General features: G+C 46.0%; 1 protein-coding gene across 2 annotated transcripts; it reads right to left on the minus strand.

Annotated features, from left to right (window-relative positions):
- Nucleotides 1–3,994: 3,994 nt before the first annotated feature.
- Nucleotides 3,995–240,180, minus strand: C1_1H5orf34 (chromosome 1_1 C5orf34 homolog). Of its 2 annotated transcripts, XM_069221520.1 has the most exons (13): nucleotides 240,110–240,180; nucleotides 239,433–239,650; nucleotides 197,854–197,943; nucleotides 159,380–160,023; nucleotides 139,784–139,885; nucleotides 118,010–118,133; nucleotides 104,188–104,279; nucleotides 42,151–42,220; nucleotides 20,865–21,035; nucleotides 20,391–20,515; nucleotides 8,895–8,981; nucleotides 8,146–8,186; nucleotides 3,995–4,420 (listed from the first exon to the last, which is right to left on the minus strand). In XM_069221520.1, the coding sequence occupies exons 2-13, from the start codon at nucleotides 239,625–239,627 to the stop codon at nucleotides 4,227–4,229; spliced, it is 1,935 nt and encodes a 644-aa protein (XP_069077621.1). In that variant the 5' UTR covers nucleotides 239,628–239,650; nucleotides 240,110–240,180; the 3' UTR covers nucleotides 3,995–4,226. The 2 variants fall into 2 exon arrangements, with proteins under 2 accessions (XP_069077621.1, XP_069077627.1); XM_069221526.1 differs by lacking the exons at nucleotides 42,151–42,220; nucleotides 104,188–104,279 and having other exon boundaries at nucleotides 4,105–4,420.
- Nucleotides 240,181–288,358: the final 48,178 nt, after the last annotated feature.

Consider the following 288,358-nt stretch of genomic DNA (forward strand, 5'->3'; position numbering starts at 1 on the left):
GTATCACCTGATCTCTGTCCCTGTAGTTTAGGAATCTCGCAATCGCCGGTCTGGGAGACGTGCCCAGCCGGGACGGGCCGCCCGGCACCCAATGGGCCCGTTCCACCACCAGCCTCTGTGATACATTTCGGGTCAGCACTGTGTCCTTCAGCCATTGCTCCAGAAAAAGGTCTGCACTAGGAAGCTCCGTTCGTTCAGGGACACCCAGAAACCTTACATTGTTCCTGCATGAGCGTCCTCAGCTCTACGTTGTAGTTGCGTCACATCAGATTCCATTCGTATGATTTGAGCTTTCATTTCAGATATTACAGGTTGTGTCGTTTCTAGTGTCAGTTCAGCATCGTGGACCCTTTCCGTCAATTTACGGTGATCTGCGCGGAGGAGATTAGCCTCTAGTACCACCGAGTCTATTTTCCCCTCCACTGAGGCCTTAGTATCTAGTATTGCCTGTAGCACCTTGTCAAATTGTGCAGAGTGCATGGTCAAAGTCTGCATGGTCAAAGTCTCGGACATCCTATGTAGGGCGTCGGCATGGGGTCTTGATTCCCCCTCTGCGGCAGGGGTATTCTGGTTCTGCGCTGGCATGTGCCCTCTGTGGCTTTGGTTTTACCATGGTCGTCCGTGGCGTATCCGTGCCCTCCACCGGTTGAGTCGTCATCCACCCGGGTCCTGTTGTGTGCTGCGGTCCGCTCCGGCCGCCCGTTAAGTCTCAGGGCCCCCCCTTGGGCATTCTCGTCTCTGTTATTTCTGCGATGCCTGTCCCCCCAACTCCCTCTCGCCACGTCAGGTGTCTACACCTATTGGTCCCTGGTGTTATAGCCCCCTTGGGGACGGTAATGGTAATTGTTCCTGCGTTACTAAAAGGCAGTGGACAGGGGGAATGTTTTACTTGTCGTTGGGTCTACTGCTCCTTGACGCTGAGATTTGACTGGGGTACTAAGACGACCATCCGGGCGGCCTCAGGAACAGGCTAATAGTCGGATCTTTAGTGGGCAGAGAGAAGCGCTCAGATTAAGCTCCAGCCGCCATTTTGGCCACGCCCCCAAGTCATGATCAAAGGTTTATGTTGTGAAATACATAAATGTTACAAGATTGATATTCTGTGTATAATCATAGTTCAACTTTCTTGCCATCTCTTGAATTTGAGGTTGTGTTGTACAAGGGGCTTTGCCCTCATTTTAGAAGAGTTCTCCACTTGATATCTCAAAGACACATTTAATCTGAAGTCCATAAATGATTTACGTTTCTATGAATGAGTAAATGCATATTGTTCTAACCTTTCCTTTTCAGATCTCTCTCCCTGCTGTTCCCTTCCCTAATTCCCTTCCCCCGACTGTCTTCACCATAACTCTGTGCTATAATAGCTTTTTGAGTTGGTGACGCCGGGAGGTGGTCCTTTTTTCCAGCGACATGCAGATCCTGAGGAAAGGACCCCGTGACAGATACGCACAGTTGACGCTTTGCACTTTTTGGTGCTAGAAACACCTAAACGTTTGAAATATCATATCGCCCATTCCCTATACAATTTTTGCTGTTTTGGTGCTTATTTGCTCATTAAAACTGTACCTTATTTTTCTAAATTGGAGTGGGATTTTTATCGTATTGTGTTTTCTACTTTTTAACTGTTTTGATATTGATACTCATTTCTGCTAAGTTAAGCCTGTCTGCTCTCTGCTATAGCTATCAAGGTTTGAGCTGAGGTTTTAATTATCAAGACCTACTAGACCTAGTAAGGAATAGTGTTGATATTACTTTAAGAGGAATACCATCCACTTCAACTAATAATCAATTTTCTCACATATACTTTTATTGTTATTCATAGCTTAGTGAGTAAGAGAAAAATTGTGAAAAGAAAAGGAAAGTTTCTGAAAGAAACTTATGAAAGAAATTATATTTATACCTAGCAGCAGTAGTTTACAGTAAGGTACCTATACTATTAGCATCCTAGCAGGAAATAAAACAAATGCAGTGAATGATTTCTTACTAAGAGCATCATGTCACACTTGCAAAACGCAACAGTGGCTCCATATTAAAATACATCTACCCTAGACCAATCTCTGCCCTTCTTTTTTTTGGTCAAAATTACAGAATCTGTGATATTATTGCCATGCCACATTCATTTTTATCGGACTTTCAATCAGGTTTCTGTTAACTGGGAGGTATGGAAGCCGCAATGGTGAATATAAGAGACAAATGTTTTTACTATGTGAGAAGCTACTTTAAGCTTGTTTGACTTATCTGCTACTTGTGATACAATTGTCCATAGCCTTTTATGTAAGAGGATATAGACAGTGGCAAGCCTAGTAGTAGTTCCAGATTTTTCTGTGAAATCGAATACAATGTGTTGATATTAGGCAATTCAGGTCCACTTTTCGTGCTCTAGTTTGTGGTGTCCCTCATGTTCTGCTCTCTCCTTAATACTGTTTAACATCTACATGATTCATCTTACATATTTGATTACAGCCACTTGTCACCAGTACCTAATGTAGGTGAATGAAATGTAGATTTTGGTCAATATGAATGCTGAGTCCTTCATCTCTGTTGAGATTAAGCACTGGATGAGCACGATGTCTTAATGCTATCAAGGCTGAAATGTCACTGTCCGGTCCCAAGGAGAACAATACGAGTTCTGGACTCTGGCATTTGGTGGTATTCCAACTCCAGCTCAATTGGTTACAACATTTGGTGAATTATTTTATATCTCTATGTTCTCTGATAATCAAATCATAACACACTTGGTGGTAGGATCCTAAGAGTTACTGAGGCTGTTTGGTCCTTGTTACAAAATGGTAATTTACTGCACGCATAAAGTGAAACAATAGATCTGTATTTTACTTCCTTAATAGTCATTTATTTGGCTGCCAGCAAGCCTGCTCTCTTATGCTGTATTTAGTTGTGCAATGTTTGTTATTGTTTGGCCATAGTATGTAGGTGTTGTCTATGTTAATGTATGCGCCTTGAATTGTTTTTTGGGATATATATGATATATACATTTAATAAATGCAAACATCTGTATGTTAAAGAGGATGTTTTTCAAGTTGAAAGAGATACATTTACTACATATGACACAGCAGTGCAAGAGCGGTAGCTGCAACAGGATTGCAGTAATTTGTTATAGTAGTGTTTTGTCAAAGGAATTGAGATAAAGAATAGTTGTTTGGTATGTTTAAAAAAAGTTGAGTACTAGTGGAAAGTTCAAGGTGTGTGTGAAGAGAGTATTTGTTTAATGTCGGGTGGTTGTTTGTCATTTTTGTTACCCAATGAATTGTATGTAGTGTACAAAAACAATGTGAAAGTAACAGTGTAACATGCACAATAGGCAAGTATTTGATTGTTGTCTTTGTGAGCAAAAACAAAACCTAACTCTATCCACAATTAATGTCAGTAAAGTAAAACAAATGAACGCATCAGGGCAATCAGTGAATAGAAATAGGTCTTTAAAAAGAGGCTAATGCATCCAAATTGCACAGATGCCCAAAACCTATATATATATATATATATATATATATATATATAAACACACTGCCTCTCAAATGTCGTGGAGATTATGTATATTATAGCACTACTTGATAGTCTACCACCAAAACCTAATGGGGACACAAATAGGACACTGTAACCACCCACAAAATGTCACAGTCTTGATGGACAAGCCATGACAATCTAAGAAAAAACAAATGAAAGCCAATGGAAATGAGGGGGACTCTCTCTGTCTTTGTACTTGAGGAACTGGCGACACCTTGTCTTCAACACATCTAATGTTTTCTGTAGCCAGATATAATAAATTGCAATAAGCAACACCTTTTCAGTTCCAGCAACACATTTATCTTGGTTGTGCAAGCAAAGCCACATTTATATTGAAAGGAAGGTCACTGTGTGATTTTTTTTCGACTGTTAAGACAAAATAATGTCTAGTGCAAAATACATAATCTTCTTAAATACGTAAAGATCATAACATAAGTAGCAGTTATTTGAGACTGTTTTTTTTTTTTTTTTTACTGGTAGAACAGGAAGGGGGATACAGTCTCTTGAGTACATTCGATGTTTTAGCCAAAATAGTCCGCAGAATAATTTCACTGAGCAGAGAAGCAAGTGCGATGCCCATGTACTAAATCTGATTGCTTTATGAGAATAGAAGTTTCTTTGAACACAAACACTGTTCCAAAATCACCAACAGAATTAGTGTTTATACATTTCAGAATTTCACGGATTGATCTTTTGTTGTTTGTTCACTTCCTAGTTGAGGACGAAAGGAGCAAGTCAATATCTTGTATGGCTTTTGATGTTTTTTCCAAAACTGACGAGATGTCACCCACGTCAGGTAAGCTTGCATCATCCTGAAAGGTGCTTTTGTTGGTGCCTCCGTGCTCGATTTCCTTTGGCTCAGATGTATTACTTGGAAGATGGGTGTGCTCTAGCAAAACTGAAGTTTGAAGCAGTGTGTTAAGGGATTAATATAACATAAAAATAATGAGAAATTTTTCAAACCACAAACGTTTTTGATGAATATATGCGAAAATGAATCTTTAAGTGCTGTAATAAACTCATTACTGTCACCCCACCACATTATTCTAATATTTGGGATCTCTCCGGAGTATGAAGGGAGGAATCAAAACTCAGCACTAGACGGATTCTTCTAGCAGAAAAACTCATGGCATTTTCTTACTGCCATTTTGAGTGGCGGAGGACATGAAAGGCATTTCTAAGGTCACTACAGTCAAATACAATTATCACTGACTGAATTTTTTTTTTTAAAAAGTATAGGATCATCATGACATTGTAATGCACTTCAAGTAAGAGGATTACGTTGTTATTCTATTGGCAAAGTATATTACAACTGATAGAGTTAGAGTGCAAACATTACAAATAAACAATTATGTCACTAAAACATAAGTGAAATAATGTGTTTAAATATTATTGAGAACGTGTGTTTTGGAAAAACTGATGAAAATTTATTTTGTGTATTCATAATTAAATGTACTGAAAAACTAATATTAATATATATTAAAAGGATTAATAGTTTGTTTAAATATTATGAAATGTTTTATTCTTCATGTTTTAACATTGGTTTTAAAAAGGCCTCATGTTTAGTAAGCTGCAGAGGCAATGTTTAAAAATGTTAACGCTATGAATAATGTTTCTCTAAGCGTGCTGTGTGTGACTTACGCACTGTGGAAAAGTTATGTTCTTATGTTGTAACATTTGTTTGTCTTCCTGCAAGATAATGCGTACCCAGGAATAATAGTCTTAAGGGCTCTTGTATAACCTGCAACAATTGTATTCTACTGCGGAAATGGGTGACTGCAGTGGGAGAAGATGAGCCAATCGTGAATGCAGAAATTGAAGAAAAGATACTTCTGAAACATGGAGTAAATGTAATTGACTATGACCTAAACCACCCCATAGACTGACCAATAGAAGCTTAGCTAGTTGCTTACTATGACTTTAATATAACAAAATTAGGTCATGTAAGTTCAGTTCTTCGCAGTTCTTTTGTGTGCCTTGCAGTTTTCAGCTGCCATTGGAGTATGCTTTTACTCTGCTAGTGTAATGATGTGCTGTGACTTTAGATTTCTGTCATTTTCAGTTCAGATGCATTAAGGCCAAACATTACTGAACTGTCCCCTATTATGTCACTGTCCAATAAAGAAGACCAGAAGATGCTCCACTGATAAAGACATTTCTGCCTGCTGATCCATTTAGGAGAGATATAACCAAATGTGCAATTGTCTTTCTTGATGATTTTTTTGTTTTCTCTCTTTAGAAACCCAACTGCTATTTTTGGTTAGCGCCATAGTCCGATGTTTTCCAAATTAATTTTTGTATGCTTTTCTTTTTGCATGAAGCCCAAACATGCTTGTCGAATTAGAGTATTAGCTAAGGATGCTACAATCTAAATTTTACTGTTTCATATAAATTGATTGTAAACATTGTATCTGCGTTAACTAAATGTATGCTGTGTCTATCATTCATCCGTTATTGTTTTTCTGCATGGTGATTCATGAATGCTTATTGATAAATATTCTGTCTATGTTAAGACTCTTTCGAAGATTTGGTCAGCCTGTATTGTTTCTGTATTTTTATAATTTGGTCTTGCATTTTGTTTATGTGATCTTAGCATTGTTAATATAAAGGACAATAGATGTTTGAACTTTATTAAACAGGTGTGGTGATTCATGGTCACATGTGCGTATAAATTACTGACTCCAACATTGAAAGTGATGTTTATTGACAATCTCATTGATGTTGATTGCTAGGGTGTTATCTCACTCCTAGCTGAGTCCACAGATTCTTGTCGACCTCTAAGGGTAATTGATGGTTAGCCTATACGTGTCACCTTATAAATCAATTCTCAAAAGAAATATAAGGTTGGACACGCCCACACCAGTGACATCAAGAACACTCCTTGTAATCATCTCACCATGTTGTAGGCTCCCTTCTATCTCTCGCTTGGAGGTAGGAGCCCTGTAATTCTTCTGCAATCAGTAGACACACAGCTCACTCATGGGCTTGTCCGTGAAACTTCTGCTGATTGCAACTCCCACTGACAGAGGTGAAAGAGGGCTTTGCATATCCGATTTACTACCTTCATGAGCCAACTCCAGGGCTCCCCTTCTGCACTCTCCATAACCTTAACAGCAGTCATTTCTAGCAGTACTTATTCCTGCCTGCCCTGCCTCCTGCTGGCACTCCTGCTGGTAGAGAAGGCCGGAGACAGGCCATCAGACAAGAAGGGGCAGACATTACTACTGCTGTTAGAAGGCACTCCCTGAAATTCCTAAGCCCAATGTTCAACTCCCATTCCCCAACCAAATGAGAGGGAAGACTACAGAGTCAACAGTTTATTTGCTCAGTGGCAAAACCAGCACAAAAGCAAAGGGTCAAGATGAGCCATTCTGTGGAAGGCTGCATGGAGCATTACTCAACACATTTCTACTGACCGGAGGATCAGAAAACCTACCGGTAGACAGTGAAGTTCTCACTCCAAACGCTCTACTGCTACATTGTCACCTTCTCAAGGAAAGAACAGAAACACTCATTATATGAAATTCAACTCTACATTAAAAAGTTTATTGCAAGTCACCTCGGAATTCTGTCATCTTAAAAAGTCACTCAGTGCTCCCCGGGGTGATAGGCCCACCTATTTATAACGTTCCAAACTAGTTCCTTTTTATGAATTTATTTAGGTAATTTCTAAAGCTAGTCTGCTTACTCACACATTGTCTACTTAACTAAAATATTTTATGTTTATCTGCAGTCAGTGAATACATTTAATTCTGAGTGCATTTCCCTTGGTTTATTTCAGTATACTTAATCGGATTTGATCAATTTTTCACCTAAAATGTCACAGACGCAAAGTGCAGGGACAGGACATAACTAATCTCAGACGTTTGCCTTACTCACAATGTACCCCAAACGAATCTAACATACTCTGTTTTATCAACCGCCCCCATTTTCACACGACGTCCACGCACACACATAACTAGATAAAACATCCCATTGAAAATGGGGCTAGAATGTGTTCTCACTTGAGGTACTTCAGTGAAAAAGGGCGCTCATTTTTTTAACGTTTTTAAATATCCTAATTCTGTTAATGTAGGCTGTTTCACCTACTTTTCAGCTTAGAAAAGGCTCCTTGCTCATCAAGAAAACAGAAGAAGCCTCAGAAGGGACACGCAGACATCACTAGAAACACAACTGTCTCTGAAAGCTTACACACGATTCACCCACAATCACTTTGAAACTGCGCATCATTCCACAGTCAATCATCAATATTCTAAAATAATGTAATCACCTTTGAAATATAACCGACATGTTCTCCTTTAAAAACAACCTGCAGGCTTGTAGGTTCAACATTCATTTGCTTGCTAGAGTTGCCATCTTAATCTTGCTGAGAACCTGCATTTCACTCCTCAGTGATTTGTATGTTCGTTGATTATGTTACAGATGATCCAGCAGGGCGTCCTGTGGTGGATGCAGCTTTAGTATACTAGCATAAACCTCTGTTTTTCACTCATTCCAGTGATCTGAGAGTACTTTCAGTGATTTGGAATTAACATTATAACATACATTATAACAAATTAGTCTTACTTAATATAATTATACTGCAAATGATTACAACACATGTACTTTTTATTGAAAAGATACAATTAAATCGTTGTATTTTTTCAAGTTCAGCCATAACAGACCTGTTAAGGGAGAATAAAAATTGATAAATGTTAGAAATAAGGCACCCTGTATATTTTGGTTATAAAAATCTTTGACATTGTGCAAATTAGCTAATAAGGTAGTATCAGCTCTAATGAAACATTATTACCTTTATAATAATGCCCGGTTAGAGACTGGCCTGATGTACTCTAATAATCAGAGATCAATACAGTGTGGTCTTCAGACAATATAAATATATCCAATAATCAATAGTCCTAACCCAAGGCCAGTTCTCACACAAAATCGTGGCCTCCTTCAACCCTTCACACAATGTGTTCACCATCCTAAACTGCAAAATACACTGACAATTTCAGTATGGAGAAGGAAACATGTTACAAGGAAAATCTATAATTATTTTAAAGAAGCAGCTTAATTAGAAACGAAACAGAAACACTTAAGCCTTTCTCGCCGAGCAGGATATAGATAAGTGAAAGTCACCTAATTACTGCACGATAGAGGGGGATTTAATTCACTTGGGTTCATTGTTGCTACCTCCTTCCCCGGCAAGAGACCATCTATGACCCCTGAAAAACTATGTGTTTGGCAGGCCACTCTGGAGGATTATTAATGGGATCTGCAGTTAAGCAAAATTAACATACCTGTGTTTTTTCGTTTGACTTCCTGAGCTGTACTGAAGATCTATGGCAATGGGTGTTGTAATAAAGAGGGCATAAAAAAACGAAAGTTACCAGTTTTCCTCCGTTTCTGAGACTGGAATCTTGTTCTCCAAGTTCACGTGCAGCCCCTGGCACCATGCAATCACTGCCTTCACATAGCTATGGTATTGAAAGACAATACATATTATTTACCTAAGCAACAATTTTCTGAGCGTAGCACAAGGAATATAAAAGTTTGCTAATTGTGAACAAAGTTACTCGTCCAAGTATTACCAACCTCTTTAAACACTGGTTTCATCATGCTCACCTGGAGATATGCAGAATCCCCACTTTAAGTATCTTCTGTTTAGCGAACACCTATGTAATGCACTATCCATGCATGGTGTAAAATGTAACTGCCCACTATTTTATTGATATACAGTTATTTAATATAATCTGATCACACTTATTCCAAGTTTTATTAGAATATCAATGCGAAAAGTCCTAAAAAGTTACCTGAAAATAGCAATTCCAACTGCATTTCTAGCTTTCTGTATAGTGCCTTTATGTAGGCTAATCTCTTATATTGGAACGTTTAGCACGGAAAAGAAAGCACCTTGTTTAACTCTTGAAACAGGTATACGGCTCTTCCAAAATGATCTACGGAGTTTCTGCTACAGTAAACTCATATTACACAGAATGATTCGAGGGTACATGGTCACGCTGGGGCAATCTGAGTATGAGCTCTGATTCTGCACCAGGCATTGCTAAGCTGCACATGTGATTGGTGGAAATGAGCAGCTGTGAGATGTCGCACAGTCATCGTCCTTCACTTGCTGATAAATGAAATGAGGCCTGGAGTGTGATGGGGTTTGAGATGTCTGCATTGTGCACCCTGCTCATCCCCGTGTCTTGGCAGTAGGCCTGAAGAAAGCACTTCCCCATGAAAAGTGTGAAGAGGCTAGGGAACCCCTCTTTGTGCCCACATAAAGACAGCACACCTGTATGGAGCCCAGGCTCCCTGACATGCATAATTTGAAAAATAAGGAACTGAATATCAGACCTGCACCAAATGCACTGGCTTACAAACCAACCAGTAACTACCTAAAAACCTCAACCAGAAACTAACGTGCGAGCTTTGGTACTTCGCAGGACTCATTGTTCACGAGCTATTGTGTGGGTAGTCTCAACTTCCACTATAAGAAAACATCTATCTTCACTTGCCTAAATGCTTAGAAAAAAATTGCAGAGGACCAACTACCCAGTTCAACTCAAGGATTTGATCTTAGAAATGAGTTTCACAGAGGAAAAATGAATCAGAACATTAAAAAGTTGATAAAGGCTCGGCACGGATGGTCCATGCAAAACTAAACAATTGCAGCCAAATACCAAATGACTAGTGGCCAGGCTAGAGACACCACACCTATATCTATACAGCAGTCTCAAAAGAATAGGCTAACAAAACACTGCCGGTCCGTTTTATCTTTTATTGCCGTAGATAATCTGTATTTATTGAGCACATTTCAACATACTCTGAAAAACCAGGACTCTCCAAAATGGTAGTTTTTTTCAAGTAACAACTGCTGGCTTTCTCCACAGTTTTTGGGGCACTTGAAGGTGATTCGATTGAGTTCAAAGTCCCAAAGGCATAATACTGACTGCAGTGGCTGTTTGTAAGGCCCTCACCCACTCCATGACACTAATACTCTATGTTTTCCCTCTATGTGGTGAGACGCAGTGCACTGTACCGTGGGCGAATGAAAAACTCGGTGTTTTGCTTTTTAACTGGAGTACAGTAGGTTGATCTAGGATCCAGTCCAGAAACAGTCAGATTGTCACAAAACACTTAGCTAATGTATCAAGAGATCTGCTAGCGTCAACTTTAATGTTGTGGTATAATCTCATCTCTTTGAGTACCTACATGATTCAAGGTATTGCATGTTCAATGTACCCTAGGTAGCCTGATGCTGACATCCCAGTTGAATGGCTTATTTCTCCTCATCTAGTCCAACAGCTCAGATTCCTAGTCACATTTCAGTGGCGCAATATGTTACTCTCCTCCGCTGTGAATCAAATTGCATTCCATTGTCAGAGCAAAGTCATGAATATGCTACAGTGTCCATCTATGCAAGGAAGACCTGCTGTCTGATCAAGAAGGCAGTGTGGAGATGTAGTTTCACTCCACTGCAGAGGAGGAACGCCATTTACAGTCTCTGCCTGTGGAGCCGCAGATCCCCTTGTTCAGAGGGAGGACACGTACGAGAAATATCTCCACTGGATCAAGAATGTTTCTTCCGATGTCATCACAGAGAACGTGACCAATGTTGCCTGCTGCAGCACCAAACCAGGAGAGATGCTTAAAAGAGGAACCCGAATGTCACTTGCTATCCGCCACATGCCGAAGATGTTAAAGACAACCATCATCTTGGGAGGAAGAAAATGAGCATGCCTTTTCACTCTAGAATCTGAAGCAGTTTTTATGTTTACTTAATCTCTTCAGGGTTTTGAAAACTCTTGAGAAATGCACATTGCATTCCTAACTGATTCAAGATGCTATCAAATTCAAACATGGAGCATGCATAAGGCATTCTGGTGCTTCTTGATCTGGGGACAATCCGTGAGTCGTACAAGTCCAATTTTACATTATCAGGTGGTAATTAGGTCGAACGAAATACCAGAGGAGCAGGCAGTTCATACAAGCCATCCTTTACACAATTACCAAGGCTCATCAAAGAAGAGAAGTAAAGGCAGCCACATACTTTATGTGCAAGGAAAATGTTAGTTTAGATAGGTCCTGTCTCAGGTTAAACGGAATGATCACAACCACAGATGAGACAGACTGCGAGGGACCTCACCCACTGCTCTTCAGTAGACAGGCCGGTGGAAACATCATCAATAGCAAACAGCAACAGAAACCGAATAATATACTCTTGAGGCAGTCTTCCCGCAGAACAGACATAGTAATTACCGCCATGGCGGAGGTCGGCGGTCGCACCGCCAACAGGCTGGCGGTGCACCGCTGGGCATTCTGACCGCGGCGGTTCAGCCGCGGCCAGAAACAGAAAGTCGGCGGTGTACCGCCGACTTTCCGCTGCCCGTCTGAATCCTCCATGGCGGCGGAGCGCGCTCCGCCGCCATGGGGATTCTGACACCCCCTACCGCCATCCTGTTCATGGCGGCTCTCCCGCCACGAACAGGATGGCGGTAGGGGGTGCCGCGGGGCCCCTGCCGTGCCCATGCCAATGGCATGGGCACGGCAGGGGCCCCCGTAAGAGGGCCCCAAAAAGTATTTCAGTGTCTGCCCAGCAGACACTGAAATACGCGACGGGTGCAACTGCACCCGTCGCACCTTCCCACTCCGCCGGCTCAATTCTGAGCCGGCATCCTAGTGGGAAGGTTGATTTGCCCTGGGCTGGCGGGCGGTCTTTTGGCGGCCGCCCGCCAGCCCAGGGCAAATGTCAGAATCACCGCCGCGGTCTTTCGACCGCGGTGCAGTGTTCTGACGGCGGTACCTTGGAGGTCAGAATGACCACCATAATGAGCAAATCAGTAACAGTACAGCCAAATCCAACTCCTCCTCTTCTCTTCTTGTGGTATCTTCTCATCTTCATTCCTCTTTGACCTGAGATTCCAAAATACGCTGTCCCTGTAAGAGTTTGGGTAAGAATGCTTACACTGGATGAGATGCATTATCGTATTCATAGGAGATGGGGGTCAACTTAAATGCCTGTGTTTTTTTTTCTTTTTTTTTGGGAGAAAGGGGATTCTGGAGTCAGATCAGTTGGTTAGATTTGGTAGGGCTTGGGTGCACAAAAGTTCCCTATGAATAGGTTAAATAACAAAAACAATTGAAAGAATATCCATTGCAAGATATTTCCTAAACATGCATACTATCCACATAAAAACATTTACTTATTATAAATTCATAAATCTAGCCGATCTCATGTCCCACCTATTCTAGGGCCAGGATAATCTAATATTCTACTTTAAGTCCTAGCATATATGGATAGTGGATGTAGGTAAGCCTGCAGCCAGGAAAATATGTTTTGGGTGCATGAGCCTGTTATCAACAATAAAAGAACTGGGATCTTGGTGGCAGAACAATGGAATTTTCCTCAAAGGCCCATACATCTCCATGCACAGCAGCAGAACTGCCAGCCCATGATGCTCCCTGTTTTTCCCACCTCTCACCAGCTGATAAAAAACAATCACAGTGCAGCTCTCCAGGGCTTCAACGCACACCCCAGCTGACCTTGTGCACAATAGTGGTACCACCCATGCACTCTACTTGTTAAACCACACTTTCTGCCCATGCTCGATCTTAGATACACTAAATTAACGGCTTATAAAGCCAAGGCCATCGCCTGTTTGGACCTCTTCAGGTCAAGGAAGGCTAATGTCAGAACAGCACCCCCGCCCCGAGGCACCACACCAGCAGTCACAAACAGACCACACATTCATGCATACCACACCTGCGGAGCAAAAATCAAGACTTCATTCTCCTTACCAGAACAATTGTCAATCCACCCACACAAATACACTAACTCATGCTAATAAAAATACATCCCTGCAAGCGTCCATGTTCCCAGCTTAGCAAATATCATCACATCACAAAAATATGGTTTGCTGACTCTTTTATAAACATCTTTGGTATTCTCGTCCATATTATCCCTATCATCCAACAAACTGACCACACCCACAAATCAGGAGGACTCGCAGTCATCCGCAAATCATTGTTGCCTTGCACATGTAGTGTCCCGGTAACGCACATCATTTTACTTCTTCACCTGCCATTCCACAGAATTACCTACAAATCACCTGGACCTCAAAAGTGCTTTACAGAGATAATCACAGACATAGTTACTCTACCTTCATTCAATTTACTCACTACACAGTCCTTGAAGACAAATATCTGAGTGATTATAGCACAAAGGTAATGCAAAAGTTCCTTTCCACTCTGTTCAGCACTTTAGACATTAAGCTGAGCCTCACAAAACACTTCTACTCAAACGATAACACCTTCCATCCCATTAAGACGTTTTAATTCAATACAAGACTCAAATTCTGCTGGACTGACCACTTCATCTCATTCTACATCCTCCACTCAACACTAATGCCCTACGGCAAACCGATAAAACATGTGTTCCATTCCTAAAAAGACCTAACTACGGACACCCTTGAAGAACTTGTCAACCTCTCCAACTTCTTCCTGCCCACACTCAATGTCAATACGCTGCTCAAGGTATAACAATAGTACCCTGACAAACTATGTAGAATGCAGCATACACATAAAAACATGATCTTGCAACGCTGAAAGCACTCCGCTTGGCATGTAGATCACCACAGTAAAGGCCCTTTCTACAAGACTACCATCAACAAAGCAGCTAACCGGAACAAAGCACAATTCAATGCTGTCAGTAACTGTGCTAATCGGGTTCTAGTCTCTCCCACCACTAGGTCAATTGACAAATGCACCATCAATAATTTCTTCTTACAGAAGATCAACAAGATTGAGTCCCGCATGACAACTTGAAAATGAAATCCAGTCTACCTCCAATCCCGCTTTCACCTCCACTTGCTGACTGAGCAACTCATTCAAGGCCACCTCAACAAAACAGCATTCTACTATCAACCACAGTCAAACATATTCACGGCAATGCCCTGTGACACCTGCTCAGCATGGACAATGCCTCCCTTAGCAAGGAAAGCCTTGCAGATGACCTGAAAAAGAATAGTTCCTACCCCTGATGAAAAAAACCTACACTGGACCCTGATAATCTTGACAACTCTGACCCCATAATCCATCCACCTTTCATCAGAAAGATCATCATGAAAGCAGCCTCCACTAAACTACAGGATTAATTTAAGAAGACTAACATTCTTCAAGGCTACTAATCCAGCTTCAGACCACGCTGCAGCACACAGACGGTCCTCCTTCAAATAATGGATGAGGTCATTTTAATAAGTGAAAAGCGCAAGCCTCTCTCCTAGAAATGATCAACATCTTGACAGCTTTCAACCCAATTCACCACCAAACCCCGTTCCTCATCCTGGAAACATGTATGACTTTTTCTGAAATTACGCATCAAAGGTTCTCCTCTTCCCTCACCAACCAAAACAAATGGGATCTTTGAGCATTTTTCCACATGAATCTGTGCTCTCCCTTATAATCTTCAAACTCTGCAGAGACTCTGAGGATCATTCTCACTGATAGCAACCTCAAAATCCATCAATAGGGCAATGATATTCAACTCTACTCATCTTAAGACATTCATAACTCAAATATGCCTGAACAAATTCAGACCTGGATGTCAAGCACCTGCCTAAGACTAAACATAACAAGGGCAGAATTCCTCACAATCACTAACAGCACCAAGCATTCTCAGATTGAAATCTGGCTTTCTGTGAAAATCCCAGATAACTTCACACTTCATCTTACTGCCAGTGCAAACTCATTTGGATACTTCCTTGACACAGACCACTGTTTCAAAGAAAACATCCTCCAGAAAAATCAAATCAGCCTGGTACAATTTCCTGCTCATGAAAAAGTGACAACCTTTCCTATCTGAATCTTACCTCTTGACAACATTACAAGCCCTAGCCCTCTCCCACTTGAGTGAACGCAAAGCTCTACTCAATGGCCTCCCCAATATTACCTTGGCACACCCGAAGAGCATCCTAAACACTACTACACATCTTGTGAAAAGATTGCAGATGTATGACCATAGTACTGCACCTTTGAAGGAACAGCACTGGCTTTCTCCCCAAACCCACATCACTTTCAAGACCAGCTACATTACCTTGAAACCCATCAGATGCAGAACTCCTACATAACCCGATAAACAAATTCCACCCAAGTTTGACAGCAGCAAACTTGAAGGTAGAAAAGATAAGTTAGCACTATACAAATACAAACACAAACACAACCCCAAACATACTAACCATGTACTCAAAGGTAAACCTCTTTGGCTCCAATGTTCTGTATCCCCCAAATACAGTCCTCTATCTGTATATGCCTCTATTTCAATGTTTGGTTCTTTTTATCAGCATTTCCATGTCAGTATCGCACATCAGTGTCTCCACGTCTTTAGACTAGTGTCAGTGTGTCATTTTGCATCACTGTCATCATTTAAGAGTCATTGTTCCTATATCAAATTTTGTGTCCAACTACCAATGTCAGTAGCTGCCCGCCAGTTTGTGTCCATGTATCAGTGCCTCAAGTTAGGTGCCCTGGTATTAACGTCCTGATGTCCCAGTTTGTGCCCAGGGTTGGTGTCATAATATAAATGACAAAATAGCAGTGTGCCGGTGTCAATCTCCCAGGGCTCCCAGTGCCAGTTTGTTCATGTCAGTGTTCTGTTGTCAGTTTCTCCAAGTAAGTGTCCCTTTGTTGGAATCCCACTACTAATGGCAATGTCCTAATGTCATTTTTAGTGTCAGTACGTAGATGAGCAATCAAGGGAGAGTCATAAAAAATAGCTAAAATTATTTCCTTGAATATGAGAGCGCTACAAAACACATATAGTTGAGGGCCATGAAAAAGTTGATGGAATCCAAAGAAGCCATCATTTCCTTACAACAGGCCCACCCAAAATGATACCCTACAATTTCCGATATTAAATACAGATACAGTGAGTAACCCTGCTTTGGCCAATCTTGCAGCTCCTGAGTCAGAGGCAAAAAAAGGACAATATATTGTGAGAAAGGGAGTGTTAGAGATGGGGTTTCTGGTTGGTTAGGGTAGGCACCTCAACCAGGCAGAACCCACTACTCTAGTCAGACTAACACACCGAAGATGACGCCTGCTCACCCCCTTGATAGCTTAGCCAATGTGTAAAGTGTGTGCACAACACACACACTCCAGTGACACCATAAAAATATGAAGTATATTATGCACAAGTCACAGACCAAAATGACATAAATCAGCAATTACTTAGTCAACTAGGCAATTATCAAAATATCACGGTAAGTGCAGTAAAGAAACAACTGCTACTTTGCAAAACATCATGAAAGAGAATATTACCATGTATATGAGTCAGCCCCTGAAACTGTACTTGTTATCCTGATCAGTCTAAGGCATAAAACAAGATACATCCATCTCCGATGCATCAGGTAATGAGTAAGGCACAGAATCATCCAATACCGCCCACAACTGTAACCAACTCATCGATATCGGGCATCTGCGCTTTTATTATATGTCATGTGGTAAGTTGTTTCCAAGCCTAAATTACTAGGCTCGGTATAAACGGGACCTCCGTTGAAGATTCCTTTCCGTTCTGCAAGCTATATGGTGAATGCCCCCTCAAAAGGTTTGCCACAAGAGTAGGGGGGAGGGCACACACACACACTTCCCACTTCGGCGGGGAGACCTCGCAAGGTCCCCTGCATGTAGAATAATGAAAGGCTGCTGAGGGCTCCCCCACTAGGGGAAATACAGTACTTCTAAGCAAGCCTCCTGGCTCTGGGGAATTGCCCGACGCAAAGCCCAACACTCCCCCACACCGGAGAGCACCCAGGAGATTCAAATCCCCCCACCGAAGCACCCGCACTGAGGAGTGCAGTCCAGATTCAGTGAATGGCCTCCCCATCTTGGAGGGCCATCGCCGACTCCGGGCACCCTCACTTAGTGGAACACGATGTCTGGGTTTCACAGGATACTGCCCTGCAGGATGAACCTTCTATAGGGTGGGAGGTCCCCCACACTCCTTCACAGGAACATCCCCCTTGATGAGTGGAGGGACCGATGAGGCAGCAGCAGACTGCCTGTGCAAGCTGCCAGGGGAATCCAGAGGGTGTTTCCGGCTGAGAGACTGATCCACCAGCTCTCAGACTTTGGCAGACGTTTGGGCAACCTGTCCACCGAGCCCATAGCGTGTCTACTAAGCGCCAACCACACACTGATTAAGGTCCAGACAAGAGAGCACCTCAAACGCAGTTCGCAGGAGTATCAAGGGGCTAAGAATAGCACTCACCCTGCGCTAATGCAATAAATATGAAAGCGCTCTTCACACTCTGAGTTAGACAAACCAAGGAGCAGGAAACTGCGCAAGTCCTGCATGGCCTCCTTGGGAGGAACTTGGAGGGGGCATAAAGCAGGCAGTAGGGGTGAGGCAGACAGCACAGTAAAACTAGCAGCTCCAATAGAGATCTTTCCTGATAGCACCACAGCGCTTTGGCAGTCCAATATCAGGGTACAGCTGGCAGCAGGGCAACAACAGAAAAGCAGTCCTTATGAGTTCTCTGTGTGGTCTAGCAGTCCGTCTGGCAGAGGTTCAGTCTCAGCTCTAACACATGCGGGCAGAGCCCCTGTACTTATACTCCAAAAATGCCTTTGTTCAGGGGATAGCTACAAAGGTACCCTTTCAAGTGAAGCACAACACTCCTTTCAACCCAGCCCTGTCACCATACATAAGTAGGGGGTAATCAGTCCATTGTGTGAGGGCAGGACACCACTTATAAGGTGTGAACGACTCTCATTCTCTCCAGCCCACGATGACTATCAATATGCAGATACCTCTTCTGGCATACCCAGCCCTTCTTGCGTTATGGCTGTCTGGAAAGTATGCACCAAGTGGAGCTGTCACTCCGCCCCAGACATGGATTGTAGTCAGGCTGCAAAGCACTAGAGTTATGAGCACAGAGAAATGCCCACTTTCTAAAAGCGGCATTTCTAAAATAGTAATGTAAAATCCAACTACACCAGTAAGTATCACTTATCACTACCATTCCAAACATACCTCACTGATCAGAAATTACCACTTATACATATATAAGGGAATTCCCACTGCAAACCTATGAGTGGGGCAGCTCTCACAGTGGTGAAAAACAAAATAGGCTGTTTGTCACTACTTGGACATGTAAAAGCATAAAGGTATATGTCCTACCTTTTGCATACACAACTTCCTGCCCATAGGGATATCTAGGGTCCACCTTAGGGGTGACGTAGGTGTAGTAAAAAGGGAATTTAGGCATTAACAAGTAGTTTGACTTGCCAAGTCAATGTGGCATAAACTGCACATGTAGGCACTGCAGTGGCATGTCTCACACAAGTTTGACAGGCTACTTCAGTGGGTGGCACAATTGCGCTGTAGGCCCACTAGTAGCATTTAATTTACAGGCCCTGGGTATATGGTACATCCTTTTAAAAGGGGCTTTCAGGTAAATTAAATAAGCCAAACAAGTGTAAGCCAATTATACCAAGTTTTAGAGGAGAGAGCACATGCACTTTAGCAATGAATAGCAATGGTAAAGTGCCTACAATCCTAAAGCCAACACAAAAATGGTAAGGAACAAAGGAGGAGAAAGGCAAAATGTTTGAGATAACCCTGCAGATAGAGCCATTTCCAACAGGGAGTATGTATGGACATCGGTGTTTATAAATGTACTCATAAAGCAGAAACCACGACAGGGTAGGAGGTGAAATGGTTACAATGTCCAAGAACTGAAAGATGGAACTGAGGATCTAATCTTGTTTGATATGCTGGGAATATGCCAGCTAGATTTAACAGAATGGCCATTCTATTCATACTGACTGAAAACATATTGACTGACTGATACAACTATATTAAGCCATATACTTTGATTGTATGGTCCCTTTAGAACCAAGCCTCAGTCAGAGTAGCCTCAAGCTAAGGAATTCAGTTAAAAAGTCTGGATTGTGCAAACTGGAAAACTATATGCGTTTTAATTTTGAAATTTAAACACATATAGAAACATATATAACATATAATGACATATAGAGTAACAAACTAACAATACGCAAAAGGCATTTATATAGGATGACTTTAGAAAAGCAGTGCCCACCTCTAGCAAATGAAACACGGAAGTACCTTCCACATGACACAACTATTCTAAAGGTAAAGACAAAGGAAAGAGATCCATAAGCATGATACAAGGTAGCAGCAATTAGAGGGCAAAGGTAAAATAAACATACAGCAGAGTGGAAAATACAGCATGTGCTTGGGGGGCATCATTTGCTAAATGTACTTTTTAGAACATGTAATTTTTCCATATTGTATAGATATAATGAGCAAGTTCTGGATATCATCTTTATGATAACCACTTACAAAACACACATGCCAACGAAAACAAAATTCAAGGAAATACTATCAAAAGTTGAACAGTCCTTACGATTCCTTCTGATTTGTAAAGGAATGTAAATTTTTCTGAAAAACACTGTGACAAATGTTTCTTTCTCTAACACAAATTAACTAATCAAAAGTAGAAATAAAAAGGCATAACTATGTTCATGTACTTGTTTTATTCTACCGATAGATAGGACTTCAATATGACAAATTAAAGTATGTCCTTCAACACAGAACTCCACAAACGGTTTTCACTGTAGCTCCTCTGATTTACTAATCCGGTCCCAGCACCAATTTACTAATCGACCCCCTTGCCTGACCAGCATTGTACACATGGGCTAGCACCTACAGTTAGACTTCGTTCTTCGGTGTCTCTACCATTATTATGTATCATACACACTGTCTCCAGGGGCAGGTCTGCACTATAGAAATAACCTGATAAGATTAAATATATATGATTAAATAAAATATATTCTTTAATAATTACTGCATTTTCATTGGATACCTTTCAAAGGAGCCTGGGAATTCTATTTGGATAAGTTGGTTATGTCCATCTGGAAAAATTATTTGGCACCAACCAGTTGTCGCATCTTGAGGGTTTCGAGAAGTTGGTAAGATAGCAGTGTCCACCTTTGAAAACAGTAGATATTATACTTTCTCAGCAGCAACAAAGGTATAAAAGTACACGTCAACTTCTAAATATATCAATAAAAATGCCCACTTTGTCTGTTTTAAATGCAAATAAGCACACAACATATTAACTGCATTTTCTGATCCACTTAATCTCCTAAACGCAGTGGCTAAAAATTAATATGTACTTAAATGATTTAGTGAAGACGTCACCGATGTTACAAACAAAGATATTTAAGACGAGTAAGTAGGAGAAATTCTAATTCTAGTCATAATAGCAGCAGAAACTTTATCATTAATAACCTTTAGTATTGGTGTGAATTTGTTTTGCCCAATTGAGAATAAATACCTGTGGTCCTCTAAGGTACTGAGTAAAATTCCAAATCATGTGCAGGGTGAAGCCATCAAAAAAGTTTGCAATCACTCGGTTATCAGAATAAGCTGAAAATCTTCCCAAGTTTTCGATAATGGCTTGCTGCAAAACTATTGGATGTTCCACAGAGCGACCACCAGCAGATACCTGTTGAAGTGAAATGTAATGTTTACGTTAGTTATAACCAGGTCTACAGGTGTTACTGGAACCAAGAAGAATCAACAGGAAATCACAGTTCCAGAAAACTAGCTCACCGCTAGTGTTTAGTTGTGTCTGAAGGTCCTGGCTTCACAGCCTGCCAGTCCATCCACTTGATACAAAGGTACAATCTGAACAAACCAACTTATCCTACTGTCAAGTTTCATATCTATCACATGACAGTTTGAAAGCAACAAAAGGTGAACACATATTCAGCCATACCTCATACTAATGTCAAAGCATGACAAGAAGTGCAGCTACTGCAACATGTCAGAGCGAAGTATTAATTTTCTGTCATAGTGAACAGATCAAATCAAATTTATAAATCGCAACTACTCAGCCGTAAGGGTCGCAAGGCGCTAAGGGGGTTTGTCCTCTGAGCTTCATTCGAAGAGCCAGGTTTTTAGGTCCTTCTTGAATTATAGTAGCAATGGTGACTGCCTGAGGTGCATGGGCAGGGGGATTCCAGCTCTCTGCCGCGAGATAGGCGAGGGATCTCCCACCAGACGAGGTATTCCATATGAGGGGTACGGTGGCTGGTGCTTGTTAAGCAGAGTGGCGAGGTCTGGTGGGGGAGTAGAAGGTGATGTAGTGGTTGAGGTATGCGGGTCCTACTTCTTGGAGGGCCTTGTAAGCGTGGACAAGGAGCTTGAAGTTAATTCTCTTCTCAATAGGGAGCCAGTGGCAGCCTCAGGTGACTGGAAATATGTTAGTGGCGGGGAATGTCCTGGATGAGTCTAGCGGAGGTGTTTTGGATGTGCTGTAATTTCTTGAGATCCTTCAGGGTGGTATCGGCATAGAGGGTGTTGCCATAGTTGAGTCTACTGGTAACCAGAGCATGGGTTACGGTTTTGCGGCAGTCCTTTGGGATCCATCTTTAGCTCTTCCGGAGAAGTTTGAGTATGTGAAAGCAGGAGGATGTGACTGAGTTGACTTGGCGGACCATGGCAAGTGATGAATCCAAGATGACGCAGAGGTTGCGTTCGTAGTTTGTTGGGGTGGGAGGGGTGCCGTGCGTCAATGGCTACCAGAAGTCGTCCCAGGCTGATGTGGATGGTCTTCTGGTTTCTTCACCCACACATAACTCTCACACGGAACTCTCAACAAATATCAGAGGGAATGCTAGTGATCTCAAGGAAACAGTTCTCAGTTTTTAGCTCGTTCTCCACTTAGAAAGGTAAACAACTTAGGAATCTGACAATGTAGGGTACGAGGGACACCATAGGGACAAAGTATCCTATCAAGAAGAATCATGTAAAAAATATAATCAAAGAGGGTAGAAAAAAAGAGATAACAATAGTGCATTAAGGAACGATCGCAACAATACCCACTACAGAAACACACAAATGCAAAACTAGAAACATTACAAAGCCAGGAGCATCATAGGTAGGTCCTGGTAACGAAGAATAAAACCAAAACTGACACTTAAATGGAAGTGGAACTTGGAGCTTAATTTCATTGTGTATTCCCACAATTAGACGCTATCTGAAATGCTGCCTAGTGCTGGCATTGGTCTTACCCCTCAAAACTGTAATATTTCAATTGCATTTCAATTTATTTTCCTCTGTAACATTAGGTAGCCTGAGCCCCAAACTCTGTAAATGGATCTCTCCTCCTGGTCTGAGTTCTGTATCCCACATGAGCCTATTCCCTCTGCCAAAGTATAAGGGCTGGACAGAAGTCCTAAATCATCTCGCCTCCAAAAACAAATCCTCAGCAGGTATGAATTAACAAAGAACACAAACTACTTACCAACGTGAATTACACTTGAAAAATGACCAACTATTTTCTTGGATGCTCAGTAGAAACTGATGGACTAAGCCACACAAAACAATTCACAAATCTAAGCACAATCTAATACATGGCCAATCTCTCACAACCAACTAGTGCATGTTTGCCTTAATCTCTATTCATGTAATTCTGCAAACCTTCCTCAATTTCAAAGATCACAATCTCTTTGAAAGATATATCCTTGCAACCTAACAATATCTAATCTCCCCATCTCATAGAGTAAATACATGGCATGGTTTCCTTGAGAGCAAACCACTTGTCTCAATAACCACTAGATTAACTACTGAACTTCGGTTCTGGAGCAGCGTGCTGTCCAACATAAAGCCATTCTACACCTCATAGTACGTGCTGCAAGAAACTGGGTTATTTATCAAGGGAGTAGAAGCCCCACTCAAGGAACAACCACAATCTTTGTCAGGGTGAACCACAAAAGTCACTTAGTCCTCTGGTAGCCTGGCACAAAAGAAGTCAGGCTTAACTTAGAGGCAAAGTATTTATGCAGCACACAAACGGTAAAAGAGTGAAAACAACACATGAAACATCCCACACCAATTTAGAAAAAAACTGCAGATTTTAATAAATACAACTATGCCAGAATGCTATTCTGGTATCATGCTGCTCCAATCGGGTCATTGTCTGTGGGCAGGAAAATTTGGCCACCCTTGTATGCCAGAGGAGGGGTGCTGTTAAGTGAGCCGTGATCATTACTGCACTGACTGGGTCATCTCCCATGTGCAGTGAAAAGCCTGCAACCCCAAGTGCCACGTGGGACCGCTATAAAGGGATTGCCATGCCAAGCAGGCTGTAGCACTTATGTGGTGGTATACAGGCGACCCCGTATGCCAGAGGGAACCTCTGAGAACAAGTAAGAAGGGTGACCTGGTTGACATCGTCAACAGAGGAGACAGGCCGCTTGTTGACAATAGCCGATCTGCACTGTGACTGAGAACCAGTGCCAGGACTTTCACACCTCCTCCACACTACTCCTTCGTCCCACCAACCGTGGGAAGAGCAGAAGAACTTATCCAGCTTGAAGGAGCAACAGGTAATCAAAAAACGCATCACAACAGGGCTCAAAGGCAACCTTTAACTGTTGCCACAACAAGGCCTTGCTGGGCAATAAAAAGAGATCAATAAAAAAATCAGCTAATTGTGACTGTAAAGGTTGAACGTTACTAGAGGAAAACTAAGCAACAAGTTTCAACTAGAGTCCCGTACAGATTGTTTTGGTGGAAGGACACCTGGCAGCCAGGATTAAACCACTACTTCGGGAGGAAGGCCGAAAGCCACCAACTGTTGTTGTTCGCCACACATAAAGGTGTAGGTTGTGCTTAGCTGGGTGTCCTGCTGAGTACAAAGGAGGTCCACTGGATAGATGCTCATGGCCTAACATTCTGGGTACTACACTCTCCTCGCCCAGTCTGAAGCCCTAGGAAGACTTGGGCCCGGTCTTTCCTGAACTTCTTCCACACTCTAGGCAGAAAGAATAGGGGTGGAAAGGCGTGTAGGAGTCCCAAGCTCTAACCCTGCGAAAAGCATCTTCTTGGAAGAACTGTTTTAGAAACTGCAGTGTGCTAAAATGTAGATGGTGCATGTTCTTTGTAGTGCCAAATAGATCAAGTCAGGGTTCTCCCCACTGTTGGAAGATGCCCTGTGCAACCTCCAAGTGTAGATGCCATTCATGATCTGCTAGGTAATATGGGCTTACTTTGGCCATCCTGGCACTTATAAACTCTGCCAGGTGTTGGTAGATCAGAAAGATCAAGGAATATCCTGAGCGTTCAGCCACTCCGAAGATGTAGGGCCTCCTGGCACAAGACCCACAAACCCAGGCCACCCTGTTTGTTGATGTACCACATGGTGGTTGTGTTGTCTGTGAGAAATTGCACTCATTCCACCTTGAGGTCAGAAGAGATGCTTTCAATGCCAAGTGAATTGTCTGCAACTCCAGCAAACTGATGCAGAGACCTCTGATTTCCAACTCTCCCAGATGAACCCCTCAACCCAGCAATCCGTCACAATTGTTATCTCTGGGTGGGGTAAGAAGAGGGGTCTGCCGGTGGTCCAACTGTGGTCGCGTAGCCACCACTGCAGATGTGTCATAGTCTTCTCCAACCCTTTGATGGTATCTGACAGTTTTACTTGGTGCTGAGCCCGCTTAGACTTCAGACCCATGTGGGCCACCTCGCATAGTCCACAAGCAAGATGTAGGAGGCCAAAAGACTAAGAAGCCTCAGAGCCACTCTCACTAAGGCCAAGGTTAAAGGTTGAAACCTCAGAATCATAGCCCAATTGTCCTGGATTCGTTAGGGCGAAGGAAAGGCAAAGAAGAGCACCATATCTAGGATGACTCAAATGAAAGGGAGACTCTCAAAAGGAGTCAGGTGTGACTTTGGCACATGGATCGAAAAACCTAACAATGTCAACAGGTCGGCTGTCATTTGGAGGTGGTTTACAACTGTCTATGGTGAGTCCGCATTCAAAAGCCAGTCTTTAAGATTGGTACTCTCAACTTCTGCATAGGGGCAGTTTCTGCCAGCATCACCTTCCTGGACACCCAAGACACATTGAGAGGCCAAAGGAGAGCACTGCACACTGTAAGTGTTCTTGGCCTGTCTGAATCCACAGCTAACATCTGTGGAATTATATTATGAGGAATCAGAAATTTTCCGAAAATCCATTGCTACCATCCAGTCTCCAGTGTAGACAGAACTTGGACCAGGGTGAGCATCTTTAACTTGTCCTTCCGAAGTAAGAAATTCAGAGGGCAAAGATCTAAGATGGGGGTGAAGGCTTCCAAGCTTCTTTGGCACCAGGAAATAACAGGAATAATAGCCAGTCCCAATCTCTGATGTTGGCAGCTTTTCTATTGCTCTCTTAGCCAAGAGAGCTTGAACTTGTCTGTGGAGAATGGACAAGCAGTCCTCCATGAGGTGTTGGGGCGTGGGAGGCAAATCCGAGAGGCGTTACAGGAAGGGGAGGGAGTAACCATTCTCCACAATTTGGAGCACCCATTGATACGATGTGATTGTCCTCCACCATGACAGGTAAAAGGTGATGCCACCGGTGATTGTGTGCCGCTGCAGACAAATTAAAGTGCTTTTGCAGCAGGTGCAGTGATGGATTGGGTAGTATGTTTTCCATGGAGATGTTGGCTGCCAGCTTCTCGGCCTTTACCTCAAAAGACTTTGGAGGCCTGTTGTTGCTGAGGTTGGTGTGGGCATTGCCTCTCCTGATACCCTCTTCTGAAGCCTTGAAATGAGTAAAACTGGTGGGGGAACTGTTGTGCAGGCTGTACTTTACTGTCCTTGAAGGGCTGTGGTGTAGAATGTGCTTTGCCTTCAACGAGACAGGTGCCATCACATGGCATGTCCATAAAAGACTGTTGGACATCACTGGAGAAGCCAGTGGACCAGATCCAAGAGTAGCGCCCAAGCACCAAGCTTTTCTTCACAAAAAACAACTTGTGAAGCACACGAATATACAAGTGTTTAGCTGTCCATTATGACGGATTCAAGGATCTACAATCAATAAAAAAAATTACAATAAGATAATCAAATACAAAAAGAAACAAAAGATAAACAAACAGTACAACTAGTATGTGGCAGGCACAAATACAACTTCTTTAATTAACATGATTATATCCATTTCAAAATACATCCCATGTTAACCATATTTCAACAACGTTGAGATTTGTTGGTATGAAAGCCAACCTATTTGAACAAATGAGTTAACAATGGGTCCATTTAAATACCAATACACTTATATTTACAAAATCAGCCAATAGAACAATTGAATCAAAAGTAAGTCAATCCAAGAACAATCTTGCTTGTATTTGCAGGATTCAGCCAGATTTTCTTGCTTTTCTTGATTGCTGTACCCAAACAGTTGGTTGTGTCCAGGCCAGATATATAGAGTACTTCGCTGCGCCGTGGTCATGATAAATGAGGTGCTGTAGATTTTGCGAATGTCATCTGGAACAGGTGGCTAGATGTACGCAACCATGTCCCTCAATGCATGTGAATATCTCCTCAGAAGGCAGCTGGTAATAACGAACCTTAATGTTTAGAAAAATTCTTCATGCGCTTCGACTTTCTGTCTGGCAGGGTGGGGAGGAACGCATTGGGGCTCAATTGGCTAGTGGATGCCTGTTCCCTTTTGGGAGATGTGTGTTGCAGGAGGAAGGGAGAGATCGCTAACGCAACCCTGTGCCTCCTTGCAAACTGCCTTTTCATTAGCGGGCAAGATACTAATTTCAACCTGATGCCCAGCAGTGTATTTGTCAGTGCCTCATTAAATGGCAGTAGAGGTTTCTAAGTCATTTGTCTTGGGTACAGAACTACTGTAAGAATATTAATTTTGACTTCAGTTGAGGCAAGCGTCAGGTATAAAACTTCAGCTACCCTCCTAATTATAGTGGCAAAGCAGGCAGACCCTCTGTGCCTACAGCAGATAGAGGCATGGTTCCCTGATTTAAAAAACAATGCAGAGGAAGCTCCTGTTTTACAGGTCAAGCGACCAGTATATGTAATCAGAATCCTGACCATCTGAGATCTATTATGAAGGAAACAACATTTCAGAAAGAACTGAGAACATTTTTATTGAAACTTTAGTGATGGTGAGACTTCCTTGTTTATTTTTCATCTCTAGTTGCCGAAAGTGCCGGAACACTTTTGAGTAGTTATGCGCTACAGAAGAAACTCTCATTGATTCATTCATTTACATATGGCAACTCTCGTTGATTCATTCATTTACTTATGGCAATCCTTACACAGTTCGAACCTTTTGTTTTAGGTGGGCGCATGTCCCCTGCATAGTGGAAACATTTGGAAAAAATGTCTCTGTACTGATTCTGACAGATATGAAGGAACAAGTTCCAGATCCACGATGGAAGGAGCAAAAAGAAAGTAACTGATGCCAGCACACAGAGGTGGCTCCGACTTCACATCCTGGACGGACCCGATGTGGAGCTGCATGACACCACCTACCAGTGCACGACGGAATTGCTGTTGAAAATTCTCCAGATCCAGACTGGTACTAGGGTATATTCACTAGGTGAGGAATCTGTATTTAGAAGTCTCTATTATAACCAGAAATGTGAGGAGGCTTCTCTAATTTCAAACCGGATGTTCTTCATAACCTCCAGTTCTTTAATGGGCTCACTGCTCAAACTCTGCTGTATTCTAAGTCAAAAGGATTTTTGTCCTTTCCTGCAGTCGATTTTCCTGGGCCCTCAAAGTTAAGGGGATAGATTGTAGGCTCACAGAGTAGTAAACATGGTCAAGGGTCTCAATGGCCCACCTATGTGCTATATCACAAGGTCATATAGACAGTACACAAACTGCAACACACCTGATAGAGACTCTTGCACGGTGATGTGTTTAAGTGGGGCCCCAGCTGGTTTTGAGAACTCAAGGAATATCACAATGTTGCAATTACAATTCATCTTTGTAAACTAATGCACTTTATAAAACTGACAAGGAATTATCCTAATAATACTTAGCACAGGGAAACTGTAGAAATTGAAACTAAAAGTAAATGCATGCTGTTACGACAGAACTAATAGAACCCTGCATTGTATCCACAGCAAGTCTGTGGAAATGTGCACCTATACCAACATACTTTTCGTGTGGCTGCATAGAACAGTCCTCTCTAGCACACAGCTGAAACTCCAGAGTTTTTATACAGTTTTTAATTAAACAAAACATGGGAACAGTGTCTGTTAACTTCCCAAACTGTGCAAGGGAATACAACATGGGAACCGACAAATCTTTATGTTGGACCTGGCCCTTTTTGGAGGGTTATCCCCAAACATTTTGCCTCCTTCCTCCTATTTTTCCTGACCTGTATTTGTTGGCTTTAGAACTCTGAGCACTTTACCACTGCTTACCACTGCTAACCAGTGCTAAAGTGCAGATGCTCTCTGTGTAAATTGTACTGTTGATTGGTTTATCCATGATTGGCATATTTGATTTACTGGTAAATCCCTAGTAAAGAGCACTAGAGGTGCCCAGGGCCTGTAAATCAAATGCTACTAGTGGGCCTACAGCACCGGTTGTACCACCCACATAAGTAGCCATGTAATCATGTCTCAGACCTGCCACTGCAGTGTCTGTGTGTGCAGTTTTAAACTGTAAATTCGACTTCTTTCCCTTTTCCTACACATAACACACCCCTATGATAGGCCCTAGGTAGCCCCATGGGCAGGGTGCAATGTATGGTTAAGGTAGGACATATATTAATGTGTTTTACATGTCCTGACAGTGAAATACTGCCAAATTCGGTTTTCACTATTGCAAGGCCTATCTCTCTCATAGGTTAACCTGTGGGCTGCCTTTAAACATGATTAAAGCGTAGATTCCCTTTGGGAGCAGATCTATGCTTGTGGAGACATGTGGAGTTTGGGACCTCTGAACTCACAATTTAAAAATACATCTTTTAGTAAAGTTGATTTTGAGATTGTGTGTTTGAAAATGCCACTTTTAGAAAGTGGTCATTTTCTTGCTTGAACCATTTTTGTGACTCTCCCTGTTTGTGGATTCCATTTCTGGGTTAGTTTGACAGTTGGGCTGTTTGCACCTCTCTCCAGTGACACAAAGGGCGCTGGGGTGTAGCCTGCATATTCTGATGAGCCATCTGTGCTAGGAGGAAGGGGAGGAGTGGTCACTTGCACCTGAAAGGGCTGTGCCTGCCCTCACACAATGCAGACTACAACCCCCTGGTGTGTGTCTGAGGCCTTTCCCTCGGAAAGGCAGGATTTCACAAACACGTAAGACTTTTCTTTGAAGTAAACCTACATCAAAGACCAACATGGGTACAAGAAGAGGACCCAAAACCACAGACTTTAGACACTTCTAGGGGTAGACATTCTACCTCACAGACACTTCCTGGAGAAGAAACCTGAACCGGAACCTGCATACTACCAAGAAGAACTGCCTGGCTGCTGCCTTGCTGTTGCCCTGCTGCCTTGCTGCTCCCTGGCTGTGGTGAAGAAGTGCTATCCAAGGGCTTGGATAGAGCTTGGCTCCTGTTCCCTGAAGTCCCAGGACCAAAAAGACTTCATCTCTACAAGAAGGATTCCTTGTGCGGTGAAATTCGATGCACAGCCTACCAGAAACGACACCCAGCCTGCACCGCAGTGAAAATTTCACCGCATGCCGAAGCAGAACGACGAGGCCGACTTCGCATCGAGAAGATCAATGCAGCGCCAGCGTAGCAACCGGAAATTCGGCACACCCCCCACCGGATCGATGCACAGGCGAGCCGGAATGACACAGCCCGACGTCCAGAGAGGAATCAACACAGCACCTGCCGCGCGGTAGAAAATTTGACGCAACGCCCACCGAATTGACTCCTGTGACTTCATCCTGCCATTGAAGGAAATCCACGCATCGTCCCAATGGCGGTCGAAAACCCCGCAACCTGAAGAGGATCCAGGACCGAGCGCCGGAAATTGATGCATTGCCGGCCCTGCGTGAATACTAAACATTGCATTGCCGTGTGCGGCCCGAGAAACCGACGCACGCCCCTTTGTTTTGACGCAACTCCTCCTCTGCGGTTCTTTGAGGGAGCTTTTTCACGCGAACCAGGTACTTTGTGCTTAAAAGAGACATAGATGGCTTTTAAAAGACTTAAGACACTTTATATCACTTTTACATTGATATCTCAACATATACTTATTTCATTTTAATCGTTTTGACCTGCATTTATCCAGATAAATATTATATATTTTCTAAACACTGTGTGGTGTATTTTTGTGGTGCTATACTGTGTTGTATGATTTATTGCACAAATACTTTACACATTGCCTTCTAAGTTAAGCCTGACTGCTCAGTGCCAAGCTACCAGAGGGTAGGCACAGGATAATTTAGATTGTGTGTGACTTACCCTGACTTGCTTTGACTGCCAAAGACACCAGTTCTAATATATATATATATAAATATATATATATATATGAGATATTGACTAGTCGTGAAACATTATGATATGTAAATTGGTTGGAAATTGGTATATTAGGTTACGGTTATAATGTTAATTGTTTCCCTTTTTCATTCTTTCTTTGTTTTTATTGTTGGCAGGATATGTGTATGCCTAAAAAGAAGCAAAGGAGCTATTATATCATTAAGAAAAGGCTGGACTACTTTGAAATGCATAAACAGGAGTAAGATTGGAGATATTAAAAGAGGCGGTTATGCTTAAACAAGAAGCAAAAGAGCTATTATATTGTCAAGAAAAGTTTGGACTACTTAGAAATGCAGAAATATGAGAACGATAGGAGATATTAAAAGTAAGTAGAGATGCATTAAATTAAATTAAATTACAGTTAATTATAGACAATGAAATAAAAATATAATAAGTATGTTGAAAGGTTTAGCAGTGGTAGCATTGTGTAAGATGGCTGCCACTGTTTCCTGAAATGCCTGTAGTCTGTTTTTTGTGTTCATGTTTAAGATGTTATAATGGAAAGGGAAAAGGGGTTCAGAATAACTCTGTGAGCAAGGGAGCAGAGTCTCCTGAAACACGTTGGAGGATTCATTGTCATTTTTGTTTGTTTGCCTGATTAAAGATATCTGGACTGTAGCAAGTAAGTGGCTGCGACATTGTCTTCTTTTTGAAGGAATTCTATTAATGGTTAGTGCTATTAGTATTAGTTTGAGTTTTTTTTTTAACTCAATTTGTTTACTAGATAAGGAAGGAGTGGGAGAGGGGGAAAAGCGTAAGCAAATATCCCTGACCAACTCATCCATAACGCATTTCCCTTGGACTGAGGGTGTGGGTACCTGGATGCAAAGTTTTGGCATTTTGCGTTTTGTTTTGTTGCAAATAGGTCTATTTCTGATGTTCCTCAGCGTAGAAAGTAAGTTTGAAGTATCTGGGGATGAATTTCCCATTCGTGTGTTTGTTGGTGATCTCGACTGAGATTGTCGGCCAACTGGTTTTGAATCCCTGGGAGGTACTGTGCTATTAGGCGAATGTGATTGTGAATCGCCCAATGCCAAATCTTTTGTGCTAAGAGACACAGTTGTGATGAGTGTGTCCCTCCTTGTTTGTTTAGATAATACATTGTTGTCATGTTGTCTGTTTTGACAAGAACGTGTTTGTGAACTATTAGCAGTTAAAATGCTTTCAATGCTAGAAACACTGCTAACAGTTTTAAATGATTTATATGCAGTTGCCTTTGTTGAATGTCCCATTGTCCCTGTATACTGTGGTGGTTGAGGTGGGCTCCCCACCCTATCATGGAAGCATCTGTTGTGATTACGTATTGAGGCAGAGGGTCTTGGTATGCCCGCCCTTGGTTTAAATTTATAGGATTCCACCATTGAAGCGAGGAGTGTGTTTGGCGGTCTATCAACACTATGGGGGTGATTGGGGACGGAGGAAGCACCGCCAACAGGCTGGAGGTGCTTCTGGGGCAATTCTGACCGCGGCGGTAAAGCCGCGGTCAGAAAAGGGAAGCCGGCGGTTTCCCGCCGGTTTCCCACTGCCCCAGGGAATCCTCCACGGCGGCGCTGCAAGCAGCGCCGCCATGGGGATTCCGACCCCCTTCCCGCCATCCTGTTTCTGGCGGTTTTCACTGCCAGAAACAGGATGGCGGGAACGGGTGTCGTGGGGCCCCTGGGGGCCCCTGCAGTGCCCATGCCACTGGCATGGGCACTGCAGGGGCCCCCTAACAGGGCCCCATTGAGATTTTCAGTGTCTGCTTGGCAGACACTGAAAATCGCGACGGGTGCAACTGCACCCGTCGCACACCAGCAACTCCGCCGGCTCCATTCGGAGCTGGCTTCCTCGTTGCTGGTGCTTTCCCGCTGGGCGGGCGGGCGGCCTTTTGGTGGTCGCCCGCCAGCCCAACGGGAAAGTCAGAATGACCGCCGCGGTCTTTTGACCGCGGTACGGTTTTCTGGCGGTTCCCGCTTGGCGGGCGGCGACCGCCGCCCCCCAATGTTGGAATCACCACCTATATCTTGAAGTTGACCCTGTGCTTGTGTCCATTGTGTTGCTAGGCACTGTTGTAAGGGCTGCATGTGTAGTCTTGCGTTTGGGACAATGGCTATGCATGAAGACATCATGCCTAGAAGTTTCATTACCAACCTCACTTGATAGTGTTGGTTTGGGTGCATGTTTAGTATTACATTTTGGAAGGCTTGTACCCTTTGTGGACTTGGAGTGGCAATCCCTCTTTGTGTGTTGATTGTTGCTCCTAAGTATTGTTGTATTTGACACGGTTGTAGATGTGATTTTTGGTAGTTTATGGAAAACCCTAGTTTGTAAAGGGTTTCTATGACATATTTAGTGTGTAGAAGACACTGTTGTTGAGTGCTGGTTTTTATTAACCAATTGCCTAAGTACGGAAATACGTGCATGTGCTGTCTCCTGAGCAGCTACTACTGCAAGGCATTTTGTGAATACCCTTGGTGCTGTTGTTATCCCGAACGATAACACTTTGTATTGGTAATGCACGCCTTGGATTACAAACCTCAAGTATTTCCTGTGGGAAGGATGTATGGGTATGTGGAAGTAAGCATCCTTGAGATCTAATGTTGTCATGTAGTCCTGTTGTTTGAGCAAGGGAATCACGTCTTGAAGTGTCACCATGTGAAAATGATCTGATTTGATGTAAAGATTTAGTGTTCTGAGGTCTAATATGGGTCTCAGTGTTTTGTCCTTTTTTGGAATTAGGAAATACAGGGAGTAAACACCTGTTCCTTTTTGATGGTTGGGTACTAGCTCTATTGCTTCTTTTTGTAACAATGCTTGGACTTCTAGTTGTAACAGATCTAAGTGTTGTTTGGACATGTTGTGTGCTCTTGGAGGCACATTTGGTGGCAAATGTAGGAATTCTATGCCATAACCATGTTGGATAATGGCTAGGACCCACGCGTCCGTAGTTATGTGTTCTCAATCTTGGTAATAGTCTGTGAGTCCCCCCCCCCCACTGGTGTTGTGTGGTGGAGATTTGTGGCGTTGGAGTCACTGTTTACTTTGTGGGGTTTTTGGGCTTTGGAATTTCACTCTTGTTTTAGGGAACTGTCCACCCCTATATTGTCCCCGAAAACCTCCTCTTTGATATTGTCCCTGGTATGTGAGTCTGGCTTGTGAGGTGGAAGGCTCTGTGGTCTGGGCCCGAAACCCCCCTCTAAAGTGCGGCTTCCTGAAAGTGCCTCTGCTCTGTGGGGAGTAGAGCGCGCCCATGGCTTTGGCCGTGTCAGTATCTTTCTTTAGTCTGTCTATTGCTGTGTCCACCTCCGGCCCAAACAATTGCTGTCCGTTGAAAGGCATATTCAGCACAGCTTGCTGGATTTCTGGCTTAAATCCGGAGGTACGTAGCCACGCGTGTCTCCGAATGGTTACCGCCATGTTTACTGTTCTGGCCGCCGTGTCTGCTGAGTCCATAGCCGACCTTATTTGGTTGTTGGAGATAGTTTGGCCCTCCTCGACAACCTGTTGAGCACGTTTCTGGAACTCTTTGGGAAGGTGTTGAATGAAATGTTGCATTTCATCCCAATGTGCCCTGTCGTATCTTGCCAGTAGAGCCTGCGAATTGGCAATTCGCCATCGATTAGCTGCTTGTGCTGCCCCCTTTTGCCTGCTGCATCGAATTTCCGACTTTCTTTGTCGGGTGGTGGTGCATCTCCAGAAGTTTGTGAGTTGGCCCTTTTCCGGGCTGCTCCTACTACCACTGAATCAGGAGTTAACTGTTGTGTAATGTACACAGGGTCCGTAGGGGGAGGTTTATATTTCTTCTCCACCCTAGGTGTGATGGCTCTGCTTTTGACTGGGTCTTGAAACACCTGTTTGTCGTGTTTTAACATGCCTGGTAACATTGGCAAACTTTGATATTGGCTGTGCGTAGATGACAGGGTATTGAACAAGAAGTCATCTTCTATGGGCTCTGCATACAGTGCTACGTTATGAAAAGTAGCTGCCCTGGAAACCACCTGCATGTAAACAGTACTGTCCTCTGGTGGTGATGGCCTTGCTGGGTAGCAATCTGGACTATTATCTGAGACGGGTGCGTTGTACAGATCCCATGCATCTGGGTCATCCTGGCTCATCCCTGTGTGCGTTGGTGACTGCATCATTGGGGGTGTTGCTACTGGGGACAGATGTGGCGAGTGTGGTGGGGATGGCTGTGGAGAACACTGTGGTGGTGTTTTTTCTTTAGCCACCTTAGCTTTTGGCTGCATTTCCGCCTCATGGAATGCGAGCTTCCGATTCATCTTGATAGGAGGAAGAGTTCTTATTTTCCCCGTGTCTTTTTGTATATGGAGCCTTCTCTGTGTATGGTCTGGCTCTCCCATGCCCAGCTCTTGTTCAAACCTGTGGCCTTGTAACTGTGAGGAAAGGCCCTGTTCTTCTGTATAGGAGCTGTGTTTCGGCACAAAACCTTTTCGGCAGTCTTTTTCGGCTCTGAAGAAACCTTTTTGGATTTCGGGGTGCCGATCTCTCGGTGCTGAGTCTGGTCGGAGCCGGTATCTCGGTGCCGAGTCTGTTCGGAGCCTGTATCTCGACCGGAGTCGGATGTCTTCGGCTGCTGGGAGGCCTTTTTCGGTGCCGATGTTTGGTCACCTTGTTTTCGGGTAAAGCCATGGCCTGCTGGCGGTGGCGTCCCCTGGGCCTTCATGATTTTCAAGTGAGTTTTTGCCGGGGCTGGTCTACTCACGGTTTGTCGCCTCGTCGGCTACTCATTCTCGGGCTCGTCCGAGTACGGATCTGGAATGGAGAATGTCTCATCTTCTTTGACGTCGGGATGTCCGGCCGGTGTCGACGCTATCTGAAGTCTTCGAGCTCTACGATCCCGCAGTGTCTTCTTGGATCGAAATGCCCGACAGGCCTCGCATGTATCCTCTTTGTGTTCAGGGGACAAACACAGATTACAGACCAAGTGTTGGTCTGTATAAGGATACTTAGCGTGGCATTTGGGGCAGAAGCGGAATGGGGTCCGTTCCATGAGCTTTGAGGATGCACGCGGTCGGGCCGACCAGGCCCCGTCGAGGAGTGGAAGCCCCGAAGGGCTGCCGGAGCTTTTCTTTTCTTCGGTGTCGATGTGCTAGCACTAACCCGGTACCGAGCGCAAACAATACTGTCAAATTTTCCCATTAATAACTATCTTTTCCGAACCGAAACACGGAGCGAAGAGGAACACGTCCGAACCCAATGGCGGAAAAAAAACAATCTAAGATGGAGTCGACGCCCATGCGCAATGGAGCCGAAAGGGAGGAGTCACTCGGTCTTGTGACTCGAAAAGACTTCTTCGAAGAAAAACAACTTGTAACACTCCGAGCCCAACACTAGATGGCAGGATAGTGCACAGCATGTGTATCTGCAGCTACACATGCCATCGAACATATATATATATATATGTGTGTGTAAATATAAACGCCACCAGTTCTCTTGCAGTTGCAGCTTGCGTCTTCAAAGCAATGCACATACTTCAACTGACTTGTTTCAGCTGTAGCTTTTAGGCAGCAATAAAAATGTCAAGTAATTCTTGTGATTAAATTTCTACTACAAAAGGAACTGACTTTTGTCTAGGGGCAGTTTTGATGCCATAAAGTAGCGCAGAAGGTTTATATGCCTACTACAAAGATCAAATCTGTATTTTATGTAAATAGCTGAGTGGATTAGTAAATCCAGACATTACCTACACTATAATACAAATGAAATACATGTGCGAGTGGGGCTATGGAGAGATGAAGGGCACTTTTGCTGGGTGGTAGTGAGGGAATCTGAGAAGGAGGTCATAGGAGTGGGAGCACCAATAATGATTGCTGGAGTGGGTTTTATTTGAGTGACTTGAGAGAACTTGCTGATTGAGGGAAGAAGCGAAGGTATGGTGACTACCCTTTACTGTTGCACACAACACACACACACCCACCAGCAATTTTGTGATGGTCTACGTAGGCTAGTGTTTAACAGCGAGAGTTCAGCCAGTAGCAGAGATGGCATCTCTATGGATAACTGATGCTCAAGCCCTAACTCGGGTTATAGAGGACAGCTCTGACGTAGGATCAGAGACTGAGACCGTAGATACTGAGACAGCATCTGAAGGATAGAACAATGGCGCAGACTCTGGGAGTGATTTTTCCAACAACTCCTCTTCCAGTGATTATGAGGGAAGTGATGGGGACAGAACTGCTGCCCGTTTGCAAGCACAGTCTGTGCCGCGAGACAATAGGGGGTTAGCCCAACCCAGAGAGTAGGTGCATGTGGCGGAAAGCACAGAGAGAGTGCTCTCTTGGGAGCTCACCAATTTAGTTCAGCCCCAAATCGTATTGTGGAGACATCAAAATTATCTATCACAAAACAACCTGTTTTTGTAAGGCAGGCACCTGGGTTTTTGGTTCTGGGCTCAGCAGCCATATAGGGAAACCTGCCAAACCCAGACAATTCTAGAAACTAGACACCCGGGGGAGTCCACTGACGTGTGGCTAGTGTGAATTCCCCAAAGTTTTCTTACCCAGAATACCCTGCAAAGGTGAAATGTTGAATACAAACTCTATTTTTTCTTGCATTTCTGTCACACAAACTACAGGAATATGCTGGGATCCACAAAAGTCCTACCACCCAGTGTTTCCCCACCTGTCCTGATACAAAAGCCACGCCACTTGAGTCCCCATACCAAGTGCCTGTGTCTGGATTGGATCACCCCATGGTCAACAGTTTCCCTCATGTAAGGACTTTCATTGACCATTGTGTGATCCATTCCTGACACGGGCACTAGGCCAACCCACACAAGTGAGGTACCATTTTAATCGGGAGACCTGGGGGAATCCTCTCAGATTCCACAACTTTCCATCACCAAAATGTGAGGAAAAAGTGTTTTTTTGCCAAATTTTGAGGTTTGCAAAGGATTCTGGGAACAGGACCTAATGAGACCCACAAGTCACCCCATTCTGAGTTCCCCTATGTGTCTACCTTTAAAAGGTGCACAGGTTTGGTAGGTTTCCCTAGGTGCCAGCTGAGCTAGAGGCCAAAATCCACAGCTAGGGACTTTCCTAGTAACATGTCAGATTTCAATGTAAAAATGTGATGTGTCCCTGTTGCGTTTTCTGTCGCAGGCACTAGGCCTACTCGCACAAGTGAGGTACCATTTTTATTGTGAGACTTGGGGGAACACAGAATAGAAGAACAAGTGTTATTGCCCTTTGTCTTTCTCTACATTTTTTCCTTCCAAATGTAAGGCAGTGTGTAAAAACGAAGTATATTTCAGAAATGCCCTGTAATTCACACACTAGTATGGGGACCCCGGAATTCAGAGATGTGCAAATAACCACTGTTTCTCAACACCTTATCCTGTGTCCATTTTGAAAATACAAAGGTTTCCTTGATACCTATTTTTCACTCTTTATATTTCACCAAATGAATTGCTGTATACCCAGTATACAATGAAAACCCATTGCAAGGTGCAGCTCATTTATTGGCTCTGGGTACATAGGGTTCTTGATGAACCTGCAAGCCCTATATATACCCACAGCCAGAAGAGTCCAGCAGACGTAACAGTATTTTGCTTTAAAAAATCTGCCATAGCTGGAAAACGTAATAGAAGAAAATGTGGCCGGAAATGGCTCTTTTTTCACCTCTATTTCAATATATTTTTATTTTAGCTGTTACTTCCCGTGGAAAACCTTGAAGGATCTACACAAATGACCCCTTGCTGCATTCAGAATTTTGTCTACGTTTCAAAAATGTTTAGCTGTCTGGGATCCAGCATTGGTTTCACACCCATTTCTGTCATTAACTGGAAGGAGGATGAAAGCACAAAAAATAGCAAAAATGGGGTATGTCCCAGTGAAATGCCAAAAGTGTGTTTAAAAATTTGTTTTTTGATTCAAGTCTGCCTGTTCCTGAAAGCTGGGAAGATGGTGATTTTAGCACCACAAACACTTTGTTGATGCCATTTTCAGGGGAAAAACACATGCTTTCTTCTGCAGCCCTTTTTCCAATTTTTCTGAAAAAAATGAAATTTTAGGATTTGGGATAATTTCTTGGTCTCCTCCAGGGGAATCCACAAACTCTGGGTACCTTTAGAATCACTAGGATGTTGGAAAAAAAGGACGCAAATTTGGCATAGATAGCTTCTGTGGACAAAAGTTATGAAGGCCTAAGCTCGAAGTACTAGCCAAAAAAGGGCTCAGCGCAGGTGGCGGACAAGGGGAAGGGACGTGGGGGGAGGCCCAGCAGCTAAGGGGTTAATGTTTTTAGTTGAGTGTTGTTACTGTGTTGCATCCTGTATTATGCACACACTATAATGAGTCCAAAAAAACCTACAAATACCATTTTTTAAATCGTATTTTTGGTCTGGCTTTACAGTGCGGCTCTGGCCAGACAATTATGTGACCATTACTAGATAGCGGCTTTGGTTCCACCTACTTGTTGGGAGCAAGGAGATCATGTTTTGAATGGGCAGAAGTTGTGTGCTTCCACAAAAAAGTGCTTGCCCTCCGCACATCTCTGATCATTTTGTTTATTTATCCAGCAACATGACGTTGAACTTTCAAGGGCACACACATGACATTGTAGTACTACTAATGTGTCTTAGATAACAAGATAATTGATTTTGTTTTTCTCTGGCAGGAGCAAAGATGGGCAGAGGGGACTCATTAAACTAAATGGAGTTTTAGGCCTGGCTTGATCCCAACTGTCACCTGACCTTTTGAGCTACACTAATATTATTATACAGTTTTTTGCTGCTACACAAAAACATATGCATTCACATGGTATTTATTTGTAATGCTTTACATTGCTATACATTATTAAGCAAGACCTACTGGCAGTGTCAACGCTTGTTATAATTTTGGTGCACAACAACCTGGTTCCTCCTAATACAGTCAACCTGCTGCCGGCACCATGAAGACATTTACTTATTATGCCGGTTCTCAAGTTCTAGTGTCTGAACCGCACTGCATGGTGGATCTCACTTCGTAATGGATCGACATTCTAGTGAGGGAGATCTGAGTGGACTTCAAGGGTGTCCTATACTCTCCCAAAGGCATGCATGCTGAGGATGACATTTTAGTACCTGGGAAAAATAAAAAATCATAATACTAAGAAGAAAACTTAAAATTTTTACAGAATATCATTTCATAAACAGCATGATGACGCAAGTGTGAGAATCTATTTCACCGATCTGTTTCCACATTGGCTGAGCTTGTTAAATTTTGCAGAGAGAAACGGAACAGGTGATTACCAATACCAACAACCTAAAATGGTCAGAGGTGCAGCTAACAGTGAACCCACGCACTGCACTAAGATGGTTGCCACGTCCCCTCTAAGTGAGACTTCATGAGTTCGGATGGACTGCAGTGAGATGTCAGTCAACAGAGTCGGGGTATGGGGCTGCTCTCAAGCTAGGACTAAAGCAGCCAACAACAAAGAGAAGGAAAATGAGAGAAATAAGGTTGCAATGATGTGTGTGTTGCCACAGCCGACATGAGGAGCAGAGATGACCGACACAGTGATGACAGAAGCAGAGCCCCTTGTGGCTTTCTGCACTAGAGTGTCTAGTGCCTTGGTGTTTTGGCAAGTACACAACACCCTCAAAGATCAACGAAGAGCAGGTGTGCTGGACGTTTAAAGCTGTGGCACTGACTGGTGACTAACCCTTTTTTGCATGGGCAGGGACAGAGGCAATGCCTTCATCCCGCCTCATACAGTAGTGTGATGGGTGCATTGTGCCAAAAGGGACAACTCCACATTCCATAATAGATACATAGACTGTCTTTAAGCAGTACCACACAAAGATTCCCTTGATGGGAACAGCTATTAATTAATAGTTTTGAATATTTCAGAAGGGCACCTTCTTATTTCCACAGCCAATACTTCGAATCAATCAGTCTCTCATTTAAGGTAACTTCAAGGTAACTTGTTACAAACTGTTACAGGTAAAACAGTTCACAAGTAACACATAAAAGTGGTAAACGCCCTGAACGCCGACTCCGTAACAACGAAGTCGTGGACAACGAAGGCGGAACAACGCTTTCGTTAACCACGACTTCGTTGTTTTGTGCCTTAACCACACATGTGCTGAACAACGCACATGCGTGGTTAAGGCACAGAACAAGGGAGTCGGCTGAGGAGGAGGATGCGATGAGTCAGGCAAGTGGGGTGGGGTGGTTGGTTGGGGATTTAGTTTTAGGGGCGGGGGTGGCGGGGTGGGGTTTTAGTTTTAGGGGAGGGGCGTTGGGGCGGTTTAGGGGCAGGGATGGAGGGAGGGGGTATTTTTAGTTTTAGGGGCAGGGTGGGGAGTTGGGGTATTTTTTGTTTTAGGGGTGGGTGGGGGTTGGGGTTTTAGCTTTAGAGGAGGGGGCATCGGGCGGTTTAGGTTTAGGGCGGGGGAGGGGGAGGAGGGGTATTTTTAGTTTTAGGGGTGGGGGGGTCAGGTGTTTTAGGTTTGGGAAGAGGGGTAATTTTAGTTTTAGGGGCGGGGTGGGGGGGTCGGGTATTTTTAGTATTTGGGGGTCGGGTGGTTTAGGTTTTTAGGGGTGGGGTGGGGTGGTTTAGGTTTTAGGGGTGGGGGTTGGGGTGGTTTTAGGGATGGGGTGAGGGGTTGCAGTAATTTTAGGGGTGGGGGTTGGGGTGGTTTTAGGTATTAGGGTTGGGTTGGGGGGGTCGGGTAATTTTAGGGGCGGGGTGGGGGGCTAGGGGGGTTTTAGGATTTAGGGGCGAAGGCTCGGGGTAGTTTTAGGGGCGGGGTGTTGGGGTCGTTTTAGGGGTGGGGGTAGGGGTAGTCTAGGTTTTAGGGATGGGGTTGGGGTTGTTTTAGGGGTGGGGGTTGGGGTGGTTTTAGGGGTGGGTTGGGGGTCGGGTAATTTTAGGGGCGGGGTTGGGGGTTTAGGTTTTAGGGGCGGGTGGTTTTAGGTTTAAGGGGTGGGGTTGGGGTACTTTAGGTTTCAGGGATGGGGTGGAGGTTGGGGTTGTTATAGGGGCAGGGTGGGGGTCGCGGTAATTTTAGGGACGAGGTGGGGGTTGGGGTAGTTTTAGAGGCAAGGGTGGGGGGGTTGGTGTGGTTTTAGGGGAGGGGGTGGAGGGGTCACTGTAATTTTTAGGGGTGGGGGGCCAGGGGGGACGCATGCTGGAACCATGCATGCCTATCACTAATGCCTTTACCAGGAATGCGTTTACAACGAAAAATTGATGTTAAGGCATTCGTGGTAAAGGCATTAGTGGTAACAACGCGGTTGTTGTTCCGACCTCGTTGATCAGGCATGCGTTGTTCCAGCATGCATTGTTCCGACATACATTCCATAAAAGTATAATGTTATCCACAAACCATTTTCCAACAGCAGATTTCATAGCCATGGCTCAATGAAAGTTCTGTTTTGTAGCAGTGTTCGAGGACTCTATAAAAGAAGAACACATTAACCGTATCAGTATAGTTACACATTACACAAATTAATTTGTGTGGCCTAAAACAGAGGTTCTAAACCTTTTGACTTCTGTGGACCCACATTTTATCATTGTTGGAACCCGGGGACACCTACTGAATCATTACTGGAATCTGCGCCCCCCCAACCCCACTGATCCATTGTGGAAGCTGGGGACCCAGACCTAAACATTGTTGACGATTTGAACCACAAAACAATACACAAAAAATACAGTAACTATAACACATTTTTATTTAATTTGCAAACAAATAAGAACAAATAAACACTTTAATAGGAAGGTTAGAGCTTTTCTAAATTCAATTGAAGCCACACATCATCCATACTCTATTCTGTTTAATGCACCTGCTCTGCTCCCACGAATCAATTTAAGGATACTAATTTAATTTTTAGTCTCCAATTTTAATTTCCTTTACATTTACAGTAAGTTTACAAATTTTCAGTTGTACATTTAAGCCACTTTATTTATATACACTATATTAATCTGTTAATATTAGTTGATTTTCTAAGCAGTCACAGAACCCCCGAGAAGGCTTTGTGGACCCCCAGGGGTCTCCGGACAGCAGTTTGGGGAAACACTGGCCTAAAATATATATTTTGATTTTGCAGTACTAGTAGATCAGTGTCTAACATCTTTGCACAAGCTATGAAGGCAAAGGAAAAGAAGACAGTGACAGCAAGGAGCACACATAATACCAGCTATTTTTAGCCAGCTACCAGGAGAAGGACAAGAGGTCTACTACGGTTTGATGTCCAGGATTAGCATGTCGATGGGAGGTGGAAAAGGTCTGGAGAGTAACTGCAAGGCTGAAGTATCTCTTCCCCCTCTGGTACAGCTGGTAGGGAGTGCCAAATGGAAAAAGAATGAGGGGATGATAGGAAATTAGCACAATTTATTAGGTCTGGTGTTAGCCAATACCTTTTGAATTATATATAGGATAAAGTACGCCCTGACATTCATGATGATAATACTGCAAATCACAGAGGAGTTCTATGACCTAATAGGAACAAGGTCTAAGGCTTATTTCCTTCATAAGGTTATGTAACGCGGAGGTGCCTTGCAATATCCTTATTTTGTACAGCAGCGCATACTGTATTCATTGTAACACATTGTGACACCATAACCTCTCCAACAACCCACTTAAATTCTTGGTGCATAGCTCTTTAATAAGAAAGAAACAGCATGTTTGCAAGCATGAAGATTAAAAACAAAATCTCTAGTGCAAAATTAAACACATCAAAACAACTGTGAGACAGCTGTGGCAAAACAATATTAGAATCAGTTTAATCCAAGTCAGTTTTTAGAGGAAAAAAAAGGTGCAGAAGCTTGGAATGTGTAGAAACATGCAGAAAGATTCTAACTTTTCTATAATTACCCTAGGAATACAAAAATGAAACCTGTTGGCATACATTTCCCCTTTCTGCTTGTCACTACAGCTGGAAAAACAGGGCAAAAGAAAGAAAAACAAGGTTTCCTTTTCGTTCTTTAGACAGCTGCTTTAATTATGCTCCATGACCGGACCTGCCTTTCCTCTCAGCTGCTGACTCTAACAGGCATTATTATGTCAGAACTCAAATGTAATGAATTAGTACAGCTGATCGATTATGTCATGTCTTTATAATCAGGTGTCGCACAAGTCGCTGATTATAAAGAAATTAGGAATGCAGAATTCAATTAATTATGTTTATACTTATGAGGGCTTTCAGCCAGCCCGCTTCATTTTGTGCTTTGTTTTTGTATTATTCACATTTTTTCCCACTTCAGCTATTGGGTAATTTCACTGTGAGTGGGGCACAGCGAGGCATACTAAGTAATTCCCACCAGTGCCAGGGACTATTATGGCAATGTATTTTTTGAGCTAACAATATAGCTAACAATATAGTTTTGCTTTTACTTATTTATTCTTCTTTCTGATTAATGCTGGCCTAGCAGGTTTCCCACCAACGATGGGTTTACAAAATTCATGCCAAAACAAGCATTGAGAAACCCTAAAAGCTAAATCCGAATATATTGGCTTTGTCAGAACGTGCAACGTTCGGGATTTATGTAGTCCAAAACCTTTAGTCCCATTTTTTCAGATTAATGAACGTCTTTCACAGACTCATATGGGACTAGACCACTTTTATACAGTATCAAGAAAAAACAATTTGGCACATATGTTGTTCCTATCATTAGTTATTCTCCCAACATACCTGAGAGATCCCCTCCAAAGCTCTTTTTTATGTCTCCCCACATTATCAGTACAGATGTATAGAGAGTCAAGGATAAAGAGTTTGCAGGAAGCAGCATTACAGCACCAGGGGCCGGATCACATAAGTTGCATCAGTGCCAGGCAATTTCTCATTGGTTTTGGGCAATTTTTCAATCAAGTTACTTACCTTCAGTAATGCTTTTTCTGATAAAGCCTCTAACATCAGATTCCGTATATTGGGTATTACCTCAGGAGCCAGACCGGATCGGGAATTTTTTAAGCAATTCCCTCAGTCTTCAGTATGTGGTGTTGTGCAGCTTCGCGTCAACTCTTTCCCACCTCAGATGTGACATCAGGGAGTTATATATATATATATGTGTTTGTGTTCGTTTTTTCTAATCTCTGACCTCGTTGTTGGATGCGGAGCCAAGGTAATCAGATACTGCAAAGTGCAGATCTTTCAAATTTGGCATTGTTAAAGGACTATGTGAGCCCATTTTACAGAATGGGAAAGAGAGGTCAGTGAAGAATCTGAGGTTTGATGGAGTCTCTACCAGAAAAGACGCTATAGAAGGTAAGTAACTTGTTCATCTCATAGAGATTTCTAACCACAGATTACTCACCTAGTGGAAAGAGTACATATCCTCTGGTGGCAGTTCTGGAGAATGGCTCAGACCAAGAAATCCTCCAGGCAAGATCGGGTGAAGTGCTTGTCGTGCTGGATCTGACTATCCAAGCAGTAAAGCTTGCGAACGTGTGGAGGAACACCCACCTAGCAGCCTGGCATTTGTCCATGACTAGCACACCACACCAGCGCAGTGATATTAGCATTTGCTCTGGTGGGATGAGCGTGCAAGTCTTCTGGGGGCTGCTTACTGACTTCACCATAGCAGATCTCGATGCATAGCACAATCCATCTTGAGATGGTCCTCTTTTGCACCACTTTGCTATTCTTACCTGCAGAGAACCCGCCAAAAATGTGGTCGCCCAGTCAGTAGTCTCTGGTTCAGTCCACATCAAAGCTAAGTGCCCATTCAGGGTCAAGGCAATGTAGCTGCTCGTCTTCCTTGGAGGGATGAAGAACTCCACTGAAAGCAAGCAATTGATAGACTGCACTTTGTGGAAGGGGATGACTACGTTGGAAAGGAATGCCACTGTAGGAAAGTGCCCCTTTTGACATTGTTACCCCCCCTTTTTATTGACTGATACTGATGCTGGCTTGACAGAGTTTGCTGGGATCCTGCTAACCAGGCCCCAGCACCAGTGTTCTTTCCCTAGAAAGGTATCATGGTTCCCATACTGGCACACCCCTAGCACACTGCTAAGTCCTTTGTAAAAGATATCCATGATGCCACGCTAGGGACCCTCACTAACCACATGCACACTGTCATTGTAGCTTGTGTGTGTTGGGGAGAAAAAAAAAGTCGACATGGCACCCTACTTCCAGACGAGTTTCTGACCACATGGGCTAGAAACAAAGCCTGCACTGCGTGGACGTGCTTCACGCCTCCAACCTGCAGGAACTAGAACACTTGGGAGTGAGGTTCAAAGGCTCAGGCCTGTTGTTATACTGCCCCAGGGCACTCCAGCTAGGGGAGATGCCCGCCCCCCGGACAAAGCCCCATTTTTGGCAGCAAGTCTGTCAGGAAAATTAGGAAAAACACGGAGGAGTGACCACTTCAGCTAGGACCACTCTTATGGTGTCCAGAGCTGAAGTAACCCCCTTCGTTGCAAGATCCTCCATCTTGGTTTGGAGGACAGGGACCAATAGAGTTAGGTGTGTGTGTTCCCCTCCCCAAAGGGAGTGGACACCAGAAGGGTGTATTCACCCTCAGGGACAGAGCCATTGGCAACTGCCCTCTGACCCCTGTATCACCCCTAAATCCAGGATATAAGGGCACCCCTGACCCTAGCTCATCAGATTACTGGCAACCTCAAGAAGAAGACAAGAAGAAAGAAGAAGGACTGCTAGGCTGACCCCCAGCAAAGAAAACTGAAGACACCAACTGTTTTGGCCCCAGCCCTACTGGCCTGTCTCCAGCTTCTGAAGCCCCTGCTACAAAAAGGCGGTGCATCCTGCAGCACCAGTGACCTCTTAAAAGACTTGCGGGCTGCACACCAGAGAACCAAGATCTTTCATGGATAGTGGCCCTGTCCATAATGAAACTCCAAAAAGGACTCCAGGGCCGCCCTGGATCCACAAGAGCTGCCTCCTCTGCACCTGATGCCCACGGCCTGTGTCCAAGTGACACAACAGACTAGAGCTGGCCCCCAGGTGATTCTAACCTAATATCCACCCTGGATTGACTCCTCCTGTCCACGAAAACGACACCTACAGACTAAATCCAGAAGACCCCCTCTGGCTGAGAAGGATCCAGACAAAGATACCCGACACCAAAAGGTAGCCTGCACCCGCAGCCCCCTGGCCTTGGGGAACCCAACATCCAGTGCAGCAATGTGCAGCAGGCAGCCCTCCTCGCTGTCCAGCCCGTGGTTCCTCCGAACCAACCCCCCTGGACCCAGCCTGCAGCCGACTTGTGACCCCCAGGTTCCCCTTATTAAAACACATTGGGAGCCGATGCTAAGTTCGCACCCTGCTGCCCCAGTGCCACTGTGGGTGTGTGTTTAGCGCTGACCTGTGGCCACCCTCGTGCTCTACTAAACTCCCAGGTCTGCACTCCAAGGGGAGTGTACTCACCTGCAAGCAGGCCTGATTCTGAGTGCCCCTGTCTCCACAGGAATCCATTTTAAATCTTGTAGCAACTTTGACCTCTGCACACTGTCAGCCCGTATCATATCCAAGATGGCTCTGAAGAAGGGTAGCCGTTGTGAAGGAGTCAGGTGTGACTTTGGCACATTGATGGAGAAACCCAATGGTGTCAACAGGTCGGACGTTGTCGGGAGGTGGCTTACAACTGTTTGGGTGAGTCCGCCTTCAGTAACTGGCATGAAACTATGGAAAGACTGCTATTCCCAATTGCTGCAGATGGGCTGCAACCACGAACATCACCACTTTTGTTAACACCCGAGGTGCAGTGGTAAGGTCAAAGAGAAACACAGAGAACTAAGTGCTTGTGGACAACCTGAAAGAACAAGTAATGCCTATGGGTCTACAGGACAGTAATGGGGAAGTATGCATCCTGCAACTCCAGTGTTGCCATCCAGTCTCCTGGATCTAGGCATACAAGACTTGGGCCAGGGTGAGCATTTTGAGCTAGTCCTTCCGGAGGGAGAACTTCAGAGGGTGAAGATCTACGATGGGATAAAGGCCTCAATCCTTTTTTAGCACCAGAAAGTAGCAGTGGTAGAAACCTGTCCCAATCTCTGATGCCACCACCCTCTCAGTGGAATATGGACATGTGGTCCTCTGGGAGGTTGTGCGGTGCTGTGGTATGCCCAGAGTGTCTAAGTTCCACAGTCTGGAGCACTCTTTGGTTTGATGTGATGCTCCCCATCCTGGAAGGTGGATGGTGACATGACCACTAACCAGGTGATTGTGACACCAAGTACAATACAAAGCAGTTTTGCTTCGGCCATGGGGAGAGGGTGTGGAGTAGGAATAGTGTGTTGCACCTGAGGGCCTGTACACTGTCGGCCATTTCTCCGACTTCGCCCTTGAGAGGGCTGGGAGACCTGTTGCTGCTGAGCTGTGTATTGTTGTTGCCTCTGCAAGCGTTCCTCATAGAAGCCTAAAAAAAGTCACTGTTAGGGGAACTGCTGAAAAGACTGAGCTAGACACGGGGAATGTCAGCTTTGACTCTGGAGTTTCGAGCCATTGAACAGCATGTCTATAAGAGAATGATGGGCACCTGATGAAAAGCCTGTCGAGAAAATCCAAACAAGGCGCCTAAGTACCATGATGGTCCCAACTACTCTACCTTAGCCTTTGCTTGTGGTTTTAGGCCAGAACAGATAGTGTATTTTGTAGCATCTTAGCCTTTGAGAATCAGACACTGGTGGGTCTGTCTGACAGTTTCAGTTAGAAAGATATCTGCCACACTGTCCCACAAGGTGGGCAAAATCCGTCCCAGAAGGTTGAAAGTATTGATGGATTGCAACACACAGCTGTCCCTCTAAAAAGCTGAGCTTTACGAAATTTTCCATCGTTTTGGATTCACTATTAGGTGGAGTGGTATGACGGAAGCACAAGTTAAGGCAGCTGATGATGCCTTAACCACTAGACTCTCTTGGGTAGGGTGCTGAAGTAAGAAATTCAGGATCCTGGGGGATTAGCCTGTTTTGCTTTGCTATCTGTCTGTTTACTTAAGGGTGGTGGGGGTGGGATAAGAGATCCTGGTTCCACCCAGGTACCCACCAGTGGGAGCCTCATTTAAAAGGAGCAAAGTTTCCTGGGTGGTTGCTGCAGGGTTGAGGACTTTTGGCAATACGTTGCTTTTTACCTCCTGAATGGGCAGTGCTATGTTAAAGAAATGTCGCTGTCCTCAGAGCATCGTGCAACTCTGAATGGTATGAGTGGCGAGATGTAGGCGGCCCATGTTTGGACTTCTTGTGCAATTTTATGTGACTGCCCTGAACTTCTGGATTTTGATGTGAAGTAATATCTAGATTAGCCCCTAGAATGACAGTGCATCCTCACTCTTGTTCTGGACTGGAACCGAGCCCGCCTCCATTACCTTTTGCTAAATTTTCATGCAACAAGGGTATGACTTTGTGTTATGTAATGTGCTGAGTCACCAGAGGCAAATGTTGTGGGTGACTGTCAACGACATCTGTTGGTGACAGTTACAACATGGCTTGAACCTGGCATTTTGAGGCTCATATCTGCACACTAGAGTGTAATGTGAAGAAGAATTCCTCCAGAACCATGAACAAGAAGGCACAGGCAACTTAAAATCTGAAACTCAGAAGGCACAGAAAGAATGGAACTGACATCAGCACGCACAGGTAACGCATTTATAGCAGCCTCACTGTCACATACACATTGGGACTGAGCAGACACTGAGCCGCACAACATCACTTACCAATGTGCAAGAAAACTGCTTTAAAGTTTTGTATCCATTCTGGCCACTGGGAAAATTCATAAGGTGAGGATTCTGCAGATTTCCCCCAAAGACAGAAACATTTCAACTCATTATGCAACGGAGGACTTGGGGGGAGGGGTGGGACTTTCTCCAAAAGGTGCACAATACATAACTAAAAGCCCAGTCAGGTTGCAGAGGATCCTTTGAGGATACCAATTTATATGTTTATGAGAAAATCATATACAAATTTGTCAAAGAACAGAGGCATGTTTTAAGAATTACTTTACACCTGTAGTAAATGTGAAGTTTACGTTGACTGAAATACAGAGCAAGTCTAACTTCAAGAACGTGTCAAGAGCTTTATATGGAACATTTTATTGCGAACAAGACTATCCAACATGAGGTGGTATATATTGAACAGTGTGGGTGCGTGGGATGCAGTTGATATTAAACTGCAGAAACAAGGCTGCTCTGGGGCAGGCATTTAATTGTAGCAGTACTGAACAGCACTCTACCATCCCATAAAAAGATTATTGTGAGGAAGTAATTATGATGCTGCACAAACAAAACAAATACAACACCTTTTACACAACCACCTATCAGGATTTAAATTGCATCATACTGGAGACAACACTCATTTATGTGGTCAACTATGCCTTTCCTATCACCAACATTTCTACCATCTGCCTAATTGAGCACTCTGTGATATTCAAAACAACAAACCATTAAGACAGCAGACCATTAAGCCCTACTCAAGACACAAACTAGCATCAAGCAAAACGGTCTCCGACAGGTTTGCCTTTTTCGAAACCGACAATCATCAGCTTGCTCAGTTCAGTGCATCCAAACCAGAGTGCATCCTCATATAGTGCAACCTACATAAGGCTTCAATCCTAATACTTTTTTCAATCACAATGTGGAATCATTTTTTGTGATCCTGGCAGACTGGAGCATTAAAGTCAACAAGGACACTAAAGGTATGCAAATATATTTGAAAGTCTTAGACTAGAGCATCATCAACTTCTTAAAACACAGTTTCTCACACTTCAAGACAAAATCAAAGGCCTACTTCAAGAAGAAACCTCTGCAAGCAGAGTTCATTCTCATCGCCAGCAGCAGACTAGAAGAGATGAAAGAACAGGTTTATTAATAACGAAATCACTCAACTTCCCTCTTGATAGCACCTCACTTCTAAGTCTAAGAAGGCACTGACAGTCTGGCACCAGCTTTTAGGCCTGTGTAGAATGAGAACTTGTTTGCCAGAAATCAAATTCAAATCTGTTGTTCAAGCACTGGACCTCTCCCGGCAGGATGGCAGAAACTCCCTTCCAGGTACCATCTCAAAGACTCATCAGGGACCGCTGTGGAGCTTGATGCACATAGTTCCTAGATTCAGATCAGTCCCACACTTCAAGAACTCCACTAGCTCCTACTCTCTACCTGCATCACCTTCAAGATCTGTGATGCAGTGAAAAAGACTGATTTCCAATATGTACCAATCACTGCCACATATAGTCAGCATGACTGTGTTAGATTCCACAAGGTACTCAACTTGGCCAGGACTGAGTTGAAGGACAAAACATACTCCAGTCACAGTAAAGTGGACTCATCTTCTTTGTAAGAGGCAAGTGACAGGCACATCCTATGTCAGGAATCCCCAAGGTGCCTCCAGCGTTATCTGTCAGCATCCCCAGGGATTTAGGGTTAAATCATATCTCTGTTCTTGGTTAACCCTGCACGTTTCTAAGTAAACATAATGTGCTGTGTTACACAATTGGTTATATCAATGCTTGTTTGCTAATGTGAGCAGGTGTAGACATGTGCTTCTAATTGGGTGTGATGACTCATTCACATGTGGAAACTCAACTGCTTTCCTTATTGGCTATAAATAGCAGAGTGAAGCATGCCTCCCTGCTTGGCACTGTTATGCTTCCTGATCTCAGCATCTGATTTGGCAGTCCAGCCCCTGCTGTCATCCTCGTATTCAGGACTTATGAGACAATTCTTTTCTTTGTTCCTGTACCAGCTGACACCAGGCATTCCTCCAGCCCTCCGGAAAAGACTACAGCTAAGTGACTAGTATGCTCCAGGGAGTTTATTCTTTGAGGGCCGTGCTTTCCTAAAACAGCTGGTGTATTTCAGACCTCGTATTTTGGCAGAGTGCTTATTTTGAGGAGACAAATGCATTTCTGAACATTCTACATTATTATTGTAGTTACTTGCCTAAATGTGCTTCAGAAAATCTGCTTGAGCTCAAGTACTACAAAAAGTGACAGTGCAATTTTAAAAGAGCATTTACGTGACTTTTCTTTCTCTAATAGCATAACTCCTGGATTTAAATTGTGTCATTCATGCCTGTGTTTCAGGTTTGAGGAATTTGCTTTTGAAGGGTTTTCCACACACACAGTGAAACCAAACCAAACTGTGCCACCCTAACTGTTTAAACCCAGAGTGGACATTTGTCTTTCTTGGATTGTTTTTGTTCCTTTTAGTTTACCCTATGCATGTAGGAAAGTTACACGTGATATAATTAAAGCCCTGGTTTGTCTTTCTTGTGCATGATAAGTGCATCCACAGTTCTAATTGTAGTGTGCAACAGTAAATCTCTGTGAAGCCAGCCCTAGTGTCGCAGTACTTATTTTTATGGTACTCAGTTTGGGTTTTTGGTAATGCAGTGTTAGTAATTGTGCCAACAGTTATTATCCAAGAAAAGTGCTGGAGCATCCTGGTGTTCTTCTACCGCTCGCGTGCCCCTATCAGAAAGAGAGATTCAGTATCAAGGAAGTTGAGTGCAATAACTCTACTATCACTCTGTCAACAACAACCTGCCCCCATCGAAGATACAGGGTGCCTGGCTGGACCAGCAAGACGTGCCAGTGTTTTGTCTCTTTCTCTTCCACTCCCCCTTTCCTTTTGGGACACCTGCTGGGGTTTCTGTGTCCACCAGGAAGTGCCGAAAGGTGTTCCAGGAGGTCAGGGGCATACCATCGCCCCTGCAGACATTCTGCTTTTCAGGTGAGTGGCCCTGTCTCAACATCCTACGCTAATTTAAATGCTACTAGTGGATCTGCAGCACTAATTGTGCCACACATTTGAGTAACACTTCAAACATATCTCAGGCTTTCCATTGCAGCCTGTGTGTGCAGTTGTAAACTGCCATTTTGACCTGGCAAAGTAGACCTTCTGCCAGGCCCAAATAACCTTTTGAATATATATGTGACACTGGAAGGATGACATCTAAAACCAGACAGCAAGGCCCAGCCAACAGATAGGGCACAGTATAAAACATTGGCTATTGCTAAAATAAGAGTACCTTTTGAGGTAACAGAAGTGGTGGTTCTTGCTCAAGTTTGAAGAGACTCATGAGACCGAATCTTTCTGCCTCCTATGAAAAGCTCACCAGAACACATGGTTTCTTTGAAATCTGTGTCTCAACTGGAAAATCAATGTAACTGAAAAAGGCCTAAGTTATACAAATCGCCTCTTTTCCAGACAGGAGGTGAACAGGATGCTTTGTATTCTCCCTGAACAGCGAGGGATTACTAAAATACACTTTCTGTATTATTTGTATATTTATTTTATATAGTGCAAACCTAACCATGAAGCCAATCTAGTTAATAGCAGCAAAGCATTTTACAGATAACATAAGTTACATGAAAATATTGAATGAGTTCAGAATAAGGAAAGGGAGAAAACTAAAGTCATGTAACCAGGGTCTCGTAGCCATAAAAGATGATTTTTATTTTTTTTAGATTTTATTGGAATTGGAATTTAAACATATCAGTTTTCAGTCTAATGTGATCAGGACTCGAGTTTCACCACCTGGGAGCTAGGCAGGAGAAGGCCTATTTTTATATTTTGCCTCTTATCACATTAGTCATTTCCAAAATTAGACTGTTTCTGGTGTTTACTGTGCTAGACCTGGCATCCTTGGATTTCCCCCCTAACATTTTGCCTTCAGCAGACCTCCTGTTTTTGCTGGACTTGGGGTTCTGCACGCTTTACCATAGCTTACCAGTGCTAAAGTGTGTGTGTTCTCTCCTTAAAATATGCTACATTGGCTTATACCCAACTGCCCAATTAAATTAACTTGTAAATCCCTAGTAAAGTGGCACTACCTGTGCCCAGTGTCTGTAAATTAAATGCTACTAGTGGGCACAGGGCCTGTAATTTAAATGCTACTAGCAGGTCTGCAGCACTAATTGTGCCACCCATTTGAGTAACACTTTAAACTTGTCTCAGGCCTTAGTTGTAAACTGCCATTTTGAGCTGGCAAAGTAGACCTTCTGCCAGGACAAAATAACCTTTTAAATATATATGTCACCCCTATGGCAGGCCCTGCCCAGCCTGAAGGGCAAGGTGCAATGTATTTAAAAAGTGGAGCATGTATTTTTAAGTTATATATGTCCTGGTAGGTAGAGCTCAAATTTATTTTCACTATTGTAATGCCTACCTCTCTCATGGTATAACACTGGAGCTACCTTGTTATATTTTATATGTGTAATTTCCAAATGGAAATAGATAAGTTCACGTTTGGGGTCTCTGGAATTGTAATGGAAAATTCAAACATATGGTGATGTTGAATTTTTGATTATAATTTTGAAAAGGCCACTTTTCTAGAAAGTTGTCATGTTCTTACCATAGCCATTAGGTGCCTGCAGTCTATCTCTGGGTCACATGACTAGACATTGTTGACAGCTGGGCTTTGTGTATTCCTCCTAGGCACCTACACACAATGGGGAGCTTAGGAGTGACTGGATGGGCTATCACTGGTAGGATGGGAGGGAGAAGCTGGGCCCAGCCCACTTACACTTGAATAGGCTGTTTCCTGTCTCTATACAAAGGGCTGCATACCACCCCCGTAGTTGGTCTGAGCCAGGAAGACGGGGCACCTGTGCACTTCAAAGGCATCCCTATAGAAGCTTCTCCACAGTTCAAAGACACACCTGGGTATAAATATGGATCTCAGGCAACAACTCTTCAGTGCACTTCTAGACCTGTGGATACTCAGCAGAAAGGACTGCTGTCGTGCTGAAAAGACTGCCAGTCTGCTGGACTGCTGCTCAGAAGGACTGCTGCCCTGCTGTGATGACCTGTTGCCTGCTGCCCTCTTGTGTGAGTGAGAAGGACTGGATCCGCAACTCTTGGACACAGAACCCAGAGTGACTCCAAGGGCTTGTTGGCTGGCCTCCTGATCTAAAGCCTCAAGGAAATAACAGGCTTTCAACCACCTTGCACCTGCACATGGACTCTGCCATCTGTGAGTCTACCCTGCAAAACGATGCCACCCCAGTTCTGTAAACCTTGGAAGTGGGCTTAAAGTGGTTTACCAATCCCAGTGGAACCGATGCATCTCCTCTACTGTGCGGCATAAACCAAGCAGAACTGAAGCATCACCGCTGTTGCATGGGTTGGACCTGTTGCAAAGCCCCTCTTTGCAGCTAAATTAGAACTGCCACTGTTAGACGCATCCTCGGAGCAGGTCCTTGCATCTCCTATCAACCTCAACAATGACACCAGACTGGACTACGCATTGCAGCTCCTCAGAATCAACACATCGGCTCAACCGCGTGCTGCATCTTCAATGCCAGACTTCGTATCGCAAGCCCTTTCAAAGGGACACTAGATGATGACACGGGCCCTCGCACCGCAGCCTTGCCACATCTTGGAACCAACGCCCCCTCTTCGGCTGCACACCACATTTTTGACACCGATCCTCACAACCCTCGCCAAACCAGGAATTAAGGAACTCTGTTCAGTTGGCTTGAACTTGTGACATTGGCTGCGACCCAATACACACAGTTGGTGCTCTGTGCTGCTAATTTTTCACCAAAATCTTTAAAATTGCATATCTCAGTTTCTAGTGATTTGATTTGTGTTGTTTTGGTCTTGTTTTATTTATTAAAGAAAGTACTATTGTTTGGGACCCTTTATGTGTGGTGCATTTCACTTTATTACTGTTTGAAGTGCTGCACAAATACTTTACACAGTGCCTTTCAGTTAAGCTACACTGCTCTGAGCCAAGCTACGAGAGGGATGAGCACAGGTTCATTTAGGGTTGGCTTGTGCCTCACCATGACAAAGAATGTGGTTGTTGCTTGACCAGGACTCGCACCCAATCAACTAAACCTAATTTCTTACAGACTGCATGTGATTCAATTCTTCGGGTGAGACAGTAGGCCATGTGAATTGCTTCATATGTCATATATGCTATCTTTACTTCAATCCTAACTTATACAGGAAAACAGAGTAGCTGTCTAAAGTGATATGGTTTAATTTCTAGTTTCCTGCAACCAAGCAGGTTGTATCATGGAGAATTGCTTTTAGAGTCATAGTAGATTTGTGAGGTCCCACCAACCAGTTCAAACAGGACTACATTGCTCCCATGAAGGCAGATGAACCAAAATTCCTGTACCCCTCATCTGAAGTCCACTGAGGTATGGAAGGTTTAAAGTGTCTGAGCAAATGGAGTAGGTACCAGGCAAAGTTTATTAGATTGGTGATGTATTCAGTTAGACTGAGGTTTCCAGTTATGATAAAGCACGAGGCTCGGCATGCCGGACAAGAGGTGCCAGACAAGAAAATGACTGAAAAAGAATATACAAAAAAGTCCAAGTTCACAAATCTTGATAGGAATGCCTGGAAGAAGTTCAGAACAGTTCCATCTAGTGTGATTCTGATGAGAAAATACATAATGAAGAGTAGTGGTCCAATATTGAAGACTGCTGAGGCCAAAATGACCAGTTGGTAAGTATTACATTTGTTCAGGATTTTCAGATAATTATATACTATTTTAATTGTGGACATCTCTGTGATTACCATGTTAAACATGGTTACTATTTGGCTGTTTCAATTAGCATAGTTAATTGTCACACTATAGGTGTGCATAAACCATGCATGCAGTACAAATCGTAAATACCTTTTATACTTCATGACGTCACAGTGACTCTTGCACCAATGATATGTGGGATCAAAAGGTTACTGAAGTTGTCAAGTCCTGTATTTTCAATCAGCAGGTATTGAAGCACATTCTTTTCACTTCTCTCTACAAACATAGGGTCCAGATTATTAATGCATTTGTGTCCGCCAGGCTTGATTACTGCAATGCGATATATCTTGCTCTTCCTGACAAAATCTGAAATTAACTGCAGCTGGTCCAATATTGCACAGGGTCAAGGTTATATGTTTAGGTTTGTGCTATTAATCTCTCTAAAATCCATGTACCAATCCTATTTCTGGTAGGTTTAACCGCTAAAAGCCCATGTGGTCATATAAGTCTGCCTCTCTATAATTGTTAACTGCGCCTAAGTTTAGACATTCAACCCTGGGAGTGGAAGCTTTACAGCCGTAGCAGCGAGGATCTGGAAGGAGCTGTCACTAAGGTTTAGAACTGAACCTTCCCTCCTGAAGTACAGGAAAGCTGTGAAAACCTGGCTCTACCTTTCTCTGTAAAAATTACCTCTTGTTTATTATTGTATGATTTGGCGCGCTCTTTAGGGCTTTCATCCAGAGCCAAGGTACCCATTTGGGTGTCGCGCGCTTTCAAAATATTAAAGTAAATGAAAATGTAGGTACATGGGCAGCAAAGAACCAAGTCTCACTGCGGCCTTGGCATCTGTGTTGAAATCCCAAGTGAACGTTCTCGCCAATGGAATGCTATGTCGGTGTGCTTTATGAAAGCGAAACTCAGTCGCACGATATTCAGATTTTACACATGTAAGCTAAACCCACTAGCAAGTTTGAAAGTGTAATGTGAAAAAAAGCTACATTATAGAGAGCCTGTAGCAGAAGGCATGTTGGTAAACTTAAGCAGTGTTGTGGACCCTGCTTATTTTCAGCTCTGTACTAGAATTAGATAGGAATATCATTCTGGCGACACATGACTAATTGGCGAAAATGAAAATTATCGGTTGACAGATATTTTTATTTTACATATCACAAGACTGACTTTTAGTAAGGTTGATATATTACTGCCTTTTTGAAACCAGTTTAAACCCTGATGGCTGGTATCGACTGCCTGGGTGTGCTTCATGAAAGGATGCCAATGAGTTTCTTTCACAGCTTCTCTTTAGCTAGACAATGGTTAAAAAGGTGTGAATGGGTCATACATCTGAGGTTTTCCTGGTTCATTATATTTCCTCACCTAAGCCCCTTACTGTTTGAAATCAATCTGTACAGAGCAAAATATCTGTTCAAAGAAATGACAGCATTAGGTTTTGGAAAGCTACTGACCGTGGACGTTTGACAGTTCACCCACCAGAGGATTCTACCTTTTGTGTTAGCAACTGGAAGGAGCACACATTCGGCACCTGTCTTAGACTACATGGGTTCCCAGAGACAGGCAAGCACCTAATTCCATGGGAAGGATAATACAAGTGTTTTTAGAAATGGTGAGCCTCGCTTCAATCATGAAGGGAAAGAAAGGAGGGAATCGTGCTGGTATTTTACTATGCGTTTTGAAGGGATTTTATACAAGCATTAATATGTTAACCTTATAAAACACTGTTCCCCTTACTCACAAGTTAAAGAGCAGTGGGAGACAGAATAAAACAAGCACTGACAAAGCCAATAGGTCTGGCATTGTCTGCCAGCCTTTTGGCAGTTCGTTTTGTTAAGGCTTTTGCAAAACTTAATTGGTTGGAAAGCTGCCGGGCATTTGTCAATCTAAAAAAAAATGACTAAAGTCAAAAATGCTTTGGGTCTCAAAAAAGTACACAGTACCAAGGCTCTCCCTGGCACTGAAGGTGATCTACTTTGTGTGTGGATGTACTGCTTGTGAAAGAGAAAAAAGGGCAGCATACCATAAGTAATAGTGAAGTCAGCCAGTGGCTGAAGTGGGGTGATGCATGCATGCTTGTGGGGCTGGATAAAAATGTGAATGACACAACCATGGACAAATGAATGAAGTGTGCCTGAAAACCCCTAATAGTATCTGTCGCTCACATCATTTTAGTAAAATCAAAAGGTCTTGGCTAACAAAGCCCTAAAAAGCCAATTGTTGTGCCAATGGCTGCCAGTCTTTTGCCACTAAGAAAGAAAGAAGGAAAACATGAAAGGAAGGAAAGAAGGAAAGAAAGGAGGCAGGAAAGAAATGAGGAAGGAAAGAAAGAAGGAAGGAAAGCAGGACAGAAAAAGGAAAGAAAGAAAGCAGGTAGGCAAGAAAAGGAAAGGCAGGCAAGAAAAGAAAGAAGGCGAGAAAGAAGGAAAGCGATAGAAAGGATATAAAGACAAGAAAGAAGAAAAGAAGGAATGAAAGAAAAAGGAAATCAAGAAAGAAAAGAAGATGGAATGAAAATTAATGAAAAAAGTAAAGACGGAATAAAAGAATGAATAAAAAAGGAATGCAAACAAGAAGAAAAGAAATGAAATGAAAATAAAAGAAAAAAGACATAAGGAATGAAAAAACAAAACAATGAAAAAAAAAGAAAAAAGGATTGAAGTAATCAAAAAAGGGAATGAATGAAGGAAAGAAAATAAAAGCTACAACTGCTGCAAATTAAACACACTAAACATTGGTTTTCTTCCTGGGTAAAGTTTATTAAAGAACTACTGTAAGGAAATGGCTCCCTGTTGCAGTTACCCCCCACTTTTTGCCTGATACTGATGCTGACTTCACTGAGAAGTGTGCTGGGACCCTGCTAACCAGGCCCCAGCACCAGTGTTCTTTCACCTAACATGTACCATTGTCCCCACAATTGGCACACCCCTGGCGCACAGATAAGTACCTTGTAAAAGGTGGCAGTTGTACCAAGGACCCTGTGACCAGGGAAGGTCACTAAGGGCTGCAGCATATGTTGTGCCACCCTAAGGGACCCCTCACCTAACACATGCACACTGCCATTGCAGTGGGGAGTGTGGAGAAAAAGGCAAAGTCGACATGGCATCCCCCTCAGGATGCCATGCACACAAAATACTGCCTGTGGCATAGGTACGTCACTCCTCTAGCAGGCCTTACAGTCCTAAGGCAGGGTGCACTATACCACAGGTGAGGGCATAGCTGCATGAGCAATATGCCCCTACAGTGTCTAAGTCCATTGTTAGACATTGTAAGTACAGTGTGGCCATAATAAGTATATGGTCTGGGAGTTTGCAAAAACAAACTCCACAGCTCCATAATGGCTACACTGAATACTGGGAAGTTTGGTATCAAACTTCCTAGAATTATAAACCCACACTGATGCCATTGTTGGATTTATTAAAAAATGCACACAGTGGACATCTTAGAGACGCCCCCTGTATTTTACCCAATCCTTCAGTGCAGGACTGACTGGTCTGTGCCAGACTGCTGCTGAGAGACGAGTTTCTGACCCCCTGGGTTGAGAGCCTTTGTGCTCTCTGAGGCCAGAAACAATGCCTGCCCTGGGCGGAGATGCTTAACACCTCCCCCCTGCAGGAACTGTAACACCTAGCAGTAAGCCTCAAAGGCTCAAGCTTCGTGTTACAATGCCCTAGGGCACTCCAGCTAGTGGAGATGTCTGCCTCCTGCCTCCTGGGCACAGCCCCCACTTTTGGCGGCAAGTCCAGGGGAGATAATGAGAAAAACAAGGAGGAGTCACCCACCAGTTAGTACAGCCCCTCAGGTGTCCTGAGCTGAGGTGACCCCTGCCTTTAGAAATCCTCCATCTTGATTTTGGAGGATTCCCCCAATAGGATTAGGGATGTGCCCCCCTCCCCACAGGGAGGAGGCACAAAGAGGGTGTAGCCACCCTCAAGGACAGTAGCTATTGGCTACTACCCTCCCAGACCTAACCACACCCCTAAATTCAGTATTTAGGGGCTCACCAGATCCCAGGAAATCAGATTCCTGCAACCTGAAGAAAGAAGAAGGACTGCTGACCTACAAGCCTGCAGAGAAGGAGGAAGATGACAACTGATTTGGCCCTAGCCCTACCGGCCTGTCTCCAACTTCGAAAACCTGCTCCAGCGACGCATCCGACAGGGACCAGCGACTTCTGAAGCCTCAGAGGACTGCCCTGGACTACAGGACCAAGAAACTCCTGTGAACAGCCCTGTTCAAAACCAGCTAATTCTTTGCAACAAAGAAGCAATTTCCAAGGACTTCACGTTTCCTGCCGGAAGCGTGAGACTTTCCACTCTGCACCCGACGCCCCCGGCTCGACCTGCAGAAAACCAACACCTCAGGGAGGACTCCCCGGCGACTGCGAGCCCATGAGTAACCAGAGACGACTCCCCTGAGCCCCCACAGCAACGCCTGCAGAGAGAATCAAGAGGCTCTCCCTGACCGCAACTGCCTGTGTAACAAGGGACCCGACACCTGGAACCAACACTGCACCCGCAGCCCCCAGGACCTGAAGGAACTGAACTTCGACGCAGGAGTGACCCCCCAGACGACCCTCTGCCTTGCCCAGGTGGTGGCTGTCCAGAGAAGCCCCCCCTTTGCCTGCCTGCACCACTAGAGTGACCCCCGGGTCCCTCCATTGAAACCTATACAAAACCCAATGCCTGCTTTGCACACTGCACCCAGCCGCACCTGTTCCGCTGAGGGTGTGTTTTGTGTGCCTACTTGTGTCCCCCCCAGTGCTCTACAAAACCCCCCTGGTCTGCCCCCCGAGGACGCAGGTACTTACCTGCTGGCAGACTAGAACCGGAGGACCCCTGTTCTCTATAGGCGCCTATGTGTTTTGGGCACCTCTTTGACCTCGGCACCTGACGGGCCTGAGCTGCTGGTGTGGTAACTTTGGGGTTGCCTTGACCCCCTAACGGTGGGCTGCCTATGCCCAAGGACTGAGACTTGTAAGTGTTTTACTTACTTCCTAATCTAACCTTTACTTACCTCCCCCAGGAACTGTTGATTTTTGCCCTGTGTCCATTTGAAAATAGCTTATTGCCATTTTTACCTCACCACATCTTCAACTTGTCTATCCATTTCTGGCCACCAAAACGATTGTCTTACCTTTCTCTTCATCATACCCCTGCCAAGATGTCCCTGATGCGTGATCTCTATAATGTGTTTCCTTATGCCGGCAGGAGGAACAAGCTGATCCCTCCTCAGTAACCTCCCATTAACTATACTTAATTGATCTTTGACTTTGAGATATCCAACCAGGTCACAGTTGTGCTCGCAGTCATCTCTCCAACCATTTACCACCTTTTCCTTCACAATCTTTAGAACAGGATCAGTAGTCACAGCATCTTTCCATTCCTGGGCCATTATAGCCAACTCACCCAAAACAGTTCCTATAGTATCTTCCACTCCCTCCTCTATAAACTCCCCTTCATTCACGGGCAATCTAGAAAGATAATCTGCAACAACATTCTTACTTCCTTTTACAAACTCCACCACGAAATTGTAACTCAACACCAATAATAACCATTTAGAAATTCGTGGTGTAACGCTACCTTCAAGTCCACGACCTCCCTTGAAAATATACGTTAATGGTTTATGATCTGTCCTTAGTTTAAAGGACAAACCCCACAAGTAGAATTTAAAATGGTTAATTCCCCAACAACACGCCAGGGCCTCTCTTTCAATTACAGAATATGAGGTCTCAGCACCTTGCAGCCTTCTAGACGCAAAACCAACTATGTGTTCCTCACCCTCCTTAACCTGCGTCAGAACAGCTCCAATACCCACATTACTAGCATCAGTGGTTAAGAAGGTTTTGACATTTGCATCGAATATACCCAGAGTAGGAACTTTCAAGATACAGTCTTTCAATTTTTGGAAGGAACTTTTACAACTCTCATCCCACTTGTACGTTACACCTTTTTTCATGAGCATTCTTAGTGGCTCAACAATCTCGGTCAAATTTTTAGCAATATTCTGCGAGGCCCAAAAATGACCTTAACTCATCTTTTGAACTGGGTTCAGGCGTATGTTCAATTGCAGACACTATGCTTTTTTGGGCCTGATACCATCCTTACTTATGGTGTGTCCTAAATACGTCACCTCCATTCCCCTTTAACCTGTGCATCACTTCCAGAAATAAAAGGTCATGATCGGATTCACTCTCAACCACAGTTAGTATGTCATCCTGAAAACATAATATCTTTGTCATGTCACCAAAGATTCGCTCCATTATCCTTTGAAACACCGCAGAAGCGGAGGCAAGCCCAAAGGGCATCCTCTTATACCGGAAAGCCCCCAACGGAGTTACAAAGGATGTCAAATGTCGCAAATCCGTATGCAGGTTTATCTGGTTGTACGCAGAGGACGTATCTCAGACAGTGAACACATTTCCTTTTGCTCTTACTGACAACATTTCTGCAATGTTAGGCAGTGGTTGTCGGTCGACCCATATGCACCTATTGAGATCCCTAAGATCTATACATAAGCAAATCTTCCCTCCCTCCTTTGGTGTTACTACCACCGGAGCTAACCACTCCGAAGATTCTATGGGTTCGATTATGTCCTCTTTCAACAGCTTTTCCAACTCTAGCTTCAAAGGTTCCCTCATTAAATTCGGAATATTTCATACTCTAAGAACCACAGGTGTAGTGTTCTTCTTCAATATGATTTTATGAGAAAACCCTTTTAGAAAACCTAATTTTGCAGAAAAAACCTCTGGAAACTTTGCAATCAACTTATGTTGCAATGACTCAGTTAAACTATGTTGCAATGACTCAGACACTACTCCAATGTCCACATCACTGGTAAGTAATACCTGTTCTTTTGCGTTGGGATTTAAAATTATGCCAAGGTCTTTTTGATGACGCCAACCCAGCAGATTTGTTCCATAATCCGTGATATATACTTTTCCACAAATGATCCTTCCTTTGAAAGAGATCGACATCCAGCGCATTCCGACAATTTCAATTCTCTTTCCTGCATAACCCACAGCTTTTATGTCAGGGACTGACAGGTTCTTATCTGCTGGGTCCTTCCATTCGGAATCATACACTTCTCTAGATATGAGAGTAAACAAACTTCCCGAATCCACTAGAAGCCTGACCCATACATTGTCCAACAATATTTGGGCATGAGGCTTCTCTAGTACGTCTGTACTTTCCCTTTTTACCACTTGAACTGGTACTCTTTCACAGTCGCCAGGAACCAATTCCTCATTGACAGTCAAAATTGTCTCACACACATCTTGAACTTCCTGAATGGACTTGCTTCCTGCACTGTGTTTTAGTCTACAAACTTTGGCAAAATGTCCCCTCTTACCACAAGTACGGCAAATAGCATTCCTAGCAGCACATGTTCTACTGAAGGCTATGTGCCCAGGGGCGTCACAACGGTAGCACTTTATTACTCTCCATTCCTGTGTTCTACGTTTCTCCTCACTATTTACTTTCATTGCTTCAGAATTCTTAGTCGGCTTGCTCCACTCCACTTTAACTCTTGGGTCTTCTTTCTTTCTGATTTCAGTTATAATTCCTTGTTCTGTCTCCTTAGGAACTTCTTACATCTCTTGTAACCACACAGCCGCATGCTCCATCCTTTTAGCAATTTGTATAGCTTCCTCTAAATTTGGATCTTTCACTAGTAACTTTTCCCGTATCCTTTTATCATGCGCACACCTCACTATTTGGTCCCTTATCAGGGAATCTAATAATTGATGAAACTCACAAGATAACGCTAGACCTCTCAAACTTGCCACATATGACGCAATATCTTCATCTATTTGTTGTACCCTTGAAAAAAACTTGCGGCGTTGCAATACAAGATTAGTTTTTGGTGTGAATTGTTCGTCGAGCATTTGTACAGACATGTCAAAGATATTAGTAGGTTGGCCATCTCCCATTCCCAGAGATACCTCGGGTAAGTTCTCGTATATTCTTCTGCCCTCAATGGCAAGATGATGCAACAGGCTAGCTTGTCGCCTTGGGGGAGCATACCGGTCACTACCTATCGCCAACATATAAGTATTAAAAATCTTCTTCCACTGCTTCCAGGGAATAGGCGGATCTCCAGGAATTGCTAGGAACGGTGGAGGTGCAGATATACTTTGGTCTCCCATTTCTCCGGCTTGTATCTATATCCTTTCTACTCTTTTTTTTTTTTTTTTTTTTTATAAGCTGAAAATTAATTTATACTGTACTATACATTAACTATACTTATTTGAATTACTTTTTTTTTCGCACTTCTTTATTTATTTTTCTCTTCTCCGCTTTAAATGTAATCCTGGTCTGTCATCACTTATGGTGTAGTCCTTCTTCAGTCTCTTTTATTGCCTTTGGGTCCCTTTAGGGATTGAGAAGTACATTTCCTGTCGGCAGTAGCTCCAAATGTAGTCTTTCTTCAGTGTCCTTTATTGCCCTTGCATCCAGATCGTGAGGATCGTCAGGAGCGTGAGGAGCGTCGGGTAAGTTTTCCTCATAAATGTATTGATAGAAGTTCAACTTGTTTTATGCAGCGCGTTAATCGAAGCGCTTGCAATTCACCGATCTCGTTCGAGTTGCTGTCAAATGTACACACGCGATGCTGCACTCACCGACACCGTCATAGGAAGCGCGTGTTACGCGCACGCTACGAAGTACCGTTAGGAATTGAAATCAATTACGGTTTCATGCGCAGTAAACGCGCTATTAATATTTAAAAGTACAGTTTCTTAAAAGTCATAAGTTGTATATAACTGGAAATTCAGTATTTATATCAGCCGAAAGGAGTTGTTACCTTCGGGTTCAAGTAGATTAAATCCAGGAGTGAAGGTGTCCTTAGCCTGTCTCCTGCACAGGTCGCTTGTAATCTTCAGCGCCTCGTCGCCAATGTAAAGATTACCTCTTCATAAGTCCATTCTTTTATCACAGGTTTATCTTTTTTTGAGATTCAAGAAATCACAACACTTTCAGCACAGCCTCTGATCCAACCTCCCTTCTCTCCGCTCTCCTTCCCCCATCATCACATTCCATTCTTGACCTCAGCATCACATCATCACATTCCAAATTCCAGGGGAAACGTGTCCCAAGGAATAATAGAATGTGACATCATTACAGACTGTATGTGATATTGCTTTTATTCAAAGTTCCTAAAGTATCTAAGTGAAGTACCTTACATTTAAAGTATTAATTGTAAATCTTGAACCTGTGGTTCTTAAAATAAACTAAGAAAATATATTTTTCAATATTAAAACCTATTGGCCTGGAGTAAGCCTGAGTGTGTGTTCCTCATTTATTGCCTGTGTGTGTACAACAAATGCTTAACACTACCCTCTGATAAGCCTACTGCTCGACCACACTACCACAAAATAGAGCATTAGGATTATCTACTTTTGCCACTATCTTACCTCTAAGGGGATCCCTTCGACTCTGTGCACACTATTTCGTACTTCGAAATAGTATATACAGAGCCAACTTCCTACATTGGTGGATCAGCGCTGGGGTCTAAGACTTTGCATTTGCTGGAATACTCAGCCAATACCTGATCACATGACTAAATTCCAAAAAGTGTCATCAGAAACAGATTTTTTGCAATTTGAACTATTTTTCTAAATTTTGTAAGTCCTGCTAGGGCCTTGTGTAAGTCCCTGTTAGCATTTCCTTTAGAGTTTAAAAGTTTGTATTAAGTTCTAGAAATAGTTTTAGATTCTTAAAAAGTATCCCAACTTTTAGAAAAGTAATGTTTAGCACAGAAGAGTTGGTGGTGGAACTCAACCTCACCCCTTACCTGCATCTAAAGATGTCAGGATTAAGGTCTCTCTGTAAGCTAAAAAAGATAAAAACTGGGTCCAACCCTACCAAAGTACAGCTCCAGGAGCTTTTGGCAGAGTTCAAAAGGGACCATCCCTCTGAGGATAATCCTTCAGATGGGGAAATTAATGAACAGGAGGATGACTTCCCCCCTCCTGTACAGAGCCAACTTCCTACAACTACTGATGAAATTGAGCCCTGGATAAACATGTCCTGAAGAATTATCTGCTTATGAATTCACATGCATAACAGTAAATCTTTCCACAATTTAATACATAACAGGTTCAAATAGATGCAATCTGTTATTCTGTGAATTACCAACATTACGATAAAAGAACCTCCAAAAGGAATTTACAACAACATTGGCTAGAGGCAGGTACTCAAATTTTGGAATGTGGCCTGTGCCATCACCTGGCTCACTGGTATAGAGCCCCCTGCTGTCACATCAGACTCTAAACACAAAGAGAACATCAAAGAAATACATTAGAAACAAAAACATTGTACAGAAAGGAACTAGCCTGTGTGTGGATTTGCTCCTTGTGAAAGAGCAATATGTAGTCACTCAAAGTGAAGTTATCCAGTGGCTGAAGTCAGCTGTCCACATCCTCCCTCCCCATACTGTAATGGGCAGAAGCAAAATGTGAATGTCACACAGACAGCTCAATGAATGAAGAAAGCTGGATGAAAGACCCTTCAAATAAGTATATCGTATATATCTTGGCTAATGCCATACCTAAAAATAAAAAGCAAAAGTGTACGTACACTAGAACATTACTTGAATATCTCTGAAAAGACTTTAGAGTGACTGACTCCAGCTTTCTCCTGAATCTCTGGACCTGACAAAACTCCTGAGGACCAAGAAAATTAGTCTCATGCTGACAATACAAGGAGAAAGTAGGTCCAGGACTATCCAGAAAGAAACCAACTACATGCTGTGCAACATCTTCCTGTCTGGCCATCACCCTGGAGGAAAACCAGCAAGACCAATTGAGACTTCAGGTTTAGGTGTAACCCGGCATAATGGTAGTGGAATGCCTTTTCCTTTTTGAACTTGTGTGCTGTTGTCTAAGTCACTGCCCCGAAAGATTTTGGATAATTTAGAGAACAAGACAAGAAGTTAAAGAATTTTTGTCATAAGTTCCGAAAATGTAGATGTTTGCTTTCCTTAGACTTTTATGCCTAGAACATTTACCAGCACAATTGTGTAGAAATGCGTTCTTGAAGGAAAACAGTTTTTAACAACCCCTCCTTTAAAACTATTCCCTTGAGAGGACATCCCTTTTTTTCAGTGGCAAGAAAATCAATGTACTGCTGCCATCTAGTGGCCACATTTTAAGACCCTTTTAACCCTAAAACTGCTGCTCATAGGAAATAAGCATTGTAATTGTTTTTAGGTCGAGCACAACCGCTCTGGCCTGTTGTTATCTATCTGTGGGGTTTTAACCATGCTCTCCGCACGCCTATCACTATCACTCATTCATGGGTTTGCCTTTTAAAAATCCTTTGTTATCATTGTTAAATGCTTCACCTTTGTCCCTCCTTGGGGCAGTTTTGTTACCGCCTTTGCCAACGACCCCGTTACATGGATAATTGCACTTTTGCTGATACGTTTGACTGCGAGGGAACTTCTTTTTCCTTTTGTGTCCCTCCTTCGTGTTCACGGCAGCTGTGGTGCTTTGAATCGGCTAGCTTGTGTCAACTGTTTTACTTTTCATTTTTAATTTAAGTGCCAAAAAAAAGTCAAGGTAAGAACTTACAATGCTAATAGCTCTAACTCGTTCCTCTTTGCCAATACTTGTTTTGTTACAGCAGCTGATGCAGTTTTCTATGATTCAAGTACGAAAAAACACTAGCTCATTCATAGTCTTGGAAAGAATAGCAAAGAGCCAGCGAGCATGCTTTGATCTAGGCATATAAAAATCCTCTTCTTGGGTGCCATCAGTCCTCAAAAAAGCCCGTGCAAGGCTCCATTCAAAATGTGCAGAGTTAAAGGAGCAGACATTCGGACTTGACCAGAGATACCACTGAAGTGCAGCCTTTCCTGTCACATGACCTACAACTAAATTTACATACCCATAATTTTGTGTCACTTCTGAGTCCTCCTGTTTCTTTTTGCGGCAAAAAGTGTTTTATCAATGCACCAGATTACAACAATTATTATAAATTGGTTGTATTTAAAAGGGTTTTCTAAGATGAACTTCGTAAACTAAATCACTCTGACAGTCTGTGGAACGGTGTTTCCAGGTGCCACAGATTGCGGCCATGCAAACTGAATAAATCTTTTGCCTTTTACTAAAGATTTGCTTGGAGAGGAACATTTAAGAGCTTCACTCGGGTGTGGCCAAGGGCGTCAAGATGGCGGTTGCACTCAGAGTGCTCCGGACCCCTCCGTCATCCGTCCTGCCAGGCCTGGCCGCCCGAGAAAAACCTGTCAGCCCTGATTGTCCCCCGGCTGTCGGGGAGGCAGCGGGCGCGGGTGCCTACCTGGGACCCCACCCGGAGGCTTGAGGGGGTGCTCCGATCCTGGGCTGTGGCGAGTGACCGGGCCCAGTGACACGTGGAGAAGCGGCCAGCGTACGGGCAGGCCTCGCCTTGGACGGGGCTGCCCTACCTGACCACCCCGAACTTCCTTCGAGCGGCACCCCCGGTGCAGGGGGTGCCGCGGATCCAGACTGCGGCCCCGCCCCCGACCAGAGAAGCGACAAGAGGAGCTCCCCGGGCCGCGGCCCGCACCGTGAGGAGGGCCCTGGTGCCGGGACCTGACGGTGTGGACGAGGCGCGGGCCAAGTGGATCTCAGTGGCGTGACACTGGAGCGGACTGCTCCCTGGAACCCCTGCAGTCTTATAGAGGGGGAGAGAGACACTACATCGGCCCCGGCCTGGGTCTAAGCCCCCAACCCCACCAGCTGGCGCCAGTGCTGGGCCGGAGGGACCCCGGGAACGCGGAAACCACCTGGACAGACTCGAACTGGCCCACTGACCCTCCGTGGGGCGAATATCCCTGTCCTCGGTGGTCCTACACCAGGGCTACTGATGTGCCAGAAGCGACACAACGGTGACCCTCAGAATCTCACCCTGGAGCTCTTGGAGCGATCCCTTCGGATCACGGCGGCCCAATCAAAATAACGATGGGAAAGAACAGAGCGGGCAGGGCAACCGCCACCATCCCAGCAGCGCATTGACCACTTTTCCAAGCAAACTCCGCAACAACAAGGGGACGCCCCGACTCGTGAGGCAACAGCGACCGACGGAGTACACACTATTCTACAAGCCATCCAATCCTCGCAGCTAGCGGTCGAGAACAAGGTCGGAGAGGTGCATGAAGACGTGGGTCTCCTGCGACAGGACCTGCGGTCCACGGTTGGCCGCATTAAAGAGGTGGAAGACCGCGTCTCCCAGACAGAAGATAAGATTGCGGACCTCAAGGTCAAGGTTGCGCAATTGCAGACTCTCACAAGTGAACTAAATCATAGAGCCGAAGACACGGAAAACTGGGCCCGGCGAAACAACCTACGCTTCGTGGGATTCCCCGAAGATGGAGAGTCGAGACATGCGATCGATTTCTTGGAGGGCTGGCTTCCCAGACTACACCGTGAGGTGCAGGCCAAAAGACGGTCATATGAGGGAGTCACGCAGAAACTCTAGGCAATGCAGCTGAAATACATGCTCCTCTTCCCGGCCCGCCTCAAAGTCCTCCACAATGGGAAATCCTTTTTCTTTGAATCCCCAGAATCGACCTGGGACTGGCTTACAGAGGAACACCGGGTGGCCCAGCGGGGCGCGCCCGGACTGGGAGGGGGGGGCGGTCCTCAGTGCTTGGGGACTCCCCCGGAGTCCGGAAGGGTTGCAGACGAACTTGGTCTCGCAGGAGGAAACGGAGCGGCCCGCCTGGTGGAATGACGGCGAACGACCGGGGGAACCCGGACGAGCACACGGAGGGGACCGTGCCAAGGGGCCCGGGCAGTGGGGATCCGGCTCTGGCCCCAGGAGAGGACCGCCTCAACCAGTCCCCCCAGATCTTGTGGGATTGCCCCATCGGGACCCCACAGGCTGACGAGGACAGAGCAGATGTTGAAAGTGCACAGTGACAGGCTTGAGACGGCTGAAGGCCATATTGCAGAGCTCCGTCTTTATGGAGCATACTAGTAACACTTTGCATTCACTGGTTTGGGCGACAGATGTTTCTGGGGTGGAAGTATGGGGAGGGGGGCAGTGGCGCAGTTGGGGGGGTGAAAGGGGAAGGTTTATGTACCGTCGCACTCAGTTGGGCGTGCATTTTGTTACACTGTTTTTGTTAAATCGGTCACTACAGGAGGTCAAAACGGTTGTATCTCATGGGGCACATTTACACACGCAGATATGTTGGAACAGTCGAAGCGAGTTCTCTCATGGAATGTAAATGGACTCTTAGATAACATCAAATGCTCCGCAGTCTACTCCACCATCCGCAGGCTGACCCCGTCTATAGTCCTGCTCCAGGAAACCCACTTGCTGGGTACTAGATGCCCAGTGCTCGCGAGAGGGGGATACGACATGGTTTATCACGACTGATTCTCCAGGAGCTCAAGGGGGTAGCGGTCTTGCTGCACCGCTCTCTCCCATTGGTGGTAACAGGTTCCGAGTTGGACCCCCAGGGGCGATACGCAGCAGTGTCAGGCACGCTCGAGGGGCACCCGCTCAATATCCTAAGTGCCTATAATCCTCCAGGGGCAAGGGAGCAATTTCTAGACTCAATGGGGGGGGTGTTAGCAGGACTCCCCCTGGGTCTGACAGTGCTGGGAGGGGACTTTAATTCTGTGATAGACCCCGACATAGACATAACTGGCCCCCGTCTACCAGTCGTAAAGTAGGGGCGTCCGGACTGAAGAGATGGATGGAGGGCCTGGGTCTCTGTGATGTGTGGTGTGTTTGGCATCCTGGCACACGACAATATAACCACACATCAGCAGCACACAATACACATGCACAAATCGACCTCCTCCTTGGGCACCAATCAACCTCCACCTTGCGCCCACCCTCGACCTACCCCAACTCGCAGGGGCAGAAATCCTGCCCCACGGTGTGTCAGATCACGCGCCACCTCTCCTTCGTCTCGGCGGTGGGAACGCAAACCGTAGCCCGATGTGGCGACTTAACGCCTGGTCCTTACAGGAGGACGAGTATGCCCACAAACTGGGTGTAGGAAGTTGGCTCTGTATGTACTATTTCAAAGTAAGAAATAGCATGCACAGAGTCCAAGGGTTCCCCTTAGAGGTAAGATAGTGGCAAAAAGAGATAATTCTAATGCTCTATTTTGTGGTAGTGTGGTCGAGCAGTAGGCTTATCAGGGGGTAGTGTTAAGCATTTGTTCTACACACACAGGCAATAAATGAGGAACACACACTCAAAGACAATTCCAGGCCAATAGGTTTTTATATAGAAAAATATATTTTCTTAGTTTATTTTAAGAACCACAGGTTCAAGATTTACAAACAATATTTTAAATGAAAGGTATTTCACTTAGGAACTTTAGGAAGTTGAATTAGCAAAATAGCATATACAGTTCTCACACAAACGGCAATAAGCTATTTTAAAACTATTTTAAAACTGGACACTGCAATTTTCAACAGTTCCTGGGGGAGGTAAGTGTTTGTTAGTTTTGCAGGTAAGTAAACCACCTACAGGGTTCAAAGTTGGGTCCAAGGTAGCCCACCGTTGGGGGTTCAGGGCAACCCCAAAGTTACCACACCAGCAGCTCAGGGCCGGTCAGGTGCAGAGGTCAAAGTGGTGCCCAAAACACATAGACTTCAATGGAGAATGGGGTGCCCCGGTTCCAGTATGCCAGCAGGTAAGTAGGGCACCGGGGGGGGGACACAAGTCAGCACAAAAAGTACACCCTCAGCGGCACGGGCGGTGGGTGCAGTGTGCAAACAGGCGTCAGGTTTGAAATGTACTTCAATGGGAGACCCAGGGGTCTCTTCAGCGATGCAGGCAGGCAAACGGGGGGCTCCTCGGGGTAGCCACCACCTGGGCAAGGGAGAGGGCCATCTGGTGGTCGCTCCTGCACTGGAAGTCGGATCTTTCAGGTCCTGGGGGCTGCGGGTGCAGTGTCCTTACCAGGCGTCGGGTTCTTAGAAGCAGGCAGTCGCGGTCAGGGGGAGCCTCTGGATTCCCTCTGCAGGCGTCGCTGTGGGGGTTCAGGGGGGTCAACTCTGGCTACTCACGGGCTCGCAGTCGCCAGGGAGTCCTCCCTGTAGTGTTGGTTCTCCACAAGTCGAGCCGGGGGTGTCGGGTGCAGAGTGCAAAGTCTCACGCTTCCGGCGGGAAACGTGTGTTCTTTCAAAGTTGCTTCTTTGTTGCAAAGATGCTTCTTCCTTGGAGCAGAGCCGCTGTCCTCTGGAGTTCTTGGTCCTTTTAGATGCAGGGTAGTCCTCTGAGGCTTCAGAGGTTGCTGGACCCTGTGGAACGTGACGCTGGAGCAGTTCTTTTGAAGTGGGGAGACAGGCTGGTAGAGCTGGGGCCAAAGCAGTTGGTGTCTCCGTCTTCTCTGCAGGTTTTTCAGCTCAGCAGTCCTTCTTCATCTTAGGTTGCAGGAATCTATCTGGCTAGGTTCTGGGAGCCCCTAAATACTCAATTTAGGGGTGTTTTTAGGTCTGGGGGGTTAGTAGCCAATGGCTACTAGCCCTGAGGGTGGCTACACCCTCTTGTGCCTCCTCCCTGCAAGATGGAGGATTTCTAAAAGTCAGAGTCACCTCAGCTCAGGACACCTTAGGGGCTGTCCAGACTGGCCAGTGACGACTCCTTGTTTTTCTCATTATCTCCTCCGGCCTTGCCGCCAAAAGTGGGGCCGTGGCCGGAGGGGCGGGCAACTCCACCAGCTGGAGTGCCCTGGGGTGCTGTAACAAAGGGGGTGAGCCTTTGAGGTTCACCGCCAGGTGTTACAGTTCCTGCAGGGGGAGGTGAGAAGCACCTCCACCCAGTACAGGCTTTGTTACTAGCCACAGAGTGACAAAGGCACTCTCCCCATGTGGCCAGCAACATGTCTGGTGTGTGTCAGGCTGCTAAAACTAGTCAGCCCACACTGGTAGTCGGGTATGGTTTCAGGGGGCATCTCTAAGATGCCCTCTGGGGTATATTTTACAATAAAATGTACACTGGCATCGGTGTGCATTTATTGTGCTGAGAAGTTTGATACCAAACTTCCCATTTTTCAGTGTAGCCATTATGGTGCTGTGGAGTTCGTGTTTGACAGACTCCCAGACCATATACTCTTATGGCTAACCTGCACTTACAATGTCTAAGGTTTTGCTTAGACACTGTAGGGGCATAGTGCTAATGCACCTATGTCCTCACCTATGGTATAGTGCACCCTGCCTTAGGGCTGTAAGGCCTGCTAGAGGGGTGACTTATCTATACCTATAGGCAGTGTGAGGTTGGCATGGCACCCTGAGGGGAGTGCCATGTTGACTTAGTCATTTTCTCCCCACCAGCACACACAAGTTGGCAAGCAGTGTGTCTGTGCTGAGTGAGGGGTCTCCAGGGTGGCATAAGACATGCTGCAGCCCTTAGAGACCTTCCCTTTCATCAGGGCCCTTGGTACCATGGGTACCAGTTACAAGGGACTTACCTGGATGCCAGGGTGTGCCAATTGTGGAAACAAAGGTACAGGTTAGGGAAAGAACACTGGTGCTGGGGCCTGGTTAGCAGGCCTCAGTACACTTTTAAATCATAACTTGGCATCAGCAAAGGCAAAAAGTCAGGGGGTAACCATGCCAAGGAGGCATTTCCTTACACTGGGCGAACACCTTTCTGAATTCTTTGCCCTGAACGTAGGCTCCATGGCATTACCGGGCATCGTTTGGGAGGCAGGCAAAGCCGCCATTAGGGGCCAGGCCAAACAGCTCCTCCGAACTCAAGAACGTACTCGTAACCATAAATTATCTGCTCTCGAAGCGGAGGCGATACGCCTGGAAAGCCAGGTAACAGGGCCCGACAGCGAGACAATAACGCAACAGTTGACCATGATCCGGGAGGAGGTCAAACACACCAGACTCGAAACCGCGAAACATATGTGGTGGGCCTCCATGGCCCGAGTGTATGGGTGGGGCGACAAAAACGGTAAACTCTTACATTGGATCGCCACTAGACAGATGCCAGATAGAGTGGTCCCAGAAATCGTTGACGGCACAGGTGCCGTCCTGCGGACCCCAAGTGAAATTGCGCAAGGTTTTGCAACCTATTACTGACATCTCTATGAAGAACACCCTCTGCCCCCCGCAGAGGTTGAAGCCCCAATACTGATGGAAGTGTCTCTCCCAACTATCTCCGCCGACGAGAGACATGTACTTGATGAACCTCTCGACTTGGAGGAGATCAGAGCAGCAATCACGGAACTGGCGACAGGTAAGACGCCCGGCCCCGACGGCTTCCCGGACGAATTTGACACAAAATTTTGGGATACCCTAGCCCCCCATCTACTGGCAATGTACGAGGAGGATGAGAACACAGGAGGCTTCCCCCCAGGCTTGGATCACGCCACTATTGTGGTGATTCCAAAGACTAGACCTCCCTCCCAGGACTGTGCGGCATCCCGCCCCATATCACTCCTTAATATAGACCTCAAGATCTTCTCGACGGTATTGGCTCTAAGACTGAAGAAGGTGCTGCCCACACTGGCCCATCCCGACCAATGCGGATTCACACTGACCAGACACTGTATCAGGTGTCTACATGTGGCCCTGGCCTATTGGGCCATCCTCACCTCCCCTCTGACTCTCATGCTGGAGGACTTTGAGAGGTAGACTGATCATACCTGCACTGTGTCCTGAGAAAGGCTGGCTTGGGACCGCGGTTCTGTGCCCTGGTGGGCCTCCTCTACTCCAAACCGTCTGCCAGGGTACAAGTCAATGGGGTGGTCTCGGATCCATTCCCCACCCGAAGAGGGACCCATTCCAGGGCTGTCCCCTCTCCCCCTCCCATTTAATCTAGCAATAGCATTGCTAGTGAAACTGATACGCGAGGACCCCCTAGTTGAGGGTTGGTCATGGCCTACCGGAAAGGAGGACCGTATCGCATTATATGCTGACGACGTTCTCATATATCTGGCCAACCCGACCCGCAGTGGACCCAGGGTGACGCAGTTACTTTTACTTGGACTGTTTGCCGAGGCATTGGGTCTGAATGTCAGTCGCACTAAATCCTTGTTGATCCCACTCGGTCACTCTGGGGAACACCCGGAATGGCAACATGGTATTCCCACTAAACAAAACAGATTCCGGTACTTGGGAGTACAAATAGCACTCTTGCCAGAACTAGCGTGGGCTCTAAACGGGACTCCCCTAAACAAACAGATCAAAGAGGATCTCCGGAAATGGAGATCTCTACCACTTAACATACTTGGACATATAGCATTATACAAAATGATTGTCCTCCCCCGATTTCCCTATTTGCTGCAAAACTTTCCCCATCCGATCCCCCGGCAGTGGTTCGTCGAGATGGAAACAACGGCGTGACAATTTATATGGCACGGCTCCCGTCCGCGCCTCACATTCCGGACTTGCCAAAAAGATGTTTACGAAGGTGGTCAGGGGATGTCTCAATCTACACCACCTAGCGATGCACCTACTAGTAATCAATGATTGGTTGGGTGGAGGTTTGTCGGACCCTGCCTACCAACTGGAGCTCTCTATCCTAAGCTGCACCGGCTTATTTGGCATGCCATAGGATGACCCCATATCACGCAGGATCCCAGAGGTGACAAGAGTGGTACTCACGGGATGGAGGGCAGCACAGCGTGAGACAGGGTGGGCACACCAACTGACTCAACAGATCCCCCTGTGGCAAGGCTCATGGCTGAAGGAGGTTTCTACATTGCAGGCGTTCCACAGGTGAGATCTGCTGGGAATTTCACTGCTTGGCAACATTTGGGTGAGAACTCATATGCGGTCCTTCGGAGAGCTACAACAAAATTTCTCACTCAATCAAACCCAGTTCCACAAATACTTACAAATCTGCCACGCCCTACAAACACATGTTCAAGCAGGAACATTTCTACTGGAATACAGCCCCATAGAGGCCAAAACACTCTTGGGGCACTTGGGCAAGTGGGGGGGGTATCACGCATATACCGCACACTGATCATAAACACATTGTGACCCCTCGCTGCGCTTCAAGTGCGATGGGAGCAATGGGTAGGCCCAATGGAGGATGAGGATTGGAGAGACGCTTTGATGGCCCCAAGATTGTTGACCATATCCTCCCGTCTGCGATTAGTACAGACATACTTTCTCCACGCAGCGTACCTCTCCCCCCAAAGACTACACACGTCTGGCCTTAGACAACAAGCAGGGTGCCCCCGATGTGCCGCCCGACAGCTGACTTTTTCCATATGGGATGGGCATGTCCAGACATCACCGCCTACTGGCGTGCGATATTGACAGAACTGTCCCGCGTCCTACCGACAGAGATAATTCCCGACCCCCTCCCAATCCTACTAGGAGTGTTAGAAGGAGCGGGCTCCAACGGGACTGAACGAGCCTTTGTGGGCGCGGCTTGCCTAGTGGCCAAAAGGGACATAGCTTTGGGATGGCTCTCAGAGTCAGCCCCCACACTGGCGAAATGACACAGAGGGGTAGACTGGTGCGTCTCCCAAGAAAAACTTGTCTACAATACGAGAGGCTGTCCCACCAAGTACGACAGGGTATGGGGAGGTTGGGTAGGGTCGGGGCTGTGAACAGAATCCTTTGCTGCGATATGGTCAAGAGAGTGTCCGACCCAAAGACCTTAGCAGGTTTATTAGTCCCATGATTATGATCTATCCATATAAAGTTCAATCTATAGGGAAGATATGTGACCAATGTTGTGGTTGTGTTAATGTTAATTTTCACTCTGCAAAATTCAATAAACCAATTTATGAAAAAAAAAAAAAAAAAAAAGAGTGTCACTCAATTTTTGAAAGCCCTGCCAAGTGCAGGGTTACCATTATTTAGTAAACACAAGTGTAACTATGTAAGAGACAGCTTGTTTATTTGCTGGTTTCCTCAAGAGGGCCAACGTTCTTTTGTTAAGCTTTTGGGGAGTGATTCTTACTGTGACGCGGTTAACCTACAGCCCTGTTACACGACATATAAGAAGGTCGCATGCTGCACAAAAAACTTCATATCATCCGAAACAATCCACTACCAAGTGGGAAGCAGCAATGTATAACAATAGCTAAGGAAGGATGAATTGGTAAATGAACCATGTAACTGTATCCAATCTGGGTTTTATTTCTGGATAGGCTCTTGCTTCCCCTTTCTCATCATTTATTGAGATTTTATTCAAATCCCGTCTGTGACTTAATTGTAAATATGTGTTAAAGTATACATTTACAAACACACGTAAAATGTACGTATATTAATATCACGTCACGGTCTAACTGCCGACTTTGAAACTGGTGAATAACATTCAAATCTAGCACAATTAACCTCCTGCGATCCTGGGGAAATCACTTACTCAACACTTGCCTAAAAACCACAAGCAACAGCAAAGCCACTAGGTCGTACTGATGCAAGATCTATTGGCTGTGTCTAGGTTGTTTTTTTTCCACGTACAGCATGGTAAGTGCTATGCAACATGGCTGAAGGTAAAAAAAAAAAAATGTTTAAAGTGCTATGGCGTGGTCAACGCTTGCTCCATCATAGCTCTTTATTATTTGATTTTGAACCGTGCTGTACAGCAGTCACACAGCCGTACAACATGGCAAAAAAAGATTGACAAAGCCAATAGGTCTCGCATAGGTGAGACCTATTAGCTTTATAAATGCCTTGGGGAAAAAAGCAAAATGATGAGGCTAGCGCTGGACAAAACTAACATTCATTAGGGTGAGCGCTAGCGCTTTGACCTGTTGTAATCTATCTGTGGGCTTTTAACCACGCCTACAGCATGCCTATCAAAGGCATGGGCATGCCTTTCAAAAATCCTTTGTTATCATTGGTAAATGGTTTACATTTGTCTCTCCTTGGGACAGTTTTGTTACTGCCTTGGACACCAACCCTGTTACATGGATAATTGCACGTTTGCCGATACGTCTGACTGCGAACATACTTCTTTTTCCTTTTGTGTCTCTCCTTCGCACTCATGGCGGCTGTGGTGCTTTGAATCGGCTCGCAAAGTAAACTGTTTTACTTTTCATTTTCGATTTATGTGGCAAGAAAAGTACAGTTAGGAATTTACAACCTTAATAGCTCTAACTCGAGCAAACGTGAGACCCATTTCTTTGCAAATGATTGTTTCTTACTGCCTCATCGCTTTATCAGATATATTGGGCTTCTGTGTCATTGTAATCATTACTTTATTTTTAGGGGCGATTGCAAAGCACTCCGTCCCGTGTTGTAAGCTCTCTTTGGGCTCCTAACCACACCCATGTCACGTCAGTCACTTTCATTGGTTTGTCGGCTTACCTTTTAAAATCAGTTTGCTTTTATTAGCAAAAGGCATGCATACCTTTTCCAGTGTTTAGCCCTCCTCGAGCGCACCAAGCAACTACTGAAAATATATGAGGCTCCATGTTTTCCATCCGGTTTCTGGACTACTGTTTCTCTTTATTTAGCGGCGCGATCTCGCTGGGCAGTAGTCGAGCGCTTTGCATAACATCGATCTTGTTACATAGGTAATTGCACTTTTGCCAGTTACATAGATAATTGCACTTTTGCTGGTAACATAGATAATTGCACTTTTGCTGATATGTTTCACTGCAAGTGAATGAAAATGTCACTTACCCAGTGTACATCTGTTCGTGGCATCAGTCGCTGTAGATTCGCATGTTTTGCATAGCTCGCCATCTGGTGTTGGGTCGGAGTGTTACAAGTTGTTTTTCTTCGAAGAAGTCTTTCGAGTCACGGGACCGAGGGACTCCTCCTTTTGTCTCCGTTGCGCATGGGCGTCGACTCCATCTTCGATTGTTTTTCCCCGCAGAGGGTGAGGTAGGAGTTGTATTGTAGTAATAGTGGCCATGCAATGGAGTGACTAAGTATGTACCTATTTAAGGTTAAAATAATATATATACAAATAGTTGAAGGTACCTTCCGAACTGCTACAGGCTCCCGGGGAGGCGGGTGGGCACATGCGAATCTACAGCGACTGACGCCACGAACAGATGTACACTGGGTAAGTGACATTTTCAGTTCGATGGCATCTGTCGCTGTAGATACGCATGTTTTGCATAGACTAGTAAGCAGTTATCTCCCCAAAGCGGTGGCTCAGCCTGTAGGAGTGGGAGTAGTCTGAAACAATGTTCTTAATACGGCTTGACCTACTGTGGCTTGTTGTGCGGATAACACGTCTACACAGTAGTGCTTGGTGAATGTGTGAGGCGTAGACCATGTGGCTGCCTTACATATTTCTTGCATTGGGATGTTTCCTAGAAAGGCCATGGTAGCACCTTTCTTTCTGGTTGAGTGTGCCCTTGGTGTAATGGGCAGTTGTCGTTTAGCTTTAAGGTAGCAGATTTGGATGCATTTAACTATCCATCTGGCTATACCTTGTTTTGATATTGGGTTTCCTGCATGAGGTTTTTGGAATGCAATAAATAGCTGTTTAGTTTTCCTGAAGCTCTTTGTTCTGTCAATGTAATACATTAATGCTCTTTTGACATCTAAAGTATGTAGTGCCCTCTCAGCTACGGAATCTGGCTGTGGGAAGAACACTGGAAGTTCCACTGTTTGATTTAGATGGAACGGTGAAATAACTTTTGGTAGAAATTTAGGATTAGTCCTTAGGACGACCTTATTTTTGTGTAGTTGTATAAAAGGTTCTTGTATTGTAAACGCCTGAATCTCGCTTACTCTTCTTAGAGAGGTAATGGCGATGAGAAATGCAACCTTCCATGTTAGGAACTGTATTTCGCAGGAGTGCATGGGTTCAAAAGGTGGACCCATAAGTCTAGTTAAGACAACATTTAGGTTCCATGAAGGAACAGGTGGTGTTCTTGGTGGAATAATTCTTTTAAGGCCCTCCATGAATGCTTTAATGACTGGTATCCTATATAGGGGAGTTGAATAGGTAGGCTGCAGGTATGCAGATATTGCTGCAAGGTGTATTTTAATGGAAGAGAAAGCTAGGTTAGATTTTTGTAAGTGAAGCAAGTAACCCACTACATATTTTGGGGTTGCGTGTAATGGTTGGATTTGATTAATATGGCAGTAGCAAACAAACCTCTTCCATTTACTGGCATAGCAGTGCCTGGTGGATGGCCTCCTGGCTTGCTTTATGACTTCCATACATTCTTGGGTAAGTTGTAAGTGTCCGAATTCTAGGATTTCAGGAGCCAGATTGCTAGATTCAGCGATGCTGGATCTGGGTGTCTGATCGTTTGGTTGTGTTGTGTTAACAGATCCGGCCTGTTGGGCAGTTTGATGTGGGGTACTACTGATAGGTCTAGCAGCGTTGTGTACCAGGGTTGCCTTGCCCAAGTTGGTGCTATTAATATGAGTTTGAGTTTGTTTTGACTGAGTTTGTTTACCAGATAAGGAAGGAGAGGGAGAGGAGGAAAAGCGTAGGCAAATATCCCTGACCAGTTGATCCATAGGGCATTGCCGTGGGACTGCCTGTGTGGGTATCTGGATGCGAAGTTTTGGCATTTTGCGTTCTCTTTTGTCGCAAACAAGTCTATTTGAGGTGTTCCCCAGAGCGTGAAGTAAGTGTTCAGAATTTGGGGGTGAATTTCCCATTCGTGGACCTGTTGGTGATCTCGAGAGAGATTGTCTGCGAGTTGATTCTGAATTCCTGGGATAAATTGTGCTATTAGGCGAATTTGGTTGTGAATTGCCCAACGCCATATCTTTTGTGCCAGCAGGCTCAATTGCGTTGAGTGCGTCCCCCCTTGTTTGTTTAGATAATACATTGTTGTCATGTTGTCTGTTTTGACGAGAATGTATTTGTGAACTATTATTGGTTGAAAAGACTTTAGTGCTTGAAAAACTGCTAGCAGTTCTAGGTGATTTATATGCAGTTTTGTTTGATGTACGTTCCATTGTCCTTGTATGCTGTGTTGATCGAGGTGTGCTCCCCACCCTGTCATGGAAGCATCTGTTGTTATTACGTATTGTGGCACTGGGTCTTGGAAAGGCCGCCCTTTGTTTAAATTGATATTGTTCCACCATAGAAGCGAGAGGTAAGTTTGGCGGTCTATTAACACCAGATCTGTAAGGTGACCCTGTGCTTGTGACCACTGTGATGCTAGGCACTGTTGTAAGGGCCTCATGTGCAGTCTTGCGTTTGGGACAATGGCTATGCATGAAGACATCATGCCTAGGAGTTGTAATATCATCTTTGCTTGTATTTTTTGTGTTGGATACATGCGTTGTATGATGTTGTTGAAATTTTGAATTCTTTGTGGACTTGGAGTGGCTACTCCTATTGTTGTGTTTATTATGGCTCCTAGGTATTGTTGTACCTTGCGCGGCAGAATGTTGGATTTTGCGAAGTTGACTGTGAACCCTAGTTTGTAGAGGGTTTGTATGATTTGATTTGTGTGGTGTGAGCACGTTATTAACGAATGGGTCTTGATTAGCCAGTCGTCTAGATACGGGAATACATGTATTTGCTGCCTTCTGATGTGTGCAGCGACTACTGCTAGACATTTGGTAAAGACTCTTGGTGCGGTTGTTAAACCGAAAGGCAGTACCTTGAATTGGTAGTGTATTCCTTTGAATACAAACCTTAGGTATTTCCTGTGCGATGGATGTATTGGTATATGGAAATACGCGTCTTTGAGGTCTAATGTTGTCATGTAGTCGTGTAGTTTCAGCAATGGTAACACTTCTTGTAGTGTGACCATGTGAAAGTGGTCTGATTTGATGTATGTGTTTAGTATTCTTAGGTCTAGGATTGGTCTTAGCGTTTTGTCCTTCTTTGGTATTAAGAAGTACAGTGAATAAACTCCTGTGTTTATTTGTGTGTTTGGTACTAACTCGATTGCGTTCTTTTGCAATAGTGCTTGAACTTCTATCTCCAGGAGCTCGGAATGATGTTTTGATAAATTTTGTGCTCTTGGTGGTATGTTTGGAGGGAATTGTAGAAATTCTATGCAATAACCATTTTGGATAATTGCTAGAACCCAAGTGTCTGTAGTGATTTCCTCCCATGCTTTGTAATAATGACCTATTCTTCCCCCCACTGGTGTTGTGTGGAGGGGGTGAGTGACATGTGAGTCACTGCTTAGTTGTAGGGGTTTTGGGGCTTTGAAATTTTCCCCTATTCCTAGGGAATTGCCCTCCTCTATATTGGCCCCGAAAGCCTCCCCTGTACTGTCCCTGGTAACTGGATGGTGTTGCCTGTGAGGTGCTGGCTTGTGTGGCCTGACCCCGAAACCCCCCTCTAAAGGGTGTTTTGCGGAAGGTGCTGTAATTTCCTCTGCTCTGCGGGGAGTAGAGTGCGCCCATGGCTTTAGCAGTGTCCGTGTCCTTTTTAAGTTTCTCAATCGCCGTGTCCACTTCTGGACCGAACAGTTCTTTTTCGTTGAATGGCATATTGAGAACTGCCTGCTGAATCTCTGGTTTAAACCCAGACGTTCGTAGCCATGCATGCCTTCTGATGGTCACAGATGTATTTATTGTTCTTGCAGCTGTGTCTGCTGCGTCCATGGAGGAGCGTATCTGGTTGTTTGAAATGTTCTGTCCTTCCTCAACCACTTGCTTTGCCCTCTTTTGTAGGTCTTTGGGTAGATGTTCAATGAGATGTTGCATCTCATCCCAATGGGCTCTGTCATAGCGCGCAAGAAGTGCCTGTGAGTTAGCGATGCGCCACTGGTTTGCAGCTTGTGCTGCGACTCTCTTTCCAGCTGCATCGAACTTGCGGCTTTCCTTATCTGGGGGTGGTGCATCCCCAGATGTGTGGGAGTTGGCCCTCTTCCTAGCTGCTCCTACAACGACAGAATGTGGTGGCAGCTGTGAAGTTATGAAAATAGGGTCTGTAGGAGGCGCTTTATACTTGTTTTCCACCCTTGGTGTGATTGCCCTACTTTTGACCGGCTCCTTAAAGATGTCTTTTGCGTGCCGAAGCATACCAGGGAGCATAGGCAGGCTTTGGTAGGAGCTGTGGGTGGCGGAGAGGGTGTTGAATAGAAAGTCATCCTCGACTTGTTCTGAGTGGAGGCTTACATTGTGGAATTGTGCTGCTCTAGCCACCACCTGAGAATATGCAGTACTGTCTTCTGGTGGTGATGGCTTTGTAGGGTATGCCTCCGGACTGTTATCTGACACAGGGGTGTCGTATAAGTCCCATGCGTCCTGATCCTGGTCACCTTGGCTCATGGTGGTGTGAGCCGGGGAATGTGATGGAGTTTGTGCTGGTGAGACGTGAATTATAGGTGGAGGAGAGGGTGGCGAAGTAACCCTTTTCACCATTTTTGTTTGTGGTGTTTGGTCAGTTTGAAATTCCAGTCTTCTCTTTCTCCTAATAGGGGGAAGGGTGCTTATCTTTCCTGTCCCCTGCTGTATAAAAATACGTTTATGCGTATGGTCTACATCGGTGGATTGCAGGTCTTCCTCAAACCTATGCATTCGCATTTGGGAGGTCATTGATTGCTCTTCTGTATAAGAGCCTGAAACTGGGTCGGTTGCAGGTTGTTTTGGCACCGAAACCCTGTCTGCATCTTTTTTCGGCTCCGAGGTGACTTCTTTCTTTTTCGGAGTCGAAACATCTCGGCGTCGATCTTCATCGGTGCCGCTGTCTCGGCGTCGAGCCGTGTCTACACCGCTATCTCGGTGTCGATGTATGTCTCCAGCACTTTCTCGGTCCCGAGAAGGCTGCGTGCCGGTGTCTCGACCGGAGTCGGACGGTCTCAGCACTGATTGGGCCTTTTTCGGTGCCGACGGTCGGTCACCGAATTTATGGGTGGAGCCATGGCCTGGTGGCAGTGGCGTCCCCTGGGCCTTGACAATCTTCTTATGAGTGGTTTTCGACGTCTTACTCACGGTTCGTGGATCGTCGAATTCCTCGGAGTCCGATTCGTGTATCGAAAAGGTTTCTTCCTCTTCCTGTACCTCGAACTCTCGGTGCGCTGTCGGCGTGGACGCCATTTGAAGTCTTCTGGCTCGACGGTCTCGGAGTGTTTTTCGGGACCGGAACGCACGACAGGCCTCGCAAGTGTCTTCACTGTGCTCAGGTGACAGGCACAGGTTACAGACCAAGTGTTGGTCTGAATAGGGGTATTTTTTGTGGCATTTGGGACAGAAACGGAACGGGGCCCGTTCCATCGGCGTTCTTCTACACGCGGTCGGGCCGAGCATGCCCCGACGGGGGATCGAAAACTACCCCGAAGGGCTCCGGAGCTCTTCGATCTTCGATGCGGTGTTGATTCTAACTACGCCGATCCCGAACGCAACAATACCGACGAAAATCTTCCGAAATTTAGCTGTTTTACCGTTCCGAAACTCGGAGCGACAGGAACACGTCCGAACCCGATGGCGGAAAAAAAACAATCGAAGATGGAGTCGACGCCCATGCGCAATGGAGACAAAAGGAGGAGTCACTCGGTCCCGTGACTCGAAAGACTTCTTCGAAGAAAAACAACTTGTAACACTCCGACCCAACACCAGATGGCGAGCTATGCAAAACATGCGTATCTACAGCGACAGATGCCATCGAACCTTTTATTTCCCTTTGTGTGGCTGTGTTGCACTGATGGCGGCCGTTGGCTCGCTTATGTGAAACCTTTACTTTTCAGTTTATGTCGCAAAAGAAAAGTCCAGTTAGTTATGTGAAACGGTTTTACTTTTCATTTTCAATTTATGTGGCAAGAAAAGTCTGGTTAGAAGTTTACAATGCTAATAGCTTTAACTCAAGCAAATGCGAGTCCCATTGCACTGCAAATGCTTGTTTTTACTATAGTGGCTTGTACAATTCTACTTATTTCTTAAATGTAATATTGTTTTTTTTCATAGTGGTGTTCATATATCGCGTATGTTTTCGAAGAGGGGTCTTCCTATTTATGCCAAGCTTCCAAGAGAAAGTTAAAAAATCTTCATAATAGCCTGTGTACAATTCTAATTGGATTGTTTAATTTCATACATGGCCCTAATAATACGTGCCAATAGCTTGGAAGTAGATGGACGTTTCCTTCAATTAATAAGAGACCAAGGTAAAAAAGGAGAAAAGTGAAAACATGTTATAGAGACGAAGCCCTCACCATGACGTTTTCTAGATAGGAGTAGATATAAGTGTCTTGGCGTCTCAAATGTCCTCGCACCACTTCCATGGTATTAGTGCAGAGTAAGAGGTTGAGCTCAAATTAACAGACTACATCCCCTTTCCTCTGTTCCTTCACACTTCCTCAAGCAACAGCCAATAACTGGAAGTACTTCTGGTATAGATACTACAGTGAAAGTGGAAATATGTACCCAATACATTTATGGCACACTACGAAACTACCAGATTATTGGAGGAAATGGGCAGAACAACTGTGGACATCTTGAAGGATACTTTTGGAAAAGAAGGGCAAGGAAGTAAAACCCTAGGATAGCATGAAGGCCCCTACTAGTCCTATTACTATATTGCAACAACGCCAAAGTTTCAAGTGAGAGATATGCCCCACCCATTTACATTTAACAGATAACTCTATTGAAACACAAACCTTTGATTTTTCTACATATTTTCCCCACTACATTTCATATATTCATGTATCTGAATACACATTTTAATTCTAAATGCATGCTTTTGCTGATAACCAAAAAAGTGTATTTAAGCTTGGTACATACTTGTATTAAGCTGAGAGGAAACTTGGTCGTTAGCGCAAGCTGTCGGTGTAAAGATCCACAGCAAATGCTACAAGTTATCGTAGCCAGCCTGGCACTATCGACTCGATTGGGAATGCCACTGCGGATACAGAGAACGACCTTCTCAAAGTACAGATACGCGGGCCTATTTTCAGCTAGGTTATGTGGGCTGGAGAGCACTTCAACAAACTCAAGCAAACAAGACACTTTAGCTAGGGACTAGAAGAGAGGGGTTGGAGCAGTAAGGCTGGTTCCATTATTTAATGAAATGATCTTATGAAATACTGTCAAAAGTTTATTGCTTTCATTGACACTATTTTGTTTACTTTTTTCCTAGTTACGTCTATACACGTTATCAGGAAGCTGATTTTATTAAAGTCTTAAAATGTATCAAGAGTGGATTTTTGGGCATTTCTATCTATGGTGAAAGGTCCGGAACTCCCTAAGAAACACATAATCACAAGTCTCAAAGGACTGACTGTGACCCAGAACGCACGATCCTCATATAATGTACAAGTGGTTTGTGAATTACAGATCAAAAGATCTCCTGTCTAGTTGGAAATTGGCATTGAGCCTGCACTTTGCCAAAAGGTCTAGGGAGCAAAACAACGATAATATAGTGTTTCAATCACAGGTCGTGCTTTCAAAAGGAGAATCTTTAGACTAGCATTCAACAAAGGTAAATGCACATAAAATATAAAGTAAATGTTACTAAATTTGATTATTTTTACGTATAGGAGAGACCAGAATTATAACAATCCTATAAAGACCTTATGACTAATTGCTAAAGACCATGCCAGAGCACGAATGGTAATGTCCTGTAACTAAGGAATATATTGCAAAATACATTTCCTTGCCTCTATCAAATAGCAGACTGCGGAAAATTGGTTCACATAATCACTTTTTGGGGTTTGAATACACTGGGTTAAATGGGAACATGTGGTGAAAATCAATGGGGTTCGTTTTGTCTCTGGGTTCACAAAGAGGTGATCTCACATTCATATTACATGAAAAGGAACTGTTATGAGACTATTTGTTTGTTTGAAATAACATCTTTGAGAATGTCCAAAGCAAGCCAGCTGTTAAAAGGAACAAAACACATGTTGACTGACCTCCTTCGGAGAAAATCCCCCAAGAACCTCATTCGTGAGCATAAGTAATCATTAAATAATTTGGGTACTCAACAAATTGAGTTAGTACCTGGTGAAGGACATTACAGATGGTGGTGGGGGCTCCGATAATGCTTTATCTTTACTACTCCAAACACGACAGCCAATCAAAAAACAGTAAAACATATAAACAAACCACATATCCCATGAGGCTTTGAATCATGCCTCCATCACAGTCCACCAATAGTATATGATTATTCTAAGGAAATGTCTCCTTGGCATGGTTACCCCCTGACTTTTTGCCTTTACTGATGCCAAGGTATGATTTGAAGGTGTGCTGGGACCCTGCTAACCAGGCCCCAGCACCAGTGTTCTTTCCCTAAACTGTACCTTTGTCTCCACAATTGGCACAACCCTGGCACTCAGGTAAGTCCCTTGTAACTGGTACCCCTGGTACAAAGGGCCCTGATGCCAGGGAAGGTTTCTAAGGGCTGCAGCATATCTTATGCCACCCTAGGGACCCCTCACTCAGCACATGCACACTGCTTCACAGCTTGTGTGTGCTGGTGGGGAGAAAATTACTAAGCCGACATGGCACTCCCCTCAGAGTGCCATGCCAACCTCACACTGCTTGTGGCATAGGTAAGTCACCCCTCTAGCAGGACTCACAGCCCTAAGGAAGGGTGCACTATACCACAGGTGAGGGCATACGTGCCTGAGCACTATGCCCCTACAGTGTCTAAGCAAAACCTTAGACATTGTAAGTGCAGGGTAGCCATAAGAGTATATCATCTGGGAGTTTGGCAAACACGAACTCCACAGTTCCATAATGGTTACACTGAAAACTGGGAAGTTTGGTATCAAACTTCTCAGCACAATAAATGCCAGTGTGCAATTTATTGTAAAATACACCCAGAGGGCATCTTAGAGATGCCCATTGAAAACATACCAGACTTCCAGTGTAGGCTGACTAATTTTTTCCAGCCTGCCACACACCAGACATGTTGCTGGCCACATGGGGAGAGTGGCTTTGTCACTCTGTGGCCAGGAACAAAGCCTGTACTGGGTGGAGGTGCTTCTCACCACCCCCTGCAGGAACTGTAACACCTGGCGTTGAGCCTCAAAGGCTCACCCCCTTTGTTACAGCGCCACAGGGCATCCTAGCTAGTGGAGATGCCCGCCTCTCCAGCCACTGCCCCCACTTTTGGCGGCAAGGCTGGAGGAGATAGTGAGAAAAACAAGGAGGAGTCACCCCACAGTCAGGACAGCCCTAAGGTGTCCTGAGCTGAGGTGACCCTTACTTTTAGAAATCCTCCATCTTGTAGAAGGAGGATACCCTCAATAGGATTAGAGATGTGCCCCCCTCCCCACAGGGAGTAGGCACAAAGAGGGTGTAGCCACCCTCAAGGACAGTAGCCGTTGGCTACTGCCCTCCCAGACCTAAACACACCCCTAAATTCAGTATTTAGGGGCTCCCCAGAACCTAGGAAACTAGATTCCTGCAACCTTAACCAGAAGAAGGACTGCTGACCTGAAGCCCTGCAGTGAAGACGGAGACGACAACTGCTTTGACCCCAGCCCTACCGGCCTGTCTCCCAACTTCGAAGAAAACTGCAACAGCGACGCATCCAACAGGGACCAGCGACCTCTGAAGCCTCAGAGGACTGCCCTGCAACCAAGGACCAAGAAACTCATGTGAACAGCGGCCCTGTTCAACAATCTGTAACTTTCTTGCAACAAAGAAACGACTTTGAAGACTTCACGTTTCCCGCCAGAAGCGTGAGACTTTCCACTCTGCACCCGACGCCCCCGGCTCGACCTGCGGAAAACCAACACTACAGGGAGGACTCACCGGCGACTGCGAGCCCGTGAGTAGCCAGAGACGACCCCCGTGAGTAGCCAGAGATGACCACCCTGAGCCCCCACAGCGATGTCTGCAGAGGAAATCCAGAGGCTCCCCCTGACAGCGACTGCCTGTAACAATTGACCCTACGCCTGGAACCAACACTGCGCCCGCAGCCCCCCGGGACCTGAAGGAACCAAACTCCAGTGCAGGAGCGACCCCCAGGCGACCCTCTGCCTAGCCCAGGTGGTGGCTACCCCGAGGAGCCCCCCGTGCCTGCCTGCATCGTTGAACAGACCCCCGGGTCTACCCATTGCTTTCTATGCAAAACCCGATGCCTGTTTGCACTCTGCACCCGGCCGCCCCTGTGCTGCTAAGGGTGTACTTTCTGTGCCTGCTTGTATCCCCCCCGGTGCCCTACAAAACCCCCCTGGTCTTCCCCCCCGAGGACACGGGTACTTACCTGATGGCAGACTGGAACCGGGGCACCCCTGTTCTCCATTGAAGCCTAAGCTGCTGGTATGGTAACTTTGGGGTTGCCTTGAACCCCCAACGGGGGGCTACCTTGGAACCAACTTTGAACCCTGTAAGTGTTTTACTTACATGTGAACTTAACATTTACTTACCTCCCTCAGGAACTGTTGATTTTTGCACTGTGTCCACTTTTAAAATGGCTTATTGGCATTTTTGTCAAAACTGTACATGATATTGTGATTATTCAAAGTTCCTAGAATACCTGAGTGAAATACCTTTCATTTGAAGTATTACTTGTAAATCTTGAACCTGTGGTTCTTAAAATAAACTAAGAAAATATATTTTTCTATATAAAAACCTATTGGCCTGGAATCAGTCTGAGTGTGTGTTCCTCATTTATTGCCTGTGTGTGTACAACAAATGCTTAACACTACCCTCTGATAAGCCTACTGCTCGACCACACTACCACAAAATAGAGCATTAGAATTATCTCTTTTTGCCACTATCTTACCTCTAAGGGGAACCCTTAGACTCTGTGCACACTATTTCTTACTTTGAAATAGTATATACAGAGCCAACTTCCTACATTGGTGGATCAGCGGTGGGGTACAAGACTTTGCATTTGCTGGACTACTCAGCCAATACCGGATTACACGACTAAATTCCAAAAATTGTCATTAGAAACTGATTTTTGCAATTTGGGCTATTTTTCTAAATTTTTAAAAGTCCTGCTAGGGCCTTGTGTTAGTCCCTGTTAGCATTTCTTTTAGAGTTTAAAAGTTTTATAAAAGTTTGGTTTAAGTTCTAGAGATAGTTTTAGATTCTTAAAAAGTATCCCAACTTTTAGAGAAATAAGGTCTAATATAGATGAGATGGTGGTGGAGCTCACCCTCACCCCTTACCTGCATCTCAGGATGTCAGAGTTAAGGACTCTCTGTAAATTAAAAAGATAAAAACTGGATCAAACCCTACCAAAGTACAGCTCCAGGAGCTCTTGGAAGAGTTTTCTAGAGACAACCCCTCTGAAGACAACCTTACAGAGGGGGAAGCTAGTGACCTGGAGGAGAATTTCCCCCTCCTGTCCTAGTTCGGGAGCCCAGGGTTTCTCAAACCCTGACTCCACAAGTGATAGTCAGAGATGCTGCGTCTCCCACAGGGGAGTCCAGCAGCTCTGGAAGCATTGAGGGCAGCCTCAATGAAGCTGACCTCCTGTTAGCCAGGATGGCCAAAAGATTGGCTTTGGAGACAGCTCCTAGCCATAGAAAGGGAAATACAAGAGATGGGCTTAGCTCCCATTAATGGTGGCAGCAATTTAAATAGGGTGAGAGAAAATACTGACATGCTAAAAATCCCCAAAGGGATTGTAACAAAATATAAAGATGGTGATATCACCACCAAATGGTTCACAGCTTTTAAGAGGGCTTGTGAAACCAGAAAAGTAGACAAATCTCAATGGGGTGCTCTCCTTTGGGAAATGTTCACTGGAAAGTGTAGGGATAGACTCCTCACACTCTCTGGAAAAGATGCAGAATCCTATGACCTCATGAAGGCTACCCTAATTGAGGGCTTTGGATTCTCAACTGAGGAGTACAGGATTAGGTTCAGGGGGGCTCAAAAATCTTCGAGCCAGACTTGGGTTGATTTTGTTGACTTCTCAGTCAAAACACTGGACGGTTGAATTAACGGCGGTGGTGTAAATGATTATGAAGGGCTGTATAATTTGTTTATGATGGAATACCTTTTAAGTAATTGTTTCATTGATAAACTGCATCAGCATCTGGTAGACCTAGGTCCAATTTCTCCCCAAGAATTGGGAAAGAAGGCAGACCATTGGGTCAAGACTGAGACCCCCCCTCAGGGGGTGACCAAAAGAAAGGGGTCACAAAGACTCCCCAGGGGAAGAGTGTTGAGATATCCAAGGGAAAAAGTAAAGAGTCTTCTACAGGGCCCCAAAAACCTGCTCAGGAGAGATGGTCCAAAGGCTCTTCACAATCCTCATTTGGGTACAAGGGTAAAAACCTTGATCCCAAAAAGCCTGGTGTCGTAGCTGTAATCAGCAGGGACACCAAACTGGAGAGAAGGCCTGTCCCAAGAAATGTTCCACTTCTATTACTACTCCAGTTAGCACTGGAATATCCAGTCACCAGGTGGGATCAACAGTGTGCCCAGGGCAAATCAGGGTCCACACTGAAGCTACATTAGTCTCTGAAGGTGGGGTGGACCTAGCCACACTAGCTGCCTGGCCTCCTAACATGAAGAAATACAGGCAGCAGCTCTTTATTAATGGGACTATTGTAGAAGCCCTGAGGGATACAGGTGCCAGTGTCACCATGGTGACAGACAAACTGGTTTCCCCAGGACAATACCTGACTGGACAAACTTATCCAGTCACCAACGCTGACAATCAGACTAAAGTACATCCCATGGCTATGGTAACTTTAGAATGGGGAGGGGTCACTGGCCTGAAACAGGTGATAGTCTCTTCTGCTATACCAGTTGAATGTCTCCTTGGAAATGATCTGGAGTCCTCAGCATGGGCTGAGGTAGAACTCAAAACCCATGCAGCCATACTAGGTATCCCTGAACCGGTGTGTGTCAAGACAAGGGCACAGTGCAAGGCTCAGGGTGAAAAAGAGGTGTTGGAGTCTGGAATAATGGCCCAACCCTCCAAGAGAAAGGGAAAGAAGACTGGGGAACCAGCTTCAGCACAGGAAAAGAAAAAGAACATCTCTTCTCAGGAAGAAGTTCTGTCCCCTGAGGGAAATGAGCCTATAGAGTTGGAACCTTATCAGGTTGAGCTCTTGGGCCCAGGGGGACCCACAAGGGAACAACTGTGCAAGGGGCGAGAAACATGTCCCTCTCTTGAACGCCTTAGACAGCAAGCTGCTGAGGAAACAAAAGGAAATGTCAGTGGAACCCACAGGGTCTATTGGGAAGATGGGCTCCTTTACACTGGGGCAAGAGATCCAAAACCTGATGCCACTAGGAGAGTGGTAGTGCCTCAGGAGTTTAGGGAGTTCATTCTGACCTTAGCCCATGACATTCCACTTGCTGGTCATTTGGGACAAACCAAGACATGGGAGAGGTTAGTCAACCATTTCTATTGGTCCAATATGTCCCAGAAAGTAAAGGAGTTTTGTGCCTCCTGTGCCACCTGTCAAGCCAGTGGTAAGACAGGTGGCCATCCAAAGGCCCCCCTCATTCCAATTCCAGTGGTGGGGGTCCCCTTTGAAAGAGTGGGAGTGGATATAGTGGGCCCACATGAACCTCCCACAGCCTATGGGAATCAGTATATCCTAGTAGTAGTGGATCATGCAACTAGGTACCCTGAAGCAATTCCCCTTATGTCCACTACTGCCCCTGAGGTAGCCAAAGCACTCATTGGTATCTTTACCAGAGTGGGATTTCCTAAGGAGGTGGTTTCTGACAGGGGTACCAACTTCATGTCAGCTTACCTAAAACACATGTGGAATGAGTGTGGGGTGACTTACAAATTCACCACACCATACCATCCACAAACCAATGGTCTTGTTGAAAGGTTTAACAAGACATGGAAGGGCATGATCATGGGGCTCCCTGAAAAGCTCAAAAGGAGATGGGATGTCCTCTTGCCATGCCTGCTTCTCGCCTACAGAGAGGTGCCTCAGAAGGGAGTAGGGTTTTCCACCTTTGAACTTCTGTTTGGCCATCCTGTTAGGGGACCACTAGCTCTTGTGAAAGAAGGCTGGGAGAGACCTCTTCATGAGCCTAAGCAAGATATAGTGGACTATGTACTAGGCCTATGTTCCTGGATAGCAGAGTACATGGAAAAAGCAAGCAAAAACCTTGAGGCCAGCCAACAGCTCCAGAAGATGTGGTATGACCAAAAGGCTGCTATGGTTGAGTTTCAGCCAGGGCAGAAAGTCTGGGTTCAGGTGCCTGTGGCTCCCAGGGCACTTCAGGACAAATGGAGTGGCCCTTACCTAGTGCTAGAGAAGAAGAGTGAGGTCACCTATCTGGCGGACCTAGGCACTAGCAGGACCCCCAAGAGGGTGATCCATGTTAATCGCCTGAAACTCTTCCATGACAGGGCAGATGTGAACCTGTTGATGGTTACAGATGAGGACCAGGAAGCAGAGAGTGAACCTCTCCCTGATCGCCTCTCCACTGATCCTAAAGATGGCTCAGTAGATGGAATGATGTACTCCGACACCCTCTCTGGCCAACAGCAAGCTGACTGCAGGCAAGTCCTCCAGCAGTTTGCTGAGCTATTTTCCCTAACCCCTGGTCAGACACACCTGTGTACCCATGATGTGGACACAGGGGACAGCATGCCTGTCAAAAACAACATTTTTAGACAGTCTGATCAAGTTAAGGAAAGCATCAAAGTGGAAGTCCACAAGATGCTGGAATTGGGAGTGATTGAGCACTCTGACAGCCCCTGGGCTATCCCAGTGGTATTAGTCCCCAAACCTCACACCAAAGGTGGCAAGAAAGAGATGAGGTTCTGTGTGGACTACAGAGGGCTTAATTCTGTCACAAGGACAGATGCCCATCCCATTCCAAGGGCAGATGAGTTAATAGACAAATTGGGTGCTGCCAAATACCGGAGTACCTTTGACTTGACAGCAGGGTACTGGCAAATAAGAATGGCACCAGGAGCAAAAAAGAAAACAGCATTCTCTACACCTGATCGGCATTACCAGTTTACTGTGATGCCCTTTGGCTTAAAGAATGCCCCTGTCACCTTCCAAAGGTTGGTGAATCAAGTCCTTGCTGGCTTGGAGTCCTTTAGTGCAGCTTATCTTGATGATATTGCTGTCTTTAGCTCCAACTGGCAGGATCACCTGGTCCACCTGGAGAAGGTTTTGCAGGCCCTGCAAGCAGCAGGCCTCTCTATCAAGGCATATAAATGTCAGATAGGGCAGGGTACTGTGGTTTACTTGGGACACCTTGTAGGTGGAGGCCAAGTTCAGCCACTCCAACCTAAGATCAAGACTATTCTGGACTGGGTAGCTACAAAAACCCAGACTCAAGTCAGGGCTTTCCTTGGCTTGACTGGTTACTATAGGAGGTTTGTGAAGAGATATGGATCCATAGTGACACCCCTCACAGAACTCACCTCCAAGAAGATGCCCAAGAAGGTAAAATGGACTGCAGGATGCCAACAGGCCTTTGACACCCTGAAACAAGCTATGTGCGCCGCACCAGTTCTAAAAGCTCCAGATTACTCTAAGCAGTTCATTGTGCAGACAGAGGCCTTTGAACATGGGATAGGAGCAGTCCTGTCCCAGACAAATGATGATGGCCTTGACCACCCTGCTGCTTTCATTAGCAGGAGGTTACTCCCCAGGGAGCAGCATTGGAGTGCCATTGAGAGGGAGGCCTTTGCTGTGGTCTGGTCCCTGAAGAAGCTGAGACCATAACTCTTTGGTACTCACTTTGTAGTTCAAACTGACCACAGACCTCTCAGATGGCTCATGCAAATGAAAGGAGAAAACCCTAAACTGTTGAGGTGGTCCATATCCCTACAGGGAATGGACTTTATAGTGGAACACAGACCTGGGACTGCCCATGCCAATGCAGATGGCCTATCCAGGTTCTTCTACTTAGAAAATGAAGACTCTCTTGGGAAAGGTTAGTCTCATCCGCTTTCATTTGGGGGGGGGGGGGTAAGGGGGGAGGGTTGTGTAAGGAAATGCCTCCTTGGCATGGTTACCCCCTGACGTTTTGCATTTGCTGATGCCAAGTTATGATTTGAAAGTGTGCTGGGACCTTGCTAACCAGGCCCCAGTGTTCTTTCCCTAAACTGTACCTTTCTCTCCACAATTGGCATAACCCTGGCACTCAGGTAAGTCCCTTGTAACTGGTACCCCTGGTACCAAGGGCCCTGATGCCAGGGAAGGTCTCTAGGGGCTGCAGCATGTCTTTTGCCACCCTAGGGATCCCTCACTCAGCACATGAACACTGCTTCACAGCTTGTGTGTACTGGTGGGGAGAAAATGACTAAGTCGACATGGCACTCCCCTCAGAGTGCCATGCCAACCTCACACTGCTTGTGGCATAGGTAAGTCACCCCTCTAGCAGGCCTTACAGCCCTAAGGCAGGGTGCACTATACTACTGGTGAGGGCATAAGTGCATGAGCACTATGCCCCTACAGTGTCTAAGCAAAACCTTAGACATTGTCAGTGCGGGGTAGCTATAAGAGTACGTGGTCTGGGAGTTTGTCAAACACAAACTCCACAGTTCCATAATGGCTACACTGAAAACTGGGAAGTTTGGTATCAAACTTCTCAGCACAATAAATGCACACTGATGCCAGTGTGCAATTTACTGTAAAATACACCCAGAGGGCATCTTAGAGATGCCCCCTGAAAACATACCCAACTTCCAGTGTAGGCCGACTAGTTTTTGCCAGCCTGCCACGCACCAGACATGTTGCTGGCCACATGGGGAGAGTGGCTTTGTCACTCTGTGGCCAGGAACAAAGCCTGTACTGGGTGGAGGTGCTTCTCACCTCCCCCTGCAGGAGCTGTAACACCTGGCGGTGAGCCTCAAAGGCTTACCCCCTTTGTTACAGCCCCACAGGGCATCCCAGCTAGTGGAGATGCCCGCCCCTCCGGCCACTGCCCCCACTTTTGGCGGCAAGGCTGGAGGAGATAATGAGAAAAACGAGGAGGAGTCACCCCCCAGTCAGGACAGCCCCTACGGTGTCCTGAGCTAAGGTGGCCCTTACTTTTAGAAATCCTCCATCTTGTAGAAGGAGGATTCCCTCAATAGGATTAGTGATGTGCCCCCCTCACCACAGGGAGGAGGCACAAAGAGGGTGTAGCCACCCTCAAGAACAGTAGCCATTGGCTATTGCCCTCCCAGACCTAAACACACCCCTAAATTCAGTATTTAGGGGCTCCCCAGGACCTAGGAAACTAGATTCCTGCAACCTTAACCAGAAGGAGGACTGCTGACCTGAAGCCCTGCAGTGAAGACGGAGACGACAACTGCTTTGGCCCCAGCCCTACCGGCCTGTCTCCCAACTTCGAAGAAAACTGCAACAGCGACGCATCCAACAGGGACCAGCGACCTCTGAAGCCTCAGAGGACTGCCCTGCAACCAAGGACCAAGAAACTCCCGTGAACAGCGCCCTGTTCAACAATCTGTAACTTTCTTGCAACAAAGAAACGACTTTGAAGACTTCACGTTTCCCGCCAGAAGCGTGAGACTTTCCACTCTGCACCCGACACCCCCGGCTCGACCTGCGGAAAACGAACACTACAGGGAGGACTCTCCGGTGACTGTGAGCCCGTGAGTAGCCAGAGACGACTCCCCTGAGCCCCCACAGTGACGTCTGCAGAGGAAATCCAGAGGCTCCCCCTGACCACGACTGCCTGTAACAAGGGACCCAATGCCTGGAACCAACACTGCACCCGCAGCCCCCAGGACCTGAGGGAACCGAACTCCAGTGCAGGAGCGACCCCCAGGCGACCCTCTGCATAGCCCAAGTGGTGGCTACCCCGAGGAGCCCCCGTGCCTGCCTGCATCGTTGAAGAGACCCCCCAGGTCTCCCCATTTCTTTCTATACAAAACCCGACGCCTGTTTGCACTCTGCACCCGTCCGCCCCTGTGCCACTGAGGGTGTACTTTCTGTGCCTGCTTGTGTGTCCCCCGGTGCCCTACAAAACCCCCCTGGTCTGCCCCCCGAGGACGCGGGTACTTACCTGATGGCAGACTGGAACCAGGGCACCCCTGTTCTCCACTGAAGCATATGTGTTTTTGGGCACCTCTTTGACCTCTGCACCTGACCGGCCCTGAGCTGCTGGTGTGGTAACTTTGGGGTTGTCTTGAACCCCCAACAGTGGGCTACCTTGGACCTAACTTTGAACCCTGTAAGTGTTTTACTTACCTGTGAACTAACATTTACTTACCTCCCCCAGGAACTGTTGATTTTCGCAGTGTCCACTTTTAAAATAGCTTATTGGCATTTTTGTCAAAACTATACATGATATTGTGATTATTCAAAGTTCCTAGAATACCTGAGTGAAATACCTCTCATTTGAAGTATTACTTGTAAATCTTGAACCTGTGGTTCTTGAAATAAACTAAGAAAATATATTTTTCTATATAAAAACCTATTGGTCTGGAGTAAGTCTTTGAGTGTGTGTTCCTCATTTATTGCCTGTGTGTGTACAACAAATGCTTAACACTACCCTCTGATAAGCCTACTGCTCGACCACACTACCACAAAATAGAGCATTAGAATTATCTCTTTTTGCCACTATCTTACCTCTAAGGGGAACTCTTGGACTCTGTGCACACTATTTCTTACTTTGAAATAGTATATACAGAGCCAACTTCCTACAATTATAACCTACAAAACAGAGAAGCACTATCTTGACTGCCTCTTTCTTTTCTGCTCTGCAGTCCAGATAAGTGCCTCTCTGTTTTGTACCTTGTATATAATATTGTGTATAACTACATGCCTTGTAATGTCGTGCTACTAGTGCTGTATCACTGCTATCCGTAGTTTATTTTCACAGCTTCTATGAGCCCTCGGCGCTCGTTGTTCACAGCATGACTGTGGTTCAGTCCACTTTCCTTCCCATAAGGTGCCAATATATTTCGTATTGCATTGTTCATTTATTTCATGTATTTTCATTTATTTTATTTTACTGCCTGTCACACGGTTAAGCCCTGATTACAGTTTTAGTTCAGTGCGCTTCCAGGCAGCGAGCGACAGCCCCGCCTGAGAGTGCAGACATGTGCATAGCCCAATTGGGCTACGCACGCGTTCCTCTTGGAAGTTTGCTGAAGCATCTTTCTCTCACGCTCTGCAACTTTAAGAGAAACATCACACTGGTGCTGCCTCCTCCAGACTGGAATAATAGGGTGAAGTTGCATGCAAATGAGACTTTAAGGCGATTTGAATTGACAATCAGACTTTTTTCCTGATTGGTGGAGTTTATTCTCCTGCCCAGTATAATAATTTTTTAATCCATTAGTCATTTGAAGCTTTAGGGCCAGTTACCAGCTAAAGCTCCGATAGACGCCCTGCACATCAGAGTATCCCAGGGCTGCAATAATTAATAAGAGTCCATTCCTTTCCCTCGTTTACACATTATTAACCCTTGTTTCCCTCTGGGGACCTAAGAGTGATAGGCTTCATTCTCTTGTGACCATGTCTGATTACAAGCCCTTTGACCAGGGCCTTCAGGCTTTTGGGCCTAACGAAGATGAGGATTAATACTACAATCATGGATTTGTAGAGATCATTGACCAATCTGTCCAACTCTCTGTTGACAAAACCTTTTCTTCAGCCCTTCAGCCCTTCATCCCATCTCTGAACGACTTGAAGAACTTTCTGGATGTTCTGCTGCTCCCTCTCCTACCCATCCAGTTGGCTCCTCCCAACCATCAGACCCTACCCCTGACCCCCTCCTGGCCACATTCGGAGGCCTGTAGTAAGTTATCTCAAGGGGTTTAGGTTAACACGCATACAGTACCAAGAAATGCTCAAAATCTCCAGTTCCTGTGACATCACCTGGCACTGATACTGATTTGGATACTACTACTTCCTCTCATCATTCAAAATCCTCTAAATGTTCTAAGAAACGTAAGCACTCTTCCTCTTCCCGTCCCAGCTCCCTCCACTCCAATCATTTCACTTTTGAGCCATCTGACATCATTCCAGCTCCCTCTGTTTCGGACTATATGCAACATCATCCTCGCAAGGGTTTTGAAAAGAAGTCCGAACCAGACTTAGAGCAGAGTGCCCCGGGCCCGATCTTCCCATAAAACTGCTCAAACTCCTGAGATTGATTCAAATATGCTCACCTTCCTAAATACATTTTCCAAAGACCCCAAGAAGAGAATAGACAGATCCCTCCAAGCCTGTCAGGATAAACTTCTTGATGTAAAAGGCCCTCTAGCAAAAAGTTTAGAATTGGCCCTCAAGACACGGGCGCCACCATCCATCCTGAGGTGTTATAGGGGTGAATGCAGAGAGCGATCTGTCTACTGGGCAAGGCCAATTGTGCACTGGCCTCTGAAAGGCACAAGCTGGTGCTTTTAAGGATTGACCCCCAGTTGGTGGAATTGGCCATGCCCGAACCAGGTCCTTTAGCCGAAGGATAACTTTTGGGGAACGACTTGTGTAATATTTTGGCAAATTCGTAAACACCTTTGCTTCACTTGACAAAGCACAGTCTTCTATAAAGAAGGTTTTCAATCCCCTTTTTTCAGCCGGGCCAGTTGAGGCAGAGGACATCTGACCAGCCTCTTCACCATCAAAGTCCTGAATGAGGTTTTGTCTACCGACGCACAGGTTACTGGCAAGACCCCTCACAAGCGGGCTTCTTTCCCTCAAGATCCAGGAGCTTCTGAGGATGCTATAACAGAGGGGTCAACAGAGGTTACCAGGACTCCAACAATCAATCAGCAGGTAATGATTCCTCCTCTTCTTTCAAATCTTCCACTGGGAAGCATGTTATGACACTTTGTACATAATTAGCTCAAGATGGCGATGGATTGTTAGGTGTTGGACACAGTTCAAGGTTACCCTATAGAACTTTCTCAAAGCCTGTTCAAAACTCCCCTCCTCTCCTCCCAACTAGATATGATTTTTATAGACTTCGAGGTTCAAGAGCTTTTGGCAAAACAGGCTATTGCGCCAGCTTTTTGTCACCCAAAGGGTTTTTGCAGGAATGTGTTTCTAGGTTCGGAAGAAAGGTGGAAGTCAGAGACTGTTTCTCAACCTCAGACAGTTCAATCCCTAGGTGATTTATTGACATTTCAAAACAGAAGATATTCACCTTCTTCGAGATCTGCTTCAAAGAAAGGATTGGATGGTGCACCTAGACCTCAAAGACACCTATCTCCCCATTCCTAGTTTTCCCCCACAAACGATCTATCTTCAATTCCAGTGGCAAAATCAGTGGTATGAGTATCTCTCTCCCCTTCGGGCTATCCTGAGCTCCTTCAGCATTCACAAAAATCATGAAACTAGTGGTAGTGGGTTTGAGGGAGATGGGGGTCCACATGATCCTCTATATAGACAACAGGATTCTCATGGCACAAGACAAGATTCAACTCCTGACGCATTGTCTTGGGCAGTGGTCCCTGGATTTGGGTTTCATAATAAATTCCAAAAAATTCATGATGATTCCTTCCCAACAGACAGTTTCTTGACTTTCAGGTGGACTCAGTAAAACTGACTCAACTTCTTCTTCTGCCCCAGAAAGGAACGTCTATCAGACAAGATTTGAAGACAACTCTGTCCAATCAGATGGTATCTTTGAGATCCCTCTCTCAGACTGTGGGTCCTTTATCTTCTTCTATTCAAGCTATTTTCACCGGTCCCTTACACTACAGGGCCCTTCAATGGTTGAAGATTCACTATCTCCAAAAAAGTCTTGCCTATGATTCTCAGGTTCCCTTATTTCCCAAGGTGTGACGAATTTTCCACCAGCGATCAATGATCCTCAGAAGAGTTAAGACTTCACATAAATTCCCTAAAACTGTTAGCAGGTTTGTTCGCCATAAAGTCCCTTTCCCCCATGAAGAGCAACTGCTGCATTCTCCTGAGGATGGACATTGGGACAGCAGTTGGATATATCAATCAATTGGGGGACACCAGGTCTCACCTGCTAGCGAACATCGCCAGGGAGTTTTGGCATTTCTGTCTCAGTCAGAAGATTACGATGCTAGCGGAATACATTCCCGGCAAAAGATAACAAGGTAGCGGATTGGAACTCCAGGTTTCTGGTGCATTACAAAGACTGGAAGCTCCATCTTCTGATTTTTCAGGAGGTGATGTGTTCCCTGGCCAAGTGGATTTTTCACATCTCGTCTGAAAGCTCAACTGAAAGATTTTTACAGTTGGAGACCGGATTCAATGGCCTTAGCCACAGATGCTTTTCTTCAGAATTGGCACAGCCAGCAGAACTACGAGTTTCCGCCTTTTGCCATGATTCTGAGGGTCACAGCTGAAGCCCAGTATCATTAGTCTTGATAACCCTGGTCTGGAAAGCACAACCTTGGTTTTCAGCTCTTCTGGAGATGTTGGTGTCTCTTCCTATGCTTTCTCCTGCAGTTTCTCATCTTCTTTCAGACCCTGTGGGCTTTTCTCATCCTCTTCTCATTCAAGGCCAGTTGGTTCTCATGGCTTGGGAAATATTGGGAGACAGGTCGAGGGCATTTCGACAGCAGCTCCTGCTTTTATACAACAAGCTTGGGCTCCTTCTTCCCACAAGCAATATTCTTCTGCTCCGGGTTGAAAGATGTTCTCAATTTCCTGTCTGAATGTGCTGAATCTGGGTTATGTTACAGGTCAGTAAATAATTTCAGGTCAGCTTTGTCTGCTGAACACAACCTTACTCATGGTAAATAGGTGGGTATGCATCCTTTGATGTGTAAGTTGCTTAAAGTTATCTGAGTGACAAACCCTCCGAAGCCTAGATATTCTCAATTATGGGAGGTAAATTGTGTTCTCTCCCTGTTTGATTCTTAGCCAGATAATTCTGATTTGTCCATAAAACAAATTTCGGCCAAGCTGGCCATGCTGTTATGTTTGGTTTCGTGTCAATGGGTTTCAGATGTCAGAGCTCTTGATTTAGCAGGTAGGTTGTTATCCGGCTTTTCCTCATAATGCCAAATTATGTGTAGTCAAATTTGATATGAAGAACATATATTGAACTGTAGAATTGATCCCTTGGGCCCTCTTTTGTAAGCACTTCCGAAGCCCTTTAAAGCAGTATCTGCCACAACTTTGGTTCGTTGGGTCATGGCAGAAGCGGGCACTGGTGTGTCTGTGTATGGGGGTCATTCTGCCTCGGAGGGCTATGGCCTCCAAAGCATTTGTGCTTGGTTCCAGATTGGAAAACAGTTTGCGTGTCGCTGATTGGTCATCTGATTTTGTGTTTAAGACTTTTTATTACAAGCCTATTGTGCATGTTTCTTCTGCTGTGGTTTGTCAGCTATGAACCAGCATAATCAGAGCATCCAGCACTGCCATGCAATAGAAAATTGTCTAGCAGTTGCAACAAATTTTTTAGATTCTATTAAGGACACCGAGGCAAGGATTATCCGAATCATTGGGTCAGGTAAGAAGTTGTGACAGCATTGGTTTGATATAGGTTATGTAGGTCATGATTCTGACTCTTATTTTTTACCCACCCTTGTGATTTTTTTTCCAGGGTTGTGGTTCTGGGTTCATATCTTCCCTTTTATTTTTAGGCTCTGATTACAAGCAAGGCTGAAGTGTCTGGGATTTCCAATTTCCTTTGGATGTTAGTTCTTTTCTGGAACTTTACAAGTCTAGGTTAAGGGGATTCCTGGTCCGATGGTTTGTTCCTGTTATGGACTCTGTTTGATTAAGTTGGACGGTTCTTAAAGCAAAGAAAGAGGAGGTTGAGATGGTGCTTCTCTGTTTTGTAGGTTATAATCATATACTATTGGTGGACTGTGCTGGAGGCGTGGTTCAAAGCCTCATGGGATATGCAGTTTGTTTATATGTTTTATTGTTTTTTGATTGTCTGCTGTATTTGTAGGAAAGATAGAGAAAGCATAATCCTCGTGTCTGTGTCTTTAATAGACTCTAAAATTCTTGTTGCAAGTGCTAGAAAATTTTCTATGCTCAATGGAGGGAACCATTCCGAAATAATGAAAGAATTTCCTGAAAAAGCTGATCAATTAACATATCGATTCTGTGCCTGAAACTGTGGGACTCTTGGAGCCAAAATGAAAGAAAGGATATAACATACTGAGCTTTGATTTAGTAGGATGTTACTTACTAAGCTTCTGAATTTAATGAGACTGTAAGTGGAAATATGTAAAGGAACTAATAAACAATAGTCTGAAGTAAATGAATATTGTGATTTCTGAGACTTATAAGTAATAATTTGGGGGAAATTTACACTCAAACTCTCACATTTTGCTCACTTTAGGTGTAGTTGGCCCTATCCTCATGAGTGTAAGACTCCCCACTCTCAGTGAAAAATAGGGTAACAGGTAGCAAATAAGAGTGACAGGCATTCTATTCTGGTGTAAACATTGTGTTTGTGTTTTATCACTACATTAATATTTTACCTAAAGAAGATGCAATTATAATGAAACGCCTGGTTAGAAAATTATACCACCTCTAACTTTACCTTAATAAAAAAGGCTAAAGCTTGTTAGGGGTATTTTTTAATTGCTACTTTTGTATGCATTTTCACATGAAACAAAAGTCAGCAGAATAATAATGGCAATGCATGCTCCTGCTTCTGACTGAGCGATTTCATACAGTACTATGTTCTGCAATAGAGAAGTTTTGCCAGGTTATATCTAAGGCAGGGATTCTGCAGGATCCAAATATATTTACTCATTGGTCAATCTAGGACCCTTGCACCCCCCAACCACCATACCACAGTCCCACCCCATTAAAAAAAGAAAACTTTTAAAATTGTTGCTCAATTGTTAGGTAGTGTTCTTCAAGTCATGTGGTGGAGTCCTGGATATGAGGCTCACCTCAATACCCATGCAGTACAAGAACAGGGCTCCATGAACTATCATTATCAGCATTATTGTGCTTTGGAAGGTCTGAACATGCTCCCAAGAGACACTTTAAAATATCAAAAAGAGACAAAGTATAGGGTATGTCAAAAGGAGTATATCTGATTTACTATGGAAAAGGAAACAGCCAAGGTACTGCAATGCATTCTGACCTTTGAACAGGGGCTGATTCACACCCTAAGAAAAGGCATGGCAGCCTGGGGCTGAGACTGAAAACGGCAAACCCCTTCTCTTGGTACAATCCAAAATCTCACTGGTATCTAGAGATGATGCACAATGGCTCACTTGTTTAAATAAGAACCAGTGTTTTAACTTGGTCTTCCCCATCATAGCAAACCACTTTCTCTGCCTGACCTGGGTTTCCTAACACACCAAAATTAGGACAACGTAGAAACTTAAAAAAATATTGTGATTAAGTGCTACTCAAATGAAAAAAATTACATTTGCATCAATCACATTTTAAGTAGATCCTAACCTCATGGCTTTCATAATTATAGTGCACACAGAATACCGACACTCTGGTGTATCTGGGGGAAGGTTAGTCACTGCATACATCATTTCTTCTCTCTGAAAAATAGAGAAGGAAAAAAAAATTCAAAGAGGACGATCAAATCAAGTGCAAAATTTCAAAGGACACAAATATAAACTGGGTCAGATTAGAAATACAATAGACTGGTGGAAAAATAACAAAATGCAGTTGCTGAATAAACTGGTAAGGGCACCACAAGGTTAGCTGAGACTAAAAATCCAAATGCTCCCTGTTGTCAATGTAGCAAGAAGCTATAAAACATATTTACAAAGGCAGTGGGTGGGAAAGCACCTTGTTGTCTAGCTGTGCATCACTGATATTATTCTGTGTGAAAGTTGGACAGGAAGCTACAAGGTGATTCCGCACACCAAGGGTCCGCAGGGGAGAAAAGAGAACGACAAAATAAGAGTAGGTTAAGGTCACCATGGACTCTGGTGGTTTACAGCGTTGCTATCGTCTTTTGAGAAGAAATCTATGGGATGTTAAAAACTTCAGCATTGTACCATCTTCGCATATTTTTAGTTAGTTTAATAAAAGTTACTGAACTAGAAGTCACAGAATCGAATATGTGCCCCCCTCCTATACCCGGGGCATCTCTTTCATGCCTCACTCTCCATTTCTATTAAAATCTACAGAGACGATTATCTCAGAATTGAAGCAGAAGGCATACCAGGGTGGGTGAAGGTAGTATGGGTGAGCCTTTAGAGTATATAGAGCCCCACAACATGGGTGCTCATAAACTCTTCATGCAATCATTCACTGCCTTTGTGTTAACAAAGTCAGTAGAATGGTAATCCTGTGGGGTTGGCAGGAGGGGCTATGCCATGTTTCTTCTGGAGTCCATCCAAGCATCCACTTTCTCATCCTTTCGGTGGCCATGTAGCATGGAGTGTGGAAGACAATATAAAGTGTGTTGGTTCTACGGATGGTTTTTCTGATCGGTCCTGGGAGCCCTGCAACTTATTTTTCCTCCCACGCAGGAGACCAGGACACAAGAGACCAAATGTATACAATAGAAGGAGGTGGTAAGCAGAAAGGAGGTGGATAAAAAGAACAGAGGGCAGACTAGGTCAATGGAGTTATGTCTTGCTCGCTGCAAGGCCTCTTTTACAGATGTGATTTGCAAACCCCGAGGGCTTCTGCCTACACCTCTCTTCTAGTCTCCGCCGAAGCCTCCCGGGCCCCTATAGACTTACACACTTCCCTGACTGTATGTTAATAGTCCGTATAACGTCAGTTAACAAGCACTCAACCACCATGAACACAACTGCAGTACTAAATACCGTATACCAACATGTAATGCCTTAAACGTTCAAATAAAACCTTCAGCATAGCGCCAAAATCTACCTCCTGACATAAGCAATTTGTGTGAACACAGTCCAATGGGGGTCAAAGTGCTGTACATAGGATCATTTTTCTACTAACTGCGAAAAGAGTGATAAGAAGTAAAAGAGAATATATAATAATATACTAAAATTATATTAACACATTACAACACAAGAGTAGAACTGTTGGGGGCAAATGAGCACAAAAAGAACATAACTTTGACAACTACATTCACCCTTAACAATATAGCGTGTAGGAAAACCACCTTTTTAAGCCTGGTTGACACAGATTTTAACCCTTTTTCCGGATCCTGTTTTTGCTGGACTTGCAATTCTCTGTAGTTACCCCTGCTAAACAGGAGCAAAGTGCCTGTGCTCCTCCTTTAAATGTGGTTGCATTGGCCTATCCCTAGTTGAAAATTCACTTAGGCCTGGAAGCTAAATGCCACCTGTATACTGCAGAACCAATTGTACCATCCAGAGTTGGCCTCACAAATATGGCTTCAGGCCTACCGTGTGTAGCATGGCAGCAGCAGCTTGAAAACCTGCTGTACAGACCTGTCAAAATCACCCTTTTGACAGGTAGGAAAGACTGATTTTAAATATATAATAAATCACCCCTAAGCACACCTTGCTGCCCACAAGGAAGAGTGAATAATATTTAAGAGTGGATCGTGTATGACATTAGAAATGGCATGTTGTCCCAGTGGCTAGGCCCAAAAGGACATTGTGACTGGTCAGGCTGTAACTGACCCAAAGGACAAGTCAAAGTACAGATTATATACTTTAATACATAACTTTTGACCTGTATCAGCTATAGACTCCCATTCAAAGACTTATTTTTTATTTAATAAGCATCTAATTGAATGGTGAATTTGGATATTTATAAAAAAATACTAGAATTGTAACTTTCAGAAAATTACCTTTACCTTGCCGGAAGCTGCTGGAGGATAATTTGCATTGGCTCTCCAGCCATTACCCAGCAAGTACTAAGCCTGAACAAGGTGTAAATTAAGTGTGAAAGTGGGTTGCCGCGCCTGATCATTAGGGCGCTGGCCTGGGCCTGCAACAGTGCTGGCTGGTGCCCAAGGGAGGGTGCAGCGGACAAGCGGCCCAGATATTCAGGAGGCTAGCGCATGGCGTCATACACCTCCCCTCTGGCGTTGGCACAAGCTGAAGAGGACCCTGAGGGGCAGTGGTGAACGGAGGAATAAGCGGCAGGCGAGGGAACCTAGGGCTCGGGCAGCCCACGCCATACGGGACAACTACAACACTTACTTGGCTGCCAGAACTACAACAGCGATGAGGGGTTTGTCTGATAACTAGTTGTTCACGATCCATACTGTGCGCCCAGGGAGGGGGGCGGTTGAGGTGGCGGGATATGGGGTGTTATGGGGTGAGCATGGATGGAGGTCACGATCAGGGCACGTTTCTGAAGAGTCAAGGGGGCACTCCTCGTGCTGGTGTATCTTCCTGGGCCCTAATGCGCGGTTCTGGGGCCTTTGGGATGGCGCAGTGGAGAGCACTTGGGTGGCATAGATGGTCATGGACATCATTCCCGAAGGTAGTATGCTCCTGTATCACCCCCACCCACTTGAAGCTGAGAGGAAAACGTTGCATTGCTGGTGCCTGGGGCTGAACTGATTTGACCGAAGGGAGCCCGTCTGCGGCAGGCGTGAAGGCATACCATCAGGCATGGTGAGAAGTAAGGGACATGTACCCGCACAGGCCAACAGGATGGATAAATACGCTCTCCTCAGGCCGCTTGTGGATGGTGAACCAAGCGGAGCAGCGAATTGGGGTACCAGAGAATGGCAACGGGAGGAGCGGGCTCCTGAGGCTGAGCTGTTGCCGGGGGCGATCATGGCGGCCATCTAGAATGAAAGGGCATACTTTAATCCAATCTGGACACTGTAAAAGTGGACATGCCATTCCTGCAAGCTGATCTTAAAAAAGTAGCGGAAAAGGTCTCAATCACCGAAATGGACATTGCACACTTAAAAGCTACATCTAAGCACCTGGAAAGCCAAGTGGGGTTCTTAATCGGTGAATATAAAAAATTGGCGGCAAAGCTGGAAGATCAGGAGGGGATGGCCAGGAGGAACAATATCAGAGTGGTGAGGGTGCCGGAGGGGGCGAAGGGGAGAGCGCAGAACTCTTTTTGGAAGACTTTATCATAAAAGCACTGCGATCTAAACGACTGTCCACCCTATAAAGGGTGCAAAGAGCACCTGTTCCCCCACTGAAACCAGGGGCCCCTGCCAAGGCCATAAATGTCAGGATCTTCAACTTCCACGACAGAGAAGCAGTTTTGCAAGCAGCAAGGACGAGAGGAGATGTTCCACATGAAATTACAACAGTCCGATTCTTCCCAGATTTCACACTCCAAGTACAACAATGCAACTTCCAGGAGGTTAAAATGGTACTAAGAGACAGAGGCTTGAAATATATGATGCTGTACCCAGCCAGGCTGCGGGTGATTGCAGAGGGAAAGACCTGGCACTTCATCGCCCCGGAAGAAGTATGGGAGTGGCTGGCACACTCCTGGACAGCGGTCCAAGTGTGAGACTAAGTTGCGGCAACACAACACTGACCGGCCCAGTGGGACACAGGAAATTGATGAGGATGGACAGTCTTCAGAAAAGCCAACACAACCATAGTGCCTAGGCCACCTGGTGGGTTGTTGATGCTAGACAAGTTTGGGGTGGGGGCCAGGGTGGTTTCCCTCCCCCTCTCCCCACTTACATAGAAACCAGAATTACAATGACATTGTAGAGTCTTAAGGGGTGGTGTGGGACATAAATGGGTTTTGCGGGGCACAAAAACTAAAGAATGTTTCTAAAGTAGATGGGGGGGGACAAGGAATCCACAACAACAAACTGATTAAGGCCTTAATTTCTGAGATATCCTAAGGTGTTTTGGGGGGATCCTATGCAGCGTAAGCTTGACTGGGCAGGTTGAGCCACCTGTGGCAGCGCTGGTCCATCCAAGTGAATTGAAGTTTTCTTTTGGGGCAACAGTCACTCTGTAAGTTGGGTGGGTGGGGAGTGCAAAGCCTATCCAGCAGGGTAGCAGGGCGGGGGAATTGGGATGTAAGAATTCAACACTGTTATGTACTGCTAAGTTGTGTTTGACTGTTGATTGTTGCTCTTAAGTAACACAACTGACCAGATGGAAGGGTGAGTGGGATCGTATGAGTAGGGGGTAGGAGGTAAGGGGGGCCTACTGACAATGTACCCCTCGGGCCCAATGTCTGTACTAAATACTTGCAATGGCTCGTTCTGTACAGATATTAACATGGAATGTGAATGGGCTGGGCAATCGAATTAAGCGCACCATGATCCTGCGGTACATATATAGGCACACTCCAGATGTAGTCCTACTGCAGGAGACTCAGCTGAGGAAGAACAGATGTCGGGCACTAGACAGGTTCGGCTTCTCCTTGGTCACACATGCAGGCTAAACTACTAACTCCAGGGGAGTGGGGTTGCTTATTAAAAAATGGTTACCTTTATGCCTGTCCTGAACTTGGGGGGACCTGCTCGGCAGACACGTGGCGGTCTCAGGTGTATGGATGGTCAAATACTAAATGTGTGCTCAGTTTATGTGTCCCTGAGGGTACAGACAAAAACGTTGGCTGAGGTGAGGACTTTGCTATTTGACATGCCACTGTTTCTGATGATGCTTGGAGAGTGATCTGAACTTGGTGGTGGATCCAACTACGGAAGAAACAAGGGCCACTGCACAGGGGGAAGGCAGGACCCAAAGGGCCTTTCTAGACACTATGGGGCTTGTGGACTTGTGGAGAAGAACAGCACCCTGAGTTGAAACAGTACACTTACTACTCTGCGACCCATGATAGTTATTCACGTCTAGATTACTTGCTTATTCCACGAGCACACCTGGGATATTACGTGGATATTCTACACAAGCTGAGAGACATGTCGGATCACTCTCCAGTTGTAGTGACGTTGCTAGGCCCAGCCCCAATAGACGTGCTGCCCACCCGGCTAAGTCCCTGGTACTTGAAGGACAAAGGATTTAGTGGCAATCTGAGAGAAAGGACAGAACATTACTTTCAAGAGAATAGTAGCTCAGTCGAATCAGCATGTGTCTTGTTGGAGGCCTACATGATGGTATTGAGAGGACATGCTCAGAATTTAATAGGAGGGAAAAAGAAGGAACATCAGGAGGGATATGGGGCACTGGAGTAAAACATCCTCGCCCTGGAGATATGTGTTGAGGCTGAAGGGGGGACGTCCGCAAACCTCCATCACCAAATTTATCTTAAACATCAGGAATTGCGGGAGGAAGCAGAACATCATGCCCAAGCATATGCCCTGGCCACGCAGACCCCTCTACGATGTTGGGGACAAAGTCTCTACGCTGCTAGCATTGGTTGGACAAAGAAGGACTGAGAGAGTTTCTGGGTTAGAAAGATTAGGGATGCAGAAGGAACGTACTGTGTCTTGAATGCTGACATAGCAGAGCCTTTTGCAAGGTACTATGAGTGGATATACGCCTCAGGGATGCGGGAAACCCAAGAGGGCTGTAGAGAATTTCTGAGAGATATTGAGCTTCCACAACTATCGGATGATGACAGGGAGGCCCAGGATGCTGAATTGTCTGAAAAGGAGGTAGCGCAGGCCTTGCGAATTCTGCAGTCTGGCAAGGCAGCAGGTCCAAATTGGTTGCCCTATGAGTTCTTTAAGTGCAGGACTGATAAACTGGCGAAACCAATGCTAGATATGTCATTGGAGGCACGCGATAAGGCGTGCTTACCACTGGATCAAAGAACAGCGACCATAATAGTGTTGCCAAAAAAGGGGAAATGTCCAGGAGTGTGGCTTGTACAGGCCCATCTCCTTACTAAATACAGAGGTCAAGGTGCTTGCCAAGGCCTTGTTGATTAGGCTACCGAAGGTTGTTAATAATCCAGATTCATGCCAAACAGGAGCACTGCCTCAATTTGAGGTGCCTTTATGGAATTTTACATGCAACTAATTCCTCCACGGCAGAACAGGAGGCCCTCCTGTCACTTGACACCAAAATGGCTCTTGATAGCATAAAGTGGCCTTATGTCTTTGCACTTCTGGAGAGACTAGGATTCGGCCCCGGCTTTTGTAGTTGGATTCGTCTCCTGTAGAGGGAGCCAACGGCCCGAGTTTGGGTCAATGCTACACTTTCCCAGCTCTTTGTTATGCATAGGGGCACACAACAGGGGTGCCCGCTCTCCCCAGCACTGTTTGCTCTAGCACTTGAGCCACTGGCAGCGGGGGTTCGCCAAGACCCCCTAATATGGGGTATCAGGACGTGCGGGTATAGAGGAAAGAATCTCTCTTTATGCGGACGACTTTCTGCTGTATGTCACCAAGCTGCGTAGGTCCATAGATCGGATTCTGCAAATCTTCTGCATCTTTGGGAATCATTCAGGCTATCGTATCAATTGGGAGAAATCCATTGTTTTCTCCTTGGCGGGGATACACTTGTGCTACTGTCGGACTGCCCTGCGCCGATAGTCCGGGATGGATTTACATATTTGGGTATCTATATTACCAGGGATCTGGAGAGATTCTACAAGGTTAATCTCCTCCCGCAGCTGACCAGGTTGCACAAGGATGTAGAGCTGTGGCGCGCTCTGCCATGGTCACTAATGGGGAGGGCAGCGCTATACAAAATAATGCCCCTCCCGTGATTTCTATATGTCCTGAAGAATACCCCATACAAGGTCCCACAAGAGGTATTCCGGAAGACAGAGCAGGAGGTCTGACTGCTGCTGTGGTATGGGGAAGCTTGTGTAAGTTGCAGCGAAGGGTATTTGGGCAACATAACTAGTATTGGTCAATGACTGGGTAATTGCAGACCAGGAGGACCCGTACGTCCGATCTGACAGGGACGCCTTTCACAGTGAGGGCTATGAAGCAGTGCTCTATTAGCGCTCAGGGCGGCGCGGGTGGCCGTCCCACACCGAGACTGGTGTGCAAATGTGGAGAGAGGCATACCGGTATCTGGGGCAGGAGCACAACCTCTCAGCCCGGCCACCCCAGTGGCACAGTGACTTGTTGAGGGAAGTGGGTAGACTGAAGAGCTTCAAAAAGTGGGCACTAGTGGGCTTTGACCATCTGTGCAATGTTTGGAAGGATAGGTTGTATATCTCATTTGAGGAGCCTACATCACAGTACAAGATGCCCGACTTGGAGCGATTTAGATATCTTCAGTTGGGGCACGCCCAATGCTGTCATATACAGGAGGGCAAACAGCTGTCAGATGCAACCCTATTAGAGGATCACCTCCTCACGGAATTGTTAGAAGTTAAAGCAATCTCATTAATACATAAGAAACTGATGAACAACTCCCCAGATTCAATTATTTCCATTTGGGAGGCTTGGGGGGAAGGTGGGATTGGGAGGGCTGGAGGATGACAACTGGTTACAGGCACTCCAGAGCCCCAGAGAAGTGGCCATTCGTGCCCGTTTCAGATTGATTCAGCTGCTAGTTCTTCACAGGGCAAATTACTCCAGGGTGCTACTACACAGGATGGGCTGGGGATATTGCTCAATGTGTTTGAGGCAATGTGGGCAAGATGGGACATTTTACCATATCCTTTGGTCATGTCCTGCAATTCAACGTTATAGGGAGGGGGTGTTGGGGATTATGGCTCTGGTTCTTGGGCATGCAGGTTCCTTTGGATCCTAAATTACTCCTTTTGAACATCAGTAGTGAGGAAAGTTGGCTGAAATACCAATGTATATGGCTGATCATGGCAGCAATAGTAGCCAAACGTAATATTGCAAAAGCCTTGGGGGTTGGAACATCTCCCAGTGTCAAGGCAGGGAAGTCTGACCTGGATTGGTGCAGGGGGGGCCGAGAAGGTGGTCTATCAGAGTAGGGGTGCCTCAAAAATGGGATAAGATATGGGGCAGTTGGAGAGTATATGGAGAGGGAGAGTGGGAGTATGATTAACTGAAAAAAGGCTTGCAATCTGATTGTGATTACGATGTGCCCACAACCCTCTCTTGCATTTATGGTGTCCCCAAGAATGTAGGGTTTACTCCTGCCTACATAAGATGTTACACCTTTCTTTAAAAAAACTGAGTATTACTGTGTTAATGGTGGTCAATTGTCAACTGTGTACAACAATTGTTTAAACTTGTTAATAAAAATATATATATATTTCTTTTTAAGGGAAAGGACTGGACCTGCTGTCTGTGATCTAGGAGGAGCCCTGAAGGACAGGACTTGCTCCCCTGTGTACCCAGGATAGAGATGGACTTGCTTGTCAGTTAGCTGATCTCTTCTGTGGCTAACGGGACACAAGAAGCTGCAAGAGACATTTTCCTGACTTGCCCATCAAACCAGTGGCATTGTAACTGAACTTTGCTGTTGACCTCTACCTGACACACAGAGTCACCAAGTGCCTTCCCCTGGGGTCCTAAGGGCATTAGAAATGTATGCCTGTGGTTATTTATGCACCAGAAGATGTACGTTTCTTTCACAGCTCCTAAGCATTAGCAGGACCTGCCAGATAAGGGATCTGATCTGCAGTGCCACAGCATCTGACAGAATTGCAGACTTATCCCGCTCAAATGGCACTGGTACTTTGAAAAAAATGACTAATTTCTATTCTGCATTGGGACTTAGAAACTTTTCAGCAAGATATCACCTATGCTCCAGCTACAATATCAGCAGTATTACCTTTTTCGAGAGGATTTTTAATCTCAAAAAGTGACATTCTGCTTTGGAACTTAGAAGATACTTTAACACTTTTCTACAAAAAAAGTGACAGTCCCTTTCTGAAGTTGGTCTTAGAAATTCTTTTAAAGTTTTTGACTTTGAGAGTTAAGGAAAGGAGTGTTCCAGGTTACATATCCAGGATGGTAATCCTCTCCGAATTCGAATTGTGTGTCATATGTGCATTTAAGTGTGCTTTGATAGTGCCAGACTGAGCATAGTCATTTTTAAGGTCTCTCCATCAGGTATCAGCCACTGCAAAACACCCCTTTACCTAAACACGGGGAGCAGATTACCACTGGTATCTAATTTAGAGATTATAAGAGACATACTCTCTGAATGATGAAGAAATAATATCCTTTTGCAATAACCAGGAGACCTAACTAGATGTTGCCCTACTTGAAACGTGTTGCAGCTGTGCTTGAAAAAACTGTGGTCTTGAAGAATGCACACATTATTTCATTCCCAGCACAGAAACGTGCATCAACCATATATATTATTTGTTTGATACCATTAACTGCAAGGTTCTGATCATATTGTTTCATACCACCTACGGTGATCAAATATCCATAAATTCTACATCTGTCTATGAAAAGTTGTTTTGTATTTTTTGTATTTCAATCAATTAAATAACAATAGATAAGTCGTGAATTGTGGTCTGTACCATGTGAGATACGAATTAACCTTCTGCAGTAATGTAGGGATTTTAAGGAAAAGTAATTGATGATGCTATTTTTGATGTCACAATTAAAAAACGTTTCAAAGATTCAATAATAAAAGAAATTAATTAAGTGAATATCTTATTGTTTGGCTGGGGGAGGGGGTGTTTTGCGATACTATGGCCACTCGGCATGCACAGGAGGAACTAAGGAGTAAGTGAGAGCTTTCCACCTTGTAGGAAAGGACCATCTTGTCTGGCATGTTACCCCCATATTTCTCTGTATATATGTTGTTTCAGTCTATGTGTCACTGGGACCCTGCCAGGCAGGGCCCCAGTGCTCATAAGTATGTGCCCTGTATGTGTTCCCTGTGTGATGCCTAACTGTCTCACTGAGGCTCTGCTAACCAGAACCTCAGTGGTTATGCTCTCTCTGCTTTCCAAATTTGTCACTGACAGGCTAGTGACTAAATTTACCAATTTACATTGGCATACTGGTACACCCATATAATTCCCTAGTTTATGGTACTGAGGTACCCAGGGTATTGGGGTTCCAGGAGATCCCTATGGGCTGCAGCATTTCTTTTGCCACCCATAGGGAGCTCTAACAATTCTTATACAGGCCTGCCACTGCAGCCTGCATGAAATACCGTCCATGTTATTTCACAGCCATTTACTACTGCACTTAAGTATCTTATAAGTCACCTATATGTCTAACCTTCACCTGGTGAAGGTTGGGTGCAAACTTACTTAGTGTGTGGGCACCCTGGCACTAGCCAAGGTGCCCCCACATCGTTCAGGGCAAATTCCCCTGACTTTGCGACTACGGGGACACCATTACACGCGTGCACTGTACATAGGTCACTACCCATGTACAGCGTCACAATGGTAACTCCGAACATGGCCATGTAACATGTCTAAGATCATGGAATTGTCACCCCAATGCCATTCTGGCTTTGGAGGGACAATTCCATGATCCCCCAGATCTCTAGCACAGAACCCGGGTACTGCCAAACTGCCTTTCCGGGGTCTCCACTGCAGCTACTGCTGCTGCCAACCCCTCAGACACGTTTCTGCCCTGCCCCAGGAAGGCAGAACAAAGGACTTCCTCTGAGAGAGGGTGTAACACCCTCTCCCTTTGGAAATAGGTGTGAAGGCTGGGGAGGAGTAGCCTCCCCAAGCCTCTGGAAATGCTTTGATGACCACAGATGGTGCCCATCTCTGCATAAGTCAGTCTACACCGGTTCAGGGACCCCCCAGCCCTGCTCTGGTGCGAAACTGGACAAAGGAAAGGGGAGTGACCACTCCCCTGACCTGCACCTCCCAGGGGAGGTGCCCAGAGCTCCTCCAGTGTGTCCCAGACCTCTGCCATCTTGGAAACAGAGGTGTCTGTGGCACACTGGACTGCTCTGAGTGGCCAGTGCCAGCAGGTGACGTCAGAGGCTCCTTCTGATAAGCTCTTACCTCTATTGGTAGCCAATCCTCCTTCCTAGGTAGCCAAACCTTTTCTGGCTATTTAGGTTCTCTGCTTTGGGGATCACACCAGATAACGAATGCAAGAGCTCATCAGAGTTCCTCTGCATCTCCCTCTTCACCTTCTGTCAAAGGATCGACCGCTGACTGCTCAGGACGCCTGCAAAACTGCAACAAAGTAGCAAGATGACTACTAGCAACCTTGTATCGCTTCATCCTGCCGGCTTTCTTGACTGTTTCCAGGTGGTGCATGCTCTGGGGGTAGCCTGCCTCTTCTCTGCACCAGGAGCTCTGAAGAAATCTCCCGTGGGTCTACGGAATCTTCCCCCTGCAACCGCAGGCACCAAAAGACTGCATCACTGGTTCTCTGGGTCCCCTCTCAGCACGACGAGCGTGGTCCCTCGAACTCAGCAACTCTGTCCAAGTTACTCCCACAGTCCAGTGACTCTTCAGTCAAAGTTTGGTGAAGGTAAGTCCTTGCCTCCCCAAGCTAGACTGCATTGCTGGGTACCGCGTGATTTGCAGCTGCTCCGGCTCCCGTCCACTCTTCCAGGATTTCCTTTGTGCACAGCCTAGCCTGGGTCCCCGACACTCCTTCCTGCAGTGCACAACCTTCTGAGTTGTCCTCCGGTGTCGTGGGACTCCCTTTTCTGACTTCGGGTGGACTCCGGTTCACTTTTCTTCTAAGTGCCTGTTCAGGTACTTCTGCAGGTGCTGCCTGCTTCTGTGAGGACTCCCTGACTTGCTGGGCCCCCCTCTGTCTCCTCCCCCAAGTGGCGACATCCTGGTCCCTCCTGGGCCACAGTAGCAACCAAAAACCATTACCGCAACCCTTGCAGCTAGCAAGGCTTGTTTGCGGTCTTTCTGCGTGGGAACACCTCTGCAAGCTTCACCACGACGTGGGACATCCATCCTCCAAAGGGGAAGTTCCTAGTCCTCTTCTTTCTTGCAGAACTCCAAGCTTCTTCCAACAGGTGGCAGCTTCCTTGCACCCTCAGCTGGCATTTCCTGGGCTCCTGTCCACCCTCGACACTGTCGCGACTATTGGACTTGGTCCCCTTGTCTTACAGGTACTCAGGTCCGGAAATCCACTGTTGTTGCATTGCTGGTGTTTGTTCTTCCTGAAGAATCCCCCTATCATGACTTCTGTGCTCTCTGGGGGTAGTAGGTGCACTTTACACCTACCTTTCAGGGTCTTAGGGTGGGCTATTTTTCTAACCCTCACTGTTTTCTTACAGTCCCAGCGACCCTCTACAAGCTCACATAGGTTTGGGGTCCATTCGTGGTTCGCATTCCACTTTTGAAGTATATGGTTTGTGTTGCCCCTATACCTATGTGCTCTTATTGCAATCTACTGTAATTTTACACTGCTTGCATTACTTTTCTTGCTATTACCTGCATAATTTTGGTTTGTGTACATATATCTTGTGTATATAACTTATCCTCATACTGAGGGTACTCACTGAGATACTTTTGGCATAATGTCATAAAAATAAAGTACCTTTATTTTTAGTACTTCTGTGTATTGTGTTTTCTTATGATATTGTGCATATCACACCAGTGGTATAGTGGGAGCTTTACATGTCTCCTAGTTCAGCCTAAGCTGCTTTGCCATAGCTACCTTCTATCAGCCTAAGCTGCTAGGAACACCTCTTCTACACTAATAAGGGATAACTGGACCTGGCACAAGGTGTAAGTACCTCTGGTACCCACTACAAGCCAGGCCAGCCTCCTACACACCTGATCACTGATCAAACGTGAGGAGTGGGACCCTGGTAGCAGTAAGTACAGATGTGACAATTGCTCTTGGTGTGCCAGAAGACTGAGCCGGACACCACTGGGGGCACGGCTACCTCTAAATTGACAGAATAACACAATCCTATATACCAAAAGGTGAATGAAGTAGCACCAATGTTTCCAGGGGCCCATATACTTTATTGCCTATGAGCAGGTTTTTGTGACACTAATTGTGCTCTCCCTACTGGGGTGAGAAATTGATAGGACAGTCAAATAAGAGTGGTCCTGCACAGGACATGCCTACTCTACAGGAGGTGACAAGGGCCCATCAACATTAACGGAGGTTATTTTTTACCCAAGTCAACATAATAACAGACACTTGAGTCAAGGGTACCACTGCAGATAACAGTTCAATCGTATGGCAGTACTATTGCGCTCTCTGCCTTGCTTGACAGGTTTATAAGAAGGTGGATGGCACCGAAGTCTCTGTGACTACTGTCAAAAGTAGATTTGGGGCCATGGTAACTAGGGTGGCACTGGCAGCAATGGTGATATCTCTGCAGGTGACAGACCACAGCTCTTAAAACCTCAGCAGCCAACAAATCGGATGTCCTTCTTGTTGTACCAAATCTAATGAGTAATATGTTAGTGTTGTGTTCACACAGTTTAAACGTATACGCTTGCTCAAGACCTCACAAGTTCCAGGCATAGAGGTAACACATTTCTATTTTTGAATGATACAGATCACACTAGAAAAACTGAGTAACTTTAAATATTTTTTGACCTATACGAAGAATTGGCAATTCCAATAAAATATGTACATTTAGAGACATTATACCCCTACCTTTCCAGAAGCTTCCTGAAGTTTATAGTGTGTGAAATATTTTCCAAACTTAACTCCCTGAGAGATAAATACTGTCCCATCCCCGGGATCGATTTCCACAGAGCGGTGAAAGCCATGTATGAATCTAAAAATAAGGATGTAAAAAAAGTCAAATTAAAAGTTCAAAATTAACAAAATGTCAAAAAACAGGTGCACTGTTACAACGGAATGATAGACAGAATTGTACTGGACTACTGCACAACCGTGTGCAGTGACCAAATAAGCATTGCAGCTGATGTTCATGGGCACCCTACCCCAAGTTTTTTAGTTTCATAAATCTAACATTTACATGGATAATACCTTAGAACGTAATGCAGTATTTAACCGAACTACGCATAGGAAGAAGAGTTTTCAAAGAAAAAATGATTGTATGGTCTTTGTTTTCTCTTTCAGAATTAGCTTGGAATTGCTTACACTCACAACCACGACTGGAAAAAAGTTCTCCCTTAGAAAGGAGTTAGTTTAAACATTTTCAGAGACTTCATTAAAAGTGCCCTTTGTAGCACCAAGTTTAAGCTCCCTTCCCGTGAGTCACCAACTCTTTCCTTTCAGTTCCTGGATGCTTTCTCACATACAAGGCTGAAGAATGACATCTGCTCTGGCAGGTGCTGACAAGGAAGTGTGTTTTTGAGGTCTGTCCTTCCTCTTTGCTCAATCACAAAGTGGTTTTCGCCCCCCTAGGCTCCACCTCTTCTTTCCGTCCACCTTTGCAGATGGATGTAAATACCAAGAGGTTCAAAGGCCAGCAGGAGTCGATATAACTAAGTCTGAGACTTGCTCAGTCAGCAAGCAACCTAAGTGGCTTGTCTGGCGGTGACAAACATTTAAGTTCAGAATAATATCAAATCAGTTTGTTTATGCAGTACAAGCCTCGTTCATGTCAGGATAGGGCATATAATCTGTCTTCACTGTCATGTGAGTCAATCTTGAACTCAGCATTTAAGGAGGACTGAGTGAGTATGTGGATTATATAAAATCTGCATTCAACACTATCTTTTAAAACATTATGCAACAGCATCTACAGCAAGCTGGTATCTAGGGGTTCTCCTCTTTACTGAATCAAATCTTCCTTAATTAATCAGCATAGTGTAACTACCATTCATGATTTCCACTTGTCTCCAGTAAGCCTAAAATGTGAGATGCACTGAACTCTGACATCCCTCTATCCTTATTTAATAAGTACTTATGTCTTCGTCGGCCTAGGACTCTTTCACTACGTAGATGAGATACAAAGAATCAAAAGGCTAAAGCCGAATCCATTAAAATTAATTTTGCATATGCAGGTTATTAAGTTATACATGGTTGCAAACTTTTCTAAGCGGTGTACGTCCAAAGCAGAAACACTATTACTTGGTGATTACTGATCTGCATGCAATGCTGGCATTTTGGCACAGGCAGATTCAGCTACTTTCCTGAGAAGGTTACTTAAAACATTTTTTATTTACGTGGGCAACCAGTCGTTCTTTTTTTTTTCCTGCGATTTGCTGGAGCATTCACATGGAAGAACACAACAGGAACAGGCACAAGCTCCGAACAGCTCTGGTTCTCATCTACGGACCAAGCGTTCTATCCGAAAGAAACCCATTTTTCTATATGGAACCGTGTGTAATCTTTTTTTGAATGACTGTCTAGTGGGATCCTTACACACGGGACCAGGAGTTAGTCTCCGAATATCCCATTTTCCTGCCCCTCCACTGTTGTTTTTTCGACAAGCCATACGTACCATGTACTGTTTCACGGATGTTACTTTGTGCTTGAAGCACTACAATGGCTAGCTGTTCATGGAATGGTCAGATTTAGTCCTGGTGAAGCTAGCATGTGACCGCACGTCGCTCTAATATTCCCCTACGACTTACTGAAGCCCCTTGATTTTGTAAACGTAGATGGATCCTGAAGTGGTTCTCTGTTCAAGCATTAGTCCTCAGAAATTCTTTGCCTCTTTCTGTTTGGAAGCTGCCACTTTATGTAACTTTTTTTTAAGTGTCTTTGAGAGTAAAGATCAAAATATCGGTCGTGCATCATTCATGCAACTCTAAGGATACCTTTTTGGTTAACAGAACATCAAATTAGTTCATTTAACATTAACACTAACTGAGCACGGTTTGTTATCTACGATACCACACGTACGCTGTGATAATCTGAAGAGTTATATCTTTATTACAGCCCTGGATTAGCTGTGCTCATCAGCTCCGGCGCAATCTCAATAACTGCCTTCTTACACATGATGTAGATGGATCCTGAGAACCTACAATATATCATAAAGAACACATCCACTAACAATGTTAATAAACTTAAAGGTATAAACCAAATGCAGCATATTTTCTTCCCTTAAAACAAATATATATGAGCCTACATAAAAATTTACAACTATTCTTACATAACTAACCCCATTCCAATCATGGAGATTTTACTGACCAACAAATGCGACTGTAATCATTCAGTTTCCTAGGTCTCACTTTTCTCTTACCAAGCCTTCTAATTCCTCCTGGTTCATCCATCTCCTTTCTAGATTTCACTCTCATTCGCTCCAACACTCACATTTCCTTCATGCTCCTCTTCCAAACCTCCATCCAACCATGAAAATGATTTTTCTTTCCTTTTTACTTTTATCAATTCAACTCCTGGACAATCTGCTCAAATCCCATGCTCCTTTGTCACTCAACAAAGTGGCAAAATGTGTTTTCTACCCACAATGGTTCAGAACAAAAAACTATCACACTTATTCACTCGCTTCTCTCCTTTGACTGATGAGTTGTCCAGCTTTCAACTCAATTCTTTTCACACCGTTTTTCATTGCACTGATCCTTATATGTGATCTGAGCTTCCTGAATGATCTTACTTACTTTTGGAGGTGCCCATTCCATCAGTCCTGACTCAATCATTCATCCTGGATTATCCTTATCAAAAGGCTTGTTTCCCCCCACTGATATCTGGAGTCTGTGCTGGAGGGGAACGGGGACAATCCTAGAACCAGTTAGGACTGGCTGGATCCAATTCTCCCCTTTTGTGGAGACTGCGCAAAATGAGTATAAGTACAGGGGGTCTTCACCCACATTTTTAGAGCACTTTTGGACTTGGGACCGAACCTCTGCCAGAGGGACTGCCTGACTGCAAAAAGAACTCGTCTGGACTGCTTTTCTTTTGTTGGCCTGCCGCCTAGTGGTTGCTGGGTGACCTAATTGACTCATCTGGATTTCCTTTCTGTATGTTGCCCTGCTGCCAGCCTGTTTCCTAACTCTCACTGCCAAAGGTTCTAGGAGACTGCTAAGAGGAACCACCACTAAAGCCTCATATTGTGTGCTGGCCTGCCTGCTCCCCCTCCCTCCGTGTCCCCTCCCGAGGAGCATCATGTGTGGGGGAGCGCTGCGTCCTGCTCCTTAGCCCCATTTTGTCAAAAGACTAGTGTGTGAGGACCCCTTCACTTTTTTTTTTTTTAACTAGCGCGAGGGAAAGCGAGTCTTGCTGATCTGGGTGTGGGGAAAGTACCCTGTGGCTATGAGCCTCCCCACACCACCTTTGGCACCGGAAACCCCGAGAGGAGCCCACCCGCAGATTCATGCAGTGCAAGCAAAGTGCTCATCCGTTGGTGCCCCTGGGGAACTAGCAGTCACTCCCTGCTGTTGGGATCACTGCCGTGACCCAGGCTGTGAGAGCGGATGATCCAAATCGCAGCCTGAGCTGCATAAGGCTCCCCCTGGGCCGGGACGTGCCAAAAGAGGAGAGCAGGGGTCGGGGAAGCCCAGGAGGGCCCCAGTTGTGCTGCACTGGAACACAGACGGCTGCCGTGAGGATCGCTCTTATGCTTCAAGCAGAAGAAAGTTGCATGGTGTTTGCCTCTCCTCGGGCAGTTTTGCCACCCCTCCGCAGGCAGTATAGGGTTGATTAGATGTGTTGAACGCGTCAAATAATAGTGAAGCCCAATACAGTATTTCAAAGGATCTTGCTGTATAATATGTCCCCAGAAGGGATTGTAGCAATTACTCTTATAATTGAAAATTTCGTTAAGCAAGGTGTCCTGAAATAAATAATTGGAAGCCTGTGTAATTCTCCTATTTTGGGACTGCGGAAGCCCAATGGAAATTACCGCACAGTCCAAGATTTGGATAAGGTGAACAAAATTGTTCTTCCTGTTGTCCAGTGGTACCGAATCCTGCAGTAATTTTGTTTCAGATTCCTTGTGAAGCGGAATGGTTCTCTGTAATTGACTTGTGTCAGGCATCTTTTCCATTCTACTTCATGAGGAGGGTCAGTTTCTTTTCACCTTTACATTCAGAAGCCATGTATATTCCTTGTGTCATAATCTACAAGGGTATACTAAGTCACCATCCATTTTTAATCAGATCCTGAAAAATATTTTAGAGTCCCTTAAAATGCCATTTCATTTTGTTTTAGTTCAGAGTATTGATGATTTGGCGGTTGCATCAAACACACGCGAAGCCTGCAGGAGAGATACCATTGCCCTATTGAACCACCTTGGAGAAAATGACCCTAAGGTTTCCCCAACAAAATTACAATACTGTCAGAGAGAAGTGAAATATTTAGGTCATCACATGCAGAAGGAAGCATGAAAGGTGTCCCAAGAGAGAATCTCAGGAATCATGCAAATGAATCCACCAGTGATTCCCAAATTTTTCTTTGTTCTCAAAGCCATTGTTGAAATTGACACACAAAGATGTGTCCAAACCGGTACCATTTGATGACACATGTATGAATGCCTTGAGCTAAGAGAGGGCTAATGCTGAGCCCCAGCTCTGGGAATGCCTGATTACAACAAATGTTTTTTCTTGTTATGAACGGGATGGTTGTGCACTTTCTGTTTTGATGCAGTTACACGGAGGGGTAAACAGACCAGTGGCCTATTTTTCTGCCACACTGGACCCTGTGGCTGCTGCTCTGCCCAGCTGCTTAAAGTCAGTTGATGCCACAGGTGTCAGCATAGCACAGTGCAAAAGCATGGTCATGGGGTCATCCCCTGAACATTTTTGTGCCCCATTCTGTTGAAGTCCTTTTGACACGAACCAAGACTTAGGGCCTCATTACGAGTTTGGTGGAGGGGATTACTCTGTCCCAAAAGTGACAGATATCTCATCCACTGTATTACAAGTTCCATTATATCCTATGGAACTTGTAAAGCGGCAGACAGGATATCCGTCACTTTTGGGACGGAGTGATCCCCCTTGCCAAACTCGTAATGAGTCCCTTAGTACCTAACAAATGCACGATTTGACCCGTTATGAGCAGATGATCCTCGGATTAGCAAATTTGAGTATCAGACAATGAACTGTATAAAATCCTGCAACATTTATGCCCAATAATGTTGAAAATTGTTAATGATCAAGATGAAGTGGAACGTGACTGTCTCAATGTGACTGAACTATGCACCAAACCTAGACCCGATATTCAAGATACCCCACTAGACAAAAAGGAATATGTCATGTTTGTTGAGGGCTCCTGTTTAAGAGATAATAAAGGTACTCAGAGCTCATTATACAGTTTGCACATTCTCAGGAGTGATAGAAGCTTCATTGCTTCAAGGAGTCTTTTCTGCTCAGGTGGCTCTAACTAGGGCATGCTGTACTTCTGAACAGCTTAAAGTGACAGTATTCACTGATAGTCAGTAGAGGTTTGGTGTGGTTCATGACTTCGGCCATTTGCGGTCCCAGAGAGGTTTCAAGACCCCTTAGGATCACCAATCTGAAATGGTAACAGAATTTATCAACTATTGAAAGCAATACAATTACCTGTGAAAATTGCAGTTGTGAAACGTGCAGCACATCAAAAGTCAAGTGCTTACATCTTGTTGGCAATGCCTATGCTGACTAAGTGGCTAGTTACTGTGCACTTCATTGCACATCCTTTAATGAAGAATGGTGTGATGGAAGTAACACCAATAAGACAAATTAGAGTTTCTTGATGATAGGAATTGATACCCAGGAGGAAGTAAAGAGTTTACAGGAAGAAGTTACTAAAGAGGAACGCACAGTTTGGAGTAGAGCAGGTTGTGTTTAGAGAGATGATGATGATGATGTTTGGGTTTCCAATGAAGGAATGGCGAGGTATTGTCAAATCAGGCACACATTGGCAGCTATGCCATGATCAGAACATTCAAAAAGACATGGTATAAACCTACATTCAGATTAGTTGCAGACGCAGTATGTCACAGATGTGTAACATGTCGGCAGATGAATGTTGGGAAAAGCACTGTGGTTGATTTAAGCCACATAGGCAGATGAGAAGGTCCTTTTAACAGGATGCAACTAAATTTAATTGAGATGCCTGCATGCAATGGACCGACGTAAATGTTGGTGGTGATGTTGTGTGTCTTCACACTGGACTGAGACCAATCCAACTTGCAGAAATTATAGCCTCACTGTTGCAAATTTTTAAAGAGAGTTACCAATGGTCTGATTCCTGACTTCCTTGGAATCAGACTGAGGATTTTAACAATGAGATTATAAAATCATTGTGCGCAGCATTAAAAATTGAGCAAAGATTCAACTGCAGTTACAGACCAGAAGCCTCTTGATTGTTTGAGCAGATTAATGAATCTCTAAAATCTCAAATGGCAAAGGTAAGTGCATCCACAATGCTGAAATGGCCTGATGAATTGCCACTTCTTCAGATGAGCATGCGTAACACTAATGATAGAAAGACAAGACTGTCCCCTCAGGAAATCCTTATGGGATGTGCTATGAGGTTGCCAGCTGTGCCTGCAAATGCACTTGTGAACATTTCAGAGGACTTAGTGCTGGATTATGATAAAGGACTATCTGATGTGGTTCGCTCTTTGTCTCATCAGGTTGAAGAAGCAACACCGCAACCGTCACAAGAACAGTAACATGGCTTGAATACAGGTGACTGGGTTCTGGTGAAGAAACACGTTAGAAAGTCATGCTTAGAGCTGAATTGGAAAGGGCTGTATCAGATAATTCGGGTGATTACAACAGCTGTGAAGTATGCTGGTCTGCCGAACTGGGTTCATGTGAACCACACATGCAAATTTCCATGTACTCTTGAAGATACAGAAGATCCTCTAGGGTCGGAACCAATGAGTGAAGGGGTCCAGGTTGGCCAAACCATGAGCAAAGGACAAGTGTCTGTTGCAGAACCTTCATAAGCTGGTGAGAGTCTGAGCGCATCAAGGGCGAATAAGGCACAGGAGGGTCAAGTCAGAATCAGTTGACTCCTACTAGCTCAGCCAACATTGCAACACAAGTTGTGCCTGAAACGAGAACTGAGAGGATACCAGCGGCCATCAGAAAGTCCAGACCCAATAACAGATGTGCTTCCAACTATAGCTGAAGTATCTGAACAATCTGATCAAAATGTCAGTGACAATTGTGCAGCAAGGAGATCGAAGTGAAATAAAGTGCCAAGTCGCAGGTACTCTGCACTTAAATGGACTTACTTTGCTGCAAATTAATGGGAAAAGGAATTTATTGCCTTTTGTTTAGACTGTTTGGATTCAGCTGAACATTTGGGAACTTGAGGTTGCTTTAGAAGCGAACTTTAAAATCACCTTGTCAAATGATGAACAGACACATTATTTTCTGGAAGTACTCATCAGTAATTACCAGATGGTTTATTACTAGAGACATCTGAACTTTTAGTAATGATGTTGAATATTTGCACGAAGAGAAAAACTTGGTGAACTTTCTAGATCAAGAACTGTTGTAAATAAGTGCAAAAAGACTGTGACAAGATTTTTTGTAAAATTTTGAATCTTGCTTTGCTCACTTAAGACAAAAAAGACGCTCTACGTTTAGATTTTGTATTTTTGATTGTTGTTATTGAATTTTTTTGATTGGTCCATTTGATATCTTGGTCTGACAAAGTAGGTTATGGGTCCGGACCAGGGTAAACGGAGTAATTATAAATATCTATGAATTGGTTTAGCAATAGTATGCTTGATTGTGAGTATATTGTTGATTTCTGGATTGAACTACACCTGTGTATTAGGAGTCACACACAAAACAAGATCCACAGTATGAGGACAAGAGATTGCTTCATTTGGACATCTCAAGAGGAAATTTGTCTTCTGATGTATACCACAGATTACTGTACGAATACATTGAAACTATGGATGTGCATGATTGTTATGTTCCTTCATCGGTGCAGGAAGGAATCACCTAACATAGTATGCCTTTGACTTATGGTATTTCCTATTGTCTGTTACTAGCCCGATTGTATAACCAAGAGTATATTCAATAGTTCTAATCTAACTTCGATGTTGTGTTTTACTTTGTGCTCCTTAACCAGCATCTGAGTAGTATTGCCAAAGCAAAAAATATAGACAAAGTGGGAGGTTTCCTTGAACCAACCCTAACCTTTAGAACTGCTTATGCTCCTAAAAATAATTTAAACTGCATTTTCATACCGGTGGAGAAAGAGTTCATTAACCAAGTGGATGACAGCATAAAAACAATGAAAACTAAAATACAAAAGGGAGTAGTTTTACAAAGCTGGTGGAAGGATGAGGCTCACATTACAGGCAAGATACAAAAGGACGCTTCGGTTTAGATTGGCAACATGCAGGGAAGTTATGTATATACAGACAGCAGTCAAAGACTGACAATAAGTTCGTAGGTACTAGTGAATATAGAAATGTATTTCTATTTAAGATTTTGTGGAATTTCATCCTAAATTCACAGGACCAAGCCATACCAGGCGTTTACTTCATTTGTAGGAAAAACGCCTATTTACAAGCTGCCGAAAGGCTGGTATGGTACATTCCATTTAGGGGTATTTTTCTGAAAATCTACTATGTGGAAAATTTAACAATTTGGTCTGGAAGGACAGACCAAATGTCAGAGTAAAGAGAGGAGCTAATGCAGCAGAGAAAACAGGTGATATTTTGGTGCCTTTGTTCCATCAGTCGGCGTGATACTGAATGACAAAGATTAGAAAGTTGACAACTATTGTAGATAAGGTGTCTACCGATTATGCTGGAACAATGTTGTTGCTGGATACGGGGATGCTTGCTGTGAGATCAATCGTTTTGCAAAATCGCCTTGCTTTAGACATATTATTGGTGCAGTAATGCGTAGTCTGTAAAGTTTTGCAGACTCAACATTGCGGCATGTACATACCGGATAATAGTACAGAGATAAAGGATTCATATCAAACATGAGAAACCTGAAAAAGTACTTGAAAGACTTGAGGGAGACATGTGTGTTATAGTCACAACTGAATTTTACAAGTTATACAAATGCTGGAAAGTGCAAAGAGCCCAAGAGTAAACAGAGCGGGAAAAGACTGAAATAGAAAAAAGGAGGAGCAGTTATTACAAGAATCTGAAAAGAATTAAAAGTTTCAGTAGACCTAGGCCCTTACATTAACAATCAATCAGGCTTTGAGTTGTCTCATTGTAAATGAGAATGTCCTTTTTGTGACTGCATAAATTACCGTCAGAGGAGGGATTGTTGGAGCAGAAAATTCTGATAATGCTTTAGTGACCCAGAAGTCAGAATTGGGTAATTTTGTATTCAAGTTTGGAAGCCTGACGTAGAGCGAAGGCAGCATTAACACACATTATAAAAGTGTTTCTGTTTTATTACTATGTTGGTCATTGTGCCTACCAGAACTAACAATGTGTTAACAAGTTTAAATGAACATTGAAAACATATTATATATATTTTAGAGTAATGATTAGAAGGGAAATTGATTTATTATGATTAATGTGAGCTATAAATATACAGATAAATATGTGCATAGAAACAAATGCAGTTCTCTGTCATCTCTAATGTTATGCTTTAACAAAGATTGCAATTATAGAAAGGTTTCATGTGTTGATATATGATTAAGGCTGGATTCATATGTTGCATATTGTGTGTTCTATTAATACCAATATTAATGCATTATATTTCTTGTGTTAGCATAACTAGGCCTGAAGACTTCATATTTGCAGTCACATAAAAGTGGTGAATCATTTATTTTCCACTAACATGAATTAGTTTTACATGGTTGTTTCTCATAAATAGTAAATAGCCTTTATTGCATTATGTGTAAGTTTTGTTTCCCAGTGACCTTGACTTTGTTATGCAGAGACCTGAGGATTGTAAGTTAAAGCAGTGCCATTGCTTAGTGGAACTTTTTCTTGTGTGAGCTATTGAAATCATCCTACACCATAGGAAAGAATATGGACTGCAACAAGTGATGTACAAAATGGTTGAACTATTCAATTCACATGGAAAGGAGAGGCAACATCTCACCAAACCTGGAACTTAGAAGGATGTTGCAAAGTCGATTTGTGCTCATAGACTGATTGGATATTGCCCTTTTCGTGTGTTATGAACTCATCATGCTGACCAATCAAGCTGTTGGGAGTATTTTTAATTAAGGGATGGACTTAGTAAGTTTGCAGCAATCCCATTTAGAATCTTGTTCTGTCAACTTGTCCCTTGGATGTTTCCTGATTTCCACCTGCAGCCCGTGTTCTGCACTCTCCCCTGATGATGCCTAATGGACTTTGATGATAATCGACATGCTTCGCTGACGAAAGTGAATTGAATGCTGATCCCAGAAGAGATATATTCAATTGCACCACTATTAGTCACCTCAACGTATTTTCCCCGATGAGTTAGCATGCTGACACCAGCCTATTTTATATTTCTTAGATAGCTTAACCTAGCCCGAGATAGATGATTTGGATAAGTTACTTACCTGTAAATCCTAGTTCTCTTCCAGGGGTATCCTCATCAAAGTCATAAACATTGAATATTCCCGCCCTTGTGCGGGGACCCCGGAGCATATATATATAAAATACATACATATTATCATGTGTAAAACAGCAATGCAGGCTATAATCATAAATAGGCTAAAATGCTTTATTTCTATGCAAGTTTTTTTTTTTTTTTTTATATTATAAAATCACAATAGATCATAAATATCTACCTAAGCCCCAAAAACTGGACTTAGGGAAGTAAACAGCAGTAAATAGCAGAGAAAAATAGAAAAAACCACATTGAAAAACAATGAAGCATTCTTAGCCAATAGGCTGCATGCAGGTTAACACAGGAGAACCATAAAAACTTTGGCACCGTGCCTTTAAGACCCTGAGCACCTCCAGTATCCCACCATGCCTCAGGGGTGAAGGGAAGGTGACAGTTGGTTCACAGTTAGGTCAGTACTTTTTTACGGTGACAATCTGTGTAACTGATCAGAAAGATAATCTGTCCTGCACTTCTAGGAGACTTGAGTCCGGGGAGGAGGGTGGGTTGTTTATGACTTTGATGAGGATACCCCTGGAAGAGAACTAGGATTTACAGGTAAGTAACTTATCCTTCTCTTCCAGGGGATCCTCATCAATAGTCATAAACATTGAATAGATTAGCAAGCCCATCCCTAAACTCTGCGGACTGTCTGAAAGAAGTGCAGGAAAGAGTACATATTCATGCAAATAGATTTCTAAGAGAGGCCTGCCCCACCTGGGCATCCGCTCTTGCATCCGAGTCTAAACAGTAATGCTTAGTAAAGGTATGCACAGACTTCCATGTAGCAGCCTTACAAATCTCGGAAATTGGTACATTGTTAAGGAGGGCAGCAGTAGCCGCTTTTCCCCTTGTGGAATGCGCTTTTGGCCTAGCCAGTAATTGCTTATTAGCCAGTTGGTAAGTGTTAACAATACAAGACACAATCCATCTTGATATCGTTTGTTTAGACGCTGCCTCTCCTGTTCTTAAATGACCATAATTCAGAAACAAATGGTTAGAATGTCTAATCGGTTTTGTTTTGTCCAAATAGAATTTCAGCACTCTTTTCAAGTCTAAAGAATGCAATGCTTTCTCAGCCGGAGTCTCCGGATTGGGAAAGAAAGTCGGTAAAGATATAGTCTGATTGATATGGAATTCTGATACCACCTTCGGAAGGAAAGATGGGTGAGTTCGCAGAACCACTCTATTATCGTGAAAAACCGTGTACGGTTCTCTGCAAGACAGAGCCTGAATTTCGCTGACCCTCCTCGCTGAAGTAATGGCCACCAAAAAAGCCGTCTTCCACGTAAGGTGCTGTAAAGAGGCCTTGTGGATAGGTTCAAAGGGAGGGCCCATAAGTTTTGACAGGACTACATTCAGTTCCCATGGAGGAGAAGGTCTCCGAATGGGAGGAAAAACCTTTTTCAAGCCTTCTAAGAAATCCTTGACTACAGGTATTGTAAAGAAGGATTCCTGAGAAGGCGACTTACGATACGCTGTAATTGCAGACAAATGAACCTTAATAGAAGATACCTGCAGACCAGACTTCGCCAGATGAAGCAAATAGGACAGTATGACATCCTCCTGAGCTCGTATGGGATTTATACCTTGTTGAGAGCACCAGATGTAAAATCGCTTCCACTTAAAAGCGTAAGAACGCCGCGTGGAAGGTCGTTTTGACTCTTTCAAGATGTTCATGCACTCCTGTGAGAGCCCTAGGTGCCCATACTGTAGGAATTCAGGAGCCATGCTGTCAAGCTCAGAAAGGGAAGGTTGGGATGTAGGATTCTGCCTTCCATTCTGCTCAGGAGATCCGGTCTGCACGGCAACCTCCTGTGAGGTTTTTCCGATAAGTTGAGTAGATCCGTGTACCAGAATTGGCGGGGCCATTGTGGCGCTATCAGAATCATTCTGGTTCTGGAGTTGTAAAGTTTGTTGATTACTGCCGGTATGAGGGGAATCGGTGGAAAGGCGTAGAGAAATATCCCTGACCAGTTGATCAACAGGGCATTCCCTTGAGATCCCGGACGGCAGAACCTGGATGAGAAGTCTGGGCATTTCTTGTTTGCTTCGTCTGCAAAGAGATCCAACTGGGGTCGACCCCATTGACCGAAGATGTCCTCGACGACTTCGTCGTGTAGGACCCAGTCGTGCGCGTCTTCTAGATGTCTGCTCAGGAAATCTGCCTCTACGTTTTGCTGACCTGGCAGGTGTATCGCTGTGATAGACATTCCCCTGGCCAGGAGCCAATGCCATATCGTTTGGGACTCTCGAGACAGAGGTAGTGATCTTGTTCCCCCCTGTTTGTTCAGGTAATACATTGTGGTTGTATTGTCTGTCTGAATTAGGAGAGATTTCCCCTGAACCAATGGAGAGAAAGATTTGAGAGCCAGATGGACCGCTCTGAGCTCCAGTAGATTTATGTGATAGTTCTTTTCCTTGTCGGACCACAGACCCTGAGCTTGGAAGGAACCCAGATGAGCACCCCAACCCTGAAGAGACGCATCCGTTACCAGAGTGTCGGCTGGAATTGTCTGGTGAAACGGAGAACCTATCGACAGGTGAGGTCTGTGCATCCACCATTGTAGTGATTGAAAAGCCGCTGCTGGTAGTCGTACTCTGTCCTCCCAGCGACCAGTCTTTTGGCTCCAGTTGTTCTCTAATGCCTCCTGAAGGGGCCTCATGTGTAGCCTGGCATTCGGGACAATGAAGATGCATGAAGCCATGGAGCCCAGAAGCAATGTCACCTGACGAGCAGTAGGTGCATCGGCTGTTAATAGTTGTTGACACTTCCTGTGGATTGATAAAAGTCGTTCCTCCGAAGGATACACTCTTTGGAGCTCTGTGTTTAGTATAGCTCCCAGGTAGTGGAGGTTTTGTGTTGGAATCAAGGTTGACTTGTTGTGGTTGATTTGAAGACCTAGAGACTCGAAAGTTCTTAGTACAATGTCTCGATGTTTTCTCGCCTGATCCGGAGAGGAAGCCTTCAATAGCCAGTCGTCCAGGTAGGGGTAGACGAATATTTTTTGCCTTCGAAGATGTGCCGCTACCACTGCTACACATTTTGAAAAGACTCGGGTGCAGACTTCAGGCCGAATGGTAGGACTCTGAATTGGTAGTGCTGTGACGCTATCTGGAAACGTAAGAATTTCCGATGTTTGGATGCTATTGGGATGTGAAAATATGCATCCTGTAGGTCGATGGAGCACATCCAGTCTCCCTGATGCAGTTGCGGAACAATCTGGTGAAGGGCTAGCATCCTGAACTTCTGTTTTCTTATGTACTTGTTCAGGAGCCGTAAATCCAGAATTGGCCTGAAGATGCCCTGTTGACCTTTTTTCGCCACCAGAAAGTAACGGGAGTACACCCCTTTTCCTTTTTGTGCCGGAGGAACCTTTTCTACAGCTTTCTTTTGTAGGAGTGCAAGAACTTCCTTGCGTAGCAGGCTGAGATGAGAAGGAAAACATCTTGCTGGCGGCAAGTGTGGCAGAGGTTTTTTGAAAAGGAGAGAATAGCCATGTTCGACAATATTGAGCACCCATTTGTCTCTTGTGATGGAGTGCCACTCGTGAAGATGATGCGTAATACTTCCCCCCACCGGAGTGGTGCACAGTGTTGAGGGAAGCAATGCTTCATTGCTTTGTTGGTGTCTTTGCTGTAGACTGTTGAGGTCTACTTGCCCCTCGGTCTCTTGTGGGTCTACGTGCCTGAAACAGGGGACGTCCCTGTCGTTGTTGTGGCCTCTGAGACCAGTGAGGGGTTTGAACCCTCTGCTGGAATGGTCGTCTGTCGTACGGCCTGTACCTCCGCCTGAAGTCTTTCTTACGTTCCAGGCCCACTGCCCTCATAGTGTCCACCTCCGTTTTCATTCGGGCCATCTCTTCATCCGCGTGGGTACCGAACAACGAATTCCCACTGAATGGGAGGTTTAAAATGCGTTGCTGTGCTTCCTGTTTCAGACCTGTGAGCCGTAGCCAGGAAGACCTCCTAGCGCAGATTCCGTGCGCATACCCATGCGCAGCCAAATCCGCCCCGTCCGCCGCCGCGCTGATGACCTGGTTAGATACTAGGCCCCCTTCCTGCAAGATTTCCTGGAAGTCCTGTCTATCTTCCCTGGGCAACTTTTCTGTAAATCTGTGGAGTGAGTCCCACAGAGAGCGGTCATATCTGCCCAGAAGTGCTGAGGCGCTGGAGACCTTCATAGCAGATGCCGCCGTACCGCACATCTTTCTCCCCAGGGAGTCTAGGTGTCTGCTCTCCTTATCCGGGGGGACTGTGGAAGATGATGCCACAGAGTGTGTTTTTCTGGCTGCGGCTAAGATAACAGAGTCCGGTGGCGGATCCTTCCGTAGGAATAAAGGATCTTGCTCCGGAGCTTTGTACTTCTTTTGAATCCTAGCCGGGGCAGACTTGAGAGCGGCTGGAGTCAGAAAGGTGTCCATAGTAGGTTGCAGCAAACCCGGTACTAGTGGCAGCAGTTTTCTCGAGACTGATCTGTGTTGTAGGGTCTCAAAGATAACTGAGGATGAGGTGGCCGGCTCCAGTACCTCAATATTTAGTTTCTGCGCTCCCCTTAAAAGAACCTCATTAAAAGTGGTGATATCATCCACCGGTGAGATCCTAGCAGGTGGAGAATCTGTCAGTGTGGGGGAGTAGCGCCCAACAGACGATCCTGAAGAAGACCAAGAAGGTGATCTTCTGTGTGGTGTTCGCGACCTGGTTCTCCTTCGGGAACGAGACCTGCTACGAGAAGCTGTAGCAGAGTGTGCAGGTCTTGTGGTCGGCTGACGAGAAGCAGAACGAGCCCGTCCTGCTCTAGCTGTAGGCGATGGCGTTCTAGGTAATGAGGCAGTAGGAGAATACATCCTAGAGTATTGGGAATCCGGGGATGCTGCCGGTCTATTCAAGCTCTCTAACCATCTAGGTGATAGAGTGATGGGAGAAACATGCCCCGATGAGCCCGCTCTGGAATGGGATGATGCACTCCGTATAGAGACCACCGGTGAGGGAGCTTTATCCGCTGGCTCTACTGCCTGTGACACAGCTGAAGGTTGTGTCGACGTCGATTGCATCCTCGACGTCGAAAGTTGCGCTGGCTGGTCTGTTCTCGACGTCGAAGGTCTTGACGTCGAAGGCCTTGACGTTGAATGTCTTGACGCCGATCGCGGGATCTGGACCTACTCGCCGTCGTGTGCCTCGACGTTGAGTGGCGAGTGGTCGACGGCGGATGCTCATGCCGTCGTGGTGTTTTTGGCGTCGTGTCCTTCGACGCCAGGGGGCGAGATGTTCTCGACGGCGAACGGGAGCGCCGGAGATGGCTCGACGCCGAACGGCGGTCTGCCGTCGACGGAGATGTACCCCTGTGCTGTCCATGCTTCGACGCTTTGTCCCTCGACGTCGGTCTGGTCACCGTCGACGGCGATCTATGCCGGTGAGACGGTGGCGCCGATGACGTCGATGGAGAACAAACAGGCACAATCCTACCTGTCGACGTCGATCTGGCCATTCCTTCTGTTGTAGGCCTGGGAAGTGAAGAGGATGTTGACTTTTTCCTCTCCTGAAGCCCATGTAGCCTGATTTTTGCTCTGTCTTTGAGAGTCCTCCTTGACATCTTCTTACAATACTTGCAGGTGTCAGGACAGTGACTCTGTGGCAGGCAGACAATACACAGAGAGTGTGGGTCTGACTGGGCTTTCTTCTTCCCACAAGAAGGACATTTTACAAAAAGAGATGGCATTTTCTGTCAGAAAAGACTGCCAAACTCAGACAAAAGATGTTATCTGTTGAGTAAACAGGAAAAACACTATTTTTAGGGATTTTTCTGAAGAAAAAACTCAGAAAAACTGAGAGCTCAATGCTCCAGGATCCTCTCAGAAGAAGCCGGAAAAAAGAACTGACCTAACTGTGAACCAACTGTCACCTTCCCTTCACCCCTGAGGCATGGTGGGATACTGGAGGTGCTCAGGGTCTTAAAGGCACGGTGCCAAAGTTTTTATGGTTCTCCTGTGTTAACCTGCATGCAGCCTATTGGCTAAGAATGCTTCATTGTTTTTCAATGTGGTTTTTTCTATTTTTCTCTGCTATTTACTGCTGTTTACTTCCCTAAGTCCAGTTTTTGGGGCTTAGGTAGATATTTATGATCTATTGTGATTTTATAATATAAAAAAAAAAAAAAAAAAAAAAAAACTTGCATAGAAATAAAGCATTTTAGCCTATTTATGATTATAGCCTGCATTGCTGTTTTACACATGATAATATGTATGTATTTTATATATATATGCTCCGGGGTCCCCGCACAAGGGCGGGAATATTCAATGTTTATGACTATTGATGAGGATCCCCTGGAAGAGAATGTAAAATTATTTTTTGTCCTTTCTTTTTGACTTTTGCCCACACGTGTTCCCACATTCCCATGCATGCCTGTCCTAATTTGGTTAGCAGTAGGGAGAACCTATGTCCAGGCCTTGAATAATCATAAAAATGTTACTAGACCTGCAAGTTGAGTAGCCTGAATAACCTACTTGACCTAACTGTAATGTACTTGACCCGGAAATGGGTCTCAAATTGTGTGATAATAGTCAAATATTGTACCTTACATTCACCTTTTTCTTCATTCTCACATAAGTTCACCTTCAAATATGTGAGTTGAGCATTTCTGCTGTAAAAGAAAATCCTCTTTTGTTTGAATACACTAAACGTTTGCTCCATGTATAATAAATAATAAATCTAGCCCACGTATAGGGTACACATGATTCATTCATGACTTGCCTCTTAGTTTACTAACAGCTTTGCCACCTGGGCAGGAGTGTTTCTCAGTTTATGTTTAAAAACTCACTTTTAATAAATATATTACTAAAGCATGATGTGGTAGCACGCTGTCATTTACAGACAGTAAATTACCAAGAAATGTCCAAAACTCTTCACTATTAACTTGCAGCTTTACTGATAAAACATTATAGTGTATTAACAATAAACTGTGAAAATTGGATTTCAGAAAACGTTTATCATTTGCATATCACCAAGTAAAGTGTTCTGACATTTTTTCCCATCCTATAAAAATATTTTTTTCATCACACAGAAGTACAACAAAATGGTCTTTCACAGCTACTGAAATATATTTTGAAATGTTTGTAAAATTGACAGTTATATAAATGTTGTGTGTTAGGAAAAAACTGATACTAAAACCCTTTCATTTCACATAGGTCAGACAGTTCACCTTACAAAATCCTGGAACTCTGCAGTCACAAGGAAAAGTATTGTATTGCAAGAAGACAAATTGACTTTTGACCTCTGTCTCTGACCAGAGAGCTAATGTGACAAGAATAAGATTTAAAGGCATCGTAATTGCTAGTTCAGATTTTGACTGAACAGAACACCTGTTCTTTGTCCACTGGCCAGAAGGGTTGAGTGGAATCTACAAATAGCTCGATCTCATAAAATAAAACTCGCCATATGGAGTGGTGGAGTAGATGTTTCAAGCCCTGATGTCCAAATCTTGATTTCTGAATCTTTGTAATCTGATTTGACTATTGTATTCACAGTCTGATTTAAAGAGTGTTTCTGTCTCACAAGTGATTGCTTTATTAATATGTATTCTTCTTCTTGAATGTTTAATGGTGATGATATTGTATAGATTAAATCTGTTTTGTAGATCTGGCCAGTCTATGTTTTTTCTTTATCTTTATAATTTAATTTTGTGCACAATGTACCTGACTTTGGCTCTGTTGTTATAAATTAAAGTTTTGAAACTTTTCTCAGACGGGAGTATTGTTTCTGTGGCTGAATTGGTCATGGCATTTACATTTGTTGATTGAATTGATTGTGTATGGTCATCATACTCCTCACTGGGCCCAAAGATCCCATCAAACTCGGGAAAGCATTTTCGAATCCTGAGAAGGAGGATGAAATGCATCAGAACTTCCTTAACACTGGAACTGATATTCTGCATGTTTTCGGTGATGCGCACACTTTAAAATTATATTGTTACATGTCTAAGGTAACAGCATTGTGAATTTGTATTAATTTTGTACTTGCACAGCTCTATTGGGTGTTTTGTTGGTGCCAACATCCGTGCCAGTGTAATATTCAAAAATATTTTCTTACTCTCTTCCATTACACATGTTCACAGCTCATTTTTTTCTTAGCATCATGCAAACAGTAACTCCGCCTGCCCCATTCTCTCAAGAACGAAGTGAGCCTGTTCTCAAATGGTGCTTCTGGTTTCCTTCTTTTAATGCTTAGATGGGGCAATTGATGGTCAGAAATTCAAATCGGACAGAAAAGCAAATGTATTATATTATTTAGGTGTAGAGGGCTAAAATGTTATTGATCACTTACCATAATATACTATGGCACAAGGTGAAAAAGGGGACGAGTATCAGGTTTCAGTGAAACAACTTGCAAGTCATTTTTAAAGTAAACCTAATTTGGTTGTGCATCAACATAAATTCTTCACAAAAGTATAAGATGTACATGAATCAATTGATTAATACATTACAGCTTTAAACGTATTGTCAACATATTGTGATTCTCAGCTAGTATGGGATCAATTGGTGTCTAGATGTTATTCTAACAAAGTTCAAATGAGATTACTAATGTTCAAAAATTCTACCCTTGATTAAACTGTTAAGACATTGGCAAGAGCACTGAAGGTACTGAAGAGGATACATTACATTGCAGGTGGTAAGAAATTAACAGAAGATTTCTTATCAAGTCTACTGGTAATTGATGAAACTCAACAGAATCTGGTTGAGAATGACACTGAAGAATGCATTATTGTTATGGCTGACAGCAAAACCACTTATGGTGACATGAGTGATTTAATCATCAGGATGAAATCTGATCAGACTTCACAGGATGAGTTAAATTCTGTTTCTTCAGGTCGGCCAAAAGAAAAACCATAGAGCTAAGATCTCCAACCATATTGCAAAGTTTCTATGACATTCCTGTGGAAAGTGGTGTTTTGGTGAGAGGGTATATGTTGATCCCTCCTTAATAATTGGGATCAAGAATTCTAGAAGCAGCTTCTGCAGGCCATTTAGGCATAAGTGCCAACAAGCAAAGACAAGAAAGAAATAACTTTGATGGCCTGGTGAAGATAGAGAAGCTGAAGACTTGGTAAGTCGCTGTGCACAGTGATAAATGCTTTGTTACATCTACAATTGTAGCACAACCTGTGAATTGCCCTGGAAAAGTTTGGCAGAGAGTGGGTGTTGATTTTTTGGGCCCATTTCATGCATTACCTAACAAAATAAGATATTTTATTGTGTTACATGACTATCTAGTTGAGTACAGGTCAAGTGTGTGACTGAGCCTACTACAATGGCTTTTTTTAGCAACATTTTTGTAAGAGAAAGAATTGCATGTGGAATTTTGACTGATAATTGTGGTCAATTCCCCTCACTTGCCATGAAGAGTTTTTTTGGGATAATTATGGCATAAAGCATTTATGCACACTGCTGTACCACCCTCCCGCCAGTGGCAAGTCTGAGAGGTATCAAAGTGTTGGTCGAGTGTATTCAAAGTGCATTAAAACCAGGTGAATTGTGAAAATGCCATTAGAGATTTAATTTGGTCCTACCAGACCACTCCACATTCTGTGGCTGGGAGGTTTTCTTTGGAAGTAATGGAGGCAAGAAAGGTGGTGAGTCCATGAGTCCGTCTTTGATTGTGATGCTATTAGACCAAGAGTGTGATGCTCCTTCTGGAGGCTAATTGGCAAACTGCTTTAGGACAAAAACAGTTGAGAACCGAGAGCAAGAATTCAGAAAACCAGAAAAGGAAAGTCATGTCAAGAGTTTGTGTAGGGGATTGGGTTTGTGTCAAGGTTCCCTTATTGCTTGAAAAAGGGACTTACAAGTTCAGGGATCCTGCGCAAGTTGTGAAGGTTAGAGGCAATTCTGAGTTGAACAGGAATACTGAAGTGCTATTTCCTCTCCTAGACTCAGAACATACCACATGGATTGGTAATTACAGAAACGGGTGCTTACCAAAGAAAATGGCATTACTGCATCCGATTCTAGTGATGGTTCCCCATTTTTCAGCCACTATCTATGCTGAACTTTCACCAGATATTGAAATGCCGGGATAGAGATGGGTTTAGTTGGCCCATTGCGCCAAAGTGAAAAGGTAACTAACCCAAAGTGCGCTGTGGCATCTTTACTTTCTCTTTCTTGCTCCAAACTGAGGATGCGTTCTCACATCATTAGCTCATTGGATGATGTAGAGTTCTTTATTGGAATCTATGGTGTTTGTGATTGGAAGGGGCTTTAGTTCAAGACAGATTCTGGGCCGTTTGTACCATGTGACAAGATCTTGTCATGCAACATTAAACTGTGGTAAAGATCCATGTGACACTTGGAGTTTTTGGACACTACATGTTCTTGCCAGGATCTGGGCCCGCATTACATTTCACTTTTTCAAGACTGGTTCCCCAGGTCCATATTGAGCAGAACTCAGTATTCTAAGATAATGGTGATGGTTTTGTCATGGTTTTTGGCATGCCATTTTACATTGCTTTTCCGGTAACCTTTTCTATACATCACTTCACAGTTAATGTTACTTTTAATCACTTCTTAATGGTGGTGGGCTTCAGCACCTTCAATATTTTCAACACTGCTTTGTAGCTTCTTAGGTTCTTCACAAAGTCCTCGCCATGAATACACTGAATGAATGTAATACCTAATGTGCCCAGTCATGCAGTGTGATCTGCTGAGCAGAATCTACACATTTTACCCCCCTGTCCAGGACAGGTATGGTTCAAAGACAAGTGGGACTGAAGGTTTGCAGTATGCTCACTTAAACGGTAGTGCCTTGAGAGTTGCTTACTCCTCAATATAATAACGTCAGAAAAGGCATATATAAATATTTAGACATTTTTACATAACTCGATAAACCTGATCAAAGTCCTGTTTAAAAACAAAACAAATGTTAGTTACTAGACGTAATTGGCTCAGTGTCAGGCTGTGTGAAATACACATATAAACAGACAAAATATGTTTTCACCAAACATCTTGAGAGGGCAAAATGTCACATAGTTTCTTACCTATACAGTATTCCCTCACACAAGACGACCTTTATTAGTCCAGTTCGAGTATACTGTTCAACACCGAGTGCTCTTTGTGAAATTAAATCAAATAGACTCCACCTATGCAAAAGAAATTCGTAGGGTGTAATTTTGGTCTGTCACATAGTTATGTGCAATTATGTTCACAGCAGTGACCTAACAACGGTGTCATGAGCCCTAATAGGAACAACAAAAAAGGGAGTCTTTTTGCCCCCGGAGCGACATTAAAAGAGTGTCACCATTACGGTGCAACTGCCCCCCTGTAGACGCGGGCACTACTACACCTTTTCACCTTTGCATTTATAATAGCAAGGCCACCTCTTATGGGTCTCTGAGATCCAAATTCGACCCCCCGTACTTATGTCCCCGCCCTTATGCCACTCCTGTTTGCTCTCATGTACATCCTCTTGTTTTCTGTATCCTCTTCTTTCTTTCTCACTTTCTTTATCTCCTTCCGCCCTCTTGCACTTTTTTCCTATGCACCCCTATTTACCACCTACATTTTCTTTCCCATTTATCGCCCCCACTTCTTCCACAACCTGCCCTCTCTTTTCTACATTCTACGATTCTCTTCCCGACCTCTCTTAAATCTCTGTCGTCTCTAGGAACGTAATAACTTTCTCTTTCGCATCTACCTTGACATTTCCCTCTCCCCATCTCCGTCCTCATCTTGACGCACAGTTTTAAATCTTATTATATGTTGTTAACATCACACATGTCCGTGATTGATGAATCTCGTTGTGATGTGTTTTTGGTAAGACAGTTATGAAAAATAATGGATGCAATTAATGTATTTTGGGGGGAATCACTGGAAGAAAAAAAAAACGGTTTCCTTGCTTTTTCATTACTATGGTATACTAAAAAAGTATAATGCGACTAGCACGGGGAGATGAACAGCAAGATTGCTGCAACTCAGTAGAGTATTCAAGTCAATTTATTAATGCATAGTTAGTTAAACCCGTTGCATCTTAGATACACAAGCTAAAAAAAAGAAAAAGAAAGAATTAGAATGCCACCATACTACACTATATTGTCACTGAAGCATATAGTTTAAAAAGTTTAACTGATTGGGTTGATAGGAGATTGAAATATACATTGACAAAAAATCGGAACTGAGTCTTGGCAGAAGAACATAATAGATTGGTGACCCAAGGCTAAAGAAGTGAAGGAGCTCATTGCTTAAAGTGCCAAGGGAAACAGATGACGATTGTGATTGTTCAGTACCAGATCAGAGGACCCTCCTGTGTCTCAGCCGGTTGGGAGAGCAGTTTTTTAATGTTCAAGAGCAACTTAGTAGCTCTGGCTGCAAGCTGAATGTTTTGCCCATCTAAGAGCGCCATCAACGCTGAGCGACAAGGTCTAATTCATAGGGCTTTTAGTGGGGAGCGTAACAGTTTCTTTCGCATTAACAGGACTGCCAGACAAACACACAGGAAGTGTAAAATACTTTTGGTCAACAAGCCGCAAAAGCGGCAAGAGAGGTCTGGCCAAGATTGCTTCCACAGTGGAGTCAGGTCCTAGGGAGGGAAAACACCCATACGAATTTGGAGGAGAGAGTGTTGGATGGAGCCAGCTAGATGGGTCGTGAGGTAAAGCTGGGGGTGCAAGCCTGAATAAGTATGCAAGACTGTCCAGCCATGATGTTGAGTCGCCACATCAGCTTTGTCAGTTGTCCAAGAATGAAGTTTGCAAGCCTTGTTGATGATTCTTTTTGACAGAGCGAGGGCGGTGTTGGAGTCCCAGGCAGCCTGTAGATTTAAGTTAGTCAGGGCTTGCCTGAGTACGGACGACCAACTTGAGCTATCATCAGGATGGAACCCCATTTCCTTCCAGCACTGGGTGGCCAATGTGTCGGAAGGAGGAGGGGTGTTGGGGGGGGGCAGGGGGGTTTCTTAGTTTCCAGCACATTTTTTAATTGCCCCTCAACGGATTGGAGCTTGATGGAACAGTCCAAAATCCAACCTCACTTGACCTTGGGATGAATGCTTTCGTAGATGGAAAAGGTGTTTGAACAAGACAGACTGTAAGCAGTTGAGAATAGGGGCATCACGCCCTTTAATTATCTCCAATCAGTAGGTTAGCGATGGAAGGAAGTTTGCTCTGATTACCTGCAAAAGATAGCTCTGCGATATGCTGCCCAGCTATTTTTGTAGCTGTGTGACAGCAAAATGTAGTTTGTGGCCAACCCTTGTATTTGCAAAAAAATGTCTTTATAACATAAAGATGTGTCCAATGTTACGCCAAGATATTTGAAATGTTTGACCAGCGCTGTGTGTTTACCGGCAACAACCCACTTAAACTTAATACGACTGATGTTATGGGAGCCCGAGAAGCAGATCACTTTGGTTTTGCTGTGATTTAGATCAAGACCCCACATTGTCAGGTATTCCTCCAGTTTGGTAATAGAGCGCTGAAGGCCAAACTGAGCCTGGCTGAAGAGGACAATGTCATCTGCATATTGTAAAACGCACAACTGTTTGTTTGCTAATTTTGGGGGGGATGGGGGGTAAGGGGGGTGAGAAAGGGTGGGGCTTGCTAGTTCTGCTAGTCTGGAGTCAAGGTCTGCCATATAGATGTGAAATAGTGCTGGGGCAAGCACACAACCTTGTTTTAGTATGTTATGCGTGGGGATCTTCTAAGTGATTCTATCGCCTTTTCCAATTTTACCCTGATCTGTGTATAGATTTCTGATTATATCTAGCAGGTTTGGTGGTATACCCCAGGTGGCCATTTCTGACTAAAGTTTCATGTCCTTAACCTTATCAAAGGCAGCCTCTAAATCAACGAAGCAGGCGTAACGTGGCATGTGTTTTCGTTTGGCTTTTTTCAGCAAGACGTGAGACTGCTAAAAGATTGATTGAGGCATTCATTCCTGCCCTGAAACCAGTCTGTATTTTTGGGATGAGGTTGGAAACAGAAGTCCATGATTCCAGGTCCAATGGCAGGTTGGAGGCAAAGAACTTTGCTTCCACATCTATCAGGGCAATTAGGCGATAGTTTGTTGGGTCAGATCTCAAGCCGATCTGTATATGGAATGGAAAATGCCGCCTCTCCATGACCGTGGTATAATTTTGGCAAAAAAAGCCTGATTTCCAAGTGGTGTGAGGATCGAAGCCCAAAAGGGTTGGGCTTCCTTAAATAGATGGTTAGGTAGTCCATTCGGGTCAGGAGCCCCGTCTGATCTCAACCTTTTGAGGGTTACCTGCAGTTGTACCTTGGGTAGCCAGTGTGTCCCCGATGGGGTTGAGGTTGACAAGTTAAAGAAGAGCATTCTACACTAGGCGGAGTGGGAGGCGTGTTCCTAGCTTCCTAGTCCCCCGAGAAAGCTGCCTTAATACAAGTGGAACAGTCTGCTTCTGAGATTCCTGCATTATGATGGCTGGTTCTCCCATTTGCAACGGAATTGATTTCAACCTAAAACCGGTGGCTATTCTTCATTTTGCATGCATGAAGGAGCTTCAGCCAGACTTGGGTCTGGTAGGACCACTTAGCAGACCAAATATGGTTCTTATATTGTAATCTTAGGGCAACAATGTGTTGTCTGGAGTCGATGCCGACGGATGAATCATCCTGCCAGAGTGCTCTGACAACCTTATTTAGTTTTCTTTTTTCCAGCCGAAGGGCATAGATGAACCATATGGCTCCCCCCCCCCTCTTGGTGGTTTTGCTATTTCCTGCCCTAGTTACTGCGAAGCAGCTTTGAAGTGTCGTGGTTAAGGACTCCCAGAAGTATATCAAGTCCGGATTATAAGCAGGGTTATATTGTAGTAAAAAGTTGAGTGTGAAGTGAATTAAGGTCTGTAGGAAGTTGGCTCTGTATATAGTATTTCAAAGTAAGAAATAGTGTGCACATAGTTCAAGGGTTCCCCTTAGAGGTAAGATAGTGGCAAAAGTAGATAATTCTAATGCTCTATTTTGTGTTAGTGTAGTCGAGCAGTAGGCTTATCAGAGGGTAGTGTTAAGCATTTGTTGTACACACACAGGCAATAAATAAGGAACACACACTCAAAGACTTGCTCCAGGCCAATAGGTTTTTATATTGAAAAATATCTTTTCTTAGTTTATTTTAAGAACCACAGGTTCAAGATTTACAATTAATAATTTAAATTTAAGGTACTTCACGTAGATACTTTAGGAACTTTGAATAAAAGCAATATCACATACAGTCTTTGTGAAAATGGCAATAAGCTATTTTCAAAGTGGACACTGCAAAAATCAACAGTTCCTGGGGGAGGTAAGTAAAGGTTAGTTTTGAAGGTAAGTAAAACACTTACAAGTCTCAAGTTTGGGGCATAGGCAGCCCACCGTTGGGGGTTCAAGGCAACTGCAAAGTTACCACACCAGCAGTTCAGGGCCGGTCAGGTGCAGAGGTCAAAGAGGTGCCCAAAACACAGAGGCGCCTATAGGGAACCGGGGTGCTCCGGTTCCAGTCTACCAGCAGGTAAGTACTTGCGTCCTCAGGGGGGCAGACTGGGGGGTTTTGTAGAGCACCGGGGGGGACACAAGAAGGCACAGAAAGTACACCCTCAGCGGCACAGGGGCGGCCGGGTGCAGTGTGCAAACAGGCGTCAGGTATTAGATTGAAAACAATGGAGGGACCCGGGGGTCACTTCAACGATGCAGGCAGGTGCGGGGGGCTCCTCGGGGTAGCCACCACCTGGGCTAGGCAGAGGGTCGCCTGGGGGGTCGCTCCTGCACTGGAGTTCGGTTCCTTCAGGTCCTGGGGGCTGCGGGTGCAGTGTTGATTCCAGGCGTCGGGTCCCTTGTTATAGGCAGTCACAGTCAGGGGGAGCCTCTGGATTCTGTCTGCAGGCATCGCTATGGGGGTTCACGGGGGTCGTCTCTGGTTACTCACGGGCTTGCAGTCGCCAGGGAGTCCTCCCTGAGGTGTTTGTTTTCTGCAGGTCTAGCCAAGGGTGTCGGGTGCAGAGTGGGAAGTCTTACGCTTCCGGCGGGAAACGTGAAGTCTTTAAAGTTGCTTCTTTGTTGCAAAGAAGTTGCAGATTTTTGAACAGGGCCGCTGTTCATGGGAGTTTCTTGGTCCTGTAGTCCAGGGAAGTGCTCGGAGGCTTCAGAGGTCGCTGGTCCCTGTCGGATGCGTCGCTGGAGCAGGTTTTCGAAGTTGGAGACAGGCCGGTAGGGCTGGGGCCAAATCAGTTGTCATCTTCCTCCTTCTCTGCAGGCTTGTAGGTCAGCAGTCCTTCTTCTTTCTTCAGGTTGCAGGAATCTGATTTCCTGGGATCTGGGGAGACCCTAAATACTGAATTTAGGGGTGTGTTTAGGTCTGTGAGGGCAGTAGCCAATGGCTACTGGCCTAGAGGGTGGCTACACCCTCTTTGTGCCTCCTCCCTGTGGGGAGGGGGACACACCTCTAATCCTATTGGGGGAATCCTCCAAACTCAAGATGGAGGATTTCTCAAGGCAGGGGTCACCTCAGCTCAGGACACCTTAGGGGCTGTCCTGACTGGTGGGTGACGACTCCTTGTTTTTCTCATTATCTCCTCCAGCCTTGCCGCCAAAAGTGGGGGCAGTGACTGGAGGGGCGGGCATCTCCACTAGCTGGGATGCCCTGGGTCGCTGTAACAAAAGGGGTGAGCTTTTGAGGCTCACCACCAGGTGTTACAGTTCCTGCAGGGGGAGGTGAGAAGCACCTCCACCCAGTACAGGCTTTGTTCCTGGCCACAGAGTGACAAAGGCACACTCCCCATGTGGCCAGCAACATGTCTAGTGTGTGGCAGGCTGGCAGGAACTGGTCAGCCTACACTAGAAGTCGGGTATGTTTTCAGGGGGCATCTCTAAGATGCCCTCAGGTTGTAATTTACAATAAATTGCACACTGGCATCAGTGTGCATTTATTGTGCTGAGAAGTTTGATACAAAACTTCCCAGTTTTCAGTGTAGCCATTATGGTGCTGTGGAGTTTGTGTTTGACAAACTCCCAGACCATATACTCTTATGGCTACCCTGCACTTACAATGTCTAAGGTTTTGCTTAGACACTGTAGGGGCATACTGCTCATGCACATATGCCCTCACCTGTGGTATAGTGCACCCTGCCTGAGGGCTGTAAGGCCTGCTCGAGGGGTGACTTACCTATGCCACAGGCAGTGTGAGGTTGGCATGGCACTCTGAGGGGAGTGCCATGTCGACAGTCATTTTCTCCCCCAAGCACACACAAGCTGTGAGGCAGTGTGCATGTGCTGAGTGTGGGGTCCCTAGGGGGGCATAAGACATGCTGCAGCCCTTAGAGACCTTCCCTGGCATCAGGGCCCTTGGTATCAGGGGTACGAGTTACAAGGGACTTACCTGAGTGCCAAGGTCGTGCCAATTGTGGAGACAAAGGTACAGTTTAGGGAAAGAACACTGGTGCTGGGGCCTGGTTAGCAGGGTCCAAGCACACTTCCAATCATAACTTAGCATCAGCAAAAGCAAAACGTTAGGGGGTAACCATGCCAAGGGGGCATTTCCTCACAAGGTCTCAGTATCTACTCCTTTCCATACCGAACGCATAAGGTTGTAGGCACTTGGGGTGGTCAGTAGATCGTTGGCATGGGGTGCTTTGGGGGGAGGGGGGTTTAACAATCATCTGATGTGTTGGGTGAACTGGTCACTCTCTACTCCGTCGAGAATACTGTAGTGAGTGACTACAGGTTAACGAAGGTATAGTCCAGGATGGAAGAGGACTTATTCATGACTCTGGTGAAGGCTGCTGGTTGGTCTTGAGGGAATCGACCATTAAGGGACTACATTCCCCTGCGTTCCAAAGCCATAACACCATTCTTTCCCAAGCAGGTCACTTTTGTTGAGTGATGTTATTACCAGGGGTATTTTGTAGTTCGTGCTCAACAATGGAGACTGATTGTGATTGGGGTTACTTCCTAATAGGTGCATGCTAAAATCCCCCAATAACACCAGCCTTTCACGGGGGAACATGTGTTGTATAGGTTTAACTAGTTTGCATAAAACTTCAAGATTTCCTCCTTTGCCTTTTTTGTTCAGATGTATATAGACACTGCACAGTAAGAGTCAGGGCGTATGGTCTAAATGTGAGGTAGTTAAGGCAGTGAATTTAACAGATTGGGCCCAATAAAAGGGCCAAATCAATCGGAGCATGCTGCCATAATAGATGTGTTCCAATGTACGTTGACATTCCACCTGCTGCTCTGCCAGCCTTTCTTTGTTTCTTGGCAGCTAGGCGATATTCCTTGAAGCCTGTGATGGGTACCAGCTGCTCCGACCATTTTTCCTGCAACAGCACAATGTTGTGTTTTAACAAATGGTTAATTAAGTCTTTCTCTTCCCTCTTATTGCTTAGGCCGTTAATGTTCCAGGAGCACAGGGTTAAAAAGCTTGGGTTGTGGCTGCTTGAGATTCATGCCGCCATCTTCTCCCCTCCTGAGGCAAATGAGTCGCTAGCGAAAGACACTTGCCTCATGTAAATGGGTGCATCTGGAGCTGTTGTTTGTTGAATCGTAAAATTCAGGAGGGTATTGGGAGAGAGTTTGAGGGGGCTGATTGCTCCCCTTAGCATTCCAGTGCTCTTGTTGTTACTCCTCATTAATGGGCTCTTTTTCGGACGAAGGGGACTCGGATAGGGCTCTGAATCAGTCCTTGTCAGTTCGATACCCCATCTTAAGAAATTGTCCCTTTGTTGCCATACTAGTGCAGAAGTCCTACTATCAGGCCAGGAGACCGCTGTTGTTTCTCTTCCTGGTATTGCTGAATTGGCTTTAAATTGAATACATTCAATGTGATCAGATTGAAGCTGGTTGAGATTAGCGTTGGCCCGGACCAGCTTTAAAATGGCTACTCTATTTAGGATGGTGTGACCTCCTTTGGACTTGTAGTGGGAATCATCTCGGTCCTCAGTGTGTCTGGCTCCAAACTACCTCTTTACCACTGATGGTCCTCCTGGAGGCTGTAAGCGGGATTCCATAGGGGGTTATATGGGCAATAATGAAGCTGTTCCGGGCTGTAATTAGCTGACGGATCACAGGGATGTTTGAAAATGGCATCCTGAGTTAAACGGCTTGCTGGAGCTATGTGGCGGAGGGTATTTGTGTGGTGCTGGGCATTGCTGAGGTTGGAGAGCTGATCTTTGGCCAAAGCAGAAGGCTGAACTTTATCTTGGGCCTGAGTGGAAATCTGAAGATACTGACATGTATGTTGGGTTGGTGGTTCCATGCCGTTGTTTGCTAATGGGTCTCTTGTGAGTTCAGGAATGATAACTGGAAGGCCTACTATGGCTGCATGGGATGAGGGAGTAGGTTGATGTTGAGTTTGGCTGGGATTATGGGTATGAACATTGGCCGGGACGAGTGGCTGGGTTGTTCCTTGAACCTGAACGTGGGGGACCTGCCACAAATTAGGGGCCATTTGTCGGTGGCCCTAGTCCTTAGAACTGTTTTGAAGAGGCACCTAACTCTGTTCCTCTGGAGTTAGGGCCTGGGGTGCTGATGGAACTCTGGCTTCTGACTGATCTGAACTGACTGTAGATACGTGGGCCGTATCGGATCTTTCCGTTTGAGTGGGTTGTGAGGGTGTGAGCTCTTTGGCTTGCAGGAGGTTGTGTGGTACTTTGTGTTGAAAGAGCAGGTAAAGTGGCTGCCATTTTGGTTGGTCATTGTTCTCGTTTGATAACTGATGGCATCCGGGAGGCGAAGAAAGAGGGGCTACTTCTTTACTCTGCTTGTTGTTTATTGGCCTTCCTGAGGCGTTTGCGCTCTTTCTTGGTCATACGAGGTTTAGTTTGTTGGGTGGTTCCATCCTGGGAGCTCTGTGAAGGGCTGTGGACCAGAGGATCTTGTGTAGTCACAATATTTCTTTGCATAGAGGATCCATCTTCTTTAATCCCGACATTTGGCACTGCACCATAGCGGGCTCAAGAGGTAATTCCAAGTCAAAGGTGTCATGCACCCTCCCAACCTGACTTGCTCCATATTTTGCCTGCTTAAGATACTCACTATCGAATTTTGTGGCAGGATCTACTCCCAAAAAGGGTTAAGCGTCAGCATGGACTTTGGCAGCTTTCCAGATGGCCATTTCATGGCTGTGATGATAGACAACATTACACAAAGGGAGAGTATATGGGAGCGAGAAGGACACACACCGTACTCGACTCCCAAAACACAATACTAAATCACAAATGAGAGTACGGGGTTCTTGTAGCGTAAGTAGGTCGATAGTGTATCAATTGTGACACTAGACCACTCGTATACCTCGACTAGAGGTGAAATGTAAGTGAGCTGTGGAGTGGTGTAAGGTCTGTAAGGGGAATTTCCTTTACGGACTAGGTGGTCTCACACACTATATAGTGTCATGCTTCATCATATGACCACCTAGCCCCACCCAGGTAGGACAGTGCCACCTGGGCGGACTCAACCTCGCTGTTAAAAGAACAGGAGGGAGTGCGTAAATTAATTTAATTTCTGGAAAAGGGGATCCAGCTATGCTAGGGAAATAAAAACACCTACTCAGATACCCGGGTGAATTTAATAGAGGGTTCTGTGTGGTGTGATTAAAAAGAAATGGGGAACCAGTGTGAGAGCAATGACTCACAAGGTCACCTATCTAAAAGAAGTAGCCGACATGTTTCTGCCCTTGTAATTGAGCTATGGAGGGTCTCTGGGCATTCATCAGGGCATTGGATCCCTGTTGCATATGCTTATTAAGTGCTGCAGAAATAATCACAATAGAAAAGGGGTTGAGGAAGGGCCTACCTTAACCGAGGGAATACCTGGGGAGGACCCTAACACTCGAGGCTAGTGGCCTCTGGTATCCTGGAGAGGGAGCGTCCCCTTATAGTCAGACTTGCATCAAAGGTGGGCGCTCTCTGTGCGCCTATACCGACCTCTCCTTCAGGACCGCTTGAATTCAAGGCAGTGGTTCCTGATCTGGTGGTCGGAGACAAATTAATCACGCGGGACTGGCACCCAAGGTGGAGGTTTCTCACTCTGGTCGAGGAGGTGTGGGAGATCGTCAACATCCAAGGAATGTCTCCTGGTTCAAGCAAATTGGAGCCCTGGCAGGGGACCAGGGTGGCAACCCAAGGGAGATCAATAACATGCCGGAGGGAGACACCGTGATGTCCAGCCCTCGGCAAGGCTTGACACAAGGGGAGCAGGAAGAAGCAGAGGCAATACCAAGAGCAATGAGCTCCAAGAGGTCTACTGGTCCAGTGAGTGATGATACCAACACTTGCGAAACCAACTCAGATACCGGTACTCCGTGGAGCACGGATTCCATCAGCCAACACCAGAAGTATGGACTCCAGCCCAACCCTGAACCCAGTCAGAGGCCGACAGACTATGTTTGTTGTGTATCGAGGAAAGAGTTCTAAAATGTTCTCCAGTACTAAATGTTGGAATGGATGTAAAGTGCTACCCGGCCTCTATTATACACTGTACTGCACCCACACGCACCCAGGGCCTGTTGCATCTCAAGGGAATAAATAAAGGTCGGAGTGCTTCCCCAACCAACACTGTATGGTAACAGCTTTGTCAATATAAATGGTGCCAGTGGAAACAAGATCTGATGAAGCAGCACAGAACGAGAAGGCATGGCCCTATATTCTGCAGCTTTAGTCCACAGTGCCCACCTGACCAATAAGGTACTCAAGAGTGAGCAAGTGTTGTCGGGACACACCACTCTGAGGTGAAGCCCAGCTGGGAGCGATACGTGAGACCTGGCAGAGGAGGCGTGGCACACGGTAATGTGAAGAGGAAATTGAGGTAAAAGTGAGGCAAGATGGTCAGCTGTAGCCTTGGAATCAGAAGCTTTGAGATGGCTATAACTAACAAAGGCACACGAACTGGCACAAGGGCCTGGCAAAAGGAGCCAGAAAATCATGACGTTATGTACGGCCTGGAATGGTGATCCACAACAAGCGGGATGCTTGGAAATGAAACACTACACTGGTACACATGACCTAAGTGGTGCAGCTTGTGTGTGGCCATATGTGGCTGTCATCTTGTAATGGTAAGAGTTAGACAGAGGTCTTCAATTCTTTGTGAGAGTCCCCCGGAGAGAAATATTTTCAAGTCTGGCGCCCTTCAAAACTTTACAGATGGAAAAGTGGGGACGGAGGGAGTGGGGCTTATGAGTAATATTTTCTGGTATTTAAGTGATATCTACATATCCATAAATGTTTGTAAAAGCAAAGGGGGCAGTGCTGGCACGAAAAAATACAGCATTTCAAAGTTGAGGCACGATGCACACCTCTCAAACGTTTGGGTTTCCAAGGAGGGTCTGGATAGCGATTCTATTAAAATCAATGGGAATTAACTGTTTTTAGAAAAAGTGACAGAAAGTTTTACAGGGCATGTGAGCCCATTGAAGGCAATGTGAGACGTTCTTTGTTTTGAGGTGAAGATGCAGCACCCTATAAAAGCCCCACTGCAATCATTCCATGGGTAGAATAGAATTAGCAGACCTCAGTACAGCTTTTATTTACTATGTGCTTTTTATGTGTAGCCTTTTTACTTTCCTTACAACATAGAACTCAAAGTATTGTCAACAAAGCCCGTGGGAAAGTAAAGCATCTCTGAGATCTGCTGCTTAAGCCCATTCATGCAGGAGCATCACTGGAACCTGCTTTTTCATATGTTAAAGCAGCAGCTCTCTGAGGTTTGACTCTTTAGTCTTTTATAAGAAAGTTCACCTTCAGTAAGCGATGTAGCTCGCCAGTAACCAGGTGACTAACATGCTGGAGCAAGGAGCTGCACACTTTTCACCCTTCTCCCTGGGCCACTACTCTAAAACATCGAGAAGGAAGTCGCCTCTGCCTAATTGTAAAAAAACAAAAACACAATCAATGAACTTCCCCAACTTTTGGTTTCAGTTTTATCGCTATGTACGATTAATTAAAATCATTACACACAAGTAAATGACTAAGCAACCAAACAGTACATGAAGATATACAGTTAAAAATTATTAATTTTGCAGCGAACCCTTACTAAATATTTCGGAAAACAGTTAAAAATTGAATCAGTTGGATTAAAACATGCAATGATTGCCTGGCGCCGTGAACAGATTTAATGTTCAATAAATGCCGCCCGCAAAAGTTCTCTTCTGTCCTGCATGAAAGCTGGGCATATGCAAACCAAATGGACTAAATCCTCTTTAAAAGCTACGCATAAACGACCAGATTGATTTACTGGTTTTTAACCACGGGAGTCTATGCAGTAAATATGGTAAATTGCCAAAATGAAGAGTCATAAACTTCCAAATTAAGAACACAGATTATCGAGATTCAAAATACGGTTGGGGTTTTAGGATCTTATAGTTCTGCAGTATCATCCAAGCATGAGATCTTTTAGTCTGCGTTGCCTTGTCTGCTGCTATGGAGAGCTTCTCCGTTGTGCAGTAAATCCGTTTTTTGTTTTGTTTTTAGAGCCGGGAAATATGTTTAGGCCCCAAAAGAAACCTAGTCCACAAGTTTGTAAGGCAGAGTCCACGTATAACCTGCCCAGCACTGAAGGGCAGTTCGCTGGCACTGACCACAAGACTGTACTAATTGAAAGGCCAGCTGGAGTTGAAGTTTTTAGTCTGTACCAGCTTTGGATGTTGGCTCCTTGTCTAGCTATTGCTTGTTTAGCAATCTCGAATTCGAGACAAATTTGTGCCGGTGAGGCATTTTACTCCTGTACACATTCGAGATTGTGATGTCCAACTGTGCAGTATCATGGCCACATAATCTTCCCTGCCGTAGGTCAGAGACAGGGGAAGCTCAGAGTTCATACTCTTTAAAGAGTGGAGAAAGGTTTGAGCCCCCCAAAACATTACATAGGGAACGAAAAGCCTGTGACAGAACATTGCCTTTCCATCAGATTTGAGATTTTTGAGATTGGAAGGAGCCTTTTCAAATGAATAACCCCACTAGATATTTGTATTCAGCCACAGTGTCCAGAGGCTGTCCCTATAGATACCATCTATCTTGATTTGGTTGCTGATTACCAAGAGGTTAGATAGCTTCCCATTTGTGGTTGAGTATGAATTGATTCATCAAGTAAGCGATGAAACCAGATTTTAAATTGGCTTAAAAGTATCCTATCGTCCACGTACAATAAATGCGAAAGATGAAAATCTCAGAGTTTTGGGGCATGCAATGAGCACTGGTCCCATCGCCCAAGAAGAGGTTAAATAACTGGTATGCCAGCACACACTCCTATTTAAGACCCTGTGGACTGAGAATTTTCCTGGAGATGTGAGTGCCGTTGCCAGTCTTAACTCTTAACCAAGTGTTGGTGTCTAGTAATTGCATTGATCGCAGTAGATGGTGCAGTATACCCCAGTTCGTTAGTTTGAGCCAAAGTTGATTTTTGAGGTACACAATCGAAGACACCCTTGAAATCAATAAAGCATAAACACAGCAGCTGGCACTTGGGTAGCAACTGGTCAGAAATTCAGGCCAGTGCCATGATGTTGGTGGAAGTCCTGGTTCCTTGTGTGAAATCTGTTTGATATAGTCATATTATGCCTTGATCTGAGGTTCATGGGTGGAGATCCTTCTGTACCTGCAAAGCAACATACTTAGCTTCATTGTCAAGTAAGGCTACTAGGCAATAGTTGCTTGGTTCAGACCCATCACCCCCCTGGAAGACTGTATTAACGATGGAGCCTCTCCAGGAGCTGGGGATGATCTGGGTCTGTAGCACGGTGTTAAAGACCATTGTCAACTTCTCGGCCCAATAGCTTATAATAATTTATATAACACGTGGGAGACCCTATTGGACCCCGGAGCTCTGTATCAACGTCCTGGAACAATTATTTTATTGATTTGAGTTGGAATCATCTTTATTGTTTAGTTTATGAAAGTTTGAGTGACCAAGGCTGTTGTCTTTTAATAATAACCCGTTTACAAAAGCCCCTGAATCTTCTGGCTGATCCTTTATAGGCAGCGTACTGCGGGGTCTCACACCAGCGGTTACAGTGAGTAGCAAGGTAGCTAGCCCATACAGCCTCTGACATTTTCAAGCCATTGATTGGAAAGGGTGCTTTGTCAATGATGTTGACTTCCTTCCAAAAGCTTTTGGAATCTGTTTTTTTTGCTTAAATAATTTTTGCCCAAAATACTTAATCGGATCTCTTCTTCTCATTCCTGATTAGATTTTTATACCATATCCTAAGTTGTCATGCGTATAAGGGCTACACCAGGATGATTGCAATTTCTTTAATGTTCTCAATGCTTGGTTAAGCTTCTTTTTTGCCAGTTTGCAGGCAGGTGCTAGCTTTAAAGCTCCTGATTTTGAATTAACCTGACTCTGTTGTACTATTCTGCGCCTATAAGATGGAGAATTGGTGAACCTATGGGATAGTAGATCCCTGAATGGTACCAAGTTTTCAAGAGGGTTAAAGTCCACTCTTTGACAGGATTTAAACACTTGCACCAATGTGGCTACTACGGCATATATTGATTTGTCTGACCAAGTTATTTTCTTAAAGTTAATTGTATGCAAGGTGGCAGGAACCCCATTCATTGGGCGATATATAATCATGGAGTAATAGTCAGCTCGGGTATTTGTGGAAAGTGATCACTTTCCAGCCTTTCTTCAATGTTAAAGAAAGCAACACATGAAATTAACAGTAGAATGACTAATGTATAGTCGAGGATGGAACATGAGGTGGAGGTTTGATGCCTGAAAGCAGGAGGGGTGTCAGACTCAAATCAACCATTCAGAACTTGGAGACCAAGCTGTTCTAGCTCCAAAACTATTAATGACCCTTTGTTGCCCACCCACCCCTCCAGGTGGAGATTCACCATTGTTGATTCTGGTATATGGTTATTTCATCAGGTTCTGAGGTAAATATTAAATTCATATTAAAGTCTCCCATGATCAGAAGTTCAGATGCTTTATCCTTTATCTTTGTATCCAGGAGGATTGCGATTAGATTTCTAGTTAGTTCTCATTTCTTCTTTGCTTTATAGGTATATATACATTAACTAATAGCAGTGATTTCAATGGGTTTTGAAGCAGGCCCTTAAGTGCCACACTTAATACATTTGGATTATCTTGCGCCAAGCTGCACTATGGCAGTTTAAGGCGGCTGAGCTATAAAGGCCCCCTTTCCGGCATCTATACTTGGCAGAATACTTCCAAGAACCACAGCAGGGGGACTGACGACATGGACCATGTTTCTTGTAAAATCAACAAATGGTATCTGTTCCAATAAACTATTATGTCTGTATTGTGAGCATTTGAAGGAAGACTGCTGATGTTCCAAGACCAAGTACTAAGATGTTTCCAGTTGTTGTCAGTTATGTCAGGGAGGAACTGTTCCGGTCATTACATTGGCTTTTTATGCAATGCCAGTGGTAGCCGTCCACATTCATCTATTTGTGGTATGGCCCTATATCTTAAACTTTCTTGAAAAAGGGCCAAGTCTCTGGTTCCACTAGATAGGTCTATTCCCAGAGCATTCTTCAGTGCAGAGTAGACTCTCTTTCATTTGAAGAACTGTTAGGTCCATTGTAGTCTATCGGGGCCAGCAATTAGGACAGCCCGAGATGGGGTGATAGCTATACCTCAATTGCTAAATGCAGTTCTTTCCTACAGAAATAGATGAGCTGCCTCTTGTGAAATCCAGGTAACGAGGGTTGTCTTGGTGGCATAATTCAACAGAGGTGGAAGAAATTCAACAGATTCAATGTCTGACAAAGTAAATTCCTGGAGGGTGTGGAGTAATCCCAAAATGTTGCCCCTATTTAACATGTCAAATTGGGCTCCTGAGTGGTATCACAGTTGGAGCAGAGTTTTCCAACTTGCCAGTGCAGGCTCTAGTTGGTAGTTGCACTAGGACGCTCCGTTTGGTGCTGCCACTGGGCCATCGTTTACCATTGTTGGTGATCTTGAACACCTGCTGGTCCTGGTGGGTTGGCCATTAATTCTTTGTGGATGTTGTCAAGCCATCTGTTGGCTGGATAAGAAATTGTTGCTAAGCTGCTACTGACGTAATGTTGACTGCAGGATCCAGATGTTGAGCCACGCTTCTGCTTGGACATTCCAAAGTCAGTAGCTCATTTGTAATGGCCTTAGTGGAGGGACTAGAATGGCAAGGGGCTAGCTAGCTGTTGGACAATCACTGTTAGCTTGTAGGTTGCAGGAATAAGATGGCCACGGCCCACCATGGCCGATCGGCCTCATAAGACATGAGCTCTTATCAGTGGTTCTTTGGTCATAATCACTGTGAAGAACAGGGTTCAATTTAGGCTTCCATATGCTTGCCCCTACATTTAAGGGGGTGGCTGAGTGTTCTTGTCATCCTTACAGAAACTGTGGAAGACAAGTTACAATATTCTTTGCCGTTTCTCCAAACCTCCCGGCAGGCAGTCTACTCTTCCTCTGTGTAAAAAATAAAAATAAAAATCATAATGACCCCCACCCCCCAAAATAAAAATCCCCATGGACATCACTTCTTTGCCGGCAGGAGTCCTAACACTGGGTGGGCACCAGTGTTTGCCGACAGCCCCCTCCTCAAATCCCCCGGATATGTTAAAGAAGAAAAGAAGACAACCTGCAAACATGCCAGGTTGAGCATTCAGGATATAATTATGAGCAGTGAAACACTTCTCTTCCTCCCGCCCCTCCAGATGCTGTGGGGCTACAGCAGATTTGTTAGGGATGTGTGTCCTCCTGCAAAAAGGGCCATATGCCCAGTTTTTAAGACCTCTGAGTTAGAGGCTAATTATATTGGCAAAAGAGCACATTGGTACAATTCAAGGAAGGGAAAAATACTAAATAAGATCGTTTGTTGTTGCGTACTGGACTCAGGAGGGCAGAACGGCAAATTGAATGCATGTTACTGGGTTATGCTGAGGCGCCACAAAATAGTACCTATCCAGTCACTGTATAGACTACTATAGACAAGTAACGTTTTGTTCTAATACTTCTTCACAAAGATTCTTCACCTTGGGAATGAATTCAAAACAATACTCTCCATGATGTGGGACTGAGTAATGCCAATTAACCAACAAATGTATGCAACAAAGCCCTCGCAATGTGTCCATCACTGCGAGCCTGACTGGTAAGACATCTATGCTCAGAAAAAGAAAATAGGGATGACCATGTATACACGCATGGCCAGCTGCCCGGCAAAATGTCAGCTACCGGGATGCGCCGAGAGGAAGCAATAGAAGATGCCATGGCTTTCGTTTAGCTGGCATGAATGCCAACCTGATGGTCCTTCCTGCCTAAGGCACAGCAAATCTTAATACAAAAGATAAGCCAATGTGGAATTGTGTGTTTGGCCACCTCTTTGCTCTTCTTAACTTCAGCAATGCCCACAAAAAGCTCATCTTTCACTCTGTCCTTTAGAGTGCAGTTGTTATAATAACACACTGCGTGCATGGAGTCTAATTTATGCACTTGTTCCTATTCTTTGGTGGGATAAGGAGAGGGAAGAAGGAAAAGCGATGGAGTGACCCATGTGAAAGGCAGATACTATTTTCGGTAGAAAAGTCTGGCAAGCGCGAAGAAATGGTTTCCCTACAGAGAATACTTCTAATGGTGGACAAACCAAGAGGGCCTAAAATTCAACAATTTTAAGTGCCGAACTTAATGCCTCTAAGACAACAATCCTTAGTCAGAAGTCAAAATGGGTAACTGAATCAACTCAAACGAGGATGCTACGAGGAATATCGAAACCAGAGTCCGATTCCACTGAGGATCAGTAAAGGTGCGAGATGCAACAAGTAAATTAAACCTTTTAGAAACGTAAAACTAGTGGAGACTTAAATAAAGGCTGGTCTGAGAGACACATAAAGGGAGATAGTGCAGCAACACACAGCTGTATAGCCGGCCAACACAGATTCCTTGACCCCACACAGTTCAGTCAGTTGAAATAATGGATGGTGGTGAACAGTACGACAGAACATGACTAGCGCTCCCTGAAATGGAATAGAGGAAAGCCTTGTGGCAAGAGAAGCCACTTAAAACTCCAACACATTTATGTATAGGCGCTGGTCTAACATGGACTATCAGCCCCATGCCTTAATGTCACTCAGATGAGCACACTAGCTTAATGATGGGGCACCTGTAAGTACAGCACCCTGCAACTGCAGGGGACTGAATGAATGACCCATCTAAGTCCAAGTGCACATACACTTTTCATCCACATCCCGATTCGGGGGGAAAGAATTGCAAATCTGCGCCCGAGCCAGGAGACTCACAACTCACCTCATGCTGGAGACGTTGATGTCTGAGGCACTACCAATCGACCCTCATTCGCCATCAACAGGATTCATGTGGCCATCAGGCCTAACAGGCATATATCTTACAAAATTGGGATCAGTGTATAAACCAAAAATATATTAATCATATCCCAATTGACTGCAAACCTCTAATGAGTATGAAACCATCATACAGGTTCTGCCTAAAAAACACTCCTATGAAGGTCAGCCTCTGTGTCAGGATTGGATGGGCTTTTGGATATTGATCGTGAAGCCCAAGCTGTGGAGGAGGATGGTAGAGCTGTGAGATATTCTAAACTACCGCAGGAGAACCCACCTTCACCACTAAGACATCCAAGTGTGAAAATATATCAACTTCTGACCAAATGCAGAGTCTCCGCACATAAAAATGTCTTTTTATGTGTGGACACTCCACACTCGAAATGATACTACTCGTAAATCCCTCTGCGAATAGCAAACATCTGCAAACTTACATGAAATTGTGTGTTTAACTTTGCGAATCAGACCTATATTCTTGATATGCCTCAACTTCACCATTTCATGCACCTCCACAAGAAGTTCTTGAAAGAATAGACAGGAGTAGGAGAAAGACGAACAGGCTCGTGGAGATGGACAGAAAGAGGGAACCCCTCCATCCATAAATTCTAGGTAATGGGTTCCAAGGCCAATAAATAAAAGAACTGTGCCCTCATAATTCAGGAAACAGGGATAGGAATAATTTCTGCTTATTTTGCTCAGATGAAGATTTGTGGAAGTACAACTCCTTCTAGGATGTCTGGCACTTTATCATCTGGGCACTGTTTAAGGGATTGTGACAATTACTGTGGTTAGGTGGGCCACAAAACCCTTGGAAAGTGCAGTGTGTGTCTTTTGAAATGGATACTCCTATGACCTGGACTGCTTTTATGCCTGACTTAGTCACCATGGCATCTTCAGCCTAAAAAGAGTCCGCAGCCTAAAGCTTTATCAAATGAATTAAAAAAAAATACAATTGGAATAATAATCACGACTCGATGATTAAGCTAACAATTTGTATGGCGTACCCAAGGAATTCCCAATTTCCTTAACTCCCAGTTTATACCAATTTTCTCTTGTTTGCTGCTCTCCTTTTGGCTATTCTAACCCACACATTGCTGCCTCTGCTCTCTAAACATTCTGCTTCTGACAATTTAAAGTGGCAGCCTATCACTAATCGTTAACACTATACATTCTTACTTGATTCAGCTGTACCCATAAATGTGTCCCTGATACTAGACTAGACTCATTAAATGCATATTTTTATTCTCTATAAAAGCATAAAATATGCGTGATTAGAAGAAAAACATAGTTTACCTAAAATCATAGGAATGAACAATACTTACTGCAATTATAATGCAAATTTAGAGTTTACCTGTGAAGATGTAAAGCATCACAAACAATGGGTAATGCTTTTGGCAGAACAGAAATTTTTCTTTCTTTTCCATATTGTTCCAAACTAGCACATTCCATATTTCTGTCGTTATTACGACCTAATTCAGTTTCATTGGCAATTTGCGAACTGTAATAACTGAATGCCAAAGATAGTGGATATTTCCATTCTTCTGGGTAGGAAGAAACTGAGAATTGTTGTACAACCCAGGTACACTGTAATGCATTCTTTGTGAAAGGTTTTGGAGACATGTCCTCAACTTCAGCAAAATATGCATTGTCTTTTTGGTTTACCCTCCCAACTGTATTGTGGGTAATCTCAGGTTCATTATCCTTAGGAGTAAATAGTTTTGAGTTTTTTTCCATAATGCCGCTGTGTCCATCACACACTGGATCATTCTTGCTGTTTGCACTCTTGCTATGGTTGTGCAGTTTCAAAGAAGGTGACCAGGATTTTTGACTAACTCTGCACAAAAATTCTACGGTAAATGATTGCTGAAGTTTTGTAAGATAAAGACAAGCAAGGCCATCTAAGGAGGAAACCTTTACACTGCCTTCATGCTGAGGTTCCACATGTTCATCAACACTGTTAGGCCATATAGTTTCTGAGATGTTCGTGAGAACGTTCTGTAAAAAGCAAAAACAATTAAACAACATAATGTGAGACAATATCATTAAAAAGGTATGCTATTCTTGATCAATTACAGATTAAGATACTGGTCTTCCTCTAATATAGCTTCAATAGAGATGCTTGAGACTTCTATTGAAACAGTAAAACCAATCTACTTTATCAAAGAGGCACTCAACTCTGCCACTGACTGTCTTATTGAATAGATAAGGCTGCATCAGTGCTCAACCAAAATACTCCCAAACAATCCACTGCGATATGTGACCTTCAACAAACACAGCGCAAAAAGGGTAGAATGCTTTGTTCGCCCCCCATCCTGGATCCTAAAATTGTGGCAGACTATACAGCGGGTTTCTCTGGATCTGCAGTAGCCCAGTATCCAAAGAAAAGGACAGCTGTGAATCAACTGCGACACAACAGGCAAGAACAGCCTCAGTATGCTAGGTGATTAGTTGATATCCCCAGAGCCTCCTATCTCATAGTGGTAGCTGAGACAGAGGCCTTTAGCATGGATTCCCTACAATGGTGTGGAAAGCCATGTCAAGAGTGGGAAAGACAAAGGCTGCGCTGCCATGTCATTGGTAAAAAGCTACTTGATGCTATACACACATGAGGAAAGAAATAAAGGAGGCTGACTGGCAGGCAGGCCCAATTAGCCTCCCATGCTGCACGAGTTGGTTTCCCGGCCTCACATATTCTTCAAATGGTGAGTGCAGGGTAAATGATGATTGTGAGTCATAGGATTGTGGTCCTCTAATATTCGAAAAAACACTCAAAGATGGAGGTAAACATTATAAAACAGTCAGTGTTAGTGGGGGAACACATTACTGCAAAAGGAGGAAAGTCAAGACCTAGCTAGAAGCCCCTTACTTAAAATATACTACAATGGGGGTGTGGGGTGTGGCCTAGACATCCATGAGACAGGACATAACTTTTGAAGCTCCCGGACTCCGGAACTCCAGGACCTCACAATCCTGACTAGATCAGGCTGCAAACCCTGCCACGCATGCAGCGCCTGTATAGGAGGCACCGGGGACCACGTGCACTGCCTGAGAGTGGTCTCCAAAACGAGAAACGGATCTGGGGCATCACCCTCGCCACAGCTAAGATGGCGGCTGCTGGGAGCGTAATCTCAAAAGCTGAGATCAGAGAGGCCTGAGAGCCGGCGATCTCCAGCCCAATGTAGGGAACCTGGCACCGGCTGCTGCCTTCCCACAGAGGTAGCAACATGGACTGAGCGGGTGAAGGGGACCCTCCACGCTCTCTTGAGCAGAGCCATGCCTGGAGTCGCACCGTGGCCCCCCGGCCCCTGCTCCCCTTCCCTTCTTCCGTGGATTCCGAAGCAGATGCTAGCCAGGACACCGGGAGGCTGGGAAGAAGAATTGGACACATGCTGTATGACTGCAGAAGGACGCCACGGGGAGAAGTGCAGAGAGAAGTGAGGAACTGGCTGTGGCTAAAGAGGAACCAGATGCCTGGGATCCTTAATGTAACAAGACCTTGATCATCCACAAACACTGCCAGCTCTTGTAAAAGGGGAGAGAGACACAGGAAGAACCCTTACATGGTGGGCTGCAACCTTGGGGCCACACATAATATTAATGCTTTCCGTCTCACCATCCACAGTCCAGGATTTCAGAACAAGGGAAGTGCTGAAGACAACTGAACACCCCGAAGAAGAGAGGAGCAGTTGGACATATGGGGGCAGCGGGTGACGGAGGCAGACAGGCCACATAAATTGGACTTGAGACTGACTTGGTGCACAAAGCCCCACGGATACTTAGACTCCCCCAGTGGTGGAGAGGGTTATGTCCAGAGACTGCACGAGGAGTGGGACTCCCTCATCCAGATATCATTTGGTTACGAGGAGGATACTAACCCCCAAAGAAGAGACTACCTGCCATAACGGGGGACTAAGGAGAACGCCACCACGCATCCCGTTACAAAAAGAGGCACATGCAGAAGTGAGACAGATTATGCCATGGTTCACCACCGAGGTCAGAAAGGCCCTCCGAAAAGGCCCTCCTCAAGAGGCCCAGGAGCAGATGAGACAGGAAGGGCGGAGTACAGTACAACCCAAGCAGCCCAAACATGGACCGTTTTGCAGCCCATTAAGGATACTAAACTATTCTTGGAAAACCAAATAGGGTCAGTAGTGAGCGAGGTGGGGCTGCTCAGGGACAACCACTCGAAATTATCGGACTGAGTAAAAGAATCGGAGGACCAAATCAGCAACGCCCTACCACAAGTGACCTCACTAAGAAATGCGCACATATGGAAAAAGAACTGAAGCACCTGGCGAACAGAATGGAGGATGTCGAGGTTAGATCTCATTGCCATAGCCTGACACTGGTCGGAGTACCAGAGAAATCAGAAGGGCCGAACATTAAACTTTTCGTGAAGGACTGGCTGGACAAGACGGTCCTACAAGGTAAACCCTCCTGCTTCTTCTCTGTGGAACGCTCACACAGAGTCCTGCCATACCCGCCACAACCGGGGGCGAATCCACACCCGATAATAGTGAGGCTTATGAACTTTAGAGACAGAGATGTAATTGTCCAAGCAGCTACAAAACATGGCCCATAGATGGGCAAGATGTGCATCTATATGCGTACTATACAAATCTGGTGCAGAATCAACATGGATCATTCGTGCCACTAAAGAAAATATTAAGAAAAATTGGTCTTAAATACTCCTTGCTCTACCCGGCGAAGCTGGGAGTAGGCCATGAAGGGAAGGCTCACTTATTCACGGACGCATATGGAGTCCGGGCCTGGCTTGAAAACAGTGGCCTCTCGAAGATCGCATCACTACAGGTGGACAGAAAGGAGGGATGGAGGATGGTACTGAAGAAAAAGAGGAATAGAGGGGGAGATGGGGAATCCTCTGTGCCTTCCCCCACAAAGGCACAGATGAAAGTGGCACAAGAAAAAACATTGGAAGAGCTGCAAATACACCAACACTCTCAGCACCAACACATGGAAACTCTTGGCTCGGGCTGGAGAAGGCAGCAGATCAGAACACAATGAGACGGAGCACGAGTTGAAGGAGGACAAGGGGCCGGTGGTAACTGGGAACTGGGGTGAGAGGCCCCTACTAAAGGTGGGGTGTAGTAAGACAAGATGGGACCTCTGGTCTTGGGAGATGGGGCAGTGCTCCCTTGGCTCTTATAAGTTAGGGGCATTTCAGGGAGTATTGTAACAGTGTGGACTACCTAATTTGGCAGGCGGACAGCCATTCCCAGCAAAGAGTGCATACATGTGTTTGTTCTTTTTCAGTTTGGGATTGGGGGGGGGGGTTAGTTTTAGAATCACTGCACAGTGAGGTAGGGTGGGGGGGTTGGTTTGGGGGAGGTGGCAGATGTTATGACAACACACTACACCAGACATTGGAACGACCCTTTGCCATGCCCCGCTTGACGGGCCAGCTGTTGCTAGGGGGAAGGCGAAAATAGGTGGCATACTGATGGAAGCCAGCCCAGAGCTGGTGCTAATGGGGGGAGGCTTTAACCTGGTGAGGGATACTACAATGGACAGAATGAGTGAAAAGATAGAGGGAGACTCTACAAGAGGGAAACTGGCAGGATTCGCTCAGGCCTAGGAGCTCTGTGACTTATGGAGATCTTTACACATGGGGCACTATTTTGAAGATCAGGGCACCGAAACCCAGAGGGCAGTGGAAGATGAAAACATAGCACCATGCCAACAAGCAAGAGGTCAAGTGTTTAGATAAAACAAATAAACACTAGTTTGAGGAAAATAAACACTCAGTGGAAAGTCCAATGGTGTTGTTGGAGGCATACGCTCAAAGGATTTATTATTACTGGGGAAATAGGTGACAGACAAGAAAGGCAAGCAGGATTAGCCACCCTAGAGGGAAAACTGATTCAACTGGATTAGGACTATGCACAGAACCCAATCCCTACAGGGAGAGAGGCCATGAACCTTAAAAGGGACGAGTACCCAGCAGTAGCAAAATATAAGACAAGGACATCTTAACTGGCAAAACAAAAGCGTATCTAGAAAGGGGGGGGGGGGGGGACAAGACAGGTAAACTACTGGCATGGCACAGGAGTAGAGAAAGAGAGAATATGCCACAGCAGAGGAGGTTACCTCTGCAATGAGACAGAAGCAATCAGGGAAGGACCCGGGACTGAACTGGCTCCTGATCAAGCTGTTTAATAAATTGAGATGGAGGACGGGCATTTAAGGATGGGCAGTGTTCAGATGATCAGTTATACTGATCCCGAAAGAAAGCAAACCCCTGGACAGGTTGGACTCCTATACTAAATGTAGCTATGAAGATACAGGACACATTTTTAGCGAACAGGCTGATGGGAGGAACGGATACATCCGGACCAAAATGGGTTTATACTGGGACGATCAGCCATGTTAAACCTACGGAGACTGTACAATAACCGGGCAGCAGTCAGGGACCGGCCAGCAGGGAGAGCAATTGCGTCCTTGGATGCAAATAAGGCCTTCAACTCGATAGAATGACCTACCTTTTTGGGGTTGTGGCTAAGATAGCATTTGGTCCTAAATATATCAGGCAGGTCAAACTGTTGTACGACTGTTCCAAGACAAGAGTGAAGGTTAATGGGCACTTGTCAAAGGCATTCAATATCCAAAGAGGTACGAGGCAGGGATGTCCACTCTCGCTAATGCTATTTGCACTGGCCACAGAAGTCTTAGCAGCCTGGGTGGGCGTTAACGCGCAGGTGTGGGGATGGCCTACTGGATGGGGCGGACTAGAGTATATCTCGCTATATGCCAACAATATTTTGCAATACCTGACCAATGTATCGCAGTCTCTTAGCAGATTGGAAGAGATCTTCAAAATATTTGGGCTTAGCTATAAATTGGGGGGAGTCGCTGTTGTTCCAGATGGGAAGACAGACATGGTAGGGCGTACTTGCCTTTCCATTGTGGGTGGAGATTTCACATTTCAAATACCTAGGGCTTTGGACTGCTCAAGATCGTAATGCGTTCCATAAGGCCAACCTTGAACCCCAGATTAAGAGATTAGAACAGGATGTAAAACACTGGTAGGCACTCCCACTCTCATTATTATTAGATACAGCTGCGATGTTTAAGATGGCAGCGCTTCCACAGTTTCCACATATACTCCAAAATACCCCCTAAAAGATCCCGGAGAGTTTCTTTACTAGAGTGGAGTCCTCTGTATGGACCTAGCTCTGGGAAGGGGGACAACCCATGATTGCCTTGAGGGTACTGCAAAGATCAAAATATGAAGGTGGCATAGCCCTGTCCAATGTCAAATAATACTTTGAGGCTGCACATGTCAGCATAGTAAATGACTTGGCGTACGCAGAGTGGGACGGCTCAACGTTCAAGCAAGACATTTCAGGAGAGTAGCTACCTGCATGCACCATACGAGAGCAGACTACCACTAACTTTATGTCCAGCAACGAGGACTATAGTAGCGTTATGGAGGATATTAACAACGGAAATGGGCAAGATACCCAGACTGACCCCTAAAACACCATTATGGGTAGGCTCCAAACTTGGGCCAGTGGCGACTTTGCAGAGATTCTCGGGATGGAGCGTCATAGGGCTGTCCAGTCCACCGGATATGTTGGATGCAAATGGGGTAGTTCCGTTCTCCTACCTACGGCTTGAGTATCAGATGCCAGTAACACAGTGGCTACAATACGCTAGGGTATGTCATGCACTTAGGGCATGAATACCACCAGACACGGAAACACAGGAGGAGTCCGCTAGAGATTAGACTCCTAGATGGAAGAGTGGATAAGAAATTAATCTCTCTGACATATGGCACCATGAAATACACAAACTTCCTTTTTGTCCCTGCAGGCTGAATAGGAACACGATTTGGGGGACCTAGATGAGAAGGACTGGCAGGAGGCACTGAAGTTCCCAGCAGGGGTGGCTATTAAGGCAAACTTTAGGCTGATTCAACTCAAAATTTTGCATAGATTATACTATACTCGTGTCTTAATCTACAAAATAGGTGGAGCGGTTGATACACATTGTCTCAGAGGCTGTGGAATGGAAGGCACTTTCCTACACACACTATAGAGTTGCCTGCATATCCGCACATTCTTGGAGAAGGTATGGAAATTCTTGGAAGGAAGAGAGCTCACGTTGGAACCGACGCTGAAGTTGGCTTTGCTTGGAGTGTGGGAGGCCACAGACTATACATGTTACCACAAACATTTGATTAACCCAGGTTGTACAGTTGCAAAACAAGACCTTGCACAGAGATGGGGTTCGGGAACCTCCCTGCCCACAGAGACTGGGAAAGAGGGATGAAATTCTGTAAATTGCTGGAAAAATAAATATATAAAGGGCGTGGGTGTATGACCGAATTTGAAAAAAATATGGGAGAGATGGGAAGTGAATGGGGGATAAATGAAAGGACTCAGTAACTGGTGGACAGATGCGAGAATTGGTTCTCTCCCATCAGGAATTATCAAACTGGAACTAAGATACTGCACAAAAGGGGAGTATTCAATAAATCCGAATACAAAGGAAATGTGGACGGGGTCGGGCTTGTTGAGAAGTCAGGGTGGAGGGTGGATGTTGTGTTGACTATGTTATTTATGTTTGTTGCAAGCAAAATGCTAAATAGACAAATACAAAAATGCACTACAATGGACAAACCAAAACAAATGAAATCACAGCCTCATTTCCGGGCACCACTGGAGCAGTCAACCAACTTGCAAACATAACACTCACAGTCATAGTCAGTATCTGTAGAGACTGAAGATACCCAAACTCAATCAGATAAACTGGACATTATATTAAATGCTATCAAATACAAAAATAAGAATGGCACAGTGACTAGGGATTTTGCGCTGCTGAGAGCAGACCATAACACGCTAGCTGAAAGGGTAATGGTAAATCAACTACGAAAGCTAAACCCAGATGTTGAGGTTCTGCAAGTGCATGTTGCAAAACTGACAGAGAACAGAAGATGCATGAAAGTGGAGGGAAAACAGATGGATTTTTTTCTGGAGCATGGTTGAGCGAGCCCATAGGGTTCCTGCTGCGCCCCTGTAACGGGGACACTAAGTCAGCCCATATTAAAACATCTACTTAACTACAAGGTTCATGACCATGGTCGGACTGGCCCATAGGACAGTGCTGATTCGACAAATCAATGTGTGGGCTGGTTTGTTTTTTTAGCAGTTGTGGGCCGGTTTTAACTGTTGATTTCATTGATAATTACTACTTTTTTAGCTATAAGATTCGCTAATGGGAGCCACTATTAATTGGAGCAGGGCCAATTTGTTGTGCCAGGCCGACCTGCCTCTACAGAAAGCCAATCAGAGTGGGCCTTTACAAGTGGAAAACTACAAAGTGCATTTGTTCCCGAATATACTGCAGCAGTAAAACACAGTAGAGCTCTTTTTGAGAGGTTAAGCAAAATTCTGTAAACTCAGATGTGTTCTACTTTTCACAGCTAAATAAAAAAAAAACTTGATGTTGAGGGGACCATATCTTTCACACATTTAAAGAATGTATAAGACAGGACAATGGGCAGCCACCAGTGGATGGATGGAGGACCTAGACTTTCAATTCCAACACGAATGAAAACAACCTAAGGGAAAGCTGCATCGCTCCAAGCGTTTACAGGGCAGGGCTCATAAAGAGGGAGAGAGTTTTGTCAGAGTCCTAAGAACGCAAACAGAATATGTATGGGTCATAGAGACGCCTCTTTAATTGACTCCAATGAATGTGCATCAGAAACACACCACATGCAGACAATTCAGGGTCCAGAGGTAAAGAACAACCTCACCTCAACTCCTTGGCCCACAGACAACATTGATTGATGTTGGTCAAACTGAAGTTAGGGAAGGATCAGCAAACCTTAAACTGTGTATTTCAATGTTTCTTTTGATGCTTTAAAGATTGGAGGAGATTAGCTTCTGATGGCAGGGGAGGGAGGGATTGGCTGGTACAGGTGCATTTAAACAGCTCCCTCCTTGAGTGTTCTCGACCTGCATAATAAGGGGGCACAGGTTTGTTTAATTATGTTTGGACGATTGCCCTGGGAAAGAACTGTTGCTAGGGGTTGTAGGAGAGTGTCTTGAAACCAAATAGCATGCATATTCCTTACTGTCCCTGAGGAAAGATATTACCCATTTTCTGGCTAGGCCATTTCTAGAGAACTCTGTCAACCAGTTTAGCAGGATCTGGTGCTCCACAATGTCAAAAGCAGAAGAACGGTTCCAAAAGTACAACAGCTCCAACACCATTGCTGTCTGAAATGGATCACAATTCATGGAGTATTGAGACAACTACTAGATCGGTACCGGAACTAGAGCAAAATCATTACCGATTAGAATCCAACTATTGTTTATTCTCTGCATGGTTCGTCAATTGGAATGTTAATTTACTTTTCCAACAACTCGGACATATAGGGGAGAACTGGAATAGGATGGAAGCTGCACGGTTCTGCAAGAGACGCAGCTTGTTTCTTCTGAAGTGGTCTGACTAGCCAAACAAGACCCTTACTAGAAAAGGGATCCACCAATGCGGAATGGGAGCTGACAGCAACAAGCGCTCAACAGGGCTTAAAATAGAAGTCTAAAGTATGCTCTGGCTTACAGGTGGCGCCAGGGACTCCTTCAAGAAGCTGGAAGGTGTTCATGACATGGCTGAGTAAAAGAAAAAGAGTCTTGCCATCAGTCCAAACATTAAAATCGCCCAATACCATCAGCTTCTCAAAAAGGGAGGACAAATAATCCATAGGATTCTTCAGATGAATGACGAATTCCAACGGGTGTTGGGAGAGCTGTATGATAATGTTACATCAATAGGCAGGCCTTTAGGGAGCTGAAGGGAGAAAAGCCCAGATTGACACCATCGATCTGAACAGCAGGCCGTTCCTTAGAAAGACGCATATCCCCAGCAAGTGACGCACAATCTCTAATACGTCTCTGTAATGGCTAATACGGACAGATTATACTCCTCAAACAACGTTCTGTTCTGTTTTCTATGTTCTACAGCATTAAGCCACACCGCAAGAGCGACAGATGGCTCAGTTACGTTTTGGCTTTTTAACTATAAAAGAGTGTGGTGATTCTTTTAAGAGGCACGAGGTGGTAAAAATGTTCTGTTCTCAGTAAAGGCACCTAGAGGAGAAGAGTATTACCAAGATTTCTTCTGAGCAGTGTGTGCAGGATGGTTGGCCACCGACTCCAGACGGGCGCGGACTGGCCTGGCCTGTCTGAGGTGCACCAGCAGGGCTCCAGAATGCTTTCTTCATGACCTTGAACTGGACGGACCTCAAACATGTAGCTCGAATTGAAGCATGCAGATGGCAGCACTGCACGATGCAGACACCAAGTGACTCCATTGCAGTTTACTTTTAGGATAGTGCAGGAACGGTGCTATGCATACATGTACAGTGGTCGAGACGTTTAAAGGGATGGGTTAGAATAAACACCACATGTGAAGTCTGCGTGACTTTACCCAGATTTGGCGGCATTAGAGATAAAGAGATGCATCAAGAGGAGAGGCAGGTGGCAACCGACCCTACGCTGACAGCTCCTATGTAGACTTAAAGTGTATGATTACTGAAAATATATTACTAAACAGCACTTGAATGTGATAACTCTGGTCAACTGTCAGCGTAAATGTCTAAATCAGATGTATACTTTTCACCTGCAGCAATGGTGAGATTAAAAGTGGAATATGAGTATATTCAAAGACAGTAATTAACACTGCTTTAGCGAATAGTTATGTGTCGGTGTACTTCCAACAACAAGCATTAGATCATGGATTGCTGTTTGATTATGTTAGGAAAGCTGGGCTCAGCGTAGAACCACTAAAATGAGGTAATCATTTGAAACACTATTGGCTCTAGAAGAAATAAATTGAGCCAAGAAGTAGTTAGGTGTAGGCAAATCACGGGAATCAAAGGCTTCCTGCTTAATTTTACACCACCTACATGCATATTCTGGCCTAGAGGTTATCCAACATGTATATGACAACTAAGGTTAAAAGTATATTGCCCCATGTTAGAAATTGAGTTGCTGGTTGACTGGGAGATGAGCCCTGGTCAAGCACCAACCGCAATCCTAGTCGGCCAACCCTAAATCAACCTGTGCTCACCACCCTCTGGTAGCTTGGAACAGAGCAATCAGGCTAAACTTAGAGGCAATGAGTAAAGTATTTGTGCAATACTTCAAACAGTAAAACAGTGGAAGCACCACACAAAATATTCCACTCCAGATTAGAAAAGTAGATCTTTATTTAATAAATAAAATAAGACCAAAAAGACAAAAATTTAAAAAGGTAGAATTTAGGTTATGATTTTTTAAAAGAATAAACTGTAAAATAGTGCCTAAAGCAAAATGCGCCAACCAGGGATATATGGTTGTTCTGGACCGGGACAAAGTCAAAAGTACAGATCTACCACACAATGGAGCGTGGCCCGGCAATAGGGACCAACTTCAGCCTGCTGAACTAAAGTACCTTAAATCCTGGTTTCTGAGTGTTGTGTGGGTCCAAAATACAGATGCATTGGTTCCAATATGCAGCAAGGGTATGGTGCAAGGCTCTGATGAGTTGACATTGAGGATCCTGTTGAAGTGGCTTGCAATGCAAAGGACATTGTCACGGATGCACTGCGCCGTCTGGGGCAAGGCGACGGCTCCGATGAGCGGTGAAGCTGCGATGTGGAGTTTCGTCATCAAGGCTGCAGTCAACAGGGGTGCGAGGAGCTAGCACTGGGGGAAGCTTCGTGCAGTGACAGTTCTGAAGATGATGCGCCGGTCTCAAGATGCGAGGATGCAAGTATGTCCGACCCATGCAGTAGTGGGGATGGGTCAGTTCCGTACCATGCAGCAGAGGATGAGTCGGTTCCACTGGAGCAAACACCTTAGCCCGACTTCCAAAGGTCTAGGAATGGGGTGGCATCACTTGGCAGGCAGACTCCCAGAAGGCAGAGTCCAGGTGCTGGATCAGGGTAGTTGGAAGTCTTTTATGTCCCTTTGACTTCAGATCAGGAGGCCAGCCAGCTCGAAGTAACTCTGGGTTCAAGTGATGCACGTCCAGTCCTTCTCACCAAAGCAGGGGAACCGCAGGCAGCACAGCAGGGCAGGAGTCCAGCAAACCACCAGTGTGGCAGTGCGTCAGCAGCACAGCAGTCCTTCTTCCTAGCACAGTATTCACAGATCCAAAAGTGTACTGAGTTGGTGGTGTCAGAGGTCCAGTACATATACCCAGTTGGACCTTTGAAGTGGGGGAGACTTCAAAGACAGGCCCTTGATGTGCACAGAGGTCCTGCCCTCCTTGCACTGGCTCCGTACTGACTAGAGGGACTTATGCAGCCCTTTGCCTGGGGACAGGACACAGCCTTTTAAGGTGTGAGACTGTGCTCAGCTCCTCCCTCTCACTTTCCCAGGATGGTCCATCAAGTCACACCTAAGCTCCCATTGTTTGTGGCTGTCTAGAGGGAATACACAAAGCCCAGCTGTCACCCAACCAGACAAGCGATCAGAGACAGGTAGAAGACACCATATGGCTAAAGTAAGACAATGGCAACTTTATAAACTATGCATTTTCAGAAATGCAATTTTAATTTCCAACTTCACCATAAGTTGTGATTTTAAATTGTGATTCCAGAGACACCAACCTCCAAAAGTGTATCTCTTCGAGATTCCTAATTATAAAATGTAATAAGGTAATCCCGATGTTATCCTATGGGAGAGAGGCCTTGCTGTAGTGAAAAACTACTTTGGGTTTTTTTCACAACCAGGACATGTAAATCTTAAAAGTACATGTCCTGCCTTTTAAATATATTGCACCCTGCCCACTGGGTTGTCCAGGGCCTACCTTAGGGGTGACATATAAATATAAAAAGAGTAGGTTTGGGCCTGGCAAACTGATTATTTTTCCAGGTCGACATGGCAGTGTAAAACTGCACGCACAGTCTCTGCAATGGCAGGCCTGAGACATGGTTAAAGCCCTACTTAAGTGGGTAGCACGATCAGTGCTCCAAGCCCACAACCAGCCCTATAATTTACAGGACCAGGACACGTGTAACACACTTTACTAGGGGCTTATTAGTAAATTAATTATGCCAACTGGGGATGAGACAATCTTACCATGCTTTAAGAAGAGAGCACAAGCATTTTAGCACTAGTTAGCAATGGTAAAATGAGCAGAAATCTAAAGCCAGCGAAACAAAGTTGGAAAAAATAGGAGGAGGAAAGCAAAAGGTTTAGCGATGACCCTGAAAGGGCCAGGTCCAACACCCCACACCACAATGATGGTATCCTTGTAATATTGCTTAAGCCTTGCGATGGCATGGCAGATGTCAGATCATTATACTACCTAAATCATACTGCCCATTATCAAAGCTTAACTTACACAGCAATATGTTTGGTAAACTCCTACCTAGAGGACTGATGAAAATCTTACCTGTGTATTTAGATCATGCTTGGCAGGAGTACTTCCCCCAACATTTGCAGATGATTTCACATTTTGGATAGGACATCTACATAGGTACTTGTCACTGCAGTGGTCTCAACAGACAATGGGAAAGTTAGCAATGCACTTGGGTTGGATTTCCGTTTTACATTCTTGCATTGATTCATCTATTATATAATAACCCTGTGGCAAGAGAAAATACAGGGAAGGTTATTTTCTAATACTGGGCTGGTGAGGAGGGATGTCCATTGGGAATGCGCCTTTGCCAAGGCAGGCTTTTCACACTAACCATGGAGCCAAAAGCAAATTATCTGAGGCAGGATGGTAGAGGACATTGAATACAACTCGACAGGGAAGTCCACATTATTTCTTTAGATGCTGGAGATGTACTGCTAGATGATTCCGGCTGAGTTTCTGGGATAGGAGTTAATCAAAATTAATAGAATACCTTTCCGTTCCATTCACCAGAATCTATATCTAAAACAGACGGGTTTTGAAATGTAAAAGTCATATCTTTTTTCCACACTGTTATGTATTTAGTTTTAATCCAACCAACCAGACAATGGTAATATGAGGATAAAACAATGCAAGTCGGAGAAGAAGTGGAAAGAAGAGAGAGAAATGGAGGGGGATGCTTTACCAAGTAGGTATGAAAATATAATTACATCCTATCGTTCAATTATACAATTCTTCCAATCTGTCATTTCAAAAAACGTTATTTCGGTTGCAAAGGCAACCATAAAAATACGTCACAAGACTTCAAAGCCAAGAAAAGTAATCTCAGATCAATCCATTAGGCAAAATACATCATACAATTATATTTGAAAACAGCTAAAATAACATGGTTTTCCTTTTAGCAATAGCACATTTAAAAAAAGAGCAAAGATTTACACATACGAAAGGAAAATGTAGCTGTTGCACCATGGTGACACCAAATCTTCTAATACCACTCTCCCTTAAAAATGATATTAAAAACCGTTTAGCAGAATAAAACTAGGAAAAAAGCAAAACGAAGCAGGCTCTGGTGAGCTGATTCACTGCATGGACATTTTAAAACTTTGAATGAATCAAATTGGGAAATAGGGAAAAAACAGAGGTGCATTCTCACAAAGTAGAGCGTAAATCTTGTTAAAGGCAATCTGTCCCATGTGCTATCCATTCACTCAAGATACAGCTCCAGGGCTGGAGTGGTTTGCACCTTCGCATACCAAGCGACTGTAATTTTTAACAATTCAGATTCCCCTCTTTGGCAATACCTCAACGCTTTGAATCTTTTCTTAACCCAGGCCACATCAGACCTGGTCATCCATACAGGACTAAGAAAAGGGACTTTCTTACTAGTGTTGTTAGTTCAGACTTAATATATTTTAGCCAGGGGATTTTCATTCCACTGTCGGATAAAAGGCAATCAGAGATGACTTGCCTGTTTAATGAGGCATTCAGGTTTGTCCAGACTGCGCACCACAGGACAAGGGGAGCCAATATAATAATGTTCACCCTTGATGAGCAATATAAGTTGCATAAGCAGGAGGAGAGTCCAAAAGGCGCCTAAGCACCCTATTTTGCTAGCCTTGAAGGGAGTTAATATTGGAGCATCCCCGTATGCCTGCCCCATAGGTAAGAACAGCAAGGCATTTACTCCTACATATACCTCCAGTAAGAGGGCCACTGGTCGAATGCGGGAAGCAACATTTTAAATATACCCAACAACATCCATAAATCTATGGTGCACCCTAGTGGTGCATGGTCCCCAATTCACCCTCGCGTTGAAGATAACACCCACATGTGAGAAATCCTGCACAGAAATTAGAGGGTGACCATGAAGATAAATAGTGCACATCTTGCGGTCTCTGAGTCCACAGGCCATAGTGAACGTCTTAGTACGATTAGTAGCAAGGTCAAGTGAGCCCATAAAGGTGACAAACTCCTGAAACAGCATATTAAGACCATTAAACGTTTTCACAATTAGTACAGCATAATCGGCATACAACAACACAGGGACCTTTTTCTTGCTGATGATAAGGACAGCCAAAGTTTTATTTAAAATGACTGTGCCTACACCATTGATATACAGAAGAAATAAGAATGGGGCAAGACACAGCCCTGGAGCAACCGCTTGCCTAGCTTAAAACTATCAGTGCGCTGGACCAAACCTTACTGAGGCTGAAAGATGATAATGTAGGGTTTACAAAAATTTCCACTACGCCACTGTGCCCCCCAGATTAATTAATATCACCCAGAGTTTAGATCTTACCACACTATCAAACGAGCCCTGCTTAGCAATGGTATATTTACTAACAGTAAATGCAGGCTTAAACATTGTTCCACCCTGATAAGTCCCTCATGGAATCCATACTGGACCTCCAACAGTGTGCCTGACTCCCTCACCCATGTTAAAAGACGCTCAAGGACAATTCTCCCTGCAATCTTCAGTTGCGTCCAGCAATGCTGTCAGGCAGTAACAACCAAGTGATTGGGACTGACCTTTTTAAAAATAGGGACTATAGTAGCCGTATGCCAAGACTCTGGAAAGCCTGTTTCAGCAAAAGCATTGAAGCAGTTGCACAGCAAGTGGACAGATTTCCGAGAAGGATTTATACAAGTCCAAAGGTATCCTGTATGGCCCCGGAGCCTTGCTAGATGAAGACTTAATGTTGGCCTCCCAGACCTCTTAACACCGAATTCCAAGGTTAGGGGGGAAAGACACCTGGTCCTGGCTCAAAGAACAGGGGCACAGGTGCCATAGAGTGCTTTAAAGTGGTTAACCCAGTCCTCGGTGCAAACAGGGGTAACGACAGAATTGCTTTTGGCTTCCTTGGATTTAATATTGTTCACCACCGTCCAAAAGGCCCTGGTGTCTTTCAGTCTACATGCCATCACCAGCTTCCCCCCAGGATTCATGCTAAAGCTCCTTACACTTATGTCGCCCGGTGGCCTTATACACAGCTCTAAATTTTTTTATTTTACGCTGCCCCAGGGCTTTTCCCTCAGTGTCTTATGTAGATATGCTGAGATTTGCTGAGACCTTCCTGCAGTGTTGGTCAAACCATTTGGTCTCTTGATTCCACGATCAAATGGGCTTCATGTGCGAGTTGCTTACTCTCTGCCCCAGCTAGACAAATTGACTGGCCAAACCTAAATAGTCATCAGACGGCATAAGACAGTTAAAACCGTGTTAAGATGGTTAACACACAAATAAGACATGAGGGCATTTAGGTCAACATTTCTCCACCCATAGACCTTGCGACTTGACAACTAGGAAGGACGAGGCCACACCCTTCACACCACTACTCCTCTTGTGAACTCATAAACTGACACTCAAGGGGTTGTGATTGCTATAGATACTTTCAACAATTCCACCCCTCGATGACCAGCCTATGAAATCTCTGGATACAAAAATATAACCAATAACGGAGCCATACTCGCCCCTCACAAAAATCGCTTTGGAGTGGTAAAGGGTCCAGCAATTCACAGGCATTAATGAGGTCGTATGAATTAATAAAGTGGGTGAGTGCTTGGGCCCTTTGGTCCTTACACAATTCAGTACACCCTGAACTGATAGTGTTAAACAGAAAACGGATGTTATTCTCCTAGATAAACACCAGTTTTATATTCACCCACAAAAATGATCTGGTACCCTTTGTGCAAAGAGGGGAGTTTACTGTCTAGACCTAAAATGAAGCCAGAGAGAAATTTAATGTTAACACTAAAATCAGAACCGTATTTTCCATTATAAACATTAATGAAAACAATAATAGAACCACTGGGCTAAGTAGATAAAAATGCTTGAACTAAGGAGCTGTCTGAGTAGATCGGGATGATTTTGCACCCTATGGTCACTCAAAACAATGCTGTTAACCCCATGCTAGCCCTACCAAAGGGTGATAGGATCCCTGGGACCAAGTAGGAGACATAACCATTCAGGCTAAAATCGCCATTTGCCCAGGTCTCGTGGAAGAAAATAATGTCATAATTATTTATGAGGGAGACCCAATTCTCAAACCCATTTTACCAGCAATGCCATCAATATTCCAGGAAAGTATTTTAACCTCCTGCGTGTCTTCAGCTGTGTTGGTTAGAATCCCCATTCCCATATCCGGGGTGATAGCTTTGGAACTGGCCATTATAGGGCAGTCTCCTGTAACCGACTCCGTTATTGGGCCCACATCACAACCCAAACGGACTGTTCTGCGGCTCACTTCATGCCTGGGGACTGCTCAGGCTCCTGACGGGCACTGAGTCAATCGTTATCAGCCATGTCTCCTAGGGCCACAAAGCAGTTCTGGACAGGGATACTTTAGGGGAATGGCTGAGGTAGCGTGAGACCATAAAGGGCTTCCCAAGTTTGGGGGTGTCTAGCCACACCTCTATAAAAATAACAAAGGGGCAATATCTTAATTTTGCCTGACATGCATTGGACTTGTAGGAAAGCCCTAATCAGATCACCTGCAATTCTCAGGTTTCTGAAGGTTAGAATAACACAGTCGCCTACAAATTCTTTATGCATGCTCCCCACATATCTCACCCTCTTTGCCATAAGGACGTCATTGAGGATTTTACAGTGACACCTCAAATTCCTGTCGATCCAGTGTAAAGACTTGTGGATTAGGTCCACAGTAGAACCAATTGCCTCCAGGGCTGTCTGCGGGCGAAAGATCACATCAAGTGATAGAAAGTGGGGCCGGACCCAACTCTCTTGGGGGTGTTTGAGAAGTATCATATGCCCTCTGAGCCCTAGGGTGTGGCCCAGGTGCCTCGAGTGCCCACCAGATAGGGGAGGCAGAGGAGGCAGCCAGACCGCTCCTGCAAGCTCCTTCAGTTGAACCCAAGTTTAGCCGCCTCAAACCCCCATCAGGTGGACAAAGCTCTTGCACATGGATGGAAGAGATATTTCCAGCTGTCAGCGCACCATGTCTTGCAAGATCATGAGTCAATCTGGTGTCCAGATCACACAGTTTCTTCTCTATGCACCCCAAATAGTCATACATATCCTGCAGATTGGAGACCAGGAGTGCCTCAACGTCCGACCTAAACTGGGCACACAGATCGCCAATGGCCTCTTTAATTGGGTAACGGCAAGCGGCGATGATCCAGAAGAATTGGATTGACTTCAAGTAACGGGGCATTTGAGTTTGGGCCCTCTCTTCTGCTTGGCATTCGGCAGCTTGATAGTTTTAACCACCTGCTCATTTGAGGCACCTTCCACAATGAAGCCTCCTTCCCCGCTAGATGGGGTTGGCATTAGGTAGCACTGGGATTCTTCACCTAGGACCGAGCGATCGGCCGCGTGGTTGGTGGAGGCAGCTATGCTTTTAGGGTGGGTGGGGAGGGGTTGGGGTAGTAGTGTTTTTAGGGTGGGTGGTGAGTGAGTGGGGGTACTTGTGTTTTTAGGGTAGGTGGGGTAGTTATGTTTTTAGGGTGGAAGGAGGGTCGGGTAGTTATGTTTTTAGGGCGGGTGGGGTAGTTATGTTTTTAGGGCAGATGGGGTAGTAGTGTTTTTAGGGCAAGTGGGGGGGTAGGGGTACTAGTGTTTTTAGGGCGGGTGGGGGGTAGGGGTACTAGTGTTTTTACAGCGGGTGGGGTAGCGGATAGTTATGTTTTTAGGGCGGGTTGCAGGGTCGGGGTAGTTATGTTATTAGGGCAGGTGAGGGGACGGGGTAGATATGTTTTTAAGGCAGGTGGGGGTGTCGAGGTAGTTATGTTTTTAAGGCAGGTGGGGGTGTCGAGGTAGTTATGTTTTTAAGGCTGGTGGAGGTGCCGGGGTAGTTATGTTTTTAGGGGTTGTAGTTATGTTTTTGGGGTGGGTGGGGTAGTTATATTTTTAGGGAGGGTAGGTTGGGTGGGGTAGTTATGTTTTTAGGGTGGGTGGGTGTGTCGGGTAGTTATGTTTTTAGGGCAGATGGGGAGTGGCATGCTAGAACCACGCATGCCGTTCCCACACATGTCTTTACTAGGCATGCTTTAACAATGAAAAATCGTTGCAAAGGCATGCGTGGAAACAAAGCGGTCATTGTTCCGACCGCGTTGTTCTGGCATGCGTGGTTCGCGCATGCGTTGTTCCATCATACAACCTTTTTCTTGCAAAAGTCCCATCCAAATTAAGGTCAAGTTTGCGCTTCACAAGATTAGATATTGTGGTGCTGAAGCGGGACTCGTACCATAGGGAGTTGCCAGTCTGGATACTGGCTCCGGTCAGGCAGTTGGCTGCTCATGTTTCCTTCCAGGCGTGAAGAAACGGAGGCTTCCTAATGCAGGGAGACTTGTACCCTAATGTACACTTTACTACCTTTGAGGATGCTCAGGTGGAATTTTAGTTGGTGCAGGGACAATTCTTACAGCACGCAAGAGTGACTCAGCTGGTCAGGCAGACCTAGCCCACCTTTCCCACTGCGCCTGAGTCGACAGGTGTCCTGGGGGTTTTGTTGGAATGCGGGTCGGGCAGACGTTTAATCTCCTTGCTCTGCAAAGCCATGAGGGAAGATGCGGGCTTGTAGGGCCCTGGGAGTTGGACCTGACGCCACCTCTGGCTGATGGGGACTGGACTCACCCAATCAGTTTTGTGCAAAGCCAGCTTCAAACTATTTCATAATAATTTTGTACATCATACATTCTTGACTACCAGGGCCCTTTGTCGCATTTCCCAAGCCCGCACTAACACTAACACTTGCTCACGGTGTGGAGCCCAGGGAGCGGGTTTCCTCCACTTGGCCTGGAACTGTGGTGCAGGGTGGTGGAGGAATTAACGGATGTCTGGCTGGAGGGGACACTGCAGTTCTGCCTACTAGGAAATATCAAACGGCCCAAGGGTCATAAACTGGCATTTAAATTCTTACAGCTAATACTGGTGCTCGCTAGGTGTAGGGTGGCCATCACGTGGATGGACCAAGGAGCTTCAGACATAGATCACTGGCACAGGGATGTAGCGGAGTGGGTGCTAACTGAGGAATACCATATGAAAAATAGCAGAGAAGATGATAAAATAGACGAGGGCCTCACTGTATAGCCGAGATTGTGTGATAAGATCTGGGGTCAAGTGATGAAAGTGATGTTAGTAATGGTTCTAGGGGACCTGAGTGACTGGCGTGCTTTGCTGCAGTATGGTTTGCTCCACAAGATGCAGAAGGATGTGTGCATTGTGCTCCTAAAAGTTTGGAAACCACTTTTGGATACTGGTTAAATGTACTCTGCTCCTATTGGCCCTGATGCTGCTGCTGCTTCCAATGAACCCCTCAGTCATATCGCATGGGGTGTTCCCGCACTCCACCCGCTGTGTTATGTACCGGTCTCTTTAATAACTGCAATGCTATTTTCTATGAAATTGATAAATATTTTATTTTTTTTTAAATGTTTAAAGGTTTGCACTTGACAAGTGGGTAGGCTCGTATTTACAGGAAAGATAGTTAATTAGCTGCAGGGACAGGGCGCTCAAGAAATAAACAGTATGAGGTCTAAATAAAAGGAATTATCAGTACCTTTTCCAGCAAAAAAAAAAAAGAGGATGGCCCAGCCTCTTCCAGGCTCTGATGGGTGCAGACGGCCCGCTATTGGCCCGGTCTTCGCCAAGGCACGCACGCACCTGTGCGTTGTGCTGCAGGCTTTCCAAGTGCAGTTTTGGGCCCCTCGTCCAGAGATGGTAGCTGGGGGGCGCAGTCCCACCCCATCAAGGCAGGAAAGGCAGGGCAATTGCAGCCAAAACAAGTATCCCGTGCTGAGGAGTGTCCAAGCCCCCTTTTAGCATGGTTTTGGGCCCCTTCTCCAGAGATAGTAGCTGGGCAGGAAAAGAATGGCAAGGCAAGTGGGGCCAAAACGAGCATCTCCAGTCTATCAATGCCTGGGATAGGACTATAGCTCATAACTGTTGGCTGCCACAACAATCTCCCTAGATCTTTTCTGTAGCGTAATTTTTGAGGATCCGGACATTGTGTGGAACTGTCACTTTCTCACCAGGACAGGAACATGCCTTGCCATTCTCTAGCCCCTTATCTGGTTCTTGAGATAAGTCTTAAACGGACTGCAAGCATTTTATCAGTCAGCATGGCTATCAATTATTCGGTGTAATAAATATGGCAAATCTTTGCCCACCATAAACCTGTTGGTGCCGGAGAATTTTATTTCCAGCAGCGGACCACTGTCATTCTACCAGCTACCAGAAAATGTGTTAATAATCTTCCCAGGTATGAATGCATAGGGTATACCCTATAGTCCCCTGGACTGATTTAATTTTACATTTATAAAGCATTTTGTTCCGGTGCTAGAATGATGAAGATACACTGCTCACATAAGGAATAGATATGTTTTTAGTAACTTGTGGAAGTTCGCAAGATTGGTTTCTGCACAAATGACTGACGAAAGGCTGTCCCAAACCTGAGCAGTCATCATAGGAAAAAGGTCGACCACCAGTGAGTGACCTATTAAATTTGGAAATATTCACCAAGTGTAGCATACTAAACCATAAAGGTCATGTGGGAAAGTAAGGGGAGAAGAGATATGTCATATTGTTGCTAGATGTAGGGCTACACATGGCTTTATGACAAAAACATGGGTCCTGATTACGACTTCGGAAGAGGGGATTACTCCGTCCCAAATGTGATGGATATCCCGCCCACCAAATTACAAGGTCCATTATATCCTATGGAACTCGTAATACGGCGGGTGGGATATCCGTCACATTTGGGACAGAGTAATCCCCTCCGCCAAAGTCTTAATCAGGCCCATAGTCTTGAAAATGCAGCATTTCCATACAGGGAACAAGTGAAGCATGAAAAGGTGAGAAGAGATGCTGGTGTTCCTGCTGAGAACTAAAATAAGTCTGGCAGCCACATTTTGCATCAACTTCAGCTATGCAAGCAAAGAGCCGAAAGTCCAGCAAAGAGGGAGTTGCAGTAATCCAATCTACTAGTAATAGGAGACTGGACTAGCATTTTCTTAGATGAACTATGCAGTAGAGGGATTCTTTTTTTATAAAAACCTTCATCATAAAGAAGCAGGTGGCATGTGTGTAGTTTGTGGGTGTAAAATGATTTATCAGCAGAGTTATAAGTTCGACTCCAGAGTCTTCAAACGTTTTGCATTCACAATAGGGAGAGTTCTTCAGTATACCCGGGAGCTGACGGAGGCATTCTGTAGGACATCTGAACTTTCAGTGGAAGGGCAGTATCTATGGCTGAACTAACCTAGTTATTATTGAATACAATGGAAATATTTATGTACTTATGTAGAGTAGGGAGAGTACTGTCTAAGATAGAGGCTATTCACAACATCAGGAGGAAGAGCCAGCCAAAATTTAGACAGGAAGGTCCAATGTCAAAACTGCCGCCACGCAATTTCAACACATGGAGGTGAAGATTGTGCAGGTCTGAGCGCAGGACCAGACCCTCCTATTACAACACGAGGTCCTCCCAAAGCAATAGTCTCATTGGAGGACAGATGCTCAGGCCTGGAATTCTGGGTATTATGCTACTCCTGCCCAATCCGGAGCCACTAAGATCACTTGGGCCTGGTTGTGCCTGATCTTCTTCAGTACTTAGTGCAGGAGAGGTAGCGGTGGAAAGGCCTATAGGAGTCCAGTGCTCCAATCTATCTGGAATGAGCCTCCGAGAGACAGCCTTTGTCGGAACTGCTGTGCATAAATATTTTAACAATGAGGGTCTAGGCAGTGGCAAAAAGATGTAGCCAGATTTCTCCCCATTGCTGGAAGATGCCCTGTGTCGTCTCATGGTGTAACCGCCATTCGTAATCTGCCACACACCGCCGACTGAGTTTGTCTGCCCTGACATTCCAAGATGCTGCAATGTGATTCACAACCAGGGAAATGCCTTGGCGCTCCAGCCGTCAAAGTACCTTCTGGCTCAGGACCCAAGATCCCATCCAATCCTGCTTGTTGCACTACCACATAGCAGTGGTGTTATCCCTGAGCACCTGACACAGTCTCCTTTTTACGGATGATAGGAAGACTTTCAGCACCAAGTGAATGGCCTTCAACTTCAACAGAGTGATGTGGTGATGGGTCTTTATCCCTCCCAGATGACCTACCCACCCAAGCAGTGTCACATGTCATCACTATCCGTTCTGGAAGGGGCAGGGAGAGGGTTCTGCTGCCTGCCCAATCATGGCTGAGCTGCAGATCTTTTGAAGTCTTCTCCAAAACCTGGATTGAATCCAACAGGTTCCTTTGGTGCTAGGCCCATACAAGACTTCAGTTTCCACTGCAGAGCCCATATCGGACACCTGCAAATTTCAACAAAAAGAAGGATTCAGGAAGCCAATAGGCCCAGGAGTCTCAGCGATACTCTCTAAGGACCGAGGCTGAAACATCAAGATCACAGCCTGAATATCCTGCATTTGTGGTGTAAGAGAAGCACCAAACTGCACCAAATCCAGGACGGCTCCAAACAATAGGAGACTTTGTGAAGGAGTCAGGTGTTACTTTTGTACGTTGATGGTGAACCCCTACCAATGTTATGAGATATGCTGTCATCTGACAGTTGTCTACGACTTCCCCTGACAAGTCTGCCTTCAACAGCCATTCATCGAAGTATGGGAAAGCTGGAATTTCCAACCTCCGAAGGTGTGCTCATCGCCATCACTTCAGTGAACACCCGAGTGGCACTAGTGAGACCGAAAAGGAGCAGGGCAATTTGAAAATGTTCATATCCCAACTTGAACTGCAATATGTGGGACAGCAGAAAAGGTTCATGAACATAGACTTCCTGCAAGTCCAAAGCCACCATCCAGTAGCCTGGAGCCATGGCAGACAGAAGTGGGGCCATTGTGAGCAATTCCACAAGAAGGCATTTAGAGGACTGAGATCTAAAATGGCACTAAAGCCTCCGTCCTTCTTTGGAACGAGGAAACAAGTGGAGTAATATCCAGTCCTGATTTAGTGGGCTAAGACCATCTCTATAAATCCTTTAGCCAAAGAGCCTGCACTTCCTAGAGCAAGGTTAACATGTGCTCCTCTGAAAGGTGTTCTAATGTGGATGGCAGCTGTGGTGGGTCTAAAAAGAAACACAGGGCATGGCCACACTGGACAATGTGGAGAACTCACCTCTCATACTTTATAGTTTGCCACACGCCTGAATAAAACATCTAATCCTGCCTCCCATAGGGTGGTCAAACTAAAGCAACTTTGAGGCGTATGCTTGAGGGGTGGGGGACTAGGAAGTTTGCTGCCCCTGGTGGCCTGGGCGTATTCTGCCTGGTCCCTGACTCTAAAAGTATGAGGTGCCTGTTGTGAGGTGGTATACAACTCTCTGGAGTAGACTGAAAGGAGTGAAACTGTTGAGGATATTGTCTTGCAGGGATAGAAAGGCCTAAGTAATGTGCTGTGGCTCACCTTTGTTTAAAACATTCCAAACCCAAGTTGGCTTTCTCGTCCAACAGACAAGACCAGTCGAATGGTATATCCATTAGAGGCTTGCACATCTCCAGATAAGCATGTGGATTTCATCCAAGTATGAAGGTGAAGATTGAAGCTGGTGCCCACTGCTCTGTCCAAGCAGTCAGTAGTGTTTAGTCCACAGTGAATGATGGACTTTGCGGCATCCTGACGATCATGGATTTGAGCCAAATCAGCCTGAAATTCCTCTGGAACTGCCAACAAGACCTTGCCTACTATGACCCATAATGCTTGGGCATATCTCCCCTGCAAGCAGTTTCATGGACTGAACAGAGGGCTGGGCTGTCTGAGGAAAACATTTGCTTCCTGAATGTCTCTAAACATTTCTAATCTTAGGAGGAGTCCTGGGGAAAGATTTAAGGTTCACCCAACTGTTGGAAGTTTGGTTCTACGTCAAGAAATCAGGGTCTCCTGGTGCTGGTCTGTCATATCTGCCAACCTGCCTGTTCACTGATGGACAGGATCAGGTCTTTGACCTGGTTTCCTTAAGGGTGTTAGTCAGTCAGAGCTTCATTAGATGGAGATGATTCTGACAAGGTTTTTCCTGGTTGTAAAACTTGTGAGTAAAATGCTTTTTACTTCCATAATTAGCGATTGTAAGTCCAAGACCTCCGCTGCACGTCTCATTATCACTGCCAAGGAAGCACTCTTTTGTTGGTGGCCCAGAGGGACAACACAACACAGTGACAAGTGAAGGCTCCAACCCCCTGGTCTCCTGCAAATCCAGATATAAATTGTAATCAACATAATGTTGATTAAAATAATCCCTTTCATCCTCATTGATGGCTCAGAATCTGATCTGAAAAGCTAGTGGAATGCCAGAGTGCAGCTGTGAGGCAAAGGTGTGGTTTTAACTGATTCAGATTTGACTGGAGCTAGGTGTATCTGTATGGTGGTGAGATGCAACCTAGGCCGGGGGGTCAAGATGCAGTCAAAGAGGACTAAACAGACAGAGTCATCTCCCGGTGCCGGCACTAATGCCTCGGGAAAGGGTGTGGATTGTAGTGCCAGAATGGACGCTGGCTCCAGTGTTAAAGTGGTATTTGAGGTGAGTTCTGGAGGCACAGACAGAGCTGAGGGCGGCCCCACTGGCATTATTCCAACTGTGGGCCTCTGTGGATCCCTCAGGCCCAAAGGTGCACCAGAGGGAGAGCGAAGGGTGCAGTCAATTTTCACAAAGACAACCCTAAAGGCTCAATCTGGTGCAACATCAATGGAACCAGAAACTAGGTGTGCATCGGAATCAGTTGCCGCATTGCCTCTTCAGTTCAAGACCAAGAGAAAGATTGTAAGGCACCAGGCCATTCTTGCGACTTATTGCAAATTATTTTTGGTCTTCTGAGACTTCTTTCGGCTTCGGCGATGTACAACTTCACTTTGCATTTCCAGATCACCTTCAGTATCATAAAGGTGCACTCCTCGCAGGATTTGGAGTTGTGTACCAAACCCAAACATTAGAGATAGGCCCATGAAGACATATCAGTCATCTGTTTTCAACAGTCTCTGCAAAGGTTAAATCCTTGCACACTCGTTTAAGAAAAGACCTATCAACTGATGTGGAAAATTTGGGAGTGAGCTCCAAATCCACGTACAAAGACATTGAAAGAAAAGAACCGATGTCGACCCACCGGAGTGGCTCTTATGTGTCCCTATGTGACTCAATTGTCACCTCTGGGGTGGAACAAAGTCGACGTGGAGCAGCACCACGCTACCCACTGGAGCACAGGAGCATTAGTGTTCAAATCTCCCAGATCCAGTCTGCCGCATGAGGAAGGTGAGGAATCGGAGGTTCGAAACACTCATCAGTAGCTGAACTTATGTTAAGCAGTTCAGAAGTTGTATTGCCCTCCTAACCATCCACATGCAAATTAAAGTTGCCAGGAACAACTAGATTGTTAGTGTTAAGATAGACAATAGACAGAAAATCCTGTTGGGAGGAGAATAAAATCTTTGACCGGACTAGGAAGACTGTAAATTAATACTACTTTGATAGAACAATTGAAAACCATGAAGATGGTGAGTCTCAAGAATTCAGTGTTGAGAGGCTGATTTGTTGCCCACATAGAGACAGTGGAAGCCACCTGACAGTGAGCGCCATCTTATAAATAACTGCAATGTCCCCCTCTGAACACAAGGGATGACTAACAATGTAATAACCTGGAGAGCCCTTGGCTCAATGTCCAGGGCAGATTTCTCTTTGATTCAGGTCTCAGTAATGTAGGCTATAACGTAATCAAAATCAAACAGGACCTTTCTTCTTTCCAAGCAATGTACATTGAATATACAGTTAGAGACAGTGCCAAACTAGACAATACTAAGTTGGTATGAGAGGAGTTAAGGTGATGCACAGCTGTGCTAGGCACTCTGATTGATCGATTGACAGGCCCAGTTTAATCTTCAATGCTGGAGCTGTTTTGCGAAAAGCCAGGTTTTCAGTCCCTTTCTGAAGTGGGACAGCGAGGGTGCAATGCGGAGGTGGATGGGGAGGGAGTTCAAGGCTTTGGCGGCGAGGTGGGAGAAAGAGCACACTCTGGCACAGCAGCAGCGTATAGGTGGTATCTTCACAAGGGCGATGTGTGCTGAGCAGAGGTTCTTGGTAGGTTGGTGGAAGTGGTGGTTCAGGTAGGTGGGTCCTTTGTTATGGAGGGCTTTGAAGGCATGGGTCAGGAGCTTGAAGTGGGATAATTTCTGGATCGTGAGCCAATGGAGGTCCTTCAGGTGCTGTGTGATATAGGTTCTCTTAGGAAGGTTGAGGATCAGTCTAGCAGCTGCGTTCTGGATCATCTGGAGTCTTTGCATGACTTCAGTGGTGGTGTCTGCATAGTGTGTGTTGCCGCAGCCTAGTCGGCTAGTGATGAGAGCATGCATCAATAACTTCCTCGGGCCGATGGGAAACCACTTAAAGATCTTGTGGAGCATGTGGAAGAAGGCTGAGGAAACAGTGTTAACCGTGCATTCATGGAGAGTTCGCTGTCGAGAATGATGTCGAGGTTGCAGGCTTGATCTTTCGGTGTGAGGGTGGGTCCGAGCTCTCCTGGCCACCAGGAGTCGTTCCAGAGGTTTGAGTGTCTGCTGAAGATCAGACCTCCATTTTGTCCATGTTGAGCTTCAGGCAGTTGTCATTCATCCAGGCGGAAACGTTCTTCATATAGTTGTGGAAGTTGGTCTCTCTCTTGGTGGGGTCTATTGAGAGCGAGAGGACGAGCTGGGTGTCATCAGCGTAGTACATGATGTTGATGTTGTGCAATCTCACAATGTCTTTGAGTGGTGTCAGGTATACGTTGAAGACTGTTGGGCTTACGGAGGAGCCCTGGGGGATGCCGCAAATTGTGTGCTTGACCTGTGAGGTGATGGGGGGAGGAAGACTATCGGTGCGTCCCGGTCCTGTGCGGAAGAATGCCAACCATTTGAGCACATAGTCTGTGAAGGGGGCAGAGAGGTCAAGCAGGATCAGGGCAGCTGCTTCTCCTCTGTCGAGCAGGGCTCGGATGTCATCTGTTGTGGCGACCAGAGATGTGATTTGCTCTGAAGCCCGGTTGGGAGGGGTCTAGCAAGTTGTTTTTCTCCAAGTGTTCTGTGAGTTGGAGGTTGATGACCTTCTCCAGACCTCTGGGGGGGAACAGGAGCAGAGAGATTAGGCAGTAATTCTGGAGCTCGCTGGAGTCTCAGGCGGTTTCTTGAGATGGGGCCTGATCTCTTGAGTAGTTCCAGGCTTCTGAAAAAGTGGCTGTGGTTAACGAGAAGTTGAGGATGGTGGTGAGCTGGTGGCTGATCTTGTTTCTTCCGAGGTTCAAGATCCTCTGAGGGTGGGGATCAGTGGGTGCTCCCAAGTGGATGGAGCTCACGACTGATCATGTTCGGTGTGCTAAGTTGGATGCTAGGGAGGTCGGAGGGTTGGCAATCAAAGTTACTGTCGATGGTTTCTATCTTGTTGTGGAAGGGGTCGGCAAGGGCATCGCAGAGTTCTTGTGGGGAAGGGGAGGATGGAATTTTCTATGGCTGATGGGCAGGCAAACTGTCTGATGATGGTTAAGAGTTTCTTCTCAATCCGGTGGATCAGGACCTCTTCTTGCAGCTTTGATTTGGCGGTGGTAGTAGTTAAGGGCCATTTTGAAGGTGGCTCGGTCGGCATGGTTCTTGTTGATGCCACATCTTCCCTCCAGTTGTTTGCACCTGTGTTTTGATTTGCTGAATTCCAGGGTGTGCCAGCTGGCTTTTTTTTGTGGTTCTGTGGGTCTTGGCTGTTTTGGTCTGGGCAACCAGGTCGGTGGCGCTGATGATCCAATCGTTAAAGTTCTGTACTGCCTGATCCAAGTTGATGATGATGATGTGCTTGAGGTGCTGAGGGCGTCGGTCCATTGCTACTGAGTGAACTTGGTCCAGCCGCGGGAGCGGCGCTCAATCAATAAATCGGTATTTGTAAAGTGCGGCTACTTACCCGTGAGGGTCTCAAGGCGCTGGGGGAGGGAAGGGGGGGAGAGACCTCATCCGAAGAGCCACGTTTTGAGGTTCTTCCTGAAGATGGTGAGTGAATGGCTGTGTCTGAGGTGCAGGGGGAGGTTGTTCCGGCTCTTTGCTGCAGTGTAGGTGAAAGATCGACCTACCGGCGGTGGTTTTACAGATGCGAGGGATGGTGGCCAGGGCCATCTTGGCAGAGCGGAGGGATCTGGTGGGGGTGTGGAAGGAGACGTGGTGGTTCAGGTAGGCTGGTCATGCGTTGTGTGTGGCCTTGTACATGTGGGTGAGAAGCTTGAAGGTGGTTCGCTTCTCGACCAGTAGCCAGTGGAGGGTCCTCAGGTGTTGAGAGATGTGTTCTCAGGGAAGGAGGTCCAGAATGAGTCTGGCAGCAGCGTCCTGGATTAGTTGAAGTTTTTTTATGTTCCTAGTTGAGGTGCTGGCGTAGAGGGCATTGCCGTGGTCAAGCTTACTCGTGATTAAAGCGTGGGTGACTGTCCTGTGACAGTCTGCAGGGATCCATATGAAGAACTTTCATAGTTTGCGTCGTGTGTGCCAGCAGGAGGAGGCGACAGAGTTCACCTGGCGGGTCATGTATAGGGAGAAGTCGAGGATGATTCCTAAATTGCGGGTGTGCTCGGTCGGTGCAGGGGAGGTGCCGAGGTATGTGGGCCACCAGGAGTCGCCCCAAGCCAAGGTGGTGTTTCCAAAGATGATGAGCTCCGTCTTGTCGGAGTTGGGCTTGAGGCCACTTTCTCACAACCAGGTAGCGACGGCTTCTATTCCTGCGTGAAAGTTCCTTTTGGCCGTGTCGGGTCTTCGGAGAGGGAAATTATGAGTTCTGTGTCATCGGCATATGACACAATGTTCATACCATGGCTTCTGACAATGGCAGCAAGAGGGGCTATGTATATGTTGAACAGTGAGGGACTCAGTGAGGATCCTTGAGGGACCCTGCAGTTGACTCCTGTGGGTCTGGAGGTGTAAGGCGGGAGTCTGACTCTCTGAGTCTTCCCTGAGAGGAAGGAGTGAATCCATTCCACAGCTCTTCTGCGGATTCCTATGTCGTGAAGTCTGGTGCACACAGTGCTGTGGGAGACCGTGTCAAAAGCTGCTGAGAGGTCGAGGAGTGAGTACGAGTGCTGTGGTGTGGCTGCTGTCTAGGAGTAATCGGATATCGTTGGTAGCTGCCAGGAGTGCTGTCTCCGTGCTGTTAATGCTGCGGAAGCTGGACTGGAAGCTGTCCAGAGAGTTGTTGGCCTTGATGAAATTTAAATTGGCGCGGAGGCTGAGGGGGGTGGTGCGGGGGGATCCAGCGAGGATGAAGGGTACGGTGTAGTGGTCCAACCAGGTGAATTCCATGGTGTGGCTGTAGCTGATTCTGTTGCATAAAGTGAAGACTGGGCCCAGCGTGTGTCCTGCTTTGTGCGTGAGACCCGTGACCAGCTGCTTGAGGCCAATGCTGTCAGGTCTTTTTAGTAGGTCGGTGGAGTTGGTATCAGTGGGGTCGTCCAGGTGGCAGGTAAGGTCTCCCAGGAAGATGTATTGTTCTAATTCAATGGCGAGCAGGGTGATTAATTCAGTGATGGCGTCAATGAGGCCAGTTCTTAGTCCTGGTAGTCTGTATGCAAGGGTGCCTTTGATGGTGGTGGTGTCACCGGCGTGAAGTTCATGTGTTCCATGATGGGTGTGGTTTTGTCATTGGTGATGGTGTAGGTGATTGATTTCTTGTGTATGATGGCAATGCCGCCTCAGTGCCTGTTGGTGCGGTCACAGTGCTTTATTTAGTAGCTGGCGGGGTTGTTTTGCTGTGGCGATGTCCGGGCCCGAGACAGGTGGTGAGCCAGGTCTCTGTGATGAAGGCTACATATGGGGCGAGGGAGGAGATGATATCCCAGACTTCGGATGCGTGTTTGCAGAACAATCTGGCGTTGAACAGGATGTACCCGAGTTGCTCTGAGGCCGTCACGGTCGGTGGGGATGGCAAGGCGTTGGTGGCAGTGACGGCAGTCAGTCCTGGGTTGGAGGAATATTGGCAGTGGGTGTGGGCGAATGGTCCCTCTGTGTGGAGGGGTGATTAGAGGCAGCAGTTGTTGTTGTGTCAGTGGTCGAGATCACAGAGATCTGCGAAGGAGTATCTGTGGTGGTGAGTATGGCCTTGAAACATCAAATGTCTCTTTGTTTGAAGCAGCTGTAGCCACATCTTTTGGGGTAAAGTAAAGCACTATAAACCTTTTTGGGTATATATTTGTGCTTCTAAGTATTTAGTGCCTGGGTGTCCAGCAAATGTCCATCTGGACTGGTTCCATAATAGATTTACAAGATAACCATTTACTGTGTAAATGATGCCTATTTATATTTATAGTCATTGTACGTATTTTTTAGATATCTTGACTATCTGCCATGAATCCAAATTGATATACAGGTATTGCATTCTTCTGATATTTTCAGCACACTGCATTTCCTGTATTGTACTTCTGCTAATAATTGATTATTTCTACTGTATATTTACACCAATCCAGTTTATTATCCTGTTTTTGTATTTTAGTATTACAGTCTGATTTAGGGTTTGGTGGAGGGATTACTCCGACACAATGGTGACAGATATTCCGTCTGCCGAAATATAAAACCCATTGGATATAACGGGATTAATATTTCAGTGGCTGGGATGTTTTCAGTTGATCTCACAGCAGCCCAGGAACACCCACCTTGGTGTATGTTATAGTCTTGTAGCTTTTCCAGCCTACCGTCAGTTGAATTCACTTTAGGGTCACTGTGTCCTGAAGCCTGTTACACATCCTCTAGCATGATCATCATTATTGATTTGCGATTCATGAGTTCACCGAAGTAAACTGTATTGCCCTAGATTCACCGTCTTCACTGTTTTTGAGCATTTGGAATTGGATCAAAAAGTTCTTGTTTGCCCTATGCTGCATGCTGTTTCTAAATCCTTTGGTGGCATCTCTGAATTTTATCCACTCTGACACCTGTCAGGGTACAAAGTGAAGGTGGTTGTCTCTTGTTTGTGATTCTTCTCCTAGCAAGTAGGAAACCAGTCTTTCAAAGTGTCAGACCTCAGTGACAGTCATTAACAGGTCTAGCCTAGCCACTGCAGCCCCCACAGAATAGCTCTACAGCTCTTTACAACACCACTGATGTGTGCAGTTCCCCGCATTCTCCCTAAGCCCTGGATAAGGTGGGTGTCCCTACTTGTGCCACTGCCTTTTTCTAAAATCAATGTTTACCTGGAGTAGGCACCGGTCTCCACTTGGTGACAGGACTGCGGCATAGCTTTGTTTAGTTAACTTACTGAATCAGAGGCTTGCCATCAAAAGGGTCTGCAGAGCACCATCTTACGTCTGAGCTTTGCCTCAATTAGTGCTGCATGCGCTAAAGAGGGAGTTACTCTGGCACGGATACAGAAAGTGACCATAGTGGAGCCCAGGAAGCTCCACTTCATCTGCATTTGTATTTCGAATTTATGTTTCTTGTGGATTATTTTCTGTCACTTCTGTCTTTAAAAAAACGAAATTGGTTTTATCAAAGTGTAACGAAAAAGAAATCGTGCAAATAGCATTGCTTGACAATACAGCATGTACCTAGCCTGCTTGTTCGACCATTATACATGCTTAGCAGTGTACAGAAATCAGTTATCAAATAAAAACAATAAACATTTAGTAAACATCACTGAGTCTATTACTTGGAATTACCATAACAGTTGTGCCAGAGATGTCCTGAGCATTTGTGCAGGACAATTGATGCAAGGTTTAGACTGTGTTGGTATTTATGTTCTCATGAGGCAGCCCCCCCTCTTATTGGAAATGTTAATGGTAGCAAATTCAAGTCAAATGTCTAAATCTATTATTCTGAGTGGTGTAGTTCTCCATCAAAGACTATCTGTTCAACTGAGTTTGGGGGTGGACACCCAGTCCCTAACTGATATGCATTGTAATCAGGGCTATGTAAGTGCTCAGGGTGACATCAGCTGATCTAGAAGTCTTTTTCAATGACAAGGGCGTTGGGCATTGCTGTATACTTTAACTGTGTGTTGTGGTGCTTTCTCTTTCCTTTTGTGATAACCACCTCCATACGTCTACCTTCCATTGCAAATTCAGGTGACTGACGTAATTGCCTCATATACCTGCGGGACTGATTTTGTTTTGTGCCACCCAACATTAGCAATGTGTGAACTGCTGTGAGAGTAGATTTTTGTGGAGGTTTCAGACCCCCAAGTTAACTGTATTGCTCTTACAAGTGAGGCATGTGTTATAAACTGGCCTATCAATGCATCTCAATATTTCCTAAGTTTTGTGACATCAAGTAACCTATCATTGGTAAACAAATTTCACACAGATGTTGTACCTGCCATCAGCCAGGCCACTTTGTTGGCTCTCCTACTCAGAACTGCTACAAATTAAAGTAGACACCATAAAGTTATTTCTGGTGTATAAGGGTGAGTCGTGAGTTTTCATTACCTGTTCAGTCACTGTTTTGCCCATATTCAATAATTTGGGGTAATTTCATTTTCAGCCTCTAAATAAAGCCTTGAGGATAGATTCTCAATTGAGAGATAGCCGCACCACATCATACTGGCTTCCTGACATCCTGTTACATCTCACCCAGGTATGGAGGGACGGGCTTCCCAAAAGATCTAGCAGAGGGAGCTCTGCTTGGAGTGTACCAACAGAATCACAAAACCATGGCTGAACTGTCAATCTTTTTCATCATCTTTGTAATGCTGGGGCCCATGCCCTGTCTCATTTGCCTAGTTATCGCAGCTCATGTTTTTATACAAAAATAAGACTATTGCAATAAATGTTCTCACAACATTTTCACATTCTTTCTTGTTTCTTATCTTGAGTACTCTGAGTGACAACGAATAGGTAGATCTGCTGCCACGATTTTCTTGTTCGAGGTTGTGGAAAGCAACCTTTACCCTGGCGTTTAGGGGTTGAAGTGGGGGCATTGTGAGCTAGCTAGGAATCGTGTCAACATGTCAATATTCTATGTTAGTGGCATTGTCGCTATGAGTTATGGTTCAAGAGTGCCTGACATACACACATTTAGAAATACATCCATATGTTTTATTAGTGAATAAACTTTGAAGTCAGAATCAAATAAGCTTCAAGGAACTGAGTTTTTAAAATAGTTTTCAGTATCTCACAGGCTTTGTGTATTTTTAGTAAACCCAGTGCATTTTCTAGGGTTCTACAATTACTATTTGTGTATTCTTGCTCATATTCTGCATCCCTTCCTGCAAAGTGTTTTTGTTTTTTTATAATTGCTCAATTTAACATTTTTAAACAATACTACTATGTAAGAGGCCTGCACTACTGTTTCCTTAACTAGGAAATAATCCAGGTGGCTTTGAGCCCCTGATGAACAGAAGGGAAGATTAAGCAGCCACCTAAACAAACTGCATGGGGCTAGATCCAACCACTTCATTGCATTAGCAGGGAGAACCCTGCACTCATACATTAATGAGGGTAAACGTTTTCGGACTCATAACATCTAAAAGCAGCTTTACAGATCGCTAAGTTAAATTTCCTTCCAAGATGTGTCAGATCAAATATCAAAACGTGTACATTTTCCGAAATAATAAAAATTTATGATCAGGTTTCTCCTGTATCCATGTGTCCAACAACATTTAAATGGCAAAATGAGTGGAGATTGCTGTGGGGGTGGGCCGAGTGAGTACCCTGAGCTGGCGTTTTAGGGATTCCCTGCTCCAGAGTGAGACAACGTGGAGTCACTTTGAAGCGCAATTACGGATTACCTTAGCTTTTATGATGATGGTAGCTCTTCAACTGAGATAGTATGGGAGGCTATGAAGGCTGTGGTGCGGGGAGAGGTGATGGCACTGTCCGCAAACGATAATAAGACAAGGAGGGAGATAAGGGTGGAGCTGGAACAGAGGGTGGCTGCCCTGGAGCGCTCCCACAAGGCTACTGGCGCACCGCGAACCTGGCGGGAACTAGAGAAGGTGAGGCAACAGCTGAAGAGGCTGGACTGGGACAGAGCGGAATATGCGATAACGAGACTTAAACACAAATTCTATGTTGGGAGCAATAGGTGCGGGAAGCTACTGGCACACTGATTGCGAGCACAGCGTGCAGCGTCTACGATAAAACTATAAAACTGATCCATTCCCCTTCTGGTGTGGAGGCGGGTACGAGCGATCAGTTTGCAGAGGCTTTTGCGGAGTTCTACCGGGGCTTATATACGGCTGATGAGGGAGATGCCGCGGCTTTGGATTTATTCCTAGAGGGCATAGCAATTATGCCACTCAGTGAGAAGGAGGCGTCACTGTTAGACCAGCCGATAAGGCTGGAAGAGGTTATATCGGCAATTTCTCGACTAAAAGCAGGGAAGTCCCCTGGCACTGATGGGTTTAGGGCCTTATTCTACAAGACTTTCTGCGTGGAACTCGCTGCACTTTTGGTGCGCCTTTTCAACTCCTTTTGGACGACAGGAGCTCTGACACCGACTATGCTGGACGATACTATTATAGTTATCCATAAACCCGGTAAGGACCCAGAGGAGTGTGCCTCATATAGGCCTATCTCGCTCCTAAATATAGATGCTAAGCTATTCACTGGCATTCTTGCTACCCGTCTTAATTTCTATATGCCGGGCCTTATTGATCCGGACCAATCAGGTTTTATACCAAATCGACAATGCGGGGATAACACGAAGCAGCTCCTGCACATATTGGACAAAACGGATCGCTCCCGCAGAGAGGTGCTTTTTCTCTCTATCGATGCTGAAAAAGCGTTTGATAGGGTCCATTGGCGCTATCTCTTCAAGGTGTTGGAGCGATTTGGTCTGGGGCCCGTTTTCAGGTCCTGGATCAGTTGCGTATATCGGTCTCCCAGAGAGGCGGTTCGAGTTAACGGGGTGCTCTCCCTGCCCTTCGCGGTGGGACGAGGGACCAGACAGGGTTGCCCGCTTTCTCCCCTTCTATTTGCGTTATATATGGAGCCCTTCGTGCAAAGGTTGAGAGACAGCCCCTTGGTCTCTGGTGTGAGGTTCGGTGGAGTCCACCATCTTGCCACCCTCTATGCAGATGATGTGATCCTAACTTTGGCGGAGCCCGCGACCTCTCTGCCAGCGCTTATGGAGATAATAGCCGAGTTCGGCCGGGTCTCGGGATTTCGGGTTAATATGCAGAAGTCGCGGGTCCTCGGTTTGTCGGTCAGACCGGATCATGAGGCAGACCTGAGAGCTAGCTATCCCTTTATCTGGTCGTCCTTGAGCCTCCCCTATTTAGGAGTTGAGCTGGCGACCTCGGCCGCTAAGACAGCGAGCTTAAACTATGCAACACTGATCCGTGAGGTCCAGCGGGACTTGGAATCATGGGGGAGGCATAAACTATCTTGGCCGGGTAGAGTGGCGGTGGTGAAGATGACAATTTTGCCGCGCATCCTTTACGTGTTTCAAGTGCTTCCGTTGAATCCGCCCCCTAGAACGTTGGTCACCCTTCAGGCGGCGATTTTGAAGTTTATATGGGAGGGGCGACCGGCGCGGCTGTCCCGACGGGCTCTGTATCGACCCAAGAGCGGGGGAGGTTTGGCGATCCCTTGTCTTCAATGATATTTTCAGGCGCCCCAACTGCGCTTTCTACTGGAGTGGAATCGCCCGCTCACTAAGAAACACTGGTGCTTTATGGATCAAGCAGTAGCGGGCTCACATATATGGAAGGAGCCTTGGCTCCGACGCCGGCATAGGGCGGCCAGACTCTATTCCTCCCCTGTCACAGGGGTTACAATGCAGACATGGTATGCAGTGGCTGTTAGGACTGGATTGACATCCTTTCCCTCCCCAATGACCCCCATAGGAGCAAACCCTGACTTTGAGCCTGGATTCCGACTGGAGGGTCTGAGACGCTGGTATAAGGGGGGGAGGTCTCTTTGACGAACAGTGGGTCCTGTCCTTTGAACAGATGAGAGAAGCGTACAGCTTAATGGAGGCAGATAGATTGATGTGTTATCAGATTCTGCACATGGCGACGCAGCCGGCGAATAGAGCGTTAATAGATAGGCCTCTCACACCATTCGAGAAATGGCTCCTGTTAAAGAAGGATGATAGAGGAGTCATCTCAGAACTTTATCGACTTTTGCAGGGGGAACAGCGCCCACCAAAGACCAGAGGACAGATGCGTTGGGAGAGGGAGTTGGAGAGAGAGCTATCGGACGAGGAATGGGACAATATCTTCTATAGAATACATCACACAGCCTATAACGTAGCGGGGACGGAAACATCATATAAGGTGACCTCCTATTGGTACTACACTCCGGCGCGTATTCACACATGGGACCCTGGTAAATCTGACTTATGCTGGAGGGGGTGCGGTGGCACGGGTACACTTGTGCACCTGTTGTGGCGCTATCCCAAACTTCATCGCTACTGGGAGGGCATAATAGATGTGATCGACATGGCATTTCACACACAGATCCCCAGACTTCCATCATACATCTAGCTGGGGCTGCCTAATTCGCTTACTTTTCCCTTGAGGTCGTTGAGGGGGAGACAGATGGCCCTGGCACTTAACGCAGCCTTACAGCTGATTCAGACCATGTGGGCTACGATTAGGGTCCCGACACACAATGCGTGGCTCCAGAAGCTTTGGTTTATACTTGCCATGGAGAAACTCACATTGGCTTCGCAGCAGCAGGCGGGTGACCTGAGTGATCTATGGAAGCCATTTCTGCAGATTCTCTCTGCAGAGTTTACGGAGTTGACATGCCCAGCGTACTTGAGAGTCTTGAGGCTGACCTGAACTTTGACTAGCATGTTGACTGAGAGATCCCCATGGGCTGTGATTTGGCGGGAGGAGAGGTGGAGTGGAAGAGAGATGGTGGGTTGACATGATCGCTGGAGGGGAGCATTATTAAAGTGTTTTATTTATTTGTATGTTTGTTTGATTATTATAAACGGGACTCGCAGTTTAAAGGATCTCCTGTTGGGGCTCTGCCTGTTGAGTTATTGTCAACAAGAGACTTGCAGCGAGGCTCCTCGAGCCAGAACTAGAGACTAGTCTGGAAGACTTCTGCTAGTGGATATAGAGCGTTTACAATGGAGATGTACACTATGTATCGAACTGCGATGTACTGTGCTTATAGTATATATTTGTATTTACATGTCTCACTGTTTAAAATAATAATAAACAGATTTGATCCATAAATGGCAAAATGTTAAACCTAGAGCATGCTGAGAAAGAATCAGGCAGCACGAAACAAAAATGTATGAAATCTATCATATAAGCGATGCGTTCCAGCCCAGGATACATAGAGAATCTAAAACCTAGTTAGGTTTTTTTCACCAAACTAAGTTTCACCTGTAGCCTTTCAAATGGCTGTACTGGGTCAATTCCCAGTAATCCAGATGTCTCCAGTCTGTTCCTATGGACTCGATCAAATGGGTTCCACCATAAAAATGAAAAACAGTCATTAACAGCAAGAAAACAACTGAATTGCATAGATGGCTCTATCCCTTCCTAAAATGGTATTTCAAAAAATAAATCACATTCTTGTCTGACTTCTACTTACTGTTATTTTGTCTGGAGGTATGGTACTTAAGGGTAGATATGGATTAAGAGAAAATCGGTTCCGAAATTCTAAAGCTTGAAGAACTTGGTCCTGAAACAATAGGAAATCATTATGACATCACGCAAGACCACATAATAAACATTTTTAAATTGTGGCAATTTTCCCCCATAAACTTTGGCATCATAAAACATTAGAGCAATAAGATAAGTACCCCTCAAGAACGAAAAACACACAATCAATAAAACAAGTAAATTACTTACCATACAAATGTAGTAGAATTAAAAAGTGACAAAACGTTAAAAAATTAAAACTTGCTTTTTGTATAGCACTTCATGCCACTTTTTGCAGTTGTTACGAGCTGCAATACAAGATTTTACTATCGCACCAATCTAAAGGTCCAAGGGTTGTTTTTGTAAAGCATATCCACATTGGTGCACACAATACAGCTATAGGCAGCCATACTCTTTCACCAATTTACACACAAGTAATAGACACCCATGTGCACATGCTGGCTAGATGCACAAAAGTGAAGATGTATTGATCAACAGATGCACGAGTGCTTGTGCATACTTGGAAAAAATAAATATAGAATATAGATAAATGGATGGATAAATGAATGTGTGGATAAATGGGTGAAAGATGGATGTGGGAGGGAGGAATGAAATGAAGTGAGGAGGAACACTCAAAATTATCAGTCCAGAGCACACGTCAGGTATAACACATTTACCATTTCAACACCAAAGGGTAATAAACTTTTTAGATACCTGAACCTAAAGAATACTGCCATACTTAACCCCTTCACTGGTAAGTTTCCTCGCCCCATCCCTGCTGAGCCTTTTTTTCCTATTTGCGATAGTTTGAGGTAACTTTTTGCCCACATTAGCTATCCATGCCAAATTTGCATCCTTTTTACCCTCAACATCCTGGGGATTCTAAAGGTACCCAGGGTTTGTGGATTCCCCTGGAGGGGACAGAGAAATTAGCCAAAATACAGCTAGATTTTTTTTTTGGGGGGGGGGATTGGGAAGAAAGTGCTGCAAAAGAAAGCATCTGTTTTTACCCTGCAAATGGCATCATTTGCAGTGCTAAATTCACCATCTTCCAGGAACAGGTGGACTAGAATCAAAATCAAAGTTTTCAACACAGTTTTGCCATTTTACTGGGACATACCCCAGTTTTCCTATTTTTTGTGCTTTCAATCTCCTTCCAGTTAGTGACAGATATGGGTTCGAAATCAATGGTGGATCCTGGAAGGCTATACATTTCTGAAATGTAGACAACATTCTGAATTCAGCAATGGGTCATTTGCGTAGATCATTCAAGGTTTTCCTATGGAAAGTAACACTTGAAGTAAAAAAATATTGAAACTGAGCTGAAAAAAAACAGCCATTTCTGTTCAAGTTTTCAGCTAAGTATGGCAGATTTGCAAATCAATATAGCGTCCACTGGCCCCTTCTGGTTACAGGGATATATCAGGCTTGTAGGTTCTCCAAGAACCCAAGCTACCCAAAGCCAATAACTGAGCTGCACCTTGCAATGGTTTTTCATTGTGTACTGGGTATACAGCAATTCATTTGGTAAAGTATCAAGAGTGATAAATAGGTATCAAGAAAAACCTATGCATTTCCGAAATTGGCACAAGATATGAAGTTTAGAAGCAGTGGTTATTTGCACATCTCTGAATTTGGGGGTACCCATAATGGCGTGTGAATGGGAGGGCATTTCTCAAAATGTGCAATGGAAAGTGCAAACACAGAGAAAGACAACTGGCAATAACACTTGTTCTACTATTCTATGTTCCCCCAAGTCTCCGGATAAAATTGTACCTCACTTGTGTGGGTAAGCGTATTGCCCGCAACAGGAAGCAGCCCAAAACCCACCATGGACCACTCTAAATTTACCCTTTTATGCAATGTGCCTCGCTGTGGATAATGGGCTCTAGTTCAGCCATCAACTAGGGAAACCCAGCAAACCTGTACATATTTTTAATTTAGGCATCTAGGGGAATCCAGGATGGGGTGCCTTGTGTGGTTCTTACCAGATTCCGTTACCCAGGATCCAAACACATTTTCCTCTAATTTCTGTGATGGAAAGTTCTGGAATCTGACGGAAGCCACAAACATTCTTCCACCCAGCATTCCCCCAAGTCTCCTGATAATAATAGTAGCTCACTTGTGTGGGTAGGCCTAGTGCCCGCGACAGGTAAGGTCCCAAAACGTATTGTGGAGAAATCAAAATTATTTATCACAAAGTTACTAGTTTCTGGAAGCAGGACATCTGCGTTTTTGGTACCAGGCTCTGCAGCCATCTAGGTAAACCTACCAAACCCAGACCTTTCTGAAAACTAGATACTCAAGGGAGTGCAGGGAGGTGTGGCTTGCGTGGATCACCCAGCGTTTTCTTACCCAGAATCCCCTTCAAACCTCAAATTTAGCTAAAAAAAAAGAAGAAAAAAAACCCACATTTTCCTTACATTTCTGTGTGAGATCACTGCACAAGCACAAATTTCCTACCAACCAGCGCCCCCCTCAGTCTCCCGATAAAAATTATACCTCACTTGTGTAGGTGGGCCAAGTGCCTGCGAAAAGAAAGGGACAAAAACGTGATGATATTGAGGGGGAACCAAAGCGGGTCCAAAAGGGCAGTTTGTAATCATACGTTTTTAGGCTGACACTGCTTTGGGCACGCACACAAGTGGGGCAGAATTTTTAGCGGTACAGATGGGGCAGTGCTGGGTGGGAGAAATTTTGTGGATTCCTGCGGATTCTGGAAGTTTCCATCACAACAATGGAGGGAAAATCTGAGCTCTCAGGCCAAGATGGACGTTTGCAGGGCATTGTGGGTACAAAAATGGTATGGGATGCATTTGAAGTACACCATCCTGGACTCCCCCAGCCCGCACCCCTTTATTTCTTTTTTTTTCCCCCCTGGCATCTGTTGAGCTGTCTCCACCCCCACCCTCTCCCTTACCCCATCCGTCCCCCGGGGGGAAGAAAGAATGTTTATATGTTTGGGGTGGGTGAGGGCATTGGTAAGATCATTTTGGGGAGCCCCCCACTCCAAAGTTTCATCTCTGGTGCCTAGTGGGCTTTCAGTAACCCCCAGGGGCAGATCGGGGACTACTGCCCTCATCTGCCCCCAGGTGGGGGGAAGGGCTGAAAAACTGTTTACATATTTTAATTGGTAAGCCCATCTTGGGCAGCCACCCACCCCAAAGTTTGAAATTTTTTTGATCCCTGGTGCTTAGTGGGCTTTCTGGCACAGGGACAGATTGGGGGCTACTGTTTTCAGCAGTAGGGAATCCCTCTGTGCATGCACCAGAGAGATTCCCTGGTTCGTGTATGAGGACAGCTGGGACTCAAGAAGGTGTTGACACGTTTCGGCCTATTATCTAATGGCCTTTTCAGTACGATATAAGGTGGGTGTGTACCTTGCCCCCATTTCCCATGGGCACAACTTTGTGTAACAGCATGGCCTGTTCCTCTCACTGTGCGAGCTTCCCTTTTTAAATCAATTATTATCTCTCTTTCAAAACTTTCAAATGTATGAATCAGGATCTCTTTATGGTTCTCCCCGCTCTGCCAGTGGCTTTACAAAACATCTCACAGCTGATGTGAGATAATAATTGATTCCATACTGAAAAGCCAATTACAAGACCGTCAGCAAGTACCCACAGTGTATGTGAGACAAGTGGGGCATATGGCGACAAGGTCGTGAGAGTACGGACTACCTTATAGACGGACCAAAAAATCTGGACTGTACATATTTGGCTGTCAATGTTGAAATTATTTCATAAGGAACTGCGTGTGAAAAATACAGCAAGATTTTTTAGTATTTGTTTAGGTTTATGATACATGTGGAAAATTGTATGAATTTGTTTTGAATCTCTTTCTACACAGTGCCTGGGATTATTTCTGTGAACGTGCTGAAAACACAAAAAAGACAATACAAATAAAAGTGCCTCAATAATAAATTATATACTGTGAGTGTGGGCCCAGCCCTACATAGGAGCGAGACCTCCTGCCCGACCTGAGGTGGCAGGGGCGGCTACAGTGACAATACGACCTGTTGCCTGATGTTGGCGGGACACGGTTGCTCTGAAAAGCGGTAATGAAACATCAATGCACAATATGGAGTGCTTGAGCCTGCAAGCTCGGTGAAGTTGAGCCAGAGAATGTTTTGCTGCCTGGTCCTAAGGCGCTGTACCCTTCCTTTGAAGCGCTGCAGACTGCCGCACACACACAAAAACGCCAGGGATCCATAAGCGCTTCATCCGCTGTGAGGCTGCAGAAAGGACCCGGGGGCTGTGTCGGGTCCAAGCCAGAGCCATTTAATTCTAGCAGAACGCTGCTGAATGAGTTGAGGAGCACCACACTGAGGCCTGCCCTGTTGGATGCACACGAGAGCAGCAGGGACCCGCAGGTGCGGCATGTTGCCACTGCACTGCCACTGTGAATATAGAGGGGGACCGAAGGACATGGGGACCGCGTTGGTCCCAGTCCTGAGTCACTGAGGACTGACTGGCCGCTGCAGGCTGGGAAGTGAAACCAGAACCCGGGTGGTTCTGAGCGGGAGGCCTGAAAATTGAACGGACCACTCCTGCATTTCACCTTGTCCTAATGCATTGCTGAACTAGGACGAGCACCACTAACTGGAGAGCGTTGCCCGAACTGTGCCACTGGCATACTCCAGCGGGCACGTTAGCTATAACACCAGTAACAAACACAACAGAGGCACAAGAGACACAGGGGCAGAGTCGGTCTGGGCCTCTATTTTGTCACCCAAGGCCCCTAGCTGTGAGGCACACGTCACTGGGCTACCCCCTGCCTTCTCCCCAACCCTCTGGATTACAATTTAAATTTGACACCTCCCAGGCAGAAAAAAACCGAACAATTGGATTGGCAGCACATGCATTTGTAGTAGGAACCGCAGAGGCGCTGGGACAGCGCGCAACCAACAACCCAAGCTTGTCGCCCCTGACCAATGTGACTTCACCTTAATGCACAGAGCATGATCACACTGAAAGGTGGAGCTGCCCCCCATGTTGGCATTTAACTGTTGTTCTTGCTGCGACCACCAGCCCCCTAAATGACTATTCGTTTGGAGAAAAGAATTGTTGATCTATGCCCAGTCTCACCCACTCCAGACTGATTGATAGCATCTTGGCACTGACCTTGGCCCAAAGAGTTTCTTCTTGTTGGTTGCCATCCTCACCTAACCACTGAACGACACCTGAGCTGACATAATGGCAGTTGACGAGCTACATGGACCTGGGAGTGGCCTTGGTGTGTGTCCATCCTAGCTCTTACCTGGCTGACTTTGCTGACATCCTGATGGCCAGAGAATGGGCACCTCCATTGCAGTAACCTGCACTATCACCCCGATGCACTCCTGGAACTCATTTTAACTACTGATGGCTTTGGGTACCTCTGGGACGTGACTACCGACTATGGGTTGCACTGCTGAATCTGGAATAGAGATTTCAAAACTGAAGACCCACACCGCCCCAACTTCTATAGTAGATAAATTAGATACGGTACTAGTTGCAATTGAACGCTCCAGAACATCATTAAGAGCCAAGATTGATAGAGTGGCCTCAGATCTTACACTCTTGCACGCAGACCATTGCAAGCTTGTGGACCGAGTTACTCTGACGAAGCAGGCTCTCCATGACCTCCAACTACGGTCAAAGGAATTAACAGGATCTCTGAAGACGCTGCGAGACAGCGTCACCACCCTGGAACAGAGAGCTGAAGATGCAAAAGGAAGGTCGAAAAGAAATAACATCCAAGTGGTTGGACTACCGGAGGATAGGGAGGGCTGTGTCGCTGTATGGTTTATAGAACAATGGCTGCGGGAACTGCTCACTGCGCACACGCTCTCACAATATTTCTCCATTGAAAGGGCAAACCGGGTGCCAGCTAGGAAGCCTCCGCCCAGGTCTAACCCTTGGCCATTGATACTAAAATTGTTGTATTTTCAGGATAGAGACTCGATACTGCATGAACCAAGGAAAAATCCCAGAGATTAAAATAGACAAAGCTCAAGTTATGTTTTTCCAGACTACACCGTCCTGGTCCAGAAACAGTGCAGCTCCTACATTGCAGTAAAGAAGCAACTGGACATGAAATATTAGCTACATTTTCCCGCGCACCTGAACATGGTTTCTGGAAACACAAAGCATTTCTATGAAACTGCTGAAACGCTTGGCACTGGCTGGACATGCATAGCCCACACACCTCTGGCCCATCTCAGTCGAATGCATCAATGACCCCGTGACAATCAGACAGCCACCGCCACCAGATTGGAATGAGCCGACCGTTCGCATCCCAGACTGCTCCAGTCTTGGAACAAATTACTGCAGAACAACACCAGATGCTGCAACATGCTGGCACTCTTACTGACACGGCCAGGTGCCTGTCTCCCTGATGATGCAAGATGCGATAGAACAACTGACAACCAACAGCTGATCTGCATTTTCCAGAAGACAAACTGCCCCATTTCTCAAGCAACAAGATCTCTGCGCGACCTGGCCCTTAAATGTAGATATGGAGCTCCCACCGGAGGTGACCCCACAAACTGCAGAGGACATCATATGACATGCCTATTGTAGGAGGCTGGCCTGGCTTGTAGTGGGTACCAAGGGGTACTTACACTCTGTACCAGGTCCAGTTATCCCTTATTAGTGTAGAAGAGGTGTTTCTAGCAGCTTAGGCTGATAGAAGGTAGCTATAGCAGAGCAGCTTAGGCTGAACTAGGAGACATGCAAAGCTCCTACTATACCACTGGTGTCATATGCACAATATCATAAGAAAACACAATACACAGATATACTAAAAATAAAGGTACTTTATTTTTATGACATTATGCCAAAAGTATCTCAGTGAGTACCCTCGGTATGAGGATGCCAAATATACACAAGATATATGTACACAATACCAAAAATATGCAGTAATAGCAAAAGGAAGTAATGCAAGCAATGTAAAGTTACAGTAGATTGCAATATGAGCACATAGGTATAGGGGCAACACAAACCATATACTCCAAAAGTGGAAGGCGAACCACAAATGGACCCCAAACCTATGTGAGCTTGTAGAGGGTCGCTGGGGCTGTAAGAAAACAGTGAGGGTTAGAAAAATAGCCCACCCCAAGACCCTGAAAAGTAGGTGTAACGTGCACCTATATTCCCCAGAGAGCACAGAAGTCGTGATGGGGGAATTCTGCAAGGAAGACCAACACCAGCAAAGCAACCAAAGTGGATTTCCGGACGAGAGTACCGGTGGAACAAGGGGACCAAGTCCAAGAGTCGCGACAAAGTCGAGTTTGGGCAGATGCCCAGGAAATGCCAGCTGAGGGTGCAAAGAAGCTGCCACTGGATGGTAGAAGCTGTGGATTCTGCAAGAACGAAGAGGACTAGGAACTTCCCCTTTGGAGGATGGAAGTTCCATGTCGTGAAGAAGCTTGCAGAGGTGTTCCCACGCAGAAAGACCGCAAACAAGCCTTGCTAGCTGCAAGGGTCGCGGTTAGGGTTTTTGGATACTGCTGTGGCGCAGGAGGGACCAGGATGTCGCCACTTGGATGATGAGACAGAGGGGGCGCCCAGCAAGTCAGGGAGCCCTCACAGAAGCAGGCAGCACCCGCAGAAGTGCCGGAACAGGCACTACGAAGAGGAGTGAACCGGAGCTCACCCGAAGACACAAAAGGGAGTCCCACGACGCCGGAAGACAACTCAGGAGGTTGTGCACTGGAGGTTAGAGCGTCAGGGACCCAGGCTTGGCTGTGCACAAAGGAAATCCTGGAAGAATGCACAGGAGCCGGAGCAGCTGCAAATCACATGGTACCCAGCAATGCAGCCTAGCGTGGGGAGGCAAGGACTTACCTCCACCAAACTTGGACTGAAGAGTCACTGGACTGTGGGAGTCACTTGGACAGAGTTGCTGAGTTCCAGGGACCACGCTCGTCGTGCTGAGAGGGGACCCAGAGGACTGGTGATGCAGTCTTTTGTTGCCTGCGGTTGCAGGGGGAAGATTCTGTCAACCCACGGGAGATTTCTTCAGAGCTCCTGGTGCAAGAAGGAGGCAGGCTACCCCCAGAGCATGCACCACCAGGAAACAGGCGAGACAGCGCAGGATCAGCGATACAAGGTTGCAGTAGTCGTCTTTGCTACTGTGTTGCGGTTTTGCAGGCGTCCTGAGCAGTCAGCGGTCGATCCTTTGGCAGAAGGTGAAGAGAGAGATGCAGAGGAACTCTGATAAGCTCATGCATTTGTTATCTAAAGAATTCCCCAAAGCAGAGACCCTAAATAGCCAGAAAAGGAGGTTTGGCTACCTAGGAAGGAGGATAGGCTAGCAACGCAGGTAAGAGCCTATCAGAAGGAGTCTCTGATGTCACCTGCTGGCACTGGCCACTCAGAGCAGTCCAGTGTGCCAGCAGCACCTCTGTTTCCAAGATGGCAGAGGTCTGGAGCACACTGGAGGAGCTCTGGCACCTCCCCTGGGAGGTGCAGGTCAGGGGAGTGGTCACTCCCCTTTCCTTTGTCCAGTTTCGTGCCAGAGCAGGGCTGGGGGATCCCTGAACCGGTGTAGACTGGCTTATGCAGAGATGGGCACCATCTGTGCCCATCAAAGCATTTCCAGAGGCTGGGGGAGGCTACTCCTCCCCAGCCCGGACACCTTTTTCCAAAGGAAGTCCTTTGTTCTGCCTTCCTGGACCCCAGGGGGGCAGAAACCTGTCTGAGGGGTTGGCAGCAGCAGCAGCTGCAGTGAAACCCCGGGAAAGGTAGGTTGGCAGTACCCAGGCCTGTGCTAGAGACTCGTGGGATCATGGAATTGTCTCCCCAATGCCAGAATGGCATTGGGGAGACAATTCCATTATCTTAGACATGTTACATGGCCATGTTCGGAGTTACCATTGTGACGCTATACATAGGTAGTGACCTATGTATAGTTCACGTGTGAAATGGTGTCCCCGCACTCACAAAGTCCGGGGAATTTGCCCTGAATGATGTGGGGGCACCTTGGCTAGTGCCAGGGTGCCCACACACTAAGTAACTTAGCACCCAACCTTTACCAGGTAAAGGTTAGACATATATGTGACTTATAAGTTACTTAAGTGCAGTAGTAAATGGCTGTGAAATAACGTGGACGTTATTTCACTCAGGCTGCAGTGGCAGGCCTGTGTAAGAATTGTCAGAGCTCCCTATGGGTGGCAAAAGAAATGCTGCAGCCCATAGGGATCTCCTGGAACCCCAATACCCTGGGTACCTCAGTACCATATACTAGGGAATTATAAGGGTGTTTCAGTATGCCAATGTTAATTGGTGAAATTGGTCACTAGCCTGTTAGTGACAATTTGTAAAGAGAGAGCATAACCACTGAGGTTCTGGTTAGCAGAGCCTCAGTGAGACAGTTAGGCATCACACAGGGAGCACATACATATAGGTCACAAACTTATGAGCACTGGGGTCCTGGCTAGCAGGGTCCCAGTGACACATAACAAACACACTGACAACATAGGGTTTTCACTATGAGCACTGGGCCCTGGCTAGCAGGATCCCAGTGAGACAGTGAAAACACCCTGACATATACTCACAAACAGGCCAAAAGTGGGGGTAACAAGGGTAGAAAGAGGCTACTTTCTCACACCTATGTCTCTGATGTTTCAGCAGAACTTCCTTATAGTGCAATTTAAAGACACAAGCTTCATCCACTTCTAAGCCCCGCTCCTCTGAACCCGCAAATCAGAGGTTCATTGTTCTTCCTAGTCTAGATAGCCACTATATGTTTACTTTAGAGGTAATGCTTGCTGTTTCTGCACACTACTGCTATGTTATTGCTCTGTTGTCTAAGTGAATTGCAGGGGTTGTAGCCTCTCACGGTTTTATTCCCCCTGTACGTGTGTGAACTTTGTAGTATTCCTACAAGCCTCTTATTGACTAGTTTGGGTAGGAACTCAATTGGTACATTGTTCTCATGGTAGTCACGATTACTGTTTTCATAGTTATATTGCACTATGTTTTATTATATATGCTATACGTTTTACTCACATTTACCCTAAACACTGCTGCGTTTATGCCTCTCTGTAACAATATAGGAACCCAGCGTAGCCATTATGACGGGGCTGTGCTACTACACACAAATTTTATTACAGGACCAGAGGCTTCCATTATGCATCCATCCTTTTAATGCCACTCCTGCAGCACTAAGTACATTACATCATATTAAAAAAACAATTCAGAACACCATAGTAAAAGATAAATGGCCTGTGCGTGAAACAATCATACTTTTTTGAATGCTGCTCCTCAACCAAATAAGTTGCACTATATTTTTATCCTCTCTATTTCACAAGTAGATTGACCAAAATTTGGCTTACTTTTCGCTTGATTTCCAATTTACAAAGATCCATATCATGCCATGGTGGCTCTCTTTGTAGAATTTAAAACAATCTTACAGGTGCATCATTTTACCAGTATTATTACGAACCAACCGGTGTGCCAAGCTGTATTTTCGTGCCTTCTCGCTGTCGTCTAGGCCAGATAGGTTGGCCAGAGTTCTGCTCTGGGGTCACAATTCCACCATCTTAGTGCGAGTGCGGTGAGGGGTCATCCCGATTTTCACTCGTGGACCCACCCCCCCACCCCTGCCTTTGCTTTGCCGCAATGCATAGTCTGCAATAAGGGAGGATCAATCTGGTCGCCTCTTGCCAGCTGTATTTTCGCCAGTGGTGTGAGGCGTGTGCCATTTCATTTGGAGGCCCCTCGCTTCCAGTCGACGCTCACGCATGCACATACAAGCAAATAACTCTCCCTTGTTGGGGCGGCCATATTACTTCGGGCTTAATGCCCTATGTTTCCTTCTTTGGGTTAATAGCCCATTTTCCATTTCAACTGACGTTGCAAGATGCTAAATCAGCTGTTGGTTGTGAGTTGATCTATCGCATCTCACATCGTCGTGGAGACATCCGCATTCTTCGGGGTGATTATTTCATTCAACCAGAACATTATGAAATAACATTTAAATATTATTTAAATTTATCTATAAATACAATTACTACACAAAATAAATAATGTTAATACAAAATAAAAATCCTTATTTAGGTACATAAATATATTCTTAAAAAATATGTCAGAATCTGAGGATCTCCGGACTTACCAAAGGGCAGGATTAATGAGGAGCTAATTAAAAATCTCATTCAGCACAAAATGTGCACATGCATTCATGAGACAATAAATCAAGTAATGAACAGTAAGAGGCAGGCGGACGAGACATGCTCAGAATCTGATGCTGAGGGTGACATTTACAATTCCAGAAGGAATAAAAGAAAAGCAAAACATTTGGGTGAGGAAGCTACACCCTCACCTGCGAAGGAAGGTAGAGACACCTTCAGAACGATCGGAGGTCCAAGCACCTCACAGAGGAGTGGTGTCCCCTGTGGCACAAAAAAGGACGACGACTCTAGCGGCACATAAAGATTAGGTAACCCTAGTGGTACAAACCAGACTGAGGCTCTAAACTTAGAATTTGGGGGTCAAGAAGCTGAGGAAAATTCATATGATGAATATGTCATCGATTTGGACCAAGAAAACTCAGACACAGATGTTCTCTTGGATGACCCCTCATCCCTATCTAATAAAGATACTATCAAAAATCCTCTGGCAGAAGAGATGTTTTCTCCTAAAAACATCAGACACCTAAGAAGCCCCGAGTGGTGGCCTATGCAGCATGTGGGTGAATTTATCAGAAAGTGGATTAGAAACCAACTCAAAAAGGAGGTACATAACCTATTCAGAACCGAATGCCCGCATCCGGTAATTGAATTTAATGTTTGCCTCACTCCAACTCGTGATCCTAAGTTAATTACCTTTTTATTTAAGATGGGGCGCGACCATAGGAAAGGCCTAGAGAGGTCTCTTAAATCATGCAAGGACTGTCTTCTGGATATTGTCGGTCCTCTGGCAAGAATAATTGACATGTCAGAAGAGGCATACATGAAAGGTCTGCCGATAGATCTAGACCTTTTCCAGGGTTGGAGTCAACGAGCCATGGTGCTCTTGGAAAACATGAATGCAAGCCTAAACACTGAAACGTGTAAGGCGGTTCAATTCAAGATTAACCCTAAACTCTGCAGTTTAGCAGAAAAAGAAAGCTCTGATAATCCTAAGGGGCTGCTCTTCAGCAACAACATGGTTAAGAGCATAGGGAAATGTGTAGCTACATTCACAGCACTCGATAAAGCACAGTTTAATATATGCAAAATATTTAATCCAATTTTTGGCAAGGCCAGCAGAAGAGGACACTCTGTCGGACGATACCAACAAAGGTCCCAATATAATTCATCATGGTCAAGAGGGCGATACGCCAGAGGATATCTATATGGCTCACAGTCCAACGTCTAACCACAAAGGGGACGATCTCTAAGGAATAGAGGAAGCAGAGGCCGCAGACAAAATCCAGCTCTCCATAGTGAGTGTTATCAATCCACCCCTTTCTTCTTTCCTGGAAAGAGTTGGGGGGGGGTGTCTCAAATGTTTTTACAAAGAACTGGGAACTTATCACTCAAGACACCTGGGTTTTGGAAACCATTCAGAATAGATTTTTTTGCAATTCCCTCTCAACTAAATATGCGAGGGAGATGGTACTAAAAAACTAAACAAAAATAAACCAAGAGATTGTGGAGAAAGAGGTAGAATCTATGCTATTGAAGGGTGCAAATCGAGAAGTAGGACTGGAAGAGAAAGTTTTTACAAGTACTCTTTTTCTGGTAGAAAAGAAGGAGAAGTGTTGGAGACTTGTCATAAACCTTCGTGAACTGAACAAGTTCTTAGTTTACCACCATTTCAAAATGGAGGATAGTCACCTATTAAGAGATCTATTACTAAAAGTCGACTGGCAAGTAAAGTTAGACCTGAAGGACGCGTACTCCATAATCCCTATGGCACTAGATTCTCTGAAATACCTCCAATTTTTTTTAAGGAAAAAACATCTTTTGTGCACTGCCATTCGGACAATCATCAGCACTGTGGTGTCTCACCAAGGTACTGAGACCAGTACCTTCCTATTTAAGGGAAAGAGGCATCAGGTTAATCATATACTAGACTACTTTCTGATTTTATTGCAAAGTTTTCAACAGATACTAAAGGACCTGAGGTTGGTAATTTTCCCAGGTTGCCTGACACTTTCCAGGTAAGAAGGTTCAAAGTCCCCACCTGAACTAAAGGATGTTCCCTTCCATCTACATCTTTTAGTGAACCCTCCGTGGCAGGGAGAAGAAATGAAATGTTGCAAGGAAGTTCCAAAGTCATTAGGATCACTTGTGAGCTCTAGTATGGAGTTATCAGAATAAAGAAGCAGCTCTTTAACCTCATCTTCGGAAGGACTCTTTGAATCATTGCGAAAGGAGGGAAAGCGTAAGCTTTCATCCCTTTCCAAGTCTGAAGGAATGTATTACTGCCAGCGCATCTGGGTCCATCATCCAACTGTAATACCTGTCCAGATGAAATGTTAGTCTGCTCGCAAAGAGACCTATCTCTAGCAGGCCCCAAATGTGCGATATTCCCTCAGAGCATGCTTTTCTCAGTTTCCAATCGCTGCTTAAGAACCTTTAATTCCAATCTGCAGAAACATCTGCCTTTCCCAGGCAAATATTCCACTCTAAAGACTGATCTTGTGCACTAAACATAATAACCAAAACATCTTGGCTAAGATAGCTTGATCCGTGGATCTGGTACTTCCTATTCGATTGATATAAGCTACTTTAGAGACATTGTCCATTTTCGAAAGAACTGCTCTGCCTTGTAAATATATTTTTGTTTTTAAACTCGTTAGAGCATGAAGTCCTGCAGTCAATTCTAGTTAATTTATATGATTTAGCCTAAGTTTAACCATAATCCACCAGTCTCATGAGCACACAGATGTGCACCCCAGCCAGTCATACTTGCACTGGATTCCAGCACAAAGTCTGGTGAACAACCAAAAATTGCCCAGTCTTTCCTGGCATCCAAATTCTTGAGTCACCGATTCAACTCCTCTCTCGCTGCCTGATCTAGAGAAACCTGGTCCCCATACCAAAGGCCTGAACGAATGGCTTTCCCTTTTATCCTCTGTAATGCACAGTAGTGAAACAGACCTGGAAAGACAGCTTGGATGGAGGAAGAAAATAACCCCAGAAGCCTTGCCAATTCGGTCAGGGTTAAGGAGTCCCAACTGAAGACATATCTTATTTCTTTCCAGATCTGATCTTCTTGAACTTTTTTGGGGGAGAAGGAGAAGAATGACTGAAGTAAAGCCTAGGAACTCTAGAGTATGCAAAGGGATAAGGACCGATTTCTTCTTGTTTACTATAAATCCTAAATTCTCCAACAGGTAAATGACAAAGTTCAAGTCTTTTAATATCTGTACACAGCTTTGGGATAATTATATCAAAATGTTGTCTAGGTAGATGATCATCCGGACGCCCCTCCCTCTTAGATAGGAGGTCATTGGTCTATGTACCTTGGTAAAGCACCAAGGAGCTGAAGGCGGTCTGAATGGTAGAGCACAAAACTGATGAAGGCGGTTGCGCCAAATGAACTGAAGGTAGTGAGGGATTCCAATGCCATGCGTCCTTCAGGTCTAACTTCACCAGCCAGTCGTCTTACATTAATAAATCCCTTAGGAAATGGACACCCTCCATTTTGAAGTGCTTATAGACTAAGATCCATCCCTTGTCTTTCTTGTCTACCAAAAACAGAGAACTTGTTTTCTAGGCTGACCTCTTGAATGGCGCCTTTTAAAAGCATGAACTCCACTTCCTTGTCTACGATAACCTGTTGATCTTTCTTGAATACCATTTCCCTCACACTGAATGGTTGAGAGGGAGTCTCCCAAAATTCTATTTTGAAACCTTGGATAGCTTGTAACACCCAGAGGTCCTGAGTAATCAATTCCAAGTTTTTTTGTTTTTTTTAATTGAGGCGTCCACCCCCACTCATTCTTGGGAAGGGAAAGGAAGAGGCTTGATGACACTCAATCAATCAATCAATCTGTAAAGCGCGCTACATACCCGTGAGGGTTTCAAGGCGCTGGGGGGGGGGGGGAGGGGGTGCTGCTACTACTCGAAGAGCCATGTCTTGAGGAGTTTTCTGAAGGAAAGAAGGTCCTGGGTCTGTCGTAGATCCAACAGGAGGGTGTTCCAGGTCTTGGCTTAGAGGGACGAGAATGATCTGCCGTCAGAGGATTTGTGCCGGATGCGGGTGATGGAGGCGAGGGTGAGGTTTGCGGAGATGTCGCGTGGGGGTGTAGAAGCCGAGTCTGTTGGTCAGGTATGTTGGTCCGGTGTTGTGGAGTGCCTTGTGTGCGTGGGTGAGGAGCTTGAAGGTGATCCTCTTGTTGACGGGGAGCCAGTGAAGGTCTCTTAGGTGGGGGGTGATGTGGCAGTAGCGAGGGATGTGGAGGATGAGTTGGGCGGAGGCGTTGTGGGAGTTTATCCACGATGAGACCTTTGTGGATATTGGCTGACATTAAGTTCCCTTCCACCATCACTGCCAAAAATTGGGTTAAATAGCCTGTGCATGTTAGACTGGGCTCAATCCAGCGCTGTGAACGTGGCCACATACTTTCCTAGGCTCTTGACCATGTTCTCACCGAAGAGTAAACCCTTAGGATTTTCTGAGCTTTTCTTCTCTGCCATGTCTCAGAGTTTCGGATTAATCTTGAGAAGCACTGCCTTGCACCTTTCAGCGTTAAGGCCAGCATTGGCATTTCCCAATAGCACCATGGCTCGTTGACTCGTGCCTCGCAGGAGATCCAGGTCTACCAGAAGTCCATTAAGGAAGGCTTCCTCTGACATGTCGATTATCCTTGCCAATGGACCAACAACATCCAGCAGATGATCCTGGCAGATTTTAAGGGATCTCTCAAGGCCTTTCCTTGGGTCTTGTCCCATCTTGAATGATCACCTCAGGATCAAGGTTTTTTTCGTAAGGCAAACTTTTTCGTCAATCGCTGGACGCGGGCATTCGGTTCTGAGCAGATTGCATGCCTCTTTTTCTAGTGGGTTCTTAATCCACTTTCTTATAAATTTGCCCATATGCTCCATGGGCCACTACTCTGAGCTCCTTGGGTGTCTTATGTTGTCTGGAGAGAACAGCTCCTCTCCTAATGGGTTTTAATTTATATTTTTTGAGCTGGACAGGGATGATAGGTTGTCAAAAATAACATTAATATCCAAGTGTCCTTGGTCCAAATCAAAAACATATTAATCAAACGTGTTCTCCTCAGGGTCTGATCCCCAAACTCTAGGTCTAGGGTCCCAATCTGTTCTGTGCCGCAAGGGTCACCCAATTCTTTTTGCGTGACATCTCTTTGTTTGTGTTGCGAGGGTCACCACTCCTTTGTGAGGTGCTTGGACCTCCAATCTTGCCGAGGGTGCTTAGACCTTCCATCACAACAGAGGGTAAAAGCTCTTTATTCAAGTGTTTAGTTTTTCTCTTCTTTTTTCTTTGTTTGTGGTAGATTCACACTCATCATCAGACACAGAGCATGTCTCACATTCTGAGCTCTTAGACTGCCTCTTTCTGTTCATAACTTGACTTACTGTATCATGAACGCAGAAATGCAATTCATGCTGTATGAGCTTTCTAATTAACTCATTAGTTTTACCCTCAGGGATAGTGGGTGACTGATCCTCACAATCAGACATATTTTGTATATTTTTTTTTATAGTAAACATAGGTAATGTAATAATCATAGCAATGTATATATGAAATATAGAATATTTAAACTGTAGTTTGGAGCTTCTTTGTTAAGGAATATTTGAGAGGCAAACGAGAACAGAGCTCAAAATATGTAGAGGCAAGATATCAGATATTTAAAATAGATCACTAATGCACAAAAATGCAGGCTCTCTAAGCCTTACTGTTCTGTGCTGTCCAATCAGCTGAGACGATTCGAACTGCAACTGTCATCTGTGACAGTTCACGCTAGCGTAATCGTATAGAATAAAATGGGCTTGAAACCCGATCGGTGATGGCGGCTGTTCTCGTGATAACCAGTGCGAACAAGCCACGAGTGGCCAAAGCTGCGGTCAGAACTCCAGGGACATTCTTGAAAAATGCTTTTTTTTTTTTTCAGAAATCCCGGATCGCGATCCTCTGGAAGCCAGGAGGTGAAACAAAGGCCGCAGGCAGCCCAAAGGCAGAACCCTTACCGATACGCGGTGAAAGAACTGCCTGCATCTCCAGCGGGAGGTCGAAGGTGGGTTCCAGCCTTATTTTTGGAATAAGTAAAAGCGCACAAAGAGCGCATGGTTTGTTATATACATCTCCATAAGTTGGAAATAGCATATAAAGAGAATAAGAAGACTCAAGTTATAATGATGCAGAGAAATATAAAGTGCTACTTATCTGGTTGAGGAGTAGCATTCAAAAGAGGATGTTTGTTCCAAGCATGGACCTTTTAAGGGCTAACATGCCGGTTAACAATGTTACTACCTTCTTTTTTCTATATAGGTTGTCCCAGTTGGGACTTTTAAGCTACTTGTACTGAATATTGCAAACTGATGCCAAATGAATGCAATGTGTGTCATTGATGGTGGCCTTCGTGGTGCTGTGAATATGCTCCAACTTCTTTATAGGATTTTTTTCCCCACTCTACACTGATATGAAGTGTGTGAACTGTGTGCTAACCTTAATATTCCCTTCTCTCTAACTGAGTCCAATATGTACTGGTGCGATTTTTGTGGCTTCACACAATTATTGTGCAGAATGCTTTCAATAAGAGATCATTATTGTGCACTGTACCCCAATGCGATTGTACTTCAAAATGTTTAAAAACAATAAACAGATTTGAACAAAAAAAAGAGAGAACAGTGCTCACTGGAGGTAGCCCGGGCCAAGGAACCATTAATAGAGGAGCTGCGACATGAGGCAGAAGGCTTGGAGACTGCTTCCATCACAAATGCCCAGGGAGTTGGTGGGACGTAGTTATTTTCCCAGTCTTCCCCTTGTTTTCTCCAGAGACGAATGACCCACGTGGCCACTCACTTTTGAGCAGATGATAGGATTGCTCTCTTCAGACCAATCATTTGGGTGGGGGAAGGGGGAACGGTTGTGTTGACTGGTTGTTCTGCAGCACTGATACACCTCCTTTATGGGATCAGAAAGTCTTACACATTGATTTTGTACAGTGAATGTAATGAAACTGCCAATAAAATATGTTGGAAAAAATTTGTTCTATTGCTTATTGACAGCATTTCTCTTTGGTTTATCTCATGCTATATAAATGTTTCAAATACATCAGATAAAGTAAGTAGAATTCACATGTTTTATTAGCAATGCAAGAATCCTGTCTGTGAAATTCCACATGATTAACATTTATATTTTAAAATTTAACTTATTTTGTGGGTATTACAATACTTTGGATGGGCTGATGGTGAGTGTAGGGGGTGAAGCAACATGGGGAGGGGAAGCAGCACAGCAGGTGGAGGGAGAAGCAAGCTGAGTGCAGGTGGGAGAGAGAAGAACAGGGGTGAGAAGGAAACAGAGGGCAGAAAAAAAGCACACAAAGGAGACAGTTTATAAACATGTGCATTCTCATGGAGGGTTAAACCAAAAAGAAAAATGTTGTTTCCTAAACGTTAGTGAAGGAAGCACAGAAGATATCCAGTCAAAGATTTGGTAAAGACGCTATGCTCCAATAGAGGGACAAACACAAGATTGACAGGCTGAAACTAGAAAAGTAATTCCATAGAAGGCAAGCAAATAAGAAAGCTATAAGCCCCTGTATGTTCAATCCCACAATATATTTTTAGCAACCTAGGCACGACCTACTAATAAAAAATAAAAAAAATAAGAACACAGTGATTAAAGTAAGCTCACCATTTCAAGTGGCTCTTGGCACATGCTGGCAGAAGACCAAAGAAGTGAAAGAAAATGTAGTTAAAAGGCCTTTGCATTTATGATCGAGGATCTGGAATTATAGACCTATATCCATCAGGACCATCCCTAGCACTGGTAAGTGCTACTTTTTCAAGATAGTAAAGAGTTAAAGATCAGCTCTATATTTTGACACAGTAAACAGTCCACCACTCTTTCAGAACCCAGCACTCTCCAACTATCAATCAATCAATTAATACATTTGTAGAGCTCGCTACTCACCTGCGAGGGTCTCATGGCACTGAGGGGTGGGGTGTGGGGGGAACTGCTACCGCAGGTGGATGGGGAGGGTGTTCCAGGTCTTGGGGGCGAGGTGGGAGAAAGATCTGCCACCGGCTGTTGACCTGTGGAACGATGGTGAGGGCGAGGTTGGTAGAGCAGAGCTGTCGGTTCGGGGTGTAGAAGGGGAGTCGTTTGTTGAGGTATGCTGGTCCAGCGTTGTGGAGTGCTCTGTGAGCGTGGGTGAGGAGCTTGAAGGTGATCCTCTTGTTGACGGGAGCCAGTGCAGGTCTCTCAGGTGGGCTGTGATGTGGCTGCAGTGAGGGATGTCAAGGATGAGGCGTGCGGAAGCGTTCTGTATGAGTTGCAGTCTTTTCTGGAGATTGGCCGTGGTTCCCGCGTAGAGAGCGTTGCCGTAGTCCAGTCTGCTGCTGACGAGGGCCTGGGTGACCGTCCTTCTGGTTTCAGTGGGGATCCACTTGTAGATCTTGCGGAGCATGCACAGGGTGTTGAAGCAGGAGGATGAGACGGTGTTGACTTGTTGGGTCATGGAGAGCGATGAGTCCAGGATGCACCCCAGGTTGCGTGCGTGGTCGGTGGGCGTCGGTGAGGCTCCCATTGTGGCCGGCCACCAGGAGTCATCCCAGGCGGAGGGGGTGGAGCCTGGGATGAGGACCTCCGTCTTGTCAGAGTTCAGTTTCAGGCGACTGTTCTCCATGCCGTTGGCGACGGCCTTCAATCCTTCGTGGAGGTTGGTTTTGGCGGTGGCGGGGTCCTTGGTGAGGGAGAGAATCAACTGGGTGTCGTCTGCATATGAGACGATGTTGCAGTTGTGAGATCGGACGATGTTGGCGAGCAGTGCCATGGAGACGTTGAAGAGGGTCGGGCTGAGGGAAGATCCTTGGGGTATGCCGCAGTTGGTCTTGGCTTCAGATCGGAAAGGGAGGAGGTGGACTCTCTGGGTTCTGCCGGTGAAGAAGGAGGTGATCCATTCAAGGGTTTTGCTGCGGATTCCTGCGCTGTGGAGGTGTGTGCATAAGGTGCAGTGGCAGACGGTGTCGAAGGCGGCTGAGAGGTCCAGAAGGCTTCGCCCTTGTCCAGCAGGGTCCTGATGTCGTCGGAGGAGGCGATGAGGGCGGTCTTGGTGCTCTGGTTGCTGCGGAAGCCGGATTGGGATGGGTCCAGAGTGTTATTTTCTTCAAGGAAGTGGGTCAGTTGCCTGTTGACGATCTTCTCAATGACCTTCGCCGGGAACGGGAGCAGAGAGATGGGCTGGTAGTTTTTGAGGTCCTTTGGGTCTGCCTTGGGTTTCTTGAGTAAGGCACTGATCTCGGCGTGCTTCCAGCTTTCCGGGAAGGTGGCGGTCTCGAAGGAGCTGTTGATGATCATCCGGAATTGGGGGGGGCGATGTTGGAGCTTGCTTTTTTGAAGATGTGATGTGGGCAGGGGTCAGATGGTGAGCCGGAGTGAATGGTGTTCATGACTTTGGTGTTATCGTCATTGATGAGGGTCCAGGAGGTTGGTGTGGCTGGGGGATGCGGAGTCTGAGGTGTTGGTGGCTGTCAGGTGGGGGGGGGGGTCTCGGTGTTGAAGCTGTCATTTCTAGATTCACTCTTCTGTTTTATCCCTGCCTGTGATCCTGCATAGAGCTCCACTGCCTTTTAGCTAGGCGAGCGGTATACAAACACCACAAAAAGCAATAGGAGCTTCTGAGAATGTCTATACTGAAACTTTTAGACTGGTTGAAAAAAATAGTGATTGCTGAATACATTTTTTAGTTTAGCAAAAACATCTGATCAGGAAAGCAATTTGTAATCATGTAATATGGTCAACCCCATGAACAGGCAAATCAATAAATATGAGGTGAAATATTTGGGAAAAGCAAAAAAGCAACAAAAAAAAAGTAAAGATGGCCCTTCTCAGACTCCATTCTGGGAAAAGAATAAACAGTAGCAAAATTACATTGCCAAGACTCAAATCCTGGAATCGCTTTTCAGAAAAAAATGTACTCTACAACTTGATGTCTTTCTTAAAAGTCCATAAAAGGTATTTGTTTAAATATCACTTTAAAAGCCAATGAACCACACACAATTCACTACAGCCAAAGATACGCTTATATATATTTTGTGGGTACTGATCTGAGTGCTATTGTAGCTCACTGTTCCTATTTGTTCCGAAGCTCTCCACCACGTTGATACTAACACGTGTGTTTTAAAATAATTTTATGAATAGGGAATACATAAAAGCAAAATCCCACCCTTAATAGTTTTTTTTAATTTTGTGAGATATTGGTGGCACTATACCTCTAAGGAGCTGCTGCAGAATCAGGAAGACGACCTCATCCTTCAAGTAAACATTATAAATAACAGAATCTGTGAGATAAATAAGCAGTATTCCATTATAAATGTATAGTATATTTGAAATATTGAAAGCCCCTGCTGGCCTTCAGACTAGGGCAGTGGTTCCCAACCTTCTGATTTCTGTGAAGCCCCACTTTGTCAGTACTGGAAGCTGTGGACCCCCACTAAATCATTATTGGAATCCGTGGACCCCCAAATGAGTCATTACTGAAAGCTGGGAGCCTAATATGTTAATATTATTACATTTTCTAAGCAGTCACAGACCCCCTCCGGAGGCTTTGCGGACCCCAGGGGTCCCTGGACCACAGGTTGGGAACCACTGTACTAGGGTTTTGGTGAGTCATTCTCTAAAGGTGACCACTCTCCCACTCAATGTCTACATGGCTCCGCTCGCCAACATCGTTCGATCCCACGGCGTCAACATCGTCTCCTATGCAGATGACACACAGCTCATCCTCTCTCTCACAACGGACCCCGCAAACACTAAGATCAACCTCCACACCGGGCTCCACGCCATCACCAACTGGCTAAAGGAAAGCCGCCTCAAGCTAAACTCGGAGAAAACTGAGATCATCATCTTCGGCCCCCAACAGTGCATGGAACTCCTGGTGGCCTGCCACCCTGGGGTCGGCTCAATAGACCACCACTCACGCACGCAACATCGGCTTCATACTGGACTCTTCTCTCTCCACGACCCAGCAGGTCAACGCCATCACATCCTCATACTAAAACACCCTTCGCATGCTCTGCAAGACCTTCAGATGGATCCCCGTGGAAACCAGAAGAACGGTCACACACACCCTCGTCAGCAGTAGACTGGAGTATGCCAACGCCCTCTACGCAGGAATAAGGGCCAAGCTCCAGAAGAAACTCCAGCGCATCCAGAACGCCTCTGCACGATTCATCCTTAACCTCCCTCACCACAAACACATCTCAGCCCACCTCAGAGATCTCCACTGGCTCCCCGTCAACAAAAGGATAGTCTTCAAGCTCCTGATCCACGCTCACAAAGCTCTCCATGACACTGGACCGGCCTATCTCAACGAACGCCTCAACTTCCACATCCCTACACGCCAACTCAGCTCCACCAACCTCGCCCTTGCACCGTTCCCCACATTTACTGCACCACATCTGGCAGTAGATCCTTCTCTCACCCTGCCGTCAAAACCTGGAACTCCCTCCCCGTAAACCTACGTCTGACCCAGGACCTGCTGACCTTCAGGAAGCACCTCAAGACCTGGCTCTTCGACAAATAGCAATACACCACCACCTCCCACCCAGCTCCTTGAGACCTAGCCAGGTGAGTAGTGCGCTTACCAAATCACTAATTGATTGATTGATTGACTCATATGTGGTGTTGGCCTCATTTTTTGTATTTATAGGAAAGCAACTTTACCCAGAATGTAATATTTGGTGCCTTTGTGAAAGAGTCATGTTGTAACATTAGGTTTGAGTTTGCAGAGGGAATTGTAAATAAATGGTAGATAAAATGTTGCAAAGTTGCAGCAAAAAATGAACTTATAGAGCAGCAAAATTTCCATTTAAAATGCCACAACATCTACTGATGCATGCCGAAATATCTTGGGGAAGTCTGTATAGAGGTCAGCCCATTTAAAAGGACCATCCAGTGAGTGGTGTTGCAATAGAGCTCGAATCACAACAGAAGACAACTTCAAACAAAGCAGCAATCTGGAATGTTTGTGTTGCCAACTGTTAGTGATGCAACGTGGAAGTGGTACAGAAGCTTTGAGAGATAGCTCATTGCTATTGATTTGAGAAAATGTGATAATGAAAGGAAGTTTTCTCTACTATACAGTTGTCTAGGAGCAAAAGGACAATACATTTGTGATCACCTTCCTGAGACTGAAGTTGGTATCACTCAATTTGGTATTTTGAATGAATATTCGGAGGCAAATAAAAGATTTAGCAAGCATCTTAGTCAAAAGCCGAGCATTGTTGTAAAAAGGTATACATGTTTCACACGTAAAGAACACTGCGAAGGAACTATTGATAGTTACATGGTGGAGCTACTCATTTTAACTTCATCATTTGATTTTGAAGGATATCTTTAATCTGTATCTCACGGATCAAACTGTTATTGTATATTTCAATAAGAAAGCAACTTTTAATGTTGCCTCAATCCCACAATGTGGGGCTCTATTGAGATTGCAAAAGGGACTGAACACTCTGCAGTAGCATCCAAGGAACTGAACCAAAGTGAAATGGCTTCTCCGTCAAGTGTGGTAGCTCTTGATATAAATTCTCCAAAGCCTTTTTCAAGCAAAAGTATTAATTTTGGACATGGAAATTAAGTGCTAAGATAAGATAATACTTGCTTTATTTGTTGCTCTCGCAGCCATCCTGCGAATGCTAGCATTTGTATTGCTAGGAATAAGAATTGGAATAAATGTAAAAAGCATGTACATTTTGTAAAAAGGTGTAAAAGTGCTGAAGTAGATTGTGTGCAAATTCGAGATCAGAGAAAAGAGAGTTGTGAGAAATTGAGCTGTGTGCCGACGGTGCTAAAGGGTATTTCGTGTAAAAGTCCAATTAGTCTATTGATGAAGGTTTATTAGATTCTGTTCAGCAAAGACCCCAACCACCAGCGCTCTCAACCGACACCTCTCTCTCTCTACCCCCAGATCATTATCCTCACTCCCTCACAACATTCCTTTATGGAATCCACGCAGATTCCATAACAAGCATAAGACACCACCTCCCTCACTTCACCATAAAACAACTTAACTTACATTCTTACAATCCAATTTTAACCCTTAAATTGTAAAATTAACATACATGGTAAAAAACATCTTGTATAGAAGTGTACCAAATATGCGTATTATTCTAACAACTTTACAATACATAGTCCTTCATATAAGAAGGGCTTTTCAGAACACGTTGAGGTCTGCATCCTTGCACAGAGTTACTTCTTGAAGAGTTACTTCTTGACATCCTCACTTCCAAATCATTCTCACTAACTGGGATAAGCTTTGCTACTCTGTTAAGGTTACACACTCTAAGATTATCCAGCTTCACTGCATTCCTAAATACTTTGATCACCCTGAAAGGTTGACTAAATTTACATGAACCCAGTTCATGTGACTTTATCTTCACCCAGTCTCCCACTCTCACTACTGTCTCTTTAACTGCCTTTCTCTCATCAAACAACACCTTTCTACACAACATTTTCTCCTTCTCTCTCTCTCTCCACTGTCCAGTTTCATTAATTTGGTTGTCCACCAAAAATCTTTTCTCAGAAACCCATAAGGGCATAATGTGAGTGTTAGGTCTCCTTCCCCTGAACAATTGAAACTGAGAAATCCCAGTGGATGAATGTAGAGTAAAGCGATACTCTTTCACCTTTTTACTTATAGCAACCTCCCAGTTGCTACCTGAAGACAATGCCAACTGTATACTCTCCTTCAAGACCTTAATGAACCTTTCCCCAACACCATTACTTTCAGGATGGTTTGGGCAGCTCTTTTATGTCTTACGCCTCTGTCTTGAAGAAATGTCTCCATCTCACTTGAGGTCAATTGTATACCATTGTCTGAAAGAACTGAAGCAGGAAAACCTTCTTTCTCAAATAAACGTCCTAAAAATCCAATGACCACCCTAGATTCCACTGAATTCACAATTTTCACTTCTGGCCAACGTGAATACATGTCAACTCACACGAATACGTATCTGTCAAAGAGTTAATCTTTATGGGCTTCAAGATGTCAATCGTTATATCTGACCACGGACCACTAGCTTGCTCTCTTAAGACAATCACTACACTTCAATCCTTTATCATACTGAGAGCACTCAACACAATTCCTAACTAACCTTTCAATCTCTATGTCCATGGCAGACCACCAATATCCTTCCCTCACTCTTTCCTTAGTTTTGGCTATGCCCATATGACTAGCATGCCTCATCAACAAATCCCTTACACCAACAGGTGGAATCAACTTTGTGCCCCTCATGAGTAGTCTGTCCATCACTGATAATTCATTTCTGACTTGCCAAAATCCTCTCACGTATTCTTCACACTTATTCTTTGCGCACCAACCATTACGTACACTTGAAATAACTTTCATCAAAACCTCATCCTTCTTTAACTCATTCTTCCACTGCTCCTCGGACACAGTCCCTTCATAAACCTCACAAACTTTAATTTCCTCTTCAGAGTCCTCACCACCCTCACCCAACTTTCTTTCGACATCCACCATCCTTGAAAGGCAATCCGCCAACTGTTTATCTACACCAGGGATATACGCTACTTCAAAATTACATTCCTGCAATGCCACAACCCATTTTCGTATCCTATGTGACACTAAATCAATCCCTTTCTTACCAAACACTTCCTTCAGTGGTTTGTGATGTCTTAACCAAAAACTTCCTTCCCCACAAAAACTTTCTCAACTTGCGTACTGCCCAATACACGGCAAGCGCCTCCTTTTCTACCACCAAATAGTTATACTCTGCTCCTCTCAATGCACATGATATAAATAAAATCATCAGTTCCACCCCATTCTTCTTTTGCATTAGGACGGCTCCCAGTCCTTTAGAGCTTGCATCACTTACTACCCAGGTTTCATCTCTACTATAAAAACTACCCAGATTTGGAGCAGAATTCAGACATTGTTTCAAGAAACAAAATTCTTCCTCACATTTTTGTGTCCAAAGGAATTCCTTCCCTTTTTGCAAAAGTTCTCTCATTACTGTAGTTCTTTGAGCCATATTAGAAATAACCTTACTATAAATCAGTCATACCCAAGAACTTCAACACCTCCTCCTTACTTTGAGGAGTTCTCAGTCTGTTAATAGTATTGACCAGGTCATCTTTGGGTCGAATGCCTGTGCTACTTATAACATGACTCAAGTACTCAATTTTTCCTACATCAAACTTACATTTCTCTGTCTTCAGGGTCAAACCTGCATCTCTCAGTCTTGACAATACCGCTCTCACCCATACATCATGCTCCTTTCCACACGAACCCCCAATCAACACACCATCCTGGTATACTCTTACACCCTCCAGACCACCCAGAAGATGTTCCATAATTCTCTGAAACACTGCAGCAGCAGAAATTAGCCCAAACGGCATTCTTGGATACTTGAACGTAGCAAACGGTGTGACAAAAGCAATTAATTCTTGGCAGTCTGGATGTTACCTTATCTGATGGTATGCAGACTCTAAATCTAAGGACGAGAAGTACTTGACACCGTCTAAGAAGCACAACAATTCACATATATTAGGCAGAGGGTAGTGAGCCACAACTACCATTTTGTTCAACTCTCTCAAATCTACACATAATCTCACTCTACCATTAGCCTTGTGCGCCATAACCACAGGAGTCAACCATTCTGTAGCCTCCACCTCCTGAATAATTCCTTCACTGACCAACCTATCTAATTCCATCTTCATGCGGTCTCATACTGATAACGGTACCCCTCTAACTTTAACTACCCTTGGACTTGCATTGGATTTCAGTTTTATTAGGTGTAAATAATTGTTAAGGCATCCAATCTTCTTGGTAAATACTTCCGGAAACTCTTTCATCCATCTCACACTACTTTCTAGCGCCCTATTGGTTTACTTTCCTCCTGCACATTAACTGAATCAACACACACAGAGCTACCCATCCTCTTTCTACTACATAGAGGGAACTCAGCATTCGGATCTAATAATACATTAAGATCACGCTGGTGTAACCAGCTTATTAATGAATCACCCTTCATGGAAACCTATAACTTTCCCAGAATAATCATGTCACCAAACTCAATGGTTGCACAGAAATATCACAACAGACGTATTGGAACACCTCCATAACCTCTAGGTTTGATATCTGGCTTAAACATTTGAACATGCCCAGCCAACTCCTGTTCATAAAATGTTTTCGGAATCAAAGTTATCTTGGCTCCAGAATCAAAGAGCATTTTAACCATACTCCCGTTGACCTTGACTTGCTCTATTGGACCATTCGGAGAAAATCCATTAACTTGAAAAATATTGTACTTTTCATCTGGATCACTTTCACTTAAATCTACTTCTTGAACTTTCTTTGAGTCCTTTACAGATCTGCACCATCTGGTGAAGCGTCCTTTCTTTCCACAGGATTTACACGTAGCTTTCCAACCAGGACATCCTTTGTTGTTTGCAAAGTGACCTTCATTGCCACATCTGAAACATTTTCATTGCTGAGATCTACTGATGACTCTCCCTGTCTTGGTACCTTTACTGGTAAATTTAGACTTTTGAACGGTATGTGAGAAGTCTCATTTTCTACTTTCAAGATTATTAGAGGCCAATGGCATTTCCTTCTTTAGAACTTGAGTACAGGCTTTTGAATGTTCAAAGTTCTTTGCAGCAATCAACAAGTCTTGTAAAGATGGATTAACTTTATGCCACATGCCCTCCCAGGCCTTTTCATAACTGCTACCCAGCGTCAACTGATCTGTTAGTCTTTCCACTAAAGATGCCCCAAAATTACATGTGGAAGCTAACTTGCGCAATTCTGTGGTATACTGTTCAATTGCTTCCCCTGAACGTTGAATGCGTCGCCCAAAGTGAAACCTTTCAAGCACCGTACTAACTTTTGGCAGATAGTGTACGTCCAATTTCTTTAATGCAAATTTCTTCAGGTTTGTGGCTTCTTGGTCTTGAAGATCTAGAAGATGTTAAAAAAATGTCCTGTTGAGGGCGTGGCTACGGGCGTCAAGATGGCGGTCGCACTCTGAGAGTGCTCTGGACCCCTCCGTCATCCGCCTGAACCTACTACCATACCTGATCCTGTTTTTCCTCCCAGCCGGGTCTCGGAGGGTGCTTCGGAGCCCCCGGACTCTGGTGAACCAAGACTGGAGCTCTGAGGTGCCTGGGTGCCGTCGGGAGTCGGCACCATCCCAAGGACCAGAACGCACCCAAAGCGGGAACCGCCTGACACCCTGCGTCGTGGCACAGCCAGCCGGCTCAGACGATAGCCACAGGCCGAGGGTGGCCCCTTCTGGGGTCCGTCTGCCTGCTCTTCACCCAGACTGCGGGGCGCTTGGACCGTGCCCACATCGATAACAACAAGCAGGAGCAGAGGGGTGATGTGAGGAGGAGCGGCTCGGGCCCCCGACCTCGCGGGGGATCCTCACCCTGGAATCCTGGGTCTGACGACTAGGGGAGACCTCGGCCCACCGGACGGCGATACCTGATCCCTGAGAGAGCATCGTGGAGAGCGCGGAGGGAGCCAGGGGACCATGGGGACCCTTTGCCCCCCCACCCAGGGGCCGCCGTGACATGGACCCGGGCCTATGAGAGAGGTGAGATTGGGAGCGACCTGGGGTCCCCATCAACCCACGTCCGGGCGGGACGGCGACTACCCTGAGATCGCCCTGAGGCGGCACTCCGTGGAGGTACGGGGACAGCAATAAAGACGCCCGGTGGACGATCGCCGCCCCGAGGGAGCCCGACAACTGAGCACCTCCTTGGCTTCTGGCCTACGAAAAGAGGGGGCCCCCCACTGATGGACTGATCCTGGGACCCACCGCAATGGAGGAAAGGCGACTATCTCTCCCATGGATTTACTGAAAGACCTGGTGCCCCGGCCTGTGAGTGCTGACCAACTCCCGAGCACCCTTCTGACTGGACCCTCCCCCCCTGGGGTGAACGGTTCGACTTGGAGCCACCCCGGAGAGAAGAAATATAAGACCCCTGACACGGCTAAGCCTTGTCCCCGCAGGGATGTAACTGCGCCTGCTCAACCCCACGGACAACATGGGCAAGGACAGAGCCTCTAGGCAGGCGCAGCCATCCCAGCAGAGGATTGACCAATTTACCACGCCGACGGTTCCTCGGACCGGAGGTGACGCTCCACCTACTGTCCATGCCGCAGACTGGGTCAGTGCCATCCTTCTTGCAATTCAGACTTCACAGCGGGCAGTGGAAACCAAGATTGGAGAGGTGAGAGAAGAGATGGGCCTCGTGAGACAAGATCTTAGAAACGCAATGGGCCGAATCACAGAGGTGGAGAACCGCGTCTCGCAGATGGAGGGCGACTTGGCCGACCTTAGAACCAAGGTGGCCCAACTACAAACTCAGACTGGCGAACTACATTGCAGGGCTGAAGATGCTGAGAACCGCTCCAGGCGCAACAACCTGCGCTTCGTTGGCGTCCCAGAGGGAGCTGAGGATGGCAAAGCTCCTGAGTTTCTGGAGAGTTCGATTAAGTCCTGGATGCCGGAGAACTCTCTTTCACCATGGTTCGCGATAGAACAAACCTCCGCCGGGCGGCCCCCGAAGACCCATGATAGCGCGCTTTTTCAATTTTAAAGATCGTGATGCTATCCTCAGAGAAGCCAGGCACTCCCCCGACCTCCTTTGGGACAATCAGAAAATTTTAATTTTCCCAGACTACACCCGCAAAGTCCAAACCAAGCGTCGATCATATGAACAAGTAAAACAGAAACTGAGAGTGATGCAACTTTCCTATATGCTCCTCTTCCAAGCACACCTGAAGGTAATCTTGGCCGGCAAGGTGCACTTCTTTGAGTCACCTGAGGAGGCGTGGGACTGGCTGACAGAAGAAGGTATCAGGAACCGAAGGGGTCCAGCTGGTCCGCCTGAGGGATCCCGAGAAGTACGACCTGACGCACGAGCGGACACGCGGAGAGGTCGGAAACGTACTAGGTCCAGGCGTGGAAGACTGAGGAGCTCCAACGCCCGAACAGATGAGGACACCTGTCCTGGACCCCCTGCCGGGGGAGGGACCGGTAGACCACCCGGGGGATCAAGCCTCGGGAGAAGAAAAGAGAGAGGATCGTCTGAGCCAGTCCCCCGAACTTGATTGACACTGGCCTCGCACGTACTAAACTCCAGTTCGCTGGGCCACACCAACTGTACCAGGTACCGTCCCACACAAATGGAGCAGCGTCACACCCACGACAACGCTATGTTGTGCACCCCAACGACTTTATTAAGGGTAGGGGTTTTTCACTAGTTAATTGCAATTGATCCGATGCACAGGAGGGGTCCACCACTCCACTCACTGGCAGTGCATACGGTTGTGTTGCCCCTGTTGGGCACTAGGGCGACAGATGCTTCAAGGGTAGAAGTATGGGGTGGGGGGAGTTTGTGGGGTTTAAAGCTCACATTAGGGCTTAGTAAAGTGGTTATGATAAGTCACCGTTGCAATACCTACACCTACCGTACAGATTCTCTTCACTCAATATGTCCGTCTCTGGGTCCCTGGTCGGGTCCTCCATTTTCCACCGCACAGACATGGCACAAGTGGTTCCCTCACTGACACAGATTCTCTTATGGAATGTAAACGGCCTCATGGATAAAATTAAAAGATCCGCAGTGTTTAACACCTTGCGCAGATATGCCCCTTCGGTGGTCCTCCTACAGGAGACCCATTTACTCAGAACCAAATGCCCCATCCTAGTACGGGGGCTTCGACAAGGTTTTCCACGCAGGCTTTTCAAGAGGCTCTAGAGGGGTGGCCATTTTATTCCATCGCTCATTGCCCATAGTGGTCACCTCCCCGCAATTAGATCCACAAGGTAGATTTGTAACAGTGACCGGTACATTACACGGGTCACCGATTAATTTAATATGTGCATACGCTCCCCCAGCCGGCTTCAATACTTTCTTACTAACTCTCCGCAGGGTGCTTATAGACCTCCCACAGGGACTCACACTTATAGGAGGAGACTTTAACTCTGTCCTGGACCCTAAACTAGATGTATCCGGACCAATCTCCTCCACCCGAGCTGGGAGGGCAACCAACTTAAGCGGATGGACAGCAGGCTTAGGTCTGTGTGAAGTGTGGAGGACATGGCACCCCAGATCACGGCAGTAGACAGACACTTCGGCGGCTCACCATTCTCAGGCAAGAATCGACCTTGTGTTCATGCCTGCACTAGATATCTCTAGAGTCACTGGCGCTGAGATATTACCTCGCGGAGTCTCAGACCATTCCCCAGTACGAATCCGACTAGGTGACATAGCCCCGAATCAGCGTCCCACGTGGCGCATGAATGCATGGTACCTACAGAATAATGATTATACCCTTGAAATAAGGGATCACCTTACCCAATATTTTGAACAAAACTTGGGGTCCGTACAATCGCCGGGCATAATCTGGGCGGCATGTAAGGCCACACTTAGAGGCTACGCTAAGCACTGCGTGCGCGCCCGCGAACAAGCGCGCGACCTGCAAGTGACAGCCCTCGAATCCAAAGCCCTAGCTCTAGAGCGGTCTGAGACCACTGCCACATCAGCATCTGCTTTGAGGAGTCTAACAGTGATTAGAGAAGAAATAAAACAGTTAGTGCTTGAAGCCGCAAAGCACATCTGGAGGGCATCGGCGGCTCGTGTGTAGGGATGGAGTGATAAAAACGGCAAACTCCTGCACTGGTTAGCCTCGCGCCCACTAGCCAACAGAATTATCCCCGAGGTCGCGGACGAGGCGGGTTCAGTCGCAAAGACTCCCAGTGAAATTGCCACAAATTTCGCCTCCTACTACACTCAATTATACGCGGTGCGCCCCCGTCCACTAACTGAAAGGAAGTCCCCCTTCTAGACGATATGACCCTTCCCAAAATTTCGCAGGTGACCAGGGAGATCCTGGACGAAGCCATAACCCTGGCCGAAATCACGACAGCCATATCCGGACTATCGTCAGGCAAAACACCTGGACCAGACGGCTTCCTGTCTGAGCTCTACAATAGATGCGGGGACATTTTAAGCCCCCACCTGCTCAATATGTTTGACGAAGCGGAGAGAATCGTCCGTTTCCCCACCGGAATAGACCAAGCCACAATAGTGGTGATCCCGAAGACCCAACCACCCTCACGTAATCGCTCGGCTTAAAGATAAACCTCCCTGCTGAACGCCGAGATGAAGGTGCTATCGACCTTGCTTGCTACCAGGCTGAGGGAGGTGCTCCCCTCACTGGTACACCCAGATCAATGCGGCTTTATGCCTTCTCGCAGTACTAGACACTGCATTAGGAGACTGCACGTCGCACTGGCTCAACGCAGCACCCTGACTGGGTCCCCCCTCGCCCTCCTTCTGATAGATTTTGAAAAAGCCTTTGATACCGTAGACTGGTCGTATCTAGAACAAGTTCTAAGAAAGAATGGATTTGGACACAAATTCCGTGGCCTTGTAAAACTACTTTACTCCAACCCAACTGCGCGTATTCAGGTAAACAGGGTGGCTTCAGATCCATTCCCCATCCGACGTAGGACCCGTCAGGGATGCCCGCTGTCACCGTTGCACTTTGCCCTCGCGATTGAACCACTGGCCAAGCTGTTGAGAGAGGACCCACTGGTAGAAGGCTGGGCATGGCCCGTGGGCCCGGAAGACCAGGTAGCACTGTATGCGGATGATGTCCTCCTTTACCTCTCTAACCCAGCAGTGAGTGGCCCGCGAGTCCTAGAACTCCTGGACCTCTTCTCACAGGCCTCGGGACTAACCCTGACTCCCAGTAAGTCCCTGCTGATCCTCCTGCACCCCTCTAGATACTGCGTAAGCTGGCAAAAAAACATTCCAATCCGTCGCAATAGTTTTAAATATCTGGGGGTTCAGATAACCCTGCTCCCCGAACTAACATGGGAACTAAACATCACACCACTCCTTAAGAAGTCCAAAAAAGATCTCCAACGCTGGCGGAATCTACCACTCAATACGCTGGGTAGAATAGCACTATACAAAATGATGATACTCCCCAGATTCCTATACCAGCTGCAGAATTTCCCACACCCAATCCCCCCGGAAATGGTTTAACGAAATCGAGACGAGGGCGCGCCAATTCCTGTGGCACGGCTCCCGCCCCAAATTATCCCTTGTTACATGTCAAAGAGACATCCACGACGGGGGACTGGGAATGTCTAACATTTATTTTTATTATTTGGCCATGCGCCTACTGGTGATTAACGACTGGCTGTCGGGAGGCTGGACAGACCCCGCGTACAGATTGGAACTTCAGGCGATGGGTTATAACGGGGTTTTCAATGCTCTATACGGAGGTGCGATCCCGCAAACCATCCCCGAGGTGACCAGACTGGTTCTTACGGGGTGGCGAGCGGCACAGAGGGTCTCGGGTGGTGGTCTCCATAACTCAACAGACTCCTCTTTGGCAAGGGAAATGGCTGAGGGAAATCTCCACACTGGAGGGGTTCCGGAAATGGGACATTATTGGGATATCTACACTTGGCGACATCTGGGGTGATTCACAAATTCGGTCCTTTGAGGAGCTTCAGAAAATATACTCTTTAAATAACACCCAGTTTCACAAATACCTACAGCTCAGACATACTTTACTAGTACACGTACGACCAGGGGAAAGCATTCCAGAGTATAGTCCACTGGAAGCAAAGGTCATGATGGGATACCTAAACAAAGGGGGAATCTCCCAGATTTACCGCTCTATCCTTGCTAATACATCCCCCCCCCTTCGAGGAGCTTCGCCAAAAATGGGAGGGATGAGTGGGTCCCATAGACGACAGATTGGAGAGAAGCATTAATGGCCCCTCGAGCACTGGCTATATCCACACGACTTCAGTTGCTACAAACCCTTTACCTACACGCAGCCTACCTTACCCCTAAGAGACTCCACCGGGCTAATCTCCGACCCACAGATGAATGCCCCCGTTGCTCTCAACCGGGAGCCGATTTCTTTCACATGGTCTGGGCCTGCCCAGCTATAGAGTCATATTGGAGGTTAATTATGGGTGAAATCTCTGAGGTATTACAGTCAACGGTAGAGATATCGCCGATACCACTTTTGCTAGGGGCCATGGGTGAGATGGGGCTCAACAGAGCGAATCGAACCTTCCTGGGAGTGGCCTGCCTGGTGGCAAAAAGAGACATCATGTCAGAATGGAAGGCCGTAAAAGCGCCGACCCTCACCAAATGGAGACAAGGAGTGGATTGGTGTGCAGGGTGCGAAAAACTTGTATACAAGGCGAGGGGGTGCCCAGATAAATACTATAGAGTGTGGGGGAATTGGGAGAGTTTACTGGCCACTTGACCAACCTACGACAACAGAAATCCCCCCCAAAAAATAAAAAAAATAAAAAACTCCCTTAAAGCAAAGATTTACCAAGGGGGAAGTGGCACTGCCGCCTGCAATCCTAGCTCTATAATGGTTGAGGGGCCAAACCCATGTCATGCTATGTGAAGATTATGCCGATCTCCCTCAGACACTGTAATAACGAGGGTTATTGATCCCGTGCTGTGGAGGTGGGTTCAAGCTCAAATATTTACTTCAAACTTTATGGAGCACACGGGGACCAACGGGACGAATAAGACAAATGAGACAGATGATGTATCTAGAAGAAGGTGTTAGGGTATTGGTAGTTGTACTTACTGTTACACTGAATTTCCATTTTGTTTCATTTTTGTTTTTCTCTAAAATAAAAAAAAACTCTTTATAAAAAAATTAAAAAAAATTCCTGTCCTTCCAATCCCAAACAGTGCATTAGAAGGGAGGTTTTCCTTTCGGCACTTAATGACGTTCCACACACTCTGGTATAATGCAAGAACACCTTCTTCCACTTCAACCATGGAATTGGTGGTTCCCCTGGGGAGGATAAGAAAAATGCTGGTGCTGGTACATTCTGCATTTCCAAATAGATAGTAAGAAGAGAAGAAAAAAAAACACGGAGCACTGAAACAACAAAGAGAAAACAAAAACAAAGAATGAGTTTTTCTTTTCTTCTCCCTTTTTCCTTTGAATAATATCCTTTTTCCAGCTTAATCTAGATCCAGCATATCTAGATAAATGACCAGAATATTCAAAATGTATTGAAAAGAACCAAGACAGAATAGAAAAATAAATATGGCCGCCAGAATGTTCCAACTGTACTGTAGGTCAGCGTACTAGCGCACTGAAACAGGAAATACAGTCCCTTGTTGGTTTCCTCTTTCTCTTATTTTTTTTTTTATAAATCACTCGCATGTAGCCTGGAATTGGCGCAAAGGATATTTCCGTGTCCGGAGCGTCGTAGAATCATGACACGCTATTGGTAAGAAGCGCTCACAAATGGCGAGAGGATGAGCCTCGAGCAGGTGTCAGTTGCGAGGCTTCTCTCAAACAGTTTCTCGCACTTGAGAGGAAGCGCGAGGCTGAAAGCGCCCATTAGAATTGTAAGAGAAAACTCTCCTCAGCTTTCAATAAAAAAAATTTGTTTTCAATGATGCGCTACTGTGACCGTAAATTACTTTAAGATAAGAATGTCAGCACAGAAAAACGTCAAATAAACGTGCAAGTCACAGCCTTAGAGAAGGGATCCAGGAATTTCAGGTTTCTCGGTGTTAGGGTCTTGCTTGCTGGGTTCGTCAAGCGCTCGTCGCCAAGTGTAGAATCGGGGCATGGAAGGATCACGCGTATTAGTCCAATTAGTCTATTGATGAAGGTTTGTTAGATTCTGTTCAGCGAAGACCCCAACCACCGGCGCTCTCAACCGACACCTCTCTCTCTACCTCCAGATCGTTCTCCTCACTCCCTCACAAACATTCCTTTATGGAATCCACGCAGATTCCATAACAAACATAAGACACCACACATGTACATTTTGTAAAAAGGTGTAAAAGTGCAGTAGATTGTGTGCAAATTCGACATCAGAGGAAAGAGTTGTGAGAAATTGAGCTGTGTGCTGACGGTGCTAAAGGGTATTTCTAAGAAAAGTGATCCTGTTTGCGACATCACTGTGGGGAAGACATGTATTAGCATAACTGGTGTTGCAGGTTCCCATGTTACTATTATTTCAGACATTTTAATTTCCAATGGCCAAATGTGATGTGAATTCCAACTAATATTAGTCCTGTGGCATATAAGTGGGGAGTACAAAAATCAACATGGTTGGATATTTCTGGAAAAATGTTGCATACGAGGGCAGAAACATTTACACAAAAGTTTATGTTGCAAAGAAAGGATACAATGTCTTGGGATGAGGGACCAAAGTGGTTTTGGAATATTGATGAGACCTAGTACTTTGTGCCCCATATCATTAATATTCTTAGATAAGAAAGAGTTTCAGGATATTTTAGATGCTTATAAAATATTTTTGAATGAAGGCTGGACTGTGTTAAATGAATTACACACTGAATTATTTTAAAAGAAAATGCTATCCCGGTTAGACACAAAGTTTGGAATATTACATTCAATATTTGATCACAGGTTTATGACCATTTGAAGCAGTTGGAAGAAGAAAACTGTATTACTAAACAGTTGATTCATCAGAGTGAGTTTCTCCGATCCTGGTGGTGAAACAAATAAGATGGTGAAATCCAATACTGTGCTGATCTCAGGATGCTAAATAATGGCTAAATATGAATACCGTGATTCATTTTTATCCTCTTCCCAAGATTTTGGAGATTTTTGATGAATTGGGTGATGCTAATTTTTTCTCGACAAACGACTTAAGATCATCATATCACCAAACTGAATTAGCAGATGATTTTAGGTCACTTACCGCATTATTACACCTTTTAGTACGTACAGATTTTTAAGGAATCTGTTTGGTTTAGCATCGGTGTTTCAAAAGCTTATGTTCAACATGTATCATGGGGTGCAAGGAGTTCATGCTTTTTAAAACGATAGTCTCATTCATGCTAATTATTAAGAAAGAACATAATATAATTATTGATAACGTTTTGAATGTTTTAAGTGAGCACGGTATGAATGTGAAACTACAAAAGTGCACATTTTTTAGCGAAAATGTGGACTACTAAGGGCATTATATCACATCTGATGGTATTGAACCCAAGGGTGATCTTTCACTAGCTATAAGTTAGGCACATGTGCCAGAGAATTTGGAACAAATGAAACCCTCTTTGGGATTTTGTGAATCTTATTCACAGTTTGTAGAAGGATTTGCATTGGTGACTGAGCCTCTAACAACCTGCTTTGAAAAGGGGTTACATTTGAATGGGATGAGGAGCAGGATAGTTCTTTTGAAAATATGAAATAAGTTATTATTGAAGCACCTGCACTTGAACAGTTTCAAGACAGTTTGTTATGTTTTATTACTGTGGATGCCAGTTTAACTGGAGTTAGGGCAGTTTTGAGACATTAATTGAAAAGCAAGGAAACACTATTGCTTTTGTGTCTAGATGTTTAAGAAGTGCTGAATTAATGTATAGCACAACTGAATGTGAAGCATTTGCTTGTGTATAGGCTACAGAACATTTTTCAACATATGTTTGTGGTTGCAGGTCTTTGCTTTGCAAGAATTAAAAACCTCTGCAATATTTACTAAGTGATAAAGGCTTGGGAAAAGCTTCTCCCAGATTAGTATGCATGTTGTCAAAATTACAAGAGTTTAATTATGAAATAATATACTTTTCAGGCAAAGAGAATGCTAGAGTGGATTTTGTATCTCTATTCCCAAGCGAGAATGTACATTGTATTGCTCTAATTAAGGATGATGTTGAATTTGTTGTTGGTTTTATTTATAAGAGTTTCAATCACAAGTGAGGTGATTTCTGAGAAAAACTAGTTACAGGATTCTGAAAATTACTGAGTTAATTGAGGTAAGGAGGCAAATAATAAATGAAGGGCCAAGAGAATATGTTCTTTGCAATAATTCTAACACTAAGGGCCTGATTACGACTTCGGCAGAGGGGATTACTCCGACCCAAATGTGACAGATATCCCTCCCACCGAATTATGAATGCATTATATCCTATGGAACCCGTAATACCGCGGGCGGGATATCCGTCACATTTGGGATGGAGTAATCCTCTCCACCAAAGTCGTAATCAGGACCTAAATCTGTTACTGGCTTTCTTGAAAGTGTGTTTGTAATTGAAGGGTATCCCAAGTTTTTGGTATCGGATAACGTAGTGCCTTTTGTTTCAAGAGAAATGAAAGGCTATCTTGCTGTTGCAGATATTTGACACATCACTGTGGTTTTATATAGTACACAAAGTAATAGATTGGTGGAGAGAGTTAACAGAATTTTAAATGATACCAATTAGCTGTTAGTGCTAAAACGATGTCAGAATTGCGCTAAGAGACTGTTTTTGGAATGACCACAATGCCACATTCCACTACTGGAGTTATTTCATATAAACTTCTTTGACTAAAGGATCCAGCATCAAAGCACTTTCCTGTGTATATCCACAAATGGACAGACATGGAGAATATTACCAGGATTGACGATGTGTATAACACAGTAAAAAGAAGTCAGGAGAAAAATAAGCTGTATCATATCACATCACACATTGGCCCTCATTTTGACTACGGCAGTCTTTTTTGAAGGAACGCCGAAGCCGCTGCAGCCAACAGACCGCCAGTGCTGGCGGTCTGCTGACCACCATATTAGGAGTCATTGGAGGACTTCTGTCCATTTATGGGCAGAAGCCCGACTCCGAAAAGGAGGTTGCATCGCCAGCACCGCCACGCCAGCAAGACTCTGTCCGCCATATTACGAGACGAAATACGGCTTGTCGGAGTCTTGCTGGTGTGGTGTTGCTAAGGGGTGCAAGACCACCAGGACCCATCCCCTCCCGGATCACCTCCTCGACGGAGAAGATAAGTGATTGTCTGAAAGAGTGGGGGGATGTGTGTGCGTGTCTGAATGAGTGTGAGTATGCAGAGGGGAGAGGGTGGTGGTGAATGCATGTGTGTATGTGATTGAATGTGAATGTTTGTGTATGTGCACGTGAGTGGGGGTGTCTGTATGAATGCATGTGTATGCCTAGGGGTATCCTATGTCAATGCATGCATGCATGACAGGGTGGAGAGGGGTGTTTGTAAGTGTGTGGACCGGTGGGGGGTGTCTGCTTGTGTGTGGACGTGGGGGTGCATGTGCCAGCGACAGGAAATGGGATTCCTGTCACCGGGTGCGTTTCTGCCAGGGTTTTTGTGGCGGGTGACCACTGTGGAAAGCCTGGAGGCCTGCAGCCCTATAATCCAGCCAGCAGGATGAGGCCTGCCGCCAGGTGGGAGGTGCTCACCATCGACCGCTGCAGTGCGACTGACCCAGCAGGTCAGGCAGTGTTGTGGAAGTTTGGCGTCTGCCAAATCCCACAACTTGTGATGTGGCGGTCTGTACTGCTGGGTCCGCCCGATAGGACAGCCACAGCGAGGCTGGCGGTCTCATGACCGCCAGCCTCGTAATGCGGCCCATTGTGTTAAAGCTCAGGATTTTCATATTGGTGATTTGGTTAAAAGTCATAAACCAAGGTAAGTTGGAAAATGTAATTCTACATTTTTCAACGAAACTCATAATAAATTTAAGCAAATGGTCCATACAGGTTGAGCATGAAACGTGGTGGAGTAAGAGGAATGTTTTAAAGGTAAAAAAGAATGAGAATAGTTAGAATAAGACTGGGAATGTTAGTACAGGTTTGAGATGTGGTGAGTCTACAAAGTTTAAGAGTAACTGCAATTTGGATATTTTCATAAAACATTTAGCAAACAGCCTAGTTCAAATCTGAACCAGGAGAGTATAGAGAATAAGTGTAGAAATTAGGTTCTGAACCAGGACAGTATGGAGAATGAGTGAAGAAATTAGGTTAATGCTGCTTCAAATGTTGATTTGATAAAGGAGTCTTGTCTAGTTGATCTTGTGCATATGTGTTAATATCGGATCAATCAATGCACATGACAACAAGACACCTTTATACACGAATTATACATTTTCAGACACAAACAAAGTCACATCCATCACCTATGTTAGATTCCCCCTTCATGAACTCTCCATCAGCCCAAGCACATAGGTACCTGGTCAGGCTGGCTCAGTGGCCCAGGCCTGAAGGTTAATGACTGACAGGTCACAGGTGAGGTAATAGACCACAGCCAAACACACAAGCTTAGATCACATCCCACATATAGGCAGCAACACTACAATGGTCCTGGAGCTTTGCCCCAGTAAAGCACAAATGGCTAGAGGGACACATGCATTCCCACAACACCATAAAGTTAGATGCCACATGCAGTTAGAGACACTCAGCCAGTCAGGGCACAGCAATTCAGCGAACGCGCACCCCTCAAGTTAGACATTTGGATGAGTACTCGTTGGCCCACACAGTGTCCACGCCAGGTCGAGGCCCATCTACATTCCCTATCTGGAAATTGTAATTACAACTCCTTGTCAACAGTTTGCATATTTCACCAGAGAAAGAATGTTTATGTGTTTATTGCACCCAGAGAAATATATAAAACTTGGGTAATTTCAATTATTTGTGAAAGAGAGTCCTCAGACTGAGGTGACGAAACTGCTCTCTCGGCCGTTATGTTTAATTAAATGAACCGTTTTCTGCTTTGCCAGGCGCCTCATGTCTCTTGTTTTTTTAGGGTAAATTGTCATTCGAGCAACAATTGTGTGTGGTTCTTTTTTAGAAACAGGAAACAATGTATTTGTAAATCATCATCTCAGGTCAGGAAATTCAACAGAACTATGAGACCTTCCAAATACTTACAGGATTGTGTGTGTAACTGAAGATCTATGTTGATGTAGTAATTAATGGCTCCATTTTGTGTATTTTCACAATTTTTGCTCAGTTTTTTAATATGTTTTTCTTCTTTCTTCTTATTTTGTTCAAAGTGGGGCGGTATGTTGTATTTGGGCAGTTATGTAAATATAGGTATGTTCTAGTGCAGATAAAGTCTGTGGAACGTTGTTATGAAATGTTAAGGCATTGTTCATCAGAGTTGAAGGCAAACTCATTATGCGTGAAGACCAGTAGCCGATGTGTAGAACTCTTTACACTGGATGGTGTTTCATTTTACAAATAAAGTTGAACTGAATATATTCGCTGTGGAAGTTGTAGCTAACAAGTTGCTTGTGTTCTGGCTCAGGAAGGACATGGTCTGGCAGTTCGGACTGGACTGTTTCAGTTGAAGCTGGGTCAAGGCTGATTTGCACCTGGTTGGGTCCAAACTGAGGTGGCATGGTGTGCAAAATAACAATGGAATGGGGTGCAGCCCTGAGTAATTACCAGTGACTGAGATTAATTCATCTATCACTTTTTGTATACTTCAGTGTACAATTAGCCATGCAGTCTCAAATTGCAGATCTAGTGCACAAGCAAACAAGAGGAAACCTTGCGCTATTCACACTCTACCACATTACTATAGAATATCTTTTTTACCACATACCCTGTAACTGCTAACGGCAAACTGTGTCCTTTGACGAATTCTTTCAGGCTGCTGTAAAGGATGTGCTGAAGCAGGAATAGATTTTTCAAACAAAAATTCAGAACCACACGGCGACAGCTGCAAGTGAGAACCATCTGAATATTGCAATTCTACCGAATCATCATCATAGAGGACAAACAGACTTCCAGGCTTCATCGTTGATTATCCAGATTGGCGGTCTGAGAAAGGAACAAAATACAGAATGAAACGTATTTATAATTCAATTAAGGCATATTTTACAGTTGTTCATGTCACTGAACTCAATGTTTCTCCTCGGGTTAGCGCATTTTACAAACATTTAATTTTCATTAGTTAGGACGTAGAAACCAAAACAAGAACAATTAAACAATACGTTTTCCCGTTGTATTCAACCTAAAGGAATTATTCAGCACATCAGCGCATCGGTGTTTTAACAATTATGTGCCTTAGTTTTGCAGGGGTAACATTGTGTGGTACTCATTGGCCTTTTCACTTATTGTCTGCGCATTAAGTTGATAAGAGGAGCCAGCTAACATGGAAACAAGTCAAATATCGCTGAAGATGCCGCAGGTAACGAGTGCCTCCCCCCTGCCTGCTGTCCTCTATATCCCTGCAGGATGCGCCACTTCGTGTGCTTGTCACTGGGGGTCCTTTCATACCTTTTGGTGTGCAGTTCCACAGTCGCCGACCCGCAGACACAAACTGTAGACCAGCTGTTCAAGCCTCCCGCCCTCGGAAGGAACCTGAAAGACGGACCATAAACATGGATTGTCTATCGCGCACAGCAGCGGCCATCTTACAGAGGTAAAGTTAATTAAACTTATCCTTAAAATTAGTTGAAGAGAGATATTCAGTTCGCAGTTTTGAATTACACATCTTGATTTTTTAAATCATTTTTTAATCAAAACCAACACGTTGGGAACTTTTAGTAACATATTCCACTGCGCAACAGTTTTGGTGTGACGAAAACAATTGTATAGACATTTCATAAGACTTAGCTCGAAAAACATAAAGGTATAAAGAACTATATGACAAATAGTGTTCACTACCGAATATAAGAATGTACTCGATGTCTTGTCCCTTATTTGTGGGTAATCTCAGCATCACGGAGGCCATCTTTGAAATTACTATATTAGTTTCGCTTTACTCGGAAAGAACCTAAGAAAAACCAGAGCGGCTTCTCTGCTCTCAGAAACATTATCACCGGTTGCCATAGCAAAGCAGTTTTAACCTTTTGACTGCTGGGGCTTTCTCTCCTTGAACTACGCCCATTGTAGGTCGAAGCTACTAAAAAGTGCTAAAGACATCTTAGGGACATTCAGAAAGCTGCCCTAGGAATACATTCTGCCCGTTGCTTACCATTGGGTTTGTGATTTGTAACTTACAGTTTCTGGCTTTCTATTGACTGGCTTTATTTCAGTTAGGGTCTCCAGCTTGCGTTCGTCCTTCCTATTGCCCAAAATCTCTTTATTGTATTCTTCCACAAATTCACTTTCTAGAAACAGGCCTTTACATCTTGTTCTTCTCTTGTCACATTTGCTATGCATGTAAAGACAGAGGTCAAATGTCAAGCTGTCTCTTCCTAGGGAGCTTGGTGTTTACTTTTCTTTCTCTGACTTCAAAGTGAGAGAATTTAGGTGACCGTCCTGCTTAGTATGCATGTAGGAAGAGAGGTTGTAGGATGTTTTTTTGCTAGCACACAAAAAACAAAATGAACTGCTCTTATGTTTCAGAATATATCAGAATTAGTACAAATGTAGCACATTTATTTTTTCTAATTCTGCAGTGTGGTGTAAACTAATAATTGAATATGATTAAAAGAGACCAATACACTAGGTGATGACATTTGCACACGTTATTGTTTGTATGCAGTAAAACTGTATTTCAGTGCAATTTTAATGGTCATTTCAATTGAGAAAGTGTTGTCTGACATGGTAGTGCACTACCACACCGTGCATACCCCACTCCACTCTATCCCGTTAGCACGTCAAACCTTAATAAGTAAACTTAAAAGGGGACGCGAATAGGTCGATGAACCTTTTGACCAACGCTTGAGATGTTCCCACCATATATGCCCCGTACCAATATCGATCAATAACCAATTGTTAATCATTAACATTAATTAACCATGACAATCAATAACATTAGTAAATAATAGGAGTCAGTAATTGTCACACACCATGACCTTGCAGTCATGAATAACCAGTCGCAGCATGCACTGTTAATGAGGAGGGGGGGCTGGGGCGGCGCACAGGGGAGGCAGAGCGCAGGAGCGGGTTAAAAAAAATTAAAATAAAATAAAAACTTACCTCGCTGCGCCACTCCTCTCCTCTGTCTCGCTGGTGCTGCAGGCACAGGCTCCCAGCCTGCCCTGCACCAATCCTGACACTGCTCTGAGCAGCGTCAGGATTGGCCTGGAGCGCCCTGGCTGGGCACTCCCAGGCAGACTGGGAGCCTGTGCAGGCTCTCTCTAGCCCAGCAGCCGTGTTGCTGGGCTTGAGAGAGCCTACAGCTCATGTGTGTTTGGCCGGCCGGAGCCGGCCGGCCAAACATACATGCACTCTGAGGGGAGCTCTCTGTGCACTTCCCTTCAAGGCTGTCATCCCCTGTGCCCCGCCCCTTTCACCACAAAGGAATAATAAACCTGGTTTAATATTCCTTTGCCGTGAAAGCGTTGCAGCTTCTGCTACTGGTGAGGTGGTAGGGGGCGACGCTCCTCCGCCCTAATGGTGGAGCCGCCCCTGTGAATAACCACACTGTTATGTAAAGGTTAAAATATTTATTTCCCCTATATATACACTGCTAATGTCACATAGGTTAATCTCAAGATCAAATGCTAAACATACAGAAACAATACTGGCTGCCCAAAGCGGCGAAAGAAACGCAATCTAATCAAGGTTTGAGCTACTACACATTCCAAAGTTACAGTGCAAATTAATAGCAAGAATAACTGCGCAAACAATATTACATACATTTAGATTTAGCAAAGAAAGCCATCAAATGTTATTACATGTAGTGAACTTCATCAGTGAAAACCCTAACTAACACCAGATTAGAATTAGCATGTTTGGGCTTCATGCAAAACAATTTAGTCAACACAAAATTGGAAAAGCATCTAACTATGGCTCTATCAAGATACCGCGGTTGGTACCTAGAAACAAAAGCAAATAGACATAGCAAACAACATCGTAGTCAGTATACTTATCCTCAGTTTGGATCAGCAAGCTGTGACAGTCTTCGTCATCAGGACATGAGTCTGGTCAGCAAGACATCAGGATTCAAAGTTCAGAAAAGGCAAAGTCTTTAAGCAGTAAAGTTAAGCACTTCTCTTCTAAAGACGCTCAAGGAAGTAATGGCGGATCTCCCCTTTGTGCAGTCTGGCTAAGTTAGGTTTCCTAAAACTACTTCCCAAGTTCCTATTGGTCAAGGGATTACATGTTCACACTTTGTCCAATAAAACTAAAACATCAAATCTACATTTCCAGTAGTACATGGTTCACATGTCGATGATTGGCTCCTTCCCTACTGTTCTCATCATCCGGCTCGTCAGGCATATTTGCAGCTTATTCTCCAGTCAGAGTCTCCACCGTCTTCTACCGGGAAAGATAGTCTCATACACATTACAATTACAATGTTACAGTAGTAAGAACAGCATCTTCTAGCAAGCAGTTCTCATGAGAAAGACTTTTAGCTACGAGCACATTAAGTCAGCACAGTGGAAAATCACAGTTTAGTTTTCTAAACAGCCATTTTATTAAACGCTTGAGAAATACAGCTTGAAATGAGGCTGTGCAACTAGGCCCAGACCTCCGCTAAGTTAAGGCCTACAATCAATGAAGCTAATACATAATGCATAACACTTAAGAAGGCATATTACTACATTATTCAAACATAAGCTCAATATTTCATATTAGTAAGCCATTAATAAGTGCACTTTGTGAACATTGGCGGCCACTCACATGGCCATACTTTCAAATGAGTGCATTATTTGTCTCTAGATTATTACATTTTCAACGCAAATCCAACACTCATAATATATGAATACTCATTAGTAATTTCATTAAAAACCGCTGCGCCAGCAATCCCACTCCATTCAGCCTAACCAAATCAACCCCGCTCATTAAAAATCTACCCCACTCTTCTTCATCCTACCCCACTCTAACCCCACTCCACTCCAACCTACCCCCAATCCTCCACACTCCAGTCTACCTGACTCCACTCCAATTTACCCCAATCAACTTCACTCCAATTTTCCTCACTCATACCAATTTACCCTACTTCAAACTCCACTGCAATCTATCAAACGTATCTCCATTTGAATCTACCCCACTCAACAGCAATTAACTCACTACACCACAATCCACCCCATTCCAATCTACCACAATCTACCCCACTCCATTCCAGTCTACCACGCTTCAATCCACCCACTTTACCACACAACACTCCACTCCAGTCTACCCCAATCCAATCTACCACACTCCACTCAAATCTAACCCACTTCACCCTAATCCACCCCACAACAATCAGCCCTACCCCACTCCGTCCCAATTTACCCCACTCCAATCTATCCCTCTGTACTCTACACCAGTCTACCCCACTCCACCCCATCCCACTGCAATCCACCCCACCCACTATACTCCACTCCAACCCAGTCTACCCCACTATACTCCCGTCTACCCAGCTCCACTCCAATCTACCCCACACCAATCTTACCTCTTCAATCTACCCCACTCCAATCTCCCTCACTCCATTCCAATCCACCATACATTAATCTAGCCACTCTACCCCATGCCACTCCACCCTAATCTACCCCACTACACTACACTCGAGTCTACCCCACTACACTAAACTCTTCCCCATTCTATCTCACTCCCCTCCAGTCTCGACTCCACTTCAATCCATCCAACTCAACACCACCTCACTCCATTCCAATTTACCCCCTCCACTCTGTTACAATCTACCCACGCCAATCTACTCGACTCCACTTTACCCCAGTCTACCACACTACATTCCATTCTACCCTATCTACCCCACTCCATTTTAATCTACCGCATGTCACCCAAATCTACCCCACTCTAGTCCATTCTAACCAACTCTACCCCAACCCACCCATTCCATCCCACTCCAACCTACCCTATCCCTCTCCACCCCAAACTACCCCATTGCAATCCACCCTATCCAATGCACCTCACTCCAATCTACCCAGTCCAATCTACCCCCGTCTTTTCCACTCCAATTTACTCTACTCTAATCTACCCCACTCCAATCTACCCCACCCCATCCAGTTTACCCCACACCACTCTATGCAACTCCACTCCAATCTACTCTACTCCAAACGATTTGTTTTTAAATATATCTTTATTAGTATAATGAGTATCAATAGGTTCAGTAGCAAACAATGCAAACATGATATTTGGCAATATTGATACTCACTTATTCATTCTCCAATGGTACAACAGTGCAGGTATTCAGCAATATAGTCTCTGTCTATTCCACTATCGTTTCAACTTTGAAATTTCTGCAGTTGCATTTACAATCCTGAGTGGTCAAACATCACGTGGCATAACATTTAAAAATATAAATTATCCAAACGAGGATGTGTAATTACCTAACTTAGCTAAGGGCAGAGTCGGTAAGTGGTGAGGGGGGGGTGCAATTCCTGAGTGGTCATCACTGGCTACGTACCACATTCGTTTACAGGAGAGAGATAAGAGGATGGGGAAGGGGGAACAGTCCATCCACAGATCCTCAACACTCATACCAGCTGAGTAAGAGTTCAGGGCTGGGTGTTATCAAATTTAGCTTCCACCACCTCTAAATATCTCTGCCAGTTTGGTGGGGTTAGACAGGGTTGGGCACTCTACCCCAGCACTACGCAATGCCTCTTGTTTAGTCGTTATGCCAGTGCGTTGATCTGATAGCCGCAGTTTTTTGTTTTTTTGGGGGGTGGGGGTGGGGAGGGGGTGCAGAGTCAGACTTCCAGCTCATGACTATCCTGCATTTAGCTAAGACTAATGCTAGGTCAATACATTTGTTGTTAGGTTTACGTGCTGCAGACTCGGAGGTAACTCCTAATAGAAAGTGCTGGCTGACTATCTTTACAGAGTGGGGAGCCTAAGGCCTCAAAGAGAATTCTTGTTATCCTTTCCCAGTAAGGTGTAAGCTGTGGACATATTTACACCATGTGTGTAAAGTTTTCAATAGTGTCCTGGCAACGGGGGCTAGAGTCTGGGGTCACTGGGTACATGTGCATCAATCTTACTGGGGGAGGGTATGTGTGGTGGAGATAATTGAATTGTATGTATAGAGATGTGCCTCACACTTGCCGAACACTTTATCCATTGTTTGTCTGTTAGTGTAATACCCAGCATTTAATCCCAATAACCATGGAGTGAGCTGAGTGGCATCCCTCTGTGTGCGCGTAGTGAGCTGTACAAATGTGTGACAGTATGGCAGCCATTTCAATACCACCTGAAGGAGTTTTGAAGTTTCTGGTTTATCGTGTATTCAGTGCTAGACCCTGTGTAAATGTCTCATAAGCGAGGCATAGATAAGAAAGGAACCTGGAGGTATGCAATAATCATCCATTAAACTCTTAAATGTGCAGAGAATCTTGTCATTAAATATATTACCCCACGTCGTAAGACCAGATTCCGCACATGTAGATGCATCTGGCTTGGAGCCCAATTCCATGCAACCATGCATCGCCCAGAGAGATAATTCTGAGGCGTATGGGGGATGAGGGTGTTTCTTAACCATGTAAGTGGTCCTGCACACCTGAGCTGTTCTCATAAGTATGTTCCCTTCCCCACTGGGGATCCCCAGGTCAGAACCCAGCAGCCATTCCAATACCGTATGCAGATGTAACCCAATGAACCACAGTTCCAATCCAGACACATTGTGTCTCGCCAACAAACGGTAGAACATTGTAGTTGTGCAGTTGCATAGTAGTATTCATAATTCAGAGCCCCCACTCCACCCTCTTCCAATGAGCATATAGTTCGGGAAGTGCCACTCGTTTCCCAGATCAAGGCGTTCAAGAGTGTATGGAGTTCCCTGAATATCTTTTGGGGTAGTAGGAAGTGGAGAGCAGAAAAAAAATATAACAACCTGGGGAAGAGCAGCGTTTTAGAAATGGTGATGTGTCCCATTGGGGAAAGTGGCAAGGATGTCCAGAATGGGAGGGAGGATCTCACTCCCATAAGAGCCTTACCCAGGTTGTCGTCCAGAAGATCCCTAGCTGAATGGTAGACACATATCCCCAAGTATTTAACAGAGTCACAGAACTAAGGGAGTAAAGTGGTCAGGAGTGCTTGCCGCTGTTCCATGGAGAGGGATGTCAAAGGGAACAGTTGGGATTTGTCCCAATTTATTTTCAATCTAGAGGCTTCTCCAAATCATTGCAAAAGTGCCAGGAGACTTGGGATCGCCATTCTACTGTCCCAAAAATATACTAAGGCATCATCTGCGGACAGATATATTATGTTCTAACGGTTTTTGGTGTAAATTCCCCATCTTGAGGCCTGATTCTGAAGTGCACACGCCAGTGGTTCCATAGCCAGAGTAAAAATAATTAGGGATAGGGGACAACCCTGGGAAGTGCCTTGTTTAATACAGGATGAGTCAGAGAAAATGGCATTGGTTTTCATCCGAGCAAAAGGTGAGTTGTACAGCAATGTTATCCATTTAAGGAATCTGGGGCCTTCCCTGAACCATCTAAGGACTTCCATCACATAATTCCACCCCAGGGTGTCAAATGTCTTTTCGATGTCTAGCGATGCAACCCAGGGGTCAGCCTCAGTTATCTGAGCCCAGTCCAGTAACATGAAAAGGCAGCGTAGATTCGGGAATGTAGTCATACCGGGTATAAACCCATTTTGATCAGGGTGTGTCACGTGCTCTAGTATAGGGATCAGCCAACTGGCCAGCAGTTTGCCAATGATTTTGCAATCTGATTTTGACAAGGAGAAAGGGCGATTCGACCAAAGAAGCAAAGGATCTCTATCTGGCTTTGGCAACACTACCAACACAGTTTCACGTAGGGTTGAGGGGAGTATGCCCTAAGTGTAAGCCACAGTGTAGACCTTAAGAAGATGTGGGGCAAGTTGAGAGTGAAAAGTGGAGTAGACTTTCATGGGCCAACCGTCTGCACCAGTGGTCTTGTCCCCAGCAATTTGTCTGACCACATCGGTAATGTCAGTCTCCGTAAGAGGAGCCTTCAACTCTGCCCTCTGGGACACTTATATTTGTTGGAGAGTTAACTCATCTAGGAAGGACATAATCAATGCTAGGTCCACCATCTGTGGAGCTGCATATAATTTGGTGTACTACGAACAAAAAGCGGTGTTTATGGCATCTGCACCGCTCAAAATTATCCCACTCCACTCTACCCCAATATACCCTCCTACAAACTACTCCACTCCAGTCTACGCAACATCACTCCATTGTACCCTACCATAATCCACCCAATCTATCCCACTCCAATCTACCCCACTCCACCATAATTGACCCCACTTCTCTCCAATCTACTCCTCTCCACTCCTGTCTATCCCACTCCACTCCAATCTACCTCGCTCCAATCTACACAACTCCAGTCCACTCTACCCACCCCACTCCAATCTACTCCAATCCACTGCACTTCACTGTTCCCCAGTTTACCCCACTCCACTCCAATCTACTACATTGTAATCTACCCCACTCCAATCTACCCTACTCCATGCCAGTCTATCCCACTCTGCCACAATCTGCTCCAATTCATCCCAATCTACCGCAATTCAATCTGCTCTACTCCCCCACTTCAATCAACCCCACTCCAGTCTACTCCATTCCAAACTACCCCATTCCAGTCTACCCCACCCCAGTCTACCCCACATCACTCCAATCTACCCCACTTTCCCAATCTACACCATTCTCCCCAGTGTACCCCACACCAAACTACCACAGTCTACCCTAGTGCATTCCATTACACCCAACTACAATCTACCAAATCTACCCCACTCCAATCTACCCCACCTCACTCCCCTCTTCCCCAATCTACTCAACCCCACTTTCATCTACCCCAATATATCCCACTCCACGCTACCCCGATCTACCCTACTCCTATCTACCCCACTCCACCCTAATCTACCCTAATCCAATCTACCTCACTCCAATCTAACACACTAATCTACCCAACTCATCCCACTCCATTCTACCCCCACTAAACTACGCCAATCTACCCCACTCCACGCTACCCTAAACCACCTCACTCCAGTTTACCCCAATCCACTAACTTTTAGCCATACTAACCAGCAGCCATACTGGTGCACTGAATGGCTCAAACACATTTCCAAAGTCAATAGCTCTCTCTGTTGCTTTGCCAATGCTTGTTATGGTCTCTTTTTAGAGCTTAGCTGTTGTCCGGCAAAAATGTAAGCATCACTAGAGAGGGCCTGTTGGCATTCAGGAGTACATGTATTGTTTGGGCAGAAGGTGTGTGCTTCTACAAAAAAGTGCTTGCCCTTCATCAGCTGGATCATGTTGTTAATGTATCCAGCTGCTTATGCTTGAATTTACAGGGGTGCATTAAAGTGTCTTAGATGGCTTGATAATTTGTTTTTTTTTCTGTAACAGCAGCACAGTTGGGAGAAGGGCAGTCATCAACCTACATGGATTTTCAGGTCTGGCTTGACAGAGCAACTGTCATCTGATCTTTAACCCACATCAATATTATTCTACAGATATTTACTTCCACACAAATGCATACCTATTCCAATGCTATTAACTTGTTTGAGATATTGAGATAGTTAGCACTTAAACCTCCATAACTTGTTTGTCCACAAATTGTATCCATGCCAAATTTGTGTCCTTGGTTTCCAACAATCTGGGAATTTTAAAGGTACCCAGGGTTTGTAGCTTCCCCTGGAGGAAACCATGAAAATAGCCAAACATAGCTACATTTTCTTTTTTTGTGGGCTAAACGGGAAAAAAGTGTGATGCAAGAAAGCACTTTGAAAAAAAGAAAAATGGCATCAACAAAATGTTTGCTGTGCTAGCATCCACCCGATCTTTCCAGCATTCAGCAAGAAGCAGAAGTAGAAAAAATTCTGGCTTCCGCATGTAAATATTTGTGTAGATTCCTCAAAGTTTTCTCAAAGAAAATCTTTGGGAAGGCACACACCCATGAGAAGAGACCAAAGTTTAATACACTAGTACACAGGAACGACTGTTGGCTGGCACTGCCCCATTATCTGCCACCACCACCATCACCCTCTAGAAGTCCAATAGTTTATCAAAGAATGATGAGGTGAAAACCTTCCATACAGAGACATAACTTAGGTAAATACAATACATTCTCCTTTCCCATAATTAAACAACAAATGTAGGAAGTTGGCTCTGTATGTGCTATTTCAAAGTGAGGAATAGCATGCACAGAGTCCAGGGTTCCCCTTAGAGGTAAGATAGTGGCAAAAAGAGATAATACTAATGCTCTATTTTGTGGTAGTGTGGTCAAGCAGTAGGCTTATCAAAGGAGTAGTGTTAAGCATTTGTTGTACATACACACAGGCAATAAATGAGGAACACACACTCAAAGACAATTCCAGGCCAATAGGTTTTTGTATAGAAAAATATCTTTTCTTAGGTTATTTTAAGAACCACAGGTTCAAATTCTACATGTAATATCTCATTTGAAAGGTATTGCAGGTAAGTACTTTAGGAACTTTGAACAATCACAATAGCATATATACTTTTCACATAAAACACATATAGCTATTTAAAAAGTGGACACTGCAATTTTCAACAGTTCCTGGGGGAGGTAAGTTATTGTTAGTTCTTGCAGGTAAGTAAACCACCTACGGGGTTCAAATTGGGGTCCAAGGTAGCCCACCGTTGGGGGTTCAGAGCAACCCCAAAGTCACCACACCAGCAGCTCAGGGCCGGTCAGGTGCAGAGGTCAAAGAGGTGCCCAAAACACATAGGCTTCAGTGGAGAAGGGGGTGCCCCGGTTCCAGTCTGCCAGCAGGTAAGTACCCGCGTCTTCGGAGGGCAGACCAGGGGGGTTTTGTAGGGCAACGGGGGGGATACAAGTCAGCACAAAAAGTACACCCTCAGCAGCGCGGGGGCGGCCGGGTGCAGTGTGCAAACACGCGTCAGGTTTTCAATAGGTTTCAATGAGAGACCAAGGGGTCTCTTTAGCGATGCAGGCAGGCAAGGGGGGGGCTCCTCGGGGTAGACACCACCTGGGCAAGGGAGAGGGCCTCCTGGGGGTCACTCCTGCACTGGAGTTCCGATCCTTCAGGTCCTGGGGGCTGCGGCTGCAGGGTCTTTTCCAGGCGTCGGGATTTCAGAGTCAGGCAGTCGCGGTCAGGGGGAGCCTCGGGATTCCCTCTGCAGGCGTCGCTGTGGGGGTTCAGGGGGGACAACTTTGGTTACTCACAGTCTTGGAGTCGCCAGGGGGTCCTCCCTGTAGCGTTGTTTCTTCACCAGTCGAGTCGGGGTCGCCGGGTGCAGTGTTGCAAGTCTCACGCTTCTTGCGGGGATTGCAGGGGTCTTTAAATCTTCTCCTCTGGAAACAAAGTTGCAGTCTTTTTTGAACAGGGCCGCTGTTCTCGGGAGTTTCTTGGTCTTTTGGAAGCAGGGCAGTCCTCGCTGGTCCTGGGGAAAGCGTCGCTGGAGCAGTTTTCTTCTGAAGGAGGGAGACAGAACAGTAGGGCTGGGGCCAAAGCAGTTGGTGTCTCCGTCTTCTCTGCAGGGGTTTTTCAGCTCAGCAGTCCTCTTCTTCGTAAGTTGCAGGAATCTAAATTCTTAGGTTCAGGGGAGCCCTTAAATACTAAATTTAAGGGCGTGTTTAGGTCTGGGGGTTAGTAGCCAATGGCTACTAGCCCTGAGGGTGGGTACACCCTCTTTGTGCCTCCTCCCAAGGGGAGGGGATCACATTCCTATCCCTATTGGGGAAAAGTTAGAGTCACTTCAGCTCAGGACACCTTAGGGGCTGTCCTGACTGGCCAGTGACTCCTCCTTGTTATTCTCATTATTTCCTCCGGCAATGCCGCCAAAAGTGGGGCCGGGCCGGAGGGGGCGGGCAACTCCACTAGCTGGAGTGCCCTGTGGTGCTGGAACAAAGGGGGTGAGCCTTTGAGGCTCACCACCAGGTGTTACAGCTCCTGCCTGGGGGAGGTGATAGCATCTCCACCCAGTGCAGGCTTTGTTACTGGCCACAAAGTGACAAAGGCACTCTCCCCATGTGGCCAGCAACATGTCTCGAGTGTGGCAGGCTGCTAAAACCAGTCAGCCTACACAGGTAGTTGGTTAAGGTTTCAGGGGGCACCTCTAAGGTGCCCTCTGGGGTGTATTTTACAATAAAATGTACACTGGCATCAGTGTGCATTTATTGTGCTGAGAAGTTTGATACCAAACTTCCCAGTTTTCAGTGTAGCCATTATGGTGCTGTGGAGTTTGTGTTTGACAGACTCCCAGACCATATACTCTTATGGCTACCCTGCACTTACAATGTCTAAGGTTTGGCTTAGACACTGTAGGGGCGCAGTGCTCATGCACTGGTGCCCTCACCCATGGTATAGTGCACCCTGCCTTAGGGCTGTAAGGCCTGCTAGAGGGGTGACTTATCTATACTGCATAGGCAGTGTGAGGTTGGCATGGCACCCTGAGGGGAGTGCCATGTCGACTTACTTGTTTTGTCCTCACCAGCACACACAAGCTGGCGAGCAGAGTGAGGGGTCCCCAGGGTGGCATAAGATATGCTGCAGCCCTTAGAGACCTTCCCTGGCATCAGGACCCTTGGTACCAGGGGTACCAGTTACAAGGGACTTACCTGGATGCCAGGGTGTGCCAATTGTGTGAACAAAAGTACAGGTTAGGGAAAGAACACTGGTGCTGGGGCCGGGTTAGCAGGCCTCAGCACACTTTCAATTCAAAACATAGCATCAGCAAAGGCAAAAAGTCAGGGGGTAACCATGCCAAGGAGACATTTCCTTACACAACCCCCCCCCCCAAACGAAAGAGGATGAGACTAACCTTTCCCAAGAGAGTCTTCATTTTCTAAGTGGAAGAACCTGGAAAGGCCATCTGCATTGGCATGGGCAGTCCCAGGTCTGTGTTCCACTATAAAGTCCATTCCCTGTAGGGAGATGGACCACCTCAACAGTTTTGGATTTTCACCTTTCATTTGCATCAGCCATCTGAGAGGTCTGTGGTCAGTTTGAACTACAAAGTGAGTACCAAAGAGGTATGGTCTCAGCTTCTTCAGGGACCAAACCACAGCAAAGGCCTCCCTCTCAATGGCACTCCAACGCTGTTCCCTGGGGAGTAACCTCCTGCTAATGAAAGCAACAGGCTGGTCAAGGCCATCATCATTTGTTTTGGACAAAACTGCCCTTATCCCATGTTCAGAGGCATCTGTCTGCACAATGAACTGCTTGGAGTAATCTGGAGCTTTTAGAACTGGTGCTGTGCACATAGCTTGTTTCAGGGTGTCAAAGGCCTGTTGGCATTCTACAGTCCAGTTTACTTTCTTGGGCATTTTCTTGGAGGTGAGTTCTGTGAGGGCTGTCACTATGGATCCATATCCCTTCACAAACCTCCTATAGTACCCAGTCAAGCCAAGGAATGCCCTGACTTGAGTCTGGGTTTTTGGAGCTGCCCAGTCCAGAATAGTCTGGATCTTAGGCTGGAGTGGCTGAACTTGGCCTCCACCTACAAGGTGTCCCAAGTAAACCACAGTTCCCTGCCCTATCTGGCATTTGGATGCCTTGATAGAGAGGCCTGCTGATTGCAGAGCCTTCAAAACCTTCTTCAGGTGGACCAGGTGATCCTGCCAGTTGGAGCTAAAGACAGCAATATCATCAAGATAAGCTGAACTAAAGGACTCCAATCCAGCAAGGATGTGATTCACCAACCTTTGGAAGGTGGCAGGGGCATTCTTTAAACCAAAGGGCATAACAGTAAACTGATAATGCCCATCAGGTGTGGAGAATGCTATCTTTTCTTTTGCTCCAGGTGCCATTTTGATTTGCCAGTAACCTGCTGTTAAGTCAAAGGTACTTAAGAATTTGGCAGCACCTAATTTGTCTATCAGTTCATCAGCTCTAGGAATGGGATGGGCATCTGTCTTGGTGACAGAATTAAGTCCTCTGTAGTCCACACAAAACCTCATCCCTCTCTTTCCATCTTTGGTGTGAGGTTTGGGGACTAAGACCACTGGGCTAGCCCAGGGGCTGTCAGAGTGCTCTATTACTCCCAATTCCAGCATCTTGTGGACTTCCACCTTGATGCTTTCCTTAACTTGGTCAGACTGTCTGAATATCTTGTTTTTGACAGGCATGCTGTCTCCTGTGTCCACATCATGGGTACACAGGTGTGTCTGACCAGGGGTTAGGGAAAAGAGCTCAGCAAACTGCTGTAGGACCTTCCTACAGTCAGATTGCTGTTGGCTAGAGAGGGTGTCTGAATAGAACACTCCATCCACTGAGCCATCTTTAGGGTTTGATGAGAGGAGATCAGGGAGAGGTTCACTCTCAGCTTCCTGGTCCTCATCTGTTACCATCAACAGATTCACATCAGCCCTATCATGGAAGAGCTTTAGGCGGTTCACATGGATCACCCTCTTGGGGCTCCTGCTAGTGCCTAGGTCCACCAGGTAGGTGACCTGACTCTTCTTCTCTAGCACTGGGTAAGGGCCACTCCATCTGTCCTGGAGTGCCTGGGAGCCACAGGCTCCAAAACCCAGACTTTCTGCCCTGGCTGAAATTCAACCATTGCAGCCCTTTGGTCATACCAAAACTTCTGGAGCTGTTGGCTGGCCTCAAGGTTTTTACTTGCCTTTTCCATGTACTCCGCCATCCTTGAACGAAGGCCAAGTACATAGTCCACTATGTCTTGTTTAGGCTCATGAAGAGGTCTCTCCCAGCCTTCTTTCACAAGAGCTAGTGGTCCCCTTACAGGGTAGCCAAACAGAAGTTCAAAGGGTGAGAACCCTACTCCCTTCTGAGGCACCTCTCTGTAAGCGAAGAGCAGACATGGCAAGAGGACATCCCATCTCCTTTTGAGTTTTTCTGGGAGCCCCATGATCATGCCCTTTAATGTCTTGTTGAATCTCTCAACAATGCCATTAGTTTGTGGATGATAGGGTGTAGTGAATTTATAAGTCACTCCACACTCATTCCACATGTGTTTCAGGTATGCTGACATGAAGTTGGTACCTCTGTCAGACACCTCCTCCTTAGGGAAGCCCACTCTGGTAAAGATACCAATGAGGGCCTTGGCTACTGCAGGGGCAGTAGTCGACCTAAGGGGAATAGCTTCAGGATACCTAGTAGCATGATCCACTACTACCAGGATGTACATATTTCCTGAGGCTGTGGGAGGTTCAAGTGGACCCACTATGTCCACACCCACTCTTTCAAAGGGGACCCCCACCACTGGAAGTGGAATGAGGGGGGCCTTTGGATGTCCACCTGTCTTACCACTGGCTTGACAGGTGGTACAGGAGACACAAAACTCCTTAGCTTTCTGGGACATGTTGGGCCAGTAGAAGTGGTTGACTAGTCTCTCCCACGTCTTGGTTTGTCCCAAATGCCCAGCAAGGGGAATATCTTGGGCTAAGGTCAGAATGAACTCTCTGAATTCCTGAGGCACTACCACTCTCCTAGTGGCACCAGGTTTGGGATCTCTTGCCTCAGTGTACAGGAGTCCATCTTCCCAATAGACCTTATGGGGGTCATTCTGACCTCGGCGGTAAAAGACGCTTACTGCCGGTCAGAAGACCGCCATAACACCGCCGCGGTCGCGGTAAACTGCCACGGTCATTCTGACCCGCAACAGGCAAACTGCCAAAATACCGACATCCACAGAAGTCAGCCACACCAATGGCCAGCGAGAAACTGACGATGACCAAACCTCCACCGTCACGCCAACAGAAATACGCCCATGCCATTCCGACCCACGAATCCACGCGGCGGTCTTTCAAACGCGGTATTCCATTGGCGCTCAAAACACACACCCAGCTCCAAATCACAGCCACATTGGACAGTTTGAAATACACACACCTGATACACATACAAACAACACTCCCACACCCCCAATACAATATAAAACACACACCCACATCACCCACAAACCCCTACGACCACAAATCAGAGACGAAGGACAGAGAGAGACAGCACAGAATAGAGAACACCATCACACAGAGGCACACTACACCATCAACCACACAACATCCACACACAAAACACCACACACCACCACACTCACCACACTCATCACCGCTAACACCACCCCACACCTCATCCACACCACCCCATGGCACCCCAAAGACACCCCAGGTTTTCAGACGCTGAACTCAAGGTCATGGTGGAGGAAATAGTTCGGGTAGAGCCCCAGCTCTTCGGGACACAGATGCAGAACACCACCATTGCCAGGAAGATGGAGCTATGGCAAAGAATAGTGGACAGGGTCAACGCTGTGGGACAGCATCCACGAAATCGGGACAACATCAGGAAGCGGTGGAACGACCTACGGGGGAAGGTGCGTTCCATGGTATCCAGGCACAACATCGTGGTGCAGAAGACTGGCGGCGGACCCCCACCTACTCCCCCAGAATTTACTACATGGGAGGAACAGGTCTTGGCGATCCTGCATCCTGAGGGCCTCGCAGGAGTAGGCGGAGGAATGGACTCTGGTAAGTCTAATCTCAACTACTTCATCCCCCCCCACCCACCAGCATGCCAAATCATACCCCCACCCTCCCCCCACCCCATCACACATCCTCCTTGCTAATGTCTCACCAGCACAACCCACCCATCCCAACACCAAGCCCTGCATGCCACCACAAACCATGGACACCCATCACCTAAGCATGCCCACTTCACATACCCATCCCCCCCACAAACCACCGTCACAACTGCCCCCACAAGGGAATGCCAGCACTGGGGTACACGGGCACCCACACATTGCACGCTATGGCACACACAGAAGCAATAACCATTCTCTTATACCCCTGCAGGACCCGAACGCCACCACACCGCCCAGGAGGGTCCAGAAATGTCCATCCCACCCCCAGAAGAGGCCCCCAGTGATGACAGCAGCTCTGTCTCCCTGGACCCAGTTGACCAGCCCGGCCCATCGGGGACCTCGGGACAGTCGGTTCCCCTCACACAGCCACAGGCCACAGCAGACCTACCCCCCTCTGGGAACACCAGCACAGCTCCCACCCAGCGGGCCCATGCCTCTGTCTCCAGGACACATCAATCAGCGGTGTGTCCACCACTACAGGGCACCCAGGTTAACCCACCACCCCAACAACAACAGGGACCTGGGGGCAGTGGTAGTGGGCACACGGTCCAGGGGACAGAGGCCCAAGAAATCAGGGGAACTGGGAGGGCTGCTGTGCGACAGGGGGGGGACAGGCCCAGGGAACCCACTCTCCACAAGGCCCTCTCCTCCATCATGGGAACATACCACCACTCCCAGGAGACGATGGCGACGGTCCTGGCCAGGTTCCAGGAGATCCAGGTACTGCAGGAGGAACAGTTTATGGGGTTCAGGGAAGAACTCAGAAACCTCAGTTCCGCAATGGGTACCATCGTTGTGGCTCTCAACCAGATTGTCACCACATTGCGGGACCATGTGGCACCACAAAGGGCCCCTGTCACTAGCATGGACCAAGAGCAGCCTACCACCTCCGCCGGCGCTAGTGGACAGGAGGCCCCGACACAAGAACAACAGGCCACCCGAACCCCACCCCCTGCAGAAGGAGAAGGAGAGCGGGGCCTGAGATCTAGGAAGAAGACAGAGTAGGATGCCAAGACCCCCGCCAGGAAAGGATACCCCCTGATGTCATCCCACTGTCCCACATTGTCACCCTGTCCAACCTTCAACTGCCCCTGCTCCACCTTCCACAGGCATATGGACAATGCACCTGTGAGACTGAAAATCTGGACTCTGCCATGGACATTCCTCCACCATCACCCATCACCGATTTTCAACCATTTCCCAAAATTGAGTACTTTAATAAACACACTTATTGCACAAAAAATAATCAGGAGTCTGCCTGTATTTTTTAACAATTGTATTAGACATAACCGTGCAAAAATGTCCAGTAACATTGTGATGACAACATACCACTGTCACACTGCTGTAGTCCATGGGGAAACTAAGCTGAGGTCACGGAGTGGGGCCCACATCTCTGAAATTGGAAGGGAAAGTCACAACTCAGTTAACATACACTGGGGGGAAACTCAGACAGTAGAGAGGCAGGAGACTTTAAGTAAATTTAAAATGCCGGTGTTCATTCTTACCTGTGTGTTATTGAAAATACTGCTGTATTACTGTTGTCTGTGTCGTCCTCTTCGTCTTCCTCCTCTTCACTCTCCGCAGGCTCCACAGCTGCCACAACACCACCATCTGGACCATCCTCCTGCAGGAAAGGCACCTGGCGTCGCAAAGCCAGGTTGTGAAGCATACAGCAGGCCACGATGATATGACACACCTTCTTTGGTGAGTACATTAGGGATCCACCTGTCATATGCAGGCACCTAAACCTGGCCTTCAGAAGGCCGAAGGTCCACTCGATCACCCTCCTAGTACGCCCATGGGCCTCATTGTACCGTTCCTCTGCCCTTGTCCTGGGATTCTTCACTGGGGTCAGTAGCCACGACAGGTTGGGGTAACCAGAGTCACCAATTAGCCACACACGGTGTCTCTGAAGTTGTTCCATCACATAAGGGATGCTGCTATTCCGCATGATGTACGCGTCATGCACTGACCCAGGGAACTTGGCATTTACATGGGAGATGTACTGTTCAGCCAAACAGACCACCTGGACATTCATCGAATGATAACTTTTTCTGTTCCTGTACACCTGTTCACTCCTGCTGGGGGGGACCAAAGCCACATGGGTCCCATCAATGGCACCAATGATGTTGGGAATATGTCCAAGGGCATAGAAATCACCCTTCACTGTAGGCAAATCCCCCACCTCAGGGAAAACGATGTAGCTCCGCATGTATTTCATCAGGGCAGACAACACTCTGAGCAACACCTTTGAAAACATAGGCTGAGACATCCTTGATGAAATGGCCACTGTTGTTTGAAATGACCCACTTGCCAAAAAATGGAGTACTGACAGAACCTGCACTAGAGGGGGGATCCCTGTGGGTTGGCGGATGGGTGACATCAGGTCTGGCTCCAGCTGGGCACACAGTTCCTGTATAGTGGCTCGGTCAAGCCTGTATGTCAGTATGACATGTCTTTCTTCCATTGTCGACAGGTCCACCAGCGGTCTGTACACGGGAACATCCCTCCATCTCCTCGCAAGTCCCAGCGGACGGTGCCTAGGAAGGACAACAGCGAGCACAGAGTCAATCAACCCACAGGTACGTTCCCACAGCTTGCACAGTACACGATTCTCAATGCATTGAATGGCTTGTATGAGTGTTGATGCAAGGCCTAGGTATGTGTGACGCAGTAGAAATTAAGCCATGTGGGCCCTTGAAATGGCGGCTGCCTGACCTGTGAAGTGCGACAATGGGATGTGAGGTCAATGCGCTGGCGTGGCACACCGTGGCGGTAGGCGGTCGAAGACCGCGGCGCAAAGCCGCATTGCTTAACATTGAACCCTATGGGTTTCATGATCCAATGACGAAGTGCGGCGGCGGTCACGGTACGCACCGCCGCGATACGCACCGCCGCGGGCGTGACCGCCATTTTCTATCAGCTTAATCACTCGATACCTGATCATCCACAGGAGAGGACCTATACTGCAAGTGCTGCTGTGACCTCGGTCTGGAAGAGACAATGGCTGCTGCGACTGGGGAAAGGGCCCCTGCCTTCACTTCTGAAGAATTGGAGAAACTCGTGGACGGGGTCCTCCCCCAGTATACGCTACTCTACGGTCCTCCAGACCAACAGGTAAGTACACTGGGAGCATGCTTTGCGGGCAATGCCTGGGTTGAGTGGGGTGGATGAAAGATGGTGGGGAGGGGAGCGATTGAGGCATGCATCAAACGAGAGATGAGAGCATGTGCCACATGGCAAGGGTGGGAATGGGGGGCCACTCACATTGGCAATGCAGAAACTGATGAAATATTTTTTATCCCCCTGTACATGTCACATAGGTCAGCGCCCATCAGAAAATCGACATTTGGCGTGCCATCGCCAAGGACGTCCGGACCCTGGGGGTCCACAACAGACGGGGCACCCACTGCCGCAAGAGGTGGGAGGACATCCGCCGCGGGAGCAGGAAGACCGCAAAGGCTCTGCTGGGGATGGCCTCACAACGTAGGAGGGGTGGCACTCATCAATTGACCCCCCTGATGTCCTGGATCCTGGCGGTGGCCTACCCCGATTTGTATGGGCGCGTGAGGACATCACAGCAGACACAAGGGGGTGAGTACAAGCACAATCTGGTGATTTTGAGCACATTCGAGGTGTCTGGGTGGGGGAGGAGGGCTGTGGGTATCCCTAGGCCAGGGCGATTTCCATAGGCTAGGCACCTCCATTAGGCATGGCCCTGTGCCCCCGCCACCCACCTCTGTAGGTTGCCTAGTACAGCTAATTATGGCCCTGTGTCACCTATGTGTGGATTTGTCGTCCATAGGCTTGTAGGCCATGTCCCACGGATTGACTAGTGGACCCCAAGTGCGCGGCGTAGTGCAGGGGGCTTCTGTGTTTGTCCTCTCCGCCAACTGTGTCGCCAATGCATGCACTCAACATGTCTTTATTTCTCCCCCCCCCCCTTTTTTGTTGGTCTTCCTGTTCATGTGTGCATTAGCATCATCAGGCGGAGGAGAAGTGGCATCGGAGAACGAGGGAGCTGCATCTCACATGGCCCAGGAGGGCCATGCAACCGACTCGGAGTTCACCAGTGAGACGGAGGGCGAGGGGAGCTCCACAGCGGGGACACGTGGTGACACCAGTGACACAGACACGTCCTCGGAAGGGAGCTCCCTTGTGGTGGCGGCAACATCCGTGCCCACTGCAACAGCAGGTACAGCCGCCACCCAGCGCACCAGCTCCGCCCTCCCAGCAGCCCCTCAGCGTCGGCCCCGTGCCCGCCCACCCAGGAAGGTGGGCATCTCCTTCGCCCCAGGCACCTCAGGCCCTGCCCCAGTTAGCCCTGCTGCCCTCAGTGAGGAGGTCATTGACCTCCTCAGGACGCTCATTGTTGGGCAGTCTACCCTTTTGAATGCCATCCAGGGTGTAGAAAGGGAGGTGCACCAGAGTAATGCTTACCTGGAGGGCATTCATTCGGGTCAGGCTGCCCATCAGCGATCGTTCAACGCTCTGGCCTCAGCACTGACGGCAGCCATTGTCCCTGTCTCCTGCATCCCCCCTCCAACTTCCTCCACCCAGTCCCAGTCCCCTGTACCTCTGCCTATCCCAGACACACCTACAGACCGGCCTGCACACACCTCAACACCCAAGGGAAGCTCATCCAGACATAAGCACCACACATCATACAAGCATTCACACAAGCAACATCCACATGCAGACATGCCAACAGCCACTGCCTCCTCTGTGTCCCCCTCCTCCTCGTCTCCCTCCTCCCTCCCTGTGACGTCTCCACTCACACTTGCATGCACAACATCATCAGCCACTACGTCCATCACCAGCACACCCACCAGAACACTCCGCACACGTGCAGTCACCACCCCCACTACCATTTACACGTCCCCTGTGTCCTCTCCCAGTGTGTCTGTCACCCCCTCTTCCAAACCACACAAACGCAGGCAGCCACCCACCCAACAGCCATCCACCTCACGACAGCCTCCAGCACAAGCACCTGCACCCAAAGACACCAGACTTGACTCACCTACAACCACATCCTCTTCCTCCACTCCCATACCCACTGCACCTACCCTTCCCAATGCTCCTAAAACGCTATTCCTGTCCAAAGTTAACCTCTTTCCATCATCTGACCCACCCCCTCTATCTCATAAGAGTCCAATCAGCACCTCAGCCACCACAACCGCTGGACCTACAAGGACAATAGTCCAAGGATTTTGGAGTCCACCACCTTCAAGGGCAGCTACATCGGCTAGCAGTAAAGGGACAGCCAGCCCACCCCCTGGGAAAAAATCACAGAAAAGGCAAGGCCCGGCGCGAGAGGCCAGAGACAGCAGGCTCCAAAGGCACTACCCTTGCACCGTCAGGAAGTGGTGTGCCACCTGGCACACCGACAAAGGGAGGAAACGGCCACAGAGGAGCAGGGAAGGGTGGCAAGGGCAGCACGCCCGACAAGTCCGGCAGCAGGCGAGCTGCCCAGGAGGGCCCCATCAGCCCCATTCCAGGTGTGAAGGAGGACACCCACGGGCCCGGGACAGCAGCACAGGAGGGCCCCGCAAGCGAGTAGACAGATGTGCACGAAGGGCCCGGCAGCCACATGTCGGGTGGCGAGTGAAATCCATGTCATGGCCGGGTCTGGTGCCCTGGAGACACATGTCAAGCACCGCTGCACAGGGCACCGCCGTCTCAAGAACCGCTGAACAGGGCCCTTCAAGTCAAGCACCGCTGAACAGGGCACCGCCGTCTCAAGAACCGCTGAACAGGGCCCTTCAAGTCAAGCACTGCTGAACAGGGCACCGCCGTCTCAAGAACCACTGAACAGGGCCCTTCAAGTCAAGAACCGCTGAACAGGGCCCTTCAAGTCAAGCACCGCTGAACAGGGCACCGCCGTCTCAAGAACCGCTGAACAGGGCCCTTCAAGTCAAGAACCGCTGAACAGGGCCCTTCAAGTCAAGCACCGCTGAACAGGGCACCGCCATCTCAAGAACCGCTGAACAGGGCCCTTCAAGTCAAGCACCGCTGAACAGGGCCCTTCAAGTCAAGAACCGCTGAACAGGGCCCTTCAAGTCAAGCACCGCTGAACAGGGCACCGCCGTCTCAAGCACCGCTGAACAGGGCCCTTCAAGTCAAGCACCGCTGAACAGGGCACCGCCGTCTCAAGAACCACTGAACAGGGCCCTTCAAGTCAAGCACTGCTGAACAGGGCACCGCCGTCTCAAGCACCGCTCCGCTGGGCCCTTCATCTCAAGTACCGCTCCGCTGGGCCCTTCATCTCAAGCACCGCTCCGCTGGGCCCTTCATCTCAAGCACCGCTCCGCTGGGCACCGCCGTCTCTGCACCGCTCCGCTGGGCCCTTCATCTCAAGCACCGCTCCGCTGGGCACCGCCGTCTCTGCACCACTCCGCTGGGCCCTTCATTTCAAGCACCGCTCCGCTGGGCCCTTCATCTCAAGCACCGCTCCGCTGGGCCCTTCATCTCAAGCACCGCTCCGCTGGGCACCGCCGTCTCTGCACCGCTCCGCTGGGCCCTTCATCTCAAGCACCGCTCCGCTGGGCACCGCCGTCTCTGCACCGCTCCACTGGGCCCTTCATCTCAAGCACCGCTCCGCTGGGCACCGCCATCTCTGCACCGCTCCGCTGGGCCCTTCATCTCAAGCACCGCACCGCTCCGCTCAGCCCTTCATCTCAAGCACCGCTCCGCTGGGCACCGCCGTCTCTGCACCGCTCCGCTGGGCCCTTCATCTCAAGCACCGCTCCGCTGGGCACCGCCGTCTCTGCACCGCTCCGCTGGGCCCTTCATCTCAAGCACCGCTCTGCTGGGCACCGCCGTCTCTGCACCGCTCTGCTGGGCACCGCCGTCTCTGCACCGCTCCGCTGGGCCCTTCATCTCAAGCACCGCTCCGCTCGGCCCTTCATCTCAAGTACCGCTCCACTGGGCACCGCCGTCTCTGCACCGCTCCGCTGGGCCCTTCATCTCAAGCACCGCTCCGCTGGGCCCTTCATCTCAAGCACCGCTCCGCTGGGCCCTTCATCTCAAGCACCGCTCCGCTGGGCCCTTCATCTCAAGCACCGCTCCGCTGGGCCCTTCATCTCAAGCACCGCTCCGCTCGGCCCTTCATCTCAAGCACCGCTCCGCTGGGCACCGCCGTCTCTGCACCACTCCGCTGGGCCCTTCATCTCAAGCACCGCTCCGCTGGGCACCGCCGTCTCTGCACCGCTCCGCTGGGCCCTTCATCTCAAGCACCGCTCCGCTGGGCCCTTCATCTCAAGCACCGCTCCGCTGGGCCCTTCATCTCAAGCACCGCTCCGCTGGGCCCTTCATCTCAAGCACCGCTCCGCTGGGCACCGCCGTCTCTGCACCGCTCCGCTGGGCCCTTCATCTCAAGCACCGCTCCGCTGGGCCCTTCATCTCAAGCACCGCTCCGCTGGGCCCTTCATCTCAAGCACCGCTCCGCTGGGCACCGCCGTCTCTGCACCGCTGGCCCATTGGCAGAAGGGGCAGGGCCGGATCTGTGTCAGGCAGGGCTGCACGAAGCACTCTGGGCACCATGCCTCCTCCAGAACCAGTGTAGTCTGTAAACCACTTGATAGACTGTGGCTTTGCACTCCCCAGGGTGGCACAGTGGGCAACCCACCCACTGTAGAGACTTGTGAGACTGTGGCTTTGCACTCCCCAGGATGGCACAGTCGGCAACCCACCCACTGTAGAGACTTGTGAGACTGTGGCTTTGCACTCCCCAGGATGGCACAGTGGGCAACCCACCCACTGTAGAGACTTGTGAGACTGTGGCTTTGCACTCCCCAGGATGGTACAGTGGGCAACCCACCCACTGTAGAGACTTGTGAGACTGTGGCTTTGCACTCCCCAGGATGGTACAGTGGGCAATCCACCCACTGTAGAGACTTGTGAGACTGTGGCTTTGCACTCCCCAGGATGGAACAGTGGCCATGGAGGCCCCTCGTGGATCTGGCGTCGTGGACTCATCTGGCTGAGGTGCCCCCCTTCCCCCTGAGGTGCCTGTAGTTTTGCTATCTGATGCCCCTGCAGTGTTCTCTCCAATGGATTCGGGTCTCCTGTGTGGGCTTTGCCCATGTGTTTAGGCCCATTGGCCCACGAACAATGGCTGATACCCAATTTGGACCGGACAATTTACATATGTGTATATAGTTATAGATGTTTGATATATTTTTTTACTTAGCCGTACAATATACTTCAATTTTCATGATCATTTTATTTTGTCTTTGCATTCTTCCGGGGGGTTTGGGGGGTGTCACTCTGAGTTGTTGCTCTGCATTGATGTGTATGTTGTAGTGGGTGAGGGTGGGGGTGGGTGTGTCACGTATGTGTGTCCCCGTAATATTTTGCCTCCCCTGTGTCGTAGGTGCAGTACTCACCGTTGTCTTCTGCGCCGGCGTTCGTGCTCCTGGTAGAGGAGCAGGAAGACAATAGCTGGTAGGATGTGTAGTTCGGGTTCCATGCTGTCCAGATTCCTCGTGGAGTGTGTTGAGGTGAGCGTTTCCCGTTTGAAATGTCTGTTTCCGCCGTGTTTTTATCGGCGGGGCTACCACCCCGGAAAAGGTGGCGGATTGGTGGGTTGTGATAGGGTGGGCGGTACATTGTCGGCCGCCTGCCTGTTGGCGGTGACCACCGCGCTGTTTGTCTGTCCCGCCGTGGCGGTTGGAGTGTTAAAGTGGCGGTCTCTGTTGGCGGTTCCCGCCAGGGTCAGAATTCCATTTTTTTGCCCGCCTGAATGTTTGCGGTTTGGCCGCCGCTTTAACACCGCCCGCCAGGGTTGGAATGACCCCCTATGTGTTCCAGTTTTCTTGCCATTGGACTCTTCAGCAGCTTGCTGCCTAAGGCCTTCAAGAGAGGGACAGGTTTCTTGCCCCTTACACAACTGTTCCCTTGAGGGTCCCCCTGGGCCTAAGAGCTCAACATGATAAGGTTCCAACTCCATAGGCTCAGTTCCCTCAGAGGGCAGAACTTCTTCCTGGGAAGAGAGGTTCTCTTTCTGTTGTTGTGTTGCAGCTGGTTTCCCAGCTGGCTTTCCTTTTCTCTTGGTAGGCTGGGCCCCTTTTCCAGGCTCCAGCTCTACTTTTTCACCCTGTGCCTTGCACTGTGCCCTTGTCTTGACACACACCAGTTCAGGGATACCCAGCATGGCTGCATGGGTTTTCAGTTCTAACTCAGCCCATGCTGAGGACTCCAGGTCATTTCCAAGCAAACAGTCTACTGGGATATTTGAGGAGACCACTACCTGTTTCAGGCCATTGACCCCTCCCCACTCTAAAGTTACCATAGCCATGGGATGTACTTTAGTTTGATTGTCAGCATTGGTGACTGGATAAGTTTGTCCAGCCAGGTATTGACCAGGGGAAACCAGTTTCTCTGTCACCATGGTGACACTGGCACCTGTATCCCTCAGGCCTTCTACACTTGTCCCATTAATTAAGAGCTGCTGCCTGTATTTTTGCATGTTAGGAGGCCAGGCAGCCAGTGTGGCTAGATCCACCCCACCCTCAGAGACTAATGTAGCTTCAGTGTGACACCTGATTTGCTCTGGGCACACTGTTGATCCCACTTGGAGACTAGCCATTCCAGTGTTAGCTGGAGTGGAGTTAGAAGTGGTAGTTTTCTTGGGACAGGCCTTGTCTCCAGTTTGGTGTCCAGGCTGATTACAGCTACGACACCAGGCCTTTTTGGGATCAAAGTTTTTACCCTTGTACCCAAAATTGGTTTGTGAAGAGGCTCTGGGCCCACCCTCCTGTGCAGGTTTTTGGGGGCCTGTAGAAGACTCTTTACTATTTTTGTTTTTGGATGTCTCAACACCTTTCCCCTGGGGAGGCTTTGTGACCCCTTTCTTTTGGTCACCCCCTGTGGAAGTCTTGGTCACCCTAGTCTTGACCCAATGGTCCGCCTTCTTTCCCAATTCTTGGGGAGAAATTGGTCCTAGGTCTACCAGATGCTGATGCAGTTTATCATTGAAACAATTACTTAATAGGTGTTCTTTCACAAATAAATTGTACAGCCCATCATAATCATTTACACCACTGCCTTGAATCCAACCATCTAGTGTTTTTACTGAGTAGTCTACAAAATCAACCCAGGTCTGGCTCGAGGATTTTTGAGCCCCCCGGAATCTAATCCTATACTCCTCAGTGGAGAATCCAAAGCCCTCAATCAGGGTACCCTTCATGAGGTCATAAGATTCTGCATCTCTTCCAGAGAGTGTGAGGAGTCTATCCCTACACTTTCCAGTGAACATTTCCCAAAGGAGAGCACCCAAGGAGATTTGGTCACTTTTCTGGTTACACAAGCCCTCTCAAAAGCTGTGAACCATTTGGTGATGTCATCACCATCTTCATATTTAGTCACAATCCCTTTAGGGATTTTTAACATGTCAGGAGAATCTCTGACCCTAGTTATGTTGCTGCCACCATTGAAGGGTCCTAGGCCCATCTCTTGTCTTTCCCTTTCTATGGCTAGGATCTGTCTTTCCAAAGCCAATCTTTTGGCCATCCTGGCTAACTGGATGTCCTCTTCACTGGGGTTATCCTCAGTGATTTCAGAGTTGTTGGTCCCTCCTGTGAGGGAAGCAGCATCTCTGACTGTTATATTTGGAGACTATCTTCATCCTCTGTGTTGCCATCCTCAGAGGGGTTGGCTCTTTCAAACTCTGCCAAAAGCTCCTGGAGCTGTAGTTTGGAAGGTCTGGGGCCCATTGCTATTTTCTTTATTTTGCAGAGTGACCTTAGCTCCCTCATCTTAAGATGGAGGTAAGGTGTGAGGTCGAGTTCCCCCACATTCATCTCTGCACTAGACATTATGCTTCTAAAAGTTGGAATACTTTTTAAGAATCTAAAACTAGTTCTAGAGTCTAATTCAAACTTTCACAAAACTTTTAAACCCTAAAAGAAATGCTAACAGGGACTAACACAAGGCCCTAGCAGGACTTTTAAAAATTTAGAAAAATAGTTCAAATTGCAAAAATCAATTTCTAATGACAATTTTTGGAATTTGTCGTGTGATCAGGTATTGGCTGAGTAGTCCAGCAAATGCAAAGTCTTGTACCCCACCGCTGATCCACCAATGTAGGAAGTTGGCTCTGTATGTGCTATTTCAAAGTGAGGAATAGCATGCACAGAGTCCAAGGGTTCCCCTTAGAGGTAAGATAGTGGCAAAAAGAGATAATACTAATGCTCTATTTTGTGGTAGTGTGGTCGAGCAGTAGGCTTATCAAAGGAGTAGTGTTAAGCATTTGTTGTACATACACACAGGCAATAAATGAGGAACACACACTCAAAGACAATTCCAGGCCAATAGGTTTTTGTATAGAAAAATATATTTTCTTAGGTTATTTTAAGAACCACAGGTTCAAATTCTACATGTAATATCTCATTTGAAAGGTATTGCAGGTAAGTACTTTAGGAACTTTGAACAATCACAATAGCATATATACTTTTCACATAAAACACATATAGCTATTTAAAAAGTGGACACAGTGCAATTTTCAACAGTTCCTGGGGGAGGTAAGTTATTGTTAGTTCTTGCAGGTAAGTAAACCACCTACGGGGTTCAAATTGGGGTCCAAGGTAGCCCACCGTTGGGGGTTCAGAGCAACCCCAAAGTCACCACACCAGCAGCTCAGGGCCGGTCAGGTGCAGAGGTCAAAGAGGTGCCCAAAACACACAGGCTTCAATGGAGAAGGGGGTGCCCCGGTTCCAGTCTGCCAGCAGATAAGTACCCGCGTCTTCGGAGGGCAGACCAGGGGGGTTTTGTAGGGCACCGGGGGGGGACACAAGTCAGCACAAAAAGTACACCCTCAGCAGCGCGGGGGTGGCCGGGTGCAGTGTGCAAACACGCGTCGGTTTTCAATAGGTTTCAATGAGAGACCAAGGGGTCTCTTTAGCGATGCAGGCAGGCAAGGGGGGGCTCCTCGGGATAGCCACCACCTGGGCAAGGGAGAGGGCCTCCTGGGGGTCACTCCTGCACTGGAGTTCCGATCCTTCAGGTCTTGGGGGCTGCGGCTGCAGGGTCTTTTCCAGGCTTCGGGATTAAAGAGTCAGGCAGTCGCGGTCAGGGGGAGCCTCGGGATTCCCTCTGCAGGCGTCGCTGTGGGGGCTCAGGGGGGACAACTTTGGTTACTCACAGTCTTGGAGCCGCCAGGGGGTCCTCCCTGTAGCGTTGTTTCTTTACCAGTCGAGTCGGGGTCGCTGGGTGCAGTGTTGCAAGTCTCACGCTTCTTGCGGGGATTGCAGGGGTCTTTAAATCTGCTCCTCTGGAAACAAAGTTGCAGTCTTTGTTGAACAGGGCTGCTGTTCTCAGGAGTTTCTTGGTCTTTTGGAAGCAGGGCAGTCCTCTGAGGATTCAGAGGTCGCTGGTCCTGGGGAAAGCGTAGCTGGAGCAGTTTTCTTCTGAAGGAGGGAGACAGGCCGGTAGGGCTGGGGCCAAAGCAGTTGGTGTCTCCGTCTTCTCTATAGGGGTTTTTCAACTCAGCAGTCCTCTTCTTCGTAAGTTGCAGGAATCTAAATTCTTAGGTTCAGGGGAGCCCTTAAATACTAAATTTAAGGGCGTGTTTAGGTCTGGGGGGTTAGTAGCCAATGGCTACTAGCCCTGAGGGTGGATACACCCTCTTTGTGCCTCCTCCCCAGGGCTAGGGGGTCACATTCCTATCCCTATTGGGGGAATCCTCCATCTGCAAGATGGAGGATTTCTAAAAGTTAGAGTCACTTCAGCTCAGGACACCTTAGGGGCTGTCCTGACTGGCCAGTGACTCCTCCTTGTTATTCTCATTATTTCCTCCGGCCTTGCCGCCAAAAGTGGGGCCGTGGCCGGAGGGGGCGGGCAACTCCACTAGCTGGAGTGCCCTGTGGTGCTGGAACAAAGAGGGTGAGCCTTTGAGGTTCACCGCCAGGTGTTACAGCTCCTGCCTGGGGGAGGTGATAGCATCTCCACCCAGTGCAGGCTTTGTTACTGGCCACAGAGTGACAAAGGCACTCTCCCCATGTGGCCAGCAACATGTCTCGAGTGTTTCAGGCTGCTAAAACCAGCCAGCCTACACAGGTAGTTGGTTAAGGTTTCAGGGAGCACCTCTAAGGTGCCCTCTGGGGTGTATTTTACAATAAAATGTACACTGGCATCAGTGTGCATTTATTGTGCTGAGAAGTTTGATACCAAACTTCCCAGTTTTCAGTGTAGCCATTATGGTGCTGTGGAGTTCGTGTTTGACAGACTCCCAGACCATATACTCTTATGGCTACCCTGCACTTACAATGTCTAAGGTTTGGCTTAGACACTGTAGGGGCGCAGTGCTCATGCACTGGTGCCCTCACCCATGGTATAGTGCACCCTGCCTTAGGGCTGTAAGGCCTGCTAGAGGGGTGACTTATCTATACTGCATAGGCAGTGTGAGGTTGGCATGGCACCCTGAGGGGAGTGCCATGTCGACTTACTCGTTTTGTCCTCACCAGCACACACAAGCTGGCAAGCAGTGTGTCTGTGCTGAGTGAGGGGTCCTCAGGGTGGCATAAGATATGCTGCAGCCCTTAGAGACCTTCCCTGGCATCAGGGCCCTTGGTACCAGGGGTACCAGTTACAAGGGACTTACCTGGATGCCAGGGTGTGCCAATTGTGTGAACAAAAGTACAGGTTAGGGAAAGAACACTGGTGCTGGGGCCGGGTTAGCAGGCCTCAGCACACTTTCAATTCAAAACATAGCATCAGAAAAGGCAAAAAGTCAGGGCGTAACCATGCCAAGGAGGCATTTCCTTACAACAAACAAATAACCAGGACCACTGGAATTATGCGACAGGGGAGCACCACATTATGTGGCAATGTTCACGGAAGTATGTGTCAAGAAAAATCAAAATACGCAACATTATACAGCACATATTTTTGATAGTATTACTTAATTATTTTGTAAGTTTTACACATGGTAATACTGCCTGCAAAAAATATTGTGCCTTATTTAGTACCAGTTGAACAACCAAATGCAGAAATAGGCATCTGAAAGATAATTAGTTACCTTTTACGAAGGACCTTCCACTGCACACAAAAACGTTGCCACATTTTTAGTAACTTTTAATATGCTTGAGATTGAGACATTTTGTTGTTGTTAAAATATGCAGATTATGTAGGCAAATCCATAAGTATGTCCAAAAAGCAGCAGCAACAAATCGCATAATTCCATTGGCCCCATAAATAACATAAAATACAGGATAACAGTATAGCAAATGACTTAAGTGTACATGAAACAAAACCTAGTAATAGAATGAGAAATTAAGTGAGAAGTTAAGCACAGACATAGGCCCCCATTACGAGTGTGGCAGTCACACCGTATTGCAACCATGACGGTGATCCCGCCGCAATACAGCCAAGTTTCTGCCAGTGGGGTCGGACCGCTGCAGCCGCCGGTAGCCACCTCCAGGCAGACAGGGACCAATTCACTACCCACCATATTATGAGTCAGCAGACCACCAGATTTCTGGAGGGTCGTAAACATAAACTTCGCACTTGTATAGCGCACTACTCACCCATTAGGGTCTCAAGGCGCTGTACGCATACCGCTGTGGAACCCCTCCTGGCTTTTCCATGTGAGGCACCCACTCCTGTACAGCCCCCAGGGTGAAGCCAGGCATCCAAGCGCTGTCAGGGCCGTTGTGGAGATTAAGCAAGCTATTGCCATGAGTTACAGAGTGGGACCCATTAATTAGATTAGGCACCGAGGCGAGAATTATCTGGTCCAAGGGAATTGAGCCCAAGACCCGCCGAGGTGGGAATTGAACCCTGGTCGCGGGCCAGATCTCTGCATAAGGGTCTGCAGCTCTAACCATTGCGCCACACTTCTCCACCCAACCGCCTCGAAAAGCCTGGCGGAAACGGTCAGTATAAAAGGAGACACTCACCTCTAGGTACACAGATGCGTCTGCGGCCGCCATGGAACCTGAACTGGAAGTCTTCCCACTGCTTGCCATACCCCTCCAAGCCCAGCAACGATGACCAAGACGACAACCGTAAGTACCCCCGCCTAGCACACACTGGAGGGAAGGGCAGTATTACACACCCACACACAACACACACACCTGGCACGGACAGCAACGGCCACACACAAACTACACAAACGCATACGCTAAATACACACACCACAGCCAACATACATGTGCCATACACACAGCACACCGCACACACACCACCGCCACTGTCAAACACATCCATACACAACAACCCACAATCACACACAAACGCATTGTCAGAAAGACACATCAAAAAACTCCACCTGACAACACTTACTGGCAGCAATACATACCAACAACACACAATCAAAATAATAGTACAGACATCCAAACAAGGCCTCAGGTGACACGCCATGTCCAACTAACATACAAAGGACATCACAGATGTATCTATATGCACATGGACGCACACATCACTACCTAACAATGCCACACACCACCATAACAACACATCACAACAAGCATATGGCACAAGTCATCAACCCAGCACATGCAGCAACACAGATACATCCCATACACATACGAAACACACACAAATGTATACAGATATAACACAACCATGTTGAAAGAAATCCAGGACAATTTCTTAACCTTGACACCAACATCTCAGTGGTGCAGATGTATTGGTGCAAATTAATAATATTTAAAAACTATATACAACTTAAGCTTACTGGCCAGTCCAATTGTCACAAGTGCCCCAGGCACATTGGGCACAGTTACATGCCCCAACTTGGCTCCTGACTTCAAATTGGCCTCCACATGGCATGGGCATCAATGGGGCAGGCTGGCACCTCAGGTATGGGGGGGTGGCGGCGGTGGTGGCTTGGGCTTGGAAAGGGAGTTCTTGGGTTTTGGTTTGGGAGGGGGGTTGCCTTTGATTTTGATTGTGGGGGAGGGGGTTTGGATCGTGGGGTAGGAGTAGGGGCCTTAGGCCTTGGAGGGGATGGTTTCTTTGCAGGGGGAGGGTCATGGGCACTACTAGGGGGCCATAGGATTACTGGGAAGTGAAAGTACTAGGTTGAGGCAGGGCGACATGGCGCTTAGGGGCATCACAAGTGGGATAGGAGCAGGGAACAGGTCAAGACGGGCAAGGAAACGTGTTTTAGGTACAGAGGTGGTCATGGGTAAAATGTTTAGGAGTGGAAGTAGAGGGAGTGGTTGTAGGAGGTTTTGGTGTGGTGGACGTGGGTGTATGTTGGGTGGGTGAGTGGTGTTTTTTGGGAGGAGGCCAGAAGAGATGAAGGGAGAAGGGATACAAGATGTGTGAGTGTACGTTGGGGTGATGTCTGCAAGTAAGGTGGATGTGCTGCATGTGGTCGTTAAGGTTGTCGTGGTGAGTGCGGATGTGGTGTGTGGCGTGGATGTCTGCTGGTCTGCTCTTGTGGTGTCTGTGGGTATGACATGACTGGTGGCAAGATCAGGGAGTGTTGGTGTAGTGATAGCAGATGTGAGTGGTGATGTGACTGTGAGGGAGGAGGTGGTAGGGGAGACAGTGTAGGGAATGTCTGTGTCCTTGTGTCTCCAGGTGTGTGTTGACTGTGTGCATGCTTATGTTGTGTCTTGTGGTGCCCATGTTTGTCTTCGCACACCTTGTCTGTTGTAGTGGGTGAATGCTGGTCTGTATGTATGCTCTGGATGGGTGAGGGGTGTAGGATTGGGCACAGGTAGCTGGACAGGGGAAGGAAGATAAAGGGACACTGGCTGCCGTCAAAGAGGGGGCCAGAGCCGAAATGATCTCTGCAGGCCAGTCAAGGTACTGTGAATGTCTTCCAGGTAGGCATTACTTTGTTGCTTCTGGGATGCCAGTCCCTGGATGGTATTCACAACAGTTGACTACCCCACAGAGATAGATCTCATTGAGGGCTGCAGGGCTGACTGGGGTGGAGGCAGAGGTGCCTGCGGCGCAGGAGACCCCCACCCTCCTGGTGAGCAGGCAATTGGGTGGGGAGCCACAGGGAGGGCGGTGCTGGTAAGGGGGTGGCAGACAAGAATGGGGCTGGGATGGAGTCAGATGGGTCCGCCAGCACAGGGGGCTTCCATCAGAGGAGGAATCCGAAGACGATGTCGCTGTACCGGTTTCCCCTGTGGTGTTCTCCTTGCCCTCCGTCCCACTGGTCCCTTTGATGTCGGTGGACTGTGCCTCCTGGGTCCCATGGGCTGCAGCTTCCCCACTCACTGGTGCCCATTCTCCTTCGCCTGATGATGCTGATGCACACAAGGATAGAAGAGGACAGGGAGAGAGGGTGGGAGAGAAAGGGAGAAAGGTGTCAATACCTATCCATCTAGTACACATACAAACAAGTGCTCTACTCCTCTTCTGGCATGGCAAGGAATGGCCATGATACATTGTCCCCAAATATTGGTCATGTAGACATAACCTAATGCTCAAACTGTTACCTCCTAATTTCTACAAAACGACTAGTTTGGACATGCTGCAGTCTGTCATCAGTCGTTCCACAATTGTAATAACTACCATCTACCCACATATACTTACCAATCTGACACTTTTGACACTTTAAAAAAAATGTCATGGATAAGTACATTGCACACAAAATATAGGACAGGTAGATAAAGAACTCATGATGTACAGAAGTCCATTGACAATGCAATGATTTCACTGTGGAAGTTACCTACTCACAGTACTTATTACCCAATATCAGCCCTGACAAGATGGCATTGGCTATCTAGAGCAGACTCAGGGATAGAGAATAGAGGTTTGCGAATCACTCAACAGAGGAGTGTGTCTAAACGTAACTGGACAAGGAGGTATAGCACCAACATATTACTGCCTGCGTGGTGTCTAAACTGTGGACTTTATAGCCAGAGACTATAATCTGATCTTATGTACACACACCTCATTAGTACCTAAGTTATCTAATTGACACAATAGAAGCCCATATAACTGATATTAAACAGTCTGTACTCACCCCCTTGTGCTTGATGTGCTGCCCTCAAGCACCCATCTATCTCCGGATAGGCCACCACTAATATGTGGGCCATTATGGGGGGTTCATGGTCGGACGGGCACCCCTCCCTCGTTGGAAGGACATCCCCAGCTGGGCCTCCGCATTCTTCCGGGCCCAGCATCTCAGGTCCTCCCACCAGTTTCTGCAGTGGGTGCTCCGGCGGCTATGGACCCCCAGGGTCCGCACTTGCTTGCCGATGGCTCTTCATATCCCCTTTTTCTGATGGGCGCTGGCCTCCATGGGAGACAGACAAAAGGAGATAATCATGTAGAGTTTCAGTACACCTACAGTAGTGGCCTACACACAGCATGCACAGCACATGCTCATACCGAGTCCACATTATGCCATTATCAATCATACAACACAGCCCCAGCAGTCAATCATGCCATGTCAGTATTCACACACTTTCGCCAACACACCACCCTAGCTGATAAGTATTCCACATTGTACTGACCTGTTTATCTGGAGTCCCATACAACTGTCCATACAGGAGTTGGACCCCTTCCACCAGTTTCTCCAGTTCCTCCTGGGTGAAGGCTAGGGATCTATCTCTTGCATGATGTGCCATTGTGGCTTCTAGATACGGAACACAGCAGCTCACGCAGAGGAGTTCTTGCTTGCTTGAGTGTCAGGAGTCAAGTGAGCTGGGCTATAGAAAATGGCAGTCATGGACGCGGTGGTGATGACCGTCACTGCCAGCGGTGATCATCATTGGCCCCAGTTTCCCATAGACATCAATGTTAACCAGTGAGGAGTTGTACGTGAGTTCCGACTGCCTTCCGCCATGATGACTAATGTGGCGGAATGAGGTCATTTCCATCTGCCCTCTGCATGTAGGACAGAGGGCTGCCGATTTACATATTTTTATGATTTCTATGTTTTCCTAGTGCGTCACAGATGCTGATCACTAGTTGCGTGATGTACGAGGTAAACTCATGTGTACTCACTAGTGAAGTGAGTGTCACCTGCCAATATGTATGATGTATCATCTTTTCAATGTGTGGAAGTTTGACAACTGTTTCTGACTTATGGACAATATTACTATTTCTGACTTCCATCTCTGTACAGACCCCCTGTGGCAAGTATAGCAATGGTATTTACAGCCAGGATGTCGCAGTTGTGTAGTGTGTGAATAACTGTTTCCCTGTTTCAGCTATCAAATACCTTACATTACTTGTCCCGTTTGCTACTTCTATGGTGTACTTTTTGTAACACTGTAAGAGGTGTCATACATTTTGTTCTATCCTATGCCTAGATACCGTCCAGTGGGGAGAATGCACTGTAAAATGCACTGGTCTACCGGCCCCTAGTCGACCTTGCTCCCATGGACAAAAGACTCATTATACAGATGTATCATCTGAACCGCTAGACCATCAGGGAACTGTGTACCCAGTTAGGGCCGGATCTCCTGCCAGTCATACGTAATCCCTATGCCATCCCTCCAATAGTACAGGTGTTATCAGTACTCCACTTCTTAGCCTCTTGCTCTTTTCAGGTGACATTGGGCATGGCAGCAGGTATGTCGCAACCCATGTTTAGTTTTGTGTTGGAAGATGTACTGTCTGCTTTGGTAAAACACATGGACAGCTACATAAGGTTCCCACATTTTGATCAGGACCCACTGTGAAGGCTGACTTCTATGATGTAGCACATATTCCTCATGTGATAGGGGCCATAAATGGCACCCACATTGCTTTGATCCAACCCAGGATCAATGAACAAGTATTTAGGAACAGGGAAAGTTATCATTTTATGAATGTGCAGGTGGTGTGTCTCACTGATCAATACATATCCCAAGTGACAGCCAAGTTCCCTGGATCTGTGCATGACTCCTACATTCTGAGGAACAGCAATCTTCCACACATGATGGCACAACTACAGAGTGAGCGGGCTTGGATCATTGGTGAGTCCATTCTTTTGTTGTTCCACTGTTAGCTGTTCATTCTTCACAGTTTACCTTATGCCAATCCTGGATTTTAATGTGTGCAAATGTCTTCTACACAGGTGACTCCGGGTATCCTAACCTATCATTGCTGCTGACACCAGTGAGGTATCTGGGTAAGAAGGCGAAAATCGCTATAATGAGGCCCAGGGCAGGATAAGAAGGGTGATTGAACGCACTTTTGGCTGCTGAAAGCAAGATTCCGATGTCTGTACATCTCTGGAGGTACCCTGCTCTACCCCCGTAAAAGGTTTGCCAGATAGTTGTTGCCTGCTGCTTGCTACTCAATTTGGCCCTGAGAAGTCATATTCCTTTACCCGAGGAGGATGCAGTGCCTGCTGTACCGGTGGCAGATGAAGGTGCAAAAGACAGTGATGAAGATCGTGATGATGAGAATGATGTGCACTCAAGAACTCATCTGATACTCCAGTACTTCCAATGACAGTCAGGTATGAATGCAAAAACAGTTATTTGAAACTGATCTGATTTGCAGTGTGGCTGGTGAGATGTCAATTACTGGTATTATGGCTACTGTGCAGATGGTGATTGACTTTTTTGTACACAATGAGTAAACAAGGGATATGATGTATACATTCAGCACAAGTGTTGCAGTACAAATTGTCTTACTAACATGTTTATGCTAAGTGTTGCACTACCTTGTGTGACAAGGTTTATTGGAAACAGTTTACAGTCTTTTCACATGGATTCACCATTAGGGTCTCTTGAGACAAACATATCCTCAGTTATAAGGCTCTCCCTGACAGAACTCCCAGCCCAGGATGTTAAGAAGCAGTCAATGTAATTGTAACTTTGGATACTGTTTGGATGTGTCAGCTATGAGGTACTGACATATGCCATAGTGTGGGAGATGTTATGTACTGTAGGGAATGTTCCATTCGTCCACAATGAGTAATTCAAATAATTTTGTAAGTCTGTAAGAGTACAGCATGTTAAGTGGCCACCTAAATTAAGATCCTAATATGTCTATTCTCACTGTCTTGCATTAGTTCCAGGTAATGTTGTTGTGTTAACTCGGTTTCCTGCCTCATCTGCTGGCTGCCTTTGGAGAAGAAATCAGATCGTGTGTAAGGAAAACCTATTTTTGAGCACTTTACTCCACCTTCCATCCCCTTCCATGACATACATTTGTCTGACATTTGTTGACATTTTGATTTCAGCATACAAACATTGGTATATCACTCAATAAGAACATGTAAACAGTACATGTGCTCAGTGGTGTTTATTCTGACAATATAGTTGAAAGTGGAGAAGAGTGGGGTGATGGTGTTTGAAATCATCAGAGTAGTATGCACAGCTGTGGATAGTAAAGGTCCCGTATCCACAGGCCAATGGAAAATGGGGCAATGACGGGGGAGAGTAAATAGGATGTCTCAGTGGCACGCAATGGAGACAGTTGAGGAGAGGGTCACTTCCTGACAGTGGGATTGGTCTTGCATTAATTTCCTGCAGGATGTCTGGCTAGACAACCACGTTTGTGGAGGGGTTCCTCATTTACAGAGGGAGGGGTGCTAGTGGCCTGTAAGTCCTCTGGCAGGGCCTCCATTCCACTAGCTATAGCAGATGTTAAGGGCTGTGTTGGACTATGGCTAGTGGAAGGGGCCTGCTGGTGGGTGGAGGACTCACACAGGATGGTGGGTAGTTCTTTCAGCACCCCTACAATGGAGGCCATGGTGGCATTGAGTGCTTGCCATCGCTGCATGGCCTCCTGGTGGTGTTCCCTCTGCAGCCTCTGGTTCTCCTGCAACGTGGCAAGTATCTGGCCCATCCTGTCCTGGGATTGCTGGTATGCTCCCAGGACTTTGGAGATGGCCTCCTGGCCAGTCGTTTTCCTGGGTGGCCCCATCCCTTGGCCCACAGGTGCCCTCCCACTTGACCTAGCCCCCTATACCTGTGTCCCTGGCACAGTGTGCCCAATCCCAGTGACACCAGGACCTACAGCGTCTTGGGTGTTGGGGGAAGACTCAGGTCCCTGTACTGTTGGACACACTGCTGATTGAGCTGTCCTTGGGACACAGGTTTGGGAACGTGCAGTTGGCTGAGGTTTTGTGGCCACAGGTGTGGTGTCCTCTGCAGTGGGCAGGGCGAGGCTGGTTGTGGGTTATTGATCAGATATCCCAGATGGGCCAGGTATGTCATCCAGATCCAGATATCCCAGGTTGTACTCATTACTGGGGCCTTTTTCCTGTGGAGGACTGGCAATTTTGTTAAGTTCTTCCCTCAGAAAAAAATGATTTCCCTTTTCCTTGTACCGACATTGGTTGCAGCGGCGTCCTCACTCCCGGTGGCTCTTGCGGAGGCTGCTCTTAGAACTAGCTTCTTCAGGTTTAACTGCTACTCAAGATGGTGGCCGCAAATCCTTGTCAGCGCTCTAGTGTTTCTACCTTAGTCTTGTGCTGAAGGTTCCCTCCAGCTGTTTCTCTCTGGGAGCCCTGCACTTCAACTGTCATCCTGAGGAGAATGAGCAGTGTTCCTGAGGCGATTCGTTTCATAGAGAATTCTTTCAGTTTTGAGTAATTAATTCTTCTTCTTGTTACGGTGTGCACACCGGCTACTTTTTCCCTTTTGAAGAAGCTGAATTTTTTCCTTCTTCCAACAACTAGCTATCGGCTTTCTGAGGAGAATTAGTTTTGATTTAACAGAACTTGAAGCAACTGCAGTAATTAATCCTTTTGTATGATTTCCAGACTTGCCAATACATATATGTACATATATAGTCAAGAACTCTTTGCGTTGCAGACTTGTCAGTCTTAGAGACAAACCTCAGTGTTCAGACTAATTCCTAGAGACTATGATTGAGAAAACTGAACCTTGAAAAGGAGTTTTCTTTCCTGTAAAATACATTAGTAGTTTTATTTATTTGTGAACTTTTGAACTGTTCTCCAGAGAACCTTGGAAACCTCTGAATCCTGGATATTAGAAGATATTAAGTTAACATTGTTCTCTTAGAAAGAGGCTAGTCTGTCAAAAGATCCAGGTTAGGAGAACAATAGAATTGGGTGAATATGAATGGTTGAACAGTTGAATGCACAGTAGGAATGTACTTATCTATGCTCTTATCACCCAAATGCAGGTCCTTCCTTTAAAGATTTCCCAATAAGAAGAAAGGTGCAGGTTTTCAGAGACACACACTGAATATCCTATCTTCAAGTGGGAAGCACAGACTGGAACTGGATCTGGAGGCGGTCTCTCTTTTTCTATTCCCATTCCCCATTCCCCCTAGTGGATGCAGGGTTCAGATAATCAGTTAAAGTCCTAGCACGCATCTGTTGGAGGAAGTTGGGTAAAAGGTATCAGCTCCTGTGGAAGTTTGATTTAATTAGTAATCTTCTGACATGTGATGCCGGGTGACAGTGGCTGTTGTACCAGTGAATGGAACAGACTGCTGTTGGTATCAGGTTTATATGATTGTAGTATGATGCCATGGTGCATGCTGCTGTTTAGGTGCTTACCAGGGATGACAATGACAGTTGCTACTGTCCAATTTTACATTGCTGGAGTATTTTTTTCACATAGGTTTCATCTTAGATGTGGGATTGTGTCTTTTGTGGTGGATTACTGGCATTACCATGTCATGGGTTGGAAATTACACCTCACGATTATGTAGCATATGCCTTGCTCATACATGCAGGTGTTCCAATGTTGAATGTGCACATTTTAGAATACTTTAGTATGTAGTGATGCATTGTGGGAGTAGTAGTCCATCCAGCTGAGCATGCTTTCCATTAACTCTGGGGTATCTGGTTGGGATGGTGTCAGTGGGGTGGGGTGGACATGCAGGAGAAGGGTTTTAGCTGATTAGTGGGTTGAGGGTCAGTGTAGGATGGGCCAATGTGGGCAGTGATGGGGGGTGGGGTCGCATGCTGTACAATGTGCAGGGGAGTTTATATGATTTACCAGTCTCCAGTCCCCCAGGTATTCCAGTCAGGCCCTCTGGATGCAGGATAGCCATGACCTTCTCCTCCCATGCTGTGAACTGCGGGGAGGAGGGGAGAGCCTGCCACCAGTCTTGTGGCTGGCAATATGGTGTTGTGACACCATGGAACGCACCTTCCCCCGTAGGTCATGCCACCTCTTCCTGATGTCCTCCCATGTGCGTGGATGGTTTCCCACTGAGTTTACCCTGTTGACGATCCTCTGCCATAACTCCATTTTCCTGACTAAGGATGTTTGCTGGACCTGTGCTCTGAACGGCTGTGGCTCAACCGTGAAGATTTAATCTACCATGACCCTCAACTCTTCATCAGTGAAGTATGGGTGTTTTTGTGGGGACATGATGATAGTGTGGTGGTTGTTGTGGGAGGGTGGTGCAAAGGGTGGAGTGTTTTTTGGTTAATGGGGTGTGTGGGGTGGGTGGTTGCGTGTGGTGATGTGTTGTGATTGTGTGCAGTGGTGATGTGTGTGTGTGTTGTAGATGGTGAGGTTGTGTCGTGTGTGCCTAGTGTAAAGTGTAAATGTGCCTATGGTATGTGGGTGCTAAGTGTTGAATTCTTGGGTCCTCGCTGTCTGTGAGATCGTAGTTGTGGTTGCAAAGGATTGTGGGATGTGTGGGTGTGTGTTTTATAGTGGTGTGTGTGCTATGTGTATGTGAATCAGGTGTGGGGTATTCGCACTGTCCATTGTGGAGTAGTGTTATAGTGGAGGTGGTATTTCGACCGCAGCGGTTCGCACTGCCAATGGTTTTGTGGGTTGTAGTTTGGAGGGTGGGATGTTGTCAGCATGGCGGTGTGGGTGGTGGGACTGCCTCTCTCCTGCCATCGTTCAGCCTTGAGGTGTCGGTTTGTGGCTTTTCTTTGGCAGTTTTGCGTTTGTGACTCGTAATACGGCGGTCTCGTTTTCACTGCCATGGCGGTCTTTCGGCGTCCGCCACCGCAGCGGTCTTACTAAAAGACCGCCAAACTCGTAATGTCCACCATAGTCTTCCATTTTCATGGGTCTTACCTTGACCCAGCTATGGACTTGAAAAATCGTATTCTTATCCACCTCAAATACGAGTTGATAAAATCCTTATTGTTCCAAATTTTCCAGGTCACTACACAAGATTACCTTTCTCACATTCCACCACTTGCCATCCGTCAATTGTATCATGTTCCCCTTTGCTTCATACACCTCCATATGACACAACCTTACTGAGCAGCCCTTCTTGCAAATTCCAGCAAACACTCTCACCCAACCTCCCATTTTTGTTTTCTTTCAACATTCCTTCACCTTCATATTGTGTATCTGTGCATACTCATATTAGCATTTTTTAACTCCGTCATCCAGAGCATGTCTATCAACCACAGAATGGATCATTCTTTCTATGCAACCAGTATTAACTGCAGTGCATGCCATGCTGCCCTTCAGGAAAGAAACAGGTGATCATTATGACCCTGGCAGTCTTCTGACCACCAGGTTAACGTGGTGGTATCACCGCCAACAGACTGGCGGTAATGACTGCCAAATAATGACCATGGCAGTGAACCCTCCCATAGACAGCCAATGTACCACACTAACCGCCAGTGCAGTACTGACACTGAACACGGCGGTAGCCACCTAGACAAGGATCTTCCCACCATATTATGACACAGCACACCACCAGGATTCCCGGGGCAGTAGCAATGACACCAAAAGCCTAGCGGAAGCACATCACTTAAAAGGAAACACTCACCTCCAGGGCCATATAGGAGTTAGCGGCCGCCATGGATCCCAAACTGCAAGTCTTCCCAATGCTGTCCCATGCCATGGCCGTCCTGGAGCACCAATGCCAACGAAGACGACGACAGTGAGTACAGCCGCCTAGCACACAAGGGAGGGAGAGAGGGTGGGGAGAGTGACACACACATGCACAACACACACCATACACACATACCACACACCCAGAACCAGCTGCAGAGTAAAACAACAGTAACAGAACTTGCGAGCAAAAAAAGCCAGGACACATACACTGTTCTCTAGATCTGTATTCCTGTTGGATGAATATTCAAAATACAAAAACATACACAACTGTATATACATACATACAGGGCCAAAGGCCAGTCCAGCGTCTCAAATGCCCAAAGGGCAAAGTCTAAGCCCATGCTTGACTCCTGACAACATCGGAACTCCACTGTTCAGAGGCATCATGTTGGAAATGGGCAGGTACCTCAGGGGGGGGGGGGGGGGGGCATATCATTTGGAGGGGGCGCCTTGCCTACTGGTTCTGGAGGGGGCGCCTTGCCCACTGGTTCTGGAGGGAGCTCCTTGCCTACTGGTTCTGGAGAGGGATCCTTGCTCACTGGTTCTGGAGGGGGATCCGTGCCCACTGGTTCTGGAGGGGGCTCCCTGCCCACTGGTTACTGAGGGGGCTCCTTCACCTCTGGTTCCGGATGGGGCTCCTTTGGCTCAGTTTTGGGTGGGGCCTCCTTGTCCTTGGTTTTGGGTAGGGCCTCCTTGGGCACACTTTTGGGTGGGGCCTCCTTGGGCACACTTTTGGGTGGGGCCTCCTTGTCCTTGGTTTTAGGTGGGGCCACCTTGGCTTTGGATCTGGGTGGGGCCTCCTTCGCCTTGGATCTGGATGGGGCCTCTTTGGCCTTGGACCTCGGTGGGGCCTCCTTGGCTTTTGGATCTGAGTGGGGCCTCCTTGGCTTTGGATCTGGGTGGGGCTTCCTTGGCCCTAGGTTTTGGAGGTGGCTCCATGGTCTTGGTAGTCTGTTTGGGAGGGGCAGCAAGTTAGTCCTCTGTTTTGTGGGTGGAGGAGTGTCCTTGGTGAGGGGGGCCAGCCTCGCACTCATGTGCCCCTCAGTGACAGCTGGAGACTTTGGGGGTGGAGCAGTGTCAGACTGGGTGCTCGAGGTACTGGGCTTGGGGGGGTGGGACCTTCCTCTTATGGCCAGGAGGGGGGGAGGAGGAGGGAAGAGGTCAAGGTGGGGCAGGATGTGGGAGGAGGGATGAGAGTGGAGGTAGAGGGAGTAGTTGTAGGAGGAGGAGGTGTGCTGGACTTGGGTGCAGGTGAATGGACAGTGTGCGTGAATGAGGTGGATGGCTGTTGCGGTCTGAGTGCGAACGTTTGTGTATCTGTAAAAGGGGGTGGTCAGACAGGGTGGGGGAGTACAAACATGACGTGTCGATGGATGTTGTGGTGGTGTCTGTATGTGAGGTGGGTGTGCTGCATGAGGTGGTGATGGTGGTGGTGACTGCGCATGTGGTGTGTGGGGTGCATGTCTGCAGGTCTGCTGTTGTAGTGACTGTGAGAAAGGCTGTGCAGGTGGCAGGTTCAGGGACTGTTGATGCAGTGCATGTAGGTCTGAGTGAGGATGTGACTGTGAGGGAGGAGGAGGAGGGGAGACAGTGGAGGCAGTGGATGATGTGTGTGCATCTGGGTGTTGGCTGTGTGAGTGCTTGTGAACTGAAGTGTGCTGGCTGTGTTTGTCTGTGCGAGTCTTGTGTGTTGTTTTGGGTGCATGTTTGTCAGAATGTGTGTGTGGGATGAGTTGGGGGTGAGGAAACTGGGAAGTGGGAGTTAGAGGAGGGACGGATGAAACCGGGACACTGGCTGCTATCAGTGAAGACGCCAGAGCCTGAAACGATCTCTGTAGGGCCGCCACGCTACCGTGAATGCCCTCCAGGAAGGCATTGCATCGCTGCATCTGGGAAGCCAGCTCCTGGATGGCATTCATTATTGTTGACTGCACTACAGAGATGGATCTCAGGAGGTCAACAGCCTCCTCACTGAGGGCAGCAGGGCTGACTGGGGTAGGACCTGAGGTGTCTGGGACGAAGGAGATGCCCACCCTCCTGGGTGACCGGGCACGGGTAACTCGGTGGGGGGCTACTGAGAGGGCAGTGTTGGTATGGGGTTGGCGGTAGAGCCTGTAGCTGGGGTGGTCCCAGAGGGGTCCGCCACCACTAGGGAGCTCCCATCGAAGGAGAAATCAGAGTCAGTGGTATCACCTCCTGTCCCCGCCATGGTGCTCCCCTCGCCCTCCGGCCCTCTGGTCCCCTCGGCGTCAGTGGACCCTGCCTCCTGGTTCCCGTGGGCTGCAGCTCCCTCACTCGCCGGTGCCCTTGCTCCTTTGCCAGATGATGCTAATGCACACATGGACAGGATTACAAAAGGAGGAGGGGAGAAAGAAAGGGAGCATAGGGTCAATCACAGCACTAAGAGCACAAATGGCATACACATTACTGTCACACACTGAGGCTGAGAATGTGCAGTATGGACCACACTGGCATGCCATACCACTGGCTAAGTACCATAGCAGGTAGGAGCCAAACACTGCCAGCTACACACCAGCTGTGATCAGCTAAGCCCTGTTTGACATGGGAAGCCAGCTACCTAGCTATCAAAGACATGCATTTCACCCTATTAACCTTAGCTGGACCAAGCAGCAATGTCTAAACTGGCATATTGGGGAATCCACTGACTAGTACCATGCACCCAAATCCCATGCCAGGAAACAGAAACTGTTGTCAAACACACTGTACTTACCCCCTTGTGGCTGCTGTGATGCCCTCAAGCGCCCATCCAGCTCTTGGTAGGCCACCACCAGTATGCAGGCCATCAGGGGGATCAGGTTCTGATGGGCACCCCACCCTTGTTGGGAGGCCTTCCCCAGCTGGGCCTCTGCGGTCTTTGGCATCTCAGGTCCTCCCACTGTTTCCTGCAGTGGGTGCTCTGCCTGCTATAGACCCCCAGGATCCACACGTCCTTGGCCATGGCACGCTACAACCCCTTCTTCTGATGGGCGCTGACCTGCAGAGAAAACACAAATAGTGGGACAACATTAACCAGACAATCAAGCCTATCACACATATGGCCTACAAAATGTATTATCCCCTCATCAGGCACACACATGACCCGTATCCCTGTATTAGCGCCTCCACCAGCCATACCCCTCCCCATATGACACACTGCTAGCACACACACACAGACATCTCCATGTAGCCATGTCACATGCAACATACCCGTGGTGTACTCACCTGTTGGTCTGGAGGCCCATACAACTGCCCATACAGGGGTAGGACCCCATCCACGAGCCTCTCCAACTCATCCGACGTGAAGGCTGTGGCCCTTTCCCCTGTTGCACAAGCCATGGCAGGTTCCAGACACAGATTACAGCAGCACACGCAGTGGAGATGTCGTCCTGGGGAAAATGAGAAATCTAGTGAATTGTTAGAAATAAAATGGCGGTCATGTCCGCGGCGGTGATCATCCTTGGTTCCCATACTCCATAGAGGGCTATGTTGGCCAATGCGGAATTGCACGGCGGTGCAGGCCACCTCCTGCCATGACGTGAACGCCAGCCGAGTTAGGTCACTTCCACATGTCCCTGAATACAGGATAGGCGGGTGCCATTTCCTAATGCTGGTACACATGTACAGATTGATAAGTGCGACATTGTAGTCGAATGTTCTCACCTATACAATTCCAGTGTCCAACATACAAGCATGCTCTGTGTACAGTGTTTAGTGTGTTCATGATTCCTGTAGTGACTCCCTTCTTACTTTTGGGTCCCTTAGGTACCAACCACTGTGGAGGAATAGGATGAGGAGGCAAGCACCCGTGTACGGACTCCTTGTGGACTTGGCTACACTGGAGGACAGGCACATCATACTCACCTATCGTCTGAATAGGGCCACAATCACAGAGCTGTGCGCACAATTGGAGCCTGATCTGCTACCTGCTATCCGCTGCACCACAGTTATACCCCATCTTGTGCAGGTTCTCTCAGTGCTCGCAGTTTCCTGTCAACTGGCTCTTTCCAGGTGACAGTGGGCTTGGCTGGAGGAATGTCACAGCCAATGTTCTCTATTGTGCTTGCAAAGGTTTTGTCTGCCTTGCTCAAACACATGTGCAGCTACATCACATTCCCCCAGGTAGATGATTTACCCGCTGTGAAGGCTGGATTCTATGCAATGGGACATATACCACATGTAATTTAGGCCATTGATTAGACCCACATTGCCTTAGTCCTCTCAGGGCCAAAGAACAAGTGTCCAGGAATCAGAAGTTTCCACACTCAGGGGGTTATTCTAACTTTGGAGGAGTGTTAATCTGTCCCAAAAGTGACGGTAAAGTGACGGATATACCACCAGCCGTATTACGAGTTCCATAGGATATAATGGACTCGTAATACGGCTGGTGGTAAATCCGTCACTTTTCCGTCACTTTTGGGACGGATTAACACCTCCTCCAAAGTTAGAATAACCCCCTCAATGTCCAGATGGTGCGCCTTGCTGAACAGTACATCTCCCGCGTCACTGCCAAGTATCCAGGGTCGGTGCATGAGGCCTTTGTCCTGAGGAATAGCAGTGTCCCACAGCTGATGGCACAACTACAGAGGCACATAGTGTGGCTAATAGGTGATCCTGAGTCCCCACCCAATGTATGTCAGTGTATGCCTTCGGGAGTCATAGCCCATGCCATTGTGCAGGGCTAATGTGTGTCCCTTACTTCTTGCAGGTGATTCCGGCTACCCAAACCTGTCCTGGCTTCTGATCCCTTTTAGGAATCCGAGAACAGGGGCTGAGAATAGGTACAATGATGCTCAAGGATTGTCGAAAGGACCGTCGATCTCCTGAAGGCTAGGTTCAGGTGCCTCCATGTGACAGGTGGATCCCTGTGCTACTCCCCTGAGAAGGTCTGCAGAATTGTTGTTGTGTGCTGCATGTTGCACAATTTGGCCATCAGATGGCATGTGCCCTATCTGCAGGAGGACGGGGTGACAATGCAGCTGTGGCAGCAATGGACACTGAGGATAGTGAGGAGGAGGAAGATGAGGAGGATATGGAAATCAGGTCACATATGATCCTGCAGTACTTCCAATGACACTCAGGTAAGACTGTTGAACTAAACATTTCTACATTTTAGTGTTATGCTGTGTGACTGTAGCATAATGCAAGTCATTACCTTTGCAACCCACCTGACTGTCACCTATGCCTTACCTTATTGCAGATGTTGGTATTGGTCCAACACCGTGCTGCTGTGATGTGTACAGACTGCTGAGACACATTTTTAGGATAGATCAATGTATTACTGGACATTTACACAGGATCATGCAGCTCATTACAGTTCAATACATTGTACATTACCTTTAGATAAAGCACTATTACTCAAGTTGTGTCCACGGGTGTTTATTAACAATTGGTATACAGTGGGGAGTGCAATAGAGTGTGATGATGGTTGGGAATAGTCCAGTGTACTGGCCCAATCTGGTTGTAGCACAGGTCCAGTGTCCAAGGGGCCATAGGAAGGGGAACAATGGCAGTTCAAAGTGGACAAGGTGACACAGTGGAACACAACGGGGACATTCAGGAGGGCCTCATTTCCTGGTGGTGGTCTTTGTCTTGGGAAGTGTCTCTAGTGTCTGTCTGGGTCACAGGGACCGTTTGCAGGGTGGTTCACCTTCTACAAGGGGAGGGGTGCTGGTGGCCTGTGGGTCTTGTGGCTTGGACCTCCTGTCCACTAGCTGCAGAAGATGTGGAGGGCTGGTCAGTACACTCGCTAGTAGAAATGGGCCCACTGGTGTGCTGCGTAGTCCCTCATGGTGTTGGCCATGTCACTCAGCACCCCTGCAATGGGCCTGCAGTTCTTGCTTGATCTCCTGGTGGGTCCCCTGCAGCCAGTGGTTCTCCTGCATGATGTATATCACCTGACCCACCTTGTCCTTGGATGGTTGATATGCCCCCAGGACATTAGTGAGTGCCTCCTGGGAAGTCGGTTCCCTGGGCCTGTCCTCCCCCTGGTGCACAGCTCTCCTCCGCCCGTCCCTGGCCACTTGTACCTGCGTCCCCTGAACGGAGTGCCCTCTGCCACTGACCCCTGGACCCTCATTGTCTTGCCTGTGAGGTGTGGACTCGGGTCCCTGTACAGGTGGGCACACTGCTGATTGACGTGTCCTGGGGACAGAGGTCTGGGGACGTTGGGTGGCTGCTGTGGTGTTGGATAATGAGGTGGGTCGCTCTGTGGTGGACTGGGAGTGGGCTGGTATAGCCGACTGACCAGTGGTCCCTGATGGGCCAGGGAGTTCATCCAGATCCAGAAGTCCAGAGTTGCTGTCATCACTGGGGGCATCTTCTGGTGGGGGGCTGGGTAGCTGCGACACCTCCTTGCCACTGAGATTGGCTGGGGCACCTGTGGGGATGTAAGTGGTGTATTATGCTATGCTTAAGGTTGTGTGTGTCTCTCTCACACTCACTCACACACACACTCACACACACACTCCCCCT

The sequence above is a fragment of the Pleurodeles waltl genome, chromosome 1_1 (assembly GCF_031143425.1).
Source record: "Pleurodeles waltl isolate 20211129_DDA chromosome 1_1, aPleWal1.hap1.20221129, whole genome shotgun sequence".
In the NCBI taxonomy this organism is placed as follows: domain Eukaryota; kingdom Metazoa; phylum Chordata; class Amphibia; order Caudata; family Salamandridae; genus Pleurodeles; species Pleurodeles waltl.

Excerpts from the sequence above, each read along its gene's own strand:
- C1_1H5orf34 (XM_069221520.1), bottom strand. The coding sequence starts at position 239,627 with ATGAAGCCTGGAAGTCTGTTTGTCCTCTATGATGATGATTCGGTAGAA. Across the intron at positions 104,280-118,009 it reads TTCAGGAAGCTTCTGGAAAG|AGAGAAGAAATGATGTATGC; the intron begins GTAGGGGTATAA and ends TCTATTTTTCAG. Across the intron at positions 8,187-8,894 it reads TCAGAAACGGAGGAAAACTG|GTCTGTTATGGCTGAACTTG; the intron begins GTAACTTTCGTT and ends CTCCCTTAACAG.